Source organism: Heterocephalus glaber, unplaced genomic scaffold (assembly GCF_053883595.1).
Source record: "Heterocephalus glaber isolate CG9 unplaced genomic scaffold, H.glaber_assembly_v1.0 deba00000331, whole genome shotgun sequence".
NCBI lineage: Eukaryota > Metazoa > Chordata > Mammalia > Rodentia > Bathyergidae > Heterocephalus > Heterocephalus glaber.
The window spans coordinates 58,239,504-58,485,916 of NW_028258142.1; the positions used below are offsets into that span (position 1 = coordinate 58,239,504).

At 37.2% G+C, this 246,413-nt stretch overlaps 3 protein-coding genes, 1 non-coding gene and 2 pseudogenes across 13 annotated transcripts; 4 read left to right on the top strand and 2 right to left on the bottom strand.

Annotated features, from left to right (window-relative positions):
* Nucleotides 1-13,508: 13,508 nt before the first annotated feature.
* LOC147830157 (U6 spliceosomal RNA) lies at nt 13,509-13,617 on the bottom strand. Its single transcript, XR_015445089.1, has one exon. It is a non-coding gene; the product is annotated as a U6 spliceosomal RNA (small nuclear RNA).
* A 3,496-nt stretch (nt 13,618-17,113) lies between these two features.
* Nucleotides 17,114-144,685, top strand: Rock1 (Rho associated coiled-coil containing protein kinase 1). Of its 5 annotated transcripts, none has more exons than XR_015442439.1 (34): nt 17,114-17,301; nt 44,936-45,017; nt 60,919-61,019; nt 61,625-61,762; nt 63,065-63,240; nt 63,953-64,055; nt 65,624-65,768; nt 67,346-67,484; nt 69,545-69,636; nt 82,505-82,664; nt 86,484-86,544; nt 90,157-90,245; nt 92,154-92,202; nt 95,059-95,194; nt 96,938-97,029; nt 97,241-97,487; nt 101,306-101,412; nt 102,807-102,957; nt 106,396-106,556; nt 108,778-108,962; nt 110,628-110,697; nt 113,736-113,830; nt 121,213-121,378; nt 122,813-122,906; nt 123,550-123,638; nt 128,261-128,449; nt 129,655-129,814; nt 135,732-135,780; nt 136,236-136,306; nt 136,503-136,591; nt 140,329-140,407; nt 140,560-140,821; nt 141,598-141,805; nt 143,207-144,685. XR_015442439.1 is itself a non-coding variant. In XM_087189851.1 (33 exons), exons 1-33 carry the CDS (start codon nt 17,209-17,211, stop codon nt 143,208-143,210), a joined length of 4,083 nt encoding a protein of 1,360 aa, XP_087045977.1. In that variant the 5' UTR covers nt 17,114-17,208; the 3' UTR covers nt 143,211-144,685. The 5 variants fall into 5 exon arrangements, 3 of the variants coding, with proteins under 3 accessions (XP_087045977.1, XP_087045979.1, XP_087045982.1); XR_015442440.1 differs by having other exon boundaries at nt 63,971-64,055; XM_087189851.1 differs by lacking the exon at nt 135,732-135,780.
* On the top strand, nt 65,860-66,930 carry LOC106010037 (membrane protein FAM174A pseudogene; annotated as a pseudogene).
* LOC147830158 (MICOS complex subunit MIC19 pseudogene) lies at nt 125,095-126,057 on the top strand (annotated as a pseudogene).
* A 4,302-nt stretch (nt 144,686-148,987) lies between the features above and the next one.
* Nucleotides 148,988-182,919, top strand: Usp14 (ubiquitin specific peptidase 14). 2 transcript variants are annotated; one of them, XM_087189905.1, is made up of 16 exons: nt 148,988-149,221; nt 154,280-154,425; nt 155,931-155,963; nt 162,799-162,903; nt 163,969-164,072; nt 165,462-165,520; nt 168,637-168,767; nt 169,939-170,019; nt 170,398-170,483; nt 171,238-171,352; nt 173,816-173,881; nt 174,041-174,133; nt 175,505-175,633; nt 180,757-180,817; nt 181,144-181,251; nt 182,195-182,919. In XM_087189905.1, the coding sequence occupies exons 1-16, from the start codon at nt 149,206-149,208 to the stop codon at nt 182,344-182,346; spliced, it is 1,485 nt and encodes a 494-aa protein (XP_087046031.1). In that variant the 5' UTR covers nt 148,988-149,205; the 3' UTR covers nt 182,347-182,919. The 2 variants fall into 2 exon arrangements, with proteins under 2 accessions (XP_087046031.1, XP_087046023.1); XM_087189897.1 differs by lacking the exon at nt 148,988-149,221 and adding an exon at nt 149,448-149,497.
* Nucleotides 182,920-184,873: 1,954 nt separating this feature from the next.
* Nucleotides 184,874-224,381, bottom strand: Thoc1 (THO complex subunit 1). 5 transcript variants are annotated; one of them, XM_087189885.1, is made up of 22 exons: nt 224,286-224,353; nt 223,171-223,376; nt 221,785-221,858; nt 221,632-221,692; nt 220,405-220,471; nt 216,763-216,881; nt 216,262-216,310; nt 215,551-215,646; nt 211,811-211,893; nt 210,162-210,235; nt 205,316-205,424; nt 203,364-203,495; nt 194,601-194,701; nt 193,228-193,294; nt 192,979-193,029; nt 192,822-192,892; nt 192,215-192,310; nt 191,866-191,931; nt 189,272-189,355; nt 186,474-186,621; nt 185,766-185,841; nt 184,874-185,279 (listed from the first exon to the last, which is right to left on the bottom strand). In XM_087189885.1, the coding sequence occupies exons 2-22, from the start codon at nt 223,189-223,191 to the stop codon at nt 184,984-184,986; spliced, it is 1,941 nt and encodes a 646-aa protein (XP_087046011.1). In that variant the 5' UTR covers nt 223,192-223,376; nt 224,286-224,353; the 3' UTR covers nt 184,874-184,983. The 5 variants fall into 5 exon arrangements, with proteins under 5 accessions (XP_087046011.1, XP_012930693.2, XP_012930692.2 ...); XM_013075239.3 differs by lacking the exon at nt 223,171-223,376 and having other exon boundaries at nt 185,817-185,841; nt 224,286-224,381; XM_013075238.3 differs by lacking the exon at nt 223,171-223,376 and having other exon boundaries at nt 224,286-224,381.
* Between the last annotated feature and the right edge of the window lie 22,032 nt (nt 224,382-246,413).

Here is a 246,413-nt window from a genome sequence, read left to right on the forward strand (position 1 = left end):
GGTAAGTATTCTACCACTGAGCTAACCCAGATATTTGCTTTTTTGAGGTGGGGGAGGGCTTCTTTCATTCCTAAAATTCCAAATTTTACTTGGTATTATTTTCCTTCAGTCTGAAGAAATTTCTTTATCATTTCTTTTTGTTAGCTATGAACTTAATTTTCCTTCATCTGAGAATTTATTTCTCCTTCATTCCTCATTTGTTTTTATTTTTGCTGGATAGATACTTCTTTTATCATTTTAAAGATGTTATTCTAGTGTCTTCTGGCCTCCCTGTTTCTGACGAGAAGTTTATTATCATTGTTAATATCATTGTTCTCCTATATATGTGTCATATTTCCTCGGCTGCTTTTATGATTTTTCATTACATTTTGTTTCCAGTAGTTTGATTATATTTGAGTGTGCTTTTCTTTGAATTTATTTTCTTTCATGCTCACTGAATTTCTTGAATCTGTAAATTAATATCTTTCACCAAATTTAGGAAACCTTCAGCCATTATCTTCTATTTTTATGGACCAATCTCTTTCAATAACTCTAATGCTGTAACTGCTGAACTTTGATGTAGTATCATGACTCCCTGCAGTTCTATTTAGTATTTTTCCTTTCTTCTTCTCTTTATTCTTTAGAATGGATAATTTCTACTCATCCATCTTCAAGTTCACAGACTTTTCCAACACCTTCATTTTGCTATTGATCCTTTCCAGTACATTTTAAATTTCAGAGAATTGGGCCGGGGATTTAGCTCAGTGGTTTCGCTGCCTGCTGCGCAAGCGCAAGGACCCGAGTTCAATCCCCGGTACCAAAAAAAAAAAAAAGCAAAAAAACCACAATAAATTTCAGAGAATGTATGTTTTAATACAATTTTTAAAAAATTAACAGACACATGAGAACATAAAAATTATACATATTAATAGGGTAAGCTGATGTTTTGAGACATAGATACATTATGCAGTGTTTAAATATGGTTAAACATATCCATCTCCTCCAATGTTTATTATTTCTTTAAGGTGAAAAACCTTCAAAATAATTTCCTCTAGCTTTTCAAAACATACAGGTCATTACTGTAATCTATAGTTGCCCTATTGTACAACAGCACATGAAAATTTCTTACTCCTATCTAACAGTAATATACTACCCATTGATCAGCCTTTCCTATCATTCTCTGACTCCTATTGTCTCCAGACTGGTAACTATCATTCTATTCTCAACTTCTATGGGATCAAGTTTTTAAAATTACACATATGAATGAGGTCATGCAGTACTGTCTTTCTAGGCCTGAATTATTTAACTTAACATGACAATCTCCACTCTGTAGTTACAATTTTCAAGATTTCACTCATTTTTCTGTCTTAAAGTATTCCATTGTATATATGCATGTGTACATTTTCTTTAGCTATTCATCAGTTGACGGACACTTAGGTTGTTCCATTTCTTGGCTAAATTAGTAAATAGTGCAGCAATAAACACAGGCATGCAGAAGTCTCTCCAACATATTGATTTCATTTCCTTTGGATGTAGATACACTCAAGAATAGGACTGCTCGCTCACATGGTAGTTCTTTTTAATTTTTTGAGGAACCTCCATATCATTTCCCATAATAGCCATACTAATTTATATTCCCACTAACTGTGTAATTCCTTTTTCTTCACATCCTCACAAGGACTTATCTTTAGTGTTTTATATAATAGCATTCTTACATTCCTTTTAAAATATATTTCCTCCCATTCTGTAGGTTGTTTCTTCACTCTGTCAACTGTTTCCTTCACTATGCAGGTTTTTCATTTGATGAAATTCCACTTGCCCATTTTTGTTTCCTGTGCTTTTGGCATTTTGTCAAAAAAACTCATTGGCCATTCCAATGTCCTCAAGTATTTCCCCTAGGCTTTCTTCTAGTGGCTTCATATCAAGTTTGAATTATTTTTGTAACTGGCGAGAGATAGGAATCTAGTTTCATTCTTTTGCACACAAATGTCCAATTTTCACAGCAGCATTTCCCTAGTATGTTTCTTAACACTTTTGTCAAAGATCAGTTGGCTGAAGACTTACAGATTTGCTTCTAGGTCCTCTATTCTGTTCCACTGGTCTATGTGCCAATTTCACCCCAATTCCATTCTGTTTTCATTACTAGAGCTTTGTAGCATATTTTGAAGTCAAATAGTTTAATGCCTCCTGGTTTGTTCTATTGGCTCAAGATGGCTTTGGCTATTAAGGGTTTTTTGTTTGTTTGGGGTTTTTTTGGTAGGTCCATATAAATTTTAGGATTGTTTTCTCCAGCTCTGTGAAGAATGTCTTTGCCATTCTATTTCCTGTTTGCTGTCATATAATTTCATTCCTTTGCTGAGAAAGTTTATCTTTCCATTCAATTTCATGTGCATTTACCTTTACCTCATGGAGCTTTGTTATATCTCCTCTTAAGTCTTTGATCATTTTAATATCTATGTCATCTTGAGGTTAGCATGTTGTTGTCTTTTCCCTGGAGAACTGGTCCATTTTCCTGGTTTTTTTGTTTATTGAATAATTTTGGGTTGTGTTTTATCAAATTGTGTCAATATGAGTCCTGCTAAAATTCTCTAAGGGCTGTTATTCTTTACTATTATTATTTTAACAACCAATCAAATTAGCTTCATACTGCAAATTTTTAAAATCCTTTTCTGGGGACAGTGGTTCTAATCTCAATTCAGTTTCCAAAGCCTTGGCAATGTTGTTTTGGGTTTGTTAAACACGTACACCTTTAAGAAGGTAGTCTGATGGGGCTGGGGATTTAGCTCAGTAGTTTTGCCGCCTGCTGCGCAAGCACAAGAACCCGAGTTTGAACCCTGGTACCAAAAAAAAAAAAAAAAAAAAAAAAGAAGGTAGTCTGAGACTTGGGTGGTCTTTTCTATTGCTATAATTGCAGAGATTGGAAACACTTTTGACTGCTATAACTACATGTGATCAGCATCTAGGGGTAGAGGTCAGGAATATTGCTAAACATCTTACATTGCATAGAACAGAACAAATAATTATTTGGTCCAAAATATCAATAGTATTGAGATTGAGAACTCTTGGTTCAGTTCTCAAAGGTTTTCCAATTCTGTCTTAGGCCTGTCTTACATACACACAGTTCAGGAGTAAACTTGGGACTTGCATAGCTTTTTACATATTTCTAAGCATTCTCTTCCCGAGTTTATGTCTCTCTAGGATTCTCCTCTACATTCTCCCTCCCACAGTTCTCTTCCTAGATCTGTGCAGAAAGATGAAGCTTCTTCTAAGAGTTTTAACTGCTTATGTCATCGCAACTGAGTAGTTTTGTAGTTGAAGCCTGTCCTTTGGGAGAAAACACAGGAGAAAAGAGGGAAACAATGGAAAACTCATTCACTTATTTTTTTTTTTAAGTTTTTACTCCATTTCACAATTTGCCATTATATGCACTTGTAAGAGTCCTAAAGTAATTTTTTAAAATTTTAAAAAATTGAGTATAATTGATAAATAAAATCATATATATTTAAGGTATACAACATCATGTTTTGAGACATATATATATATATTTCAATGAAGCTCAAGTAATTTTAAAAATACATATTTTGTCCAGAGTTTAAATTGTAATCAAGAGGCCATGGTGAATGTAGACAATTTTGATCAGAACTGAGAGTCACATTTTGATATTTAACATAACAAAAATGTTGAAGACATTTGTAAAGATATATAAGTTAATATAATAGAAAGTGGTCTTGGAGACCACATAGTCCAGTGGAACTCTCTCAGCAGTTTCCTGGGATAGGAAGGGGGTGAGAGTGCTAAGCACAGACAATATTAATCAAGTATATTCTTTAAATAACCGAACAAAGTCAAGTCTCAAGCATTCTAGTTGAGATGTCTCTAAGTCTTTTCTCATACTCTTCAGTGGGTCACTTTGTACAAACATCCTTCAACAGTGTCTAACAAGACAGTGAACTAGAAATTATGCTAGTTAGAGCTGTAAACATTCCATAGAGCACTTTCAGAGCCAAAAGTAGAGTTGTGGGTGGACTTGCTGGTACTAGCTCCTGCTTCAATTAGAGCTGCTCATTTTAATACATTTTTCATACTGGACTCTGTTGTAAGATGTTACTAAAATTGCTATCTATCTTGAGAAAAAATAATTGTAGAAAGTAACCAGTTTATAGTGAAGAACTTTGGGATTGATCAGCACTAGCATTATGTGTAATGTGATGGTGCTTTCTGATTCATCACCTCTGATGCTTGTGAAATAGTGACACACTAAATAGGAAGTAGTAATGATTCTTCAGGGACTGCCTAGGATAGGTGGAAAGATTCAGAGCAGTAGAAGTATTTCTGCTCCCCTGCATTTAAAGTGCTTTTCTGACTACTGGAAAATGCAACATTAGGTCCCATGAGCTTTTGTGCTTTACTGCCCCACTGACAGTATAAACCAGCTTTGCTTAATGATCTAAAATTACCAAGTTTGATCCCTGATACCAAAAAATAAATAAATAAATAAAATTACCAAACCAAGATGATACTGATTTATTTTACCCTTTTGGAGAATATTTGCTTTTTATAAGATGCCTCTGAGAATGGCAGCAAATAACATATATAAATTGTTTGAAACTTGCATTTAAGTATCAGGTAAGTGAAAAAAGAGACTCTTCATTGGGTATTTCATAACACAGATTATACAAAGTAAGTTAAACAATTTGGACCCTAGTATTTTTTAGGATAGTGGTTGAATAATAATAGCACCTAACAGATCTTCCCCCCAAATTCAGTAAATATTCATGAAGTAATAAAAAAAAAAGAAAATTCAAGCTGGGCGTGGCAGAACATGTCTGGAATCCCAGCACTTGGGAGGTTGCTGCAGGAGGATTGCCATGAGTTCAAGGCCAGCGTGGGCTACATAGCAAGACCTTGTCTCACCCCCCACCCCGCTGCCAAAGAAAAAGAAGGAAGGTAAATTCATAGCATTCCCTGAAATAAAAGATATGTTAAATATAGAGGAAATTCTTGGAAGTATTTCTATCACTAAACTTTCAATAGTGCCAAATTAGGAAGAAGATATTGTAACATAAAGTACCTTTGGAACTAGAAAAACAGCTGGAAAACAGATGCAAAGAGCTGTGTCATTCCTCACCTCAATTCCCCTTATTAAGTGCCCATAATCTGCGAACACAGAACTTCATTAATAACAAGCTAGGCAGCCATGGCTTTCACTATGTGAAAAGGGATTTCCAAACAGTCAGAGTATCATTAACACCCTCTTTTAACCAATTCTGTTTCTACAATTCCCAGTGCATAATAAGGATAAGATCCTGGGGTTGTAGTAGTCCTCTTCAAGGTAAAGAATTTCAGGCTAGGCAAAGGTAGAGCAATCATGCAAGCTTCGAGAAGGAAGACTTTTCATCTGTTACTTAACATCATTAAAGGATAAAGACAGTTAAACTCTCTAGGTTACAAAGGCTTTATTAGAGAATCAGGAAATAATTCTATTTTTTTCAAAGGAATTATATAAGATTACTGTTGGCTAAGCAATAAAAACTAGAATAGAACCTGTGGACATCAAATCACATAGTATTAGAAATGAGTCCATCAGTATCTTAGATGGTGAGGAAAATAAATAGCAAAACTTACTGGTTTTCAAACTTTGGGCCTAGATACTTTTCTTCCAATTCAAAACTGAACAGGAAAAAAAAAATTGAGGCCTACCTATGCAAAAAAATCTATAGTATGAGACAAGGCAAATAACTTCTTAAGAACTTCGAAAAAAAATTTTTTGGAAACATTTTAGAACTTAGCTCAGAATACATTCTAGGACTTAGCTGAGGGATAAGCTCAGTGGTCAAACACTTGCTTAATATGTATGAAGTCCTGGGTTCAATCACCAGCACTGAAAAACAAAACAAAACTATCTATAGAAGAATGAGTAAACAAAATATGGTACATACATACAATGGAGTGTTATTCACCTTTAAAAAGGAATGAAATTCTTATAAATGGATGAAACTTAGACACTTAGACATGCTTAGTGGACTAAGCCAGACACAAAAGGGCAAATATTGTATGACTGAAGTATATAAGGAACCTTAAATAGTCAAATTCATAGACAGAAAGTAGAATAATAGTTGCCACGGGCTGGAGGGAAGTGGGAATTGGGTAGTTTATGTTTAATGGGCTACAGAGTTTTTTAGTTTGGGAAGATGGAAACGTTCTGACAATGAATGGTAGTAGATCGTTGTATGACAATGTAAAAGTATTTACTGTATCTGAACTATATACTTAGCTGCACATTGTGGTGCAAGCCTGTAATCCCAGCACTAGGAAGGCTGAGGCAGGAGGTTTATCATAAATTCAAGGCTAGCCCGGGCTACAAGGTGAGACCTTGTCTCAAAAAAAAAAAAAAAAAAGACCTATACACTTAAAAGTAAATACAAAGGTAAATTTTATGTTAAGTATATTTTACCACAATAAAAAATTTTAGAAATTATGAAAATTTCAAAAGTCACAAAAAAATGTATGTATTGCATGATTTTATTTCCATAAAGTTCCAAAGCAGGCAGAGCTAATCTATGGTGATTTAAATCAGAATACTGATGATTATTTTGGTGGGAAAAGGAGTTGTGAGGAAGAGAAATGAAAAAGTATTGCAGAGTGCCAGAAGTGTTTTATATCCTGATTTGGATGGTATGCACACAGCTGTACACATATATAAAAACAATTGAGTTGTACATATAAGATTATGCATGTTACTAGATACAAATTTTATCTTTAAAAAATCTGTGCCCATGAACTACAAACAAGTTACTAAAAAACGAGAGCAGCTAAAATGAAATGAAAATAGACAGAGACAAAAAGAAAACAGACTAGAAAAGTCTTCCAGGAGATGAAATATTTTAAATGTAATAACTCAATAAAATCCATTTTGGAGGCAGTTTATAGTAGACTTCTCAGTGCAGAAAATCAAATCACGGGGCTGGGATTTAGATCAGTGGTGCCACCGCCTGCCTCTCAAGCACAAGGTTCTGAGTTCCACTCCTGGTGCCAAAAAAAAAAAAAAAGAAAGAAAGAAAGAAAGAAAGAAAAAGATTCAAATCAGCGTTTCAGAAGACAAACATGAGAAGGATTCCCAGAAGTAAAGGGAAAAGAGTGATAAAGAGTGAGGAGGTACTAGAAAAGTTATTCTAAAAATCATATTTAATAAGTGGTTAAAAGTTACTAAATATTAGTGTAGAAGAAAAAGAAAAGTAACAAAGGAGGAGTAGTTTTGGTCAATGACTGATTATATAAATGATGATAGTCCCATAAGATTACATCAATGGGGCTACAGATGTATCTCAGTGATAGAGTGCATGCTAAGTCTGTGTGAGGCCCTAAATTAAATCCCCAGCACAAAAAAAAAGGATGAAAAGAATCAAGATTATATCACATCATCTAGTGATGTTCATAGGTGTGTAAGTACATTGTATCATATGTGTACAATGACTAAATTGCCTAATGATGCATTTTTCAGAATGTATTCCATTGTTAAGAGATGTGTGACTGTATCAATGATAGAATAGTTAGGAATAAATACAATTACGTGCAAAAATTCATGTATGATAATGAAGGATCAGGTCAATAAGGAAAGTGTTGATGTTTAATAAATGGTGTTAACAGGTTTAGTAATTTGAAAGAGTAGAAATGGATTCTCACTTTATTTAATATATCAAAATACACTCCAATTAGAAGTAAAAGCTGGGTGTGTTATGGGTGTGTTTATTTATGGTGTGTACCTGTAATTCCAGCACTCTTGGAGGCTGAGGCAGAGGATTGCAAGTTTGAGTTCAGCCTGGACATCTTAGGGAGACTCTGTCTCAAAATAAAAAATATTTAAAAATGTGATGGGGATACAGCTCAGTGAGAAGGGCTTAGGTTCAATCCCCAGTACCACAAAAACCAAACCAAACCAAACACAAAGAAAGAGGGCTGAGGATGTAGTTTAGTGGTAGAGTTCAATCCCCTGGGTTCAAACCCCAGTACCACCATCAAAAAGGGTATGTGTGGCCGGGGATTTAGCTCAGTGGTTTCACCATCTGCTGCGAAAGCACAAGGACCCGAGTTCAATCCTTGGTACCAAAAAAAAAAAAAAAAAAAAAAAAAAAGGGTATGTGTGGGGACACTGAGGATGTAGCCATGGGTTCAATCCCCAGTACTGGTAAATATATAAATAAAAGGAAAATCAAGACATGGCAGGGAGAGAGGGAGAAAAAAAAGTATATAATCAACTTTTGGAAGATGGAAGAGGTTTCTAAATGTAAAAATAGCAAAGCAATTATTTTTTACAATTCACAGATTAGGCATTTAATTTTAAAAAGTAAATATTTTGGTTTTCAAAAATACGTTCAAAATTTAAAAGTAAAAAGTTGGCAAATTCGCCATCAGTAAAACAAAAGTTAGTGTCATACTTATGTATATATATTCACAAAAAATACAAATCAACAAAAAATTTAAGAACCAATTGATGACTAAAGAACAAAAATTAATGAATAAAAAAACAACTAGTCAACAAATAGAAGAAACACTCAACCTCATAATCAAAGAAGTGTAGATTAATACAATGAGCTTTAGTATAAATGACTCATCCAGTTCTTCACAAGAATGATAAAAAGCCACATGAACATTAATAGTGGAGTATAAGCCTGTATTAGCAGTTTTAAAAATGATTTGGCAGGCTGGGGATTTAGCTCAGTGGTTTCGCCGCCTGCTGCGCAAGCACAAGGACCCGAGTTCAATCCCCAGTACCAAAAAAAAAAAATGATTTGGCAAAATACTGTACATGTATGTCAGAAGTATTTAAAGTATTTTGACCCCTGTGTAAGGGGGAGGGGTACTAGGGATTGAATCCAGGGGCTTCACATTGAACTACATCTCCACCACTTTTTTCATCTTTTATTTTATCTTGCCAAGTTGCTAAGTTGTCTGGGCTAGGATTGAACTTGCAATTCTCCTGCTTCATCCTCCTGGAATGCTGGAATTACAGGCATGCGTCACCATGCCTAGATTGTTTTGACCATTTTCTGAGAATCATTTCTAAGGAAATAATTCTAAATTAAGGAAAAAAACTTTATATAGAAGGAAGTACATAGTAACTATCTTAGTTACTTTCCTCATCACTGAGATAAAATACCTGACATCCAAAGTTAAAGGAGGAAAGGTTTATTTAGCTCACAGTTTGTAGAGGTTTTAAGTCCATAATCGGCTGGCTTCAGGGCAGAGTGGCATAGCAGACAAGTACTATAGTGGAGAAACAATTCATGGAGGGCAGAAGGCAGCAAAACAACAAGGGACAAGACAAGCGTCTTTCTGTCCCTTATATTGTATCCAGGTATTGGAATTAGGGTGGTGCCAAACCAATCACCAGACTGATTTAGCAATCATCCACCTTAATCCTAGCATTGTACTATGAATCAATCACACACTCTAGGTTCAGCCACCTCTGAAAAGCCCTACCTATCACTGAATAAGGCTTTGGGGGGACATCTAGACACAAGCCATAACAGTAGCACTATTTATAAATGAACAGAGTAACAGTTAAGCAATGGGAGATTTCTGGAGTGCAATATGTTGGTATTAAAAGTTATGCTTAGCTGGGTGTGGTGTGCATGCTATAATACTAGCACTTGGGAGGCTGAGGCAGGAGGATCACTGAGAGTTCGAGGCCAGCCTGGACTACACAGCGATTTCAAGACGAGCCCGAATTACATATAAAAAACCTAAATAAATAAATAAATGTTATGTTTATTACTTATATTACTTAGTTATACTCATTTAAATATACTTATAAGACTATGTAAGATAAAAAAGTATATAAGAAGTATACATATAGCACGCAAAGCAAACAAATATTTGCAGAAAAAGAGATTAAAAGAAAATATCCAAAAATATCAATAATGATTGTAACCGGATGCTAGGAGTATGAGTGACTTTCGTTCTCTGCTTTGTTTTTCATATTTTCCAAAAATTTTAAAATAAGCACGCACTATTTTTATAATGAAAAGAAAAACCATGATTATTGCTTTTAAAGTCTTAGCCTATGCCCTGAGAATGTATGAAGCAACAAAGGACACATAAACAAAATCAAATGTATAAATTCAATTAGCAGAGTACTTACAAATAAAAAGGGATAAAGTGCATAAGTTACAATGGTTATTAAGAATAGACATATAAAATCGATATGGGTACTATTTATATATTCAAGGATGGGTATAAGAAATCAGTGCCTCTTTCCAGTTATAGAGATTTTAGGCAGGATGTTATATTTCAGGAGGTATTTAAATGCTGGAGGAGTGAGAGGTCAGAAAATTTTTTTTTCTGTTTCTAGGTGTTATAGAGGTGTTAAAGTTGGGACTGAGATGAGTAAAAAAAATTGTGATGAATAAACAGGGAAGTAAATATTATGTGAAGAATCTGTCATTGCCAAAAAGGCACTTCACCAATCGAAGACATAAAAACCTGAAAACTACATATGGCCTTAGAAGTCAGAGCAGTGGTGTCAGGTAGGAAGAAGAAATCTGAATAGGAGGCTTTTGTAAACAGAACAAAACAAAAGAAAACAAGAAAGGGCCAGGCATGGTGGCACATGCCTGTATTTCTAGCACACAGGAGGCTGAGGCAGGAGGACTGCTGCAAATTCAAGGCCAGTCTGGACTAACTACATACCTAGGCCTTGTCTCAAAAAACCAAAAACCAAAACCAAGAAAGGGTGCTAGGTGTGGTGGTTCACATTTGTAGTCCCAGCTATTTGAGAAGCTGAGGCAGGAAGATGATGAGTTTGGGGCCAGCCCAGGCAACTGAGGCCCTCTCTTAAAATTAAACAACAACAACAACAACAACAACAACAACAACAAAATGAGGCCTGAGGGAGTGTAGCTCAGTGGTAGACCACTTGCCTGGCATGTGTGAAGCCCTGGGTTCAAACCCTAGTATCAACAAACTAAACCAAAACAAAACAGAGAGAGCAAAGACATGGAACAAGTTCTGTGTATTTATTAACTCCTTGATCTGGGTTTTCCTCTCTTATTATGGTCACACATCTACTACCTTAGGCTTCCACAAACATAATAGAACCTATACTTGGAGTAAACTGTGATATCAGCTATTTGTATTTTTGGTCTTGTGAGTGCTAACAATACAATCTTCAAGATGGCAATGGCATAAAGGAGAGAAATAATTGTTTAATTTTTTAATTTTTTTTTTTTGGAAAATAATTGTTTTAAAGAAATCTGTTTCCCTCTATTTCTCCCTTCTATTTCTAGGGTCATTGCAATATTTTTGCAGTTAAACAGAATAGCAGCTTCTAAAAAATAAAAAACAGATGTCAGAAGAAGGCATTCCAGGGCGAGTCAGGAGAAGCCTTAAGGGCACAAGTACTCACAGCTTGCCCTAAACTTTCTTGCTATAATCTTGACAGATGCCCGCATCCCCAACTCTGCCTAGGGAGTATGGGGCTGTAGTAGACCTAAAAATGTCAAAATACATTTACTCTCAAGCCTGAATGTTCTGTAGAAAAAAACCAGCATGGCTGCTTCAAAAGAAATACTCTTAAGGAACATATTCTTCCTTATTCATTTCTCAGATCCAGTAAAATGTGCAAGTAAACTACTTTTGGGTAAATATTAATCCTATAAAACCAACCTCTTGAAATAGAACTGAACCTAAATTCTCACAACTTTCTGTTTACTAAAGTTGTTCAGAATCAAGTGAAATTGTTCTACATTAAAAAAAATTTTAATGTTCTCTCGAAAGTTATATTAACCATAATAAGTATCATATTTTCTTGGAAATGTTAGCTAACGTTTCTATAGGAACTTAGCCACATAACATTCTTAACACATTTGTGGTATGCATTTTTGGAATAACATGGAATTTATGGCACTGAATTACAATTGTTGTGCAATTTATGGTATGTACCTGTACTTTTGATATGTTTTTGAGAGAGTATAGAAATGATAATGCACTTAATAGGGAAAATTAAACATTATACATAAACTTTTTAATGAGATATCTGTCTTTCCATATTTACTTGTAATTCCTTTTCTGAAGTCCAAATGTTTTGTTTTCTATTGGTGAGAAACTATCCCAAAACCGAATAGCTCAAAGCAACACTCATTTTCTAATTGCTCAGGATTCTGCTGTGTAGGCAATGCTGGGAGGGATCAGCTTGTCTCACTATCAATACCATCAAAGGCCAGGGGCTCCTGAAATTAAGTCTGGGGTCTCTGTTCTCAGGCTGGTTGGGTTCTTCAGTTGCCCTCCATGTGATCTCTTCACGTGGTTCATTAAGTTTCTTCATACCATGGTAAACTCAGTTTAGTCCAATGTCCCAGAGCACAAAACTGTTAGGCCTTCTCAAAGCTTAGCCCTGGTACTGTCAGTGTGGCTTATGCTGCATTCTACTGTTTAAAGGGGTTTATAAGGCCTCAGCCCAGATCAGTAAGACAGAGAACTCCACACCAGGGAGTGAGTATCAGGAGACATGGTTCACTGGGAGCCATCTTTGAGGGCTAGCTTCCACATCAGTGTTTAAGAAAGAAATTTCATAAACGTTAAACCAAGTCTATTTCCCGCCAATTAACCAAAAGCCAAGGCACGTTCAACTTGTCTTTCACTATACAGAGTCTACACTCAAATCTTTCTAATTTTTGATAGACAATTTAAGAGGTAATCTCTCTCGAATATGCCTCATTCAAAATTCTTTCATCTGGGCATGGTGGTGCATGCCTATAATCCCAGCACTAGGGAGGCTGAGACAGGAGGATCAACGAGAGTTCAAGGCCAGCTTGAGCTACATGGTGAGACTCTGTCTCAAAAACAAAAAGACATACCAACAAACAAGACAAAAATTCCTTCAGCAATGTATTTTCTTCATTATCTTCCAGCATTCTCATCTAAAATGAATGTTTCCAGATGTACGACTCCTCAAATTCAGCAAAATTAAAATACAACTAATTTAGTTTACACATTTGCATATGCTGGCCAACTCTGTAATTTTTTCATTTTTTTTTTTTTATGGTACCGGGGATTGAACTCGGGTCCTTGTGCTTGCACAACAGGCAGCGAAACCACTGAGCTAAATCCCCAGCCCAACTCTGTAATTTTAAAATTGCAACTAAGAACATTAAAAAAATGTAACAGAAGGGCTGGGGATTTAGCTCAGTGGTTTCGCTGCCTGTTGTGCAAGCACAAGGACCCGAGTTCAATCCCCGGTACCAAAAAAAAATGTAATAGAGGCTAGGCGTGTAGCTCAGTGGTAGAACTCCTGCTTACACCCGGGGTTAAATCCTGAGCACCAAATAAATAAATAAATAAAATTTTAAAACATACCATTTGCTTTTGCTTAAAGTTATGCTTAGTTAGGCAGGCAGCAGCACCACTGAGCTAAATCCCTGGCCCTGTTTGGTTAAATTTTTAAGTAGTAAAGAGAATTGTAAAGGACAGTCTTAAATTAGAGATTTACTTTATGAAAACTTTTTTCTGTTGAACAACTTTCATAAACTGTGCAAAATACAGAACACTTCATAAATTTTCCTGTTATTCTTGTGCCAGGGGCACGTTAATCTTTTCTGCATCTTTCAGTTTTAGCTGTATATGTGTGGCTGAAACAAGCATTACATGTCTTTATTCTTCTCATTTGCTGCAAGTTATAAAAATTCCTCCAAAGGTTGGCACTGCTTTTTGGATCCAGTGTTTAAGAGTCTCTAGTCAAAGTCTCTAGTCTTTGTTACTGAACATTGTCAAGGCTGTCTTAATTCTGCATCTGCTAGAGTCATCTTATAGCATTTCCTAGGGACTGTAGTCCTATTGGTCACCTTGTAAATTCTACAACTCTCTCTTTTACAAAGAATCATTCAAATCTGTGTAAATACAAATAATATAACTGATAATTACTCATTCCTGTATTTGGGTTGTATGTGTTAACACAGGGTTCTCTGTTCCAATCTGGGTCTGTTATGATCTTAAGTAATAATCTCTCTGCACCTCAGTTTCCCCATCAGTGGTACAGCTATAATAGTATAGTAGAGTTCCTCTGAAGTTTTAATGATAATGTGTATAAATGCATATAAGGAATAGTGCTAACACATGGTAAGTACTCTAATATTATATTTTATATATTAATATGCTATTTACTATTATTCTTGTTCCTTAAAGACAGGTTATGTATATATACATACATGTTTATACACACACACACATATACACACAAACAGTCAAAGCAGGGAAGAATGTTTATACATTGTATTAATATTTTGCAATTGCACTTTAGGATAGCAGCATATTTTAAGGGGGATCTCCAATACTTTTGAGTTAGGCACAATTAGTGGACAGAATTTTAAAGATGGAGAGCATCTTTAATGTCATGTGATTCTACCCTATTACAGGTGGGGACTTTTAAATTTAAAGTAACTTAAACAGTTGCCATGGTGTGCACCTACAGTCCCAGCTACTGAGGAGGCTAACAGAGGATAGAGTTCAAGACTAGACTGGACAACAGTGAGACCCTAGCTCAAAAAACAAAACAAAAACATTTATAGAGTCCATCTAATAGCAAAAAAAAGTTTGTTAGAATTATCAGAATAGCCTCATAAGTAAATAAAATATACAAGCTTCACATATATTTCTAGCAGCTTTGCCAACCACTTTATCAGTGCCAGTCATGTACTGTCTTAGCTACCTATACTTTTTCATGAGTGTACAAATGGAAAGCAACATAATGTTCAATTCTCTGAGAAACAACAAAATTCCTAATACCTAAAAATGGTAATAAAGGACAAATAGGGTTTAGGAAATTTATTTTAGTGCAACTGCCAGATTTATTTTAAGCCCTATGCTTAAAAATAAATCTAATTCACATGACTAACTTGAAATACTGAAGCTAAAAAAGTCACTACAAAAACATTTAATGAAATACCTGGAGTTTGTCTCTTGTGTTCATCTTTGTTACAATTTTTGTGAAAACTTACTTCCTACCTTGATTTATACAGTGGACTTCATAACTAAATATTTCTTGATACATATCTAATAAAATATAAATAGACATTTTCCAAACAGCATAGTATTTTCTAACCTCTGACTCACATGGTAAGGTTGGTGGACTGTTCAGATGCTGTGCAATGCTTTTTATATAGAAAGAAGCTAGCAGCATTTTCCAGTGTGGAGTAAACGTCCACGTTTTCTAACAATCCTTAATTTGACCTATGAGCAAAAACAATCCTCTCTTGCACCACACTCAACCAAGCAACTGAAGAAGTAATGCCCATTATTTTCATGTTCCACATTAGTCCTGATAAAATCACAACTCCAAGTTTCACTGAATGCTTTGAAGTTGAGAGAGCAGCACTACACACCCAAGAAAGAACCACAGCGGGGATGTGGATGTGAGAATGACTTAAAAAGATTGATTTTCTTTTTTTTCTGAGATTTTTTTCTTTTTCTTTTTTTAAATTAAATGGTGCTTGATTTCTATTGACTGGTTCTGGAGTCAAATTTTTAAGGCCCCCTGACACACACTTTCGGCTTGGGAGTGTTGAAGGTTTCCTAACTTCCCCACTGAATTACAAGCACACTGAATGTGGAGGGCTGACGATGGAAAACCAACCTCAATGGGGCGAAATAAAACGTTAGTTTTTACCGAGGGAAAGGCGCATTTTTTCTCTCCAAAAGAACCTCTTTTTTTTTTTTTTGGTACCAGGGATCGAACTCGGGCCCTTATGCTTGCAAGGCAGGCGGCAGAACCACTGAGCTAAATCCCCGGCCCCAGGAACCTATCTCTTGCCAGGTGTGGGGGCGCTCGCCTGTAATCTCAGCACTCAGAGGTTGAGCCGGAAGGTTCGCTGCAAGTTCGAGGCCAGCCTAGATTACGTAGGCCAAGGGCAAAGGCAGCCTGAACCACAGAGCGAGACCCTGTCTCAAAAAACAAGCAACCCCCCCTCCCCCGGCCATAGTAACTGACAAAAATAACCGGTACGCTTTCTTTCTGTCAGGATTCCCCCGACGGGAGGAAACCGAGGTGGCGTAGCTGTCAAAACAGCAACCAGAAGCACTGAGAGGTCCTCCTCCGTCCGGACGCTTTAAGGCTGCTCCAGAGCCTGCCCGGGGCGAGGTCCGCACCGGGATCCGCGAGCCGAGCCGCACCCGCTCGGGACGCCCCGGGCTCGCCTCGCCCCGCCCCTCCCCTCCCCTCCCCTCCCCTCCCCTCCCCTCCCCTCCCCTCCCGGTGCGACCCGGCCGGCCCCGCCCTAAGACACGCCAGGATGCGCGCGCGCGTGCGCGAGACCGGGCTGGTTCCTTTTCGGAACGTCCGCGCCCCGCATGCGCAGTGTGCGCTGGCGGTCTCCGTTTGTTTGAACAGGAAGGCGGACATATTAGTCCCTCTCGGCCCCCCTCGCCCCACCCCCCAGGCTTTCGCCGCCGCGACTCGCCCTTTTCTCAGTCGGACCCGGACCGCAGCCCCTCCCAAAAGCTCCCCATCAGTAGTCGCCCGGTGCCCAACAGTCGTCTTTCTTGCCGCCGGCTCTTCAGCCTGTCTTCTCTAGAGTCTCCTTCGGGCACCGACCTCGCCCTGCCCTCCGGACACCGCGGCAGTCACCTCGGCAGCGACGGGACAAAATGGGAGAGTGAGCCTGGCCCGCGGGGAGCAGCTCTCGGCCGAGGCGGGTCGGCGGGGCAGGCCGGGCCGGGGCGAGCCGGGGATGCGGGGCTAGACCGCCGCCTGCGCCTGGGAGCCGAGCGGGCCGGGCCGCGCCGCGGCCGAGCGGCAGTGCAGCTGGCACAGCTCCGCGCCCGCCTGCGCGCTTGCCTTTCCTCTGCTCGCTCCTGGCCGCCCCAGGGAGTCTCCACCCTGCTGCTCGCGCTCTCCGCTCTCCCGCCCGTCCCGGGACCGGGGCCCCTCGGTGGAGAGGGCGGCCGGGGCCCGATAGGCTGGAGCGACCAGGCTGCCGGCGACGGCGCTGTCGGCTGTCGTGAGGGGCGACCGGGTGGGATGCGACTTTGGGCGCCCGGGCGACTGTGGGTCGCTGTCGCTCCCAGGCCGGGGTCCGGAGCGCGGAGGTCCCCTTTGTGACCGGGAAGAGGAGGGGACCGGGCGCACCTGGTGACCCTGAGGTTCCGGCTCCTCCGCCCCGCGGCTGCAAACCCACCGCTGAGGAAGTTGGTTGAAATTGCTTTCCGCTGCTGGTACGATATTGTCACAGGGGCAGCAACATGTCGACTGGGGACAGTTTTGAGACTCGGTTTGAAAAAATCGACAACCTGCTGCGGGATCCCAAATCGGAAGTGAATTCAGATTGTTTGCTGGTGAGTAGCAAGGTTCCCTTTGGCGCTGTCTGGGGTTCCGCATGTTTTTTGCCTTCCTCTTGTTTTCAATCTAGTTAACTGCAAAGGAGAGAGTCTCAGGTGCTCACGGTCATTGTGGAAGACGCCAGGTTGTTTCCCGAAGCATTCTGGAGTACTTCGAAAATCGCATGGGGTGGCCCTTTTTACCATTTAACTGGCCCTGTACTAACCACTCTCAGAAGTTTTAGTTCTGACTCAGTTCATACTGTACTTAGAAACTGCTATTGGAGGCGTCGTATCAAAAGTCATCGCGTCAGTTACTACCACGTATGTAGTTTGGTGAATGGCAATCTTAGTAGGTAATATTAATCTAGATCAATTTTTTTGTTGTTGTTGTGTGTTTTTTTTTTTTTTTTTTTTTTGATACAGGGGATCGAACTTGGGACCTTGCGCTTGCGAGGCAGGCGGCGGAACCACTGAGCTAAATCCCCGGCCCTCGATCAATTTGACAGTAGTCTTGGAAAGACTGCTTTCCATTTAGAGATTTAGCTCCTGAGAGTTCAGTTTTTGATTGGGAAGTACTGATGGAGAATTAATACAGAAGTAGTGGCTTTTTGGAGCTAATGTCATAGGTATCTTGAGTCTAATGAACTTTTTGCTGAAGTATTAAGTATAAAAATTCAAGATAACTGATCATAGGTCATCACAGTTTTTTGTAGTATTGTTGGTTGCAAAAGTACCACACAGATGTTATAGCTGCCTTTTTTGGTGATGCTGTGGTTAACATTGTTACTTTTAAAAGATTCTAACGTTCTTATGAAGTGAAAAGCCAAAGTCCTATCATAAAAAATTGTTAATTGGTTAGTAGCATATACAACTATCTGTAAATAATGAGTTTGGCCCCCCTGATACTAATAGTTGCCAACTCTGTAAGTGGGTTTTCCCTTTACCAACAATTACGTAATCTCTAAGATCTCTGTAATCTCTACAAAACCACATAATCTTTAAAAAAGAGTTTCAGGAAGCATGTATATGGATAGGGTTTTGTAGTGGCCTTAGAGAATTAATGTTAGGTATGTAGTTTGGGGGATTAAGATTAAAGGCATAGAACAGTGCCATTCAGAGAGATACCATTTAAAAAACTCATTTTGAATCAGTGAAATTTTGTAGATTATTTACAGTTAACATACATTTGAGTTACTCTGAATACTGGTGTGTGGTTTCAGTATATAAAGTTTCTCCCCAAAGCTTTCAAAATTATTCTAAAGCATCCCTAACTATGAAATAAGAATATTGTAGGTAGTGTGTTTGAAATGTCTCACCCACATTATGGATGCTCTTCATATTGGGAAATAGTAAAGAAGGTTGATGCTTATTTGAAAACATTTTGTCTAGTGAGAGAAATGGAAGGAATTAGAACATATCTTTAGTGTGTTCTACATCTATTTAATCTTTTAATATTATTCTATTTGAATATAACTTAAATGTTTTTGTTTTCTTTTTGAGGTCCTGAGAATTGAATCCAAGGCCTTATACATGATAGGCCAGGCATTGTGCCACTGAACTACACCCTTAATTTCTACTTTGCTTTTTGATTCCATTGTTCCATGATGTGGTGTTACAGGGAGGCTTTAGTAACTTTTTTGGTTTTTAGTTCATTAGTTGTCTTTAACCTTTTGCTATAGATTTTTTGGATGGGACTCTCAAACAGACATTGAGATGTGGAAAATAGAAGGAAATACAAGTCATGATTCTGAGAGTCCAGTCTGCAGTATTTAGGAAAACAAGTTAATCTCACATATGTACACAGAAACAGAGAAAAACATTTAATAAAAAGTTGAGAAAATGTTTGATAACTTCCAAATGATTGTTTAGGGGAAAATATATATATAAATTGAAGAGAAGAAATCACTGAGTTGAGAGAGAGAGAGCGCCAAAGTATGCTTTTAATGATGGATGGATGGATGGATAGGATAGAAGGTTCTCATAGAGAGTAGAGGATAACATAGAAGGTGGAGACATGACTGGCTAGAGGGAAACAGAGTATAGTTAGAAGGAGAGACTGGGTTAGATTGGAGGATTTGAGTGCTAAAGCAAGAAGTTTAGGACTGTGACAGGATGAATGAAAGGTGAGACTGATAGTTTTGCACACAATGGGTTAGGGTGGAGAAAGGGTGAGATTGGAGAACTTTTTTCCCCCAGTACCTGGGATTGAATTGGGACCTTGTGCTTGTGAGGCAGGCATGGCGTCAGTGAGCTAAATCCCTGGCAGAGATTGTAGAATTTTTAAGTAGGAATAGTCCAGAAATGATTGAAGCCCAAAACTGGGACATGAAAATGAGGAAGGAAGAATTGATGGAACTTGACTGGCAGAGTTGAGAAGGAGAAGGGGAAACCAAAGAGACAGGCCATAGTCAGATGACTCTAAAAATGTTAAGCCTGGATTATAGGGAGATGGTGACAACAGCAATGTCAGGTTTGGGAATTGCTTGGTAAGAATAGATCTGTAGATAAGTTCAGCCTTGAATTTATTTAAAGGGATAGTGGGACAACCATGAAGAATTGACCTGTATATATTGGAGATATGGAACTGAGCTCATAATTAAAGATAATGACTTGAAAATTATTTGCACAAAGGTACAAATTGAAACTGATGTAATGATAAAGAGAGATACCCTAAAAGTAAAGCAATCAAGGCTTTCAGAGTTAGGATAGCCAGGTATTATTTATTGGAGCCCAAGACTTCTAAAAGAACATTTTGAAAAAGGCACTACCCCACCAACAGATTTGTTTTTCCCCCTTGTAATCTGATAATTTTGACCCTTTTTTCTGTTTACTTTCATAACTCTTTATTGAAAGCTGTTGTTGAAATTTTATAATATTACTACCTTGAACTTGGTAAAGATCAGATTTTTCTTTGGAGACAAAGACCCTTTCTCCAGTCTTACAGGATATAGGCTGAATTTTCTTTGAATAATACTGAGGGTTTATCTTTGAGCATTCATTCATTTATTTTACCATTCAGCATAAACTGTCAGGTTCCTTCATTTTTTTCAATGAGTCTGTTCTAGCTCTTCCCTGTCTGGACTTTGGTGGATCTCTCTTGTATTAAAGGAACGATACCTTTTTCACATTAGTTGCCTTTCTCTCTTATTTTGACTTTTATTGGTTTATTTAATGATATTTATTATGTATCATGTACCATGTGCAGTGCTCTAGATTTTTTTGTAATGTCAAAAATAAAATTATTAAATTATTCTTCATTTCTTTTACTAGTCCTACTCTTCATCAGTGGAAGTGCCCAAACTTTTGGTTTTAGAAGTTTTCTGTTTTTGGTACCAGGGATTGAACTCGGAACCTTGCGCTTGCGAGGCAGGCAGTGGCACCACTGAGCTAAATCCCCGGTCCTGGCACATATCTTTTTAAACCTAACTTTATCCACACGACAGCTTTTTTGTTGGGGCAGTAATGATGAATATTAGCAGTTACAAGATAGTTTAGTTGGAAGAACCCTGAAAATTTTCTTGAAGAGGATGACCTTTCCTTTGAGTTTTCTTGTACTGTAACTGAAAGGTGGTGTAACAATGGGTGGGTGGAAGAGAAGAAAGAGAAGCAGTATTAGTTACTGAGTTCTAATGCTATGTTGTCCCTTTGTACATACTTTTTTTGTACTGGGGATAGAACTCAGGAGCTTGTGCTTGCAAGGCAGGCGCCCTGCCACTGAGCTAAATCCCCGGCTGTCATACTTTTTAATAGTATTTGTTCATCAGTTTTTCAGAATATGGAAGGCAGATATAAGTGAAAGTTTAGATGTTAGTCTTTGCTTTTCTTTAAATTCCCTTTTTCTGGGCTTCCGTGACCTACTGCTTTCCCATCTTGTCATTATTCTTATCTTTGTTTCTTTATTTCAGTCTTTGGCCTATAGAACTTGTCTTGGAGCATTCATCCATTCTTTTTTTTTTAATCTATTCTTATAGTATCAGCTTCCTATCATCTCTATACCCGTGATGTGCAAATCTTTATTTTTATTATTTTTATCTTGTTTCAAATTCTAAATATTTATCTTCTGTGTACAGTAGGTCTACTTGGATGTTATCACTCAAATTCCTCATATTCAGAAATAAACTTTTCCCCATAAACTTATTTGTTCTGTCATTAACAGTATCACTATCTGTATAACTAAACAAATTTTTGTTGTGAAGTTTTTTGACAGGTCTGGTCCACATAGTGGGTTATTACAACAGATTTTGGGTAGCATTTAAGAATTAGATTATTGCTGTATAATCCCTCTATGGCTTGTCAGCTGAATTGATCACATTTGGGATTCTGTTATTATTGGGGGAATAAAAAGTCTTGAGGCCATTAAATGTTTGGGCCTTAAAGCTATATGCCTGTCATTGTTCATAATTTGCAAGTTAATGGTTATTACCAGTATCATTTGTTCATCTGGTTGCTCTAGATCAGATTGCCTTTTTTTTTTTTTTTTTGCTTTTTTTTATAGAGATGAAGTCTCTCTGTGATGCTCAGACTGGTCCTGAACTGTTTCAGCTTCTCATCCCCACCCAATTTAAACCAAACTGTATTATGTTAGCATGTTTCAAGAACATTTTAAAAAATGAGAGTCATTTAATTCATTTATCAATAAAGCCATGTGTGAGGTCTGTACTTGGATTCAAGCCTAGGCTTTGTCATTTCCTCATTGGAGGATTTTAGGGGACTTATTTTAACCTCTCAGAACTAGTCTTTAGGAAATTGGTTGAGGAATTGTAAGATTGTTATAAGAAATAATACAGGCAAAGAAAGCAGTTATCACAAATAGCACTCAGTAAGCGTTTGATAATTGGTAACCATCATTGTCATATTTGTAGTATAGTATTATTGGCAAAGGCTGGTCACTGTACTTAAGCAGGAAGTTACTATCTTCTGAGGGTGCAGAATAATTTACCTGACTCCTGAAGCCATGCCCATGAATTAATAATCTAGCTGTGCCATATTGAAGCATCCCCAAGACAATTATACCTGAAAATGCAGATGTTAGATTCGATATGGAGAGGGGCTTTTGGAGGTTGTTTTTGTAGTTACGATTTATAACATACCTAGTTTGTGCCAAGGGTTTAGATTGATATGAAAGGCAACTGGGAGCTAAACTGTTGAGATTTAGTTATCTTGTTCTCTTTCTGTGTGTATCTTTTATGCTTTCAGTATGTGTTCTGTAAATAGGTCCTCTTGCACTACAAGCACCCCGTGGGTGTATAGAGGTGGCTCAGAGTAACAGTTGAGACATGAATTGGGTCATTCATTAATCTCTTGAGTCAGAAATGTTTTTAATCCAGAAGAAGGAACCACATATAAAATTCTATAATGAACAAAGAGTAAATTCTCAATTTTGGATTAGAATTTGTAGAACTTTGTAGTTTTATTTCATGATTATAGCTTTTGGTATTATGGATATATAGTTAAAACCAGATTCTATTATGATGAGTGACAGAAGAGCCCACATATCAGGAAATATGACATACAGAGTTCTGTTGTTGACGATAATTACAAAAAAAAAAAAAAAAAGGGAACACATCCATTAAAACCTATGGCATAGCTCTTGGATACCACATGTATACCCAAGAAAGTGAGCATGCGCGCGCGTGCGCGCGCGCGCGCGCGCGCGCGCGCACACACACACACACAAATGAACTAGTATTACAATTCACAATGGGAAATATTTATTTTTTAAAACATCCTAATAGCCTGGTGTAGTGAAAAGAACCTAGATTGGAAATGCAAAGCATTGCCATGGCCTCATTTTACTATTAACTCTTGTGTGATCAACTAAATGTTTTTGTTATCTGGGCTTTAGTTTCCCCATTTGTAGAATGAAGAGTTGGATTAGATTGTTACCAAAGTCCTTTGTGTCTCTAAAAGTTCCGTGTTTATTATAGTTCATAAGCACTTAAAAATTGTCATTATTTTGTTAAGAAAATTTTAAGAGTTAAATGATGTTGGTATAGAAATATAATTAAGTTAAAAAAAAAAAAGAAAAATATAATTAAGTGTTGTTTTTGGAAGTCCTTGCCAAACTAATTTTAATGGTTAGATTTGGCACTTACTTTTTTGAATTTGTCAATTACATTCATAAGTATAAAGTGGTAATTAAGATATTCATTTGTATATCCATTAAAATGTATATATGTAGTTCACTTTTCTAATATACTTGCCCTCTTTGTTTGGGATTGTGAAAAATATAGTACATTTTTTATTTTAATTACTAAACAGTAGGAAGGTAGGTGTTCACATTAATGTCTAAAGTCTGATAACTCAGGCAAGAGGTTATATTATGCTTGTGTTATATTTTGAAAAGAGGCTAACCTGTGCCCCCTTTTATGGATTCTATACCACCCTTTTGGCGTGAAAATTTAAATTTTTCTCAGATTATTGTCTGGAATTAATTTTGAAACAGGTGAATCATGTTAGTACTTTTTTTTTTTTTTCCTTTACTGTTATTCATTCAACAAATGTTTATTTGGTGTGTACTGTGTGCTAGCCATTCTGATAGGCAGTAGGGACACCATGGTGAGTAAAAACAAACATGAGCCTTGCTTTCATGGAATTTATAGTCTCAGGAAAAGAATTAAAATGCCTCATCACCCTAGGATAGGGGTGGGATAAGTCTTGAAGGAAAGGTGAGAAACAACCATGCCTTTCCTTAAAATTTGTGATATATTATAGATTTGTGGTAAGGGAGTCTTAAGTGTGTAATTTTCAGATATGGGTCTGTAGATTGTCTGTATCAACTTCACTTGAGGAACTTGTTTAAAAATGGAATCTGGGGCCAGGGGTTTAGCTCAGTGGTTCCATCACCTGCCTCGCAAGTGCAAGGACCCAAGTTTGATCCCTGGTACCAAAAAAAAAAAAAAAGATTGGAAAAAGTAAAAATGGAATCTGGGCCTATGCCCAGACAAACAAAGTCAGAACTTTTTGAGAGGAGTGCTAGGATTCTGCATGAGATGTAGATTCTTAGACACACTCAAGCTTGAAAACTGTACTTGAAGAGGAAAAACATGTTTTTCTGTTTTATTTAGTAATTTTATAACGAACAATTTCAAGTGTACACAGGAGTAGGAGAGTGAACCTTTATTACCCAGATTCTGCACTTTTAAAAAATTGGTCACACTTGATTAATCTATCATGTCATTGTATGTACCCTTAGTATACTTAAATAAACATCTCTTTAAAAAGGACATTTTTGCTGGGTGTGGTGCCGCATGCCTGTAATCCCAGTGCTTGGGGGTCTGAGGCAGGAAGATCGGAAAGAGTTGGAGGCCAGCCTGGACTACATAGTGAGCTCAAGGCCAGCCTGAGCTACCTAGTGAGACTCTGTCTCAAAAACAAAACAAAACAAAACAAATAAATAAAAATAAAAAGAACATTTTCTTATATAACCACAATGTCCATTATATCTAACAAAATTAAAGGCTCTTTAGTATCATTGGTTCCTAGTTTATATTCACTTTATCCTGAGTCTCGAAAACAGGTTTTTTTTTTTAAAAAAATGGTTGCTTCATTAAAATTGGGTCTATGCAAAAAATCTACAGGGTGCTTTAGTTTGTTAGGTCTTTTTTTTTTTTTTTTCTTTTTAATCTTTTAAATGTATAGAAGTCTCATGCCCTACTTCTGGTTTTTTTTTTTTTGGTACCGGGGATCGAACTCAGGACCTTGCACTTGCGAGGCGGGCACAGTGCCACTGAGCTAAATCCCCAGCCCTCATGTCCTACTTCTTACTCTTTCCCCAATATCTCGTTGAAGTGACTAGGTCAGATTCTATACCTTGTTTTACCTTCTGGATTTTTCTTACTGTTTTCTTGTGATGTAATTTAACTTGTTCCTGTACACTTATGTTTCCTGTATAAATTGATAGATCTAAAAGTTTGATTTAATTATATTGGAGTTTTTTCTCAGGTACTTTATAGATTATGTCTTAGTGGAATTTAAGGTTGTTCATAGGTGGTTCATGTGTTCAGGGGGCAACAGCCCAGGATAACTTCCTTTGTAAAATGTTTATTGACCTTTCATCTAATAGTTCCATCCTTCGATAATTTTTAGCTAAATTACTTGTTTTATAATGGATAACAAAATAATGCTTTTTCTATTACCTTTCCTATTTATTCACTGTGATTTTTCTATTGAGAAAGGAACTTTCGCTCACCATTTAGGGGTATTTGTTTACCTTGAAATGCAGTTCAGAATATACAGGATGAAGGCTTCAGTCTTTAATTGCCGTTTTACAGAAGAAGGTATTTGGAGCCTGACTGTAACAGACTTGGCACAGACAAGCTGAGTAATTTGAGGGAAGTTTAGGAAAAGGTCTGTTTACAAAGACAGTATTTAAGGAAAATGGTGGAGATAGTATCATACCCCTGGGACTAATAACAAGGAATGGAGCTGCTACCACTTTTAGGCCTGAAGGAACAAAGGAAGAGAGTAAGGGCTGGAGGGTCGCTCTTTGGGGGAGAGCTGATAGGGGTTTTAAGTAGAAGGATGCATGTTGGTCTGACAATTGGTAGAAAGGGAGCCAGGAGAATATATCCCTTACCCCTATTCTTCTCAGCCCTACAGTCTCTGGGGTCTCTCATTGCCTGGAAAGCTAATATGCAAAGGAGCATATATAGTCCATAGAGCACAGCCAACATGATACAGCCTCTATTTATTTCCCTGTCTTTGTTTTGTTTTGTGGTTTTTTTGGTTTTTTTTTGGTACCGGGGATGGAACTGGGACCTTGAGCTTGCGAGGCACGCGGCAAAACCGCTGAGCTAAATCCCCTGGCCCTGTGTTTTGTTTTTGAGATCATTATGGAAACATTTAAAAATATTTTTGGTGTGTTTCAGTCAATTTTTGTCATCCTTGCTGATACTGCCTTTAACTAATGGGAGCTTTTTCATGTTGGCTGTCATGTTACTAGCATATGACCCTAATAATTTTTGATAGTTTCCTTGTTTTTGCTACATTAAGATATTCAGACTCATCTTGCACATTTCTTGTTCCAGACTTGAGAATCCGCCATTCTTCCAGGAAACTTTCTTTTTGGTGGGGCATGATGTCCTGAATACTCATTGCTACTGGATTGAAATTTTCTTATCCTTATTCAGTCAAGTGGGAAATCATATTTTATTTTTGAAAAGAAAAAGTATTTTATATTGATTATTTTACCAACTTGACATCAATTAGGCTATTTCATTTCAGGTTATTTTCAATATTTAGGAATAGTAGGAATATTAAAATATTTCAAAATTAGGAATATTTCATTATTTCATTCTATGTCCTGTCCACTCTCTTCTTTTTCTTTCCCATTTTTCTTTCTTAAAAATAAAAGCAAATAAATGTACATTCATACATACATACATATACATAAGTTTATATTCATGTTACTACCCCTTTCTAACAAAAAGTAACATATACTATATCCTCTATTGGTGTATGGAGATTTTCCTCGTTACTTTTTGTAGCTCCACAGTCTTCCATTTTGCAGATGTTGAAACTACTCATATCAATGGATATTTGTGTTGTTTATCATCTTGTGCTATTAGTGAGTAACATTGCACGTAAGTCAGTTCATATTTTGCCAGGATATCTTTACGTTAAATTCTTTGAAGTGAGATTACAGAGTCAAAGTACACACAAATGTAATTTTGCTCATTCTTTCAGTCTCTTCTAAGAGTTGGGCTGTTTTGCATTTCCGCTCGTACTGTAGTATATGGAATTTTCTGTTGCCCTCACCAACAACTTGTTGACTTGAATTTTATGTGGTTCTTTTTTTTTTGGTACTGGGGCTCGAACTCTGTCCTTGCGCTTGCCAAAGACAGGCGTTGGAACCACTGAGCTAAATCCCCAGCAGACTTGAATTTTAATAGGTGAGAAGTAGTATCTCAGTATCATTTTAGTTTCTGTTTTTCTTATGAGTAAGGTTGAACATCTTTTAATATTTTAAGGACTGTTTGAATGCTTATGAACTGTATGTCCTTTTTTTGGTCTAGTTTTAAAATTTTTTTCTCTGTTTTCAGGAGCTCTTTCTATAGTAGGAATCTTAGCCCTCTTTCTGTGGTAAAATGCAAATATCCTTGCAGTTTGTTATTGTTATGTGTTTGATTTTGCTTCTCTGCATTTTGTTTTATTGTCACAGAAAAATTTAAAAAGTGTATTTGAATTATCAAATCTTTGAATTATCAGTCTTTGTTTCAGGATTTTGAATCATAGTTAAGAGGTTTTTCCCAGGTCCAGGTTATAAAGGGATTTATCCATTTTCATATATATATTTATTTTTACATTTAGATTTCTGATCCATTTGGAATTATTTTGGAATTATTTTTATTTAAACAGCTATCTGGTTATCTGCACAGCCTTTATTTTAAAATGCCTATCTTTATTCACTTGAGATGCTACTTTCTTCCTATCTTACATTTCTATGTGTATTTGAGCTCATTTCTAAACTTGGTGCTCTGTTCCATTGGTTTATCTTACCTGTTCATGTCCTCATACTACACTGTGCCAAGTATCATGGCTTAATATTTTTAGCTTTTGTTATCTAGTAGAGCTGATCTCCATCTCCATTCTCCTGTGCACATACACTGTCATATTGAAGAGCATGAGTTTAAAGTCAGGGATAACTAGCCTTTAAAGCTTGGGTTTGGGATTTAGTTTGAGTGCTTGAACAATTTACAAAAGCACTATAATATTCAGTAATCTCATTTTTTAAAGGGAATGATCATACCTACTTTATACTATTGTTTTGCAGGTTAAATGATCTGAGCAGAACTGTCTTGTGAAGTATTTGTCAACCTAGTAGATGATTAATATATACAAAGTTCATTAATTGAAACCATCCCCAAATTAACTTATCTTTAGATACGTTTCCCAGCTTTATCAAGAAATTGTTTTAGATACATGCTTCTATTTTTTTCAATGATTGTTTGAATTTTACTACTTATGTAACAGTAGGACAAGCTAAATAGTTCTCCAACTCTTATCATCCATTCTAAAGAGTTTACTTATTTCATCCTAATTGCATTTTTTCTGCTCCGTTTGTAGTAGACTTTTAGTGAGATGTGTGGCACAGTGCTTAAGAGTGTGAGTTCTGGGGTCAGACTGATTTTTTAATTCCACCCAGATCAGCCATTGGCCCTTTGACTTTGAGCAAAGTTCTTAGCAGGTTTAACACTCAAACATATCATTTTCAAGTAAAATAAAACAGTCACGGGACTCTTAGGGATATTAAATGAGATAGATAATGCATAGAAAATGCTTGTATAGTTCCTGGTATTTGGTAAATGTTAGCGATCATTGTCATCATTGTCATCATACATTTTCATCACTGTCCTTGGGAAAAGGACTTTTGTGTTGACCAAGTGAATTATTATCTACCTGTCCACTCCACAGGCCGGTTTTTTATTTATCTGTGTGATCTTGGACAAGTTATTTAATTCTTTGATCCTGAGTATATTTTAATTTCTGCAAAATGAGGAACTTGATAAAACTTACTTTATAGTTTGAATTATGAGGATTAAGTGAAATAATTTATATCCAGTGCCGTAGTTACATAAGTGATGTATGTTAATAGTTATTCTTCTGGTTTTCTTTTTATAATATGGATTTGTTGAAAGTTCCATGTAAAAGTACTACCTAGAATTTTGGCAGGAAAGTAGAATAGGGTACTTTAAATGTTCTTTTTTAATTTTACTTTATTTTCTTTTTTTGGTACTGGGGATTGAACTCAGGTCCTTGTGCTTGCGCAGCAGGTGGCGAAACCACTGAGCTAAATCCCCGGCCCTTTAAATGTTCCTTGAATCTTTGTTTTCTGTTGTTGCTGTCCCACTGAAATCCAAATTTTCAACCTAACATTTTTGGGTTAGTGTAACAATCTAGCAGTTTGCCAGTGTATTGTCTATACTATATCTCTTCTTAAGCTTAGTGCTTTTTCCCATGTGCTTCTAGCCTGTTTACTTAGTCTTAATTCCTGCCAGTTCCCAAACTAGATTGTGCTCCATGTGGATTTTCTTTTTTGTCTATAGTATTTTGTCTACTTTACTCTCATAGTTCCAGGGGCCGCCTTTTTGCCCCCATGAGTTCTGTCCCCTGTCTAACTTCCCAGTTTCTTTGTCTTTATAGTTGAACATAAATCACAGATTACTGTTACATTCTAATTTTCCTTTTTGAACTGCTATAGTGTTTATAATCTGTCTCAATATAGGTTATTATTATTATTATTATTATTTTTTAGACAGGGTCTGTATGCAGTTCAGGCTGGCCTTGAACTCATTGTGTGATCCAGGCTGAGCTAGAACATCACAGCATTCCTCCTGCCTCAGTGTCCTGTTTATAGGCATCAGCCACCAAGCTTGGCTGTGTCTCAGGTAGTTTAGAATTTGGACACATCTGTCTTGAATGGGTCTGTTTTATGTATTAAATTTTATCTCTCTACAGAGAATCCCTTGAGGTTCTAAACATAGCTCTGGATTTGTATTCTGTTAATACTTACTGATTGTTATGAATGATTTTACCCCACCCTCATGCCCCTGGGTTTTTTTTTTTCTTTCTCCCACTGAATTAGTTAGGACTCTTTCATTTGTAAATGATAGAACCCAATTTGAAGTTTCCTACACAGAAAGAATTTATGGATTCAGGAAAGCCTGATCTCCTTAAAGGTAAAGAAAGATTCAGTTGAATTTCAATGAGAACTGAAACATGGGCTTCAAATGTAAGCAGAGTTAGTTCATTCTCTCTATTCTCTTATTCTTTGTGTTGGCATCTTTCTCCCTGGTTTTAGTCACATGTAGAGATATGGTTACTCAATACCAGAGCTTTGTGTCTAACAGCTTCAGCTTTGGCCACTGACTTCAAATCTTTGACTCTAAAGTCTGTACCTCTGAACGAAAAGATTCATTGGTTATGCTTAAGTTAGGTGCCAGCTCACTTTTTTCCCCACCAGTACTGAGAATTGAACTCAGGACCTTGCACTAGCCAAGCAGGCTTGGCACTCCTGAGCTACATCCCCACCCCTTGGGTGTTCACATTTTTTTGTTGTTGTCGTTTGTTTTTTGAGTCAGGGTCTCCCTTTGTAGTTCAGGCTGGCCCTGAACTTACTATGTAGCCCAGGTTGGCCTGGAACTTACAGTGATCCTCCTGCTTCAGCCTCCCGAGTGCTGGGATTACAGGCGTGCAGCTACCATGCCTGGCCTCACTTCTTAACTAATCTGTGGTGATAAGGAAGGTAGGATCCCATGAGAACTATGAGAATGGGCAGTTTCCAGGAAAAAAGGGCAGTGTGGCAGGGCAGACAATACCATAGCTGTTCATTATTACCCCTTCTGTCTTTTCTTTGATCTTAGATAAGTCACTTAAATTCTAGACCACAGTTTTCTCAGTCTGTAAAATCAAAATAATATTGTATATTATAGGGTGGTAATGATAAAATGAGCTTTCTATATTTTTTTTTCTTTTTTAGAGTAGGAAAAATTCATTGGGAGAAAGAAAGCTTCTGCCTAAGAGAGACAGAAGGGGGACCAGAAAGTGGGTTGCCCAGCTTTCTATATTTTTCATAGCAATGTTTGAAACCTCACAAAAACAATTGTGTAACCTAATAAGTGGCTGCCTCTTGTGTCTCTCACCTGCATGCACATGGTCTGCTGGCCTGACTCTAACCATTGTTCACCTGCAGCCTACCCTGCCACTCCAGGTTGCTATCTGGCCTCTTGGCATTACCCACTTGGCACCAACCCCGATGGCATGTGTAGTTTTTTTTCAGAGAAGAGGAAGTAGTTATTAACCTTGTTTTAGACTAAGTACTTATTATTAAGTGAATTATGATTAAATTATTATCTGAATAAAAACAGTGCACTTCTTTTATAATTGTAGCATTGAGCTCATTCATTGCATTGTTCTTACAGTAGTTTTGGAATAACCACTGATTTTGGCTGGACATGGTAGCACACACCTAAAATCCCAGCACTCAGGAGGCTGGGGCAGGAGAATTGCCATGAGTTTGATGTCAGCCTTGGCTACATAGTGAGTTCAAGGATAGCCTGAACTACAGAACAAGACCCTGTCTCAAAAATAAATAAAATAAAATAAAATTTAAAAAAAAGAATACCAAATTTAATGACATCTGAGGGCCTATTAAAAAGATTTCTCTCTTACTTGTATTAGAAATCTTTTGATTATAGACAGTTGAAAACCCAACCCAATTAGCTTAAACAATAAGGAACATATTGCCTCTGAATGATTCATAGGTACAGTCTAGCTTCAGTAGTGTCTTTATTGAAACCTCAGATGATGTGACTGGCAGCTGATTTTCCAGCCCTACTTCTTTAGTCTTTCAGCCTTCTTTGGTAGACAACTCTTTATGGTTGTAAGATGATTGCCAGTAGCTTCTGAGATTATTTGTTCAGGTATAATAAAAAGATAAATTCTTTTCTTCTAATCTTGGAATAGAGTTCCTACTTGACCCAACCAGTTTGGGTCATGTGCCTGTATCTGAGCTAGTCAGGTGGTCAGAATGGTATGTGCCCCTGCCTGCTTCAATCTTTGCAGGGTGGGGGTGGGGCTTACCCCAGGAGAGAAGGGTGGGAGTTGGAGTTGATTTCACAAGAGAAAGGGAAAATGACATGCTGAACAGTGCCAAACCACACATGTATTAAAGTGGAGATTCCTCATTAAAGGTAACCTAAGTGGTAATAGTTTATTTAAAAATTTTTTTGGAATGGCCTTTTAACCACTTAACAATTTACCCCAAGTGTCACTCATCCTGGAGCGTTTTTTATGTGCTGACTATCCTCAGTGTAGCTCAGGCAGGTGCCATTTTAACCAGTTGATTCTTGTATTGAATGAATTTGATAAAACTGTCTTTTTTATATTTTCTATATTATTCTCTTATAAAAATATATTCTCTTATAAAAATATTCTCTTATTATATTCTCTTACAAAAATTTATGAAAAAGCATTCAAGTTTTGGTCATCCTGTATTTAAATAATTGGACTTGTAATTTAACTTAATTATTTCTCACTGAATAAATATTGCTAACCAGTGGCCAAAGATTACAAATGTAAGACCACCAACTGGGATAACATTTGCTCCTTTAAGGGAAGGATGCCCAAGTGTTGCTTTGCCTTGGTGATATACACGTATTTGGGTTAGTTGCATTGGGAAGGATTTCTGAATGATTGGTCATGGATCATGCACCTCAGAACCAAATCTTCTGTCATAGGAGAATTGGAGGTGAGAGAAGTAGTGTGCTGGAATTTGTATTTTGAACAGGTCTTAGTTGATTGATTGCGTTGCCTGGTTTGGGAAAGACTGAATAGTTTTCAAGTTGCTAGACATTGCTTATCTAGTTTAGGAAGTGGCCAGGAGGAAAACAAAGTAAATTAAAGTGGAGTAAATGGAAAAAACCTTGCTTCCCCTTCAAGCCATTCTTTTTTTTTTTTTTGGTACTGGGGATCCAACTCTGGTCCTTGCGCTTGCACAGCAGGCGGCGAAACCACTGAGCTAAATCCCCGGCCCTAGCCATTCTTTTCTCTTTTAAAAATGTGGTTAAAATAAGAAAGAAGATGAGCATTTTCTGACATTTTCTGACAAAACTTGTTTGGTAGATCTGATTTTTTGGGGGGGGGAATCAAATTTGATACAGAATATAAATAATGCAACTCTCTTAATCATCATTGTAACTTTCCAGTATTTCCTTTCTTCACCTGCCATAAGGAAAGAACTTGTGTTTTTTTTTTTAAAGAATACTATGCTGTATTATGTAGTTTTATTTTTAAAGATTCATTATAAATCATTATAAAGCCAAGTGGTTTTTTTTGTTGTTAGTTTGTTTTTTTGGTACCAGGGATCAAACTCGGGACCTTGCACTTGCAAGGCAGGCGGCGGAACCACACAGCTACATCCCCGGCCAACTTGTGGTTTCCTTTAGTAACTTATGAAGAAATGTTTTAATATAAAAAGTCAATGAGAGTGGTTTCTTATATAGAAAAACATTCTCACATGTTCAAAAGAGATTGAAAGTTTATTGTTCTTCTGAGATTAAATTTTTTCTTAAATGCAAACAGTTTTTTTCTTTTTTGAGAGGTCTCGCTTGTTCAGGCTTGTCTTGAATTCACTGTGTTGCCCAGGCTGGCCTTGAACTCACTGTGATCCTCCTGCCTCAGCCTCCCAAGTGCTAGGATTACAAGTGTGTGCCACCACACCCGACTATTGAAAACAAATTTTGATTATTTAAATGACCACTGGGCTTCTGAATTACTATGTTTTGAGATTCTGATATTCTGTGTGACATTTCTGGAATGGCAGATTGCCTTATTCACTGGTATATCACCAGTTCTTGGAGCAGTCCTTGGCCCATTGTAAGTGTTCAGTAAATACTTGTGGCTGAATTACTAGAAAATGTCTTTTTGTTGTTTGTTTCTGTGAGTAAGGGTGATGTCATATTAGGAAATATGGTAAAATGGGTAATTATTTAAATTTAGACTTTATCTGTTCTGGGGGATAACATGTTTTAAAACTGTAAGAGGCCTGTATAAAGGTACTATATTGTGGTTTTACCCCCATGTCTGGATTTTGGATGGGGACCCTAATGTTCATTTTCATAAGACTTTGCACATTTGTTATTTATATGTTTACAACAATCTCATGGACTGGGTGAGGCAGATATTACTGCCACTTTATAAATAAAAGTAAACCTCATAAAAGATAAACCGCCTAGAGGAATGTAGCCAGAACATGGCAGGCTTTCTGATCTATTGTGTGTAGTGCAGTGGGAAGAGCATCAAAGTTTGATGTGCCACAAAGGACTGTTTCAGAGCACATCGGGTACATTATACACAGAAAGCTCTGAATGAGAAAACTGAAATTAACTGAAAAGTATGGATATTGTTAAATAGAGCAGCAAGATGAGATATGGAGTAGTAAGGGAAAGAGCTTAACAAATTTTTATTGACTGGATTGGAAGGAGATGGTAAATCCTCTGGGATTTTTATTTTAGGAGCAGTGGTATAGCATTTGACCAGATGAAGAATAAAAGCCAAATCTTTGGCTGAACCTGCAGTGCACTGCAAGTGAAAATAGCTGTCTACCAGTTATTTTTGTTGAATTTGATATGTCTGGAAAGTGAGTGTTGATAGCAGTCTAATGCATCATAGTCATCTGAGGTAGAATAATGATGAATAGTTAATGCTTGGTGATGATTAGTAACACCATTAATGCATATCATTAAATAGCAACAACCGTTACATTGGACCAAATTGGTGTGAGGTAAGATATGGGGTGACTTTGGAAAGATGTTAAAATTAAGTCTCTGTATTTGATGGAGAGTTTACTGTCCTGAACTAAATATTTATCAGGAGCTTGGAATGGGAAAGGGGGTTGACCACAAAGAGGTATAAGGGGATGGAAATAGAAGAAAAAATATTTGGTGAAGGGATTAATGGTCCGTCCCTAAGACAGAGCTGAACATTTATTTGTTTTGTTGATAATATAACCATCAAGCATGAAGAATGTGTCTGTGTATGTGCTTGTGTGAATATGTCACTTGGGAAGGACCTGTGTTGGCTGGATTTTAATGTAGGAGGTTAGAAAACAACTGATAATATTTATGGCCAGTGATTTTGGTAAAAATTAAAATTTCAGAAGTTTGTATCTGCTACCATGAGCTTGATGGCTTCCTGATGCTTAAAGATTTTTCCAGTGTAAGACTGGTGATAATATTAATAAATAAATTTTTTCTGTATTACCCGTTAAAATGTGTTAGTGTTTGGAAGCTATATAATTCAGTGAACCAATACTTTCTAAATGACCAGTGCATGATGTCATAAAATCATTCATAAAAGGGCTGGGGATTTAGCTCAGTGGTGCTGCCCCCTGCCTCGAAAGTGCAGGGTCACGAGTTCGATTCCCAGTACCAAAAAAAAAAAATCATTCATAAAAATAGCTGGGCATGGGGGTGCATGGTGTAATCCCAGCACTTGGGAGGCTGAGGCAGGAGGATTCACTAAGTTCAAGGCCAGCCTGGACTGCATAATGAGTTCAAGGACAACTCAAATTACATAGACCTTGTCTCACTCCCTGCCTCAAATCATTCATATATAAAAAGGTCTGTAGGACCGGGGATTTAGCTCAGTGGTTTCGTTGCTTGCTGTGCAAGCGCAAAGACCCAAGTTCGATCCCCGGTACCCAAACAAAACAAAACAAAACAGCAACAAAAAACGGTCTGCTGAAAGTGCAGGATAGACATATATTTTGATGTTGCAAACAGTGCAAAAAGTTCATTGATTTGGTTTCACAGTCCTGTAACTAATCTTTAAGAAACACCACTTGTCATCCTAGTAACAAAGTGTTTCCATAATATCTGAATAGGATATTAAACTGCTCTTCTATCTTTCAACTACTATCTGTATGCAGTTGAATTTCTGTGCTTTAACCAAGACAATATATTACAATAGGGTTGGATGAAGAAGTGGATAGGAGAGTATGGCTGTCTTCCAATAAGCTGGGCACTGTAAAGAGATTTGTAAAATTGGAAGGTTCAGTTTTTTTGTTTGGAGTGCTGGGATACGAACCCAAGGCCTTGCACATGTTAGGCAGGTTCTATTGAGCTATTCTCCCAGTTCCCCCAAAGGCTTTAATGTTATAGTAATGTATAATGGGAATTTTTCAAAAATCCTATCTTGTTCTGTTTGTAGTACTATAACATTACCTGAGACTGGGTAATTTATAAAGAACAGAATTTCTTTTCTCACAATTCCAAATGCTGGGAAGGCCAAGATTAAGGTGCCAACATTGTCAGTTGTCTGATGAAAGTCCAGTTTCTATTTCCAAGATGGTGCCTTGAATGTCATGGCTTATAGAAAAGAGGAATGCTATGTCCTCGCGTAGCAGAAGGCTGGAAAGGCAAAAGAGGGGCAAACTTTTGCATCAAGCCCTTTTATGATGACATTAATCTATTCATGAGGACAGAGCCCTCGTAACCTAAACACCTCCCAAAAGGCTCCACTACCCAGCACTATTGCATTGGGCATCAAGGTTCCAACACATAAAGTTCAAGGGACACTTTTGGACCATTATAAATCCATTCTGGTCATCTCTGTAATCAGTGTGTTAATATGTTGGGAATTAAGTCTCCCATTTTATTTCTTGTTTTGTGCTTCTTTTTCTTCCTGTTTTCTCTTGCCTTCATTTATGTTATTTATACACTTTTTAGTGTCCATCTTAATTATCTAATGTGTTTTTGACTATACTGGTCTTTCCCCATTGAATCCTCTTGGCCCCATTGTTGAGATTCAGTTGACCATGTATGTATGTGAGGGCTTATTTATAGTCCTTTTCTTTTCCATTTGTCTATATACATCTATCTTTATGTTAGTATTATACCATTTTGATTACTGTGAATTTGTAGTGAGTTTTTTTTTTTTTTCCTTTGTTTTGGTTTGAGACAAAGTCACTCTGTATGGCTCAGACTGGCCTTGAGCTCACTAGGTAGCCCAGGCTGGTCTCAAACTTGAGAGATCTTCTTCCAACTTTGTCCTTTTTCAAGGTTGTTTTGGCTGTTTGGATCACTCAAGATTTCACTTACGTTGGGATTTTTTTTTTTCCTTGCAAAAATCAAGCTGATAGAAACATGTTAATCTGTAGATCACTTTGGGCAGTATTGCCATTTTAATATAAATATTAAATTTTCCAACCCTTGAATGCAGGCTGCTTTCCCATTTATTGAAGACGTCTTTATTTCAGCGGTTGTTTTGTTTGTTTTCTTGTTGTTGTAGTTTTTGTTTTTAATGTGCAAATTAATATCAGTTACACCTGTTCCTAAGTATTTTATTATTTTTGATGCTTTTATAAATGAAATTACTCTTAAATTTACTCCTCAGATTATTCATTGCTATTATACACTAAATGTAACTGTATTTTGAGTTTTGACTAAACTTCAACTTTGCTATTTGGTTATTAGCTCTAATAGTTTTCTATTTTGTTTTGTTTTGATGTGTGTGGAATCTTTAGATTTTCTACTTAAGGTCATATTGTCTATGTACAGGTAATTTTATTTCTTCATTTCCAATTTGGATGCTTTTTCTTTTTATTGCCTAATTTCTCTGCCAAGAAATTCCAATATTGTGTTGAATAGATGTGGTAAAAGCCAAAATGTTTGTTTTGTTCCTCATCTGGGGAAATCATCAAGTCTTTACCATTGAGTGTGATATTAGTTGGGAGTTTTTCATACAAGGCCTTCGTCGTGATTAGGAAGCTTCTTTCTATGTTGAGTTTTTTTTTTTTTAATCATGAAAGTATGTTGAATTTTTGTTAAGCAGTTTATCTGTGTCTAGTGAGATTTTCATGTGAATTTTGTCCTTTATCCTATTAATTAATTACATTGGTAGATTTTGTAGGGATTTTGTTTTATTTTTTGAGACAGGGTCTTACAATGTGATCCTCAGGTTCTCGAGTGCTGGGACTACTGGCATGAGTCACCATGTCGGCTTTTGTATGGATTTCTGTATGCATACCACTTTGCATTCCTCCTGTAAATCCCACTTGATCATGATCTAGTACTTTCTACGTGCTACTGTATTTTGTTTGCTAGTATTTTGTAGAGCATTTTTATGTTTATATTCATATGTTTCATAAACTATAATATGTAATTTTTGTGATATCTTTTCATATCAGGGCAGGGCTGGCTGGCCTCATAGAGTAAGTTAGGAACTATTTTTCTACCAAAAAGTATCAGTACTAATTCTTCTTTAAACATTTGATAAGATTTACCAGGGAAGCCATCTGGCCTGGGGATTTTTTTTATCTGGAAGTTTATTATTATCAATTCAGTAACCTAGTTTTGGGTATATTTAGATTTTCTATTTCTTCATGATTTAGTTTTAGCAAATTGTGTGCTTCTAGGAGTTTGTCCATTTCATCTAAGCTATCTAATTTTTTGGTGTACTGATACTCAGTATTCTGTTATTGCCCTTTTTATTTATGTAGAATTGGTAATCACCCCACTTTCATTTTTTATTTTGGTAATTTGAGTCTTTTTTTCCTTAATCATCTTAGTAAAGATGTATCAGTTTTTTAATTTTTTCAAGAGACTAACTTTTGGTTTCATTGGTTTTTCTCTTTTCTGTTCCCTATGTTATTTATCTTTGTAATCTTTCTGCTAGCCTTGGGTTTAGTTTGCTGTTCTTTTTTTGTTCATTATTGTATAATGTGGTTAGATTATTCATTTGAAATCTTTTTTCTTGTTTTAGTAAGCATTTGTATCTGTGGATTTATTTCATAGCACTGATTTCTCTGTATTCTGCAAGGCCTATATGTTGTATGTTCAGTCTCATTTGCCTCAGGTGGTGCATGACTATAATCCTAGTGAGGCTAAGACAGGAGGATCCCTGCAAGTTCATGTCATGCCATCCTGGGCTACATAGTGAGTTCAAGGCCAGCCTGAACTCATAGTGAGACCCTGTCTCAAAAAAAATTTTTTTTTAAGAGTTTGATGTCTAATTTCCACATTTGTCATTTCCAGATTTCCTTCTGTTGTTTTGTAATTTCATTCCATTGTGATTGGAACAAATATTATGTGATTATAATCTTTTAAAAGATTTGTTTTGTCACCTAATACAGGGTCTACCCTGGGTAACGTACCATATTGATTTGAGAAAAATATGTAGTATATTATTGAGTAGCGTATTTATATATGTCCTTTAGTTCCAGTCGGTTAATGACAGTGTTCATGTCTACTGTTTTCTTAATAATTTTCTGTCTGGTTGTTCTATCCATTATTGAAAGTGGGTTATTGAAATCTCCCAACTATTTGTAGACCCTTCCATTGTGTCAATTGTTTGCTTTATATATCTTGGAGCTTTGATGTTGAAGTTTGTAATGATATTTTGTTGATAAATTGACCCTTTAATTAATATATGCCTGTCTTTGTGTCCTTTAGATTTTTTTAACCTTAAGTCTATTTTGTGTGGTATTAGTTTACCCAACTCAGCTTTTTGTTACTATTTTTGTGGAATATCTTTTTCTATCCTTTCACTTCCAGCTTACTCATTATTTTGTCAATTTCTGTCTTATGATTGGAGAGTTTGTAATTTCTTTCTCTTTGTTGATATTCTCATTTTGTTTATATAGTTTTCCTGCTTTAGTTCTTTTTCTGATTCCTTTGGCTCTTTGCATGCAATTTAAGACTTTTAATATCTTTGTCTAGTAAGTCCAGTATTTAGGCTTTCTTGGGGATAGTTTCTTTTCACTTATTTTATTCCTCTGAATGAGTCATGTTTTTCTGTTTCTTTGTGTATTTTGTTATATTTTATATTGAAACCTAGTCATTAAACCATTATAGTCTGTTTTTTTAAAAAATAGATTTTATTTTATTTTATGCCATTATAGCTGTTAATTTTGGAAATCAGATTTTCTCTGTTTTCAAGAGTTTTTTGGTTTTGTTGGTTCATTTAGCTAATATTTGGACAGAAATATGTGTGCATTTCAAGATGTGCAAGCAAACACTAAAAAAGGCTTACAAAAACAAAGAACAAACCACCACCCCAGTCTTTGCAGATTTGGTTTTTGCCAGGGCATTCCTTCACCACTTAGCTAGGCTTACTCTACGTTTTTCCATCAGCCTAAGATGAAAACTTAGGGTCTTTTCAGATTCCTTTTAGGATGCTTTTTTTTTTGGTACTGGGGATCGAACTTGGGACCTTGCGCTTGGGAGGCAGGCGCCAGAACCACTGAGCTAAATCCCTGGCCCTCAGGATGCTTTTTTGTCTGGGTGCAGATGACTTTCTAAATTCTCCTATGTACAAGACTGCTTTTGAATGATCACATTTCTCAAGGTATCTCACCAGTTTCTCTGGGCCTAGCTGGCCTATTACACTTGTTGTGTCTATAGTTCTTCTATCTCCTGCCACTGATCTCTTGCCCCAAGTGTCACTTTTGTAGCATCCTTCCTACTTTGTAGCTTTTATAAACAGCCTGCTGCTTTCCTGCCTGAATTCTAAGGCATGTGAAACACAGATGAGTCCTTGCTTAGTCCCTTAGGTGTCTCTCATGTAAGATTGGGCAAGTACAATATAATTTTACTGTTCCCTTGAGTTTAAACCATGGGGAAAGGGGAATTAGTTGGTCACCTGCTAAAGACTATCACTGTTCTTGCCCTCGGACAGGGTGAGACAAAAGCAAGTAAATCTCCACGGAATTTTTCTGCTGTTTTGAAGACTTGTACTTGATTGGACTTTCTCTATTTTGCTGTAAACCTTAGTTTTCCAGAGCTCCTACAGAATTGGTTCACATAGCTTCTGGCTGTTTTTATCTGTTGTGATCTTTGACTGTGTTTGTGAGGAAAGAAGAGCTTGGATCTTCTAGTCCACTAGTTTGCTGACATCTGATAGTGACTTAAAAAAACATGCTGTAGTATATATAACACAAAACTTACCATTTTAACTATTTTTAAAAAGTTTACAGTTTATTAACATTATGTCATTCACATTGTTGTGCAGCTGTCATTAGTGCCATTTTAATTACAAATACTTAGGCTACTTTTTTGGATTTTTCATTCTATTTGACCTTTCAGTTGCATTTGTTCTTAAATTTCTTCTCAGAGTTATCTCAGCTTTCCTGATGCTCTTCAATTTTCCCCTCTTTTTTTGTGCTCACTGCACATTTTTGCCCTGCTTAACTCCCAGATATCAGCATTTTCCAGGGTTTTATTCTTCATTCTTTTTCATTCTGCCTGTTTGTTCTCCTTAGGTAACTGCAACTGTTTTCACGGATTAAGTGCGCTCTCATGACTCCCACATGTATGACAACCCCAGTCTCTTATATTGATGTCAGACTCATATTTTCTTTTTTTTTTTTCCTAGTACCGGGGATCAAACTCAGGACCTTGAGCTTGCCAGGCAGGCGCAGTGCCACTGAGCTCCATCCCCGGCAAACTCATATTTTTGACTGCCATCTAGTTATCTATAAAATGATGTCCCTTGGAGACTTCAAATTCAGTTATACCCAAAACATGAGTTTTCTCTCTCCAAATCACAGTCTCTCCCTTGGTTAAGGAAGTTGCTATGTGCTCATATAAAGTAGAACAAAATAGTAGAATCAGTCTCACAATCATATAATCATTATAAGTCCTTCCTGTCCCTCTTTTAGTTGTTTTGCTTCTAGTCCTCCATCCCCGCTTCTCCAGTTTAGTTCAGTCTTTTATCCTCTTATGCTTATTGATTACCACAACATCCTCCTAATAGTTGCCTTTTCTACCCATCTCCTCTGGTTCTCAATTATCTTTTTCATTGCCAGACTTTACTAAAATAAAAACTAGTCCGGTAACTCTCTTCTTTGTAAATTCCTTTATAGGATTTTAATTACCCAAATTCTTAGCCTGGTTTTCCATATGTTTAATATTCCCTAACCCATCTTCACAAGTTTGTCTCCTAAATTTGCTACCTTTGCAATCCAGAGCATTCTGTTCTCATTCTGTAAATTCTTGTTTTTCCTCTCTCTTGATTAGTTTATTCTACCTCAGCTTTATTCCTTCTAAATTCTGTTCTTCAAAATTAAGTTCATATTTTTCTCTTCTGTGGGGCCCCGAAGTTTTAAACAGTTCTTTGTCTGTTTATGTAGTACCTACTCATAACACTTGGTATATTTGCTTTTTCTACCTACTTCTGAACTCCCAGAGACAGGAAATATTTTATTTTTTTCTCTTTCCCACAGAGGAGGACACTGCTTTATAAATAAATACACTATAGCATTTATATACAATAGTTCCTATAATAGCACAAAGAAGGCCATTATTAAGATTGTCTCAGAATGTTTGAGAAGGCAGCACAAGGTAAGGAATATTTGAAGTAGTCTGAATATGAGTGTTCACATTCCTGCTGGAGACTAGAGCTGGTGCAAAGGCAGTGGGAGAGAGCGAGCAAAGTTTACTTGGGAAATGGCTGGTATAGCAGCACACTGGAGCTCAGTCCTACCTGTGTGCATGTAGAGAAAATGAGGCTGGAAAGGCATTGTTGGTGACAGACTGGGAAGAGCCATTGTTAGGTGTTCTAAGTAATTGGATCACTTAATTTTTTTTTTTTTTTTACTATAATTGCTCTGAGGAAGATTGACGTGCATGTAAAAATGTCACTGATTAAACATTCTGTGTTTAATATCAGGTTGTTAAAATTCCCTAAGGAAATTTTGTTTTCATTTTCAATTTTGAAAATTTCTTATTTCTTTACCTACTGGATGATTTATTGAAAACATTCTACCACATGTACTACATATATTTTCCTTACATGGTTTATCTTCTGTCATTGAGGTTTGGTTTTTCAATACCAGAGCTCAGTCTATTTTAGAAGTAATTTGGTTTTCATAAGCCCCAGTCATGCTACTGTAGTCATAATGGATTTTGGGGGGATAGCTTCTCCAAAAATATGTCTATTAGGTTAAGAATAATAACTATTAAGATTTTGAAAATTTACCCAAAAAAAGAATGTTTCTTATATGTAGATGATATTTCACCTTTCCTACCGCCTTTACATTTTCATGCCTTCTAATAAATATGCTATTTCTAATGCATGTAATCTTAAATGGTATTTTATACAAGACTCTTACTTTTGTAATTTAGAACTATCCCCTACACTGAAGTTTGTGAGGGGTCTTCAATTGAGTAATTTTTTTTTGCTTCTCTTTTTGATTAAGCTCTGATGAGACAACAGCTGGGGCTCTCCTCCTCTCTGCTTATCAGTGCTTCTCAGGAAATGTGAAATGTTCATACTTTAGAGAGTTTTAGAAAATGTTATATTTGCATTTAATATGCCTGTCTTTGTATGCGTATGTTAAAATGCTTCTACATGACTAACTTCTTTTAAAATGTAACTATTGTAACTGGCCTATTACCTTTGTTCAATTGTTAATAACAAAGAATTAATGACTGTAATTCTTCAGCATTCATTTGTCCTTCTCTTACATACCTTGTCCTCTACATTCTTACATTGATGATTAAGCTAAGTGATGAACATGTTGTCAAAGTAGAGAATAGCTTTGCTTCATGTCTAAGTCATAAAATTAAAGGAACAGTACAACTTTATACTTGGCTACTATTCCTTGTGAATTGCTTTTGTACTTGGAGGAATGTTAATTTAGGTTACAATGGTGAGTGCTTTTACTAGAATAAAAACTTTAGGAAAGGCAGAATTCTTATTCTTTATTACTTTATGGAACTTTGGAACATTGAATAAAAGTCAAGATTTCTTGCCTTGAGTTAAGGTTGGACATAGACATTGCTTGTGTTATGAAGAACTTCCTCCACTGCCTTAAGCCCAAATCCCTCTCTGCCACCCTGTTTTACCAACTCTCCCCTGCCCAGCCCCCGTTGGTATATGCTTTAGGTTATGCTTAAAGAATATTTTCTTGCCAATTTTATTTTCTGATAAAAAAGATATGAGTTTTGCTCATGGATGATACCTTGAAACAGACCAACTCATACTGCTGTAAAATTAAAGCATATGGTGATAGATCCAAACATCTAGTGATGATATGCAATTAGTAGAAACAGGTAGTTTTTTATTAACAAACACATTATCAAATACTATGATCAGGATGCATTGGGGAAGATATTAACATCATGATCTAAGGTTTATTCTTAAGGTTTTATGACTACACAACTAAAATACCTATTTTCTGTTTATGACATTCCTATCACTAGGGAGACTAATTTTTTCAAATGTCAGCTACAGAAATAGAAGTAAGACTATTAAGAAGAGCAAATATTTAACACTTCACTTCTCACAAATCTGTTGAGTATATAGATAGGCACTTATTACCCTCTTTTACGTTAGAGAAAACAGGCTCAAAAAGGTTATGTGTGTTGCCCTCCCAATGGTAACATTTAGATATACTTTTTTCTTTGGAATACAATTGCTTGAGGTTTATTTTTTCCCCCATGTTTAAGTCTTTTTAACAATCTGGAATTCATTACATTATTAATCATTAAGTTATTTTTCTCCTCAGTACTGTTTAGTTATACAAACCATGTTTACCAAAGAGTGACAGTACTAAAGATAGTTTCAGATTACCTGAATATGTTTCGTAGTTGTGGTATCTTGCCTCTGCCATATAGCATGATATAGTTTGAATAGATGTCTTTCTATTTCAACACTGTGTAATATACCTTCATGTTGCCTGCAGTTGCTTAGATAATATTTACATATCCACTTCATTGGTTGCCCTAGAAAGTGCTTGAGAACCGTATGGAAACCAGTACATTTTTATGATTACATGAAAATATCTGTAGTCACAAACGTAGGTTTTTGATGAGTATTTTTAAAATGAAGATACATACAATAGTAAGGAGAAGTGAAATGTAAAATTTCATGCCATTATGAAGTGAAAAGTCCATGAATTGAAACTACTTGAACCCAATCTGTGATGATTTCCTGATCCTATGCCCGACAGATTTAGAAGGTGAAAAATCTGTATGTGAAATAAAAAATAACTTTTCTTCTCCTAATACTTCTGTAATTTTATAAAAGGAGTTAAGTGAACACAAGATATACTAGAGAGAGTAAATATTAAACTATGTTTTATTCTTATTCTTAAAAAATGAAAGTGTTTTAATGTGATTCAAAAAACTGCTTTTCTTTTCTTTAGGATGGATTGGATGCTTTGGTGTATGATTTGGATTTTCCTGCCTTACGGAAAAACAAAAATATTGACAACTTTTTAAGCAGATGTAAGTAAGTTTTTGTGGTGATTGGTGACCAACTGTGTGTAACTACATCCTAACTTAGATAACTCAGGGCTTCTCTTTTTTCCCGTCTACTTTTTATGTATTTCATTAGTAATTCATACATAATATTAATAGAAATTGTGAGAGAAATTTTAATAGCCAGTTTGGTGCCTAGCTGGAGAATCTACAAAGTATTTTACAGAGAAGGGGATGAAAAATAGTTAAAACAAGTATGTTTTAAAAATGCATAAAGCCAAACATGGTGGCACATGCTTGATATTGCAGCTACTCAGTCAGGATGCTGAAACAGGAGGGTCTTGAGTTGAAGGCCAGCCTGGGCAACTTAGCAAAATCTTGTCCAAATGAGTAATGAACTGGAAATGTAGTTAAGTGGTAAAGTGCTTGCCTAGCATGCATGAGGTCCTGGGTTGAATCCCCAATACCACCAAAAAAGCGAGAAAACAACCAAAAAACATATAAAATGTAAATATATATTACTCAAATAATATATTCATTCCCTCTTGGTCTTTTATGGGTGAGTTAACTACTGTATTTAAAAATCCACAGGTAAAAATAGACTGGATGTGAAAAGTCCTCCTACGTTATAAGAACTTTTCTCCATGAAAACTTTTATATTTAAGACAGATGTTTTGTTCTAAAAACTACTTTTTGAATTTTCATACTATCCTTTATAGTGTTTAAATAACCTCCTAAAATAGTTTCACTTAATCTTAAAGAATTAAAATAAGATCTAGATCATAAAATCCTCCCCACCTACTTTATTTGCCAGCTATTCCTCAGACAGAGGATTAATATTTTTTTTGTTTTGTTTTGTTTTTGGTACCGGGGATCGAACTCGGGTCCTTGCGCTTGCACAGCAGGTGGTGAAACCACTGAGCTAAATCCCTGGTCCCCCACCTATTTTATTGATCTGTTTATAAACCATACATATAGACACAATTAGGTTGTGTTGGTTTTGATGTTATCTCTCAAGGTTTTTTTTTTTTCGGTACCAGGGATCAAACTCAGGACCTTGCACTTGTGAGGCAGGTGGAGACACCACTGAGCTAAATCCCAGGCCCTCAAGTTTGCTTTTGTTTTTTTTTCTTTCTGTTTTTGCTTAAAATCTTTTATTGGTACATTTTAGGTATACAGTACATTTACATTTATCATTGGGTGGTTGTACCTATACATGATGCATCTTGGTTCTTATATTTTCCCCATTACCTGTGCGCCCTTCACCCCCTCCACCCTTCCCTATTTACATAGACTTTGTTTCCATTTTTTTCTTTTCTCACAGTTTTTCCTTTCCCTTCTTTCCTTTCCCCTTCCTCAAGTTTGCTTTTTGAGACAGTTCAGGCTGGCCTTGAACTCGAAACAATCCTCCTGCCTTAGCCACTCAAGTGTTGGAATGATAGGCATGCACCACCATGCCTGGCTATCTCAATTTTGATTCACATATTTTATTACACAAGTTTTATTTTATGGAATAGTTATATCCTTTTACTTTCTTGTAATCTTTTTTTTTTTTTATCATTTCTACCCTTTGAAATCTTGCCTCAGAATTTTATTTACCAATTTTAAGTTTTATTCTTTTTAACAAAAAAAAATTTAGTCTTAAATGTGTTTCGTTAATTTCTCACATTGTACTGAAATAACAGGATTTTATTAATATTTATACTTGTTAAGCTTTCTAATTGATAATATAACAATTAAGATAGAAGAACTATACACTGTTGTTTAATGGTAGACAAAAGGTTAATGCTGTTTAGTAGAAAGGAGAGAGCATGGTATATTTTATAAAGTATGGTAGTATAATTGGAACACATACTTTATCTGTGGCCTTTTTTTTTGCTTTCAAAATACTAATATGCCTACATATTACATTTTATAAATAGCTATAGTAGAAATTAAAGTATAATAAAAGTAAAGATCTAAAGTACACTTTCAAATGGTAAATCTGTGTAATTTTTATATTAAAAATGCAGAGAATAATAAAACAAAATTTTAGCAAGTCATATGTAACTATAGGTAAAATTGTTGATCAAGGAGGAGTTATGCCAAAAGTACAAAATTAAATAACCAAAAATACATTAGTGTCATACTAACATTTTAAAAAAAGTACCTATTTTAGTAGATGCAGAAAAAGCATTAAAACTCATACATTCATAATTTAAAGTATGTTTTTGTAAACTAGAGAGTGAAAGAAATTTCCCCATCACAGTTAAGGAAATCTCCAGGAAACTGTAGTCAGATTGTATAAGACTGAATGCTTCTCATCTTAAGATTGGAAAAGGCAAATCTACTTTCATCCCTTTTTTGTTCAACTTTGTTCTGGAAGCTGTAGCAGGTGTAGTAAAGAAAAGCCATGTACATTTAAAATGAAGAAGGAAAACTTTCTTAATTCAGATAGCATGCTTTTCTACAGAGAACATCCTCAAGATTGTACAAAAAAAGCTGTAAGAACTAATAAGTTCAACAAGGATGCAAGCTCAACTAATGTCCGAAAAGCAATTGTATTTCTATTACAGCAAACAATCAGAAATTGACATATCAAATACAGCTCCAGTAGAAGCAGAAACTTCAAAAATTCAGGGGTACATTTGACAAAGTAATGTATAAGACCTACTGAGAACTATACAGTATTGCACAAGACAAAAATTAAAGAAGGTGGGCATTGTAGGGCAGGGGGAGGAAGAGAGGGGAGAGAGAAACTGATTGAGATTGAGATTCAGTGTTCATAGATTGGACAGTTCATTATCAAAATGTCAAGAGTAACCACATTAATCCAAAAGAGCCTCTGAGTTCTCGAAACTTAGGCATTTTTTTATAAAGTGACCAACAATTCATATGGAATTGTGAAGAACCTGAAATAACCAGAACAATTTTGAAAAGTAAGAACAGTGCTGAGGAGAGTAAGGAGAAGAAAGTAATGGGGAAAGATTAGTGAATAGATATTAATAGGTTGGAAAAATAAGTTCTGGTGTCCTCGGGCACAGTAGGATGACCATGTAAGAGGATAATGAATTATATATTTCAAAAAAGCTTAACGGATTTTTGAGTGTTTTGACCACAACTGATATAAATATTTGAGGAAATAGATACACTTACCTTGATTTGAACATTGCATAATGATAACCTATGAATATGTATAATTTTTAGAGTATCTATTAGAAAAATCAGAAAAATTTAAAAAATTTTCTACTTAAGGAATTTACCTTAAGGGAAAGAGGATGAAAAGAGGAATTAAAGTGTGTTATGTACATGTACATTCTACATAAGGAATGTAAACATTACGGCAAACACGTACTAGTAAAAATTTTTTTTTAAAAGAATTCAGCCTTAAGTCTTACTAATGTATAGCAGCTTTCAAGTATAGCATCTTCAAATATCATTTTAAATCTTCAGGCCTAATTATATCCCAGGCTGTCAGTTTTTGTTTATGTTAAGGAGTCTGTGGAAACATAAAGGGAAAAGAGAATCTATAAGTAGTTTACTGGATCAGTAATTAAATTACAAAGATTGTTTTTCTGAACTCTGATGTGTAATACCTAAATAATGAGGATATCAAAGAAAATATTCATCAGCCTTACATACCTGATAAAAAAAATTTTAAGGTGAACTTTCAGTAGGGATTTAGACAGCCAGAAAGAGGAAAGCTTTTGTGGTGATAGCTGGTCACAGTTTAGAAGAGACGTATTTGGAGTAGGAGGAGAGCATTGCCCAAAGGAGGGATGGGGAATTTAGGAACAGTAATTATGACTATATGTTTGTAAACTATTATGGATGTCACAGGCACTTTGGGTATAAAAATTTATATGTTAATAGCAAAGCATGCTTATCTGACAGATCTTAATAATGTAAAAGAAGGTAATGGAGGGGGAAAGAATATTGAATAAGAAAACCATGAACTCAAGAGTATAATGCAATAGAGAGCACTTGTTTGGATTAAAAAAAATCAGGATATTTGATGATAGTTGATAAACTTTTGCTTATTTTACTGATCATATAATTATGGAGAAAGTGATGAAGGTAATTGCTATTCTGAGTTGTGATTTTAAAAAACTGAATTGGCTGGCATTTTGAATGTGACAGAGACCTTAAGACAAAGCATTCATTCACTATAGACTAGGATTTCTCAAGAGCAGCACTATTGACATTTTGGGTTAGATAGTTCTGTTGTGGGAGGCTGTACTTTGCATTGCAGGATGTTTGGCACTGAGTCTGGCCTCTACCATCGTGATGGCAGTAGCATATTCCACCCCCATCCCCCAGTTCTGACACCAGAAAATGTCTCTAGACATTGCCCTATGCCCCCTGTTTGGCAAAATTGCCCACAGTTGCCTAAAACTTGATGCTAATTAAGGAAAGAAGTATTGGGCATGGCTAGATTTGTGTTCAGAACTTAGGAAATTTAGCCAAATTTATAGAAAAGATAAGTTCTATTCATAGTGATTCCAAGCAAAGGATGAAATTTTATCAAGAAGTAGAGGAGGAGCCGGGGATTTAGCTCAGTGGTTCTGCCGCCTGCTCCACAAGCGCAAGGACCAGAGTTCGATCCCTGGTACCCCCCCAAAAAAAGAAGTAGAGGAAATTGCAGCCATGGAAAACAGGGTTTTTTTCACAGAGAGTTCCCAGATCAAATTGAGAAGTATATGAACGTCAGACTAGAAGTATGAATACATAAATGCAAAAGAGTAGTGTAAATCTTACTTTTTTTTTTTTTTCTTTCAGTACTGGGGATCAAACACGGGACCTTGTGTTTGCGAGACAGGCGCTGGAACTACTGAGCTAAATCCCTGGCCCTCTTACATTTTTTTTTATAGTGGTAGAAGTTTGTAGAAAGTGTAAAGATGCTTCAGGCAGTAAAGTCTTCATAAAGAAATATTTGAGTTGAGCCTGAGCTTGATTTCCTGAGGAAATCCTCAATTTTCTTCAAATTTTGGAACATTTACATAAATATAACGAGCTCTTGGGCCTGGGTCTTGGATTTAAACTCAAATTTCACTTTTTTCATGTGTGATAATTGTTTTTAGCAACAGTGCATTTTTGGCTTACCTTTGAGGTTAAGTGTGAAATTTTAAACTTGTGGCATCATTTGGGCACTCATAGAGTCAGTGATTTTAAAGCATGTAGGATTTCAGATTTTTGATTAGGGATGTTCAATATGATTTATGTAGGTTAAACAGGTTATACCTAGAATACTGCAAAAATCTATTTGAAATTATTACAAATAAAGGATCAGTAAATCATACTAATTTTTTTTTTTTTTTTTTTCGTACCGGGGATCGAACTCAGGAACTTGCACTTGTGAGGTGGGTGGTGGAACCACTGAGCTACATCCCCGGCCCCTACTCATACTAATTTTTTTAAAAAACACCAGATGTTGAGCAAGATCTGGTGATACACACCTGTAATTCCAGCTTTCCGACTGGAAAGTTACTCTTTCCTTTCCATACTTTTGCACTGGAAGCAAGTCACTAGCCCAGCCTGTTCTCAAAAATAGGTGAATTAATAAGCTCTATCCCCTGGTGGGGAAGTATTTATATATATTACATGGAATGCTGTGTATAAGGTTTGCCCCTTTCCTTCCATTTATTTAGTAAATCATTGATTATTATCAGAATGGGTTACCTGTATTTTATACTTTTTGTTGTAATTCAGTAGTATATTATTTATTAAATTCTTTCTGTTTTGGCCATTTTGGAGCTCTTCCAGGTTGGACACAGTATTCCTGTGTTGTTTTGACATGCTCTCATTTAAAAGAAAGAAAAGAGAAAAGGAAGGAAGGAAAGAATATTTAGCCAGCTAGGTATAGCTTAGTGGCAGAGCACTTGCCTAGTATGCACAAGGCACTGAGTTCATTTCCTGGTGATTGATAGTCATATCTCATTTCATTCCTTTCTGGCATAAGATCACCTGAGTTTTCCCTTCCTTTCCTAAAATTAGCCATTTCTGTAAGATCTCTGGTTCCTTTTACTGTGCTGAGTGTGTTTATTGCCACTGGGTATCAGTACTTCAGGGCCTTGTCAGCTGGCAAGCTAGGAAGTACATGTATGTATACTAACCCATATATGTGTACTTATCTATAATTATTTCTGTATGTGTATTCTTGTTAAAATAAACATGTTCTTGTTGTGATCGCTGCAGGGTTCATTCTTGCCTTTTCTCTTGCTTACTTGTAATTTCTTTTTCTGATGTTGAGCACCCTGACTCCTATTATTTATAATATATTACTCAACCCTAGTATGCTTGTAAAATAATGCTGTGAAATAACCCCCATGAGAGACAAATTTACCAACTAGAGTGCAGTGTCTTTGTGCAGTCCTTTTTGTCTTTAGCCTTGTATCTCCCAGCCAAAACTCTTTCTAGAGTTACTTCCTTTCTTTTTCTTTTCCTATGTTTTTCTCATGTTTGTCATACAGTTAGATTCATTTGTTGTAGTCTGAATCCCTTGATCCTATCCTGGGATCTCTAGGATCCTGACTGACTTTTTAAATATGAGTACATTAACTCATATACAATTTTGTGAGTCTTGACAAATGCATAGTCTTGTTTCCAGTACCGTAATACTTCATAGAACAGTTTCATCACCCTGTACCCCTGGCAAACACACTGATCTGTTTTTCTATGCCTGTAATTTGTAGTTTTTTTAGTTTTGTTTTCACTTAGCAAAAATGCATTTAAAGTTCATCAATATTATGTGAATCACTATCTTGCTCCTTCCTTCTTGGAAACCAGCACACTATTGAATAGATCTACCTTGGCTTGTTTGTCTGTTCATCTGTTGAAAGATATATTAGTTATTTCCAGTTTAGAGCAATTATGAATGAAACTGTTACATGGTTTTTAAAAAGTCATGCCTAAATTTTATCTATTTTGAAATTTTAAAAAAGTTCAAAAAAATCTAGGATCTAAGATTTGGTGACATGTATTTCTCATTAGAAAACAACTTAGTCATGGGCTGGGGATTTAGCTTAGTGGTTTCTCTGCCTGCTGTGCAAGCGCAAGGACCTGAGTTCGATCCCCGGTACCAAAAAAAAAAAAACCAACTTAGTCATTATCGGAAACTTTAAAATATATGGAAAATGTGACTAATTTGTAATCTTACCACACTCAGATGCAGTTTTTTTGGCATTTTCCTATGTTCTTTTTTTCTATCCATATCTATGTATCAACATATATTTGAATTCATGTGCTGTATGTTGTTTATTTTGTTTATCTAAACATGCTGAACACAATTCAATGTAATTAAATATTCAACAAAATAATTTTAAATGTCTATATATATGAAATTATTTAATCTTTAAAAATTAAAAAATTTTATTTTATATTGGTCCCACTTCATGCATATCTAATTTCCTTAGCATAAATTTCTAGAATTAAAAGTTATTGGGTATAAAGTATAACTTTTTTGTTTTTGGTACCAGGGATCGAACTCAGGACCCTGCGCTTGTGAGGCAGGCAGCAGCACCACTGAGCTAAATCCCTGGCCCTAAAGTATAACTTTTAAAAGACTCACAAAAAATCATTTGCTTCCTAGAAAATGAAACAATCTGTATATGATTGAAATCTTTTTGAATTTTTGGTGCTGCTAATAAATTCTCAGCCTTTTCACATTACTCTGTTTTTCTAATTTGTAATCTGTTAGAGACCAATTAGCTGGTCAGTGGCTGTTAAGTCTTATAGTTCCTTTTTATGACTCAATTTGCCTGTGCCTATTTCATTCCTTGCTTAATGCATTTGTATATAATATCTCACTTCTCTTAACCATAGTTTTCTGCCAGCTTCACCTAGATCAATATTGTTGACAATCAGAAATCAATAAAAGGGTCTAGATGGTCTTAGAATGAATCAGGGCTTACCAGATTTATAATTTTACAAGTAATTGTTTTGCATGAAACAGTAATTCTGTAAATAGCAAGGAGACTGATAATCTGCTATGGGGGAATACTAGAACATTGTAAAAAGGATTGGAACTTCTGAGGGGTTTGCAGTTTTAGATAGGGTGGCTAGACGAGGCCTCACCCAAAGGTGACATTTGAGAAAGTAGCTGAAGTAGTTGAAGGAGGTTAGCAGTGTGGATGGCTCAGAAAAAGGATGGCACATGCCGAACAGCTGGTATAGAGGCTTTAAGGGAGGCGTATACATGGCCTGTTTGTGTAAGGGGAGGCGGGTGTCTTAGTCACTTGCTCGTCTCTGAGGCACAATACCCAGAACCCACACCTTAAAGGAGGACAGGTGTATTTTGGCTCATAGTTTCAGGAGTTTCAGTTTCAAACACAGAACTGGCATGATGGAAGGACCTGGTGTGGAGGAAAGCTGCTCACATCCTGGCAGCCAGGAAGCAGAGAGAGAAGGGAAGAACAAGGGAGGGAGATAAACCCTTCCAGGTCACACCCCATGGACTGCCTCTTCCCGCCAGCTTACTCCTAACAGCACAGTTAGCTGTGAACTCATCAGTGAGCCAGACCACTGGTGAGTATAGTGTCCTCATGATCCAGTCACCTTCCAAAAGCCCCATCTCTGAACACAAGTCTTTTAAGGGTCATTGTAGATTCAAACCACAGCAACAAGGAAGCCAGTGTGGCTGAAGAGAATCGAATGAGGGAGAGAAAAGTAGGATGATAGAGAAGAAAGCAGCTGGAGAAGGCAGGTCATACAGGGTCTTGTACAGCACTGTGTGAAGTCCTGGGCTTTTGCTCTTGATGAGATGGCAAAGCATTAAGGAGTTTTAAAGTGATACGATCTGACTTGTGTTTTAAGAATGTCTTTTAGTGTTGAGACTAGACTGCAGGAAAAAGAATGGACACAGGGAAATTAGTTAAGAGGCTATTGCCATAATCTAAGGAAGAGATGATAGTGGCTTAGTTCAGCATTGTAGCAGTATGGAAGATATGCCCTTCTCAGGTTCCAGATATATGTCAAAGAGAGCCAACATGTCTTCTTTTTTTTTTTTCTTCATATCTTCTTGTAATATTGTCTATGAAGTGTAAAATAAAGAGGAGTCAAGAATGCCCCCTAAAGATGGGCTTATCTTTTACCTCTTCTTAAAAAAAAAAATCAGAAAATCTTAGTACATGAAAGCATTTAAATTATGTGGCATTCGGTTTTTAATATTTGTAATTTTGTCTTTGTTCTTTTATTCATTCTAAATAAATACTCACAATTATACTTTAAAAATAGAAGGATGTCTCCTGGGCTAATGGTTTGAGCAACATTGAGCCATCAGCTGAAATGTGGGGATCATAGGTGGAGGTTTGGGGTAAAAATATTTCTTTAGTTTTTGGCGCATTAAAGTTGAAATGTGTGTTACCTAAGAGGATGTATTTTGAGTATTTGTTTAAAGCGGCTGAATATAAAGGTCTGAAGTTTAGAAGAGAGATCTGGTCTAGAGATAAAAATCTGCTAAATGTTGATAATGTAGATTTAAAATCCACCAAAGTAGTGAGTGTAGATAGAAGGAAACATTAAGGATTGAGTCTTGGAATGTTCCAACATTGGGAAACCTGAGGGAAGAAGAGAAACCAGTAAAGGCAACTGGGAAACCAATTATTAAGTTTGGAGAAATCAAAACAAATCAGCATAACATTATTGGGAAAATGTGACGTCCTGCAAGTCAAGAGAAGACTGTAACCAGGAGAGAGTAATCAAAGTGTCAGAACAGTTGATGTGTCAAAATAATTAGGTTTAGCAACACTGTTTGTGTATGGGTTGAACAAGCAGTTTTGGTAGAAAGGGAAGGGTCAAAGCCCACCTGAATTGGTTTTGATAGCAAATGGGGAGAAAGATATAGGAAAAGAGAGTATAAATAACTTGAGCGTTTTTGTTACAGTGGAATTTGAATAATGTGATAGTAGTAGCTGGTCAGAGAAATAGGGTCAAGAAAATTTTTAAGAAAACAGCTTGATACAGGATTCAGCTAAGGGGAAATTTTAGTGATACAGGAGAAAAAAGGAAAATTACTGAGTAATGGTCTTGAACTAATGAAAAAGAATGACATCCAGTACACAAATGGAGGGATTGACTGAAGATAGAAATAGTCTATAGTAAAAGGTAAAAAGACCAAATGTATGAGTGGACACAATAGAAGCTATAAATATGGTAAGAGTTGGTGCAGTCTTTTTCTTAGTGTTTCATTTATTTTAGCATAGTATCCAACAAGAACATCAGCCCTGAATGAGGATCAGTAGGAGAGTTGTGGGAGTATGAGAAAAAAAGAAGAAAATGTGAAATATGGCATGTAGGAGAGAGAGAATGAATAGGGAAATATATGAATGCCAAGCAGAATTAAGGGCCAGCTTAATGTTTGTGATTATGAATTTAAAATAGGATCAATCGATATAATTTTATGTATTCATCCTCATATACTCAGCTGAATGGGTGGTGACATAAATTAGTTGGAGAGTTGTATTTAACTAGGATTGTGGTTTTACCAAAGTAAATGAAGCAGAAGATAGCTGAAGGCACTGAAGGTATATGCAAGAGAGTGAATATAATTGACCATGTAGTTTAAACTGAGTAGAGAGTTAAAGAGAAACAATTACTGCAGTGAAGAATAGTAAGGACAGTTAGAGTTAATAGATAGGATGGTCTGGTGGAGTTCGAGATTGTTAGAATTAAGACAGTAGAGAGTATATAGAATGTTTTTACCATAAAGAAATGATAATGTGGGCTGGGGATTTAGTTCAGTGGCACCGTGCCTGCCTCACAAGTGCAAGGTCCTGAGTTCAGTCTTTGGTACCAAAAAAAAAAATGTTTGAGGAAGTGAATGCATTGAACCTGATTTAAATGTTACACAACATATATGTGACTTGAAACAACTCAGGATGCGTTTTCATTTATCTTTTAAAATACATGGGAAAAGGATGTTAGAGGGACTGAGCATGAAGACTAAGCAAGTGCTTCTAGCAAGAAGGTTTGAAATTGAAATTATGGAAAGATAATAATTACTAGTAATATGAGGTCTGGTATATCACCGTGGAAACAAGTGCCTGGGAGAAGGTGAGGGACAATATCATTGAAGGAAAGAAGTAAATGTATTGAAAGGCATTTTTGGAAGTGTCATCTGTGGGTATATTAAAATCACTAAAAATTAAAATCCAATAGTAAAAGGATATTGGAGAGATCAGTAAATCAAGAACTAACAGTGTCAGGCCGGGAATTTAGCTCAGTGGTGCTGCGCCTGCCTTGCAAGCACAAAGTCCTGAGTTTGATCTCCGGTACCAAACCCCTCCCCCCGCCCCACAAACAACAGTGTCTAGCAGTGAGATGTGGTGACCTTAAGAGTCAGTGGGTTACATCAATAATGAGAGGTAGCAGGAGGTATAATCCAATGTAATAAAAATCAGATCTTGCATATTTAGGGATGGGGATATAGAGATAGAAGTGGAGTTAATCTATTCTCCTTCTAGGTCTAGTAGACTAAATGAGAAAGAGAAAGGTCACCAGTTGAGACTTGCAGGGGAAACTGTCCCCAGGTAGGAACTAGCTTTCATTAGAGCAGGGGCAAACCCACCAGCCAAATCTATCCTATCACCTGTTTTTGTATAACTCATGATCCAAGAATGGTTTTTAACTTTTTAATTATTAGATATATATGATGACATGAAATTATACAAAGTTCAAATTTCATTGTTCATAAATAAAGCTTTATGAGGACATTGCCATACCCAGTGTTTTATGTATTGTCTATGGTTGCTTTTGTACTACTACAGGTGAGTTGAGTAGTTGCAACAGAGAACGTACATGGCACTCTCACTGCTTCACACTGCTGCACAGCACAGTATTAATTACAGTTATTAACTCAAACGTTTTCAGTGCCATATGTATCACTATATCACAGTGGTTTTTCTTTTACTACCAGTGAATACTCACTGTGTTCAGACAAGAGTGTACTTCACATGTTGTTCTTTAGAGGCAGAATGGAGTATGGATTATTTTTATCAAGTTAGATGACAAAGCACTGTGTTTATTCTGCAGTGAAATGACTACTGTGCTAAAAGAATACAGTATATAGACACATTAAGAATACACTATACTGGACTGAGAATTTAGTTCAGCTATGCCAGGCCTGCCTGGCAAATACAAGGTCCTGAGTTTGATTCCTGGTACTGAAAAAAAAAATACAGTGTACATCAACATTATCAAACTAAACAGTATTTACACTATTTTCAACTTATAAGACAACAATAGTTACAAAAAATAGAAAACTTAAAGTGGAATGAATGTCTCATCACAGTTGAATTGTAGAAAGGAAACAAGATTGCAATCTCTTATAAGTTTACCAGTGTTTTATTTGTTAGCCAAGCAGAGAAAGCTGTTTAATGATAGCTGTGATTACAGCAGCCAAACAGATGTGTATAGAGGGAAAAGTTTGCTTAAGACTTTATTTAGCCTTGGGTATAGAGCAGTGATGGTGAACCTTTTAGAGCTTTCAATGATAACAAACAGCCCGCTGTGCCATGCATGCCATAGGTTGGCCACCACTGCTCTAGGGATATAGTTTAGTGGTAGAATTCTTTTTAGCTAGCATGGGCAAGAAGAATTACTCAGAGAATTAAAGACATTAGAAAGCAACATAAATTGTCAATTAAAGATTATTTGAGCTCTTTTCCTTAACTTTGGTTTATTTGAGGAATCAATACAGAATTTGAAGTGAGGGGAGAATTGCCCTATAATTTACCCTTATAGTCTCAGGGAAGCTTGGTTTTATTTCCTTTATAATTTGAATAATATTGTGAGACCAAATTAACATATCCATTTACTATTTTTCTTCCTTCTGTAATATGACCTATACCATGGATCCTGTTTGTTCCCAATTTTTAGACTATTGTCTATTACATAGGGTTCTGAATATTGGTCTTAAATATGTCACCTTTAATTCTTACCTCTTGCCTCACATATGGTCACTTAAGTTTGTCTGTTTATAGGGTTTTTTTTCCCTCCAAATGCACCCTCCATTTTGGTTAATATTACTATGAAATAATCTTAGAAAAGAAATCACTGTGATCTTAAGAGACCTCATTCTTTCTTATTTATGTACTATTTTTGGTTTTTTGTTAATTGGAATTGTGAGGTACTTATATTTACAATGAACTGTAATGGTAAATCTGAGAAATATTAGTTATGAAAAATGAAAGAATACTTAACCGTATTACAATCATATGGAATGTGCTATGCTGGCTAAATGTAATTAGAGAGTTTTCAGAGATTGTTTGGATATGCGAGAGAGGTGGAAAATTACTGATAAGGGGTGAAGAAGGAATTGTCCAATCTAATATTGTCACCAGTTATGTCAGAAAACAGAACTGAAGTTAAAATTGTCATGCCCCAGAAAAGAAAGTGGGACTCTAATTAATGGGTATTCCTTGACTGTTCTAGAGATTTCAGCTAAGACCCAGACCAACTTCCTATATATGGAATATGGTGATCTGGTAATAGCCAATCATCTAAGATAGTTTGGAAAACATCTAGCAAATGCACTGTTTTCTACCTCAGGGAGCTATAAACCTATGAAGAACAGGCTCCAAATAGAATCCCTAGACCAACGGGTGGGTCTGCTGCCTTGTTACTGTCAATAAACAGTCTTCAGTTTTAAAATAGTTTACTCCACAGAAATTTGAGTTTGATCGGAAGTCGTTAACCAAGAGACACTTATGTTTGCTAGCATGTAGGCCTATATGTATTAAGCTAAAAATCCAAGACAATAGAACAGAGCTCTTTTAGATTTCAGATCACTTGTCTGCAGTCTTCTCAAGGATTTAAAGCCTTTTTATGGCTCTAAATCTTATATAACTACAACCAGAGCTCTTTTCTCAATCAACAGGTTATTATATAATACATCCCAGTTCAAGACTTTATTCTCTTTTAGAATATTACACTACTCTTGAAATTCACCTGTCTTGATCTTATTAACTTAATGTTGGACACAGTCTCCAGAGTAGTTTAGCAGAAATGTAAGTCTGACAGTGTTTTATCTGGTTTCTTTTCATGGCTTCCAACCCATAGTTTTCAGATCATGCCTCCAGATTCCACAGGACTCCTGTGATTGCATTTTGTTAAGAGCATAAAGTATACAAGACTTCAGCTCTGTTCCAACACCCCTGACTTCCTTAGAGCAGAGCACTTTTGTTGATGTTTGAGTTGCTCTAAACTTTTACCTGAAAAAGATTTTTTTTGGGGGGTACTGGGGATTGAACTCAGGACCTTGTGGTTTCGAAGCAGGCATTGGAACCACTGAGCTAAATCCCTGGCCCTGAAAAAGATTTTTTTCTTTTGGTATCTGGGATTGAACTTGGGTCCTTGCACTTGCACAGCAGGCAGAGTAACCACTGAGCTAAATCCCTGGCCCCCTGAAAAAGATTTTTTTTTTTTGGTATTGGGGATCAAACTTGGGTCCTTGTGCTTGTGTAGCAGGCGGTGAAACCACTGAGCTAAATCTCCAGCAAGATTTTTGATGATTAGTTATATAACTGCTGGCCAACTGATACAGTTCAGGCGCCCAACCAGTTTAGAGCTTGCCAGCTTCTTCTGCCAGTCTTACTACAAACTTGATATTCTAGTGGAGAATTTGTTGTAGACAGTTCCACTGTTCCTTTGCTTGTATTGCCATCTACCAGAATGTTCTTAATTTTCATTCTCTCTCCCTGGGCTGATGTGCTTCATTTCAGACATGTTTCAGGCATTATTCCTCCAAAAAGTCTTTCTAGACATCTCCCTTCCAGGCAGGTTTGAATTAGTGTCCTTCTTAGTACTCTAAAAACTATTTATCTCCCTCTTACTACATTTTAAATTACGTTTTTATTGTTTATTTCTGTGTCATTTGCCAGAGTTTGAAATTCTTAAGAGCAAGAATTATATTTTAAAGTTACCTTTATATCTCCAGTGAGATTAGAGCCTGACATATGGTAGACAGGAATATTTGTGCAATTAATTATTGCCAATATAAATTTATATATTTACTATATATTTTTCTAGTGTATCTATCTTGCAGTGAATACATAACCTTGAATTAATGTATTTATTCCTATGTGGAAATTTGCTTCTGTTGCATGTGTTTATTGATCATAATGTACAGAAATGCTTGTGTTTGAATGTGCATTTTCAAAGAAATACAAGAACATTATTGCTTCTTTTATTAGGAACTAGAATTTCAGTTTAATAGCTGTTTTTTTATTTTGTACAACTCTAAAATGTGCAGCTGTTCCATGTAATCTCTTGCCAGTGTTGACCCATGTGGATTAAAATAGGCCTATTTTAATCTGTGACCAAGTTAGGAATTAGAATATCTATCCATTAGGGATTTATACATTACTATAGTTTGTAGCATGACAGGTTTATATAAATAATTGCAGTGATTCCCACTGTGTGTTTGAAATTAAAATCTGGATTTAAATAGAGAAATACAATGATATAAGTACTAAAGATTGGCAATTTTGGAAAATTTATTTTGATTCTTTAGCATATTTGCCTTTGATATCTTAAATGTTATATCTTTTTTAAAGAACCATCAAAGCCGACTTGATGAAAAGAAAATTTTATTCAGTTACTCTAAAATATCTACCTGGTTCCCTAAATTCAAATTTGGTATGTACTTAAGTTATTAGGAATGAATGAACTAATCATCCTGGTTTTGTTAATAGTGTAGTATTTGTTTTTAAAACTTTTTACTGTTAAATTTTAATGAAAACTTTCAGTACTGTAGAAGGGCCATTCCAAAGTTCATTTAAAAAAATTCTTAGCACGTTGAATATTTCTCTCTTTTATAACTTCAAATTTCACTATCATTTTTTAGTAAAGTTTTTGTTTTGGTTTTTGATTGTTTCTGAATAATTTAATTGTAAAATAAGTAGTGTTACAATGCTTTAGTGACTTAAAATTATAAACTTTTCTTTTCATACAGATAAAGATACAATAAATAAAATCAGAGATTTACGAATGAAAGCTGAAGATTATGAAGTTGTGAAAGTGATTGGTAGAGGTGCATTTGGAGAAGTTCAGTTGGTAGGTTATTTTAATGAGATCTATAAAAACTTTAAAAATCCACGTTTGTGTTTAACATATATTATTTGGAGAAGTATTGTTTTTATAGAATTCTTGCTCCAACCATTCTTGCCTAAGGATATGAAAGCCTTGGGCTAAATCCAGCACTGGAAGGAAGTGTTTTCTCCAGGCATCCTTGGGTAGTCTCAAGCATGAGAAGTCTTTGCCCCTAATGTCAGATTATCTAAGATACTATGGGACAGTAAGCTTTATAAACAGGAGCAGTGCTTACAGTTGGGTGGAGTGGAGTGGGGAAGTGTGTTATATAATATAGGGCAGCAATGGTGAAACTTTCAGAGCTTTCAGTGATGCAAACAGCCCACTGCAGCACGCATACGGTAGGTTCGTTACTACTGAAGTCGGGAATGACCTTTTTCCCCAATATTACTTACAGTAGTTGAAATCATGACATGATCTAGCTGAGAATTTTAGCAGGAAGAATAAAAATAGCTGAAACAATAATACTAAATTATTTAACAAGTGTCAGACTCATTTAGTAAATTGTTCTATGAAACATTGAGGTTTAAATATTAACAAAAGGTTTTTGTTATTTTTCAATTTTAAAGGTAAGACATAAATCTACCAGGAAGGTATATGCAATGAAGCTTCTCAGCAAATTTGAAATGATTAAGAGATCTGATTCTGCTTTTTTTTGGGAAGAAAGGGACATCATGGCTTTTGCTAATAGTCCTTGGGTTGTTCAGGTATGAGTTTGCTACTATTTCATCATTACTGTATTGGTTTGTAAGTAAACATCTAAGAAATTAATTTCTTTAGAACAATAATAATTTATTGGCAGTTACAAAATTATTTAGTACATCATTTTAACATCATAAAATGTAATTTTGTTGAATCATCTCTAGAAAGACCAAAGCAAAAAAATTATTTGTGTAGAATTTAATCAAATAATGTGCTTTGATTTGAGAAAAGTTTATTATATTTTAACTTTATATACTCATTATTTTCTATGAGAATATAATATTTTTATTTTGTTACAAAAATGAGATCCTTTGATTTACATTGTATAATGAAGACTAGTCTAAATAAGCATTAGTAACTGGAATAAAAAGATGTGGAAAATGTCAAAGATTTACATTTACCACATTTTAAAACTTGAAATGTCTGCTCTGTTTTTGTCAACTGTGTAGATCAAGGTTTCTCAGATTCAGTACTGTTGACATTTTGAACCACATAATTATTTGGTGTGAGGGACTATCCTATGCATTATTCTAGTTACTCGTATGTTTCTTTAGGTGTTTGAAGGGCCCCTTGGCTTCTATCCAGGGATCCTGGGTACAATTTAATTTGGGATACAGTAGTCCTAAAATGCTAGTTTCTTATCCTTCCACCAAAATATTTTAAATTAAAATAACCAAGTCTGTATGTAATTAAAATCATTAAACACCATTGCAAAAAAAAATGAAGATTTAAAAATAAACATCTAGATAAATTAGTTGTCTCTAGGGATTTTTATATTTTAGTTTCATTCTGAATTTCTTGAATCGAACTGGTCACCAAGAAGCAAATATGAAAGTCGAGAAAGTTCAGTTCCTTATATTCTTATAAAGGATTATAATCATAGAAACTTGGGGAAGTTAAGCAAATGCCAGAGCCAAGCAGCTAATAAAGGAGCAGCTGGAATTGTAGCTCAGTTTAACAGTAAACCTCACTAATGCCCAAGATTTGTATACTCTTCATTGAAACTTAGAGATAAACAATTTAGATAGTATACCAAGTTAGGAAGAAAACTCTTCAGGATAACAAGTTTATACTTTTGCTTATATGTGGGTCTTGGTGGCATGTTTGTCTTTTCTTTTTTTTCCTTCTTCCGGTACCGGGGATCGAACCCAGGACCTTGTGCTTGCGAAGCAGTCTTTTCTTTTAATTGCACTTAGAGCTATTCTGCAATTTGATTATTTTACTTTTGTATTAGTATTTTACCAGTGTTTAAATGAAACAGTTTTGCTTACTCTTAACAAATTTGTTGTTTTGTTGTATTGGTATAGCTTTTTTATGCATTTCAAGATGATCGATATCTCTACATGGTGATGGAATACATGCCTGGTGGGGACCTTGTAAATCTAATGAGCAACTATGATGTGCCTGAAAAGTGGGCACGATTCTATACTGCAGAAGTAGTTCTTGCATTGGATGCAATCCATTCCATGGGTTTTATTCATAGGTAAAGATAATTTACATTTTCTTACTAGTTGGAAGATAATACCTAGAAACTTAGACTTTATTTGATTAACATTTTTTATTCTAAGTCTCTCCAGTCTCCTCCCCTTAATATAAGTGGCATTGTGGAGTTCTAGTGTTAATATTTAGTTTAATGTTGATATAAATGTATTCTTTAATGTTCTTTGATGTGATTGTATATTTTGAAAAGTAAAAATAGTAAACTTTTTCTAAAGTATATGCCAGTGTTATTCACTTTGGTTTTAATTTTATGTAATTAAAAGTTAATTATACTTTCTTTTGAGTTAATGATTAATAAGAAAGGTCATATTTACTCACTACAAGAAGAATTTCATATGCTCTGTGTCAGGGATCAAAATGAAAATGGCTTGGACCCTGTCCTGGAGCATGTACTATCTTCTGTGATTCAATTGTCTGTTTTATCTGAGCATTACATTTTTGATAGTTAATGTTTTGGTGGTTAATGATTGATTTCTGCCTAGAAAAATCAAACTCTAAAGAAAAAGAAATATGTATGCCTTCTTTTGGGCATTCACATATAAAGAAGTTTTTTTGGTGAACTTGAATTTCCCATTATGGATAAGGGAGCACATGTAGATAAAGGTGGCCTTAAATAGACTGAGTAAGGGTACTTGACCTAAAATACGTGCCTCATAACTTTTCTCAGTGTCTGATCTGTTTCTGAAATGCTCTAGTGTGTTTTTCTCCTTCAGAGATGTGAAGCCTGATAACATGCTACTGGATAAATCTGGACACTTGAAGTTAGCAGATTTTGGTACTTGTATGAAGATGAATAAGGTTAATTAATTCTATTTTCATTTGGTTTTTGCTAATCCAAGATATAGTCCTTTAAAAAATGTTGTTTGAATTCACTAACCATATCTGGACTTGTCCAGAATTGATGTGACCTTATTTGTTGAACTAAATACCATGGTTTCAGTGTTTTATTAGTAACTTGTTAGTGATTTATTTTTTTTCCTCTCTATTTAGAGAAAATGTGGTTTGCCAGATGTACTAAATCCTTCATAACAACTATAATATACACTGCTGGTAACTAGAAATGGAATTAGTTTAAATGTCACTAAATACTCCAGTGTTAAAATTAGAATTTCATAAAAATTAAATTTCAAGGGCCGGGGATTTAGCTCAGTGGTTCCGCTGCCTGCCTTGCAAGCGCAAGGTCCTGAGTTTGATTCCCAGTACCAAAAAAAAAAACAAAAAACAAAATTAAATTTCAAGAATGTGTGTTTTTTAGTGTTTTAGTTGACTTCTGTTAACATGTAGATTTTACTTGCTTATCTTAGGAGTCAATCTCAAAAGGTATCCATGCTCACTATTATATAAAAAATAAGTTATATACACAGCTGAAGGAAGTAATATGCTACTTTTCAGTTGAGTTTTTTTTTTTAGTTTATCACAGAACAATAGTCAGAATGCTTTATCATTTTAAAAGGAAATTTATTGGTTAGAAGGAAACACTCCATGAGAACTTTTGTGCGAACATTTAGTTATAATTCTATTGCATTAATAAAGTAGATGACAAATGAATAGTTTTGGAGGAGGGCATTAAAATGTGTATCATGTATGTGTACAGTGTCCTTAACACTATCATGCCCTTTACCCCATACATATTTGTATTGTCAGCTTTTGTATATTTTCTTCACAGTTTCAAGGATAATTGAACAGCTATTTAGTAAAAAAGATGAAATCAGTATTTATAAGTTATAAAGCACTTCATCCTATCAGTCACTCAATCTGGTTACATTAGCTTATATACTTGTTCTATGCAAATTAAGATAAGATCATTATATTGTCACACCTGAGAAAATAATATATGATGCCAGTATCAAAAATCACTAGTGTGGCACCAGGTGTGGTGGCACCTGGCTGTAATCCAGGACTTGGGAGGCTGAGGCAGGAGGATCACCACGAGTTTGAGGCCAGCCTGAACTACACAGTGAGATCTTGTACCAAAAAATAAAACAAAATAAAAAAATCGCTAGTGTATGTATGTGTGTGTGTGTGTATATATATATATATATATATATATATATATAATGTAATATATATAGAAAATAAGTATAGATACAGTATGTATATATGGTTAAGCTATGTGTTACTTTTTGGAAAGTTTCCATTAAGCTTAGGTATATTTTATAGCCCAAAGATTGAATTCCACAGTTTATATTAAGAAAATTGTTTTAAATAGTTGAAGTTTTTTTTAAGGTATAAGATCCCAATGATGAATCTAACTGTATTATATACCTAAAATGTACCAATAGACCTAATCCCCCCCAAAAATAATAATTGAAGCTTTTTCTTATTTATACCTAATAATTGAAAATTGGATCTGACACTTTCTCTAGGAAGGTATGGTACGATGTGATACAGCAGTTGGAACACCTGATTATATTTCTCCTGAAGTATTAAAATCCCAAGGTGGTGATGGTTATTATGGACGAGAATGTGACTGGTGGTCAGTTGGAGTATTTTTATATGAAATGCTTGTAGGTGAGTAAAGGAAAGTTTTGTGTACCTCTAATAAAGTGGCTTATGCCAAAATTTACCACTTGGCTACTTACAGTAATTATTACATTAAGCAATGTATGATCCAAACGTGCTCTTTGTGGATTTTTTTTTTTTTTTTTGGTATCGGAGATCGAACTCGGGACCTTGTGCTAGCAAGGCAGGCGCCGGAACCACGGGTTTTTAAAAGAAAGGCTTAGAGCAACTTTGTGATGTTATTTCTTTTTATATAGTAAGTATGTTTTTAGTTTAACATGTATTTAGTCATTTTCAATAAGTAACAGTGATGCTGTCTCTTTGAAATAGATTGTTTTCAAATGTATGTTATTTTGGGTTCGCCGCCCGCGCGGCAGGCACTGCTGTCTCTTGCCACCTGCCCTCCTGGGCCTTAGCTCAGGATCCGGCCGCCACTTTTCCTAGTGCGCCCATGGTCTCTCGTGGAGCCAGGGTGGCGGGCCAGGCGGCTGCGACGTGGTGAGAGGGCGGCCTGGGGACTATGCCGGCCCGGCACTGGGCTCTGCCGCTGCTGCCTCCGACACCTCCTGCTCTCCGTGCTGCTCCTGCTGCTGCCCGCCGTGGGCGGGCCCACGCCAGTGCTGCGGGCCAGACTCTGGCCCACAGACCCTCCCGCCACTGCCCCCCGGTCCCACCGCGGCGACGCCGGGCCAGGCTCCAGCCAAAGTCTCAGGACTTCATGGCTCAGAGGGTGCCAGTGGCAGCAGCCCCTGGGCGGGCCTTGCAGAGGACGATCTCAGGGTGGAAGGCCGGGGAAGCCTCCGTCGGGGGTGGCCTGGCTGTGAGCCCCCGCTCTGGCCGCAAGCCTATGACACAGCGAGCCCTGATCGTGTTGATGGTGGTGAGCCGTGTACTTTGTGGTCAGGACAGTCAGGATGAGAAGGAAAAACCGAGACGAGGAGGGTACGGTGTTTTGGAATTGACACCTTTGGAACAAGATGATGAGGATGATGACAACACTTTGTTTGATGCCGATCATCCTAGAAGATAAGAATGTGCCTTTTGATGAGAAGACTTCATCTTTCTACCATGAAGAGCAGAGTTTCTATGTTTAAGGAATAAGAAGCCACTATATCAGTGGGGGAGGGGGTATTTAAGTCATATACGTTATGACCTTTAATTTTGTATTGCTGCAATATATGCCACAGTTATTTTTTTTTGTATGTATGTACAGAAGTGCTCTATTAATGGGCTTAATATTAGGGATAGACTGTATTGTAATAGTTTATTTGAAATTTTTCTTTAAAGCAGGGTTTTTTCTCATGAGTTTTTGTTTCTTGCTTGCCATATTATTGTAAAGTGTTTTCTGTACTAATCAGTTAATGTATTTTTGCTAGTATCATTTTAAAGAACCATAGAACCTAACAGTCTAGTATGTAAAAATAATTAAATTGTCCTTTACTGAAATATATTTCCCATTTCTGTGGGGAAAAGAAGCCAAATTTATTATGCTGTTTGGATTTTTAAAATATTAATAAATTAGTTATTGTATGCAATACAAAAATAATTATGTTATTTTGCTTCTGTTTTCTCTATCAACTTTTTAGGTGATACACCCTTCTACGCAGATTCTTTGGTTGGAACTTACAGTAAGATTATGAACCATAAAAATTCACTTACCTTCCCTGATGACAATGATATATCAAAAGAAGCAAAAAATCTTATTTGTGCCTTCCTTACTGACAGGTAAATATTCTTAACATTGAACTTCTAAGGAATTTTCATCTTGCTACTCAATTTTTAAAGTCCACATCTGAGCTCCTATGAACTTATCAGAATATAAAAGCAATCATTCCCCAAATCATTTATGACAATGAAACCTAGTATAATTTTATTATATTCTAGTATCTTTTCTGTGTCTCAGTTCACTTACTGTATCTAAGCAGTTGCAGTAATAATAGTCTTGGCTGATGGCTGATACCAGATAATCTTTTTGTTAAATTTTCAGCTTGCTTAATTATCATGATGATAGTATTTTAATCTACCAAGTGTAAGATTTTTTTCTTAAGTATTAATGTCTCTGAAATTAGAATGCATCTCTTATCAGTAGTATATATTACTTCAATTAGGACCATTTGGCCCCAGTTATATAAAAAAGATGATGAATCTTCTAATTTATTCCTTTTTCTATTTAATGATATATTATATTGAAATGAATAGCACAAAGCTGTAAAACTTGGATATACATTCTCTGCCTCCTTTCTTTTAGTCATTACTGTTGTGTTTTTCAGATTCAGTAAGCATTTTATATACTTGTATATATATTTTTGAAACAAATAGTGTATTATATGTACTCTTGTGATTTACCTTTAATTTTTAATTTTTGCTTTCCTGGGAATTAAACACAAAACCTTGTGCATGCTAGGCAAGCACTCTTGTGTGGGTTACTTTCACAATTAAAAGTGAAACAGGTGATTTAGTAAGATCACATTTAATTTGGATGATTGTATATTATTAATTTAAATAGGGAGGCCTAATACTTATACATATGTTTCAATTTGAAATCCATTTTAAATTTAACTTGCTTTTTAAAAATATACCTTTTAGAGCTTGAAAGGTATAGTTTTCAAATTTTTATTTCAATATAAATAGCTGTACTATGATGTGAGTTAGGTGCTAGGCATATAGAAGCAAGCAAGGTACATTTTTCTCAGCTACCTCATCTTTTGGGGAAAATAGACAAATCAAAGATTTGTGATACAGAGAGATAATTACAATGAAGTAAGTATTGTGTGCCATAGAATTCTTTAATCCAATCTGAGAGTCAGTAAAAGCTTCTTAGAGAACGTGTCAGACATCTAACAATTTATCTTCTGTGATGGAAAAATTTGGAGTTTGGAGCATTCTCATTGTTTATAAGCATCCTAGGGAACAAACAGTGCTGAGTTCTTTCCAGTTCAGTTAAAGGCACATTGAAAAGAATCACCAAAGAGAAAAGCTTTGAATTTTGTAGCATTGCCAGTAATTAGTTATCATTGGTTTTTTTGTTTGTTTTTGTTTTTTGGTACCAGGAATCAAACTCTAGCACTTTGCACTTGCAAGGCAGGTGCGGTACCCTTGAGCTAAATCCCCATTTAGCTCATTGGTTTGTCATTGGTTTTTGATTGGCCAGGAAAATTGAAGTTATAAAATGGAAATTTAAATTTTACAAGGGATTTTTCTAAAGGTGTTGGTATCATTTGATGTGAAGTTAGTTGCACCAAAAAATGCATAACTTTATAGCTATAAAAAAAGTCAAGAAAATGCACTGTGTTATTTATACAGCTTTATGAGCAAGGTGATGATTCATTGGATCAGTATTATCAATAGAAATTCACGAAATACTAACAAATCTCTGTTTTTTGTATTTTTTAATAGTTTTTAAAAAACATTCTTGTTTTCAGTCATGGGACTTGAACCCAGGGCCTTTGCATTGAGCTACATCCTCAGCTGTTGGTTTTGTTTTTTTAAAATTTTGATACAAGCTCTTGCTAAGTTGCCCCAACTAGGCTCAAACTTGTGATCTTCCGGCCTCAGCCTCCCAGAGTGCTGGGGTTACAGGCATGCACATCACACTTTGCTTAAACAGTTACTTTATTGTTCTCAGTCTTCAGTTTATTTTCTATTTGAGTTGAAAATTATGTGACAATGTAATTTCAAGGTGACATAGATCTGTACAGGCTTAGTATTCTGCTTCAAATAAACCTAGACAGGTTATAATAAGATCTAAAACAATTAATTACTTTTCTTCCTTTGTCTCTAATCAGAGAAGTGAGATTAGGGAGAAATGGTGTAGAAGAAATCAAAAGGCATCTGTTCTTCAAAAATGATCAATGGGCTTGGGAAACACTCCGAGACAGTAAGTTATTTGTTTTTCTTGCACATTACAATGTCTGAAAGTAATTATGGTAAACAGTCAGTTGAAAGGGCCTTGTTAAATATTTGTGTACATCTGCTGGAAATCAGAAGTACACAATTGCTGTATGGGACTTATCCCAACTCAGTGAAAATAAAAAAAGTATTTTGAAATACCGGGAGTCTATGGCCGTACCACCCTGAACACGCATGATCTCGTCTGAAATACTGGGAAAATTATACAGCTACTTCTTTCATGTTGCACTCAAAATAGCAAGATGAAATACAGCATATATATAATTAATTTGGGCTCAGTCACCATCTGATATTCGGTCTTTGTTGAATTGCTGCTTAGTTTAGGCTTTATTTTTTTCCTTATGGAGGATCTCATTTAATCTGGGGTAATGAAATGAAAATGTGTCTTCTTTTGGAAAGATAAGTTACTCCCTTATTTTTATTAAAACTTAAAATATAAGGAGAGTCTACTATTACTGTCTGACAGAATTTTATTATGAAGATAATGGAAATTATGGTACACTTGATTTTATCAGTTTTACAGCTTGCAGTTGAGAAATAAAAGTATGTAGTATACAAGAAGTTTTCAGTCCAGAGCTTTATTTTTTAAAATTTTATTTATTTATTTATTTATTTTAATACTCTGGTTTCTCTTCAGATCGCATAAACCTTATTTATTTATCTTATTTATTTTTTATTTTTAAGCTCTTTTATTGGTACATTTTAGGTATAAAATACATTTACATTTATCATTGGGTACTTGTACCTGTACATGATGTAGCTTAGTTCTTATTTTTTCCCCATTACCTGTGCGCCCTTCACCCCCTCCATATTTTTTATTTTTTTGATATCGGGAATCGAACTTGGGTCTTTGCACTTGCGCAGCAGGTGGCAAAACCACTGAGCTAAATCCCTGGCCCAGAACTTTATTTTGAGACAGGATCTAACTATATAGTTCAGGCTGGCCCTCAACTTGGGCAATCCTCCTGCCTCAGCCTCCCAAGAGCTGAGATTACAGATGTGTGCCACCAGGCCTGGCTTTAATTTTTTAGAAGAAAAAAATTAACAGTAATTTGCAGAAAGTCTTGCATTATAAGATAGTTGACTCAAAATTATTACATAGTGGCATCAGAGGTGTTCTCATCATCTTCATGGACTTGGAAGGATTTTTCCCTGCCAAAGTTTTAGAAATTCTGTTTTTCCTTTTCACTGGTCAAAAAATGGTAATATACCAGCCTCTAGCTTCTTGCTGTGTCAGTAGCATTGAACAATAATAATGAAAATGAATTCACCTATGTAGTTTTAAGTACAGTTACAAATTGTCTAATGGACTGCCTGACTAGTTGAGACAATGAGGGATAGCTCTTTTGGCAGGGCAGAAATATCGTGTTAATTTTGAAGAAATAAGTCATGTAGGTTTGCCAGTTTTATTGAAGTATTCTTTTTACAAAATGTTTAAAAAGAAACAGGTATATTACTTCAAGTACAGTACATACATGCTGCATAAACTATGAAATTCTTGCAGAAATAAATTTCTTTTGAAATTAAGAAATTACACTACAACAAAGACTGTCATTGAATAACCAGCTATCTGGAGAGCCTACTGGAATAGCTTGACCTCAGGAGACTTTAGTACCAGTTTTACGCTGGGATATATGCAACTTCTTCCTCCTCCTAAGTAAATATGACATGATTGTTGTGTTCAGACTGCAAGAGAAATGGTGTGGCAGAGATGAGTAGGGAGTGACACAAATGGTTACATTGCAAAGCTTTGTGTTTTGATTCAAGTTATGCTCTTAGTAAAGTTTAAGAAGGCTGAAGACATACAAATAGAAATTTGAAAAGAAACTTTAAAAGGGACTGAATTATCTTTTGGATTGTTTTAAAATCTTTTTCAGACAAAGTTAGGGAAATACACAAATACCTATAGAATAACAAAACTAAAATGGAAGGCTATACTGATTGGAAAACTGATATTAAAGAGAAGACGTAATTTAGTGAACCAAATATCTGTTGGATATCTCCTATATGCTGAGCACTATTTTGTTTCAGGCAGTGGGCAAACGGCAGTGATCAAACCAACAGTTTTTTCCCTCACGGAGGTCATAGTTTCATGGAATTGGGGAATTCAAATAATAACATTTTATTGTGTTTCTTTATATTCTTACTATAACTGCTTTACAAAGTGAACTACTTCATTGGCTTATAGCAAATGAACTTAAAATTTTCTGTGATTTTTCTTGTGTAATTTATTAATAGTGTTGCTTTTTTTTAAAGGTCTACATCATTACTGTAGTTTTGTTATAGTATAGATTTAGCACACTGGTTTTGTTATATAGCATATAATTGCTAGCATACTTAGAATAGGTCCTGTTTTGTGGTTATTGAAAAAAAATGAAAGGAAAATTGAAGTCTGTAGAACTTACTGTTTTTTCTTTCCTTTCCCTCTTCCTACCCCTTCTTCACGTCCCACCCCTAAAATACCAAGAGTATTTTTATTCAGGATTGACCTCACTGACCTGCCTGCAGAGTTTTAAAAAATTATGTAAGAATTATAATTCCTTTAATTCTTTTGACTCTCCAGTTTCCTTTGGCAAAATTGCCTTCTTTTATAATTAGTAGTTATTTTGGTACTTTTACCACATGCATGCCTCCAAGTCACAGTGGCAATTACTCTTCACCTGTGCTCCTTGGTTGTATGGGAGCAGGGTACAAAATAGCTTGGTTTTCTATGAGCTTCCTGATCATGTTCATCTTTAGAGGCAAAAGTATTAAGATTATAAAGTTATTTCCTACTCATTTGAGATAGAATTGAAATGACAAAAATAAGATTAAAGATAGTAGGCAAAAGAAATAAAAGACCCAGATAACTTGCTACAATGCAGGCACACTGTGGGCAAATGACAGGATTAAAATCTGTCTGACACCAAATCTTTGATCACTGGACTACTGTGTGCCATTTAAAGATTTCCCTAGTTCAATATATTGTATATCAGAAATGCAGGGAATCGAAATCGACTCTTGTTGACAGTACCATTTTGGAGAAAACTACATTTATTACATATAACAGCACAGGATTAATACTTTGTTAATTCACTTATAGCTAGTGGGAAGTACTTAAGATACTAACAGTGGTAACACTTCACTTATGTTAAAAACAGAACTGATTTTCTCTATATACATATGTACTATTCCAGGTTCTGTAGATTTACTGAGATTATAGTATCTTCTTTTCTGTATTTTCTTCTACAGTATCTTTTTTTCTGTATTTTCTTTTTCTGTAGATTTACTGAGATTGCAGTATCTTTTCTAGAATTTTATATTCTTCTGTTTGAGATTATCTTTGTGATCTTTATGAATAAAGAATTCAGGCTCTTGTTCGGTGCTCTTTTAAGTGTTTAGACTTTCTCAGCATTATAGTGGATTCTCTCTCTTTTTTTTTTTTGGTACTGGAGATTGAACTCAGGACCTTGCGCTTGTGAGGTGGGCACAGTGCCACTGAGCTAAATCCTTGGCCCTAGTGCATTCTTTTTTAAATGAACTTTTTCTTTCTTTTTATTGAGGTAAAGTATACTTAACATAAACTTTTCCGTTTAATTACTGTGACTGTATAACCATCACCACTGTCTATCTCCATAACTTTTTTATTCATCCCAAACTAAAACTCTTTACCCGTTAAATAATAACTCTCCCTTCTCCTTCCCCCCGACTCTCATGGCCACTATTCTACCTTTTATCCTTATGATAATTTGACTATTCATGGTACTTCATTTAGATAGGGTACTACAGTATTTGTTATTTTGTGACTGGTTTATTTTATAACATCTTCAAGCTTCATGTTTAACATTTCTCACAATCTCATTCCTCGTGTGTGTGTGTGTGTGTGTGTGTGTGTGTGTGTGTGTTTGGGTGTGCATGAATGTATCCATTGAGAGGCGCTGACACTCATGTACTTTAGGATTGCTGGATCTTTTGGTAATGCTATTTCAATTGTGTAGGAACCACTATATTGTTAACCTCAGCAGCTGTACTATTTTTTTTGCATTTCCACCAGTGAAGTATGCAGGTCCACTTTCTCCACATCTTGTACATTCCTTTTATTTTTCTGTGATTTGGGTTTTTTTTTTTTTAATGGTAGCCAGCCGAATAGTATAGTAGTATGTGATTATCTCCTTTGATTTGCATTTTCCTGACTACAGATGTTAAATATCTTTTCTTCTTTTTTTTTTTTGGTACCGGGGATCGAACTCCGGTCCTTGCGCCTGTGCAGCAGGGGGTGTTAAATATCTTTTCAGAGGTCTTTCTATTTAAATCTTTTGCCACTTTTGAGTTTATTTTTGTGGTTGACTTGTAGGAGTTCTTTATATATTCTGAATATTAACCCCTTAGCCTATATGTGGTTTGTAAATAGTTTTACCCATTCTCTGGGTTGTTGATGGTATTCTTTGATCTGTTGCTGCTGCTGCTGCTGTTGCTGTTGTTATTGTCATTGTCGTTGTTGAAGCTGGGTCTCAATGTGTTACCTAAGCTGGTTTTGAACTCCTTGGCTCACATTGTACCCTACTTCACTCTCCTTAATACTGGGACTACTGACATGGGCCACTGAACCTAGCTAATGCAACAGACGTCTTCATTTGTAAGAAGTACAGTTGTCCTTTGTTCTTGTTGCCTATGCTTTTAATGTCATATTGAAGACACTATTAGTATATCCATGTTCATGAAACTTTCCCCTTCTATTTTCTTGTAGGAATTCTATAGTTTTAGCTCTTATATTTGGGTTTTTCACTCATTGTGTTTAGTTTTACAAAGGACAAACTATTAAACCGATTGACTTGAATGTGGTGAAACACCTTGGAAGAAATCCCACTTGGTCAAGGAGTATAATCCTTTTTTAAATAAGCAAATAATTATATATAGTTATGTTGATCCTTTTAGTGTGCCGTTGTGTGCACTTTGCTACTGTTTTTGTTGAACATTTTTGCATCTGTATTCATAAAAGGTATTACTGTGTGGTTTTCTTTTGGTGTCTTTGTGTTAGGGCCATGCTAGTCTCATGAAATTAATTAAGAACTATTCTCTCTTTTACTTTTTAGAAGTGTTTTTTGTTGTGGTGGTTTGGTTTGGTTTTTTGAGTCAGAATATCGGTAAATATTCCAAGCTGGTGTTGAACTCACTGTGTAGTCCGTCCTAGCCATCCTCCTGTCTCAGCCTCCTGAGTGCTGGGATCACACGTGTGCGCCACCACACCCGACTGCTTTTTAGAAGTGTTTGAAAAAGATTGGTGTTAATTTCTCTTTGTATGTTAGGTAGAGTCCACCCATGAAGCCCGCTAGTACTGGATTTTTTTTTATATTTTTGGGACATTCTTACATTATTTTTTCAATCTCTCTCTTCACATCTATTCTGGTTTTTAAATTTCTGAGTAATTTTTGGTAATCTGTATGTTTATAGAAATTTGTACATTTCATGTAGGTCATCTAATTTGTTGGTGTATACTCATTCTTAGTATTTTCTTTGATCCTTTCTGTTTCTGTATGGTCAGTAATTACATCTCTGTTTCCATTTCTGATTTTAGTTTAGTTTTTTTTTTTTTCTTGCTTTTTTCCATTAGGTCCAGTAAAAAGGCTGTCAATTTTGTTGATTTATTTATTAATTTTTTGGTACTGGGGGTAGAACTTGAGACCATATGCTTGCAAGGGAGGTGGAGGCACCACTGAGCTAAATCCCCCCCTCCCCTTTTTTTTAATACCAGGAATCAAACTCAGGGCCTTGCACTTGGCAGGCAGGCATGGTGCCACTGAGCTAAATCCTCAGCCCGTGATGTTTTTGAAGAACCAGTTGTTTTGTTAATTTTCACTGTTGATTTTCTGTCCTTTATCTGCATTGTAATCTTTATCCATTTTTACTAGCTCTGTTATTTATTTGCTTTATTTTTTTATTTTTGGGTATTGGGGATTGAACTCAGGGCCTTGCACTTGCCAGGCAGGCTTTGTGCCCGTGAACTAAATCCCTGGCCCTGTTTTTTTTTTTTAGTTTCTTGTTTCTTGTAGTTTGTTTGTAGTTTCTTGGTTTGTTTGTTTGCAGTAGTGGGTGGGGATTGAACCAAGGCTTTTGCGCAGAGTTTCATTCCCACCAAACACACCCCGCTTCTTTGCATGTTTTCTTTTCTTGGTACCTGGGATTGAACTCAGGACCTTGTGCTTGTGAGGCAGGTGGCCGGACCACTGAGCTAATCCCTGGCCCATCTTTGCATGTTTTGAGGCAGGGTCTCACTGAGCTGTCCAGGCTGGGTTCAGACTTGGCACTGGGCTCTCTTGGCCTCAGCTCCCAGAGTGCTGGGATTACAGGTATGTGCCACTGTATGCAGCTGTCTTATTTTCGTAATACAGACATTTATAGCTGAAATTACTTCTTGACCACTGAATATTGCACTGAATATTCTGAGTTTTGATATGTGCTTTTTCTTTTCAAGATTTTATTAATGCTATTTATATTTATTTTGTGACATACATACAGAAAAGGTAAAGAAATTTTTAAATAGTTATGTATCCATGAACCAGGACAAATACAAATACAGACTTTTCAGTAAATGTTTTACTTCTTTGTATACCTCCCAATCATGGGACTCTTTCTGACAGACAATTCTGATTCACCTACACTCCTGGAGTAGTTACATGATTATTACTTCCTTTTACTCTTAAATACATTCAGATTTGGATAATATGATCACTTTAGGTATAGGAATGGTAACTTCTTATTCTATTTATTTCTGTGTTGTTTGAATTTTCTAAAATATGTATTTATTATTTTGTCACCTCCACATTTTTTTTAAAAGGGCAATTTAGTTGTAAAACAAAAACATTTATGTGTTTATACACTTTGAATATCTTCCCTTCTACAGAAAAGGCACAGCACAAAAATTTTCAGTAGAGTTTTGTTTTGAATAATAAATCAAACTATGTGACAGTGGAGTGACTCAATCTTAATCAATAGCTGAATTCGTCAAATCAATACCATCTAAAGCCTGCTCAGTGCGGTTTCAAGCTGATCTCCTGAAACTCTGAACGGTTTATTTATTATTTTTCTTTTTGAGACAGGATCTCATTATGTAGTCCAGGCTGGCCTTGAACTCACAGTGATGCTCCTGGCTCAGCTTCCAGAGTGGTGGGATGACAGGTGTGCACCACCACACCCAGCCTGAATGCTTTAATGGGGGGGTGGGTGGAGAAGGGGGGAGGGAGAGGGAGAAGGAGGGGGGGGGAGGAGGAGGAATAACGTTGGGAATTTTCACAAATGACAAAGTGTCTTACTTTGCCAACAAGAGCAGGAATGTTCATTGAATTTGTTGCAGATCCCATGCCATATGCCATAGCAGCTTCTACTCCCAAGAACCTTGCTACAAGCTTCTCTACTTCTTCACGCTTGTCCAGGTTTCCTTTTCTTCTCTTTCTGTTGCATGGTGACATTTTTCAATTCTCCAGTGCCTCAAGAAATCTGGAAGATATCCAAAGAGGGTGAGGACACCATCCCCCGCCTATGTGAGCACAGCAACTAGCATGGACGTTTCTTCAAAAGCTTCATTAAATGGCCTTTTATAAAGTCCTCCATTTTCTGTAACATGATGGATCTGGCCGGCGGCGGCAGCAGCGAGAGCGGCGCTCCTCACGTACCCGTTCCGCAATTCCCCATTCGCCATGCAGCCTTTCGCCCGCGCCAGCAGCCTGCGGGCCCGGGCCGCAATGTCCAGCAGCACCAGGCACAAGGCAGCGTCTGGCGCAAGGCAGCGTCTGTCTGTGCTTTTTCTTTTCATTGGTATCAACATATTTTCGCTTAATCATCCTCTGATTTCTTCTTTCACTCAATGGTAGTTTAAGAGGTTTTTGTTTAATTTCTACATATTTGCAAATTTCTTGTTTCCATTGTGATTAGAGAGGATACTCTATGATTTTCATCTTTTAAAATTTATTAATACTTGATTTTTGGCGTAACATAGTTTATCTTAGAGAATGCTGCTGGTGTTGAATAGTGTTGTGTATATGTCTGTTACATCTAATTGGTTTGTACAGTTCAAATGTTGTTTTCTTACAGATTTTCTTTCTTTTTTTTTATCCCCACAATCATGCTATGATTCAAAAAAGAATAATATGCTGTTTTGATTGCCTGCTCATTTACTTTTCTGTATTTAGTCTTTTTTTGTTGGCCAATATGGAGATCACATTTAGCATTCTAAATTGATAACAATCAAGGTTGGATTGATACTGATTTACATTCAGTAGCATACAGAACTACTTCTCAGATCTAGTTCTTCCCCATATGTTCTTTTTTTGTTTTTTATACCGGGGCTTGAACTCAAAAGTTTTGCTTGCGAGGTAGGCAGTGGAACCACTGAGCTAAATCCCCAGCCCCATATGTTCTTTTTTTGGGGTACCGGGGATCGAACTCAAGACTTCATGTTTGCCAGGCAGGTGCTGTGGCACTGAGCTAAATCCCCAGGCCCCCATATGTTCTTACTGCACAAATTATTTATCTGTGGTATGTTCTTTAACATGTTTATAATTACTATCTTATGTATTTGTTTTTTAAAAAGTCATATGTGAGGGGAAAAAATTACAAACCAAAACTACAATATTACTGGCTATTACTGGTAACTACTGTGTAGTTACCATTACTGATGTTCTTTTTTCCTTCAGATGGCTTTGAGTTAGGGCAGTTTGTACTGTATGATTATAGTACATACATGTGGGGATCCTTTGCAGTTTTCCTTAATGTTCATTCAGCTTCCTGGATTTGTAGATTCATAAGTTTTATCAGATTTAAGAAGTTTCGGACCATTATTTCTTCAAACATTCTCTCCCATCTTCTCTCCTGGAATTCCCACAGTACCTGTGTGGGTCCTATTCCTGATATGCTACAATTTCCTTAGGTTCTGTTTACTTGTTCATCTTAGCACTAAATTTTCTATTTGGTTGCTTTTTCTGTGTCTTTCTTTTTTATTTAAGACATCATTCTCCTGGTTACCTATATAGTTCATTGTCCATAGTATCCTTCAGCTTTGTACAAATTTAAGAAAGTTAAAGGTTTTTGTTTAGTACATCAATTGTCCGTATTTTGTCAGTGATAGTTTCTATTACTTTCTTTTTTTTGGGTACTGGGGATTGAACTCAGGACCTTGTGCTTGCGAGGCAGGCGCTGGAACCTCTGAGCTAAATCCCAGGCCCTCTATTACTTTCTTTATTTGCTGTGAATGAGCTCTCCTTTTTGTTTGTTTACATGCTTTGTAATTTTGGGTTATGATCTGGACATTTTGAATTTTGTAATATCGTTAACTCTGAAATTCAGATTTCTCTTCCTCTCAGACCTTACTGTTACTGCTTATTGTGGGCTGCACCTGTGTATTTGCTTAGTGACTTTTCCATGCGAATTTAGCAAAGTCTGTATTCCCTACCTCGAGTGCTCACTGAAGACTCCATTTTAGCCAGTGACAGAGGTATCTTTAAATAATAAAATTTCATAGACTTTTCTTTGTTAACCTCCCCTTTGCTTGCGGTAAATTATTAGATTCCAGAGATCATAAAACATTATATCTGATAGTTTTTGCAAGCTCACTGTCTCCTTCAATGGAGATGGAGATTTTTAGAGTACTTTGTCATTTTTGGTAACAACAGCTAGAATAAAAAACTATGGAACATAATTCCTAAATTATCAGTTACTTAACAAAAAGCAAATTTTAAAAAACTATCTTATATGTTGATGATCAAATAGATATCTTTATCCTTGTTTATTAGTTCTGAAGTGATTACATCTTAGAGTTAAAAAGGATAGAATTTGTCTCATTTTAAAACTACTCTGAAACAATATATCATGTCATCTATAACAAGACTAAGTCCTTTGGGAAAGAGCACAGCACATTGGTCTGCTTCTCTAAAATCTTGCTTATTGAGGTTGGGAGTTTAGCTCATTGGCATTGATCCTGCCTGGCAAGCTCATGGTCGAGTTCAATTCCTGGTACCATTAAAAAAAAAAAAGATAAAATCTTCCTTATGTAGCTGGCTATGGTGGTACACACCTGAAGCAGGATTGTGTCGAGTTTGAGGCCAGCCTGGGCTACATAGCAAGACCCTGTCTCAGAAAAACCCATAATAATAATATTATTGTTACTATTATAAATAAAATCTTCCTTATGTGATAATTTTTTTTTGGAGATAGGATCTCGCTACGTAGTTCAGGCTGGCTTTGAACTAGCAGCGATCCTCCTGCCTCAGCCTCCCAAGTGCTGGGATTACAGGAAGCAACACCCGGCTACCTTATATGATAATTTTATTTATTTATTTATTTATTTATTTGTTTGTTTGTTTGTTTATCTTTCTTTATTTTTTTACTTTGGTACTGGAGATTGAACTCGGGTCCTTGTGCTTGCGCAGCAGGCGGCAAAACCACTGAGCTAAATCCCTGGCCCTTATGATAATTTTAAAACAAGGTTTTTCAGCCTCAGAATGGCCCAGATAAATCTGTGTGTGTATAGGTTGTCCTGAACATTGTAAGATATTCAGCAGCATCCTTGAACTCTACTGAGATGCCAGTAGCACCGCTCCAAACCAAAAATGTATCTAGACATTGCCAAATGTCCCCCAAGGGGGCAAAACTTGTCACTGCTTAAGAACCATTGCTTTAATGTAGAATATATGCCAATTATAATGTATAATTAACTTATGTACCTCCCAAGAGTCAGCAACATTTTATTTTCCCTTCACTTTATAAAGGAAGCAGTTATTCAGAAGGTAGCATTTTAAAAGCAGTTCTCTTGGACATTAAAGAAAGTGAATGATAAAAGAGCCCTCTTTTCACTTTCTTGTTAATACAATAACTTCAACCAAATTTGTGGATTTGTTCCTAAATTAATCAGATAGTTCCCTGTATTTTTACTTATCTAAATATTTATCAGTATCTAAAATATCTACTTGTATTTATCTAAATACTATGTTTCAAAAGAAAAATAATTCCTATATATGTAATAGATTAAGACTGTGAAACTGATTGAGTTGTTTTTTACTTGCTTGGTCATTTTCATCTTTTTCTCTAAAGGAGCATGAGATGATTGTATCTAAAATAATTACACAGTAGTTTGGTGCTTGTTATGGCTTGTGTCTAGATGTCCCCCCAAAGTCTCATGTGTCTTAGGCTTGGTGGCTGAATCTGCAGTGTGTGATTAATTCATGGTACAGTGCTAGGCCTGTGAGCACTAGGATTAAGGATGTGAGTGCTACCAGCCCTAAATAGTCTGAATAAGATAAAAGGGGCAGGAAGACACTGTTAAAGTCTCTTCCTTTTGCTGTTTTCTCCTGCCATGAATTGTTGCCCTCTCCCACTCTGCCTTGGAACCAGCTGATTATGGACTGAAATCTCTATGAACTGTAAGCCAAATAAACCTTTCCCCCTTTAATTTTGGGCGTCATGTATTTTGTCTCAGCAACGAGAGAAAAATATCTAAGACATTGGTGGTAATTCTGTGATATTTTATTATATTGCTGTATCTTTTAACTAGAAAACTTTTGTTCTAAATTTGCTGTTTATATGCCCCTTATAGCATATTCCAGCCCCAAAAGAAGATATTCTTAAAGTTAACTTTTACATGGTATTTTCTTTTGTGTTATGAATATTTAAAGATTGTCACATACGGCCTTGTATTATTAGATATATGGAAGCCTCACCCCACAACTTGTTTATAATTGTTGAAGTTGCTACATTCATGTTTTGTATCTTTGTCTTTTTTTCTTAACAACTGTATCATAAACCTCACTGTGAATTATTCCTTGGTCAGTTGAGTCTAGAGGTAGTAGCTTGTCTGAAACTGTAATTCGAAATCCTTTACTCATTGTGATTTTAAAATCTTATTAGAGATATTGGGTGGTAGGAATATTGATTATCTAGATTCTAGGAAGTAAAAATATTTCTGTTCCAAATTAGTAATTATATGCAGGACAGTTGAGAAATAACAATTGAGAAATAATTTATTTCTAAATTGCTGTAGAGCAGATTAACCAAAAAAAGAAAACAATACTGTTTTTGAAACTAACCAACACTTTATTGTTTTGTTGTTGTTGTTTTTTGAGACAGTCTCTGTGGTTCATGCTGGCCTTGGATGCTCTATATAGCCCAGGCTGGCCTCAAACTTGCAGCAGTCCTCCAGCCTCAGTCTCCTGAGTGCTGGGTTTATAGGCATGCACCACCAGACTGGCTTAACCAACACCTTTGAGTATAGTTTGTTATGCTAAAGGTTCTGAAAAAAAGTCTTTTCTGTAGTTCTAAATGCTTCTAAGTATTTTATAGTATGTAGTATTCTAAACACACCTTAATAATCCTTGATTTGAATTACTCATGCTAAACTTGAAGTTTAGGGCTGGGTATTTAGCTCAGTGGTTCTGCCGCCTGCCTCGTAAGTGCAAGGTCCCGAGTTCAATTCCTGGTACAAAAAAACCCAAAAAAACAAACTTGAAGTTTAGATGATATAGTTGTCTTCAAAGATAATTATTTCAATAGGATTATATAATGATCAGTATCAGTTGATTTTTAATTTTAATAAGTCTTAATGGAATAGGATTCAGCTCATTTGGAATCTGTCATTCATAAGCTCTTAGGAAGAGTGAAATCAGTAGTTGGTATGAAAGGTATTGTTTTTTTGTTTTGTTTTTTTTGAGACAAGTTTTCAAACTGCCTCGGCTGGCCCCAAAGTCCCAGGCTCAAGCAATCTAGTAACCAAGCCACCAGGCATGTGCTACCCTATTGCATGGATATGGAATCTCTGTGTACTTTTTGTATGTTAAATCTGAAATTACAACTAATTTCCTTTTTGTTTGTAGCTGTAGCACCAGTTGTACCTGATTTAAGTAGTGACATTGATACTAGTAATTTTGATGACTTGGAAGAAGATAAAGGAGATGAAGAAACATTCCCTATTCCTAAAGCTTTTGTTGGCAATCAACTACCTTTTGTAGGATTTACATATTATAGTAATCGTAGGTGAGTATTTAAGTGATTTTAGGGATAGGGACTGATATTATATTCATACTATTTTATTGGGAATAGCTAATGTTCATTTTAAAGTAGATTTAATGTTATATTCATTATACCATTTTGTAGTAATGGAGGTTATGTCAATATTTTATATTTGATTTCTTTCAGTCTCATTCATGTTTAGGATATTATTTTTCAGAAATTCTGTGTTGAATGATATACTGTATGTCCTCAAGTGACAAGAATTTATAGGTCAAAAAGAGCTGTTAATACTGATATTTTGGTCAATATTGTGATCTAAAGAGTTATGGTTTATAATACGTTTTGGTACAACACACAGACCTTCCTATCTTTATCATCACTGTATTAATGTTATCCAAGATCCATAATTTCTATTTATTTATTTATGCAGTACTGGGGATTGAACTTCGGCTTGTGAGGCAGGCGCAGTGCCACTGAGCTAAATCCCTGGCCCCCATAATTTTTAGGTCTTTAAAAATTGATTCCTCCCAAAACTATTTAATGAATTTACCTTGTATTATAAGATATAAATTACCTATACTATGATGCTAAGTAACTAACCTTTTACTAAGATGCTAAGTAACTAACCTTTATGCTTTCACTTCCTCAACAATTAGCGACGATAATGACAATAATAATACTTGCTTCATAATGTTTTTATAAGGGTGAAGTAAATACCAGAACACGTAAAGTGCTCAGAACAGTACCTTGCATGAAGTAATCACTTATTGCTAGCTATTATTACCATTGGTACGAGTTAATGTTAGCTTTAATCTTACAGAAGTACTTGAGATACAAGTGTTCTTTTTATTAGTATATGTCTCAGTACATAATGATTACATTCCTTGCCAGGAGTTGGTACATGTGCATAACACGTCTTAATTTTTTTTACTTCCCCTTTTTTCTCCTCCCTCTACCCTTCCTTCATCTCTTGGTCCCCTTCCCATTTGCAAAAGATCTATCTCCCTATTAACATTACTTCAGTGTGCTGAAGTAATTCATTCAACAGATGTAATTGATGACTTTATGTCACACACACACATGCGTGCACGCGCACGCGCATGTTAGACAACAGCTTGCAGGGGGAAGGATGAATAAGACACATGCTTCTTAGTCATTTTCTCATTGAGCCACAATACCTGAGGCCCACAACTAAAGGAAGAGAGTTTTATTGTGGCTCACAGTTTCAACCCATGGCCAGCAGGTGCCAAGGCAGAAACAGCATGGTGGAAGGGCCTGGGGGGTGAAAAGCTGCTCATACTTTGGCAGCCAGGCAGCAGAGAGCAGGAGCTGGCGAAGGAGATGCACCCTTCCGGGTCATACTCTGATGAACTGCCCTTGCTGGCCGGGCCCCACCTCCTAACAGCACATGCAGGTGCAGATCCATCAAGGGATGAGTCCACTGATGCACATAGCACTACCATGGCCCAGTCACCTTCTAACAGCCCCACCTCTGAACACATGGGGCTTTTGGAGGGCATTCTAGAGACACACCATAGCAGTATTGTACCTTCTTGTGATGCTTACACCCTCGTCAGGTTACGGATAAGTAGTACAAATGTAGGTTGCTGAGTACTACTTACAAAAAAACTGAACATGGTCATGTACTTGGTCCTATTCTTTCGTTTTTCTTTGTATTAAATTTCATATCCTAAAATAATTTTTAGTTTCAGTAAAAGTAGAAATACTCTGTTGTTAAGTGTCAGCATTATTGATTAACATAGTATTTTTTAAGTAACTGCCTACTACCTATGGTCGCTTTTAATAAAGAATCAACAAAGGGCCAGCCAGGGATGTAGCTCAGTGGCACACGAGGTGGTGAGTTCAATCTCCGGTACAAAAAAATCCCCCAAAACCCTCAAAATATTAATGAGTCCTAACTATAATATAGCAGTATATTTGAATATACTGGTATGACATAGAAAACCTCTGAAATTTTTACCCTGAAATCCACGAGCAGTAATCTTCATTGCTAAAGTATAGCTGAATGAAACATAGTTGAAAATAGCCTTAAGCGCTGAGCATGGTGATGCATGCCTATAATTCCTCCACTTGGGAGACTGAGGCAGGAGAATCACCATGAGTCTGAGGCCAACCTGAAAGACGTAGTGAAGCCCTGTCTCAAAAACTAAAAAAGTAGCCTCAAGCTTTTAGATACATTTCTAACATACTATCTCTTTTTTCCTAAGATGCTACTTAAATGGCTAGCCTTTATGTAAAAGCCAAGTTATAATACACAAAAGCACTTTGAAGAAGAAAGAAAGTAGAAACATTAATGGCTGTGTATAGTTGGTGTCCTTGCATTTCCACTGATGCATTCAGAGAACTTACTAATTTTTTTTTTTTTTTTTTGGGTACTGGGGATTGAACTTGGGACCTTGTGCTTCCGAGGCAGGTGGTGGAACCACTGAGCTAAATCCCCGGCCCTAGAACTTACTAATTTTGTAAAAGGCTAAATTTCAACTTCAGAAGATATGTTAGAGATCAGTTGGAGAGCTGATCTGTATAATTCAGATTCTGAAGACATTTCTGTATACTTTACATTACAAATGTGCCAGAATTCCATATTGAATTTCTGCCACATTTAATAGTCAATGAAATTAAATTGCATTGCATCTAAAGTTTGTCATTTATTACATGTGGCCTGTACAGACTTGCTGCATATCTGCTATTATTGTCTACCAGTTATCTGAATTTGTAGTTGATCTAATTTTTCAAGGAAAATTTAGGAACAGACGTATTTCTGTTCTTTTAGACAACCATTATATATGTTTGAAGGTACTTAAAGGACACTTGATTATCTTCTGTTCATTTTTAATTACTACCCAGTGTGTTAACAACTGCCCCTGCAGTTGTCTAGTGTACTATAACTGTTCATCTCTTTTTGAGAGATTATTGATGGTGGAAATAGTATTGATAGTGGTAGCCTCATGAAGGTAGTACCAGAGCAGCAGCAGCAGTACCTTTTACATAACATTTGGTAGCTTGAAATATTTTTTCAGTAGATATATCAATAGATGTGCAATCTATTTAGATCTGTTTGATAATTTCATAAGACATCTAAAGATCTCTAAGGCTAATCACTTGTTATGTATATACAGTTCTAACTTTACACTGAATTTAAAGAACTGTGCAAGGCTGAGACTCCAAAAATGAAAAGAATATCACTCAAACTTTGGTTCTGTTATTTCAGTTACTTAGACAAAAACTCAACGTTTTTTTTTTAAACCCAGGAAGGCAATATCATGTTTTGCTAAAGGGAGGTAGTTGTGCACATGTCTGTCTGTAGAGGCCAACAATTCCTTATCACCAGTTCTTAAATTGAAAAAGCTCTGGAAAACAGAAAACTTTTAATTAGTATTTGTTTGGTGGACAAATGTGTAATTTAGTCTCATGGCCACAGAAAATAATTATGAGACTATAATACATATATATATATATATATATATATATATTTTTTTTTTTTTGTACCAGGGATCGAACTCAGGTCCTTGTGCTTGCAAGGCAGGCAGTGGAACCACTGAGCTAAATCCCTGGCCCTACTGTTTATATTTTTAATTTATCCTGCTTGGTATATTCATAAGTTTCACTATAGGAATATTAAGTGATATGATTACAGAGTGCTGCTTTAGATTTATCTGGAGTTTTATTTAATAGATGCATAGTTTCTGTTTCTAAAATAAAGGTATGAACTTTATTTTGAAAGAACATAGCTAATATAATAGCGAACACAGAGTAAGCATGTAGTAGTTGTCATTGACTGTTGTTTGCTTTCTTTTTAAACCTCGACCCCCTGCCAACCAGACACTTATCTGCAGCAAATCCTAATGATAACAGAACTAGCTCCAATGTGGATAAAAGCTTGGTAGGTATTTTCTTATTAGTTTCTTAAAAATTGTTTTGTGAATAATGTATTTGTGTGCATGGTATTGAGTAACCTTATATATTGTTTGTGAATGTACAGTTAATGATCTTAGATTTTTATGGTACTTCTTATTTGTTGTCTCCTTTCTGGTCTGATTTCTTGCCTCAATATCAAATGAAATATATGTGGAGACAGAGAACTAAGCTACTATACAGATTGGCAATAGTTGTCTTTTTAATCTTTGGAATTAGGAATGTATGATAAAGAAGCCTTATATCATTAAGAGACTTGTTGGCAAAACAGGTGACAAAAGATTTAAATGAGCAGTTTTCTTGTTTTAGTAAAATAGGCATGAAATTTATCATTTTAGCCATTTTTATTTTATTTTTTTATTTTTATTTTTGGTACTGGGGATCAAACTCGGGTCCTTGCGCTTGCGCAGCAGGTGGCGAAACCACTGAGCTAAATCCCCAGCCCCATTTTAGCCATTTTTAAATGTGCAGCTTGGTGACCTTAAGAACTTAGTTTTGCAACTATTACCATTATTCATCTCTAGAGCTTTTTTACCATCCAAATCTAAAAATCATTAAAGAATAATTCCCCACTTAATCCTCCCCCCAGGCCAGTCGCTGCTCTCTACTTTATCTGTCTCAGTAAACTTCACTATTGTACAACCTCATGTAAATACAGCTAGACAGTATTCATTCTCTGTGGCTGTCATTTCATTCAGCATAGTGTCTTCAAGGTTCATCCATGTTGTAGTGTATGTCAAAATTTGTTCCTTTTTAAGGCTGAATAATAATCCCATTGTACATTTTTACCACATGTTGTTTTTACATTCGTTAAATGAAAAGAGATTTGAGGAAGGGACTGTTAAGCTGCAAATATCAGTGGGGATAATAAAGATGCTGAAGCCTACTGATTAATAATGGGAAGCCATTGCTCCTATACTAAAGGGCCAGGGTGAGAAAATCTTGTATTAGCTCAAAGAAAGCCTCAAATCAAAGATAAGCAGCATAGAACCCTACTAGAACCACAATAAAGCAAGAATGATGTGGGGAGAATGTATACTTCATTTCTCTACCTTCTGATTTCCTGTCGGTATCTCCCGACATGGTTGGTCTGAAACCACCCTTTAAATCATAAAGCGACAGAGCCCAAGTAAGGCAGTTTGTAGATTTTAAGAACAGAGAATAGATCTTCAAGACTATTCTTTTTTTTTTTTTTTTTGGTACCGGTGATCAAACTCAGGACCTTGCTCCGGAACCACTGAGCTAAATCCCCAGCCAAGACTATTCTTGAAGGAAGTTGGGGAGATGAAGAATAGCCAACATAATGCACATTATTTAATTTGTTCACTGAGTAGTAAATTACTCTAGTAATTTTAGTTGTGAGTTGTTTCTGTTGTTCATGTGGCTTGTGTTCATGAGACAGATTTTTTGAGTTTGAGTGAAGTAGGACTTTGTTTGAAAAAGATTAGTAGTAATTATCTGGCCATCCTTCAAGCATTCTTTACTATAATCTGTATGTATTAAGTAAGGAGCAGAAGAGTAGCATCCACACTGTAAAAGCTGATAGCTAGTCTCTTTCTCTTTGATATATTTTACTCTTAAATGTATGAGAACGTATAAAAAGAGAAAGTGAGAAAAAGGCATCTAAAATTTTTCCTCCCAAAGAGCTCTTTGGCAAGTTATATAGCTAACAAAGGCTCAGAAATCAGTGAAATAAAAGCTTAATCTAGGGAAAGGTAGTGGTAAGGTGTTGCAGTAACTCAATCCTCACCCCGCTGCCTGCAGATTATAGGTACATTAGGGCTTCAGACATATCCTAAGGGTTTATGTTTCTTTGGGCTGATTGGTGATCTTTTAAGCTTCTGTCTGTGACAACTACCTTTTATCAGTTGCTCTGTTAAGAGCACAAGGGAAGGGTTGACTCATTTTCTGGTCCCCCTTCTGCCTCTCTCAGAAGCCATCTATCGATAAAATTTTCCTACTCTTAAAAGAACACAAGATTGCTATTTACATTAAACTGGAAGTGTGCACAAAATTCAGCTAATTTAATTTTCAGCTCTTCCTTGAAAGTTTTTTTAGCTGAGATGCTAATAGTAACTTTATAATTGCAAAGAGAATGAATAATTTTCATATTTATTCCCTTCAGTTTTTGACACTAACTAATCTTTAATTTTTTTTCTTTGATGCATTTGACACTAGTCCCTTGTCTTTGGAATAACTTTTGTAATTCTTTCATGTTCCCATCATTTCCTTCTTTTTTTATTCCTGCCTCTTAGAATTTTATTTTCAGCCCTCTTTGCACAATCTTCTTCCTTTGGTTACTTAATTATTCAGTATTTCCCAAGGTTATGATCTTATCTCTTCTCATTTCTATAGGTAATTTTATACATTTCCAGCCTGTTCTTTGAGCTCCATTTCTTTGGCTCTGTTTCTTCCTAGATACATAGATTAGACCAAAGCTAAACTCACAGTTTTCATTTCTCCATACTCTTTCCCAGAATAATTTGTTTCTTGTCCTTTGTAATGGTACTGAATATGTTATTTCTTATCTAATCAGTTTCTAGGACATCAGTTCTACCTTCCAGTTGCCAAGTTCATCCATTTCCTTCTTTTTATGCTGATAGCCTCTGCTTTATATGAGATTCATATTCTCTCTTACTTGAACTATTTTAGTAGCTTATGAACTCGTTGCTCTTCCTAGAGTTTCACTGTCCCTTTAACCTGTTCATCTTGTTAATACAGATGTAATGTTTCTTGGATGACAGCTTTAAGTTATACATTTCTTACGGGTTAACGCCCCCAGCTTTTGTTTTTTTGTGTTAATGGTCCCATTTACCTTTTAAGGCTTGATGTGAGGTTTGATTTCTCCTATTATATTCTATAATCTGCTGTACTTGCTTTGTTCACACTTCCCCAAATATATTTTCTTCTTCCTCTCTACTACTGGACTGTTTATTCTGGTAAGAATGCCTTCTTGGCATTGGTAAATTTTTCTCCTTTTTTAGACCTTTCTTCAAACATTTCATCCTCCTGGCAGAATGAGAAGTGACCCCTTCTCACCTTCAGAACACACTACAATTTTATTATCCCTTATCATGTTAAATTTTGTGGAGATATTTTTGGATTACTGTAGATTCTTGAGGATCTCAAGTTCAGACACAGCCTGGGTAGCTTGGTAACTTAGTTTAAAACAAAACAAAACAAAACAAAAAACTGTCTCAAAGTTAAAAAAGAAATAAGTAAAAAAGGCTAGGATGTAGCCCAGTGAAAAGGCTATAGGTTTAGCCCTCAGTACTGCCAAAAAAAAAAAGACTACATATTAGTGGGTGCCATGTAATGTTTTGATATATGTATCCGTTGTATGTGTAGAACACCTATTTCTTTGTGCCCCAGGATTTAACTATTAGCTTCATGAAACTGATTGTTTTGATTGTTACTCATAACCTAGCATGGTGCCTGAGATATTAGTAAATATTGAGAAAATACTTGTTAAATTAACAGAAAAAAGATAAATTATTTTCTAAAAGGTATAAAATGGTAAGTTTGTTATTTTAAATTTATGAATATTATTAGAATGAAGGTTTTTATTTTCCAACTAAAGCAGGAAAGTTTGCAAAAAACAATCTACAAGCTGGAAGAACAGCTGCATAATGAAATGCAATTAAAAGATGAAATGGAGCAAAAATGCAGGTGAGAATTTGCTTTTATCTTTAAAGTTGTGTATAGTGAATACTTACTCTAAAGCTTACATTCATTCTGTAAACACTTGAAAAGTCAGTAGACATAGCATGGAGATATAAACATTGCTACTAACATACATCCATGAAAAGCATTTTGGCTAGAATTAAAAAGTATTTATGTTGGCATTAGTTATAGATGTAGTTTCCTCAGAATATTTAAAATACAGTTTTTGCTGGTAGTCTTTATTCTTTAAAAAGCTATGTATGCTTCTAATTCATTTAGTCACCTGATTTCCTTAGTTTTGTCTCCCATTTTAATTAGCTTACTGAAAGGAGGTAATGGGTAGATTCTATTATATAAATGTTGAGAAGTTTCTACATCCAAACAATATTTTAAACAAAATTCAAATTCAAAGGATTGACAGATGGCAGTGGTGGTAGTGGGGATCAATTTGAGGACAAAAGAAGACTGGCCAAGGTAGCTGATAATCATATGAAAATGTATAACCTCAAAGAAGTGGAATTAAAATGAGATGAAAATTTATAAAACTGTGTATCAAATTGGTGAATGGCATTTTAAATAAATAACTTTATAGTGGGATTGTAGACTGATTATTACTTGCATTTGTTTTCTTTTGAAAGATCAAATGTTTGAGACTATGTATGTTTTCTGAAAGATACATCTTCGTGTCCAAAACTAATGTATCTCATTCTTTTTTTTCTTTCTTTCTTTTTTTTTTTTTTTTTTTCTCCCCCCAGTACTGGGGATCAAACGCGGGACCTTACGGTTAGGGAGGCAGGCGCCAGATGTATCTCATTCTTCATGTCCAAAATTAGCATGTTCCTCTGTTAAGGGAAATAAATCAGACATAGAAGCTTCAATGTCACATGATTTCTCTAATATAAGAAATGCAAAGTATAAATAATTTAAAGAGCAAAATAAAAGATAATATGAAACAGGGAGATAAATCTTTTGCAGATGGGAAGGAGACTTGAGATGAGGCTGGAAAGGTCAGCATGGTCTGATTTTTTTGTTTTGTTTTGTTCTCTTTTTATGAATTGATCTTTATTTTTTTGCTTTTTTTTTTTTTTTTTTTTGGTACCAGGGATTGAACTCGGGACCTTGAGCTCAAGAGGCAGGCACCAGAACCACTGAGCTAAATCCCCAGCCCTAAATATAATTTTTATTAGTACATGTTTGTACTACATAATGAGTACATTCATCATGGGGAGGTGGTACATGTAAATAACACCTCCTAATTCTTTTTCCTTCCCCTTCCTCTCCCATTGCCCTCGCTCTATGTTTTGGTTCCCTTCCCATTTGCAAAAGATCTATCTCCTTGTTTCCTATTATGTCTTAATCTTGCTCTTTAAATTATTTATACTTTGGATTTCTCATATAAGAGAAGCCATGTGATATTTAAGCTTGTATGATTTGTTTCACTTGAGGAACAAGTTAGTTTTGGACATGAAGAATGAGATATTTGATGAGATATCCACATGAGCATGTTGCATATACAGTATAGGTGTGAAATTCAGAATAATGTCCTAACCCTAAGAAAACAAATTGTGATAGTGATAATACACTTTCAGTTATCTCTAAATTTTTCACACATTGTCACATGGTGCTTTTGGTATATGCCATGTTTCTCAAATAGACATAGTAAAATACTAAATCATGCGTGTTTTTTAAAGAATTTATAACTGGATTTCAGTATAATTGACTTCTTGTCATCCTGTGTGTTTTTTGTACTTTAAAACATTGCTCTGAAAAAAAAAACCTGTAAACTTCACTAGACTACCAGAGATCCATGGCACAAAAACGATTTTAATAAATGAAAAAGTAAGGAATGTAGGTGTTCAGTTCTGAGCAAGAAATAATAAACATTTCTAATCTGTATTCTTTTTGTTTTTACAGAACTTCAAACATAAAACTAGACAAGATAATGAAAGAATTAGATGAAGAGGTACTGTTTTATATTCTGAGTGAAAGTTTTTCTTTTTGCGATTTCCCCCCTTTCACATTGTTTTCTTTTGAAAAAATTGCTTGTGAATTCTTAATTGAAATATAAAACAGGGCTGGGGATTTAGCTCAGTGGTTCTGGCGCCTGCTGCGCAAGCACAAGGTCCTGAGTTCGATCCCAGGTACCAAAAAAAATATATAGAACAGATCCAGCGAATTAAGATGAAAGCCTCACTTTGGTTGGAGCTGCAGGTTCAAGTGGTACAGATTTCATGTTGAAATTTTAGTACAGAAATGTCAGTATTTCCCCCATTGCCATCTGTCTCTTAATTTTAGACAGGGTCCCATTATATCGTCTAGTCTGGCCTCTAACTCAAAAGATTCTCCTGCTGCCCAGTCTCCCCTGTGCTGGGAGTATAGTTGTGGCTCTTATTTTTTTCCCCTTGAGGGAAGATCTTGCTATGTTACCCAGGTTGGTTTTGAACTCCCAGGCTTGAGTGAACTTCCCACATCAGCCTCTTGAGTAGCTAGGATTATAGGCATACACCACTGTGCCTAAGCTGTTCAGTGATTCTTTTATTTATTTATTTTTTAAAATTTGGAAACAGGGTCTTGCTTTATAGTTCAGGCTGGCACTGAACTCACTATGTAGCCCAACTGACCTCGAACTCTCAGTGATCCTCCTGCCTCAGCCTCCTGAGTGCTGGGATTACAGGCATGCACCACCACTTGGAGGCTGTTCAGTAATTCTTCATACTTGAAAAGTGAACAAGATGCAAGAGATCAGAAATTGAATGAGGAACTGTATCAAAAAGAGAAATAGAGAAGAGGGAGAAATACAATTTAAAATATTTTAAAAGGATTAATTTTGACATAATCTCATGTGATCAAATGGGAAAAACATTGATTTTAGAACTATTTGTATTTTCCATGGTTACCTACCAAAAACATTTTTATTGTCAGAGAAACATGGCATGAGTATTTTTGGATTCAGTGAAGAGTTCTTAGACATGATACCACAAACTTAATCCATATAAGGAGAATTGGGTAAATTGGACTTAAAATTAACAACACTTGCTCTGTTCAGGACCCTATTAAAAGGAAAAAATGACAACTTATAGACGGAAAAATATTTGCGAATTGTATATCTAACAAAGGGCTTATATCTAGAATATTTAATTCTCAGAGCGTACCAGTATATAATCCAGTGTAAAAATTGGTAAAAGATAGGAACATCGGGGCTGGGGATTTAGCTCAGTGGTTCTGGCGCCTGCCTCGCAAGTACAAGGTCCTGAGTTCGATTCCTGGTACCAAAAAAAGGAAAAAAAAAAGATAGGAACATAGATTTCACAAAAAGGAAGTACAGTGGTACCTCGATTTACAAACTCAATTTTCTCCATGATTCTGGACGCAAACAAAACTGGATGAGAACCAAATCAAATTTCTCCATAAGGTCAACTTTGAACCTAACCATTGAATTTGATTTGGTTCTCGTCCAACTCAGTTTGTGACTAGAATTGTAGAAAGAATCAAGTTCGTGAACTGAGGTACCACTAATGAATAATAAACAGGTGAAAGGATATGTGTATCATTAGCCATTTGGGAATCAATGAACTATCACTCTGTAACTATTAAGCATAAAATTGTAGCAGTTCCAAACCTGGCAGAATATAGAGAAATGGGGTCTCTTGTACATTGTAGTTAAGGATGCAAAATGGCACAGAAGTTCTGGCAAACCATTCGGCTGTTCCCTAAAAAGCTAAATTTACAGGTCCTGTGTGACCCAGCAATTGCACTCTTGGACATTTTCTCAGAAACATGAAAACTACATTCTTACAAAAACCTGCATACTACTGTTCATAGCAGCTTTACTTATAATAGCTCAAACAGAAATTAACCAAAATATCCTATAATGGGTGAGTGGGTGAACACTTTGGTATATCTGTACCACTGAATATTAGTCCACTGCTGGAACACTTCAAATAGATTTAAGATTAAAATGATAAGGTCTTAGAATTAGGAAGATCTTATTGATCTGTGTCACATTTACAAATCTTGACAGTGTCTTCCATAAAAAGTAGTTTTTGAAGTCGTAAAAATTTGGATATTTTTCCTTTAACCCTTCTGTCCACTATACATTCTTTTTCTGAAAATATTTCCTTGATTACTTTTTAATACACATTTTTAAGATACGGAGAGCATCTTTAAAAAGATAAAATACTGTTGGGAAAGGACAGGAGACATAGAGGGACTGGTGGACTCTGAACCATTTAGTATCATTCAGTTTTGCATTACTTATCAAATATGTAATTATTACCTGAACCTTGTATAATTCATATATTAAATGGAGGATTCTATATCAATCCAAATATTTGTAATACAGTGTAGTCTTAAGCTAATGAAGCAACTTTCAATATTAAAAGTTGAGATTCAAAGGATTGTATTTTAAGTCTTTGAAAATTTTATCTTCTTAGCTCACATTAGTTTTGCTGTCTTAGAAGGCAATCTCTATTCATTCATTCATTCATTCATTCATTCATTCATTTATTTATTTATTTATTTATTTGGTACCCGGGATCGAACTCGGGTCCTTGCACTTGCCAGGCAGGCAGCAGAACCACTGAGTTAAATCCCCGGCCCATACAATCTCCATTTATTACTAGAAAGTTGTCATTATTAGGAGATACTGATTTGAAAATTTAAAAATCCATGTTAAGTTTTTTTTTTTGTTTTTTTTTTTTTGGTACCGGGGATTGCCATGTTAAGTTTTTGTCTTGCTTTTTTCTTAAGAACACAATACTCCCTCAAATAAATGATAAGAAATATTAATTGCAATGGTTAACTTTTGTCCTAATTTCAGGGAAATCAAAGAAGAAATCTAGAATCTACAGTGTCTCAAATTGAGAAGGATAAAATGTTATTACAACATAGAATTAGTGAGTACCAAAGAAAAGCTGAACAGGAAAATGAGAAGAGGAGAAATGTAGAAAATGAAGGTAAATTGGTACTTTTGAAAAATGTAGAATTTCTAGGCAAATGTAGTACCACTGAATTATATGTCTAGTCCCTAGAATTTCTGTCTCACACTGTCGTCTAGGTCTTTCTCATGAGGCTTTCTTAAATTAAGTGCCCATGATAGATTTATTAAACCACAATGTTTCAGATATCTGATGAACTAAATAACTCAGATTTCCAGTTAAATTTCTTTCTTTTTTTTTTTTTGAAATAAGATCTCACTATGTAGTTCAGGCTGGCCTTTAACTCCCAGAAACCCTTTTGCCTCAGCCTCCCAAGTGCTGGGATTACAGGCGTGCACCACCATGCCTAGCTTCCAGTTAAATTTCTAACATAGTAAAGTCAATAGTAAGTAGTATTTAGCTAGAGTAGTGACTGTTATCATTATGTACAGACTGAATCTCTAGAAAAGATTTAAATGCTAATACTGACACCCCAGAGATTCTAATCTACTTAGTGTTGATACATGTCCTGGGCACCAGTATTTTCTTTAAGCTTCCCAGGTATTTCCAACAGGTACCACTTATGAAAACTGCTAAGCCAGAATTTTTCTTTTTCTTTTTTTTCCCCCCCTCTGTCCATACTACTCCGAGTAAGAACCCTGAGTAGATTCACAGAACCTTCTGAGCCCGCATTACTCAAGAAATAAACCACAAGCAGATTTAAAAGACCACCACAGCGAGGCTTTCCTTGAATAGGACCTGTGCTGCAGCACAGAGGTGGGGGGTGTCCCTGCACAAGAGGGCGCCCTCCTAACTATGCCCTGGGGTTTCATGTGCTAGGACCAGTGTTCCAGTTATATGGACAAGTTTTCTGTACCCTTTGACCTCGTGATTTTATTTCTTCTTTAGTTTTACATATTTACTTATGTGCATACAATCTTATGTAATTTTTTAAATGTATAAACAATATAAATTAACCAATGATGAGGTAAAATTTTATATATCTGGTAGAATACCATTCAGTTTTTTTTAAAGGACTCCTTATATACTGTTAAAAAAGATGTCTAAGATGTGTCTTTTATAAAAACAAACTACAGATCATTTGTATTCAAAACAGTGCTTATTTATATGTTCTTAAATATGCATGTATATTTAGAGAGGCAAAAATATGTACATGCATGTGTGTGTATACATGTGTTTGGCTCAGTATATGTTTGGGTCAGTATTAGGATATCTGTACATAGACCATTTTAGGAAAGTTGTACAAGAACTAGTAATAATTGGGCTGGGGATTTAGCTCAGTGGCACTGCGCCTACCTTGCAAGCACAAGGTCCTGAGTTTGATCCCTGGTACCCCCCCCCCAAAAAAACAAAACTAGTAATAATTGTTGCTGATAAGAAGGGCCAGTCAAAGAGAAGACTATGATGTGGGTGGAGTACCCAGTAGTACTATTTTTATCAGACTGAACTATCCAATTGTACTATTCAAAAATATATAATAAAAATAGCTTTATAGCATTATACTAATAGATTGATCTTATTAAGGGAATAAAAGAATTTGAGATATTCCAACAGAAACAAATCATCACTCTTTGCACTTTGTATTATAAAATGGTGCTCTGCTTTTTGATGAATTTTAAATGTAAGTACTTCTCAGATGGAATTTGGTTTTGGAAGTGGGGAGGGACATAATTTAGCTATTACAATCTAAAAAAATGATTTAAAAGAGGGATATTATGTTTCCTCTAATAAAAAATTAATATCTATATATTCATTTTCTAGTCTCTACATTAAAGGATCAATTGGAAGACTTAAAGAAAGTAAGTCAGAATTCACAGCTTGCTAATGAGAAGCTGGCACAATTACAGAAGCAGGTAAGTTTTTCAAATGAGGCACCTTTTAAAAAATTATAGTTAATTGGCCTGGGGATTTAGGTCAGTGGCACTGCACCTGCCTCACAAGTGCAAGGTCCTGAGTTCATTCCCTGGTACAAAAAAACCAAAAAAGCAAAAAAAATTATAGTTAATTAAAATAAGTTTGATGATATTTTGTTTAAGATTCTATTTTCTTGCTTTTTTTTAATAGCTGGAAGAAGCCAATGACTTACTTAGGACAGAATCGGATACGGCTGTAAGATTAAGGAAGAGTCATACAGAAATGAGCAAATCAATTAGTCAGCTAGAGTCCTTGAACAGAGAATTGCAAGAGAGAAACAGAATTTTAGAGAATTCCAAGTCACAAACAGACAAGGATTACTATCAGCTTCAAGCTGTGTTGGAAGCTGAACGGAGAGACAGAGGTCATGATTCTGAGATGATTGGAGAACTTCAAGGTAATATGTTTTTTGTTTTTTGTGGGGTTTTTTTTGGTACCAGGGATCAAACTTGGGTCCTTAGCTTGCGAGGCAGGCGGTGGAACCAGTGAGCTAAATCCCCGGCAGTAATATGTTTTCTTATTGTAGTAAAATATCCAAAGCATTAAATTTCCATTTTAATCATTTTGAGTACACAGGTTAGTGGGATTAATGACATTCACATTGTTAAGTAATTGTCACTCTCCATCTCCTGAAGTCTTTCCATCCCAAACTCAAATTCTGTACCTATTAAACAGTAACTCACCATTCTGTCCCCCCTTACCCCTGGGTAACCTCCGTCCTGCTTGCCACATCTAGGATCCTTATATAAATGGAATCATACAGTGTTTGTTCTTCTTTCTTATTAATTCTGTTTTTAAAAATAACATAGAATTTACCATCTTAATCAGTTTTAAATAGAAGGCAATAAGTTTTTGATCATAGTACCACCATATAGAAAATGACTTCAGTGAAATAGAAATGGTTAGCATTCTTTCTCTTTCAGGACAAGGCCTGTATTATTGGTGTCACTGTAATTCCTGCACGCTCACAGGCAACTCTGTGAGGCACAGAGTATGGGTATTTTTTTTATTTTTATAGCTACATTAACTGGAAATTTAATTGAAAAACTTGCCCCATTTATAAAGTTCTTACAGTGAGACTAGTTGAGGCAGAGGGTATTAATTAGCATTGTTTAAATCATGGGGATTCCTCATGAATTGTCAGTAGAAATAGAAATCCAATTGCAGAAATAGAACCCCATTAAAATAAAGAGTTAGGTACTTGGGAAGGTTAGGACCAGACATATCATCAGTCATTGTGAATCTAAAAGACAGAAGATTGAGTACAACTAACAGGCATGGTGGCTCAGTGTGTAATCCCAGCACTCAGGAGGCTGAGGCAGGTAGATCATCACTAGTTCGAGACCAGCCTGTGCTACGTAGTGAATTCAAAGCCACCCTGAACTACATAGCAAGACCTTGTCTCAAAAAAAAACAACAACAAGAAAAGCCAGCAGTGAATAAAGTAACCATTTTAAAATGGTAAATAACATTCAGTTTGTTTGCAAAATACGTCTGCCTTTACCTACTTCTCAGACACCATTTTCTGTTCCTGGTAGTGACAGGAGCCATACTACCTACTCAAAATGGATATAAATGGACATTGCCAGACCTCTCAGGAAAAAGAGGTCTGTTGGGAGAAGGGGATTGCATTTTAACCTTCGTCACAGATGGGAGCATAGTTTGGGTCTCATGGGACTTGATGATTAGCCATAATTCTGTGGAGAGAGGTCAAGGTCAGTTCTTGTGACTATGGAGACAGAAATTAGGATCTCCCATTGGTTCCTAACTGAAGAGTGTTGTGCAGTCTTCCTCCTCAGGCACCAGGCTTAAAATAAAACTGAGTATCACCAAGAAAGTAGTGTCTGTGTGTGTATTAGGAATGCTTCATATTTTTTTTTTCTTTCTCTTTCGAGTACTGGGGATTGAACTCAGGACCTTGCGCTTGTGAGGCAGGCTGACGCCACTTGAGCTAAATCCCCAGCCCTGCTTCATACTTCTTTAAAGTCAAGTTTTCTAGGTCCTTTTATATAGTATATTAGATGTCTGAAAGTGTCATCTCCCTTCTGTGTCTAAAGGCATGGAGATTAGGTTACTTCTGGAAATTTTTGAATTCTAAAATTTTGTTGCCTCCTGTTTTGACTGAGTTTTGAATTGCTTGCTTCCAAGGCAGAGGGCATCATCCATGTGCTCATTAACGGTGGTTTTTAATTGAATGTGTTTTTTAGGTGTTAGAGTTAAAATTGACACCAAAATATTGTTAATATTTTTTCAGTGCTTCTTTTCATTTTGAACTTGAATGTAAATCAAACCTCACATGCTCTTTAAAAATGCACACAATTTATGTGAGCTTCAGTACAAAACTATATATTGTTAAAATAAAAAACCCCACAATTTTTACATTAGTCTTTTATAGTCCTTAAGAAATTTTAGGCCCTTCAAGTATAAATTTCTTTCAGTTCAGGATGCTGGGTTTCTGTCACAGTCTTGATTGTGAGTCCCTCATTGAATGTCCTCTATGTGGGCTTTGCGTGTGTGAGAGAGACTTCCCAAGCATAATCGGATAGTCAATGTTTTAGGCTCACCGGACCTCATATGATCTATGTTGCATATTTTTTTGTGTTTTTTATAACTCCTTATGAAAAAACTGGTTTCAGGTTTTTATCAACACAGGCTGTGGCCTTGAAGTTTGCCAACATGTGGAATAGTTTTATCAGTCAGCCTGCCATTCCAGAGAATGCAAGCGTCCAAAGGCCATAGAGGCTTAATGAAGATGAAGGGGTAGAGAGAGATCAAAATGTCATGGAGGATTGAAAATTTTAATTGAAATGATAAGCTTTTCATCTATTAACTTCAGTGATTCTTCTGATTGAAATGTAAAAGATACTTTAAAAATAAACCATTTTAAAAAGTTGTTTTAAACAAAAACTACAGTATTAGTTGGGTGATTTCTTCTTTAAGTTTTTATGTTGGAGAATTTCAGACCTGTATCAAAGTAAATACCATAATGACACCTCTGTGTAGTCATCATCCAGCTTCAACTGTTGTCTGGTAGCCAGTCTTGTGTCATTTTATTCCTCTACCTCCCCTCCACAGTCCTCTGACATTTGAGTTCTTTTGAAGCAAATCTCAGGTATCACATTTAATGTAAATATTTCAGTATCTCTGAAAAACAAGAATAAAAAAAAAACCCCAATATTATCAAAGCTGGAAAAGCTGATGATTGCTTAATATTAAGAAATATCTAGTCAATGCTCAGATTTCTCAATTTCTCACAAATTTTTGTTTTTATTTTGCTTGAATTAGAATCTATTCAAAGTCTGCACATTATATTTCATTAATATGTCCCTTAAGTTATTAAATTTACATTTTCCTTTTTTGTTCATGGTAGTTTGTCATTGCTGATATTTGTGCCCCCCCTCCTCAAAATCAAGCTTTTTGCCTATCTCTCATTCTGAATTTTACTGATTTTATATGTTTCTCTGTCTCCTGTACTACTTTTTTTTTTTTTTTTTTTGCTACTGGGGATTGAACTCAGGACCTCGCACTTGGCAGGCAGGTGCCATGCTGCTGAACTACATCTTCAGTCCTCTCCTGTAGTACTTTCAATTGGGAGTTGGATCTAGATCTTGACCTGTCTAAAGGCTTTTTGTTTCTGGTAGGACTTTGGCAGAAATACTTGAGTATTAGTATTTAGGCACTAGGAAGCATATAAAGTCTGGCTCTCTTTTTTGCCCTTAGCAGCAATTAATGATTATTGCTCAGATCCTGTGTGAGCCCCTGGTAGGTTAAAATTAAGCATTGTTAGAACAATTGAATTCTTTAAAACTCCACTTTCTATAAAAATGGGGTTTGGCTCCATTAAGTTTGAGCAATTTTATTAGACATTTTGAAGAGTGTCTGGTACATTCATAACATTTAATACTCATTTTAATTATCTAACGGGTGTCACTTTTAAAGAGCACTCAGTAAGGACTTGGGTGTGATTTCTAGCCTATACTTAGGCCTCGTCCTCTTTGACCACTTGTAAAATAATGGATATGTGTTACATAATATTAAGTTACTCTTGATATTTTTATTGCTGTATATTGTGGTTATTGTGTATACAACCAAGAAAACTTAATAAATTCTATCTGATCAGAAAATTTAATACATTTCCAAAATTTTAATAAATGTTCTGAACAAAAAGACATTTTTTTAATGACAAGGAACTTGAACTGTTTTTTCATTTGATAGCTCGAATCACATCTTTACAAGAGGAAGTGAAGCATCTCAAACATAATCTTGAAAGAGTAGAAGAAGAAAGAAAAGAGGCTCAAGACATGCTTAATCATTCAGAAAAGGTAAATGGCTTAACATGTACCGATTATGAGATAATACTGGTTATCAGAGATTATAAGATCATTTTATAAAATAGCATTCATTTCTAATGTTTGTGAAGTTTTATATCTAAAAGTTTTTATGTTTGGTTGGTTCACTGGTGTGTGGGGGGATGTATGTGTCTTATTTAGTGTCTTGATAGCGTTTTGTTTTTGGTACCGGAGATCGAACTCGGTCGGGTCCCTGCGCTTGTGCAGCAGGCAGTGAAACCACTGAGCTAAATCCTTGGCCCTTGCTATATTGTTTTGTTTGTACTTTTGAGAATGTTACAGATTATCACAAATTGGTTTGGGAAAACTTCATCAATTTTTTTTCCCTAGTTTCTTCATATATGGATAAGATGGAAGTACTGATTTTCATTGTAAAGTCTTTTAAAGAAGGAAAATACAGAAGTATTTTTAGACCATACGTGCTTTACTCCATTTTGCTAGTAAAAGTTAGGAAAATAGAAAGGGGAATAATTGACTGGCCTTTGCACTTAATTTTCTTAGCAACCACAAATGTCATGGGTTATCCTCTCTTACATATCATGCTTGGGAAAGGATGAAACACATTTTGCAGACCTAGGTCTCCACTTTTTAGGTGCCTCCCCAAAATGTCAGATAAATGATCATCAGAAAAGCTGCTACTGATCTTGTCCTGTGGACATTTTTTTTTTTTGGTACTGGGGATCAAACTCAGGACCTTGCATTTGTGAGGCAAGTGGCGGCACCACTGAGCTAAATCACCAGCACAATTCTTTCTGTTTTAATTTTTATTTATTTTTGGTACTGGGGATTGAACTCAGGACCTTGTGCTTGCGAGGCAGGCGTGGTGCCACTGAGCTAAATCCCTGGCCTGTGGACATATTTTGTAACAATTAGGATAGATGTTTGATGGCCATGCTGGTATAAATGTGGAAATAGTATAGAAGAAGGAAGGATAAAGGTATGCAAGCAGAAATGGAATACATTTTTACTTGTTCTCCATTCCAGTCTCACTGACTTGCTATGGGATACTTTTGTCAGAGCAAAGTAAATATGAATATAGATGCAAATGTAGATAAAAATAATTTAATATTTTTTAAAGTAGTGGCAATAATTTTAAAAAATAAAAGGAATGTTGTATTTGTTTGTGATCCTAGCAGTGAATCATTGTGAATGTGGCCACTGGTGCACCTTGCGGTGCATCAGCCACGGTCAATCTTTGAAATGGGAGAGGGGAGGCAGGTAAAGAAAAGGTGACGTTTTGCTTTTAGCTATATATTTTATGATTATGAAAGTAAGACATTTATCTCTTGCAGTATATTAACCAATGCAAGAGTTAACCATGTGCTTATTGCACAGTTCATTACATGATTCTCATTTCAATTTTACAGGAAAAGAACAATTTAGAGATAGATTTAAACTATAAGCTTAAATCATTACAACAAAGGTTAGAACAAGAGGTGAATGAACACAAAGTTACCAAAGCTCGTTTAACTGACAAACATCAGTCTATTGAAGAGGCAAAGTCTGTTGCAATGTGTGGTAAGTATCAGTAATATTTTGTGTATGATTCTTTAAATGCCTAGAAAAATTTTGGTTTTGATCAAAACATTTTATAGTAGTATTATAAATTGTAACCTAGAAAAAGAATGCTTTCCTTTTTTAATACTGTATTTTTAAATCACAATTTTAACTTCTAGTTTCCTTACTCTACTACTGTTGCATTTCTATAAAAGTGAAACCTCCCACATTGTGGGTTGTCTCTTCACACTGTTGTTGGTGGTTTCTCTTGTTGTGCAAAAGCTTTTTAGTAAGAAGAGATCCCACTTGTTGATTGTGCTAATTCACGGGTGACTGAGGTTTTATTCATAAAAATCTTTTCCTACACCAGTGTCTTCAAGAGCTCTTCCTAACCTCTCTTCCAGCCAGTTTAGCGTTTCTGTTTTAATATTTAGATCTTTAATCCATTTCGATTTTAGTTTAGTGCGTGGTGAGAGATATGGGTCTAGTTTTAATCTTTGGCAAGTTGAAACCCAATTTTTCCAGCACCATTTATTAAAGAGGGTATCTTTCCTCCAGTGAGGGAGTTTGGCTCCTTTGTCAAAGATGAGGTGGCTAAATGTGTCTGGAGTTGTTTCTGCATCTTCTAATCTGTTCCATTGGTCCTCAGGTCCGTTTCTTTGTCAGTACCATACTGTTTTTATCACAGTAGCTTTGTAATACAGTTTCAAGTTGGGGATTGTGATACCTACTTTGTCTTTGTTGCCTAGTATTGCTTTTGCTATTCTAGGTCTCTTGTTCCAAATGAATTTTTGGATTGTTTTCTCCAGGTCTGTGAAGTATGCTGCTGGGATTTCAATTGAGATTGCATTGAATCTATATAGCAGTTTTGGAAGTATGGCCATTTTCACTATGTTGATTCTTCTTCCTGAGGAGTAAAGGATGTCTTTCCATTTTTTGATACCCTGTTCTGTCCCTTTTTTCAGAGTGCTATAGTTTTCAGAATAGAGATCTTTGATTTCTTTTGTTAGGTTGATTCCTAGATAATTTCAATTTTTTGGGTGCTATTGTGAAAGGAATTGATTGCCCCATTTCTCTCACAGTGAGTCTGTTTTTTTTGTACAGAAAAGCAATTGATTTTTGTGTGTTGACCTTGTATCCAGCTACTTTACTGAATTTGGTTATTAAGTGTAGAAGACTTTTAGTGGAGTTCTTCAGGTCGTCTTCTTCCTTTTTTTTTAGGTCTTCTATATAAAGTATCATGTCATTTGCAAATAATGACAATTTGACTTCTTCATTTCCTATCTTTATTCCTTTTCTTTCTTTCTCTTGTCTAATTGCAGTGGCTAATGTTTCCAGAACTATATTGAACAGGAATGGTGATAATGGACATCCTTGTCTTGTTCCTGATTTTAGTGTGAAAGATTTCAGTTTTTGACCATTTAGTATGATATTGGCTGTTGAGCTGTCCCTCAGATAAAGGTCTACTATCTAGAATCTATAAAGACCTGAAAAAAATCAGACCTCCCAAATTTAAAGACCCAATCCAAAAATGAGCATCTGAAATGAACAGACATTTCTCAGACAAGTAGAAATAGCAAATAAACATATGAAAAAATGTTCAACATCACTGGTCATTCGAGAGATGCAAATGAAAACAACATTGAGATTCCACCTCACCCCTGAAAGAATAGCTGCTATCATGAAATCAAGCAATAACAAATGCTAGCGGGGCTGTGGGGAAAGAGGAACCCTGCTCCACTGCTGGTGGGAGTGTAGACTGGTGCAACCACTGTGGAAATCAGTATGGAGATACCTCAAAGAACTAGGACTGGAAGTCCCATTTGACCCAGCTATTTGCCTGCTGGGTATCTTCCCCAAAGAATTAAAAGAATCATACCACAGTGATATATGTGCACCCATGTTCATAGCAGTACAATTTGTGATAGCTAAAACTTGGAAACAGCCCAAATGCCCATCAACTGGAGACTGGATAAAGAAAATGTGGGGTTTTTTTTTATAAAATGGAGTACTACTCAGCCATAAAGAATGAGAAACTAGAGACCTTTATAGCTAAATGGATGCATGTTGAGGCAATACTCTTAAGTGAAATAAATAGGACACACATGTGTAAATACCGAATAATTTCTCTAGTGTGAGAAACCAAAAGTATAAATAAGGACTAAAAGGTATAATAGATAATATGAAATGAGAAGAAAATGTATGAAGGGGAAGGGGAAGTGGGAGGGGGTAGGGGCAGGGAAACAAAGAAATGGAATTAATATGAAAAAAAAATGGAAAGAAAGTCTTTGTAGCTAGGGAGGGATGGGGGGTTGAAGGGAGGGCAGGGGAAGGGGGAAAAATAAGAACCAAAATGGATTATATAAAGATGCAAATTTCCAATGATGATTGTCATTATATTGTATACCTTAAATGTACCAATATAATTAATTAAAAAAATATTAAGTAAAAAAAAAAAGTGAAACCTCTTTCTCCCTGTTTTTCAGCTGTTCTTTTTTTCCCCCTCATCCATTCTGGACCTTGTTGGTAAATTCATCTGCTTTCTTGTTTGTACCCTCAAATTTTTCATTCCTTTGTATTTTTGCAGTATTATGCCTGAACATAACTAGTTCAGACAGCCACCCACTTCAGATTTAGTTTTTACTCTAAGTAATACTGTACTTGTGATGAATATTAGTTCGGTGGGTTATCCCCAACTTGAGACTTACCATTATTTATATATCACTGAAACTGTTCATTTTTTATATCATTCATCCGTTCCTTCTTCCATGCTTCTACTTCTCCAATCTCTTCTTCATTTTTTTGTCCCTTTAGCTTTAAAAAGTGAACATTTCTCCTGGTTGACAACGAAATAATGAAAGAGTGGGTGTGAACTCCTCTCTGTTAATTATTGGTCTCTTACCTCCTTGCTCATCATTATTTTCTCATCTTAGAGCGCAGTCCTCTTCCCGAATCCTAACAACTTGCCCCTTTTCTCTTATTTATCCTAAGCCTTTCCTTTTCAACTGGCTTCATATTTTCCTGCTTTTATACCTGATCTACCTTTATTTTTCTCCTTTGTTTCTCTACTGTCTTTCCTGCTATACCCTTCACCTTCTGGTCTGAAAATGATACTGAATGATCTCTTATACCATTGATCAAGGGTTAGATTTAGAAAGTATTATTACTTTATCTTGTTTTATAACTTTTCCTTTAGAGATTCTCACCATATACATTATTCAAATAATGTTAGAACTTCTATAATTGATGGCTGTGTTGAATTCCCAGGATAAAAACAATAGAGACTTTAAAACCAGTTTATAGACTATGTAAAGTGAAAAGTGTAAAGGCATTTAAAAAATGTTTGTTTGAGCTGGGGAGTTACCTCAGTGGTTCCGCCATCTGCCTCGCAAGTGGAAAGACCCGAGCTCGATCCCCAGTACAAAAAAAAAAAATGTATGTTTGTAACTTTTCTGTCAGAGATGGAAAAAAAACTAAAGGAAGAGAGAAAGGCTCGAGAGAAGGCTGAAAATCGAGTCGTTCAGATTGAGAAGCAGTGCTCCATGGTCGATGTTGATCTGAAACAGGCTCAGCAGAAGCTGGAGCATTTGACTGAAAATAAGGAACGGATGGAGGATGAGGTAACAACAGTACCAATTTTGTTTACCTTTTAAAAAGAAACATTTTAAGTTATGAATGAAGAGCTATTATTTGTAATTTAAACATCATGAAGATTTGAATAAAATAACCTTACATGTATCCATATCTTAGCACCTAGAATTTTTATTTCAGTTAGCATCACCCCATAGTGTCTGTTCTATTTTGCATCATGACAGTACAACTGTATTAAAATGCCATCGTTCCTTCCCTGAAGAAATTGACTGCTAAAAAATAAACTCTTTGTTGTAAGGAATTCTGTAACCTCAAAGAGAGGCGTTGCTCTTAGACTAAGAAGAAAAAAAAAGTTAAACTGCAGTCTTCACTGATTTAGGCTGATAAAAAGCACAGAGTATACTTTTATAAAGCTGCTGATAAAATGATGAAAGGATCTGATATCTTCCCAGTCACTATATTTGTTTCAGAAAGTACTTGTAAGACTGAATGTAGGACTGTTCCCAAGTATAGATACTGATAAGCAAGTACAGGGTGATTAAGAAGATGGGTAAGTAAGGGACAAAAATAAACAGATCTGACCAGAGAAGAAAAGACATGTTGAGAAACTTCAGGGCCAAAGTTTTTATGGTGTTTCAAAACTTGTGTAAGAGCTATAGATGAAAACATTCCTTTAGGAAAATTAATCTGCTATTGGTAAATAGGATTGACTACAAAGAAGAAAGAGTAGAGATCCTGTTAAGGCTAGCTCACAGGAGGGAGTGTATGTTGAGAATTTGAAAAATAGTGTTCAGTCATTTTAAAAACATAATTTTTCAGTACCTGTTACATGCCTGACTCTGTGCTAGGAGTTGGGGTTACTGAGGTAAATAACTACAATCTTTACTTTTTTGGAAGTTATAGCCCAGAGGGAAAAACATATATTAAAATAGTAATTACAAGAATGACAAGTAATTGAGAGTTAAGGAACATCTTGCTTGTGGGTGTGACGTTTAAGGTGAGAGCTGAAGAAAGTAAGTTTAAATGTGTTCTCATCTGTACTCCTCCAAAGCAAAAGAAAAAGACAGAACTGTGAGGTGAAGGAGTTTGTTGGTAAGGATTCAAATAATATGATCACCTTGTAAAGAATGGCAGTGGTAGGATTAGAGAAGTAGGCAAAGGAAATCACAAAAACACTGTCAATCACTATAAGAATAAAATATTTGAAATTATGGAAACAGCTTAGATGACCATCAACAGATGAATACATAAAGAAAATGTGTTACGTACACAGTGGAGTATTACTCAGCCACAAAGAAGGATAAATTTAAGTCATTTGTAGGAAAATGAATGGGTCTTGAAACAAATGTCCAGTGAAATATCAGACGTAGAAGGTTAAATGTCATATGGTTCCTTTTATATATGAAACCTAAAATATAAGTAATTTGAAGAGCAAAATAAGAGACGATAGAAAACAGGAAGTATAGACTTTGGAGATAAGGAAGGAAATTTGGGGAAGAGGGAAGAGGGAAAAATAGGAAGTTGAAAGAGGAGGATCAAAAATGATCAAGATATGGTATATATGTACTAATTCCCTAAAATGAATAATCACTATGTATTACAAATATATATGGTAGTAGTTTGGTTTGCAAACTTAATTTGCTTTATGATTTTGGAGAAGATGGCTACATTTGTGTTTGTGTGGGGCAGACAGCGGTGGTTGTGTTTGTCACCCTATGTGGAGTTTGTGAATGGAAGTAAAATTTTGCCAAACACTTTTGTTTGTGAATCGAATTATTTGCAAACAGAAGTGTTCATGAACGAGGTATTACTATACTAATTTTTTGAAAGGAATTATTCAGTTTTGTAAGCTTTGGAGGATTGTAGATTAGAACACATAAACATTTATAAATGAAGAGGTAGATTTAAATAACTTTTCGAGAACTCCCCCACCCCCCAAAGTGGGTTTTATGTTCACTTTGTATTCCTAGATTTCTATGCTGATTGAGGGAGAGAGAAAGCATAATTTTTTTATATGAGATCTCATACCTGAAATTCAGGAATTGATTTGACTTTTAATGGTAAATCTATAATAATGTTTAATAATAAACAATAATAATTATAAACATCATTATTATTAAACATTATTAAAGAACAATGGAGATGCCTTAGAACACTAATATTCTTTATTAGAATAAGAAATTACAATGTTTTGGAGATTTGATTAATTAAAAAGAGATTGAAGATACTAATTATTTTGCTCATTCATAGGTTAAGAATCTAACCTTGCAGTTGGAGCAGGAATCCAATAAGCGACTGCTGTTACAGAATGAATTGAAGACTCAAGCTTTTGAGGCAGACAATTTAAAAGGCTTAGAAAAGCAGATGAAACAGGAAATAAATACTGTTTTGGAAGCCAAGAGATTATTAGAATTTGAGTTAGCTCAGCTTACAAAGTAAGTCTTGAAAATACCATTGTGATTTCTTTTTTTGTGTTCAGCATTGGCTTATGTGTTGGATATCTTATGTATATTTAGATTATGTACTAAGAGTTTGTGAAAGGAAGACAGAAAAGAGCATTTAGAAATAGAAGAATTTACAGTGCTTTCAAAGAAGGTCTGTAAGGGAGTCTAGATTTGGGAAACACAGAGTTACTTAATTAAAAGTACAGATACTAAAAGGCAGAAAAAAAATCAAGATTGCTGACTTCAGGGCCAGGGATTTAGCTCAGTGGTTCTGCCACCTGATTCGCAAGTGCAAGGTCCCGAGTTCAATTCCGGGTACCAAAAAAAAAATCGCTGACTTTATAGTAAATCTGTTTATGATGGAAAATTCAGTTTTCTCTGATTTTCATATCCATAAAAGTCATCACATTTCTTCAGAGTAGAATTACAAACATCAAGAATAAATTTCTTTTATTAAACTTATCCTACTTTCAGGGAAATGTTTAAGGTTTCTTTATAATTTAGAGACTAGAATTCGACATGGTGAGTCTTTAGGGGTTTTTTTTGTCTTATTTCTTTGATTCATCTCAGAGTGCAAAGTGTCTTTTTTCTTTTTCTGTTACTTTTAAGATGCTATATGCCAGCTTACTTGACATGGAGACAAAGCAAGGTGTTTATATTGCTTTCAGAATTTATAAGGACGTGCTTCAAAAATTTTAGTATCAAAGTTAGGTATAACTTACACCAGGTCATGTGTTGTTATATCCTCACCAGTTTCATTTGCAAAACAGTGTTTCTTGGATAAAATTGTTGGTTTTGACTAAGTTAGATTTAGATTGGTGACATTCTCTTTGCCTTTTAGAGCCATCATTTTCACCAATTAATATGTACTATACTTTTCTTCTCCCCAAGTAATTGTCACTCAGGACCCAATGGACATTTATAAAATATTTTCTACCAACCACATGCCTCATTATACACTGAAAATACGAAGCTCTTACTATGTAATATTAAAGTCCAGCAGTTGTAGATGAAATTACTAATCCTTGAAAATATGTCTTTGAATTACATTGTCTTTCTGTCTGAATCTGTTCTCCACGTGTGTTGTGCTTATGGTTGGGCTCTATAGCCTTGGTTTTGTCTCTGTGTTTTTCCTCTTTTGTCAGCATTAAGCTCTTGCTTTCTCCTCATATTCTTTACCTGATTATTAATTTCTGCCACACTCTCCTTGTGCTTAATTGGCCATACTATGTATTACTGAGTTATCACTTAATAAATATTTTCAAGGCCTCTTTTTGTTTCCTTAACTGCATAAGACATTTACAGTGTATTCCTAGGCCTGCTTTTTAATCTGCATAAATTTTCCCACAAAACTGATTTCAACTTTTTTGAAGCAATTTTGATACATCCACAGTTAATACTCTCTGAAACGTACCTTTGGAAAAGGATTCTTTCAGCTTTGCATACCATCATTTTATAAGGAGCAAGATGCAACCAGACAGTGTGGCCTGACCAAATTAATTAGTAAAGTAACACTATATAATGAGGTATAAGTATATTTTTAAAATAAAGGTTATTTCAGTGAACTGTTTTTACTTTAGTAACTCGAAGAAACTAAGAAAATTACCGTGTCAGGTATAAATAACATTTGTTTACTCTTTTTCCTTCTCTCCAAAGACAATATAGAGGAAATGAAGGACAGATGCGGGAGCTACAAGATCAGCTCGAAGCTGAACAGTATTTCTCGGTAAGTGAGAGTTAATATCTAGACAGTTTCAAAACCTGACTTAAAACAAGGTATTTAGCCGCCTGCCTTGCAAGCGCAAGGACCCGAGTTCGATCCCCGGTACCAAAAAGAAAAAAAACAAAAAACAAGGTATTTAGATCTTTTCTGTGAACAATTCTTTTTTAAATGACTATGTCATCCCCATTTCTACATTTCGTATCTGACTCTTGAGTTCACGGTCTAAGTTGTGAAGAAGTACCTTTATGTGGAAACAGTCACAGAATTGCCACCATATTAGTTAAAATACTGGATACCACTTTGCCCCTTAGCTAGCTCAGATGATATAAATTACACTCCTGTATGGCTCATATATGCACCACATTAAAGTGGCCTTTGAGTTATAGGTGTAACTAATGTTTAAGAGCTTTTTCTTGGGGCTGGGGATTTAGCTCAGTGGTTTTGCCACCTGCTGCACAAGTGCAAGGACCCAAGTTCGATCCCTGGTACCAAAAAAAAAAAAGTATCGAAGGGGAGCTTTTTCTTGTTTAGTTTTGTACTTTATATGAATTGTTTGACTTTTTCTTTGTACATATCATTTTAAATCTTAATATGCTACAGGCCAAATTATTCTTCACTGCTATTGTATATGAGCATTTATAGATAACGTTGAAGTCTCTGAATCTTGGTTTTTGGGGGAATTGCCAATCTTGTACTCTCCATTTCATTTCACTTGATAAATATATCAAGTTGTGCCCTTATAATTAACCCTGGGAACTCCTCTCCTTTAGTCTTTACTCAGTGAAGTTAAATGCACAGAGTTCAGATCACACTGGTAAACATGCCCTAAAAACCAAATGTGAACAATCTTGGAAGTAGCAATTTCTACAGTAAAATCACTGAGCTAATTTGTTAAAGCTCTATATGGTTTTCACTTATTGAGAGCTTTGTGGCGTATCAGTGTCATACTAATTTTAACCCCTAATAAACATTATAAATTTCCATTTTGGGTTTCCCCCCCGCCTTGCTTTCTTAGGCCATATTAGAGTACTTTTAAATGTCTTCTTTAAAAATAAAAAGAAATGAATGGAGAAGATACAATGCTTTCTCCTTAAGGTGGGGAGCAAGGGCAGATATGAAGTGTTCCTTCTTTTTTCTGCTTTAATTGTTTGACATAATTTATCAGTTAAAATGTATATGAGCCTGCTGTTGTCATATAGGTAGGTTTTCCAGCTAGGAATATACTTTCTTTAATAGGTGCTATTCAAATTTTATATTTCCTCCAGAGTTAGCTTCATTAATTTGTCTTCCAAGGTACTCCTTAGAAGTTGTCAAATTTCTTTCAAAACAGATTTTTGAAATATGCTTTCTGTATCCTTTTAAATTCTGTAAAATCTGTGGTAATGTCTCCTAGATCTTGATACTGTAATTTTAAAAATGTATAATTGATATTGTGTAACAGGAAGAAAATGTCTAAAGGAGCAGGGGAAGTGGGAGGGGTAGGGGAAAGGAAAAAAAAAGGAAAAGAAAAAATTTGAGAAAAGGAAAAAAATGGAAACAAAGTCTTTGCAAATAGGGAAGGGAGGGCAGGGGAAGGGGAAAAAAGAACCAAGATACTCATGTAATGGTACAAGATCCCAATGATGAATGTAACTGTATTTTATACCGAAAATGTACCAATAAACTTAATGGGGGGGGAAATAAAAATAAAAAGAAATTTCACTTGTAAAAAATCTTTCCGTGAGTGTAACTTTAATTATTCAAGGTGTATATTACTTCTTCAAAGTGACCTATAGTATCCCGCACACTTCCTTGTCTGTGTGTATGCTTCTACAGATAATTCATGTATGCTTCTAGACTTTTAGATGGATGTCAAATGACTTGTGATAGTTCCTATGGATTCTTGATTTTTGCCTCTGTAAAGTAATACAAAATGTGACCCTGTTTCTTAGTTGCAATTTATTCTGTTGTTTGGATTCTATTAGATTACCATTCAATTTAATAAGCTGTTATGAACCAAATTTAAAATTATCTTTAATCTGGCCTTCCAAATTAGATTTTTAAAAGCTTTAATTAATCATAGAATTTCATTATTTGAAGCCAGGAAGAAGAGATAAGAATCTAGTTCCTGAAGACAAAATGGATTCATTTTGTAGATAAGAGCTTATTTACTTCATTTGCCTTCCCATAGAAATTTATGTATATTTTTTTCTCTTGAGAAGTGCTGTTTCTTAAAGGAATAATTAAGCGTTCAGTATAAAATAGTTCTCTGTAGCTACTGGCTGGTCCTTATTATTCCTATTCCTCATCTTTTAAACTAAAAGGGATAGTTTACCACTTACCCATCCAATTATTTAAATACAAGATGACCAAAAATTGCATATTTTTGAGCTGGGGATTTGGCTCAGTGATGCCACCACCTGCCTCACAAGCGCAAGGTCCCGAGTTTGATCCCCTGTTACCCCCCCCATTGCATTTTTTTGGTTAATTTTCATAAGATAACAGGAAATGTAAAAATGACAATTTTATCAGATTTATTCAATACAAGAATTGACTGGTTGAAATGACATCTGCCTGGCTGAGCGACATTCACAATAGTATGTAAACAAACCTGCTGCCTGAGTGACACTGGGGTAAACTGTTGAGTGGTTAAATAAAAGGAGTATGTGGATTCAAACAGTGTACTCTTTAGCAACTGGTTTCTCTCATTCAGCATTATATTTTTTAGATTTCTCATGTACATATCAGCAGGTCATTCTTTTTTTATTCATCATGTGTTGGTGGATATCTGAATTGTTTCTAGTTTGGAGCTGCTGTGCATAGCACTGTAATGAAAATTCATGTGTAGGGTCAGGGATTTAGCTCAGTGGTTCTAGCGCCTGCCTCACAAGCGCAAGGTGCTGAGTTCGATCCCCGGTACCAAAAAAAAAAATTCATGTGTAAAACTGTATGGACTTAGATTTGCAGTTGTCATGAGTAAACACTTGGGAGTGGATTTGTTAGACCATATGTTACTTATTTAACTTTTAAAAAACTACTAAATTGTTTCTTGTGTTTTGCAGACACTTTATAAAACCCAGGTAAAGGAACTTAAAGAAGAACTTGAAGAAAAAAACAGAGAATATTTAAAGAAAATACAGGAACTGCAAAATGAAAGGTGTGTACATTTTGCTTTACACCAAGAATCAGTACTGCAAAGGGCATTCTTTAATGTGAAGCAGTGCCAAGGTGTACATTATTCTGATGGGAGTGGTATAATACATTTTTTTGGCTAATTGAAAGCAAATTAGCCAGGGATGGTGGCACCTATAATCGTAGCACCCAGGAGGCTGAAGCAGGAGGATCACTGTGAGTTCCAGGTCAGCCTTGACTATATAGTAGGTTCAAGACCTGTCTGAACTATGTAGCAAAAAAAGAGAGAAAAAAGCAGACTAGGTTGAAATTTACTTCTAGAGTTAATAAATAATGTAAAAACCTAATACTACACAGAGGTTCATCAAATCCTGACAATACATTGTTTTCAAGGGCTCCCCAACCTTTAAACATTTATTTATTTATTTATTTATTTATTTGGTACTGGGGATTGAACTCGGGTCCTTGTGCTTTCGAGGCAGGCGGCAGAACCACTGAGCTAAATCCCCAGCCCCTATTTATTTATTTTTTTAAAGAAAGGGAAGGGGTTTATTTGGCTTAAAGTTTGTAGAGGTTTCAGTCCATAATCAGCTGGCTCCAAGAGAGGGAAGATGGCAGACAGTCACCCCAGAGGAGAAACAACATGGTGTGCACAAGGTAGCAAAGGCAACAAGGGAGCTTTACCTTGTCTTCCTGCCTCTTATCCCATCCAGGCTACCGGGATTAGGATGGTGCTAAACCAGTCACTCAGATTTACTGCTTTAGTCATTACATTCCCTTAATCCCAGCATCACACATTCCAGTTTCAGCTACCTCTGACCAAGAGTGAGGCTCTGAGGGGACATCCAGACCCAAACTATGACATTCCGCTCCAGGCCCCCCAAAGACTCACATACATTCTTCTATGTAAAAAACATTTAGTTCGTCTCTAAGAGATGCCAAAGTCCTACCAGTTTCACCATTTCTGAAAAGTCCAAGTCCAAAGCCTCCTCTGAGATTTAAGGCAAACTCTTACCTGCAAACCCCTGTACAAATGAAAAGAAAGTTAAACACTTCCAACATTCAGTGGCACAAGACAGACATTTCTATTCCAAAAGTTACAAACACAGGGATGCAAAGGAATAGGACCAAAGCAAGTCCAAAATCCAGCAGGGTAAACATTAAATCCCACAGTTCTACTTCCAGCATGCAAGGCAGTCTGTGGCAAGTTGTAACCTCCAAACGGCTTGGTTGGCTCTGCCCCTACATCATTTTGGGTAGTTGTAGCTCCCATTGCTGTAGCACCCATGGTGTCTCTCTTGGGCTGGCTCTGTTCCCTTCTTGCAGTTTTTCTCAGATGATCCACACTCCTGGTTTCTCCATACTTCTAGGGTTTACCATTGCACCTTTGGCTTCACACTCACAGTTTCACACACTGCCCTCTCGGGTACACTGCCTGGCCTCCCAGGCCTTCTTCTGAAATGTGGGTGGAAGCTTTCTGAACCCCATAAATCTTGCATTCTACATGCACCTAAAACCAGCGCTGCATGGATGATATCAGGTCTGCTGCCAGCTGGAGTAGTAGTAGTGAGTCTGCCCTGTCTCTTAGCTGTAGGGGTCCAGTGCCTATGAACCAAATCCAGAGAAACAGCTTCCTTGAGCTGCCATTTTGGAACAACTTCCCTAGGCCGCTGCCATTCTGGAACATGGTGCTCTGGGGCTTTCTTCTCAAAGCAAAATCTTTCATGCTTATAACTCTGAAATTGCCAAGGGTGGAGTCCTGCTGCTTCCTGTGATGCCCTCAGGCCATCTCTTCTATTCTCTTGTTCCTTCTCAGCGATCAAGATGTCCTCTGCTCTATCTTTGCAGTCCACAGCTTTACTGGAGCTTTCTTTTTGGCCAAACTCAAAACGTTTTAAATGACTCTGCTAGGCTCTTTGCTCTGGATTCTCAACATAGATCTGGCCAAAAGCCCTCAACAGCAGCCATGCTATAGCCTCAACATTAGAATGCCTTGAAATTTCGTCTGCCAGATTAGTTAGTCCATCGCCTTTAATCTCAGTCTCAGACAAAGTCTCTGGACACAAGCAAAATGCAGACAAATTTTCTGCCAACCCATAACACACATGTCTGGGGTCCAGCAGCCAGGGCAGTCCTTCCCAAGAGAAACCTCCTGAGCCTGGTCTTTACCGGCTTTCTGGTCTTCTGAGCTCTGACCAGAATTTCCCTTGCAGAACAGCCTAAGGTGTTCCAGCTCTACTTCTGTAACTGACATCTCTGAATTTTTCCTAACTCTTCCCTTCCCATAAAATAGTTCCAAAGATTCTTTGGCCACATGACCAGGTAATGTCACAGCAATGACCACACTCTCCATTCCAAATTTCTGTGTTAGTTACTTTTCTCTCATTACTGAGACAAAATACTGGACACCCAAAGTAGAAGGGGAAGGGATTTATTTGGCTTATAGTTTGTAGAGGTTTCAGTCCATAATCAGCTGGCTCCAAGACAGGGAGGATGGCAGTTATCCCAGAGGAGAAACAACATGGTAGCACAAGGTAACAAGGGCAACAAGGGATTAAACATTTATTTTTATATAAATTCGGTAATCACAAATCATTAAGTTAGCTAAAGGTGTTTAAGATCTTCCTCTTAGTATTATTATACAGATTAATTTCCATTCCTTGTATACTTAGAAGAAAGCCTGGTCCAGAACACAGCTCAGTGGGTAGAGTGCTTGCCTAGCATGCACAAGGCCCTGGGTTGAGTCCCTGAGGAGTGCAATCAACCAGTTGATAAACTGCAAACCTTATAATTTAAACCTAACTTCATTTTAGAATTGAGCTGAGAGGCCCCAAAAGGTAGTATCTCACTCAACTGGGGTCTCAGCTAAATAGTGTCAGAATGAACATGGGAACTAGTTTTCTGACATTATTGTGTTCTCTTTCATTTCCTTTGAAATGCATTTTGTTTTATTATTAAATAAATACAGTAAATCCCTGACTTACAAATGAATTCTATTCCAGGAGAACGCTTGTAAGTCAGATTCCTTCATAAGTCGGACAAAGTGAGTCTTACACACCTTTGACACAAAGATACAATGTATGTTGCCTTGCACTTCCTAGAAGTCCCCTCACCACTGCTTTTCCTCTTGGTTCCATCCTGGCCTCTGATTGAGCCCTGTACTACTATACACTATCACACTCTACAGTAAGCACACAACAGCACAGCTGTGACAGTGTCCAGCAGACATGGGAGCTATTTCTGTGATTTGTTCGCATCTATGAACGTTCGTAATGCGAGGTCCATTCCTATCTGTGCAGGTTCCCAACTCAAATGGTCATAAGTTGAGGACTTACTATAGCAGAGAACAGCAAAACAGTTTTCTAATTAATGACAAATATTATAACTACCACCTGCAAAAGAAACAACTCTTCTGTTCACTTCAGAAGTCCTCTGTATGCTAATAATTATGCCTCCTTCCCCCCGCCCCCCACATCAGAGTAATCACTATCCTGACACTCACTGATGAAAGTAGATCTTTGGTTCCATAGAATTAGTCACAGTTGTGATTTTGTTGATTTCATTTCCAGTTAGTTGAGGATTCCCATCCTTTGTGTTTCCTGCAAACCAGTTATTAAATCTAGATCTATTCTTTCCAGTATGGTAGTCACTAGCCACATGTCATTTAAATTCATTTACATAAAAGAAAAGGTCCTCAGATACAATAGCTGTGTTTCAGGTGCACAATAGCCACATGTGGTGATACCTACCATATTATACCGCACAGGTGTAGAACATTAGTATCATTATAAAGAGTTTTATTAGACACTTCTTATTGGGAGGATTAATTGAATTCAAATCTGATTTTTAGAAAGAAGTCTACTTCATATATAACTTTGCAAAGTCTGTTTGCCTGCCTGCATATCTATCATTCTATGGTCTCACTGTGTAGTCCAGGCTGGCCATGAATTCACTTTGTAGCCTAGGTTGGCCTCAAACTTGCAGCTATCCTCTTGTCTCAGCCTCCCAAGTGCTGGGATTACAGTTGTGTGCCACCATGCCTGGCTGTTTGCCTTTTTATTTGTATTCTTAACAACTTGACAATGTTCGATCCTTTGTACATTGGGTTTTGTGAAATGGAAATACTTCAATTTTATCATTCTTCATTTTTTGTTGGAATACATAACTGTGTGCATGTAGGGCCTTGTGCATGCTGAGCCTGTGCTCTACTCTTGAGCTGGAGGAGAATGTGAAGGGCAGCCTCTCTTCTTAATAGTATCATAAATATGAGTATATTTTAGTGAGGCATGGGGAGGATATCTGAATGGGGAAAGTTGCACATCTGTTCATTCTTTCAGATAAAGTTTCTGAGCACTTTCTGGGAGCTGCAGGATTTTCCGTGCTTTGGAATACAGTAATAAACAAGAACAAAGCTACTTCTTATAATCTAGAAAAATGTGGAATTATTGATAATTTGAGTTCTTTGAGGAGATAGGAGAATGAATGACCTTAAATATAAATAAAGACAAGCCTTTCACCATGCAGAGTTGCAAAGGAAGTCTGGATGAGTGTAACTGTAGATAATTTTTCCTTAAATCCTTTCATTCTTTCTTGCATTCTCATCCACAAATTTATGACTACGGATAGAAATACATTCTGGGATAAAAAGTTTTCTGGTATTTTTAAAATATAAATTAGATACTATGAATTTGATGTAAAACAGTACCCTCAAATGAGAATGCTGTGTACCTGAAGCTTGGTATTATATTGTCCTTAGACATAACACTGGCAGTGTTTCCTACCTTTTTGATGTATTAACTGTTCTTCTCTAACTGCTAATTTGTATCTTCTCATACTAAGCCAGTATCCTCGGTTCCTAGAGGTTAGAAGAGAACATCTGTTCTCACCCACCACCTATTTGCATATGTAGCTGTAAACCGTGTCTTCCTTCTGATGATGTAAATGGACAGAAGGCACTCTTACCTAATAATACCAACCCCTCGATCCTGTCCCTTTCTGCCTACTTAAAAATATGACTCCAGCAATTCTCTCATCTTTCCTATATAAATTTTCCCTTTCATTCCCATTGTTATATAAACAGTTGAATATCTCCTTTAAAAATAACTCTTTTAACTGCACATCTACTTCCGGCTACCATCCATTTTTCTGCTTCCTTTTATAGCAGTCTTACTTGAAAAATTACGTACCAGCTATCTTCAGTTCTCTTCTCCCATTTTCTTTTTGAGATCAGTCTTTCGTATTCATCACTCTAACTAAACAATCCTTCTCATGGTCATTGTTGTCTTCCTAATAAAGACAATAGTAAGATCTCAGTCCTTACCTTATTTCCTTAATTTAACAGTAGCTTTTGATATAATGAATTACTCTGGACAGAATCTTCGCTTCTTTTCTGTGACACCATACAGTATTTTCCTTTAACTAAACTGGTTACTCTTAACCTCCTCTGCTTTTTTGTCCTTTCTCGTTTCTGAGACCTCCAGAGTTTAGAGGGCCCAAGGGATCACTCTACTTGTTCTCATCCAGCCTGGTGGCCTTAAATAGCATCAGTGTACAAGTACATTCTCCTCTGAGTTCCAAACTTGTATGTCCAGCTTTCTACTTGACATCTTTCTTCATTGTTTAGTAAGCATTCCCTATTTAATGCATCTTCCCCCAAAACCCAGACTCCCTTACCTTATCAGCCTGCTCTTTTTGTCTTCCTTTTTTCAGTAATTAATAATTCTTTTATTTCCAGTAGTTTAAATAAAAAATTTAATTATCCTAGACTCCTTTTTTTCTGCACTTTGTGTGGAGTCTATTACTATTCTCCCAGTTTTAACTAAAAATTACATATAGTGTCTGATCACTGTTGACCTGGTCCAAACTGCCATCATCTCCAATTTTGATTATTTCAGTAGCACCCCCTCCCTCTTTTTTTTGAGACAGGGTCACTATCATGTAGTTCAGACTGGCCTTAAACTCAATATCTGTAGTCCCTGCCGGCCTTGAACTTGAGGCGATCCTCCTTTCTCAGCCTCAGAAGTAATGAGATACAGATGTGTCCGACCACACCCAGCTTTCAGTAGCCTTTTAACTGCTACCTCTGCTCTGCCATTGACCCCGCTGTGTGGTCCTAATACTGGATAGAGCAGCCAAGAATGATGTTTTTTAAAACTCTGGAGTAGAGAATAAAACCCACAGCCTCTATATTTTAGAAAACCTTACAGTGTTTGTTGTCCTCTTCCCTTCTCTTTCTACATCTTTTCCAATTTCTCTGCCTCTCTCTCTGATCGCATTAGCTTCCTTCAGGCCAACTTGGGGCATGTTTTTATTTGATTTTCGCTTTCCAGACAACCTGCATTACTTATTCTCCCAATCCCTTCAGATCTCTTTCTAATGTCTCCTTAGCAGAGAGGCCTCTTGATCACCTTCTAATAATTGTGACCACATTCACAGCCTTTTCTGCCCTTCTTTTATTTCTCTGTGGCATACTATTACTCGTTCATTTTTAAAGTTGTTTGTATGACTGTACAAACATATGCTCCCACTGTATCATCCAGAGACCAAAAACTCTGTGAGTGCTGTGTCCCTTACTTCCTAGAACAGTGTTTGCCACAGAGTAAACATTGAAATCAATAGTTGTTGGTGAATGAGTGTTCTTTTTTGTATGTCTTCATCCTTAAGTTTAAGGCAGAAGATTTGATTTGTAATCCTCCCGTATTAGAAAATAAGAAGTAGAAATTACATGTTTTGAAAATATTTATTGAGTACCTTTGGCATACAAGGAGATTATAATAATGACCAAGGTAGCTTATCCTAGAGAGGTTCTTTGGGAAGAGCAGGCAAACTATAGTAATGTTGTCCTGATCTTAATGTTAATTCTGAAAAGTTTTAAAGTGCAATTTCCAAGGATATTACAGATAGTTTACAGATCTATATATGTCTTCATAATCTCATTGGATTTCGGAGCTAGAAGGGACCTCACAAATCATTTAGTTTAACTCTTATTTTGCAGATTTGTTTAAATCATGCACAGGAAGTATAAGGACCTTGCCCGGTAGTGTTCCTGTCCTGTTAGCAGTAGACTTCAGGAAATAGGTCTGGTCTTCTGATTTTCCAGCCAGTCTTTTCCAAAAGTGGACAGCTTAGCAGGTTAAATTCGTTACTTTTATAGAAAGTTTGAAATGGATTTACTTTATCTCAGGCAATAAAATCAATTTTTTTACCTTTTTTTTTTTTTTTTTTTTGGTACCAGGGATCAAACTCAAGACCTTCTACTTGGGAGGCAGGCAGTGGCACCACTGAGCTAAATCCCTGCCCCACCCCCTTTTAATCATTTAAAAGTAATTGTGTTTTTAAGCATGTGATTAAAGTTGGGAAAATGGACTGAATTTAGTGTATCCATTTCTCTTAAAAAATCTATTGCAGGGAAGCTCTTTCTACTCAGTTGGATCTAGCAGAAACAAAAGCTGAGTCCGAGCAGCTGGCTCGAGGACTTCTGGAAGAACAGTATTTTGAATTGACCCAAGAAAGCAAGAAAGCTGCTTCAAGAAACAGACAAGAGATTACAGATAAAGATCACACTGTTAGTCGGGTAAGTGTGATAGGTAAATTATATGAGTAAAATTGACTTAAAATAGGCTACATTTAAAAATGTTAGAGGCCATGTACATGTACGTACATGTTTGCTTATACTTCATACATAATGATCATTACTTACTTGTGTATTCAGTAGTTTAACCTAAAACGTTAATGATTGGAATGATTCAGTATATTAGACTTTTTTTTTTCTGTTGATAGATCATACCTATATTTTATTTTTTTGGTACTGGGGATTGAACTCAGGTCCTTGTGCTTGTGCAGCAGGCGGTGAAACCACTGAGCTCAATCCCCGGCCCCTTTACCTATATTTTATATGAAGAAATGTTTAGGTTAAGTTCATTTGTTATTTTCTTACTACACAAAAATTGATTCCATGAGGCAGAAGTCCTTAAAATTCAGAGAAATCATTTTGACATGAGAAATTCTTTGTGAATAGTTTACATAGGCATTATAAGCAACTAATACAGTAAACCAAATAATTACCTGTTCTTGAGGTTTATACTATAGTCTGTATAGAATCATGAGACTAGAGGTGGAAGTTAGATTTTTCTTCTTCTCAGCTTTTCTTTTGTGGGTGGGGTACCGGGCCACAAACTCAGGACCTTGGGCTTGCTGCAAGGCAGGCGCGGTGCCCCTGAGCTGAATCCCCGGGCCAGATTTTTCTTCTTTTGAAGTCACCATCAAGTGCTGTGTGTGAGCACCCCTGGATTCAAATACCAGCTTTGGCCTAAGAAATTGTGTGATTTTAGCCACTTGCTTTAATGTCACAAAACTTCGGATTCCTCATCAATAAAGTAGAAATAAGCCAGGTATGGTGGCACACACCTGTTTTCCCAGCATTCGGGAGGCTGAGGCAGGAGGATTGCCATAAGTTCAAGACTAGCCTGAGCTACATGAGACTGTGTCTCAAAAAGAAAAAAGAAGTAGAAATAAAGCCCATACCACATGATTGATGTGAGGATTAAATGAAAATAACATAGAATGGTCAATAAATGCATAAGCAGAAGTAATAAATAAATATTTTATTGTCATTTTTACCATTATTTAAGTTAAAAATGAAGCCCAGGAAGGGTGCTAACTTGCCATGGTCACATAGTAGGTTCATCATATAGCTGGATGGAGCTGTGTATGTGTACATTTGAGATAATTTGGGGAGCTAATAATTGTTCCAAAATGTATCTACAGATTTTTTCTATATATTAATCTACATACTATATATCTACATATTGTACATATGTCTAGTTACATATTATATAGATATAATGCATATTATCTATGTATTAATTATATCTACATATTTTAATAAAATAGTGGAAAACATGTATTTTCTATTGTTAAACAATGTCTGGGCTGTTCTCATGGAAAAGATTTTAGCTCTATGAGCAAAGCAAAGAGGCTGCAGCTTAAATTTGTGTGTTTTGTTTAGCTTGAAGAAACAAACAACATGCTAACCAAAGATATTGAATTATTAAGAAAAGAAAATGAAGAGCTGACCGATAAAATGAAGAAGGCAGAAGAAGGTATGTACGGTTTTTTAAAAAAATCACAGTGTTAAATTCAGTGATTGATGTTTGTAGCTGACTCACTAGGCTGGCCTTGTTTTGGGAGCTAGACCTGCTACTTTGTTCTCCCTGACCCAGGACAAGTGAGCATGAATGACAAACAGTTTAACATGTGCGCAGCCAGGGGGCTCTCGCCTCTACTAGGCAGAACAGCCAACCAATACCCCCAACTCCCCGCATCGGTCTGGCTCATTTTGCCTTTATTCACCCAAACACGGGCCCAAGCAGTGAAAGTAACCCAAGACCCATCTGCTTTCCAATATCCATTAGCACACTCTCGTATTCAACTCAACCTCAGCTGTTTCAGGTTTTCCCTAGAACCTGCCATGTGCAGTCACCCCCCCCCCCAAGTGCAGCCTTTGTCCTTCATGCTCCCAGAGGAGGCCAGTTAGGCCTCAGTTCTCTTCTGGTCTCCCACAAATGTTTAGCTGTTTATATTGTTTGTATGTTAGGTTTTTTAAATACCTGTTTTCTTGTATAAAATAACATGTATAGCCTTAAGAATTAATGAAATTACTGAAAGTTATTAGTGTATAGTAATTTGAATTTGAAATGCAAAGATTAATGTTATAGCATAACATTTTATATAATTGGTTGGCAGAATATAAATTGAAGAAGGAGGAGGAGATCAGTAATCTTAAGGCTGCCTTTGAAAAGAATATCAATACAGAACGAACTCTTAAAACGCAGGTATGCATGCTTTAAGACTTTCCCACAGATTTAATATATATTCTAATATATTTTAGTATCATATATTAGAAAATTAATAATTGTTCTTTATGAACTTTTTCCTAAAACTGAAGTCATAAGGTTCAAGCCTTTCATTAAAATAAAAAATATGGATTCTCTCCCCACTAAGTATAGAAGACTTATGTAAAAAACAGGATTTCACTTAAGAAAGCTAGTTTGTCTAATAAGAATGTGATTTAAATTGTATTGAAAATCTATTATTGATGTTAGGAAAACATGGTGAAGAGAAATCATATGACTGGAAGTAAGAGATTTGGAAATAAATCAGGAACTACAGGGATAGATTGTCGTTTTGCTTTGTATTTTATGATGCATTTAGTCAAGTTATCTTTTTCCTGTTAACTTGCTATCTTTTCGTTTTACTAAGTTATGCAGTAATTAAAATCCTTTATTGTCTACTAAGTTCTTTAGTTGATTTTTACAGTAAAGATGTTTTCCTTGTAATTACATGATTATGTAGTCTCTCTGCTTAAATCTGCTTTCTCTCGCATCAGTCCTTTGTGTTGCAACGTAATCTTTCAAATATGTACTTAATAAATATTGAAAATCCTTCATTGCAGATTTTACTTACCTTATATATCAAGACAGCATGAAGGAAAAGATTGACTTTGTTACATAAAATTTCAAATGTCTGGGGCCGGGGATTTAGCTCAGTGGTTCTGGCGCCTGCCTCCCAAGTGCAAGGACCTGAGTTCGATCCCCGGTACCAAAAAAAAAAAAAAAAAATTCAAAACACCGTAAGTTGAAAGAAAACAGAAGAACATTTAATAGCATTTATTTTTATAAATCAGTACAGCAAGAAAAACTCCAGTAGAAAAAAAAGTAAAAAGGACCATTGAGACAGAAATAATGAAAATTTAAAAAATGTTCAACCCCAATAATAAACCAAGAAATAAAAATTAAAACAATAATGAGGTATCTTTTTGACAGATAATCATATTTAAGTGAGACAAAATGCCCAGGTTTGTCAAGAACATGGGGGAAGTTCATTCATATACTGTTTTAGGGAATAAACTGTGAGAAGAATTTAATTTTATGTGCTTGATTTTGACGGACTACTACACAATTTATCCTACATAAAGGCTTCCATAAATACTTAAAAGAAATAAATACAGCCAGACATGGTAGTGCATGCCTGTAATACCAGCACACTAGGAGGTTGAGGCAGGAGGATCACAAGGTCGAGCTCAGTGTGGGCAACCCAGCAACTTAATGAGACCCGGTCTAAAATAAAAATAAATAAATTAAATAAATAAAAGCTGGGGTTATGACTTAATGAAGAGGCCTTGGTTCAGTCCCCAGAAAGAGAGAGAAAGATGAGGGGATGACCATTGCAACATTATTTTTAATAGTGAAAAAATAAAAACAACTCATCAATAAATCATGATACATTCATACAATGGAATGCAAGAGAGCCTTTAAAAATAAACGAAATATGGGCAAGGGAAGTATCCCGTCCTCCACGCGCATGTGCGCCGGCCCTGAAGTGCTCGTGGGTCCGCGATATGACTCTGCGGGACAGAGGCAGGAGCCATGGGTGGGACCGCCAGCACCTGCCGAGTCACCTTGAGGTGGACGCGAATGAGAACATGACCGTGGTGAAGGGCATCTGGCTTTCAGAAAATGTAATTGATCGAATGAAGGAATCCTCCACATCTGGTTCGAAGTCTCAGCGTTATTCTGGTATTTATGGTGCCTCAGTTTCTGATGAAGAACTGAAAAGAAGAGTGGCTGAAGAACTGGCATTGGACCAAGCCAAGAAGGAACCTGAGAATCAGAAACAACTAAAGAAAAGCAAGGACCTAGACTGAGAGAGGGCTGCAGCCAATGAGCAGTTAACCAGAGCTATCCTTCGAGAGAGGATATCAAGTGAGGAAGAACGCTTGAAGGCAAAGCACTTGGCTAAGCAGCTGGAAGAGAAAGACTGAAGGATAAAGAAGCAGGATGCGTTTTACAAAGAGCAGCTGGCTAGACTGGAGGAGAGGAGTTCAGAGTTCTACAAAGTTACCGCTGAACAATATCAGCTGCTGAAGAAGTAGAAGCAGAGTTCAAGCAGTATGATTATCATCCAGTCTGTGCTGATCTGCAGGCCAAAATCCTCCAGTGTTACCGTGAGAACACCCACCAGACCCTCAGCTGCTCTGCTCTGGCTAAGCAGTACATGCACTGTGTCAATCATGCCAAATAGAGCATGCTGGAGAAGGGAGGATAAAATCAACTTTAGAACATGCAAAATTTTAATTCCAGAAGTGGAACACTTTTTTTCTGAGTAAGAAAATAATGCACTTAAAAAGAGAAGACCACTAAAGAGAAGCACCAGGAAATGAACTCAACAGAATCATACCATGTTTTGATCAACAGCAGTTTGAGAAGCCAAGGTCTAGATCAGGAATCAGTAAAGGACACTGTTCTGTTCCAGTAAACCCAGTTTTTGAAAAAATAAAAGAGAAGGGCAGTGCTCTCCAAAATAAATAAATACATAAATAAATGAAGTAGACTTTGTGATAAGGGAAAGTAGTATTTCCTATGATACAGTATTAAATGAAGAAAAGCATGTTGTAGCACTGAATATATGAGATATAATCAAAATAAATGGTAAATGTTTAAATTTTTAAAACAAAATTGTTATAGTAAAAGACATAGTGCCATTAATCCGCCTCAAAATACTCCACTTTAAACACACTTATTCCATCATTTTTGCCACTGTCTGAAGCAATTCTGGAAGTCCTTTTTCCTGAATGTCTTTATGATGAATGATTAAAAAAAATGGTGAATGCTGCTGCTGTCATCCAACAGAAAGGTGGGCCCTTGAGAACATTAGTTTGTACTCATCGCCTTATTCACCAGCTCTGGCACTTAACTTCTGGCTCTTCCCCAATATCAAAATGACCATAAAAGGTAAATGTTTTGCATTGATCAGGACATTGAGGCAGTCATGACAGTCTAACTAAAGACCCTCAAGAAAGACTTCCAGAACTGCTGCTGACAGTGGCAAGAGCAATGGAATAAGTGTGTTTGAAAGGAGGAGGAATATTTTTTGTCCAGTATGAGGGATCAAACTCAGGACCTTGTGCTTGTAGGGCAGGTGCAGTGCCACTGAGCTAATCCCCAGTCCTGGAGGAGGGATACTTTGAGGGGAATTCATGACAGTGTCTTTTACTATAATAAATTTTTCTTAATCTAAACACTTACCATATTTTTTGAATCCATTTTAACTATGTGTAATCTATTTTTATGTCTGGGAAGCCTAGAAGATGATATACACCCAGCAGATGGAAAGAAAAGCAGAGGAGGTTTTAGCCAAGGTGGTCTTTAAGGGCCGTGTTACATGGTTTGGTTTTGTTTTACTTCCTCCATGGTGCATTGCTGTATTTGGGAGGGCAAACATTAGATGTTGTTTTTTTGGTACTGGGGATTGTACTCAGGACCTTGCACTTGCAAGGCAGGTGTGTTAGATTTATTTAAAAAACCCACATACGCGTGTATAAGTTCCACAAAGTAAGCTTTTACTACATTGAAATTTCTCAGAGGGTACTCATCCTTAGTGAAACCCTTTGTGTGGAAATGATGGAGGTTAGGACATTTTTTCTGTCTTCTGTCTTAATGGGAAAATACCTATCTGTCTATCTACCTACCTATATTTTACATTACTGCAGAACAAATATACCATGACTTCCCTGACTTCCTTCAGCAATAGAAGGTCCTAGACCTGTTTCATCTCTACTTACGTTTTATAGTTCATGTAGCTAACCTTAAATGTTTTTAGCCTGTCTCATTTTGAATGTAATTTTTCCTTCTGGCAAAGGAGATTGACCTTAGCTGTGTTACTTACATGCCTTTTTACTTTCAGAAGGACCTCAGGATGACCTGCCTAGTCAGATGCATTGTCCCCTGTTTTCATACTTGTCCACAGGAAAAAAATGTTCTCTTTAGCTTTTTTGCCTGGAAACTGCTTTGTCTGCTTATAAAGCCATTCTTAGCTTCCTGCCTTCTTACCATTTCCTCCTCCTTTTTAAAAAGAAACACGTACACCAATACCGCGGGAAGCTTGCATTGACTTCTCCAAACCTCACTTGGGTGCTGTTGTTGTCATAGTACTCTTGTATGTCTCTTTTTACTTAACTACTCTGTTCTGAGTTTTCTCCACCAGACTACGATGCCTTTGGGGAGATAACTGTATTTCTCTCTATATCTAGTACCTAATAGGGTTCCTACAGCATAAAAGTACAAAGTAATTATTGAACAATGAATGGATTTTTGCAAGCTTGTCTGGTTCTTATATTGGAATAGAGAAATAAGTCAGTATTAGTTGTTTTTGTACTATTTTTATAGTTCTGGGATCAAACCCAATGCCTTCTGCATGCTAGCCATGCACTCTACCACTGAGCTATGTCTCCAGCTCTAATATCAGTTACTGGTGTTACCAATTACCGTATCCCAGCATTTCATACCCACAAAGAAGTCCTGCTTCTTAATTTTGAAGGAGAAAAATACATATTTAGTGGATACTTAAACTGAACAGAATATAAATTTTTACTAATAACATTTTCATATTTGAATAGGCTGTTAACAAGTTGGCAGAAATCATGAATCGCAAAGATTTTAAAATTGATAGAAAGAAAGCTAATACACAAGATTTGAGAAAGAAGGAAAAGGAAAATCGAAAGCTACAATTGGAACTGAACCAAGAAAGAGAGAAATTCAACCAGATGGTAGTGAAACATCAAAAGGAACTGAATGAAATGCAAGCGGTAAGGTTTGTGTGTGTACAAACTGAGGCACCTAGGGTTATTGTCTTAAATTGTTATTATTGTATGTATTTATCTCATCTTGTTTAGAACGGCTTTTGTGGCATAAAATATTTTAATTTTAATTTATAGCCTCACACCTTGATCATTATCTTGCTACTAGGAACATTTATCTTGAACACCTAGAAAAATGCCCTATTGCCTGTTAATTATCATAACTTGATTAATACCCCCACTCCCACCGGGATCAAGCTCAGGACCTTGTGCTTACTAGACAGGCGCGGCGCCACTGAGCTACATCCTCAGCTGTTATCACAACTTGAGTAGTTTTTACCATTTAGCAGCTGTTTTTTTTAGGGGTACTGACGGTGGAACTCAGGACCTTGGGCTTGTGAGGCAGGCGGTGTAGCAGCTGTTTTAAGACAATTGGAGGTTTTGTTTGTTGTTTTTTTTCCAGACTGAAAGTGGAATGTGACTTTTACAATACTTTGTGCAGTGCTAGGATTCAAACCAGGGCCTTGCCCTGTACTGGACAAGCACTCTCTCACTGAGCTACATCCCAGACCCTTCTGTTGTAATATGTTCTGTGGTTTGGGTAGAGATTTTCTCTAGTCAAGGCTTTTCTGAAACCCACATACCAACCTTAATCATTTATTTTCTTAGCATGTTAATAACATCAAATTGTGAACGTGGTCACTAGTATAAAATAGACCTAGATCCAATCTTTGACTCCATCATTTATGGTTCTACCTTCCTGAGACGTTTTCTTTACCTTTTAAACTAATTCATTTGGAGCCAGAAAAGCATTTCTTAATGTTTTACTTTCCTTAATGCCTTATGGTTTTTAAAAAACCTCTCCTAATGCAAGGAGAAAAAGAGCTTTTCTTAGCATCACATTACTGAGAAAGAACTTACATTTCTATGGTGCCTCACAATCTCTGGCCAGGCGAAGTGGCATGTGTCTATATTCCCAGCTAGTTGGGAGGCTGAGACAAGGGTCACTTGAGCCCAGGAGTTGGAGGCCAACCTGGGCAACATAACAAGATCCTGTCTCCCCACAGAAAAAAAAATACTGTTGTGGTAAACAGTCATTTTATAGTAAATGTTTTCATGATAGTCACTTAGAATAATTCTGCTTAAATGAATCCTTAATGTTGGAAATTATTTGAGCTTGATGACATATATTATCTTGATATTTTTCAAAATAGCAATTGGTGGAAGAATGTACACATAGGAATGAGCTTCAGATGCAGTTGGCTAGCAAAGAAAGTGATATTGAACAGTTACGTGCTAAACTTTTGGACCTTTCGGATTCTACTAGTGTTGCTAGTTTTCCTAGTGCTGATGAAACGGATGGAAACCTCCCAGGTAAGAATAATTCTGTTCTGTCATTAAAGTCTGCTTAAATGTCATGGCAATTATTTTCTCATTTGGTTTTCTACCTTTTTGTCATTGTGCCTATGGATCTTTGAGGAGGAATTGTTTCTGTTAGCCAAGACCTATGATGGTTGTATGCGAAGTATATTTTGTTGAATAAAAATTATCAGAGTGCATCAACATTTTGTAGAATAAAAGCAACCATAAGCTATCTTAGACCATTAACATGGACCTAAGAAGCTCTGGCTTAATAGAAACCTCAGATTTATCAACTTGTTTTGAGCAGCCTGCATTCATGATGATAGTCAAAGCTGTTGCTCCAGGATTTCACTATTTAAAGAAAATTGTACATGTTTTTGTGAGCAGCAGCTGTTTGATGTTTTATGTATTTTTAACACTAAAACTAAAAATTATCTTTCATAATCAGAGCCTATAGCAGATATATAGAAGCCCACCCAGCCTAGTAGTAATATGCTTTAAACTGACTGTCAAGTTTTAAATTGGAGGGAAATAGAAAAAAAGAGTTGGAATGGAATGTGCAATGAGGGAACAGAGAACCAAGTAAAGGTAGAAGTGAGTGGCTAAGATTTCAGACTTTGTCTTTTTCTTCTTTTTTCTAGTGGAGAATCACTTCTTCATTCTTGGCTTAATTGTAGTAGAAGTGATGTGAATAGGTTTACACACATACACACACCACCATACCACACATTCTTATCTCAGGGTTTGGAAGTTTGGTTTACATTGTAATAAACTTGAAAATAGATTTTAATTAGCATATTTCCTGACTGGTACATGATATGATGCAGCATAAATTATTGCAGAGATTCTATCTTAACAGACTATATTGCTTTTTAAAATTTTTAACAGGAAACTTGATAGATTACTTAGAAAATTTTACAATATTTCTTAATCAAGAAAATGGGACTCAAAATGGGAAGTAAATTCAACTCCTTCTTGAATACGTTTGTGATTGCATCCTATATTTTTCAGTAGCTTTGCTATCTGGGAAGGGCAAAACAGGGAAGGAATATTTCCTGTTCTAGTAGTGTAGGAATTCTATGGTTTTCAACTTTTGGCTCTCTGAAACCATCTGCCTCTTGAGACACTTGCAGGTACACGTCATTAGAGGAGGATCAGTATGGGTTTAACAAAACCTCTAGCTTCTGCTGTTCAGACAGCTTTCTAAAGGTAGACTTAATCAGTCATTAATAATATGACTTTTAGAGGCTCTTAGTTTCATTATTTCAATTTTCTAACTGAAATTGTAATTTTCTCTTTGTTAACTCCAAGATGCTTCTGGAGTAAAGGAAATCTTCACTCTATTTAGTGTCAAAATCTTAACCAGGGCCTTTTCTTTATCCCACTCATTTCTCTTTGATATTATAATGTCTTTTTTTTTTTTTTGGAGACAGGATCTCCCTATGTAGTTCAGGGTGGCCTTGAACTCTTGGCAGTCCTCCTGCCTCAGCCTCCTGAATGCTGGGTTTACGGGTGTGCACCACCATGTCCGGCTTATTAACATTATAATGACTTAATGTGTACATGGGTTTTAAAAAATACTAGGTTAGAAATTTCAAATATTTATACGTTATTGGTGAATGTGAATAGAAGATTTGAAAGATGAATGGTAGGACCCCCAAAAGAAAAGAAGGTGATGAGTTTTATCCTGCATCTTGGCTTATTCAGGAAGGTGAAACTCAAATGATCCCCAGATACTTTGATTGGCAGACTTAGATTTCAGAATCCTGACCTAATAAATTAATTTGAGTCAGTTAGCAAAGAAATTTTAAATGTTTCTACTAGCTCCACTCTGAATTTATTACCCAGAATATTAGCTTCTTTGCAAAGATTTTGTTTTCAATGTTTTCAGACTTCAAACCAAAGTGCCGGTAGCCTTCTCCATTGCTATAAAATGAGACCAGCTGTCTCTTTCCCCATTGGTATACTCTCAGTGTTGAAACTATTAAGATCTCAACAGTGCTGAACCCTGACTTTTCATATTGGAAGTAAAACTTAGTAAATGATCTTTGTCAATACTGTGTTTGTTTCCTCTCTCCATCAGATATATTGCTAATAAATTAAATCCACCATTTACTAGATACTTCAAAATGTTTCTTGGCAAATAAAGCTAAGGCTTTCTATTCATGTCTAGGAGAAACAATTGAAGTAGTTTTGTTTTCATTCTTAATGTGAGTTATATGTCATTCAGATATCTGAAAGATATTTTGAAGATTGATTAATTTTTATTTGGTTTATAACATTAGTGAATGAATTTTCAGATTAAAAGAGGAAGACTAAGTAGTTTTATTCTACAGTTAAAATACTTTTTATTTTTAATTTTTTAATTTTTTTTGGTTCTGGGGATTGAACTCGGGTGCTTGCACTTGTGCAGCAGGCGGCGAAACCACTGAGCTAAATCCCCGGCCCAATACTGACTTTTTAAAATAATGCATCATACTTTTATTTTACTTCAGTGATTTCACTTTTTAAGTAGTTGGGTAAATGAACTGATACTGTTTCTCTTAGATTTCATCAGTCACTATAAAGATTCTAATTATCTTGTACCTCTTGAGTTTAACCTTGGTAATCAGTCTCCCTCTCCCACCCTGCCCCACCTCTCTCTCTCTCTTTCCAGAAACCTCTATAGTCTTTCTTAGTGGACTCCTTGTCTCCCAGTGTTTTTAATTCTAAAAATCTTGGGGTTGAGGATATTAATTCCTTCTCTGATTTAAAATTGTGAGATTCTTAAACACACTTTCAGCCATGCGTGGTAGTGCACTCCTGTAATCCCAGCACTCAGGAGGCGGAAGCAGGAGGGTCGCTGTGAGTTTGAGGACAGGCTGGGCTACATCTCGAGTTCAAGGCCAGCCTGAACTACATAGTAGCTAGACCCTGTCTCAAACAAAAAAACCCCAGTGCTTTCATTCTCTTAATTCATCTATGTCTTCATTCTCCTTTGGGTAGGTTCTGTATCATCTTATGTTTACGCCTGTATAATCTTATGTTTACACACTGTGCTATGTCACAGAGATTACCCTTAGCTGGGAACCTTAGGCAGGAGGATAGCAAGTTCAAGTCCCACCTGGTCGGCTTAGTGTGACCTGTCTCAAAAATTTTTTTTAAAGGGCTGGGGAGGTAGCTCAGTTCAAAGAGTTTGGGTTCGATCCCCGGTACCAAAAAAAAAAAAAAAAAAGGTTACCCTTGAGATAGGGTTTGCATTTTGCCTAGGTGACAAAAATACTTTAATGTGGTGATGGTCTTTTCTTCCTTGTTCTTTTTTCTATTATTATCTTGGAATGTTTACTTAGTTATCTAAAGAGAATATAATAGATGAAGCATTAGGAAAATATGTTACCAGTATTTCAATACTTGATATCAGTACCCTATTTGTATTATCTCTTATGAATTATCTGCATCATTCTTTTTTTCCATCCATCTTAATCTTGGGCTATGTAACTTAAATCTGAGAATGCTGGATTGCTTAGTGTGCTTCCAAATATTTATATAAGGATTTCTGAATTTATTCTGATAATGATTTGGAGATAACCTGAATTCTTCAGTGTTGATTTCATTTTCTTTTTTATGTCACTTTTGAATATAATTAAAACATTTTATAGTGATCCTCTACCTCTTTCTTAAGCAGTATGTGGTATACCCAAGTTAACTTTGGTAGTCTTTAAAGATTAACTTTAATGTATAAAGTGGCTACATTGGGTATTATTTACATATAATTAGGCACTATGGCTATTAGTTGGATAAAAGAATCAGTTGGCAATGTTGAAATAATACCTAATTTTTTGTAATTTAAAATGTCTATACAAATATATAAAATCTGGAGCCAAGGTATTTACATACTTCTGTAGCAAATTGATGATAATGTAGACTTTGAAGTTCTCAGTGCTTATTTCACAAATTATCTGAAGAAGCTAATTTCTTTTTTAAAAAAAGCTGATTTTTGCATTTTTCATGTGAAAGATGAAATTTACAGCATTTTACTTCAGATTGCCACTTAGGTTGCAACTAGTCCTGGTTTTGGAGGATATTTTCATATATAAAAACTAATAGGTATAGGGCCGGGGATTTAGCTCAGTGGTTTCACCACCTGCCTCACAAGCGCAAGGTCCCAAGTTCTATCCCTGGTACCAAAAAAAAAAAAGAAAGAAAGAAAAAACTAGTAGAATAGGCATAGGGAAAGGAAACAGAAGCTAGTTTGTATTTTTTATCTTTTATCACTGAGCGTAGTTTAGTTCCTAACCCAAACCTAGAGCTAGGAAGCATGAATATTTTTGGCATTTATTTTCATAGAGAAATGACTGGAAGAGTTGGGATATTTTGGAATACATAATTTTGTTTAAATGCTGAAATTTCAAGGGCTTTTATTTTCAGTGAGGAATTACTAGTATTAACCTTAATTTTATCCTCAAATATTAGGACTACTTTTTATTTGAAGTTGTGCTTATCTTAATGTTTATCAAATTACACTTTTAAGACAAGAGCTGTAATTTTTGCCACATTAATAGCAAAATTCCTAATGGCTTCTTTTTTTGTAAGGTGAAATATCTATGAATGATCAACATATGATCAGCAGCCCCCTGCAAGTTGTTTAATATAAAGCTGCTTGTTTGGTTTTTAAATTGTAACTATTATTTACAGGTAATGACTTTAATTGACTAATTCAGAAAAAATACAGAATAGCAAATAACTGACAAATATTTATCCAGCACTTCTGCTGTCAGACACCATGGGGTATATAAAACAGGTAGTAGGATATAGGATATGGTTCCTGCTGTCACAAAACTTACCGAGGAACTATCTAAAGAAGTGAAATTATTATCGAATTAAATAACAGCAAGCAAGAAAAAGTTAGAACTTATTTTAAACTTGTTATCTCTTCCTCTTGTTTAACCAACTACGATTTGTATGAAGGGGAAATAGCATGTACAGAAGTTGGAGACATTGAGTACATGGAACAAGTAGGAACACAGAAACATTAGCTACAATTCAGTGAATTGCAAAGTTTGTTTGGGGGACAGACTAACATTGTGCTCTAAAATTAAGTTCAGAAAATTAGCCTGGGTTTGAAACCTAGAGCTTTTACAGATAATGGTAGAGCTTGGACAAGGTGGTTCACCTTGCTAAGCCTTAGTCTCTTCATTTGTAAGTGGAGGATGATAGTAAAACCTACCCTGTAATCCTAAGACTATAATATCCTGGGTTCATGGGACATGAATCATACAAAGGTTAAAGATGAGATACAAATTGTTAAGCACATGGGAATTAATAAATGTTCTGTAATGTCATCTGTTGTTAACCATTACTAGACTGAGCTTTACAATTTTAAGTTATGTGGAGAGGGCAGTATATATTTCCAGAAGATCATGATTTGAGCTGTAGTATAATTGGTCACATAATAGTATCATGCTTTAAAATGGTTACCTCTCTATTCTTTTATCTTTTGAATATAAGCTTAGATACTTAAAATACTTAATTTAGCTTTCTAATCTGCAGCCTGATATAGTCATTTCCGATGGGATCATCTTCATTTCCCAGATATGTCTGATAAACATTATACTTAATGTAGTAATGATTATTATAAAAGAAAGGCCTTGGTCAAAATAGTGAAGAAATTTATGGTATACACAAAACAGTTTAACTATTAGCAATTAATGAACTGAAGTTTGTGCCCTTTTTCTATTCATTGAATTATAATATTGTAAACTTAAAAGCCTTTATCTGTTTTTAATTTGAGAGGAATTATAATTGGAACTTATCTGTAGAATCAAGTTCCCCTCCAACCAAATTTGGACAGTTTTATTGAAATTGTTATGTTTTACCAAAAATTTTTTTCTATCAGAATACTGTACGAAGAAAACAAATAAAATGCTTGTCTCTTATTCTTTATATCTAGTCGATTCTGCCTGCATTCCTTATTTATTTATCTTCTATTCTTGTCTTCTGTGAGTAATAGGATACTTCTGTATTTTTGCTTGCTCTTTCTTGTGTAAATCATGGCTCTGATATGTTCCACTTGCTGCATATTCTTTTTTTTTCTTTTTCTTTTTGCTAAGTATTTTTATATGAATGTTACATGATATTTAAAGTTTTCTATATCATATACCATTTAAGCTGCAATCCATTCCAGTCTTGCCTGGCTCTTAAAGACATTGTTACTTCATACTTTTGTAATTGAGTACTAAATGTTACTTCATGGGAAAAGTGGCTTGGGATTTTTTTCTGCAATATTTGTATGGCCATTAAAATTGATTTGTGTGATTGAAGCATGGAAGAGCAAATGGTAGCATTTATTCATTTAGCTGTTTTTAATTGCCTGTTGCTGCATGCTTTCAAATGACTTGTAATAGTTTTTCCTTTGGTTACAATTTAAGACTGATTGCTGTGTTTTTTCTCCTAGAGTCAAGAATTGAAGGTTGGCTTTCAGTACCAAATAGGGGAAATATCAAAAGATACGGCTGGAAGAAACAGGTACTATGTGCCTAATGTTTTTCTGGTATTTTGTTATATATTTTGCTTTGAAGGATAGAACTTGTATTAACTGCTCTATTACTGACATTGATTTTAGATTAATACAATGTAATCTAGACAAAAATGGCAAATATGCTTATTACTGTGAACCAAGTTAGTGTTCCTTTTGTAACTCTTCTCTTTTTTTTCCTTTCAGTATGTGGTAGTAAGCAGCAAAAAAATTTTGTTCTATAATGATGAACAAGATAAGGAACAATCCAATCCATCTATGGTACTGGACATAGAGTAAGTTACCTCTTACTGCATTTTAAATCAGTTGAGTGTTAATGATTAGAGCTATTTTACGTTTTGTGTTACTCAGTGTTACCTAATTTTCTTAACAAACTTAAAACTCTTTAGCAAAATGTAGGATGGAAAATTTTGCATACCTGTTTCATGGACTTGAAAAATTGAATTTTTTTTTTTATACTGGGGATCAAATTTGGGACCTTTTGCTTGCGAGGCAGGCAGCGATACCACTGAGCTAAATCCCTGGGCCAAAATTTTGTATTTTAAATGTTTAGTGGTTTGGGATTCAGAGAGCATCTCAAAAAGTATAGAATCTTTGGTCATTATTGAGAAGAAATATAAACATATCTGTTCTTTTTGTAATTGGGGATCAAACTGAGGACCTTGGACTTGCAAGGAAGGCGCAGATACCACTGAGCTAAATCCCTGGCCCAACATATCTGTTCGTTTTTAGTAATATATCAAAGAAGCCTAATAAGGAGAGTTTTTTCCCTTGTAATCTTTGTAAAAAGCTGCTGATAATTATCATTGGTGCTGTAGTATGTATAAAGTAAGTAAGATATTTAAGGAGCTTGGAGACGATAGAAAAAGTGAAATTGCAACAAAATATACAAAGTGAAGTGAGAAGTGCTTTTCAATAGAAGCATGAACTTCAATGAAGTATTACCATTCTTTTGCAATTAATATTTTTAGAGCTCATTATGGTTAGAATGTTAAAAAAATTGAGTGGGTCGTAGAAAATTCTGATATTTTATGGCCTTTTTTCCCCTTAAGCATTAGTTGTAAGCGATCAGTTTAAGTAGAATAACACATAACTTTAATATGAAAGACATCTTTCACCTAAGTTAAATACAGTAGTTTTTAGATGAATGAAGGAGGATTTGTTCCTTTTTCTATTAAGGTGTGATTTTTGTATAAAATTCATAGCTCTCAGGTGTTGAATTCAGTGAAATTTGGCAATCATAAACACTTGTGTAATCACCGCTCAATTCAAGATACAGAAATTTCCATTACCTGATCTGATTTTTTTCAGTGAGACAAGTTTTGCTGATTTTAGAACTTCATACAACCCTAATTATATAATATAGATACTTCTGTGCCTTGCTTCTTTCACTCAACCTCTTGTTCTTTGAGATTCACCTTTAGCATTTTATGTATCTGTTGTGCGGGGAGAGGTTGGTGGTTGATTTTTCTTTTTTGTTTTGCTTTTAAAGGAGGGTGGTTGGTTGGTTGGTTATTTTGTTATTGTCGATTTGTTTGCCCAGGCTGGGTTCAAACTTGTGATAGTCCTGCCTCAGCCTCCCAGAGTGCTGGGGTAACAGGCAAGCCCACCACACCCAGCTTGTTCTTTTCTTTTGCTAAGTAGGATTCCCCCTGGATATTTTACAGTTTGTCCATTCTTCTGTTGATGGACACTTTTGTTGCTTCAAGATTAGGGTCATTATAAATAAAACTGCTGTATACATTCTTTTTATTGATTTAAATTTTCATTTCTCATGGGTAAAATACCTAGGAGGAGAATCTTGGGTTTAAGAGTAGATCTGCAAGCGCAAGGTCCAGAGTTCGATCCCCAGTACCCAAAAAAAAAAAAAAGTAGATCTGTATTTAACTTTTTAAAATTCTATCAAGTAGTTCTCCGAAATGATTATCTATTTTATAGCCACCAGCAGTATATACATTTAAATTGCTTCATGTCCATTTGTTAAGCTGTTCTAGTGGATATGAAGTACTTGTTTTAATTTGCATTTTCCTCATGACTAATGAGGTCAGGAACCCTCCTCCCCCTTCTCCTTTCTCCTTTCTTCTTTCTTCTGGGAGGGTCTGGCTATGTTGCCCAGGCTGGCCCAGATTACTGGGTTCCAGCATTCTTCCTGGCTCATCCACCGTAGTGGCTGAGACTACAAAGCATGTACCACCAAGCCCAGATTATTGACACTTTTATTCTTTCTTAAAGTGTGTACAAGTCATTTGCCCTTTTCAAAAGTGAGTATTTTAATCTTTTTGAGATTGTAAGAGTTCTATATATATTTTAGGTAAGAATTCTATGTTAGATATATATAATGCAAATATTTTCTAATCTGTAGGTTATTTATTTTAGTGGTACTTTTTAATGAAGGTCAGTGTATAAAAGTTTCAAATGATTAGTCCCTTTTGTACTATGTTCAAGAAATTTCTACCTGCCCAGCAGTTGTAAAGGTATAGCCTTAACTGTTCCACATTTTATAAAGTTTTTTGTGGTTAATTCCAAATTAATTTTTGTTTTTGGATAGTGGTTGAGGTTAGGAAATTTTTTCCATGTAATTTGTTCCAACGTTCTTTTCCTTTTAAGTCTGAACTAGACATTTTAATATTGACTTTGAATTCTCTAATCTTGATACATATATATTGGTTTTATAAGTGTTTCTGTTTTCTCTTTTTCTTTTTCTTTTTTCTTGGGAGGGGGTCGATTCCATGGGGCTTTCCCACATAGACAATCATATCCTTCCCAAACAATGATAATTTTACTTTCTTTCCAATCTATATGCCTTTCTATCAGATATTCACATAGACTACCACCATACCTAGAATAATTCATCACAGTGATTCCTATTCTATCCTTTTATAGCCTCAACAGCTTCCTTCTTTCACCTTTGTCTAATTCCTGGCAAATTAATCTATCCTCCATCTAATTTTTCATGATCAGTTTTTGTCACTCTGCATCCTTTCCTTGAGATAATCCAAGTTGTAATTGATTTGTTTTTATAATTGTTAAGTTGTACAGTTGACTCTCCACTGTATGTGTGGGTTTCATATCCAAGGATTCAACCAACTATAGATCAAAAATATTAAGAAAAAATTTGTGTATATAGGAAACAAGTAGAAACTTGTTTGTCATTATTCCCTGAACAATACTGTATAACAACTATGTACGTAGCATTTACATTGTATTAGGTATTATAGATAGCCTAGAAATAGTTTAAGCTACAGTATATGGGAGGATATACGTAAGTTATTTGCAGGTACTACACAATTTTCTGGAGGGATTTCAGCATCTGGGGATTTGGGTATCTACTGTGGGTCCCAGAACCAGTCCCCCAAGGATATCAAGGGACAACTGTTATACCTTATCATGGATGGTAGCCACAGTTTGTTTAACTATTTATTTGGGTTGTTTCCAGTTTTAGTCTACTTTATTATGAATAAATATGTATATATCAATCTTCATGTCTCAGAATAAAGCCAAAAAGTATAATTGGTGGGTCATATGGTAAGTGTATGTTTAGTTTTGTGAGAAATTTACCATAATGTCTTCCACAGTGTATTTGCTGTTCTACATTTCCACCAGTATTGTATGAGTGATCCAGCCTCTCTGCATCCTCGCCAGCATTTGATGTTATTACTGTCTTTGTTTTTAAAATTCTGACAGATGTATAGTGATACTCATTGTGGAGTTCTTTTTGTTGTTTTGTTTTGAGATAGGATCTTGTATAGTTCAGGTTGGCCTTGAACTCACTATGTAGCCCATGCTGGCCTCACACTCGCAGCAATCCTCCTGCCTCAGCCTCCTGAGTGTTGGGATTTCAGGCATGAGCCACCACACTCAGCTATCATTGTGGTTTTTACACTTCCCTAATGATTTAAGATATCGAACATCTTTTTATTTGGTTATTTATAGCTTACATGTCTTCTTCAATGATGAGTCTGTCTTTTTAAAGTTTTTAGAGTGGCTTACATGATATTTATTATCATTTTAGTAAACTGTTTCACGTTCGACCTGTAACCCAAGGAGATGTATACAGAGCTGAAACTGAAGAAATTCCTAAAATATTCCAGGTAAAAATTGAAATTATAATTCCAAAGGCCTTTTTACCTAAATTCCAAGTGCTTTTGTGAGTCAAATGTGAAAATCTGCCAGTTTTTTAATACATTATGAACTTTATTCACAGATTAAAATCTTTTTATCTTTTCACCATTCCTGAATGTAGATACTATATGCAAATGAAGGTGAATGTAGAAAAGACGTAGAGATGGAACCAGTACAACAAGCTGAGAAAACTAATTTCCAAAATCACAAAGGCCACGAGTTCATCCCTACACTCTACCACTTTCCTGCCAACTGTGAGGCCTGTGCCAAACCTCTGTGGCATGTTTTTAAGCCACCCCCTGCCTTAGAGTGTCGAAGATGCCATGTTAAGTGCCACAGAGATCACTTAGACAAGAAAGAGGACTTAATTTCTCCATGTAAAGGTAAGACATGGTAATTATTTTTACAACCTATTACTAATGTAGTTTTAAGTCCTAATGAAATCACTTCTGCATTTGTAGCAATTCCTATACCAAGTTGAAGAGGTGGGTTATAAGAAGTGATAAGTTGACTCAGATGGAACAACACACAGGTTCTTCACAGCTATAGGGTTAGCTCTTAAAGAAGAGGAAGCCCCACCACCACCTTGGGGTGCTGGGGATAAAACTGTGGATGCTCTGCCACTGAGCTACGCCCCCACCCTTTTATTATTTTTTTTCTTTTGAGATGGGGCTCAGGGAGACTTCAACTTGCAATCCACCTATCACCCTCCCAAAGTGCTGAAATTAGTGTGCATCACTGCACCAAACAAATTAGCCCCTTTTAACAAACCCTTCCACTAAGAAATTATTCTAAGTTAGAGCAAAGACTATAGATGAGTTCTAATATATTCGTCCTTTGAATTTTTCCCTCTTGCTTATTTTCTTTTTCTTTTTCTACTGGGACCAGCATGCTATATCAGAGACAAAATGTCTTATAGTTAGAGGTAACTTGAAGGAAAATAATACAGACTGTGGCTATTTTAAGATAAACTTGTGTTCTGTAGATAACTTTGTTTCACTTCTTCATTTTTATTTTATATTTCTGATTTACTTTATTGGGTTCACAGATAATTAAGCATAGTAAATCTTAAAGGTTAAGAACTTGAAGAAATAAGCATTTGATAAGTTTCATTTTTTAAAATATTACATGGCTTTAATTGTGCTTTCTTTAAATGTAGTAAGTTATGATGTAACATCAGCAAGGGATATGCTGCTGTTGGCATGTTCTCAGGATGAGCAAAAAAAATGGGTTACTCATTTGGTAAAGAAGATCCCTAAGAATCCACCATCTAGTTTTGTTCGTGCTTCACCTCGAACTCTTTCTACAAGATCTACTGCAAATCAGTCTTTCCGGAAAGTGGTTAAAAATACATCTGGAAAAACTAGGTAAGGATTGAAGTGAACCTTTTTAACAATGTAAAACTGATTAGATAACATTTACTCAAATCAGTAATCTAATTGTTTTCCCCATATTGAATATCATTTATAGCTGGTCTTCATAGATGACTTGTTATTTTATATATTATTAGATATTAATTATTAATAAATTAACATTTAGTTCCATGTCAAAGTTTATCATCATAGGTCGTTACACATGGTATATATTTAGCTCTTAATATTTTAACTAACTAGTAGTTTTCATCTTTTTAAATAGATTGGTATAAAGCTTTCCTAATCTTTTCTTTAATTACATTAGCACAGGTTTTTTCTTGTTTTTTGGTACTGGGGATCGAACTCGGGACCTTGTGCTTGCGAGGCAAGTGGCGGAACCACTGAGCTAAATCCCCGGCCCAGCACAGGTTTTTCTAAATTGAAAATTATTTTATATTTTTATTATTATTATTATTTGGTAGCAGGGATCGAACTTGGGACCTTGCGCTTGCGAGGCAGGCGGCAGAACCACTGAGCTAAATCCCTGGCCCTATTTTATATTACTGATGTAAATATAAACTTCCCAAGTATGTTCCCCTTTTTTTTATTTTTGATGGATTTTTCTTCAGAAATATACTTTGTGCTAAGATAAACAGTTTTAGGACTTCAACTATCTCATTAAGTCTTCATTTTACATATGAATAAAGCTGAAAGAAATTAAGCAGCTTTCATAAGATCACCTAGGCTAAGAATTAGGACTTTTCTAAAGCCTGTTCCAAGTACCAACTATCCCTGGATTGTAACTCCTGGATTAGAATCTAGGTTCTAAATTAGAATCAGGAAGCTGAGACCTAACACTGTTAATGTCACCCATGTATTTGAAGCAGGCTTAAAGCCTTAGTCTGTAATTCACCTCTTTTCTTCACTTTCTGCTGTTGGTAACTGTGTCTGATTCTTTGAAATGACTCATAGCCTTTCCTTCTTGCATATTCCTCCCCCACCATACTCCTCCAGTCCACCTTATCACTGTTGACTTAATTCTCTAGAATGCTGTATCAGCCACCTGGGTATAGGGAATATGCTGGATCTAAAATGATTTAAAATAGGATTATAACTGAGGAAGAAAATGTATTTGGAGAGTAGAAACAAAAAGGAGATAATATTAAGTATAATTTCCTTTTTTTCTAACTTTTATGTAATTGTTAATTACATGAAAGTAATTCATGTTTACTTTCCTGTGTGTGTATGTTTGTGTCTGTGTTTTCTGGGAATCACACTACTCAAAGCCTTGCTCATGCTAGGCAAGTGCTCTGCCCCTAAGTTATACCCTTAACCCTCCCTCCAACTAGTTTTCTTATATTGTTAAACTGAGCTCATCTTTTTAAATTACATTGTTCTCTTTCTTTCCACCAACAGTTAACCAGGTGACCTACTGCCTTGTGGAATCATGTGGGATGCTACCTGAGAAACCAGGCTTCTCTTACCATGCAGAGCAGACAGGCTGTTTGTTCAACACGAATATCACAGGCTTCAGGGTTAAGATCGCTGTTATTCTGTCCTTGCTTTGGCACAAAAGCACACTGAGGGTTTTTGTTTTTTTTTAATTGCGGGTTTGCCTACAGGTAGATTAGATTAATTATTACTGTGTAATGCAAGTATAATTGGGGGAAAGCTTAGCTAGATATATTTTTCTAAAAAGGTGCTGCCTTTTTGAATTTCTGAGAAAATGCCTGTCAGTCATGATAGAATGCAGTTTTCCTCGAATGAGTGAGAGGAAGGAACTTTCACATTCAAGTGGAATGGCCATCACTATCAAGATCAGCTCATGGAAGGAGTAAAGAAAATATCTCAAAATGAGACAGACTGAATTTTTTTAAGTGACTTTTTTGTGCTCTTGCAAGATTATACAAAACTATTTTAAGAAAACAGTGAAATCACTTGAACTTCAGTGCTCTCACTGTAGAATTTAAAAAGCCTTACTATTGATTGCCCATGGTGGACTTGATGGAGAAATTAAATATATTATGCTTTACAAAATACTGTATATGTCTCAGCAGATTTGCAGATTGGGAAATGGGAGAGGACAAGAAAAATTACATTTAATCTATGCATTTTTGCCAAGCCATATTGAGTTATTTTACTACTAGAGATGTTAGGAACTAACTGTACAAAAGAACCAAGTTTAAAAGCATTTTGTGGGGTACATCATTTCTGTAATTGTATAATGTATTTCTTTGTGGTTTTAAGTGATAAAGACATTAAGTTAACAAACATATAAGAAATGTATGCACTGTTTGAAATGTAAATTATTCTTAGAACACTTTCAGTGGGAGTTGCATTGCCCTTTTAGTGCCTTAATTTGAGAGAATTATTTTACTGCCACGAGTAAGTATAGAAATTGAAAAAAAAAAGTGGTGGGGGGGGTTTCAAAAAATTACGTGTGTCAGTGGGTGTTTTCATTGATAATTGGTTTAATTTAAAATATTTAGAGGTTTGTTGGACTTTCATAAATTGAGTACCATCTTTTCATCAAACTACCTGTTACAATAAAGAATGACTTTATAAAACTATCTGCAAAAATTATACAAGGTTGCACCAATATAAAAAGAAAAGTATGTCAATACATCCATTATGTTTTCCAGTTAACATAGGAATTACCAGATAAATACTGTTAAACTTTTGTTCAGTAACAGGAGTTTATTTATATGGGCAGTATGATTTATTGTTTATTTTTTTAACCAAATACCTCCTCAGTAATTTATAATGGCTTTGCAGTAATGTGTATCAAATAAGCACTGGAAAACTGATTGTCTCTAGGATGATATGCATGTTTCAAGTGGTATTGAAAGCCGCACTGATGGATATGTAATAATAAACATATCTGTTATTAATATGCTAATGACTCTGCTCATTTAATGAGAAATAAAAGTAATTTATGGATGGATACTTTTAACAATGGCTTCTATGGTGTTTTCTGATGGCTGAAATGAATAGAAAGCATACTGCAAATTAGTCCTGATTGTATGTTTGTTAAATTCCATGACTAGGTTAAAGTGTAGTTTTAAAAGATGAGACTTGGTTTGGATTTGAAACAAGAGTGGCTGTAGTTCAAATGAAGAGTTAGACTTAATATGCATTCAGATAGCTATTTAATTTTCACAATCCTGAGGTGATACAGAGATAAATACTATCATTTTTATTTTGTAGTTGAGGAAACTAAACCACCAGGAATTTTGTAACTTGTTTTAGGAAGACATGTATTTGAAGATTACTTGACTACTTACAAAAGAAACCATTTGCGAGGCAGAGACTGGGTTTTCCACCAGAATCCACTGTCTCCTTCCATAGTAATAGGCTTAAGGCTCGTATGCTGTGTCCTGGTAGAGATTCCCTCTCCCAGGCTTCCTGGCAACTAGACATGGCCATACAAGCATTTTCACCAGTGAAATGTGACTGGAAGCTTAGAACGAAACTGCTGTCCTTTACTCTCTTTCCTTCTTTTTCCCCTTATATTTTTTTCTTCTTGTGTGTTGAAACCTGGATGCACCTGCAACCTGTCTTCAACTGTGGAGAAAAAGACAAGCCCCTTCACGCCCTGCTACTCAAAAGGGTGATTTTCCAGCTTTGTTTGAGAGCTTGTCAGTATCTTAGATTCCATCCAAGATGTATGGAGTCAGAACCTGCATTTTAACAAATCCCAGGTGATTCATGTTACATTCAACGTTGAGAAGCACTTCAGAAGCAAAGCAGAGGAGCTTTACTGATGGAATGCTGGTCCTTGAACAGTCTGGTCCTTGCTCTCCTCTGACTCCTTCATAAAACTGTATGTTCCTTAAGCAGCAGTTCAGTCTGGCTTTGTTACAGTAGCATACATTCACTTCACATCTTGCATCATCTGCTGATCTTGGGCCTTCACAATGAGCTATGGTCCCCCTTCCTACTTTAAAACAGGGTCTCACAATTTAGCATTGCCCATGCTGAGCTTAAATTTGTGATTCTCCTGCCTCGGCCTCCCCAAGTACTGGGTATATAGGCCTGTGTCACCATGCCGAGTACTGAATACCTTTTTAGTGCAAGGCACTGTTCTGTTTATATATCTAAAACACAGGAGATCTTAAATTATTTAAGGCTGGACTTATTTCCTCCAAGAATTTATATTTTAATATAAAGAAAACGGGATATTAAAATGATCAATACTGTAAGTGTGGTGGTTAGTGCTATTTTTTTTTTAAATTTGTGGCAGTCTCTAGTAATACTTCTATAAATATATACACATCCCAATCTCTTGAACCTGTGAATATGTTGCCTTCCAAAAGGGACTTGCTGGTGTGGTTAAGAATTTTAAGATGAGAAGATTATCCTGGGTTATCCAGGTCTGGCCAGTGTGATCGCTGAGGACTTAAGGAGGCAGTACTTGGCCTGAAAGAGCTGCTGAAGTTGGAGCGATGTGGTTGTGGGGATGCAGCCTGGAGCCTGGGACCTTTGACAGCTGGAAAAGGTGAGGAATGGATTCTCCTCTACACTTGAAGGCCAAGGCTATTCTCCAGACCACCAGAACTGTAGAATAATAAATCTGTGTTGTTTAGCCACTATATTTGTGCTAATGGGTTACCACAGCCACGGGAAATTAAGTTTTTTTTGTTCCTTTTGTTTCTTGAAATAGGGTCCCACTGTGTAATCCAAGTTGACCTGAAATTTGCTATGTAGCCTAAGCTGGCCTCAAACTCAGCCTCTGGAGTATTGTTACAGGTTAGGCCCCTGGATCTGGCTAAGAACACATTTTTTTTTCCAGTTTTGGGCAGTCCACACCCCATCCCTCAGTGTGTCTGTGTAGAGGAAGACAAACATTCCATTCCTTATCAGTGGCTTACAGAGTAAAGGCAGACTGGCCAATTATATATTCAGAGGAGACACTCATAAGTGGGTGAGGGAGACACAGGCTTAGGAATTGCTCCTAGAGATGGGAGTAGAAATGACCTTGCCTTTGTTCCCTTCTCCCCATCTCTCTTGGTTCCTATCCATTTTCTGTGCTTGGTTTCCTGGTTTTGCTATTGACTCTGTTAGCTGTCCTGTATTGTACCAATCAGTTCATTGGCTTCTGTTGCTTCTATTCAAGAGCTCCAATTCATTTGATGTGTGCATGTCCTAATATTCCTGTCTAACCTTTCTGTCTAACCTTTGCTTCATTTTCCATCCAGCTTCTGTAGTGACCATCTTGGACTCACTATATACTTGCTAAATAAAATAGCTAACAATGTAATCCTACTTGATCAGAAGGAGTAATTGTAACAGCAGGCTTTAAGTTTATCTGAATGCATTAGCAATAAATGGAAACTTTGAAATTGGACAAGATTTGTTGGCCAGATGAAGAGGATATTCTAAACAATAAATCACCCCCAATAAAAACCTTTGACATTTTGCTATGTTTTAGAAGATTGACTTATAAACTTGCAAGTTAGGATCTTACAATGACATAATTTAAAGTAAAGATTATCCATTAAACACCTATAGGCCAGGGCTCAGCCAGGTATGGCACATGAACAAGCTTGCCATCTTCTACAATACCCTCTGACAAGGATGAAGGGCAGCTTCGCATATTGCCTTTTATGCTTCCTTTGGGTCGCTAGTGGGTTCCCCATCCTCACTGCTTCCATACATTTTGCGGAGCCCCAGAGAAGCTGGGCGAAGTCAGTTGTACCAAGGGCTTGGGAGATGCTGAAAAGGAACTTGACCTAGAAGACTCCTGTCAGGAACAGGTCGAGTGAGCTGAAAGGATGCTGCTTTCACATTCAATTCTCACAGCATCAAACCATGCCTGGTTTTCCGACACCTGCCTTGCAAGCGCAAGGTCCCGAGTTCAATGCCCAGTACCAAAAAAAACCAAACAAAAAACCATGCCTGGTACCTAATGAACCCTAACTCTGATTAACCTAACAGGCAGCTATGGTCCTGTTTGTAGGGGAACACACACATTAAAGAAACAGAAGTGATGAGAGTTACTAGCAAGAACACACGAGTAGGCAGGGAAACAGCTCTGAATTGAGATAATCAGTGGATGATTTGCATCAGGACACTTCTATCTTCAGTCCTCCGTCAGCTCTAAGGACAGCAACGCTTTTCACAGATGACCAACGCAATATATTTTTAAAAGATGTATTTTATAGAAATATGCACTCAAACATTTGGAAAACATAATAAAGCTACCTACAGCCTATATGCAATCACACCCTACAAAATCCCTTTCAAGTCTTTACTCTGTATCATTTAATAGTTATCATTTATTGCAATTTTTTTTTCCGTACCGGGGATCGAACTCAGGTCCTTGTGCTTGTGCAGCAGGGTGTGAAACCACTGAGCTAAATCCCTGGCCCTATCATTTATTGCATACTATGTGCAATGCACTGTGCTAAGCATCTTAACATAACCTTCTATAACTCTGGTAACAATCCTATCACATAGCTTTTCTCCATTTTATAGAGAGAGAAACTGACGCGCGGAGATCACCCAGCTAGTAACAAAAATTCAAACCAGCTGATTCTACAATCATTAATATTACACGTATAATCCTAATGTTCAACACATTATAGTTCCCTCAACAAACAGGTGATAAGCCTGTCGGGGTGGCAACTGTCATCACAGCACTTGAGAGGCTGAGGCAGGAGGATCGAAATTTTGAGGCCTGCATGAAAACTTAGTGAGAGCCTGTCTCGAAAAAATAAAATGAAAATGGAGAAATAATTTAGTGATGGGACGCTTGCCTAACATGCACGAGGCCCTAGGTTTAATACTCAGTACCGCCCCCCCCCAAATGCTTTATCTCTCTGCACATATGCACACACACAGCAAGACCTCTCAACTTCCAACTCTTCTAGTGGGTACAATAAAAATAAAATCCTCAGTTGTACTGACCCACCATTTGTGAAAACGAAAGAAGTCACTTTTTAAAAAAAGACAGCCGGCGGGATAGACACCAGATTCCCATTCCGTGAGCGGCCTAGCAGGAAATCACAGGTCCTCTCACCGCCCAGAGGAGCGGAACAGACGTCTAGTGCGCAAGCGCGCACCTGCTCGGTGACTGAGGCCACGCCCCCACGCCCCTTGCCCCTCCTCTGCCTCTGCCCGCCCCTCCCATCCTGCCTTCTCGGCGCCTCCGGCTCTCCTCCGAGCCCGCCTCTGCCCTCCAGGCCCCGCCCTTTCCGTCACGCTGCGCCTCCGCCCCGCGGTCGCTCGGCGGGCGAACTGCGCGCTGTGCGTCATCGTTAGTGGCCGGTTTGAATGAGCTTCGTCGCGCCCGATCCGCCGCCACCGCAGCGCGTCCGCCTTGGCTACCGCCACGAGCTTTCTCTGGTCCCTTTCCCTTCGCTGACCTCGCCAGGCTCAGCCCGCCAGCGCCCCCGCCCGCCTCGCGCCCCACCATGCCGCTGTACTCGGGTGAGCTCCGGCCTCGTCTCGCGCCGCGCTCTCGGGCCTCCCGAGGCCTCCGCGCGGGCCTGGCCTGCAGAGGCGGCGCCGGCCTCGGGAGGCCCGGGGAAGAGCGCGGCAGGCGGCGGCACCGGGATGACCCGGGAGCGGGATGGCCACGTGCGGGAGCGCTTTCCCCGAGGGCCGGAGGGCGGGCGGGGTGGGAGCGGGAGCGGAGGTGGGGCAGCCTCTCGGAGTCGTGACTCTGCAGATAGTTTCTGTCGCTGTCCTAGTGTGCCGGGAGAGGTGAGGGTGTGTCCCGGGGCGCCGGGACCGGGCTGGAGGTGCAGAGCGTTCCTGTGGGCTTCTCGGCGGTAGCAGTGGAAGGGAGCGGGGAAGGAGGGTAGGATGGAGGGACCTGGGATGTGAAGAGAGAGAGCCTTCATCCCGCATGGGCTTTCCCTGTTGCCTTTGCCTCTGCCGTCCCTTTTGTAATAATTTTAGTTCTAAACGAACCAGTGTTGCTGCTTTTTCGTTTTCATTTTTCACCTGTTGTATTGGATTTCTTTATCAGAAGCCTTGTTCGCTTTGAGAGGTAGATGGATGCCGATATCCACGGGCGTCATTTTTTGTTTGATTGGCATTTGACAGGGATCATTTGCTTGACGGCCGCCTATGGTATTGGTCAGAGGTTATCTTCTTACGTAGTTTCTGGACCTTAACTGTTTCTCAGTCTTATTCAAAATGACACCTAGAATGTGTGTGGCAGCTCTTCTTGACTGTGGATATGTGACTCATTGAACATTCCTGACTTTATTCTGTCATACTTCCTTTATTGATTTAAAGATTTTCGAAGAATAATAGGAATCGAAAGGGTAATTTTAAATCTCAAGGTGAATTCTTTCTTGATACTTAGAGTCATGAATTCAGTGCTTTAGCAATGATGGTTCAACCGCCCTTCTGAAGCCACAGCAATAACAGGATGGGTCTGGAAATATTCTATTTGTGCAGTATAGAATTTAGGGGACATTAAGTAATGATGATGAAGAAGACTGTCCAAATACTTAAAGTCCCCGATAGGTTCACATGTAAAAAACAAAACCAGCCTTTTTGTTTTGAAAAAAAAAAAAAGCCACCAGTCACCAACGTTTCTGTTTTAAAAATTGAGTCTGTCTTGAATGTTTCATCAGATCTTTTCCTTATCACCAAAGTCGGGTATTGAAGTAGACTTCTAGAGACATCTTCATATTGACACCTTTGACACCTTTGACATCTTCATATTGAGACTCTATTCTCGGGGTCAGTAAAAAGCCTTATGTTAAAATGAAGAGAACATTTTAGAACATTTTTACTACTTCATAAGATTCAATAAAACTAAACACCAAATACTTAAGTGGTTAGGGTTCAGTAGGATAAAGATTATTGAACCCGTCCTGTGTGCCTGGCATAGAGCTCAGGTTTTATACGTGTTATTTTGATTTAGTCTTCAGCATAATCTTGTGCTACTGGCATGATTCCCTTTTTATGGACAAGCACAAAGTTTAAGTAGCTTGCCCAGCTAAATAAATTTAATACTATTTTGATTTAGTCCTCTATCATCTTTAGCTTGTACTGTTCTTTTTCCTTTAAATTCTTTGTGGTGCTGGAGATGCCCAGGGATTCAGGCATACTAAGCAGGCACTTCGCCCCGGAGCTAGGTCTCCAGCCACCCAATGTTATGTCATACGTTGGTGATCACAGTTGTGCCGCCTTCAAATCCATTTTCTCTTCTACTCCTAGAACAGCTAATACCATTCAAACCAGACCATAATGGCCTTCATGGAAACTTCCAGGATTACACTTTGTCTACAATATAAAGCCATATATGTGTTTGTTTTAAGTGAAACTTGTCCTCCTGACTTGTTCCTTCACCAGGCTCTAAGTTTCATCTGCTACTTTCCCTTTATCCTGAGGATTTCTTATATCTCAGAGTACACCGTGCTTCTACAGATTGTTGATTGTTTTTCTAGTCTTTTTTAGGAATATTTTTATTCTTTGGCCAATACCATGTTTTTTCCTTGAGGCTCAAGTTGATAGTCATAATTCAAAAGTTAACATTTCCTCCAAGAAATCTTTCCTTTCTCATGTATTTCATCTGTGTTCTTGTAGTTAATATGCCAAGTTATGTTGTTAATTATTTTAACAACCTCATTACACTAAATTTATATTGTGTAATGCTCGATATTGTGCTTGTTTTTAAATGAGTGATGACCACCTTCTTTAAACTGGGATAAAATTGGGATTTGGAGTCAGGGTCAGGTTTTCAAATTTCGATTTCAGAAGTTGGAAATCAGGCAGCTGTTGCTTGTGGATTCTCATTTTTGATAAGATACAAAGTTTTTAGTGCAGACCATGTATATTCTTGATTGTTGTTATTTATATATTTCAAAAGTTAGCAGTTTTATGAGGCTCTTTGCTTCTTTGTTTTCTGACACTAGGGGTTGAACCCATACATACTAGGCAAATGCTATACCACCGAGCTACATCCCCAGCCTCACTTTTTAAATTTAATTCTATTTTGAGACTGGGTTTTGCTGAGATGCACAGTCTGGTCTTGTATTTGTAATCCTCATGCTGTAGCCTTCCAAATAGCTGGAATTACAAGGTGCGTGCCACCATGCCCCGATGTGATCTTTGTGTGTGTGTGGTAAAAATATTTGTAGCAAAATTGTGATCATTCTGCCTAAGCTTCCTGAGTAGCTGAGTCTGTAAATGCACACCACAGCACCCAGCCCTATTTTAACCACTTTTAAGTATTAAATAGGATGTCATTGGGTATATTCACTTTTTTTCCCCCTTGGCAGTATTGAGGATTGAACTCAGAGCCCTCATATCCCCAACCCTTTTTAGTTTTGATTTTTAGACAAGGTCTCACAAAGTTGCCCAAGCTGGGCTTGAATTTGCAGTCCTCCTGCCTCAGTGCCCTGGAGTGGTGGTATTATAGGCATGTTCCACCACACGTTTGTATTAATTTTTTTTTTTTTTTGGTACAAGGGATCCAACTCGGGACCTTGTGCTTGTGAGGCAGGCAGTGGAACCACTGAGCTAAATCCCCAGCCCTGTTTATATTAATATTTTGAATATTATTAATATTTTGACCATCATTACCATCTATTTCCACCCAGAACTTTTTTATTTTCTCAAACTTAAACTGTGCACCCACTAATCAAAACTCCCACCTGTGCCTCATAGCACACAACTGAAATCTCATCATCACTCAGGAGGCTGAGACAGGAGGATATCAAGTTCCAGGTGAGCCTGAGCTACAAAGCAGGTTCAAGCCAGCCTGGACTGTATATTGAGACCTGATCTCAAAAAAACCGAAATAAACTCCCTGTTTTTGCGTACCTAGCCGCTGACACCAACATTTGCTTTTTGTCTATGAATTTGACTATTTTGGATACCTCATATATGTGGAATCATATAGTCTCTTAGTGACTGGCTTATTTCAGCTAACATAGTGTCTCCAATCCATCCATGTTGTGGCATTTGTAAGAATTTCCTTCTTAAGACTGAATACTATTCTAGATTGGGTTATTCCCAGTTTTTCTTCAGTTATGCCATGAACATGAGCATATAAATATCTGATTCCCTGCTTTCAGCACTTCTGGATAGAGTTGTATAAATTTAAATTTTTTTTTTTTTTTTGAGAAAATGCCATATTGTTTTCCACAGTGGCTGCCATGTTACATTTCTACCAACAATGCTCAAGGGTTCTAGTTGCTCCATATCCATGGCAACAGTTGTTATTTTTTATTTAAAGAAAGATTTATTTTTGGTGGGGGCAGGGCAGTGCTAGAGATTGAACCTAGGGCCTTATCACTGAGCTGCATCCCCAGCTTTTTTAAATTTTCTGTTTATTTTGTGACGGGCTCACTCAGTTGCTAACTTGCCTGGGCTGGGGTCAGACTTTGGATTCTCCTGGCCAGAGTGCTGGGATCATAGGGGTGTGCCACCTTGCCCAGCTGCCCAGCCGTTAAAAAGTATAGCCATCCTAGTGGCTGTGAAGTAGGCGTTCTGTATTTTTTAATGATTTCAGTTTATCTTTAGATTCTTCTTAATATTTGAGAACCTCTTTCTCAGGAACAGTACCTTATATTCCTCCCACAACTTTTATCTTATTCATAGTTTGTATTCCTTAACCTGTCCTCTGTCCTTTCTCTGAGATTTTTTTCTTTTTGTAAATTGGCCTTTTCCCCTTTACTCTGTTGAATGATTCTTTAGTTAAACATATCATGAAGGTCGTGAACCTTATTCTAGAAAATAATTCAGTGTGTTCAGAGATTCACTTCAGTTTGCAGAGATTGTTGGAGTTGATATAAAAGACTTGGGTACTTATTAACCAGTTTTGTGACATTTAGAGAATCAGTTTCTCTTAAGTCTCACTTTATTTATGTAATGAGAAGTTGGATTAGAGCTAGTGAAATTTTACTCAGGACCCACTGCATGCATGTCATTCTTTTTTTTGGTTTTTGGAGACAGGGTCTCGCTATATAGTTCAGGCTGGTCTTGAACTCACTATATAGCTCAGGCTGGCCTCAGACTCTTGGTGATCCTCCTGCCTCAGCCTCCCAAGTGCTGGGATTACAGGCATGCACTACTACACTGGCTCCATATCATTCTTTTTTTTTTGGAGCTGGGGATCGAACTCGGGTCCTTGCACTTGCGCAGCAGGCGGCGAAACCACTGAGTTAAATCCCCAGCCCTGCATATCATTCTTGATTAAGTAGATATTACTGGCATAAAAAGATAAAAACATGAAGGGCAAGTTTGATTTTCGAGAATAGCCTAAATCCAGGCTTAGTGATACATGTACCTGTAATTCCAGCAATTTGGCTTGTCTCAAAATAAAAAAATAATTAAAAAGGCTGGGAATGTAGCTCACTAGTGAGTTCCTTGCCTAGCATGTATGAGGCCTTGGGCTCAATCTCCTCCAGTAGAGGTAGGGGGTGGAGGGGGAAGAATTAGCCTGATAGATGACCCCTAAGGTTTTTCTAAGTCTGAAGCCTTATTTTATAAATGAAAAAACACTATGATTTTTGTTTGCAGTTACTGTAAAATGGGGAAAGGAGAAGTTTGAAGGCGTAGAACTGAATACTGATGAACCTCCAATGGTGTTCAAGGCTCAGCTGTTTGCGCTGACTGGAGTCCAGCCAGCCAGGCAGAAAGTCATGGTGAAAGGAGGGACACTGAAGGTACATTCAGCCCTGTTTCATTATATGCTGTTATTGTAACATTGAAATATTTTTATTTGCTGAGAGTATACGGTCTGTGGGGTTTGTCTGTTCAGGTTGTATAGAAGGAACACTGTACCTATTTCAGGACACTATATAAAAGTATCATTTAAAAGGTTTTTGGGGGATACCAGGAATCAAACTCAGGACATTGTACTTGCCAGGCAGATGTGGTGCTGAGCTACGTCCCCGGCCCCAAAAAGTTTATTTTGCAATAGAAACCTCTGCAAAGTGAGGATATATTAAAGTATTGATTTTATTTTGTTTAGACTACTATAATATTTATTTGTATGTCTAGTAATTTTATGTTACATGGAAAATTTTTTCTGTTAAAAATATGCAACAACATGGGTAGACTTGTTTAAAAAATACTATAGAATGTATTTTTGTATGTGTATTTGGATGTTGAAATTCAAAGCACTGCAACATCTTTACCAAAGCCCTGATTGGTATATATTGAAATATATTAGAATATTGGAAAACTTTAATTTTTTTTTCATTTTCCTTTCTTAGATCCCACACATTAAAGAAGACTCCTTTTATTTTAAGAGTAATTACTACCTCCTATCTTATGATGGGGGAAAAATAATTTTAAGAAGAAAGAAAAGGAACTGATTTTTCTTTTAGTTATTTTGGTGTTTTTTTGTTTTGTTTTGGTTTGGTTTTTTTGAGGCAGGGTCTCCCTGTGTAGTTCACGCTGGCCTTGAGCTCAATGTGTAGCCCGCCTAGTCTTGAACTAAGGGCAATCCTTCTGCCTCAGTCTCCCAAGTGCTGGGATTGTAGGCATGTACCACCACACCCAGCTTGGTCCTTGATTTTTATTTAACACATCAAAGTGAAAATATTTCTCAAATTTCTTCATAGATGTAAAATTTAGGACTTGAGAAAGATTTTTGGACATGGAAATATTGTTAAGATTGTTTGCACTGGGCCATCTGGGTTATTCCCTTGATATAATTTTTGTTAGCACTTGTATTCTGATTGTCTTGGTTTGGATGATAAATTATATAATTGCATTAGTGATTTAGCCCATCTGTCATAAGTTACTGTTCATTCTTGTCATATAAGCTAGTGATTACCTCTTCTGTTTCCAAACTTGCAGAAAATTAGATCTGTCATTTGTCATCAGTCAAGCATGTAGTACTTGCTAAGTATGGCCTCAAAATTTGCAGCAATCCTCCTGCCTCAGCTTCCCAAGTATGGGGATTCTAGGTGTGCGCCACCACACCTAGCTACTTGCTAATTGTTTGAAGTACTTGTTACTGCCAAGTTTACTGTCTTCATTGTTACTTTATGTAGTTTAAGCAGTTGTTTGAGTACTTGACTTTAGGACTGCATATGTTTAGAAACTTATTGTAGTAATTTTGAACAAAATTTATACGCACAATAAATTTTATTTTGAGGTAGCTTAAGACAGTACTTGTACAGAGATGGTTAAATGTTTTTTGTTTTTGTCTTTGAAACAGGATGATGATTGGGGGAACATCAAAATAAAAAATGTAAGTATTGACTTATTGTAGTATCGTAACCTACCTGTTGCACCAAAATAAATTCCAAATGATTTTTTTTCCATGTACACATGCAGTTGTTCCAGCGCCATATATTGAAAATGCTTTCTTCTTCCCATTGATTTGTGTTAGTTTTTCTTGAAAAATCGACTGTAGGTCTGTTTTTGGGCTCTTGCTTCATTGATCTTAATTACCAAAGCTTTATAAGAATGTTCTGAAATAATACAGTACTAAGTTCTCTAACTTTTTCGCATTTTTCAAGAGTATTTTAGTTCATTTGCATTTACTTACTGTTTTAAAATAAGTCTGTCAGTTTGTGTAGTTTGATGCCTGGGATTTTGTTGGCGATTACATATAATGTATAGTTCAGTTTGGAGAGGATGAATCTTCATATTGAGTATTATAATCCTTGACTATATACTTCCCCATTTATTTAGGTCTTTATTGTAGCCTAGAAGAATTGTAGTTTTTCAGTATGAAGATAATGTATGGATTTTTTTTTTCTCTCTGTCATTGGGCTTTGAACTCAGGGCCTCATAAATGTTAGGCAAGTGCTCTACCACTAAGCTGCAATCTTCCCTTCCCCTTTTTTAAATATAGGGATTGAACCCAGGGCCCTCACACTGAGCTACAACCCCATTCCCTGCCTTTTAAAAAGTTTTCAGAAAGTATCTCACCAAGCCACTAAGTTGCCCAGGCTGGGCTTGAACATGGGATCATGGGATCCTCTTCCCAGAGTGCTGGGGTCACAAGCATGCACCACCATGCATGTGGCTTTTATTTTATTTTATTTCAGATTATCTGCTTTGAATAATCTACTTTGAACTTGTGATCCTCTTGAGTGGCTGCTCTTGCAGGCTTGCCATTATCATGCTCAGCCTTGTAGTTTTTGTTACATTCTTAGAACCTAATGTTACTTTGCTGTAGCAAATGATATTTTTAAAAAATTGATTTCCTATGTTAATGACTAGAATAGTAACATGTTACTGATTTTTTTTTTAGTTTATTTCATCCTGCGACCTTATAATTAATTACTTATTGGTTCTAGTAGCTTTTGTGTAGATTCCATTGAGTTTTCTATGTATATAGTCATATTATCTGTGAATAATGATAGTTTTACTTCTCCCTTTCTAATCTTTATAATTTCTAATTTTTTGGAGGTGTAATTGATAAACAATGACTTCTAATTTCTTTTACTTACCTAACTTCTTGCTTGACTTCTAGTAGTGTTGAATAGAAATTGATGAGAGTGAACATTATTATTATTATTATTATTATTATTATTATTATTATTATTATTATTATTTTAGTGGTACAGAGATACTTTACCACTGAGCTACATTCCCAATCCTTTTGTATTTTTTAAAAATACAGGGTCTTGTGAAATTGCAGAGGTTAATTTGATCCTCCTGCTGTGGTGCCCAGCTCACAGGGTAGTGTATAAATCAGTTGGAAAGGTAGAATCTCTGAAGCCATGCCAGTGACTAAAATCACATCGTACACTAAAATCTATTTGTCTGCTTTACATTTAGAATGAATTTTACATTGATAAATGATTTTTATAGCATATATTGGTCATTTGGAAAAGGCTGGTGTCCTGAATTGTTTAGATCTTATATACATTGATACATTTCATTACACAGTATAAAAGCATTGCATTCTTTAATATCATTACCATTCTCAATAGAAAAATCTTTATTGGAAAGCTGCTAAGTGCATAGTGAAGTAAAAATTCCTAATGTTCATGTAGATGCTCTAATTTTATCATTGGCAACTATAAATATTATCAGTTGTTTTCCTTGATGTGACAGGTTCACTTTGTTCATTTTGAGGAAATGTAAGCTAAATATCCACATCCAAAGAAGTTACGAGATGTGGATTATTTTAAGTAAAAATGGTACTCCATGAGAAAAACCCCTAGTCTACAACTCTTAACTTGCACAGGTGCTTTTCCTGAAGACTACTATTGCTTATTGATATCCAACACGTTTTTATGGGAACTGCATATTTCTAATACAGAACATCAAAAGAAAGATATTCAGAAGTTGAGATTTAGTAAAATTAGTCATTTTTATTCATTTTGTTGTCACTGCTTTGATACATGGTAAGCTGCTATCAGTTTTAGTATATCTTTAGTACCATCAATGTGATGTCAAAATAGTGGAAAATGGAAGTAACATACTAGTATTATGAAAGTAATTTTGACTATGCTGACTGAAAGAAGCTTAGGGACCAGTGGAGGTTCACAGATAGCACTTTGAGATTTGCAGCCTGGGATAATCCCTTGAAATGATACATTTGCCTCATCAATGTGTTGTTGGCTTTCATTTTCTTATATATTTCAGAGGACATTTACATATATATTCATGAGGTATATTAGTCTGTATTTCCTAATGACTTTCCTATTGTGATCGGGGTTATGATGGACACATAAAAATTTGGAAAATATATTATCTTTTCTGAGTGAGTTTAAGGTTTTTTTTTTAAGTATTTGAAATAAGTTACCAATGAATTCTTTCTGGACCTGAGTTTTCTTTGTGGGGATTTGTTTGATCAGTATTGTTTTCATAGTAGATGTAGGGGTTTTTTATTTTTATTGTTGTTTTAGATTTTCTCCCTTTGTAAAACACTTTTGATGAGTTTTATCTTTCAAGGAATTTATTTTAATTTTGGTAAATTTATTGGCATAATATCCAAAATATTAACTAATTTATCCGTTAGTATCTATAGCGTCTTCATTTATATTCCTTCTCATTCTTGGTATTTAGTAAGATTATATATTTTTGCTACTTGTGTTTTGATCAGTGTTGCTAAGGATCTATCGATAAACCTTTTCAGTACATTATTTGTTTGTTTGCTTATTTGGTACCGGGGATCAAACTCGGAACCTTGCTTGCAAGGCAGGTGCTGGAACCACTGAGCTAAATCCCCGGCCCTTCAGTACTTTGTTGATTCTATATTATTTCTCATTTTCTGTTGTATTGATATTCACTCTTAAAACTATTTACTTTTTCTCTCTGACATTTAAAATTGCTAAATTCTCATTAAGCCCGTCAAACTGTACCCATAAGTTTTGGGTATGTTGTGATTTTGTTATTGTGCAATTAAAATAATTTTCTACTTTACCTTGTGATTTCATTTTTGACTCATGTTGTTTAATTTCCAGTTGTTTGGAGCTTTTTTCTAGAGACATTCTTTTTTTTTTTGAGGCAGGGTCTCACTATGTAGGCGAGGCTGGCTTCAAACTCAGAGATCCTCCTGCTTCAGCTTCCCAAGTGCTGGGATCACTGGCGTGCAACACCACCACACTCAGCTAGAGACATTCATTTCTAACTTGATTCTCTTGTGATCATATAGGATACTCGGTGTCATTTTAGTCCTTTGAAATGTATTGATACTTGTTTTTATGGCTTGCTCATTTGTTGAATGTTCCATATGTGCTTGGAGACAATATGTAATCAGTCTGCTGTTTAGTAAAGTTTTCCATGTCAGTTTTGTACTGGGGATTGTTTTGCTTTTTGTTTTGCTTTTTGTTTTTGTACCTGGGATTGAACTCAAAGGCACTCTACCTCTGAACTACATCCCCAGCCCTTTTTAATTTTTATTTTGAGACAGGATCTTGCTAAGTTGCCCGGGTAGGGCACATACTTGTGATCCTGTTGCTTCAACTCCTGAGTATTGTGCCACTGAGCTTGGTGGTGGTGGCTGCTGCTGCTGCTGCTGCTGCTGCTGTTGCTGTTGCTGCTTCTCCTGCTTCTCCATCTCCTCCTCCTCCTCCTCTCCCCCCTTCCCTCCTTCCCTCCTTTTTTTCCTTTTTTCTCTTTCCTTCCCTATCCTCCTTCCTCCCTCCTCTTCCCTACATATCAAGTATGTTGAAATCTCCAACTATAATTGTGAATTCATTATTTTTCTTTTTAGTTCTCTTACTTTTTGCTTCATATACTTTGAAATTCTGCTATTAGGTACACACGTGTGTAGAATTGTTATGTCTTGGATGAATTGGCCATGTATCATTATGAAATATTCTTTATCTCTGGCAATCAGTACTATCTAGTTTAAAAATATTATCACCATCCCTAAAAGAAACCTTGTGCTGGGCGTGGTGGCGCACACCTATAATTCCAGCACTAGGGAGGCTGAGGTAGGATCCCACAAGTTGGAGGCCAGCTTGGGCTACACAGTGAGTTCAGGGGTACCCTGAATTACAGAATTACAGGGTGAGACCCTGTCTCAAAAAAAGGGGAAAAGAAACCTTGTACCCTTTAGTAGTTATTTCTTAACAACCCCCCCCCCCCCACCACACACACACAACAAAGGTTTTTGCTTTTTGTTCTGTGGCACAGGAGATTGAACTTAGGGTGTTCATCCTGAGCTGCATACCCAGCCCTTTCTCTCTCTCTCTCTCTCTCTCTCTTTTTTAAATTTTGAGACAGTGTTTCACTAAGTTGTTCAGGCTGCCCTTGAACTTGTGATCTTCCTGGCTCAGCTTTCCAGAATGCTGCGAATTAGATGTGTGCCACCATGCTCGGCTGATTTCCTTATTCTTTCTCAGAAATTTCTTGCTATTGTCACGGATATAAATTCGCTATATGTTTAATCATTTTGTAAAGTTTAAAAAGGAAATTTCATTAAATTTATGTAAAATTTATGATCATATCTTTTCAATAATTTTTAATTTTTCCAGGTCATAATCCTGTTGTGTCCTTCAGTTATTTAACCCCTGCACCCCCATTAAATCCAGGGCCTCCTGCCACTGAGCTACATCCCTAGCCTTTTTTAAAAAAACTTTATTTTGTGTTGGGTATGGTAGTGAACCCCTGTAGTCCCAGCACTCGAGAGGCTGAGGCAGGAGGATTGCTGTGAGTGAGGCCAGCCTGGGCTACCTAGTGAGTTCAAGGCCAGGCTGAACTACAAAGCTAGACCTGTCTCAAAAAAAGTTGCCTAGGCTGGGCTGGAATTGGTGATGCCCCTACCTTAGCCTTTTAAGTAGGTGGCATTACAGGTCTGTGCCTCTATACCTGTGTTAGGTTTCTTTTCTTCTTAGCATCCCTAAGTAAAGCTAATAGTTTTCTTATTGAAGTATTACATAATTTTTGTTATATTTATTCTTAGATGTTTGTTGGTATTCTTTTCTGTTTTCTAGCTAGTTATTGCTGGTATGTTTTGTAAATATTTGATATCTGAGACAGTTGTCTTTGGAAAAAGACTTTTTAGTGACTTAGTACTTCTTTGCAATTGTCATAAAAAGTCTATGGAAAAATATGAAGTGTAGGATGCAGATGTTGGATTCAACATAGGCATTCTTAAGACTATGAATTTGTTGACTTTTCTAATTTCCTAATTTTCAACCTCATTTGGGTATTTGAGAAATTTTCTCTGGCTCTTATTTTCTTCTGTTTTACTGCTGTTCTTTTAAATGTTCACTTCTGGAATCACTTTTCTTTGTCTCATGTGTTCATGTCTTTCTTTCCATTTCAGTTACTGAGTAAAAGAGTAAAATGTTCAGATATTAAGACTACAGTGTCTTCATTGTTTATCTATTGTATGGAATGTTTACATTTATTGAGTATATTCACTTAATGTGTAGAATTCTAAAATTGAATATTTTGCACTGATTTATTCTATGTTTGATTTAATGTTTTCTAGTAAAGGAGATTGCAGTGCTGTGAAAATATTTGTATTCAGCGTAAATAGTTGTTACATAATAGGCCTTTATGGAAAGCATCTTAATACTTTTAGGAGGAGAAAATATGCCACTAAATGTTAATGATCATTTAAAGAATTCCTCCCCTTCCAGTGTCAGAAATATTAGCAGTATTTTATAGCAGTATTTATTTTTTTTTGCGTCTGTTCAGGTATAATTTTATATAGGATAAAACTCAGCTATCTCTTGTTTAAAATTGAATGAATTTGGCTAATTTTATACAGTTGTATAATCACCATTACAATCAAAATTTAGAACTTTCGTCACAAGTGACCCGTAGCCTTGAGCAGCCTCCTCAGGCTTTTTTTTTTTTTTTTTTTTTGGCTTTGAGAGTGAAGAAGTAACCTAAAAGTTTTAATAACAACCAAGTACATAATTTGTATTCAGAATATTAAAAAAAATGTTAGTGACAGTGAGGTAGACAGTTACCTGTGTACATTTCTTTTTTCCAAATATTCTTTCTAGTCTAACTGGATTGTATAAGATCGAGATGCAGTTTCAAAAAATAAATTCCTAAACTTAACTTATGGCTGCACTTTTTACCTAAATACAGTTTCCAGTGATGCTTGTGAAAGCTGGCAGTTATTAAACACCATTAGAAAGTAAAATACTAGTCTTCCAGTCTCAGACAGTCACAGTTTTAGAGCCAATAACAACTTGGGAACAGGTGAAAAACATTTTATGGATGCTTTCTTAATATTCCCAAGGTTATCCTGCACGAAGTGTCTGTTTGATGAGGTCTAACTTATAAAGTTTTACCCACAGTTACCTACCTACTCATCACTTTCTCCTCAGGATGAATTCTGTGCTATTCAATATGGAATGGATCTCACCTGGAAGATTTCTCACATGCATTTTACTCAGGCTTTTTAATTTTTTAACATTTCATTTATGTTCAATAGTTTATTTACAGAGTTGTGTAACTTCACAGTCTCATTTTAGAGCATTATCACTCTCTCATTGTATCGCCAGCTGTAGGTAACTAGGAATCTACTTTCCATCGATATACCTTTTTGGCCAATAAAATAATATGTGTCCTTTATATTCCTTTTTTTATTGGATATAAACAATCAGACTCTTCAGGATTTTCATGAAATTAAAATTTTTTTATATATATAACAGGGGATGACTTTACTAATGATGGGGTCAGCAGATGCTCTTCCGGAAGAACCTGCAGCTAAAACTGTCTTCGTTGAAGACATGACCGAAGAACAGTTAGCTTCTGCTGTAAGACATAGCAAATTTTGTGTTTGATCACTGCTTTTGAACTAGTTATTAAGATGTTGTTCGGGAAGTAGCATCTAAGTGTTCTGGTTTAATCCCTAATATCAAGATGGGTATGTTTTAGCAGTAAATAAGATTTTGTTTGTTGTTGTTGGTTTCTTTTGGTACCGGGGATCGAACTCGGGACCTTGTGCTTGAGAGGCAGACGGCGGCACCACTGAGCTAAATCCCTGGCCTGTTGTGTTTGTTTTGAGACAGGGTCTGGCCTTTAACTTCCTATGTAGCTCAGCCTGGCATCAGACTTAAAGTGATTCCCCTGCCTCAGCCTGAGTGCTGGATTCTAGTTGTGTGCTATAATACTTGGCTGAAGCCTTCCATGTTAATTATGTATAGTTTATCCTGAATATATGTTTTTCCTTTTGTAATGCCAGGGCTCAGACCCAGGGTGTTGTGTATGCTGGGCAAGTGCTCTACCACTGAGCTGCATCCCAGTTGCTATTCTGAATATAAATGAAAAAATCAATTCAGAAACTGGCAAACGCATATGTATCAAATATTTTATTTATTTATTAACACTTAGTATTTATATAGTGTTGTTCTTTTTTTTAAGTATTTCTATGCATTGTTTTGCTGCCTTTTTTTTTTTCTTCTGTTTTTGTTTTTGAGACAGAGTCTCGCTTTGTGATTCAGGCAGACCTTGAACTCACTGTGCAGCCCATACTGGCCTTGAATGTGCAGTGATCCTCCTGCCTCAGCCTCCTGAGTGCTGGGATCATAGGTCTGTGCCACTGTGACTGGCTACTGCTGCCCTATTTTCTTGATAAACCTGTAAAAGAGTCAGGATTGATATGGCTATTATCTTATTTTCAAGAGAGGAACTCAGACAGAATGGCCAGCATAATGCAAGTAAAAATTGTTTGTCAGGGGAAATAGAACACCAATTTAGAGTGAAGGTAGAATATAAATTGGTGGGAGCTGTTAAGTGGTATCTGATTCAGGGTGTGGAGTTTAGTGTTTATATACCTCATGCCATTTTGTAAAAGTTAATTAATCTTTTTTTTTAATCAGATGGAATTGCCATGTGGATTGACAAACCTTGGTAATACTTGTTACATGAATGCTACAGTCCAGTGTATTCGTTCTGTGCCTGAACTCAAAGATGCCCTTAAAAGGTAAGTCTGGAGAGAAATGGTTCGAATCTTGGTTGTGTGAGGGAGGTTCACATTTGTATGAGTAACATCTTTATTGAGGTAGTCATTTATCATACTGATTCAGCCTTTTAAAGTGGTTAGTGGTTTTTATTAAAAGGTTGTGCAATTATCACATCTCTATTTAGAGCCCTCTCCAGAATAACCTCTTATTCATTGACAGACACTTCTTATATCCTTTCACCCATCTCCAGCTCCAAGCAGTGATTAGTCTCCTTCCTGTCTTATATATTTGCCCATTCTGGACATTTCATATGAATGGAACCATACAGTATCTGACGTTCTGACTGGCTTCTTTGACTAGCATAATATTTCAAGGTTATGTTGTACGATGTATCAGTGTATGCACCAGCATCCTCGGCTCCTTTTGGTTTTCTGAGTCAGGGCCTCACTGTGTAGTTCAGGCTCGCCTTGAACTCACTATGCAGCCCAGGCCAGCCTGAAACTTGTGGCAATCCTCCTGCCTCACCTTCCTGAGTGCTGGGATTTCAGGCAAGTGCCACCATGCCTGGCTGCAGTAAATTTTAAAAATTTAAATGTTTCTTATATATTTGGATCACATCTCATATAGAGCACTTCTAGGAAGTTTTCTTATACTTCTTGTCATTTAATCTTGATCCCTTCCACATTCTGGAACTTAAACAGAGTCATGCAGGATGTGCTTTGGGGTGGTTCTGGCTTGTTTTACTCAGCAGCAGTGTTTTGTGTGTGGATCAGTGTTTGAGATTATCGGGGTTCCTGACTCTGTCCGTGGTTCTGGTTGTAGTTCCTGCCAGTGATGGGTGCTGTCAGTGTTGCACACAAGCACAGTTTTCCCCACAGCAGGTGTGCTCTCTCCCTTTCCCCCCTATGTTATGAGTGGTCATTTCTGATCTTTCATGATGAGGTTCTGCTTCAGCACGGTGTTTTATTTCCTTGGATGATGAGCCCTCTGTACTCTCGTAAACCAACTGAACATTGTAAAGCTGACAGTAGAGTTTAAAAATCCTTTAATATAAACCCACATGTTAGAGATACGCAAACCGACTTGAAACTTAGGCAACAATATTATAACAGGGAGTTAGTGCTAAATACAGGTGTGTGATTTTTCCTTTGGTACTGGGAATTGAACTCAGGACCTTGCGCTTGCAAGGCAGGTGCAGATCCTCTGAGCTAAATCCCTGGCTCCAATAGGTGTATGAGTTTTGATTTAAGCATTCTTTTTCTAAGCCGTATATAATGCTTAAATGTACAAAAGCAGAAGAGAAAAGTTATGCTGAGAAACTTGTGGTTGAGGGTATTGGAAGCTCTTTTAACTTATTTTTGAGTTTCAGAATGAATGTAATGCTGTTAATTCTGCTTTCACTTTCCCAGGTATGCAGGTGCCTTGAGAGCGTCAGGGGAAATGGCTTCAGCACAGTACATTACTGCAGGTCAGTGTGTTCACAACACTGCTTTAGGGGAGGGGCATAATATGCAATAAATGGTATTTTTTTACTCTAATCTGTTCAGCACCTTTTCAATTTATACAATTTTTTGTACAACATCACCTCATTTATATTTGCGTGGAATAACTTGGAAATTATTTTATTATCTAAATTCTAAGCCAATAATGGATATTCTTTTTGAAAAATAATCTTTGAATTTTTTTGAATTACAGTTTGGTTTCAGGTTCTGTTAGATATATCTTTGGGAATAACTTTGGGGATAGCTAGAAATAAGTTTTATCGTGGTTGATGCGATCATCTTAAAAGTCTTAGTGGTTGTTAAAGAAGTAATAAGTCTGAGGAGAAAGAGAAATTCTTTTTTATGGTGCTGGGGATCAAACCCAGGGCCTTGTGCTTGTTAGGCGAGCACTGTACTTATGAGCCACATTTCCAGCCGTAGAAATTCTTAAAGGATAGAAATAACTTGTTTCTTTATTACATGAGAAGAAGTTTGGATGGTTTTACAAATGAGTACTCTATTAAATCATTGGACTAGATTGGTAGGGTTTTAAATTGTTTTTTTCCCAACAGCTTTATTGAAATGTAATTCGTATGCCATACAATTCACCTGTTTGAGGTGTACAGTTTTTCTTTCTGGTGTATTCACAGTTAATTTTAGGACATTTTGAAGAAAATGACTTCCAAAACCAACTTAAGTGGACTAAGGGTTGTAGCTCAGTGCCAGAGTTCTTACCTAGTGTGCATGAGGCCCTGGGTTCAATCCCTGGCAACACAAAAAGAAGGGGAAAAGCCCTAACTCCATAACACAACTCCGTAACGTTGAGTAGTAATCTTTTTTCCCCCTCACCACTCCCTCTTCTACCCCAAACATGAATCTTTTTCCTTCTTATAGGCTTGCTTATTTTATACCTTTGATATAAATAGAACTATACAGTGTTGCAGTCTTTTGTGACTGCCTTCTGTCCTGTTCCACTGTAGCCTGTAACAGTGCTTCATTCTGTGTTATTGCCAAATAGCTTCCATGGTGTGGACATGCCACATTGCATTTATCCATTCATCACTGATGGACATTTGGGGTGTTTTCCACTTTTTGACTGTTAAAAATACTGCTAACCTTGATGTACTAATCTTTATGAGGATGAGTGTTTTCCATTCTCTTGGATATTTGTCTAGGGGTGGAATTGCTGGGTCATATGGTAATTTTATATTTAACCTTTTTGAGGAAGCTGCTAGACTATAGCCCAAAGGAAGTATACCATGTTACATCTCATCCAGTAATGTGTTGAAGGTTCTCATTTCTCTGCATCCTTGTCAACACTTAGTATTGTAAGTCTTTTTTTTATACAGCCATCTTAGGGGTACAGGGTGGTATCTCATTGTGGTCATCCATCAACTTTCAGTGCTATCAGCAGTAGGTTTCTTAGCATTACTTAGAGTTATATTTTACTCTCTTTTCCCTGAAAGTATCTTTATTAAAATTTTTAATGAGAAAGTATGACCACTTATAGTTCATTTGATTTTTGCTATCAGTAACTCAGCGTTTCATCAGGCTAATAGTATTGGTGGGGGAAAATACTGTGGTTCAAATTTTTGCTTCTTTATAACTTCTTAAAAAATAAATTTCAATTTACCAAAAAGTTGCATGAACTCACCAGTACTTTTTTTAAAATTAATTTTATTGGTACACACCAGTACTTTTAAAGAAATCATTTGTGTTTTCATTTTTGTATAATGGGCCAGGGATTTAGCTCAGTGGTTTCGCTACCTGCTGTGCAAGTGCAAGGACCCAAATTTGATCCCCGGTACCAAAAAAAAAAGTACATTTTTGTAAAACGGATGCAATTCTCTTCAGCATCATTTTAGAGTAAGGTGGCATGTATCATATCTTTCATTCCTGAGCATTCACTTATTTCCTAAGAATAAAGACGTCATTTATGACAACAAGAGTCATCAGCTTTTTGTGTGTGTGTGTGGTAACGGGGATCAAACTCAGGCCCCTGTGCTTGCGAGGCAGGTGGCAGCATTACTGACAGTCATCAATTTTTAAAATCTGGGAGTTGTAACAGTATTAAATTTAGTACTATAAAGTAGGGACTTTATTCAGATTTTGCCAGTTTCACTATTGCCCACGACATTTACTCCTCTGCTTCAGGATCTAATTTAGGATCACACATAGCAGTTAGTTGTCTCAGTGGTCTTTTAGTCTAGATTGTTTCTTCACCTTTTTCATTCACACTAATGAAATAACTTTCAAGATGCTTTGTTAATGGTATATAGGAAGTATTAATGATACAAGATTGAGTATTGTGTATTTGTACTTTAAAATTTCATTAACATTAAGAGTTTCTCAAATTTTAGTCTTCTCTCTAAAAACATTTCTTAAACATCATGTTGTGTTTTTTTCATTCAGGAACATTTGATCCTGAATAGTGATACGGGACATTTCCCACCCTAGCTTTGAACATAAGGTCTAGTTTTGCTGTACTTGAAGTGTGGTGGGGTGGTAGCTAAAGTCAGCAGAGGGCAGGAAGGGAGGCCTCTGGACTTGGAGAGCACAGCTGGCTTCAGTGCTGGTGGGAGGCACAAGCAGGGGAAAGGCTTTCAAGACGGCAAATTGGTTTGGGTTCTCACCTGTTGGGTACAGTTGAGGAATGTTAATTAAGGAGCCAGGTCTCAACATCCAGGAGTTCAGTGGATAGGAGCCAACTGTGGGTTTAAAGGTAAGTTGGGAGTGGGGCTGACAGCGGCGGAGTGGCAGCACAGTGACATTATGCCTGTTTGATCTGTGGACAGAGGTTATGTGTTCTCGGGTTTGAATGAATGACTCTGCTTTGTTTGGGAGGACAAAGGCTGGCAAGGACAGAGCGGGGCAGAGCCCCCATGTTGTTTATAGCTAGTGACTGCTTATAAGGTCATCTGGTGAATTCAGATTCAAAAATGGGTATTTTACTTTTTCTTATTAGGAGTCCAACAGTTGTGAAACTGTGGATTCACTTAAATGTTGTTAAACGGGTTTTTTTGTATTTAAGAATTAAGTATTTATAGTGCATGTATTAAATATGTCACTGTTTTTCTAAGGTGATGTTTGCTTTGTTTTTAAGCCCTTAGAGATTTGTTTGATTCCATGGATAAAACTTCTTCTAGTATTCCACCTATTATTCTACTGCAGTTTTTACACATGGCTTTCCCACAGTTTGCAGAGAAAGGTGAACAAGGACAGTATCTTCAACAGGTAATCAGGCCGAGGATTTTTTCATTTGTAAATGTAAAATGTAGGTTTCTTGCACTTACCATACTTACTGGAATATATTTGGAAATAACATAAAAATCAGTCTGCTCTTACACCACCACTGTCTCTTGCCTGGAGTCAGGCAGTAGTCTGTTAACTGACTGTCTTGCTTGCTTTTGCGCTTCAGCAGCATTTCTCCACACAGCACTCAGTGTCTTTAAAAGTGTAAATAGGAGCTGCCCATGGCGGTAGATGCCTGTAATCCTAGCCTTCTGGGAGGCTGAGGTGGGAGAATGACAAATTCGAGCTCAGCCTGGGCAGCTTGGTAAATTAAAAGACCCTGTCTCAGAATAAAAAGAAATGGGGATGTAGTTCAGTGCGAAGGCCCTGGGGTCAGTCCCCAGTACCAGAGGGGCCAAAAAAGGAAATAGGGGTTAGGAATGTAGCTCAGTGGTAGGGGCTTGGCAATGTACTTAGTGGTAGATGTAGTTCCTAGGTTCAGTCACCAGAATGACCCCCCCCCCCCCAGTAAAGAAGCAAAAATAAGATCATATTGGGCCCTTATTTAGTACCAGGTAGTGATTTTCTGTGCTGTCCTAAGCCCAGAGGCCCTGGTGCCTCTGGGACATTGCCTTCTTGTCACAGCTTCTTTCCCTGTGCTCTCTTTCTAGCCTTGTGCCTTCCTTGCTCTTCCTTAAACCGTTTCCGTGCTCTCTTCCTGTACAGCCTTTGTTTGCTCTGTTGCCCTGCACTGTTGGATAGGAGCATGGCCCATGGCCTGCACCCTTGGGTCTCCAGGCTCCTTGGCTTTCTCTGATGTCCTTACTCAAATCATACCCTTTCCTTCCCTTCATCGCTACTACTAACTACTTTTTTTTCCTTCACAGCCCTCATCTCTGAATTTATATTTTGGTGTATCTATGTTCCCATTAGGATTTTTCCCACTATTTATTCCAAATATCTATGATAGTATAGCACAGTATCTGTTGAGTGAAAGAATAGTTATTCTGAAATTGTTAATTTTTTTAAAGATCTTTTAATACTAAATTTGCTTGAGTATTTTTAAAAGAGAAAACATCTTTCTCCCCTAAGCAAACAGTAATTATTTTGGAATGATTTTACAGATCTGCCACTATCACTGCTGGGTTACTCTGTTACTGTTTAAATTTTACAGGATGCTAATGAATGTTGGATACAGATGATGCGAGTATTGCAGCAGAAATTGGAAGCCATAGAGGATGATTCTGTTAAAGAGGTAATTGAAACAGACTTGTTTTTATGGACTTTCATTACACTATTCTTTTCTTGTTGGTTTTTGTTTTCTGCTCCCCAGAGGCTGGAAGTAAATTCATCTTAATCACTAGATATGTATTTGGATACTTTATATGCACAATCTATATTATAATTTAATAGCTTGCATTTGATATTTAGTGTTGTGTATTACACTTTATCAATTTTGTTGACCATCTGTAATCTTGTGCTGGTGTTTTTGAATTATAAATGAATTTCACAGAAAAGGACTACATTTTAAAAATCTTAAATGTGTATTTCTGAACTGGATTGTATAGAAGAAAATATATTAATATTTATATAGAGTAAGTCTGGAATTTTAATTTCATTTTGATTTTTGCAGACAGATTCTTCATCCGCTTCAGCAGTGACACCTACTAAAAAGAAAAGTCTAATTGACCAGTTCTTTGGTGTTGAGTTTGAAACTACGTATCCTTATGAGTCACATTTTGTATAGACTATATTCATAACTTACAAGAAATAAATCAACATAAATAGCAGAGTTGGCTGATTGGGATGTGGTGGGTTAAAAGAAGAAAAATTCTTGAGAGATTTTTATGCCTAGAAAATGATAGTGGAAATTAGGAATTATTAAAAATACACCCATTGGGGCCAGGGATTTAGCTCAGTGGTTCTGCTGCCTGCCTCGTAAGCACAAGGACCTGAGTTTGATCCCTGGTACAAAAAAAAAAAAAAACACCCATTGGAGCATTCATGAAGTTTAGATATATGTATGTCAATAATATTCAGAATTTTTTCCTAAGAACATCCTTAGTAGAATCTACCTGAGTCTCAAAGGGAATTAATTTTTAATTGTATGGAATGAAGAATATCAGTTAAATTATAAGCATAGGAGTATTCCAATTCATCATACATGAATTCAAGGAAGTATTATTTTCTAGGTTGTGAGTAGAAACTTAGAAGAGATTTCTGTTTATTTTCTTTAGTATCAGCTTATATTGTTGAGAGTTTGTTGAATTTTAAGATATTCATTCCTTTTTTATAGAGTTGTTGGAGGGCAGGTGAACATTTATACATATGTTGAAATGTGATTTTTCTCTGTTGGGACCAATATATTTTAAATACCAATGAATGATTATTACTTTAATAGTAGGGTATGTATTATTTCAAAAATTATGTAAGAAATACTTGTTGTAGGCATTCTTTATCTTATTTTGCAAAGCATGAAATGTACAGAATCTGAAGAAGAAGAAGTCACCAAAGGAAAGGAAAATCAGCTGCAGCTTAGCTGTTTTATTAATCAGGAGGTCAAGTATCTTTTTACAGGACTTAAATTGGTAAGGACAGATATGGCCTGTTCTCATTATTTGCGGATTCCATATTTACGAATAAAACTGCTTGCTAGTGTTTGTCCCCTAAGGAAGTGCTTATTGCTGAATGTCAGAGCTGTCAGTGCTGGTGTGTGCAGAGCAGTGCAGGTTCTGAGTCCACCAGCACACAGCAGTCCCAGCTAAGGTCAGACCCAGTTGCTGTGCAGTAGCTTTAATTCCATGTCTTCTTGTTGCTAAGGTGTTTTGTCGGTGATTTCAGTGTTTCACATGACCCTCAACCACAGTGCTCAAGGACTGTGTAGTGGTCTTTAGTATGGGGAGGCTGTGATAGGCCTTAACCAAGGACCACGTGAATAGAGAAGCTTCCTTTGGGCATAGTTACCATGCGGTTGGCTCTGCGTTCAGTGTTAACGAATCAGCACAATATGTGAAATAAAGTGTCTTTAAACAGAAACCCACATAACAAGGTTATGTATTTATTGTTGATGGAAAGGTGATCAGAACTCACAGGAACCCAGGGCCAGTGGTTCAGTATTCATTAATTCAGTGCTCAGGATGATCTTATAGAACGTAGCTACTCTGAATAACAAGAAACAGGTATACATTCAGAAATCAAATCTCAATTAGTTTATCATTTCATAGATGAGCATTATTAATATGGTTTCATAAATCATGATGTATTAGTTTCAAGGCATCAAAAAATTAAGTGTAAGTATTCATTGGAGAGTACAGAATGAAATGCTTTGGCAGAGACTCTCCAGGATCATATTTTCTTCATAATTTTGTAAAATTATGGGACAGTAAATGTAATTGGAAGGTCTAGATCAGTGATGGTGAACCTTTTAGAGCTTTCAGTTATACAAACAGCCCACTGCGCGATATGTGTGCTATAGGTTCCCCAACACTGGTCTGCAGGTGTTACTTCTGATGAGTAACATCACACCAGCTGTACTTTTCTTGAAAAAACACGTGCTCATAGATGTATTTATTTCCTTTATAAAATTTTGAGTTTTTTAAATCATTCTGATTATTCTTGAGTAATTTTGCTCCATGTTTCACTCTTCCTTTGTTGCTGAATAAACTTGGTTCAATGTGATTAATAATTTTAAGAAGTTGGGCCAGGGATTTAGCTCAGAGGTTTCGCCTCCTGCTGTGCAAGCGCAAGGACCCAAGTTCAATCCCTGGTACAAAGAAATGATAATAATAATAATAATTTTAAGAAGTAAACTTTAAGAGGCATGGTGGTGCACGCCTGTAACATCAGCACTTGGAAGGCTGAGGTAGAAGGAATTCTTAAGGGTTCAAGGCCAGCCTGAACTACATAGTGAGACTGTCTTAATAAATTTCAAAAAAATTACTACAAGTATAACATATTATCAATGTTGGTTGTTTTTTTTTTTTTGGTACTGGGGATTGAACTCTGGACCTTGCGCTTGCAAGGCAGGCACTGGAACCACTGAGCTAAATCTCCGGCCTTATCAATGTTGTTTTAATTCAGATTTCATTTTGATTTAGTAGAGGTAGTTTTCATTATAAAATAGTAGTGCTTTTTAAAAAAATATATAACACTGGAAATAGTAACCAGTCTTTATTCAGTATCAAGTGTATGCCAAATAGTGTTCCAGGTTTTCCATGTGGACTAACTCATGTACTTGTGACAGTGGCTTTTTTTTTTTGGTACCAGGGATCGAACTCAGGTCCTTGTGCTTGCAGAGCAGGCAGCAGAACCATGAGCTAAATCCCTGGCCCGACAATGGCATTTTTACTACCAACTTTAACAAATGATCCCCAGAGGGGTAAATATTTGCACAGTGATGCAGGTTGTCAGAAGTGGAATGGTGATCATGAAGGTTAGGCAGGAACAGTGGCTAAATGCTTCCTGAGATCCATTAGTTAACAGAGACTTGTGTGAAGGCTTCTTGGATTTTAAAAATACTTGATTGATGCTGGAAGCCTTTTGTACGTAAAGCATAAAGAACAAAGATTTCCTACCTTAAGTATTCTGATAATCCATAATGGAACAACAAAGGCTTTGTGAAGTTATATAAAGTACAGTATAAGTTCTTGGGAGTCTGAGCAACATTTGGGTCATAGCTAAAAACTGAAAACATTGTTCGTACTCAAGAGTTCACAACAGTATAAAATTATTTGATACCTTATAAGAATTGAGCACGGTCTAAAACCCTTCCATACTGGCTTCATTTGGATTATTTCTCTTTAGTGGGGTTTTTTGTTGTTTTTGTGTGTGTGTGTGTGTGTGGCATCGGGTATTGAACTCAGGCCTTGTGCATGCAAGGCAGGGATGGCGCCACTGAGCTAAATCCCTGGCCCAGATTATATGGATATAAATCCATAGATATATTATATGTTGTCTAGTAAGTAGTACTACTTTGTTAAGAATTAGAGTGTGATTCTGTATTGCAGGGAAAAATCTTAAAATTAATATTTGGTTGTAATGTACTTTTTTAGCGACTTCAGGAAGAAATCACCAAACAGTCTCCAACATTGCAAAGAAATGCTTTGTACATCAAATCTGTAAGTTGTACATTTCCTTTGGAAATTGAATACCATTCCATTGAGAAGTTTTCAGTTAATTTTTACCTAATCTTTTTTATTATTATTTTTTAACCATCATGGAATTAAAAACATGGGGTAATTGTATGTAAAGGATTTCTCCCCATTTTCTCTCCTTAGTCCAAGATCAGCCGACTACCTGCTTACTTAACTATTCAGATGGTTCGATTTTTTTATAAAGAGAAGGAATCAGTAAATGCCAAAGTTCTTAAGGTTAGTAATGAGCCTTAGTTTATATAAAAATATAATTATTTGAAGGCAATACCAAACTTATAATAGGTTCATTTGTTCCTTTAAGGATATGTTAAGCTATATTTTGAAATATTTAGAGGCATCATTAAGTACTGTACTGTAGTTTGAAATATTTAGAGGCATCATTAAGTACTGTAGTTCTAAACCAAGAATGTGTATTGGGATTATTTATTGACCTATTTCTAATTGTACATACTCCTGGCTTCTCCCTATAACCCCAAGCATCTGATTAAGTTTCTTGGATGAAACCTGGGGCCATATATTTGTCCAAAGATTTGCAGGTAATTCTGATTGATCCCCTGCACTCCCACAAATACGACCATGCCCCTCACTTTAGAGGAGCTGATTGGGTGGGATCTGGATGAGAGAGAAGGAAGGAGACAGTAAAGCACATTATATTCTAGGGGGTTCCTTTCCTCCAGGGAAGCAGAAAGTTAGATCACCCTACCCAAAGACTATTGAAATGGTAATCCCTTGTCTTAGGGGCCAGCCTTACAATTTAACTGTTTCAGTTGAGCTATAGGTCCGCTGTGTGACTACAGAATTCCTGACCTTTGGGAGAGGTACATAATTCTAGCTTCTTGAGCTAAAATTCATAGCATTTTTTATGTTTAGTGTTATACGAGAACGTCAGTGTAGTTTAAGTGTCTACTAGTGTTTATTCCAAATATTATTATTATTTATTTATTTTTAGTGATACTTGGGCATTGAAACCAAGAGTGTTTTAAGACATATCCAGCTCTTTTTATTTTACATTTTGAGACAGGTCTCACTAGATTGCCCAGGCTGATCTCAAACTTGGTGATCTTCCCTCTTCAGCCTCCCAAGTAGTAGGATTACAGGCATGTGCCACTGTACCTGGCTTTAAGTATATGTTTGTTTTTTTTTTTTTTGGTACCGGGGATCGAACTCGGGTCCTTGTGCTTGCACAGCAGGCGGCAAAACCACTAAGCTAAATCCCCAGCCCGTGTATATTGATCCTGACTCAAACCCTGGCGATGTGGCTCAGGGCAAAGGCCCTGTGTGTCATACTTAGTGCAGCCAAAAACAAAAAGTTAGATTATTCTTGTTGGTTTTTTTTGGTACCAGGGATCGAACTCAGGACCTTGCACTTGTGAGGCAGGGAGGCGGAACCACTGAGCTAAATCCCCAGCTCTAAGTTAGATTATTCTTGAGAATAAGTCCTAAGAGGTTTTCAACTGTACCATGGTCTTGCACATGATTTTCACAGATTTTGTTTTCAACAATCAAATAAGATGAATGCATGACTTTGAAAGTGTGTCTTTAAATAACTGTGTCTTCACATTTTTTTTCTTTTTGGTATATTTGTAGGATGTTAAATTTCCCCTTATGTTGGATGTGTACGAACTTTGTACACCTGAACTTCAAGAGAAAATGGTCTCTTTTCGATCAAAATTCAAGGATATAGAAGATAAAAAAGTGAATCAGCAGCCAAATACAGTAGGTTCTTCTTGCTGACTTTCTAGTGTACTGTTTTAATCAGTGCATAGCAATTATTTTGCATTGTTAGTAAAAATGAATGAGCCTCTTTCAATTATGCATCCCATATATACATAGTGGTGTAAGCCTTTAAAGGTTTAGATGTAAAACTTAACTATAGCATAAGAGAAAACTACCTATGGTAGTTTTTATCATATAAGCAGCTTAGTGTTTTCTTTCCCCCTATAATCTGTAGTTTGTATTCCTTTTATATTTATGTCCTGAAAGAACTTTGCATAAATTTGTAGCATTTTCAGTGGATGTTAATATTTTCCTCATCAGGCATAGAGTTATTCCCGTTTTTAGGTGGAATCAGTGGTAACGGAATATTGGTTCACTAATGTGTGTTGTGACATGTAACATCTTTTCATGGGTGCTGTGGGTACGCCTGGGAATGCTAAAATCAGAACTGTAGTAAACTATATTTTATAAATTGTATTATTTTAGGTTCAGTTAAGGTAGAGCTGAATTATATGTTGAATGTTTTCTTCAGAGTAAAAATTTTCTAGTAACCAAATTTTAAAATTAAAATCTGCAGATTATCATTTATGTGTGTGTGTTCGAAGCACTTTTTTCACTGTTTGCCAGATGGTCCTTGAACTCATAATCCTTCTGCCTCAGCCTCTTGGGTAGCTGAGATTGCAGGTGTGTGCAGCTAAAAGTACTTTTTAAAAAAATTAAACTTTGAGATAATTTCAGAATCACATGCAGTTACAAGCAATAGTACAGAGACCAGAATCCTTTTTCACCCTCTCCCTTCAGTGGTAACATCTTGGCTGACTGCAGTATGGTGTCACGCACACATGGACATCAATGCAGCGCATTTCCATCGCCACCACAAGCCCTTAGAGTCACCTTTGTAGCCATGGACTCACTTCCTTCTGCTGTCTTCTCTCCTTAATTCCTAGCAACTACTAACCTGTTTCTCCATTTCTGTAATTGTCCTTTCAAGAAAGTTTTATAGTAAAATCAAAGCCCTTCCATTTTTAAAGGTAACTTTTTTGTGATTGACTTTTCTGAATCAGCATAATTCTCTTCAGTTTCATGCAGGTTGCTGTGTATAGAACTATAGTTCCTTCCTTTTTATTACCACATAGTATTTCCTGGTGTGGACACCAGTTTGCTTAATGTTTCACCTGTTGAGGGACATCTGGGTTGATTTTAGGTTGTCTATAAAGGATAAAGCTGAGATAAACATTCACCTATAGAGATTAGTGTAAACGTAAATTTCATTTCCCTGGAACAAATGCCCAGGATACAGTTGACTTGTTGCTTGGGAGTTGCATGTTTAGTTTTAAGAACTGCCAGATGCTTTGCTGCCATTTACCTTCTGGTCAGCAGTCTGTATTCTCACCAGCCAGCCTTCGGTGTTGTCACTGTTTTTCCTTTCAGCCAGAGGACAAGTTTGTGACTCTTTCTTTGCATTTCTCTAGTAGCTAGCGATGTTGATGATGTCTTCATGTGTTTATTTGCCATCTATGTAGCTAAGAGGATCTTTGCTGAAATGTGCCTTTTGCTTGTTTCTAATTGGACTATTTGTGTTTTTACTCTTCTCAGTTTTGAGTTCTCTCCTAGATGCTAGTTCTTTGACATGTGGGTTGCAAGTATTTTCTTCTAGGCTGTAGCTTGTTTTTCATCCTTTTATCATAGGGTCTTTTGCAGGGAAAAGATTTTAATTTTAGATGGAATCAAATCTATTTTTACTTTGGTCACTTGTGCCTTTGGTGTGCTCGCTTCGGCAGCACATATACTTGTGCCTTTGGTGTCATATCTAAAAACCATTTCCTAAGCTGGGTATGGTGACACATACCTGTAATCCCAGGACTCAGGAAGCTGAGGCAGGAGGATCATCGCAAGTTCAAGGCCAGTTTGAACTACATAGTGAGACTCTGTCTCAGCAAACCTAAAAATAGGGCCAGAGATTTAGCTCAGTGGCGCTGCACCTGCCTCGCAAGTGCAAGGTCCTGAGTTCAATTCCTGGTAACCCCAAAAAGACCCCAAAATAAAAACTATTTCCTAGACAAGGCCATGAAGATTTTATATTTAGGTTTCCTTTTAAGAATTTTGCAATTTTAATTCTTCCATTTTAGTATTTTGGTGTATTCTGGGTTAACTTTTTATATGATGTGATGTTCAGATTTACAAGTGGTACCTTGGTTTGTGAACTTAATTTGTTTTATGATTTTGGAGACGGGTGGCTGTGTTTGTTTATGTGTGGGGAAAATTGCTGTGGTTATGTTTGTCATCCTATGTGGAGCTTGCGAACAGAAGCAGAATTTGGCCGAATGGTTTTGTTTGTGCACCAAATTGTTTGCAAACAGAAGTGTTCATGAACTGGTATTACTGTATTCTTTTACATGTGAACATTCAGTTATCCCACTTTTTTAAAAAAAATTAAAAGACTAGGCTTTGAGAGTGACTGTCTTGGCTTCTGCGTGGAGAGCTGGTTGACTGTAGCTGCAGAGTATGCTTCTGACTCGCGGTTTTATCCCATTGGTTATGTGTCTGTTTTTATGCCACTACCACAAGGTCTTGGCTTCTGTGATTTTCTGAGAAGGACTGAAGTTATATACCCCAACTTCGTCCTTCTATTGGAAGACTGGTGTAGCCGTTTTGTCTGAGTCCCTTGATTTCTATGTTACTTTGTCCATCTTGTAAGAAAATACACCAAAAATGGGCTGGGGATTTAGCTCAGTGGTTCCAGCGCCTGCCTCACAAGTGCAAGGATCCAAGTTCGATCCCCAGTACCAAAAAAAAAAAAAAGAAAAGAAAATACACCAAAAAAGAGTTGGAGTTTTTGTAGGAGGAGTTGTATTGAATCTATGGGTCGGTTTGAGAGCATTGACATCTGAATGGTAGTATTATTCATAAACTTGATAATTAATGTGTTTTTGTTTAGGTCTTTCATTTTTTTTCAACATTGTTTTTTATATTTCACTTAACAAGTCATGTACTTCTTTGGTTAAATTTGTTCCTGCTTTATTCATTTTGGTATTTTTATACTGGCATTGCTTTAATTTCATTGTCTGATATGCTTGGGTAATGTATAGAAATATGGTTAGTTTTTATTTGTTGATCTATCTTGAACTTTGCTGAATTCATTTATTAGCTTTTTCCCCCTCTATGTTTGGAAACAGGTTTTGAAGAATTAGTACATATTAATTTGGCGTAATTGTTGCAGTTAATATGTGTGGTGATTTCTTTTTTGAGATTTTTTAAATGACAAATTCAATCTCTTAGTTAACTGGGTTGTTCAAGAGATTTATTTCATATTGGATATTGGTAGTTCTTGTTTTTGTAGAATTAATTGCATTATTTGTAGACTTGTTTCTAGTATTCCATTGTCCTTCTGGTGCCCCAAGGGTCTGTTAGTGATCTATCTCGTTTCAATTCATTATATTCGTAATTTATATCTTTATTTTCTCTCTTGCTTGAGATTGCTAAGTTTATTTATCTTTTTAAGAAACTGGCTGTATTCTCTTGATTTTTTTTTTTCTATTTTCTTTTCTTTTTTTTTTGGTACCGGGGATCAAACTCCGGTCCTTGCACTTGCACAGCAGGCGGCAAAACCACTGAGCTAAATTCTCGGCCCTCTATTTTCTTAATTTTATTGTTTTTGGCTCTTATGTCCATCTGCTTGCTTTGGATTATTTTGTTCTTTTTCTGCTTTACTTTTTATTTTTATTTTTAATATTTTGGTGGTCCCTGGGATGGAACCTAGGACTTTTTGTGCACTTGGACAAGTGAGCTCTGCCCTCAGCCATTTTTGTATATTAGATTATTAATTTCAGACTTTCCTTCTTATCTAATGTATCTACTTAGTACTATAAACTTCTCTTTTAGCAGTGGTTTCACTGTGTCCCACAAATTTCAGTATATTTTCAATTAATTGTTTCTTGTATTTTTAAAATCTCTCAAGACCTCCTTATACCACGTACCTCCTTTTAGACCATGTATTATTTAGAAATGTCTACATAATTTTCCTACTACCTGTTTTGATTCTAGTTGGATGCCATTGTGAGAGAACACACATGATTTCAATTCTGTTATATTTGAATTCTGTTGATATATTCAGACCACCTAACATTTAACGCTGTTATTAATATATTACCATTTAAAAATGTTTTACTTTTTGCTGTTATTCTGTTTTTGTTTTTTGTCTTTTGGGTTATTGTACATTTTTAGAATTATGTTTTGATTTGTCTATGAGGTATTACTTTGTGTAGCTTTTTTAGTGGTTACTCTGGATATTAACATTATATAAAAAAGAAATAGTTCTTACTTCGGGAAGGCCCTTGACTTCTTACTGCCCCCACTGTCTTTAAACTGCTGGCCCTGTCTTCATTCCCATTGTAGTTTGCAAAAGGCTGGCGGCCTATGTCTGAAGAAGTTATTTATCTTTTTCATATTATACACTGAGATGAGTTGAGGCAGTGTGTTTCTACTAAAGGTCCTTGTCTGTGTAATCGGACCTCTTTAACTGTACATTTATCTTTGCTAAGTAATCAGTTCATGTGAACTACAGCAGAAGATGGACTAGGTGTGGTGGCACATGCCTGTCATCCCAGAGCTCAGGAGGCTGAGGCAGGAGGATCACAAGTTCAAGGCCAGCCTGGGATACATAGTGAGTTTAAGGTCAGCCTGAACTACATAGGGAAATCTAAAAAAACAAAAGTGGAAGATGGCCATGGCTTAACAGTTTATGTAAACTGCAGTTATTTGACTTAGCTTCTTTAATTGGGGCACTCCCTCACCCCTTAATATGGTTTGATAGTCTGTTGGTAAAATTACAGAATTGGGTTTTTTCTACCACAGAGCACTGTTGTGACTGCACTGCTAGACTCCCGGTTACGTCCCCAGCTATTGGCTTCATTGGTCATGACACACAGGTGCCTTGCTGCACGCAGCTAGAGTAGGCCTCTGCTTTGCACTTGCATTGTAACCGTTGGGCCATCTGAACAGCTCCTATGGCAGGTCATTATTTGCCTCAGTGCTTTGCATTGTGTTTGTGAAATTGAACAGTTAACAAGAATACAAACTTTATTCCCAGTGTCATGATTTAAAATTAAATACTTTCCCCTCAGAGTGACAAGAAGAATAGTCCCCAGAAAGAGATTAAATATGAACCTTTTTCATTTGCTGATGGTAAGTGAAATTTTCACTTGTTATTTTATGTGTATGCGTGTGTTTTAAGGTAAAATTACTTGTTTTGTTACTGTTACCTGTTTATTGAGGTTGCTTGAGAATAATTTGGTTCAATATGACATACAGTAAAAATCTCTCCCTAAGTGTAGAGCAGTGGGTGACACACTTTTAAAAACATCACTTGTGGTCTTAGCTCTGGACAGTAACATCTTCCTGGCTTCGAGTAAAGTACTATTTTCATGTAGACTTAGGTTATTCTTGTTACCTTGTGTGACAAAGCACATGAATGTTCATTGCCTGATACTAATGGGTTCGCGTCTCTTTAGATACTGGCTCCAATAACTGTGGATACTATGACTTACAAGCAGTGCTAACGCACCAGGGAAGGTCTAGTTCTTCGGGCCATTATGTATCGTGGGTGAAAAGGAAACAAGGTAAACATCTGCTGTTTTATCAACTCTTCAACACTGTTTTCTTAAAAATTTTTATAGGCGGTGTTTTTGGATGTGTTTTTGTTTTGTCTTTTGAGACAGTCTCCTCTGTAGTCCAGGCTGGCCTTGAACTCACTGTGTACCCTGGGCTGGCCTTAAACTCTTGGCAGTCTTCCTGCCTCAGCCTCCCAAGTGCTCGGATTACAGCCATCTGCTACTATGTGTGGCCATACATTCTTAATTATAAAGACCTTGCAGCCTTAATGAGGTTTATCTCTCTAAATATTTCCAATATTAGCATATCAAGCTGAGGGATACCCCCTCCCCATACAGAATCGTGTTATGGCTTGTCTTGCACTCACTGTGTAGCCCAAGATGACCTTGAACTTGTAATCTTCCTGCCTCAGCCTCCCAGAGTGCTGGGATTACAGGAGTATACCACTCCCAGCTGAATTCATTTAAAATTAATAGTAATGGGGCCAGGAATTGAGCTCAGTGGCACTGCACCTGCCTTGCAAGTGCAAGGTCCTGAGTTTGATCCCTGGTACAAAAAAAGAAAAATTTAATAGTAGTAAACCCATTACTCATTAATATAAATGACAGTTAAAAGTGACATTTTCCAAAACAACTAGGGAGAAATGGTACTGATTTACATTTTTATGTTTTTCTGTTGTTTCTACAATATAGCTAGATTCTCCTGTTTCTGTATTCAGCCTTTTTATTGTCACATGCCACTCAGCTGCTGGACTCCTCGAGCTGGCTTGCAGGAGGGTGGGGACGGCGATGGCACTGTAGCAGTAGCCCCGCGATGGTTGCAATGCTATGGAATCCTGAGGTGGTCCCCAGACCGCGCCTGGAGAGCTGCTGCTGGGCGCCACTTCACTCTGAGCCTTTTTTTAGTGGAACTCGTAGTTTGGTGTAATATTTTTCTCTGTCTCTTATTTAGATGAATGGATCAAGTTTGATGATGATAAGGTCAGCATCGTGACACCAGAAGATATCTTGCGGCTTTCTGGAGGCGGAGACTGGCACATCGCTTATGTTCTACTCTACGGGCCCCGCAGAGTGGAAATAATGGAAGAGGAAAGTGAACAGTAATCTACTTAGCTATTTATGCTTAGGTGTGAAATAAATGTTATTTGTTGATCACTTCTATAATCCAGAGCTTTAGAGGAAGATGTTTAGGTGGTCTCGTCTGTTTCCTCTTGTGTGGAACAAGAGAGGGCAGAAGCAGACCGCTTGCGCATCACCCTAAAAATTACGGAAAGAATATTACCTTTGGATTATGCTGTCCTCTATAAAGGTGGCTGGAAGACAGTAAGAGCTCATTTCTTGCATTAATTTTTAAAAATTCTTAGTTGATACGTCTTTCAACCATTACCTTCCGTGATCATTTTTCTCCTTGCCTTTTGGCCCAAGAGTCAGCAGTGATGTTTATTGCACATCTGTTCCCTATTGTTTGTTCTTGCATGGTTCGTATCACCATTCAGTAGCTGCCCATCCTTTGCCTTATCTAACAATCATTTTTCCAAAAAGGCGGAAAAGGAAGTGTTGCTCTCAATGTGTAACTCAGTGCTGCTGTCCACTCCCATGAAACATGGGTGCAATCAAGTATTTGTCCAGCCTATTGCTGGCTTTTCATGACTTTTAAATAAATTGTGATCAATAATAGTACATTTGATTATACATTTATTATTGTGTCTCTCTGATGTAGTACAGTTTATACATTTACTTTGCAATGGTTTTATGGTAATCAACCCCCTCAAAAAGTTGACAAGCTCTGGTTATTTTTAGAAAATGAGGATAAAGAAAAAGGGGTTAACAGCTTTGACAGGTCTGGCTTTTGAGTGTTAGAGCTTGGCTGAAGATTCAGGTATGTTTGGAACTCTACTTTCAAAAGATGCCCAATGTTACTATGCTGCTAACCATCCCAGCGCCTGTTACCCTGTCTGTCCATGTCCCATTTCAACAGAAACACCAAAGTGATGGGTTTTTCTGGATGCTGAGTGCAGTGATAGTAGCAGTTACTGTCCTGGTAATTGCCAAAATCTTAAGGTCCACATCCAAATTTAGTACCAGTGATTTTTAAGTGATGATAGAAAACGCCAAGACTGAGGTACTTGAATATGATTGGTTTCTCACATTTTAATATTTTAATTACTCATCTTTGTCCCAGGAGTCCTGATTGGTCAAGAAAGGATAGAGGGTAGGTAGAGTATTAGCCCATTTGTCTGATTTAGGTACTTATAATGAAGTTTAGGATTATCATGACATCTCCCCTCTTTATGTCTTCATGTTCAAGAGCCACAGGGAATAATGGCCATTTCCCTCTGATGTGAGTAATGTGATGGCATCTAACACTAAGGAATAAAATAGTGTTTCAGGGATACTAACTTGCATATAACTTCACCTGAACACTCTACCATAGGGGAAGGATGAGACCTAAGAATTCTAATGACTGTGTTTGTGTGATGGTCTTTTTACTCATTGTCTCATTTGGTTAGATGATTTTAGAAGAAACATATTTTCTGACCTGCTGGATGCTGATGCTCCTAGAGCAGATGAGGTAGGTTAGAAACACACTGTGTAAAAAGCCTTGTACTAGAATTTTTAAAAATTATTTCATTTCACTTGATTTTAAAGTCTTATTCCAAAGATATACTTAAAAATTGGATTTATAACAGCTTTTTAACTAATAGGGCTATATTAGAATTCAGCCTTCATGTAAGGTCTGAGAAGGGAGAGGTCCTGAATGTGCCTCCCTCACTATGCTGCGCCATGCACGGCCCTGGCTGAGCTGGACATTCGGGGAAAGCTAGGGCACCGTGTTCAGCCAGGCGCACAGTGTTTTGCTGAGCACAGGGACCTTCCACCTTGAATTCCAACTTCACAGTAATCCCAGGGGTCAGTCATAGGTCACGTGATTTTTATAAGGCTAAAAGTGAGATTTTAGGCTCATTTTGTTTGAAGTTGGGCGCTAGCAGGTGTGTTTTTTTGTAACGGGCCAGATAGTAAATATTTTGGGCTTTGCAGCCCCCGGACCCATTCTGCTGTGGTACTGCAACAATGCCAGGGGCACTTAGGGATGAGCATGCTAGGTGCCAGTAAAACTTTTTAAACACATGGGAGCCAGGCATGGTGGCACACATCTGTAATCCCAGCACTCAGGAGGCTGAGCCAGGAGGATCTCTGTGAGTTCAAGGCCAACCTCAGCTACACAATGAGTTCAAGGCTGCTCTGAGCTACATAGTGACACCTTGACTCAAAAATCACATGGGGGCCGGGGATTTAGCTCAGTGGTTCTGGTGCCTGCCTCACAAGCGCAAGGTCCTGAATTTGATCCTCGGTACCAAAAAACCCATGGGGCACAGCCCAGCTCCTGATTCTGCTTTAAAGTATGAATAAGATTTCAGTGTCACTGATTTCCGAAGAGCTAAATTTCAGCTAACAGCACGCAGAAACATAACATACCCATAACAGCTTATTCCACTGTAAGTGTACTTACAAAACTAGCTATGGTCCTGAGGTCACTGCATTCTGGCTGATTTCCTTGCCCACCCCTCCCCCACCTCTGAGGTCTGAGCCAATGTGTGTTCGTTGTTCTTGGAGCACCAGCCAACTGTACAACTGTTATAAAAATGTTTATTGTTTACCAAAACCAGTGGACCTCTTATCAAATGCTGCTTGGTAACAAAATCCTATCACAGTTTTAATAAAAAAGAAAAAAGATATAAGCTAACTATTGGTCTCATTGTCATTAGTTAGACTCTCTGCAAGGTCACTCAACCCCGACTTGTTCAGTGCGCTGATCAGGTTATCGGGTGTCGCATGGATGCCCTCTTGATCCTGCCAGGCAACCAGCAGCTGCCTTGCTCTCATCTTCATGTCTTCGCTATCACATTCAATCTGCCGGATTTCTGAGTCTTTCATTTCCAAGTGAGGAGCCAGAATCTTCCACTGTTCACCCAACTTGTTGGCAAATATTTCTATTTGTTCCCCTGTCACAGGTTTATCCCGCCGAACATCAGGGCCTAGAAAACAGCATCGATCATGCACAAAGTTCAGTGACTTACGATTCTAGTGTAGAGCAGAACTGGAAAGCTAAGGGGCCACTGAGTTCATCACCTTTCTTAAGCTGCACTTTAAAATGGTTCTTTCTATATTCTACATGGGTTGAATACCTCTCTTAAAATCATGATCAGGTCCATAATCAAAGCTAAAGCTGTTGCCTATCTTGTAATTGTGAAGACTCTCCCTGAAATCAACTGTTCCCTGCCAATTCCCAATGGAGAGAGGAATGACATTTTGCTTTAAAATGTATCTTCCTTCCCCTTATACAGCACCATTACTTCCAAATTTTATTATATAAATTAGTATTCTGATAGGTAATTTTATAAGTTAGAAGCAGAGCTAAGACAAAACAGAAGTTGAGAAGTAGATCAAATTAACGTACCTCTCAACACAGAACCCCAATCTTTTCCAATTTTGTAAAACAGCCAAGAAAATTCAATTCTTACTTTCATTTTCCTTCAGTAAAGTATCATTATCTTCCTCATCTTCATCCTCACCTGTTTTTATTTCTTCAGAAGGAGGCTAAAGGTGAGAAAGAAGAATGCTGAAAAGGATGCCAGTTTCTGAAGTAAGGTCAGCTGCAGGTGCTTTGCTTAGATAAGACCAATTGTGACCCAGTACTGGACTGAGGCCCTGCCCCAGAGCGTAACTGTGAACGCCAGGTAAGAGGCGTAGCTGGGAGAGTACGGATCTGGAGGAGGCACAGAGGGAGAGCCACAAATTGGACCCCCAACCCCTGCCCGCACAATACGGAGAGGTACAGATGCTGTACCTAAGGGTCAGGCAGTCACTACTACAGCCTTACATATGTAAGAAAAGAGCACGGTAGAAAGCTCAGGTTCTCTACTGGGGCTCCTTCACCTAGTCTTTGGTAGAAGGGGATACACTGCCAGACAGGAAAACTGCATGTCTTAAGTTTCAGAGAGGAAGTAGATTACCCAAGTATTATGAACTTAAATTATTTGCTACACAGAAGATGATTACTGGTCTTGTTAATGTACATATAATCAACACATTTTCCCCTCATTCTTAAGACATGGTTTGTAGGGTTTTTTTAACATGATAAACTAAATTCAGTCTGTATTCAAATAGAGCAGTATCAGCTTTAAAGAGGATAATGTCAAATAAGGGCTGTGAAAAGTGCTATTACTTACTGGTAGTTCCTTGGCTAACTTTATTACCATGTTTTCGAGATACTCTGGCAAGCTTTTAAACTGCTGGTTCGTCGGCTGGAAGAAATGTGGGCTTCTCCTTGCCAACAGTCTCAGGGCTCTCCAGCCATAATTTGAATTGTTCACAACTCTAGAAAAACAATGACAGTTTTGTACTTTTCAGTTCCTATTTCTGTATTCCCTTCTACTTAACATGATTCTGGTACAATTTCATACCCAATGGGCATGCTCAAAGCATCATTTTCTCATTCTAACCCTAAAGGACCACTCATTGTGTATACATGTACAAATATCAGAAGTCAACCGATTTGTAACTGTAACAGTCTGAAGAGGCAGGCTCAGGCACAGCCAGCACATTCTCAAAGTTTACATACATTTTACTTTAACAAATCAGAGCATGTGTCCCCGAGTCCTGGACAGATGCTGTATGTGTAGGACAGGAATCATCCATCTGTTACTTGGAAAAATATAGATTCATAAATTCCTAGCAAGTACCTACATTCAGTGACTTGATAGCCACACTTGAGGTATCACCTACAGATGTTAAGTTCAGAATATAAATCCAGCACTGGGTTTTGATGATACAATTGAATACACACTGAAGAACCCTAATCTGAAAATCTGAAGTGCACCAAAATCTGAAGCTTTCTGAGTGCCTCAAAAATGCTCAACTGGAAAAGCCTGTGCAAACATTCCAAATTCCCCAAAACTGAAATCTGAAGCATTTTGGATAAGGGATACTCATCAACCTGTATTTGGTTTCCTATTTATATAATAAACACCTAAATTTTAATTCACTTAATACCAGCCTCAGTAAATAAAAAATGGCTCAATGCACTGAAAGAAATATCCAGTAGCAAACACAGTAAACAGTGGAATCAAGAACTGGTCCCCAATGGAGCACGGGCATAGGCAGGACACATGGATCAGAAACCAAAACCTCTGAGAAATTCTAAAGATAGCAGGCAAAGGTGCAGAAAAATTGAAAGCAAAAGTTGACTTCATTTTACGTTTCTGGAAGTCCCCCCATCCCTAAGGTGACAGATGTGCTGTCTGCTCGCTTTGGTTCTCACACACAGGTTGCCAGTTGCCTGTGGGTTGTGCCTGTAGCACTAAAGACCTGAGAAACTACCCCTCGACAGTGCAGGCTCTTCCACGTTAGCACCTACTGTGAGGCTTTGCCTTCCCCACTGACATCCATTTAATCCGTTCTATTTTTCACACTTTGAAAATTCCAGGTCAGTGTTTTTATTCTCTAGAGATAAGCAACAATCTTGTTGAGCAGAAGCACACCTGAATACTCAAGCAGGACAACACTGGAGAAGAGCAGGGCCTGGGGCCATGGGGACTTTCCTGCCTCTGCCTTTACTAGCTGAGGATGGACGTCAGTCTCCTTAACTGGGAGAAGATATGAGGCAGGGCCTTAGTCTAACCTGACAGTGGTGTGAGAGGTGTTGGCACGCTCACGGTATTAGCCATACAGCCAACAGGGAGCATGAGAAAGCCACGAGAATGAGGCGTTCGGAGTGGAAAGTGCCATGAAGTGAACACTACAGGAGTGCAAGAAAGCAGCCTTGGCTGAGTCTGCAGGGAGGTCAGTCCAGGGGGTCAGCATGTGCCCACTCCAAACAGAAGGCCTTGGAGGGGAAGAGGGAGACTTCTGTGTGAGAGGCAGTGGCTGCAGCGGTAGGTAGGAGCCAGAGCAGGGAGGCCTGGAAGGCCTGGAAGGAGTATGGGACAGGCACACTCTAATACTTCATGCTGGAGACTGGACTTGGGCTTTTATTTTTTGGTGTTTGAGACAGGGCCTTGCTATGTAGGCCAGGCTGGCCTTGAAGTCATGGCAATCCTCCTGCCTCAGCCTCCTGAATGCTGGGATTACAGGCGTGCCTGCCGTGCATCACCATGCCCAGCTATGCACATTTATTTTAAAGATCAGCTGCATGGAGAACTGTAACTAAGTTAAGGGATCAGAGCAACTGTACAAACTCATCACGGGGTCTCACTACTTGGGAATCTTGAGTGCTAACTACACCATTCATGGTTCAAAGCGAATCCTTATTTCATCCCTGGAGTAACCCTGTGAAACGGGCACTGTCACTTTTAACCAAAGAGGAAGGGCTGGGGCTCCGAGTTGGAAATGGGAACCTACGAGGCCTATTTAAAACAGCCTGTGTTGCATCATCTAGAAAATTCTAGATAAAAAGGCTGACACAGTCCTGCAGTTACTCTCAAATGAGTAGGACAATGGAGACGGAGGTGGGGTGGCAGCGGGTGGAAAGACAACAGGTTCGAGAATGCAGTGTCATGGATGCGAAGAGAAGACACCGGACCCTAAGGAGGGGCAGTGCACTGGTGAAAAACAACTTTCAGGGTCAGCTTGCTCAATGGCTGCTTCAAAACAAGAGGTGACAGGTGGGAGCTGAGGGCAGTGACACAGGATGACAGAGCCGCTGGAGTGCACTGGGCAGAGGACCGAAGGTGTGGAGGGGACAGCAGAACCCTGGCTTCAAGCAGACTGTTCTCCCAGGACAGGTGGCAGTAGGTGTGCAGTTTGGGAGGGACAAGTCTTCTTACCATTTTGAATCATGGGTGATTCCAAATCCTGCTTGATAGTAGGAGTAATCCTTGAAATTAGAATGTGCAGTAATGTGAAGTGGGAAAAGCCCCGATGAGGAAACTTACTCTGCTGACTGAGCTCCTTATTAGGTGCTCTGATACAGAGCCTAAGAAAAGGTATTGGAGGAAATTAAAATTTGCTCATGAGAAACATTACTTACTTATATTCACTTTCAACCATGTTTTCAGGATCTGCTTGTTCAATGGCTTCTTCAAAGAATTCCTCCAAAGTTGGCATGTACTCCCTAGGCATTATAAAGTAACAGTGAGGACCACATATTTGTTTTTTTCTTCCTTTTTTATTGAGACAGGTTGTCACTATTACGCAGTCCTAGCTGGCCTCGAACTCACAGTAATCCTCCTACCTCAGCCTTCGCGTGCTGGGATTACAGACATGTCACCACACCCAGCAGGACTATATATTTCTAATACTCATAAAATGGTAGCAATGAAAGATCCTAACGTACCCATACATTAGTTAGGAATGAAACTTAGGAACTCATATTTCTAAGGAGTCAGAAAAGACCTGAAACTAAACTCACATCTTATAACCATACAGTATCATCTACTGTACATTGTATATAACACACTTTACACTCATGTGTGAATATGCTGCTATTCCAAGGGTGGCCAGGGTTTCATTTTATTTTTTTCCAGCACCAGGTATCGAACTCAGGACTTTGTGCTTGCAAGGCAGGCGCAGTGCCAGAGCTAAATCCCCAGCCCTTGGCCAGGGTTTTAATAGCATTTGAGTTTCACTAGCAAAAAAGTTATTTTTACTTCATGTCCCTATCCACTGAGAAACTTATTAAACCTAAACCCAAACTAATAGCAGACCTTAGTAAGATTTTAAGAGTTTAGCTTTTAGTTTTTGTTTTGGGTCATTATCGGGTAGCATGGTTTTTAATTAAATCTTTGATCGACTGATTGATTTTTTGGTACCAGGGATCGCACTCGGGACCTTGCGCTTGTGAGGCAGGCAGCGAACCACTGAGCTAAATCCCCGGCCCTTTCTTGATTTATTTTTAAAAAAAATTTTTGATACAGACTCAAATGAGATCCAAGGGTCAGATGAGAAGTTCTATGTCTCTGACTAAAACCAGAAAAATGGGGTCTCTAAGGAAATAGCATCGGGCCAGGGATTTAGCTCAGTGGTATAGACACCTGCCTTGCAAGCACAGTCCTGAGTTCCATCCCTGTTACAAAAAACAAAAAAAACAACAAAAGAGCATGACACTTGGGAGGCTGAGGCAGGAGGATTGCTGTGAGTTCAAGGCCAGCCTGGGCTACATAGTTGAAGGTCAATCTGGACTACAAAGCAAGACCTTGTCACAGAGAAATCAGCATCAAACCTTATGGGATAACACTTCATTACAATACAAAACTTCCTAATGAATATACAGGTCTGTAAGGTGTTTACATCACTCTTTTACATGTCATAACAAAATGAGATTCACAGTAATAACCAGCCAGAGCTGACTGTCATTGACAAATGTTTTGGAACCATTTTCTAGTTTTAATATTATATTTTTTAAGTGATCAAGACTAATGTGACAAACATGACTGCTACCCTATGCCGGGCTTCTGCCCTATGTGCTCTCAATTTTTACAGCCCTACAGATATGACTGAAGCTCCCTGTGCTCCCTTCCTGATCTCATTCTTTCTCCCTAGAGGTAGCTGCTATTCAGGATTTGGTATAATCATTCTTGTGCGTTTACAAGCATCCATACCCATGCATGCACTGAAACTTTTCAGTTAATGGAACCCTGCTTGTTCCCTTATGCAACTTCATTTTTCTGAAGTTTTCCTGAGTCAATAGAGTAGTTTTCATCCATTAATTTTCTGGTGCTGTGCATACAGTATCCCATTTTATGAACACGCCACAAGTTCCCTGTGTTCCACTGACAGGTTTTCTTCCTTTTACCTTAATGCTAACCATTTTTGTGCCTGTCTCCTTGTGGGAGGCCTATAGTTTCTTTAGGCACCATGGCCTTCAAACTTCCACTGCAGTCCCCAATGTTGCAAAAGTCATTTCATATTGCAACCCAGTATACACAGATCAATGTAAGTATTATGCGTATCATATGAATGAAGTTAGTGTTTTTACAAGTCTATTTTCTGTTTCACTAAAAATGTGGTAAGAACTACTAAAATGACTTCAAATGTCTTGAAAACTCCGCTAGGATCATCTTTGTAGGAGAGGAATGGATGAGTCATACAGTGCACTTAACTTTCAGGTGTGACAGGTGTCTTTCAAAGTGGCTGTGCCATCTCGACTGCAACCAGCAGCAAAGGCAAAATATTTTCATCTGCAATTCCTACAAATACGTTGGTATTTCAAATCACTGAGTCTCTTGGCTATGAAATTGGCTGCCGTCGTTCTTAACTGTACTTCCAGTTATCAGTGAAGCTGGGCACCTTTTCAGAGCTTGTTAAGGCTGCTACTTTTGAAACCGACTATTCCTGTGTCAGTTTTGTTCTACTGGGTTGACTTAGTCTCAGATTTGACAGGCATCTCATTTTATTAATCCTGCTTGTAGTTTATTTTTCTGGTCTTAAAATCTTTTGGTTTGTTGCTCCTCTATTATTTGTGACTGCTACAATGATTTTATTAGCATTTCTAGGTATTTTATGGTGGAAGGCCATAGTCAATCATAGGGAACTTACGAACTCTGATCTTAGCTGAGAAAAGATTCCATTATCCAGTGAAGCTACATTCAAGAAAAGACAGCATTTGAAGAATGTTAAACTTGCCTTGTGTCTGATTTACAGGCTTCCATATTATCAGGACACAGATTCCAAAGCCTTGTTAACTCCTCACTACAAAATAGACACAAAATTTTTTGGACACCACCCTCATATACCTTAAAACCAAACAGAAAAACAACATAAACGGTGGATTTCTGGCTGGTGATAGTATGAGTTTTACTTTTCTCCTTCATAATTTTTGGTATTTAACAGGTTTGCTTTAGTCATGTATGTACATAACAAACCCAAATTTATATTCTATTTGGATGTGAAAAACTGGAGAGTTCTTACGGTAACATATTCAAAATATAAAAATAACTAAGACTACCCCACACATGAAGAGAAGTTGACCTACTTTCCCATCAGAATTTTCTTATTGGGTCCTTTCCCAAGGAAGTCCTCTGGGGCTGTTCTTTTCCGTACCACTCTCGTGGGCTTGGAATCTGATGTTCTGGGGGGAACAAAGCACACACTCATTTTGGAATTGCATATGAACCACAGAAAGGGCAAAGCCTTAATGGGAAAGAAAACTTAGGGCTGGGGTGGTTATTAGATCAGGGGTAGGTTTGACAAGCATGTGCAAGGCCTTAGGTTTGATCTCAAGCACCACAAAAAACTAAAACCAAACAAACACAGGGAAAGGCTGTTCTTCTCATGAAAAAGATGAAAGCTTTATATTACAATAAAATACTCATGAGACAGAAAACAAAAATGCCACAAAATAGGTCAAATTATAAGTAGAGACACAAGATTTTTTTTCAGTTGTAAATAAAGATCAGCCTATTCTGAGAACGAAAAGAATTCTGAAGTAAAAATACAAAGTAAAGTGAAGTAAGTGGTTGTACTAACAGTTTAACTTACACTTTTATATAAAATAGATACATATCCATGTGATACAATCATATCTAATTATATTTTGAAATATCTTCCTCATTTCTTCTGATGAGTATACATTTATTTACCTTTCTTTCACAAAACTTGGGCAACCTTCATTTTTCCATGAGTTCCAATTTTCTTCCGTGTTTAATATATGCTGGGAAAAACAAAGAAATTACCTTTGCATAATGAAATTCTTTTGAAATTATATTTGGTGCTAAGAAAACCACATGTGTCACATACCTCTACCATCTTTGAAAATCTTTCTCCATCGGGGGGGTTTTCAGATAGTAGCTGTGATTAGAAAGAATACACTAAGCTTTCAACAACTTTCTGCATCATAGGAGTGGTTTGTAGGCAGAGAACCAAGAAGTGTTTGTGGTCTTGTACCTGAGCTTAACTTTATCCTTATTTTCCTATTTGGGGCTGAAACAAAGAAAATTCTAAATTTCCATTTTTTTCAATCATAGGTTTGTTGCATGTTGGACTTACTTGATAGACTGATTTTGTAGTATCTTCAATCCAGAGTGATTGTTCATCAGTTAAAACATAGTTTGAACTAGGGAAAAAAATAAACACACTTAAGTTACAGCAACGTATATTTAATTTTAAAGTTGACTTATAATTTTGAAAACAATACAAGGCATGTAACATATAACTTAATCATACTGGAAATAATGTCAAAAATTACCAAGAACAGTCACAAATGAGAGAATGCAGAGAAAGTTCTTGCATATCATACTTAAGAGAATGAAGGCACGAGGTGTGGATGAGAAAAATAAAACCTTCAGTTAACTGATCTGATGATGAACAGAGTAATGTTTCAAAAGCTTAATGCAAGCTGAAAACCTCTAAGATGACATAACCTATTCCTATATTGATGCACATTTAGGCAGGCGTGCAATGTTCTTTTAAAACTCATTCAAAATACAATGAACCAGAAAGCAAAAACCCTAGCAAATGCTGCAGCAAACCCCCAGCATTATGCCACCATGACCTGAGCCCTCCCCTGCACGGCTGCTCTACAGTCCTGCAGCAGGCACGGAGGACAGCCGTGGAACCGAGCTAGCCCTGCACCCAAGGGGACACATGAAAGACTTATGTCCAAGGCCACAAAGCTTGAGGTTCAGACTCAAGTCTTACTCCAAAGTTCCTGTTTCATACCCCATGCTAAACCTTCACAACAGAAGGAGTGACAATTTTAAGAGTGGTATCAAGGTCCTGAGTTTGATCCCTGGTACCAAAAAAACCCCAAAAAAACAGGTATAGAAGCCAGTGCGTGATGACAGCACAAACCCAGCAGGGTCGGGTCCTTCATGCAACTAACACTGCACTGCTTTGTGCACCTGACACAGTGCCTCAAGTGTGCACCTCTTCCACGGCGGACAAGAGGAAATGGTCTGCACCAGAAGGGGAAGGGGAGGGAAGCTGACGAGGTTTTGTGAAGCCCCAGAGAAACCAGAACTACTCCTTGCTTCAGGCTTTTCTCAGTCCCTTTGGGTCTGATGATCTAGACAAGGCCACTCCTGTAAGGGAAGTGCTGCTGGCTCAGCTTGCAAATGAGGCCGGAGGAGGCACAGAGCACTGGGAGTGTGAGCGGGGACCTCCACCCACAAAGAGAAAGCAAAAAACTCGGGAGCCCTACAGCCTAGGAGAGAAGACTCACACGAACAGAAGATGTATTTTAACACCTTTTCCTCAAAATAGCCTACATCTGAAAGCTCCCATTGGCTGTTTGCTGTAAGAGAAGCAATAAAGGGATGTGATTCTCATACAGAAAATGAGCCCACTACGCAAGAAAAACCATGACCAAGTCCTTTCCTTGGCACCTGTTTAAAGACCCTTTACCACCCTGGTTCACTTACCTTTTGAACTTGACCTGCCCCTTGAGATACTGGAATAAAATGAGATACTGCAGCAGGATGTGTCGACGGAAGTTACTATCACTCAGCTGTAAATCCATCAACTACTCAAAAAACAAGCACATACACAAAACAGTTTGTTAAGATCAAGTTTTGCCTAAAGGAACAGGTTATGCAACTACAGAAATGGAAGATTCCAATTCAATCAAAATATATTTGTCATGAGGTCCATCCATGGGAAGTGTTGCCAAAGCCCAAGGACAGAACAGCAAAGGCATCATTTAGGTTTCTTGACCATTTGAGGCCATGAGATATTCATGCTGGTGCTCTATCAGGACAAAATAAGGCAGAAATATTAAAAAGGGAGTGGCCAGCACTCTTCCAGACAAATCCAGGCTACAGTAGAGAGGTACATGCAGATGGACAGCACTGCCCTGGGTACCACACATCAGGGTGGGCCCATAAAGGGCCTGTGCTGAGGCTGTGAGCCATGGGAGGTAAGAAAACAGCAGGAAGTCATCTGTGACTGAGTAGGCTTTCTTTTTCGGGTTTTAGAGAAAATTACACCCTACTTGTACTGTCAGAGAATATGGACTAGAAAGGACTTGAAGATCATTAATGAGGAAGGTCTTGTTCAACCATCCTGCACCTAGCTGGTTCATTGCAGGAGTAACATCCAGTGATGAAAGAAAGTCGTTCTGATTATGTCCCGAGAGGACATAAGCTGAAGATTATACCTACAGACTCACATCACTTCTGCCTTTATGACCTAGAGCAGTGATGGCAAACATTTTAGAGCTTTCAGTGGTAACACAGCTGGCTGTGGCACGTGTGCCAGAAGTTCACCCTCACTGACCTACAGCAACAACAGGGAGCCAGCCTCTAGATGAATAACCAGCAAGACAGTCCGAAGGCCTGGCCACTGGTTTCTGGTTCAATATCTGGCTCAGTGAAGCCAAGGTCTGTTTCTAGCTACCAAAGCAGGCCACCATGTAACAGCCGTTTCACTCACTAGCAGCTTCCTTCAACTGAACAATCCCCATGGGGTTAAGCAATCCCTGTCCTTAAATTAAAAAAAAAATACTGCCCTTCCAGTCAGCTTCCCCTTACCTTTAGGAACTGAGTATCAGATTCTGTTATTTATCCTACTGACCCTCCCATCCCCAATTGGCAGATGTGAATGGTGTGTGATCAGTTTTCCTGTCCTCCAAATCCTGGGGGACTGGACTCCACATGGCCCTCAGTTCCTGGACCTCAACCCACCCACTGGCACGTCCTTCTACTGCAGCTCCTCCCTGGGTGGCCACAAGTACGACCAGGTGATCACTCGGCCCCCAGCGCTGAAGCCTTGAGCTCACAATAAGCTCCTTCCCTTCCCCAGTCTTGCACTTAGTTGCTTCCCGATATACCTAATATTTGGATTTTACTGAGACCCAAAGGCCCTCAAACTCTTTATTTTCTGCATATCTGAGAGTCCTATCCTGTTTATATTATAATCTTATTTTAGTCTAGATAAAGGTCAGGAAAATTTTTCCCAAAGGGCCAAATACTAAGTATTCTAGGCTCTGCAGGCCCTTATGCAAACATTTAAAATGTAAACAAGCAAGCAAACAAAAACAAGCAGTGGGCCAGATTGAGCTGTGGGCTGTAGTCTGCCGAAACTCCTCAGTTCCTCTCTTCCGACTTCATTCCTGTTCCACAGTTTCGTCACTTCTAGTCACCACCACACTAACTCTAAGGTTCCAATCTAGGCTGCAAGTGGAGGTGCTTGAGGGAATACACCAAATCGCATCACTGTGCTGTTGTCTCCCAACTTAAAAATCTTTTATTCTTTAATAAAAATATTTTATTCTTTAAGACTCCTCTTCTGCCCACGAACTATTTTAAACCTTTTCAATTAACCACAAACCCTAATTACCACCCCTCCTCACTTGTAGTACATAACTACCTGCTTTCAACAAGGTAGTTATGAAGTTGGAAGTCACTTAATTTCTTGGCCTCAAAGCTACAAATCAGTGGCACCCACACCTGTTTCTTCATTTCCTTCTGTTACAACACCTTCATGGCTAAAGGAAATCCACTCAACTGGACAAAGAGCTGCTCCTTCATTAACTGCCCTGCTTCCGTATCTTCTAGCCCTGTCTTTCCAAACTCCCTTCATTAGCATTAAATACTAATGTCATCCTCACCCTGCCCTCCCTTTAAAGCAAAGCTTCCGGAAAGAATCAACTGGTTACTGTTTCCCGTTGGTGCCTCAATCTGTTCTTAGTTTCCCTGTTTACCAATTCATTGACAATGTTTCTGTCAAGCTCACCAATGACTCAGTTATTAAATCTAACAGTTTTCCAGTCCTCACTCTGATACACCTGGCTTCCATGAATTCATGCTTTCCTAGTTTTTCTCTGCTCTCACTTGCTACCATTCAAGGCCTTTGTCTTTCCTTTTCCATGAACAAGTTCCCACCAGCTCTGCACCACCTAGTGGGACTGCCCCATGCCACTTGATAGGACAGTCATGCAAGTGCCACCAGTGAGTGGTTCGGAGCCACCACCCTGCTCATGAACGTGTTAAATGTTGGTTTTCCTCTGGGTTCAGTTTAACATTTTCTTCTCTTTCCAATCTATAATCTCTTCCCTGGCTATCTTACACACTACAGCATTACTTACCACTTAAAAACTGAACCCCCAGGGCCGGGATTTAGCTCAGTGGTTCCCCTGCCTCCCAAGCACGAGGTCCAGAGTTCGATCCCCAGTACCAAAAACAAAAACAAAAACCTGAACCCCCAAATCCATACTGTCAACTTAGATCTCATTCCACATCTCTACTTGAATGTTTAACTGACACTTGATAGATTTCATGAACAAAAGTCAAAGACTGATCTTCCTCACAAAACCTATTCTTTTCCAGGGTTTGCTAATTCAGTGAGAGGCTCCACCCTCTACCCATTTGCCTATGTAACTCTAGGAAGGCTCCCCGGAGGAGGCAGTGTCTAAATGAAAAACATTAGAAGCAAACCTAAAGCTGAAGAGTCAGTGAGAAGAAATTAACAGGAGGAAGAAAGAAAAGAGGCTGAGTCAAATAAACAGGCCCATCACAAGGACCTACATAGTGAGCCGGGAGTGGGGACGTAAGAACCAGGCTGGATGTGATCAAGGTGGCTAGGCATTGTTTATTAACTCTGCATCTATCTCTGTAAGTCCTTTAATTTCATATATTTTGTTAGAAGATAATTTTTCTTTTAACGAAACAATGAATTACGAATAGCAGCCAAGAAGACACTGAATCAGAGCCAAGAAGGGGTTTGTCAGATCATAAGCACATTACACTTAAGAAGTTTGGGCCATGGATTCAGCTCAGTGGTTCCGCCACCTGCCTAGAAAGTGCAAGGTCCCAAGTTCGATCCCCGATACCAATAAGTAAATAAACAACCAACCAAACTGGTCAGTATGTAACTGGCTTTGTGGATTGTATTGTCTCTATCACAGCTAGCCATCTCTGCTCTTGTACTGCAAAAGCAGTCAGAGACAATTTGTAAATGAGGGAGAATAGCCATGGTCCAACAAAACCTGCATTACAGATTTGCCAATCACTGCTGTAGTTTATGCATTTTCAGGGCTATATACACTGACTACCCACCCAGTCTCCTGCTTAGGAATGCTAAGGTTGCTGCCAAACTTTCACTTACAGATCACTGACCATGTATTGTTCTTGACTTTAATGGGAGTACTTTTAAAAGTTTGATTATTATGTACATTTGCCATAAGGTTTTCATCAATTTCCTTTATCAACTTAAGAGAAAATTCTCTTCTACTTCTGAGTTCTGTCATACTAGATTTTATTGAATTTTCTTGGTATTTCACTGAGAGGAAGGAACATTTTATCTTTACTGTTAGTAATTTGGCATTATAGTAACCTTTCCAGTGAACCACACACAGGATGATTCCTTTGAAGTTTCTATCTAAAAATTAAAAAAAACAAAACAGCAACTTCCATTGATTGTTGAATATTAAAAACATTTTATTTGTCATATCTATAAATGAGATTAACACATACTTTTTTCCCCTATTCCATCTTTAATATTCTTAAAATTTGTATTTTTATATAATGAACTGGGCTGATACTCCTCTTTTAAATTTCTGAAAATTTTCATTTATACCAAGAGCTATTCTTTGAAATGCTAGTAATATATGCCCCAAAACTTCTGGTCCTGATGTAATTTTTACTACTATTTCTTCAATGATTATTCATTGGTTTTCTGTTTTGTTCTTTTGTTTTTTTGGTACCGGAGATCGAACTCGGGTCCTTCTGCTTGCACAGCAGGCAGCGAAACCACTGAGCTAAATCCCCGGCCCCATTCATTGGTTTTCTACTTGATTGTAGGGATGTATTCTGTAAAGTTTGTTCTGGTCCAGTAATTTATTCTTTTTTTGAGGTTTATTCTTTATTCTTCCAGGTTCTTGAGTTGAATGTTCAATCTGTCCCTCTTTCTTGCTTTAATTTTCCTTTTATGTCTCACTTTGTTACCTTCACTTCCAACACATACTACTTCCGTGTAATTTTGTTATGAAGTATTTATGACAAATTCGGAACTTTACTATGATTTCTTCTTTAACTCCTAGGATATGTATTTTATTCTTTCCATATTGGCTTCCTTGTAAACTATACTTCCTGCAATTCTAATGTTCTAATTTAATGATGCTGTGAGCAGAGGATGTTGCACGATATGCAAGCTTTGAAATTCACTGAGACTTCCTCCCTAGAGCTATCAAGTTTTGTGAACGTTCTATGTTCATGCAAAAAAAAATTGGTTGTATTTGTATGGGTTTCTATGTGTAAGCTTACTATTTGTATTGTCCACAGCTTCTATGTATCTATTAATCTTTAGTTTTCCTAATCCATCAGTTTTTTTTGAGACAGGGTTTCACTATGTAGTTCAGGCTGGCTTTGAACTCACAGTGATCCTCCTGCCTCTGCCTCCCAAGTGCAGGGATTACAGGCGCACACCACCATGCCCGGACTCTAATCCATCAGTTTTTGATGGAAGCCCCTAAAAATATTGCCAAATTAATTATGAATATGCCAACTTCTTATAATTTTACAAATTTTTGCCTAATATATTTTGAGGACACATTAAGTTCATAGTATATATAATACATATATTACTATATATTCATTGTACATATATATTATTCACAGTATATATAATATATATAATTAAGTTCACATTATATATATATTATTAAGTTCACATTAGATAAGTTCACAGTATCTTCTTAGTGGTTCATTACCTTTTTATGTGGATTTTAAAATCTGATTTATGCATTTTACTTTTTTTTCTTGTTATTATAGTTTTCTTTTTAACTGTTATTAGCTTGAATGTCTTTCCACCCAATATTAATAATTTTGTTTTAGATACATTCTCATTGAGGAAGCAAATTATCATGTGCTCCATATGCCATTTGTTAAATTTCTCTTGCATTCTTTTCTACATGAATTTTAAGGTTCTTAGGTATGGTGAATGAAATGGTATTTCCTAAACAATATAGGCAATTACGCTGTTACCTACACTTAGGATTAATTAAGGATAAATATGGCTGAAAAAAATCAGTTTTGACTAAATAACAAATGTCTACATACTGGTTTTCATAAAACTCCGACAATAGTGCAATTTATATCTCTCCTACAGAATACGCCTATGTCTAATAAAGCAAATGGAGAACAAAGCATCAACCTTACACTTCAATGTAGAGATTTCTCTGAAAATGTCTAACCTTGTTTTCTATTATTAAAATGTCTTTAGAAATATTACTTACACCAAGGAAAAAAAGTTTAAGACATTCAGAGTTTTAAATTGAATGTCATATCTTGAGAAATATAACCTCTAACTGCTAACAGGTACACAATTCATGTTGTTTTATAATTTTTTTAGCCCAGATATTATTTATATTGACACCATAGTTTTCTTGTTTTTGATGGCAATGTGGACTGGACCATGAAATCAACCCACGCTAGACAGGTGCTCTATCACTGAGCTAAATTTCCAGCCATAACACTTTAGCTCTTCAAAACGTATGAATCTTTAAGATTTCTTTGCCAAGCAAGGAAATGACCTTTGCAATTTTATTTTGCTCTTAAACATAAGGTAAAATGAAAGTTTTCAATTCTTTATTCAACCAAAGAGTTTATTTCACTTAAATTAATAAATATGGCTGGGTTTTAAAAAAATCTGATCTGATCCTTTGTGCTGTTCAGTATGTTAAATGTTTATACACGTTATTTCTGATACACTGGGACTTATTTTTACCCCTCTTATGTTCCTTTGCCCCCGCTTCCTGCCATCTGCTGGACTTATAAGGCAGTCTAGATTCCCTCTTGCCTTCCTTTTGGTAGTTATTCTTTTAACATATGTGAAAAGTCTGGAGTATCCTTTCCTTTTCCTGAAGATTACAAGAAATGCATTGAGTTTAAATTATTCATTAAACATCTTTGCTTTCCCTTCCCATGTTGTTGCTGTCATCTAGTTAAGTTCCACATTATTTTTTTCCACATTATTTTTAAAAATCACTTGCTATGAAGTTTTTGTTTACAGTCAATAGCAAATTGGTCACATTTTTCAATATTTGTGCTCACCACTGCTTTCTGTATCCCACTTTTTTTTTTTTGGTACCGGGGATCGAACTCAGGTCCTTGTGCTTACGCAGCAGGTGGCGAAACCACTGAGCTAAATCCCCAACCCTATCCCACTCTTTTCTTAATAGATTAAATTTCCTTCCTCCTGAAAAACATCTTTTATTACTTTCAAAATGAGGCTCCTGAAGTTTTCCAAGTCCTTAATTGTCTCTTACACCCAGTCTTGAGTGTGTTTAGGTAGATATGAAATTCTAGAATCATACCTATTCTTTCCCCTCAGCACTTTAACATTTCTCCAGTCTTCTGGGATTGATGGCTTATAAAGATTAAAAATCTGCTACGAAGAGCTGTTCATTCCCAATATAGTGGTCCTTTCCCCTCCTTTGGTGCCTGTTACCCCAGAGTTACAACATGGTGTATTGGAGTGTGGTTTATCTTTATTCTGTTTGCTAACTGTAGCATACTTTTAATCTGAGGACTCGGGAATTCAAATCTTTGAAGATAGTTTCTATGTCATTTTTTCTTGTTCTTTGAAAATCTTATTGTTGGAATTTCTGTTTCATGACTTTCAAATGCTCTTTCGCTTAAAAAAAAAATCTCTCTGTGCTGCATTGTGGATGAAGTTCTCGTCACTATCTTCAATTCGCTGGTTGTGTCCAGCCTACAGTTGAATCCTTTGTGTTGTCCACTGATTTCAATGAATGTATTTCCCATTTCCGAGATTCCCAAGTAGTGGTCACATTCAATTGTCTGACAGCATTTCTGTTGCATCTGTTTCTTGATTTCTCATTCTCTTTTTATGAGTGCTATCTTAACAATTCTTAGTATCCAAAATATTTATAAAGTCTTGGCCAGGCTGTATATTTCATCTAGAATAAACTGATATATATTCCAACAATTGATTTTCTTTATAGATTTTGGAAATTTTTTTTGGTACCAGGAATCGAACTTGGGTCCTTGCATTTGCACAGCAGGCGGCGAAACCACTGAGCTAAATCCCCGGCCCTGGAATTTTAATTTATCAGTTTTGAATATAAAGATTTTCTTGGGCGGGGGGGGGTGTCTGCTTACATTGCGTCTGTGTACACCATTCCCTCTCTAGCAGTTCTGCTCTGCTTCCACTAGGGCCTTGGGCCCAGGTCTGCATGAAATCTTATGATTGGAGCAGCTTTTCATGCAATTACAGGCAGTATCACATAGCCAGTGACTGAGCAGGCAGAAGGACACACAGCTGCATTTTCGTAGTCCTGGGACTGTATTTCCTATAAAACTGCACCCCTTGGCAGAAGATTAGTAATACTTTTCTTAGTTTCTTTTCAAAAGTGGCTACAATTCCATCCCAGACCCCAGCTGCCATCAGAGAATCTGGCTTTGTCCCAGCTCCACAAGGCACACATTTGGGCTATTTTACTCGCAGCCAAACTTCCGGTGCCTGACAGGCCATGGCTTTAGTTTCAGCATTTCTGGTCCATGAAGATCTTTATTTTGTTTCTGGAAGCCCAGCTTTGTCTTTTTATATTTTGCCTGTCACTGCTATGTGTTTACAGCGAAGAGCATGAATTGAAACATAAACTCAGTGTGCTGTATTGACTAGAAAATGTGTATCATCCCTTAGCATTGTGTTTGAACAAAGTTGACTTACTGTAATGTATAAATAAGAGTAATGGGGAACTTTCAAACCCCTTGTACCTAAATGATAAATTACAAAATATTTTTATAAATGCAAGTTAAATATAAGATTAAATTTAAAATTTGTACAGTTGAAAATAATTAAGCTGCATTAATTCTAAAATGAGTCTAAAAAACTAGGACCAGGGATTTAGCTCAGTGGTTACACCGCCTGCTTTGCCAGCACAAGGACCTGAGTTTGATCCCTGGTACCAAATAAAAACAAAAAAACACAAAAACCACTGCACTTCAGTGGTTGCTGAGTCTACAAAACGGACATAACATAGAACAACCTCTTTTGTCTTTGAAATCAAATTAGTCCTAGTTGCCCAAGGAGAAAAAGTACTATTTATCAACTTTAACCAAAAGTAAAGTAAGAAACAATTCTATTGAACTTAAGACTATCAGCTAAAAGGAAAAAAACAAAAAACATTTCTAATTATGCTTAGTGAAAAAGAAAGTTAATACCTTTTCACTTGTTAAAAATTTTGCAAAATATACATGTTCTCCTCCTGTTTTCAATTCTTCCATCTTTTTCCTGGAGGCCTGAGTGTCATCTAATTTATAACTCTTAAAAACAGCTAAAACTTCTTCAGAATACTGAAAAGTAAAAATATCAGTTAGTTTTATTTGGCATTGTTACCAAAAATTTGTTTAATGTTTTTCTGTACCAAATACTTAGAATGTACTCACAGTCAACCATATATGTATAATGGAAATGGGGATAAAAACTATTTTATATGTAAAAGATTTCATGGTACTGTGAAAGTAGAAATAAACTTCCTCCTAAAGAAACATGATTTCTGGGCCAGGAATTTAGCTCAGTGGTGCCGCTGCCTGCCTCAAAAGCTCAAGGTCCTGAATTTGTTCCCAGGTACCAAAAAAACCCACAGGATTTCTTCTTAGGTTTGTGTGAGGGCAAACAGTTAAAGGAATGCTTTGAGAGTATAATCGTCCCTTGGTACCTGCAGGGGACAGGTCTGAGGGCCTCACCCCATCCCATGGAACCCCAATCTAAGGATGCCTAAGTCCCTTAAATACAAGGGCACACTACTGACATATAAGTATGCACAGCCTCCTGTGTGCTTTGAACCATCTCCATTACTTACAATGTAAATGCTATGAAAATAGTTTTTATGCTGTATTGCTCAGGGAATAAGAAAAAAGCCTGTGTATGTTCAGTACATATGTAATTTTTTCCCCAAACATTTTTAATCTGTAGCTGGTTGAATCCACAGGTGTGGTTCCCACTGATGTATGAAGGGCTGAATGAACACAGAAATTTACCAGTGAAATTACTGAAAACTCTCACGCACTTCTCATGCTAAGACTGTGACCAAACAGAACAAGGATGTCAAATTCTGTCCAACTGGAAGATTCTTTATGACTTCAATAACCATTTAATATGAATTTGGATGGTACCCCCCTTCTAAACTGCATATAAAATAAGAATTATTAAAGATAATATGGAACATACACTATGTTACTTTAGAGCTATTTATCCTGGATATTAATTATGACAATAATGGACAAATTAATTTAAAAAAAAGAAAAAAGGAAATACCATTCTGTAAAACAGGTATGGCAAACATTTTCTGTAAAGGACCAGACATGTTAAGTATTTGAGACTTTAAGCCAGGTATGGTGGCATACACCTGTAATCCCAGCACTCAGGGGGCTGAGACAGGAGGATCACTTGAGTTCAAGGCCAGCCTGAGCTACATAGTAAGAGCCTGTCTCAAAAAAAGAAAACTGAGGTTTTGTGGCCCATATAGCATCCATAGCAACTACTCAACTTTGCCATTAAATCACAGAAACTACCACAGATAAATGGTCATGGATGCATTACAGTATATACCTTTTTACAAAGCAATAGGCTGATTTGACCCAAAACCGTAAGTTCACCACTATGGATTTAATACTGTATTCTTTTATAAAACAGGTAAAATAACTTTATATAAAACAAAGATAGAATATACTCTAGGAAGCTGAGGTAGGAGGATTGTAAGTTTAAGATCAGCCTGGGCAAATTAGCAAGACCTTGTCTCAAAATAAAAATGTTTTTAAAAAAGGGCTGGGGATGTAGCTCAGTGTGAAGGCTTTGGGTTCAATCTCCAGTATCAAGAAAAACTAAAAAAGGTAAAATGTCCTCAGCAGAACAATTAATTTATACTGATAACAATCATTATATTAAAAAAACCCTCAAGGTTTTAGTTTTAATTTTTAAATTTCCAACTCATTTGTAAAATCAGTGGTTTAAATATCAGTTTACAGTCTATCTGCTGTATCTTATAAAATAGGTACAAAAATATTTGACACAAAATTCTACAGTGAAAAGTACCCTGGACAAGAGTTACGACTTAGCCCTGCCACTAGCTGTTAAAAACTGGGCTTTTAATAGCATGTGACTGGCAGCTCACCTTGAGAAAAGTTTTCCATGAAATCTTCTCATAGCATTGCACTGGGTTCCTGAAGTAATCCTGAAGCGACCAGAATTTTCTGTACAAGTTGTAATCGATTGGAATGGAGCTAATAAAATAAATGTCACATTAATCACTTAAATTCTTTTACAAATACGTAAATTTTGGGAGATCACAAATCCTCCTTAGAAGCTCATGGAAAAAAAGAAGCTCATGAAAGCCATGGGTCAGCATGGCTTCCCCAGAAAAGTGCACGTTCATAAATAATTAAACTTTTATACATCTCTTGAGAATAATCAGATTCCAACAGACCCTCTTCATGTGTACTAATGGAGATCCTGAACTCTGGCTGGACACAGGCTTATTGAGAATTAAAGGATATGCTTCTTGACCTCCCTTGCCGACAGGCATGGCCCTGTGAAATCAGCCAGAAGTAGAAGTTGCATGTGTAACTGCTGAGACTCGTTTACCATGTGCCTTTCCCTTCCTGCTGGCTCAAATGCAGATGTGAGGTGAGCCAGCTTGCACTTCAGGAAAAAAGGTAAGCATCAAAGAATGGCAGAACAAAAGGACAGAAGAAATCTGGCTCACTGAATACACCCTGCCAGCCCTGGACTGCCTGTCTTCAAACTCTGACATGAGAAAGAAATCCATTTCTGTGTTGTCTAGATCAATGTTAGTTTCAATCGGTGTTGAATGCCAGAGGTATTATATCTTAACTAACACACTAAGAAGCCCTACTATGAGACAAATACATAAGGTACAAACCAATTAGAAGCATAAAATAAATACTTTCTCTAGGGACTTTATTAATTTACTAATTCAACTTCTGGCTACGTTACAAATCTATATGATGTTTGTAGATAATTCTTTTAATTTTTAGACTTACAAGTATCACTATACTGTAAAATATTCTAGTTTTTGATGTTAAAGCAAAAATGTCAGGGTTTTTAAATCCAAGAAATTGTTTAGTAAAATCTTCTGTATCATTCAAAAGTCAATAAAATCTTTTAATATTACCCATATCAAAAATGGCTGAGCTATCATCTACTTCATACTTTCAAATATCCACAAAAATTTTTAACATTATCTCTATAAAATTAAGTATGTAAACAGAGTTGTACAGGAGCTCCCGCTATTCTTTCAAAAATACTGTAAACCTTAATAAGTGACTCCAGGGCCGGGGATTTATCTCAGTGGTGCTGCTGCCTGCCTCAGAAGCGCAAGGTCCCAAGTTCGATCCCCAGTACAAAAAAAGTAACTCTATGCATTAACAGTCACCATGTTCCCTCAGCTTCATGCCTGCTATGTTCCAAGTAAGATTATAATTTTATATGGAAGCAGAAAGTTGGTTTAGTCATCCACAATAGCACCACGATCTTAAGTCCTGCATTCAGTATTCTGGACAATAAACGAAGTTAAGTTCTTTGCATTTTTTAAGATAGATACCATTAAAGTTACCTTTGTTTTATTTGATGCTTAGGGCATGTCAGGGAAAATATTACAAAACTTTTTAAAGGACACTAACAAAGTGTGCACAATTTTTACCACATACTTTCTGAAAGTTTTTTGGGGAGGGGCTGCAGGAGTTGACATATCAAAGACTGAAAAATGTTTTAGTTTCTTTGCATAAAAGAGATTAGAGTGGAGAAGTATAAAATAAAAGTAATTCCTGTAAGAGTAGGTGATCAAAGATAGAAGAACGTGAAAATATTTTATTTTAGTAAAACACAGAAGCACACCTGACAAAGACTCACTACAAGACCAACTACATTAAGGTCACAAGGTACTGAAAGTATCATAAACATCTTTTTAAAGAATAATTTTATTAAATTTATATAAATTGGCATCTTAATTTAAGAAGAACATATACGTATTTATAGGTAAAGTAAGACATCGCTTATCTTATATTCCCACTTCTGACAACGTCAAATACCTAGTGAAAAAGCTGTGATCTTAGAATTAACCCAAAAAGCCTTTGGTCTGCAAGAAATAGTGTTCATAAAATTCATGCACTTGGGGCCGGGGATTTAGCTCAGTGGTTTCACCGCCTGCTGTGCAAGTGCAAGGACCCGAATTCGATCCCCAGTACCAAAAAAAAATTCATGCACTTTATTTTGTAAAAGAGGTTCAACAGTCTGCTTACCAACTCATTTGGATTTCAACAACTCTGAATTATGAGTAACGTCTGGTAAATAATTTAGCTAGCCTAATTTTGACTTTCCCCAGTAACAATTCTGAAAACAGGAACAATTATTTGAACATCAGCCTCTCACTGATTTGACTTACAACCATAAAATTATACCTCTGGATTTTCTATGGGTGTTTTTTTTTTTTTTAAAAAAGCCGCAGAAAGAACAATTTCCAAAACATAGAAACTGAAAAGGGAAAAAGCACTATATACATTATACATGCCCATGAAATAATACCAAGAACTAATGTTTGCAGGGTTCTATACATTTAATAAAAAATATTTTTGATGTGCTCGCTTTGGCAGCACATATACTAAAAATATTTTTGAAACAAAACTCCTTTTGAAGAGCCTGTGTATATACATACACACACATAAGTAGTTTATATCTAATTTAATGCTTGATACCAGTAACAATCTTATCCCAAACAGTAATTATATCATCTCCTGTCTGTAAAGGCTCCTGATCTCTAATTGGCATGGTGTGTCTTTGAGGGACTTCACAGAATCAATTAAATTAAATAAATTAACTGTGTGTGGGGGGGAGGGGGTACGCTGAGGATCAAATTCTGGGCCTTGTGCATGCCAGGCAAGCACTGTACCACTGAGCTACACCCCAAGCCCAGAATTAATTTTCAAGTACAACAGTATCAGTAGTATTCATATATTTGGAGGTTTCTGGGGTTTTTTTGGTACCGGGGATCAAACTCAGGACCTCGTGCTTGCCAGGCAGGCTTTGTGCCACTGAGCTCCATCCCTGGCCTCTATCTGGGTTTTTAATAGTTGAAGCACTAATATAATTGTTATAAATCTCCCCCTCCTACCTCTTGAAAGCATTGTCTATACTCCATGCCACCACTTCCTTACTTGCCTCTCATTCCTCAACCACTGCAATTTACTGTCCACCTTCCCCATTTCCCAGAAACATCGGGGGTATTTACCCACACAAAGCATATGTAACTATTTAGAGTATTTGTACACAATAACAAATTCAAGATAAGAGTTACTCTAAAAACAACGTCTAACTAGAGCCAGCTGAAATGTGACTGTAGTCCTAGCTACTGGGGAGACTGAGGCAGTAGGGTCGCTTGAGCCCAGGAATTCAAGGCTGGTCTGGGCAACACAGAGAGATCCTATCGCAAAAAACAGACCAAAAACCTCTTGGAACTAAAAACAAAACAAAATACTCTTGTAACTATTTTAACCAAAATATAAAACTTGATATATTTTTTAGCTGTTGAGATACTTTGTAAGACCTTACAAAGGTGTATTTGAGGCAAATCTGAAGTGGACTTCATATTGTAGATACATAGCTATGTATGTGTTCCATTTTACAAATTACAGTGTCTAAGGCCATCAGTAACATACAGATGCTCATGAAGTAATTTCCCATAAACTTTCTTCTTTCTCTGCAGAGAGATAGGCAGTGTGCTGGGTCCTGTTTTAAGAGACTTTCCTGCAGTTTGAACTTGTTGACAATGAGAAAGAGAAATGAACTGTCTTGAAAGGCATAGGCAGAATCTAACTTAGCAGTGTCTTTGGGGCTGTTTCCACTCCAAGGACTCCTCTATGTCTGAACCTATACCTTGGATCAGTGCCCTTCTGCCAGACCTTAAAAGCCCCCTCTATCCATAATGTACATAAATAAACAGGTCTCCAACGACCAGGAAGCACTGGAGTGAAGCCTGCAGTCCCAATACTTCCAGATGTTTCTTAGGGCATACTTGTTTGAATTTGAAAATCTGGGGTGACAGGACATCTCCCCATGCAGATACAGAATCCCCTCTTGATCTGGTGGGTAGTAGTGATGGGAAATTCTTTCAGTTACAACTGATGATAACTTCCACTGCCTCACATACATGACGAGTGCTTTTTAACTTCCCTGTTCTCCTTCTCACTGCTTCCAACTGTTAGTAGGAAATTATTCGGCAAACAGGCTCGGGGAGGTAGAGAATGAGAAGAGGTACAATGAGAAGAGCAAAGAGAAGAGGGGGAGGTGACTTCTTATTTCTTTTACCTCATTAAAGTCAACTCAATACCTCCCCCTTTTTCTTTTGGTTTTTTCAGACAAGGTGGTCTCACTATGTAATTCAGGCTGGCCTTAAATTTACTCCTGGCAATCCTGCTGCCTCAGCCTCCCAAGTGCTGGGATTACAGGTGTGCACTGCCAAGCCCGGCCCCACTCCCTTTCAAAGAAGGAAAAAGGGAAATGCTTACTCCTAAGGTTGTCACTGGCTGGGTTTTCAAATACAAGGATTTTGCATGAGATGGCTGTGTAAACAATGAACCACCTGTACATAATATGGAAACCAACTGATGTTCATTAATGACTTAGGGTTTATTAAGTCATATAGATGAAAGGTATATATAAAAGAAGTGTATGAATAATTTCCTTGTCTATATCCTCACTCCAGTACTTATTAAATCACTAACAGATTATCTTTGTGAATCAAGACATCTTTTTTTTTTTGGTGGGGATTGTGTCCAGTGCTATACCATTGAGCTACAACCCTGGCCTTTTTTGAGACAGTGTTTTGCTAAGTTGTGCAGACTCTCCTCAAACTTGCAATCTTCTTGCCTCAGCCTCCTGAGTAACTGCAACCACAGGCACATACTACCATGCCCAGGCGTAAATCTTAAGCTCTGAAAACTCACCAAGTTGTTGGCGCTTCATCATCTCCCATTTCACCTTCTTCTACATCCATTCCTTCTTCTCTATCCTCAGTGTGCTAAATTTTAAAAATGGACAGTCCATCATAAAGCTAGAATTAGTTTATACACTGCTAGGCAAACATGATTGGAGAAGCCTAGCTACAGTAACTACCCAGACCTATAATCTTTAAGGCAATGGGAGCCATACATGACAGCGACCCAAAAACTCAGGGCAGTATGGCAATGACATAGCACAGTCTGAAGACACCGTAGAAAAATTTAAACCAGGCCAGGGATTTAGCTCAGTGGTTTCACCGCCTGCTGCGCAAGCGCAAGGACCCGAGTTCGATACCCGGTACCAAAAAAAAGAAAAATTTAAACCAATTATTTCTCAAAACAGGAATAAGAGATTCTCTAGGAACAAAAGGTCCATGGGTAAATGTTTTGCAAATACACACAGTGACAAAGATGACTCAGTGGTAAACTGGGAAAGTAGCAGGAGAAGGCAATTCATAGAAGAAACGAACTCCATTAACATAATTTCCTCAACTCCAATCACAATCAAGAAATTAAACTAAAACGAAGACGACTTAAAGCATTTACATCAGTTAAGCAAAGATTTTACAAAACTGCTAATTCCCAGGGTTGGTATGAGGTTCTGGGGAAATGGGGAGGCCTTCTCCACCTGCCGCTGGTGGCAGGCAGTACAACTGGGCATAACCTCTTGGAGATGTAATTAGCCAAGAGCTATCAAAATTTAAACTGTATGTATATTTTGACTAAATAATTATACCTGTAAGAAGACATCTGTATAATTTAGCAATGATATCTACAAAAATATTCACTGTAATGCTGTTAACAATTTTTCACTATTAGAGGTTGCCTAAACATCCACTGATATGGGATTGTGGTATAGCCATTCAAAAGTTTATCATGAGCTGAGGCAAGAAGACTGCAGGTTCAAGCCCAGCTGGGCAAGTGAGCAAGACCTTTTCTCAAAACATAAAATTTAAAAAGGGTTGGGATGTAGCTCAGTGGGAAGGCTCTAGGTTCAATACTGAGTATTGCATTGTAACAAAAACAAAAATCAAAATGAACTTATACAGAAATAATCAGTTAAAAGAAGAAAATAATTTTAGAGTAGTAAGTATTGTATAACCTCATTTGGGAGAAAAACATACATCTGTACAAATACTCAAAAGTCCTGTAAGGTCAGACAAAATATCAAGATTAGCTATAGAAATAATATATATTCACGTAAAAAATTCAATGTTTAAAACAGAAAGAACAGCTACTCCATAATCTATCTTATGATTACAACTATTAAAATACTGAATACAGGGCCAGGGATGTAGCTCAGTGGTAGAGCACTTGCCTAGTACATAGGAGCCCTGAGGTTCAATTCTGGCACCACAACAAACAAAATTAAAATATTAAGTACAGCTACCCCATTACCTATCATAACCTACCTTAATTATAGAGTAGCCATACTTTTTACGTTAAATATCGTCTGAATTTTTTTACATAGAATACATATTTATGTAACTTAAAAGTTAAGGTTTTCCAAATTTTTGATGACTTAGAGGCCCATTCATATGAATTATCTCAACAACAGGCATATATCCTGTGAGAAGATTTCGTATCCGCCTCACCTTCTGACCCAAGGTGCTTTCTTGCTCATTGGTATTGAAAACAGTGACATTTTCGAGATTAAACTGGCTTTGTAAGTTCAGACCTATTTAAAAAAAAAAAAGTTTTGAAAGTAAATCCACTGGACACCTAAACTCATGTAAGAATATAACTTGTGTCATACTGTATAACCCAAACACAAAAAATGCTAAATCCAAAATTAAACTAAAGAACAAGTCAGAAATATCACACTTGAGTTTTCAAATGCTTTCTAACATTCATTTGTTAAAAGTGCCTTTAGACTATACAAACATGTCTCAATTAAGATAATCATTTTTATTTAGAACTATTCAATAACTACGCCACAGAATACAATAATTCATAATTTTGCCAAAGAATAAATATAAATTACATCAAACAGTGAGGATGTATAAAAACAAATTTATTATAATCAGAGCCAAGTTTATTACTTTCAGAGAAGGAAGTTAAAAATAAGCAGATCTATTGCTGCTGAATTCAATTTAAGAGGTATCTGTAAGATCTCACGGTTTTTGTTGCTGCTTACTCAAAAAAAATATATAGACAGACACAGAAATAAACACAGGCGTGTATGTATATGTGGGTCAGTATATACTCCTTTCCTACCTCCGTGTGTTGAAGCATCGAAGCAGTGACTTTCCAGTAGCACTGAACATATCCAGGGCCCAAATCTGAGCTCTGACTATCATTCTACGCTCTTTGGAAAAATAGGTGATACCAGGGCGAAGGCAGGAAAAAAAATACAAGATGAATCTGGAGAATTTCATATGAGTAAAATCTAGAAGAGCTCCCAATGACCAAACTGGGAGCAATTTGAACAACAAAATAAAAATATGTGGGATTATAACCCAAAGAATAAAATAAATACCCATGAACCGATTTGGAAACAGATGATCAAATGATAAGTAAATGAAGAGACAACTCTTCCTTATGAAAGGATCTCTATTAAAAAATGTAGAAGACATAAAAATGTGAGAAAATCACCACCATAACACATTAATAATAAATAGTAACTGCATGTTAGATCCACAGATAATCTTTTTTACTTGTATTTTTGCAGTACTGGGAATTGAACTCAAGGCCTCCTGCATGGTAAGCAAGTGCTTGACCACTGAACTACACCCCTAATCCTTTCTGAGACAGTCTCACAAAGTTGTCCAGGCTGGCTTCAAGCTTCCAATCCTCCTGCCTCAGCCTCCCTAGTAGCTGTGATTACAGGCATGGACTACTAATTAACATCTACTAAAAATACTAATAATTATCAAGCAAAGGTTTAAGGGGAACGAGTGTCTGAGGAGCCTCAACATATCTCCTCCTTTGATATTTATTAGTTACAAAGGGAAAACCAGAAAAACGTCACAAGAGAAATACAGGCGATACCATCCTAACCCAGTGATCAGGGTGACATCACCAGCAGTGGAATCAAAATGATGCCTTGAGAAGGACATACCTCTTCCCTCCGTGGGCTGCTTTCCAAAAATCCATTACCCAGAGAATATAGAAGTGAACAACATAAACACCCTGAAAATACCAGATAGTGTGAAATGCTACGAAATGTGAAATCAGGCAATGATAATGGGTTTTGAAGAAATAGACTGAAATTAAGCTACAGCATAAATCAGTAATATGAAAATAATGAACAAAAAGTTTACAGAGGGAAGAGTTAAGGACCTAAGATAGTAATTATCTTGATATTCTGAAGGTATAAAGAAGGCAAGATGCCAATTTAATAGAGGACACCTGTCCAACAAATGGTGCTGGGACAACTAGGTATCCACAAACAGAAGAATGAACCTGGATCCCTACTTCCTATCATATGAAGAAATTAACTCAAAACGGACCCCAGATCTAAATGTAAGAGCCAAAATTTAGAAGAAAACATAGAAGCAAATCTTTGAGAACTCTGGTTAGGTAATGCTTATTTAGATAAAACACCGAAAGCATAAGCAACGGAAGAAAAAAACCGATAAACTAAACTTCATCAAACTTTAAAACTTGTGGGGCCAGAGACTTAAATCAGCCTGCCTCACAAACACAAGGTCCTGAGTTTGATCCCTAGTACCACAAAAAAAGAAAAAAGAAAAAGAAAAATTTAAAACTTGCAGCATGATAACCGAGAAAATGAAGTCGGGGCAGGTTGTGGCTTAGCAGTAGAGCATGTGTTTAGCATGTGCCAGGCTTAGGGTTCAATCCCCAGCACGAACAAAAGAAAAAAGAAAAGACAAGATACGTCACAGAATGGGAGAAAATACTTGCAAATGTCATACTTAAGGGTCTAGTCTACAGAATATAAAGAGAATACTTATAACTCAACAAGAAAAAGTCAAATAATCTGACTTTAAAAGGGGCAAAACATTTGAATATGTCCAAGAAGGATACACAAATGGCCAATAAGCATATGAAAAGATGCTCAACATTATTAACTACTAGGGAAATGTGAATCATAACCATGACATACCACTTCATACACACCAGGTTGACTATAGTCAAAAAGACAGTAACAAGCTGTTAGCAGAATGTAGCAAAACTGGAACTCACATGGGATGTAAAAAGATACAGCCTTTTTGGAAAGCAGTTTGATAGTTCCTCAAACATTGAAATAGTTATTCTATGACCCCAGAACACTACTCTGAGATCCATACCCAGGAGAAATTAAAACTGAAGTGTTAACATATGACCTAACATTTCCAACTAAGTATATATATCCAATGAAAACAAAAACAAACATCCACAAGAGCAGACAGACAAACTTAGATTATCTTCAGTTGAACATCTTGTTTAAAGAACAATGGGAAGACAGAAGATAAAACAAAGATTATTTCTTATGAGAAGAACTCCTATGTAGTGCCAACCTAAAAATCTACTAGTATTATCCTACAAGTATAAAGGTGAAGGGCCGGTGATTTAGTTCAGTAGCACAGTGCCTGCCTGGCAAGTGTGAGGTCCTAAGTTTGATCCCTGCTGCCAAAAAAAAAAAAAAAGAATAAAGGTGACAGATTTTTAGGCAAAGTACAGACCTAAGCATATACTTGTAAGAAAGTCTAGGGGGTAAATGATCACAGAGGGAAGGTCAGAATCTATACCAACTCTGACCACATGAACTAAGCAAGAAAGGAACAAGAACACAGACCTAGTATGACAAAAAAAGGCACTGCTTGTACATTTTTCTTTGTGAGACAGGAGCTCACTATGCAGCCCAGCCTGGCCTTAAACACCTTGTGATCCTGCTTCAGCCTCCCAAGGAAGGCTGCAGAGAATTCCATTTCTGGAGCAGGAAAATGGCTGTGTAAGTGTTTTGCTTCAAAATCATTATATACTTGCTGCAGACTTTTCTGTATGAGGGTTATATTTCACAATAAAATTTATTTAAAAAGAAAGAAATGAAGTAAATATGGCTAAACAGTAGTGACTAAGGCAGAAAGAAGAAACATAAACAGGCACAAGTTATGAAATGAAATACAGACATGATAGTGGGTTCCTATTTATGTATTTCAGCTATTCAACCGCACATTATTATTATAAACTCTGATCTTAAAGAATCAAACTTTGTTTCAGGATTACCTATACTATACACCAGAACTGGTAAAGCTACAAGAAAATAAAGTGACAATTTTCTATGTCATCTTTCAGCTTTTTATAATTTTTTTTATTATTATGACAGATTGTAACCCATTAAAAGCTGCACAGTATTTCTGTGTAAAGCATTTAATGTATAAAAGCTCACCGGATTTCTCAGACAGAGGAAAAAGCCTGGCCAAAAAGAGTTGAATTCGTCCACAGAAGACTGTGTTCTGGGATTTAGATAATCTTCTTAGGAGATCTAATAATATACAGAAATAAAAATTATACACAGAAAAGATTACAACCATACCTAAGTTTCTTTTTTTTTGGTACCAGGAATCGAACTCAGGACCTCAGGCTTGCTAGGCAGGCACTATGGCGCTGAGCTACATCCCTGGCCCAATACCTAAGTTTCTTAATCAGTTTGTTAGTGTTTTCCTAAAGAAATGGTTCTCAAAATAGTGGCAGAAACTACAGTCATAATACTATAAATTTGGAATGAAAGTTCAGCACAAACAAGATAAAAGTTACTAAATTTTTCTGATTTTCTAGTTTGCAGCTAGAAAAGGAATAATTTAATCTAAAGTAAATAATCAGTTTTAATAAATCAGATTGTTACTTTAAAATTATGATACTGCTAGGTTTGGCAGCGCACACCTGTAATCACATCACTTCGGAGGCTGAGGCAGAAGGATCATCATGAGTTTGAGGCCAGCCTGGGCTACATAGTGAGTTCAAAGCCAGCCTGAACTAGAGCCAGACTGTCTTCCAAAAAAAAAAAAAAATTTAAGCTGTCTTTAAAATGTTATCACTGGTATTTAATTCAACTACCTGTTTTTGAAAAAACATTTATTTTTTTTAAACAATCACTTACCATTGCACATACGTAGTAAATAATTTTTCCCAGCAGAATAAAATGTATTCTAGAATTAAGACAGAAATTATCATTGTTCTTACAGAAGTTGTGACATCCCCTTAAATTTAAGTCATAGGAACTAAATTAAAGAAAACTAACATGCACTAAGCTACTTTCACTTTTTTCAAGCAAATAACCTTTCCAACGGATTAAACAGGACACTGGATTACTGTTGTAAAGGTATGAAAGTGTTTTCAAGTTAATTTTAACTACTCAATCAAGTTTTATACTTCGAGTATTTCCCTACACGTGTTCTCACTGGGCTCTCCCAAGAGAGAACACTACATAATTCTTTTATAGGGACAAACTTTTGGGGCATCAATGATATTAGAAATATAAGCAAAAACAAAGCAAGCAAGACCCTGGATTTGATTTCCAGCAACACAAAACAAAACTATCTTCAGACTCCTGGGTCTACAGAAAGACATTACTGGGAGGAAAAGAAAAGAAAGCACTTACTGATTTCCAAGTAGCAACATTTTTTTCCACAAAAGTGAATATTGTGTCACACTGATCCAAAGGAAGACAATCCAAAACATCTCCCAACAATACAAAAGGCGTAGATGCAGTACAAATACCTTCAAGTGGAACACAAGCCAATTTAGAATTTTAAAAACTGAAAAACAAAGCAGCCTATGAAAAATAATTCTGAAAAATATCTTAAAGGATACACTTTCACTCATAATAAGACTAAAAGGACAAGAAATGCAAGCAACCTAGGAGTTCCCAGAATGAGACATATTAAGTAATTTTAGATTATATGCACAGTAGTTTTTATAACAGCCAGAGGATTTACTACCTGTCAGGTACACTAAGAGCTTTACAAATACTAATCCTTACAACCCTATGAGGTAGATCATATTATCTTCATTTTATAGGATGGGAAAACTGAAACATAGCAAGGTTAAGTAACTCGTCCAAGATCCTAGAGCCAGTAAATAAGTAGTATAGCTGGGATACGAACCCAGGCAGTCTGGCTCCACAATCTGGTCTCTTCAGCACTAAGCTAATCAAGAGAATATAATGCAGCCAATTAACAATGATAGTTATGATGACAACAGCAACTTGGAAAAATCCTTACAATAGAATGTGAAGTGAAAAAAGCAGGATTGACAAAGACTAGAGAAACTGAAACACATTTTTCTCAAAGACTAGAGAAACTGAAACATACACCAAAATGAACAGTAGTCCTTAAGAGGAATTATGACTACTGCTTTCCCTTTTTCTCATTTCCAGATGTTTTGTAATGTTGCTAAATTGTTTTTGTGATTTGAAAAGATTACCTTCAAAAGAGGTAACAAAAAGGTTTGAATTCATTTCAACTATGATTTAACATTTAAAATACCATATTATTTCAGAGAAAAGAATGATAAAGTAGATAGTCAATGTCAGTCTCTAAAGTCAATGAAGGTTTTTCTTTTAAAAAGTCAGAATAGCTAAAAATGCATTTATATACCTACTCATTCTTTGTTCTGTTTTAAGGTACTTAGATGTGCTTAAAAAAAGAAAAAGCAGGGCTGGGGATTTAGCTCAGTGGTTTCGTCGCCTGCCTTGCAAGTGCAAGGACCGGAGTTCAACCCCCGGTACCAAAAAAAAAAAAAAGAAAAGAAAAGAAAAGAAAAAGCAGCCACTTACACATGATATGTGTGTGTGTGTGGGGGGTCTAGAGTACTGTAAGCCCCAAACACTTCATTAAAAGAGCATGTCCAGAAAGGAAACATACTTCCAGCTGTATTCTGCACTGGTAAGACCACATCTGCAATATGGCAGGTGGAATACTGCCCAGAACCAGCGGGTGCCAACTCAACACAAGGGCTGAGAAAATCAGAACAGAAGGCTCAAATAATGAGTCCTAGCAATCACCAGTCAGAGATGCTACAACAAGAAGGCGAGGCTAGAGAGGAGACTGGACCAATGACATCTAAATTCCTAACAACTCTAACATTCTTATACTACATGTCCTGTGCACCCAAGAAATTTGAGGCATATTCTCTGCCCCTGGCTACAGTATCATCTGGCATAAGTTAAATCACTTCTAACAATCACAGATTGTAAGAAAACTGTCTGTATTCTACTGCCAAAGATTTTGAATCAGTAGAAATAAGTGAGGGCCTGGGAATCTCATTTAAAAACAGATGTGGTCGTCAATTCTAGTGAGCCAGGAGGTATGGGAATGGGTTTCATGATCTCCCAGAATTTTCCAAGCTTGTATACCAGCTTCTACTCTGATCTCTCTGCTTACAATGGACAGATACCTTCCCCAGCTCCTAAATGCCAGGCTATATTCACACTTCTGTGGTTTAATTCAGAATTTTCTTTTTCTGCCTAAACAGTCTTTCTTCTCTATCACATGGAAAATACTGACTCTATCTTTCAAAGTAGAGTAAATGTCAGCTCATTTAAAAAACTGGTATCTTGGGGCCAGGGATTTAGCTCGGTGGTGCCTTCACCTGCCTTCCAAGAGCAAGGTCCCGACTTCGATCCCCGGTACCAAAAAACCCAAAAAACAAAAAAAACCCTAGTATCTTGAAGCAGACCACCTCATCTGTGCTTCTGAAACACACAGCACATACATCTACAGTATCATTTAGCATATCCTAATTAAACTCCTTTGCAATATAAACTGAGTTTTTTAAGAGTAGGCATTTCTATATGTTTTAACCATTGTCTGACAACAAATAGAAGCTCAATAAATATCTCCCAAGTTGAAATTAGAAAATATATTTATGGACAATTTGAAAACACATTACATAAACAAAGATAACCTCTCAAGAAGAAATTCCCCCCCAAACAAAATAAAAATGCATCTATGCCTTTATTTATAGTTTAAGTTCCTAAGTTCTCATCTTTCTCAAAGTAGAAGTTCTAAGTATAGATGTGGTACCGCCTTGAGTGCTAAAGAGCTTCATTGCTCTTGTAAGAATAATACACTAAGTTAATCAATGAACTAAGCACACACTGTAAACTGTTTGACAGAAACCAGGCAAGAAAAACTGCACTGCAAATGCATGTAAATTTGCTTCATGAATGAATGATTAGGTAGCTTTTATAAAAGTTCAATAGGTAAAGTCAGAACTTAGGAAATAAAACCACAAAATAGCTGGGTGCAACACTGGGAGACTACTTTTACCTTGTGTGTTCCAGTTTTTGTTGCAGTAAGTAGTAAAATAATAAGATGAATATTGCTTTACAGATTAAAAGGCAGTTTTCACATAAATTATCTGAATTAATCAAGTAAACATTTTAATTATTTAAATAATGGTGATGAACTACTTTACATTTTGTTGTGAAAATATTTAATGAGCTCCTACTATGTCAGGCACTGTGTACGTATTACTAAGGGCCTCGTTTAAGGGTCATGGCCACCCCATACACCACTGTCCCATTAACAGTCCCCTGCCTAGTTTTCCTGCCAGCCCAAGTGTTCTTCCACAGCACTGTTCCACACAGCACACATAGCCTTTACGAAGGATCTAACCCACGCTCCTGCTTCCTTCCTCACCAGGCCTGTCCTCTGTTAACTCCCTGCCCCACATAGGTCTCTAGCATGCTGCACTTGGCCCCTGTTTAATAACCACTCCCTTCTGTTTCTCAAACTCATGATCTCTCACATTCCAGCCCTCATGGTACAGTTTGATTTCTAAAACCTCTTCCGATTCTTTTAGATTCTGAAATTCAGTCATTTTTACGTATTTCCTTCAACACGTCATTCCCACTCAACCACAGTATTTATACTCCAGTGACATATTCACATATCTGTTTCTTCCATCAACCCCTAGATGTGTATCAGTGGGGAGTATGTCTTATTCACTACTGAATCTCCAAATCCTAGCTTAGTACCAGACAAATAGTAGATGCTCAATACACACTTAGTGCATGAATGAATCAACTGAAAAGCAAAGGAAGTGTCAATATGTGCACTGTGTAACAGAGATGAGAAATAAGTATGAATAAATTTGCTTGGGACAAATTGTTAGCAAAGTGGGAGTCAAGCAGAATTCGAAAAATGAACAAAATCAGACAGGTTGAGAGGTATAGGGAGAAGTTTTAAGTAAACATTTTGTGTCCAAAGTAACTTTTATAAAACCAAACCACACTTACCTCCAGTTACTCCCCCAATAGCAAGAGAAATAATAGCTAAAACGTTTTCACATGATGAATGATTTATCTACCAACAGAGAAGAAAAACTTAATTTAGGGGCAAGAGTTCAGGCTAATTTGCTAACAAGAAAAACATGTCCTTTGACGTTATCACAATTATGGAATCAAAATAATTCTTATAGAACATAAAATTATTTTCTAAGATGAAAATACAAAAAATGAATAATAATATATAAATAAATAATTCTAGAAGAATGTCAAGTAATAAGCAGTAACTTTCTCAAAATCTCAGGAAAATGATGGCATGAGGCTAATACGATAAGCTAATTAAGAACAGAAGTGCTAAGGCCAGAGCTCAATCCATGGCAGCGGGCAAAGGAGGGCTGGGGATCTTAATGCTGCACATTTGTGTATCAGTGCATCCGAGGAGGGTTTCCTAGGAGAGTAGAATTATTCGGGTATTATGCAATTGAAATAGCCAGCGTCTGCTGAATGTTCATTGTGTTGTTTTATACAAGAACAAGAAAAATGCATTTTTTCCCTTTATAAGTGAAACTGAAGCTCTGAAAGCAAAGTTACTTCCCAAATGCCTCACAATAGAAAAGTGATCAAGTTTGAAGAAAAGGAAAGAATAAGTTTGATCTAGAACTGTCTGCACAAAGGGGAAACTTTTATGGCTATTGAGATCTAGCCAAATTCTGCCTGACCAAGAATAAACTGCTGAAAAAGTTCCTTTTAGTCAACAGCTCCACTAATGGAAAATAAATTTATATTTTTCACGGATAGGCTTTCTCTCCTGAAGGTAGAGAAAATTTAGTTATTTACATATGCTTACTAATACCTTGGGTACCACAGGAAAACCACGGCATGGAATCCTAATTCCCAGCTGAACCTCCTTGGACTGGACCTTTCATGCCACTAGAGACTGGGCCACTAAATTTATACTGCCAAGTGAGAGAACCCACCTTTAACGTCTAGTTCTTGTTCATTAAAACCAAATGTTACATTTCTTATCACCAACACTTTAAACTGCACTTGTGCTATCAAAATCCTTAATTATGACATAACTCCTACACCAACAATCAAATCAGCTTTCACAGGCAGCACGTTCATGCTGGGGAAAAAAAAGGTCATGTTTACATAATCATCCTAGGAATAAAAGCAATTTTCTAATATCACAGTATATTTACCAATAAAATTTTAACAACAAAGGAAAAACATACTTACAATCTCTTCTTCTAGAATACCTCTGAAAGCCTGGTCCAGGGTACATTTTTTTTCATTTTCACTATTAAAAACAAAAGATGCCCCCATTTTTATACAGCTCAGGGCAAATATAAATATTCATGCAGACATTTTTCAGAGACAATAACGCCTTACCTGCCAGGTAACTGGTTGAAGGTATTTGACAATGGCTTGATATTTTTGTTATTCAAGGCCTCTCTAGCAGACTTCTAAAAAAATAAAAACAGCAAACTGGAGTCTGCTTTTTGTTTACTGAAAAATAATCATTCATCGATAGTCTATCTTTCTAAGAAATGTTTACAACCAGGAAAAATTCCCTATCAGTCAGTCATTCTCTCAGTAATCCTTATTTTATTTTTTTTGGTACCAGGGATCGAACTCGGGTCCTTGTGCTTGCACAGCAAGTAATTCTTATTTTAAATGCCACTTAATGACATAGAGCCTCATCATTTTAAATTTGGGAAGAGCATATAGCTAGACTTTTTCATTCCAAGTCCTTTCTCTCCCTCAACTGGGGTTATGCTATGTTGCCGAGGCTGGTCCCAAAGTCATGGGATCAAGTAATCCTCCCAACTCAGCTTCTCAATTAGCTGGGACTACAGAAGTGAGCTACCGTGGCTGGTTCGCTCCTACTATTTCTTTAAATATCACATCTATGACAGTACCCTACTAAAAAAACAAAAAAGCAAAACAAAAAACAAACTCCAATGGCTCCTTATTGGCTTAGAATATTCATAGCTCCCTTAAAGCCTCTGATAATGTTATCCTATTCAATCTACCCAAACACCCCCTTTCTCTAACATACCCTCCCACTAAAATCTGGCCATTTCTTAACATCATTTTTATCAAGCTCATTCACACATTCAAGCTGTTCTTCCTACCTACTCATCCAAATTCTAGCCATTCTTCCAGACTTACTTCAAGTCCTATCTCCTGCAGATATAGTGCACCCTCAAGTTATGACTGGCCTGATGTACAAACAACTTGGAATAATTAGGTTAATGGGAGAGTCATCTGCCTCTTATCATCTAAATTGTGTATCTAGGTAAACATCCAGATCTCAGCTGTACTGACTTAGTTACAACCAGCCCTGCCAAATGGATGGGGTTCATAAGTCAAGGGTCCAGTGTACCTTGCTCAGCAGTCTCTGACAAATAGTAAGCAATGAATAAATATCTTCTGAATGTTTAAAGTGATCAAAACTTAAAGATAGGGGCCGGGGATTTAGCTCAGTGGTTCCACTGCCTGCTCCGCAAGCGCAAGGACCCAAGTTCAATCCCCGGTACCAAAAAACCCCCCAAAACTTAAAAGACAGCAATATTGCAAAGTCATTCACTCTGTGCAAATTCACAATGTATTTGAAAAGTCGTTCTACTACCTGATAAGGGGTTAGATCTATACTGTAAATGTCCACTTCTGGCTCTGCAGCTAACAGGTTGAATAACTTGGGACTTATTGTTTTACCTCCACGTGCTTCCTTGGCCTCACCAGTTAAATAAGAGAATTGTCATAGAGCCTTACCATCGACCGCAGCAGTGGCATCACCTGGGAACTTGTTAGAAACGCAGACTCTCCGTCCCACTCCAGACTGACTGAATTAGAATCTTCTATTTTACAAGGTTTCCAGGTGATAGCACTGCACAATGCAGCCTGGGAGCACTGGACTGCATGATCTCCAATTAAATGGAAATTAAATTTCGGGATAAATGTGATCAAAGAAGACAATTCTGATGACATAAAGAAGATATAACTCATCAGACAAAAACATGTTTTTTGGGGAAACGGGAAAACTGACCACAAAGAATCATTTTTCTTTTTCATTCTACCATCACTACAAACATCTAAGAGTTAAATATCTGAGTATTTGAACCATGCCTTAAAATACTGATGGAGATGGCAGAGACGAACACAGTCAGATGATATGGAAGTGTTCTTCACACACACGTTGCTATGGTGGGCAATACAAATACAACACTGGGTCCGAAACCATCTTAAGTCAATTAATGTGGGGGCTGTTTCTATCTCACGTACTAGAAATAAGAACACAGTCTATTTTAGCGTTATCTTAATAGTTAAGTGAGTTAACGTGAAAGTGCTCCATAAAATGTTCCCCAAATGCTCAAACTACCCTTCCCTGTTGAGCAAGAACAAAACAGCAGCTGGTAACCCTCCCCAAGATGATCTGTCTGCCTGCCTCTTCCCACGTAGCTCCTTATCACTCTCAGGACGGTGAGGGGATAGCGGGGAACTGTTTGGCGTAATAGGCATCTGGCGGCTTAGGAGGCGGGGCGAGACCTCGGTCTCGAGTATAAATCCCTCTCGCCTACGCGCTGCGGCAGCTCTCCTTCTGGAGACGCTCGCCCAGGCAGGTAAGCACAGATGGACCTGACCGCAGGTATCGGCAAGGGCGCTCGGGGCTCGCAGGCGATGGGCTGAGGCGGACGGCGCGGGACCCACGGAAGATGCAGGTAGCGCGCTTTCCTACCTCCCCACCCCCGAAGGGGCCGGGAGCGAACGCCGCGGTGTACACCCCTCCGACCCGCTTCATCCCAGGGCAAAATTCAAGAAATTTCAGGGGATAAAAAAGGAAACAATAGTGCCGAGTTAGGCCCGAGCCCCTCTCGTTCCCGGCTTACCGCAAACCGCGTTCGCGCTTCGGGCAAACTGAAGAGCAGCGGTGTCGCAGACATCTTCCCAGCCGCGCGAGCCCGCGACCACGCTGGGCGCCGGGTGATGACGTCAGGCGGGAAGCTACGAGCCGCCGCCCGGGCGTGGCTAGAGCGGCCCGCGAGTGAGGGCAGGCCGGGCTGGGGGCGGCTCGGGGCGAGCGTCTTGGCTGACGGCCTGGGTGGGTGTCGGGAGCCTGAAGCGTCCGGCCTCGCCTTTGGGGGGTTCTTGGGTAACCCTAGGGCCGAGGGGACTTGGCGGCCTCGCCCTGTAGGGTCTGCACTTCTGGGCGGGGAAATGCCGGACGCGCACCTGCGTCCCTGTGGGCCGAGCAGGTGAAGGCGGCTGCTGCAGCTCCCGAGGGCCGCGCAGCAAGGTCGCGCCGCCAGAGAATCCGAGGCAGCCGAGGAGCACCGTGGTCTTCCCCAAAGTTTGGGGCCGAATGCTGACAGGCTTCGGATTTAGTTACTAGCGGGTCATTTAGGGACCCTGTAGCTCATAGAGCACACTTGCCTTTTCTCTTAAGTAAAAATAACTATTTCACAGCCGTTGAAAAGAATAAAATAGAACTGGGCGTGATGGCGCTGGGATTGCACTCGGGAAGGCCGAGACAGGATCGCTTCGAGTTCGAGGCCAGCCTAGGTTACATAGTGAGTTCAAGACCAGCTGGTACTACCCCATCGAGGCCCTGTCTCAAAAACATAAACAAAAATAGTGATCGGAAGTGTAAATTGTAGATCAACGCAGTAGTACTTGTATCTTTATTAGGAATTAGTTAAATTTGCTGGCCCATGTAGGCTCTAATGAAAGAAAAAGTTGTAGAAGGAATATGGTATTCATCCTTAAAATGAAATGTGCTGTGTCTGGGATGCAGGATCCTTTACAAATCCGTGTCTCCTCAACTTTTCCTCCCTTCCTTTCCCAGGAGAGGTATGGCCATTGAGAACCCGAGTGACAGTAAATCCCAGAGTTATGTTGTGGCATCGAGGCCCTGAGTTCGATCCCTGGTACCAAAGAAAAGAAAAGATTATTGACTCATCTCTTAAAGCCTGGCAACTTAGAATTCCACTTATTTGGCAAACATTTGTTAAACACGATAGTATTGGTTGAATAATACACAAACAAAATGGCCGAATGAAATAATATAGCTTAATTCCTTTTCTGAGGTGCTCTGAGATTGGTGATGTAAGGTGATAGCTACAGTATAAAGTTGCTGGTATAAGAGATGATAGCTGTCAAAGGAAAGAAGACAGATCACTGCAATCTGAGGCAAGCAATCGGCCTTCATGGAGAAGTCAGAGTATGAGCCGAACTTTGAAGGATTTTAGTAGGCATAGGCAGGGATGGGAGGGTTAAATAGAAATGATATTCCAAATGGAGGAAATAGCATGAGTGGAAGTGTGGAGGGACCGGGGTGTGGTACCAAAGGCCTGTTATCCCAGCACTTGAGGCAGGAGGATCATCGTGAGTTCGAGGCCAACCTGGGCTGCACCTTGAGTCGGTGAGTTCAAGACCTGCCTCTGAACCTACATAGCAGGACCCTGTTTTTTGTTTTTTTTTGAAAAAGTGTGAGACAGGCCAGGAATTTAGCTCAGTGGATCCACCGCCTGCCTCAAAAGCACAAGGTCCCAGGTTTGATCCCTGGTACCAAAAAAAAAAAAGTGTGAGGGACTGCTGTTTAACTTTTATTTAGGGTTCTGAAAGAAATAGGGCTAAAAACTCAAGTTGGAACCAAAGGGTATCGACATGATGCCAAAGAATATTTTGGATTTAAAAATGGCTTACATAGTTCCTATCAAGATGTAGTTAACAGTATATTTGGGAGGAGAGAGATGAACTTGTTTTTGCTGCTAAAATGAGTGAAGCAATGAAACAGAGAGAAACAGAAAAGGCAGCAATCATTGAGGCTAATAGTTGCCATTAAAGGGTACAAAGTTTCAGTTAAGGACAAGTAAAGTTATAGAGGGATGGTGGTACGGCTGCACAATGATGTGAATATATTTATTACTACCGAGTTGGCCACTTAAACACAGCTGGGCATGGTGTCGCACACTTGTAATCCCAGTGCTCTGGGAGGCTTAGGCAGGAGGATTACAAATTCAAGCCCACTCTGGCCAATTTAGTGACTTATCGAGACCCTGACTCAGAATGGTCTGGGGAACCTCGCACTGACAGAAAAGGACCAAGGAGTTTTATCCCTAACACCTCCCCTCCGAATTTAAGATGCTAAATTTTATGTGTATTTTACCGCAAGAAATTGAAAAGCTTTTTTAAAGCAGCAGTCTGGCTAGATAACAAGGCAAAAATAGCACATATAAGTCTGATCTTAAGCCCTCATGTTAAGTTTATATTTGGTAAGGCAAGAAAGTAGGTAACATTTTAAAAGGCTGTCCATCAAAAATCACTATGGGGGCCAGGGATTTAGCTCAGTGGTTTCGCCACCTGCTGAGCAAGTGCAAGGACCCGAGTTCGATCCCTGGTACCAAAAAAAAAAAAAAATCACTACAGTAAAATATGCAACATTTAGATCAAATTAAGCACTTTATAGTTTATAATGCATAACATGCAGTATTATCTCATTGGATACTGTAATATTTTGAAATAGGTGATACAGTTATTATACTCATTTAATACCTAGAGAGGCTTCTTGATAGGGTGGCAAAAATGTTACTTTCCGGGGTCTTTGATGCCAAATTAAGGAAACTGCCTTATTTCCCTAGGTCACGTGGCTAGAGAAAGCAGAGTTTGGGATCTGAGCCCAGCTCTAATCCCAAAACCTGTCTTCTCAAGTCTTAACTCCTGAATCTTTACCAAATCGTTGGCCTGGTCCATGTCTTCAATTATTTCCTTATAATTGGATATGTAAGAAGATAGGTAATAATACATGAAGAGGGAAGACATTCGATGACACGTAACCTTTTCACTTAGCTTTATTGAGCACCTGCTCAATACACAGCTTAGGTGTGAGGGAAGATGGTAGGTGACCACATCTGTTAGGAAATAGCCCTCCCTGGGAAATTCCAGAGTGTGATTTGGGTCAATTCTAAGCATTCGTATCTTCGATCCCTTCTTTTCCTTAGTGTATTCTTGAGTTCAGTTTACCATCCAGTTCAGTGTAAGATCCAGGAAAACAGGACCGAGGAGGCAGCTTGGCCTTTTCTTCTAGGCCTTCTCCTGACGCTTGCCCAGGTAAAAGGAAACGTTCTGCTCCATGCTTACTACAGTAGAATGCTAGATTGCAGATTTGGCCAGTTCAGGTTCTGTCCCTCTCTCCTTTTCTCTCTCATAGTTTCACAAGTGGAGTAAAATAATTACAGGGATCTGATGTTTGAGAGGCCGATTTGGGCAAAAAGTATGACTTCTATAATGGGGAAGGACTAGAACTGAGAGAGTAAAAATAGGGCAATGGTGCTTTATATTTTGGATGTAACCTTTTGTGGAAAAAGAATTTACATGATGCTTTTTTATAAGATAGTGGCAATTTTCAACCATTTTATATTGTTGTACAATTAATTCAACATAAACTTAGTGCCTATTAGCTGCTAGGCATAGGTCAGTATTGGATTGTACATCCAGTATTCTCAAAGGATTACATGGCAGATTCTGTACTGCTGTGATTTTTATATGGTTTTACCCTTCCAAAACCCTCACTGAAATTTGGTGGCCATTGCTGCAGTGTTGGAAGGCGGGGCCTGGTGGGAGGTGTTTGGGTCATGGCAGCAGAGTCCTCATAAAGGGATTCATGTTATTTTTTTTCTCTTGAGTGTTTTTTCACTCACAGCACTGGATTAGTTCCTGACAGCTGGATGTCATTAAGTCCACCCCAGTGTTACCTACTTGGCTTTCCTCCCATTTTTCCACCATGCTAGAATGTGGCATGCGATCCAGTGAGCTACCCAGTCTTAATCTTGACAGCCTCCAGAACTGTGAGCTGAAATAAATCTCATTTATTTCTTTAATAAGTAGAATTTTGAGCCAGGCATGGTAGCACATGCCTGTAATGCCAGCACTGGGGAGACTGAGGCAGGAGGCAGGCCACAAGTTCAAGGCCAGGCTGAACTACAAAGTGAGACCCTGTCTGAAAAAATGAAAAAAAAAAAGATTGAATCTCAATTGTGTTACAGCAATAGAAAACAGACTAATGTGTGTGTGTGTGTGTGTGTGTGTGAGAGAGAGAGAGAGAGAGAGAGAGAGAGATTATCTAGTGTATCTTATAAAATTGAGCTTAGTTGGGGCACATAAATGAACATAACTCAAGATGAATTATGATGAAGGGTTACTTCTACTTCTGAGAACCCAGCTTCTCTACAGGATTAGACAAAAATTGTGCCCGAAATTACCATTGCTCAGCTTGCTCCCCTCCCTGCCCTGTTTTTCTTTCTCCTTTACCAGTTTTCCTGGCGAGCATGACCTTACTAAATCACTTGTGCGTGAATTCTCACCTTAGGGGTGTTGCTGGTGATCGTGGTTATGTTAGTTTGGGTCTACAAAGAGGCATTCACCAATGTGGGATGAGATATGCAGAGGGAGCAAGATCTAGGATGACGGCTTGCAGACAACAGTGCAAGTCTGACACCTGTGGAAGGAGCGAGATGAGGAAAGAGGGCTGGGAAGAAGTTTCTGAGTGTCGCACAGGTCCGAGAAAGTTGGTTTTGCCAATGAGGGCCCTTCAAGGAAGAGCCCTGCAATTTGCCGGAATGGCCCAGCCATAGACTGGAAGAGCCTTAGCATGGCCTCGTGCAGATGTGGTGGTGAGTCCAGAGAACAGCAGCGGGGCTGTCAGTCATGTTCCCGTGGCAGATCTGAGGAGAGCATTTTCATGGCAACCACACTGTTGTGAGAAGTGACATGCAGTAGTCCCCCTTATCCTTGGTTTTTTTGGTTTGTTACTTGTGATTACCATAGTTTGAAAATACCAAATGGAAAGTTCCAGAAATAATAGATTTTAAATTATATGCCTTTCTGGGTAGTGTGATAAAATCTCCCTCTTGCTCCCTCCTACTTGGGCATGAGTTATTTCTTTGTCTAGCATATCCATATGCTACCTGTTTTTAGTCACTTAGTAGCCTATGTAAAGGGAGAAAGAAACATTGTCCATATAGAATTATGAACTGTCCTCAGTTTGGGACATCCACTCAGTTTGGGTCTTGGAACATGGAGAAGGGCAGACTACTGTAGTAACTTAGTCATGTTCTGAGAATACTGTATTTTTATGTTACGAAGCTGACACTGTGAGCAAAAGAGTTACTACTCATGGAACTTTTATTCTGTGGGGGGATCAGACTTTTTGAAAAAGTAAAACTACGAAAGACCTTTACTCCGGTCTTATGAAGGAAGCAATACCTATTGAAAGCTACTGTGTGCCAGAATTCTGAGTACTGTTCATTCAGTCTTCCCAACAACCTTGTAAGGTTTTTTCCACTTTATTTTTTCCACTTTACAGATGAAGAAACTGCATTCAAACAATTCTTAGATATCACTCCCAAATATCACTCTTAGATATCAATTCCCAAATATCACTCAAAAAAAATGCAAGACTGAGGTACTGAATACTTGGGCAACATTTAAGTAGAGTTGTCAGACAAGACACTGTGGAAGTGATATTTAACCTAAAATGTAATGATGAAAAGAAATCAGTTGTACAGTTCACTTACAAGGTGGGGCATTGGTAGGGGGAGGCAAGAAAGAGCCTTCCAGGTGGAGCAGCATGTGCAGCAGTTGTTAGGACAGTGCTCAGGCTGTGAGAGCAAAAGAAGAGTGTAGCTGGAGGATGAGGAAGATGGAGGCAGTGTACACTGAGGCAGGAGGAGGGGACTGGGTCAGGGTGTCAGGATCTCACTTTTTAAATTGTCATTCCACAGAGTTTCACTGAACACATAAAAAACATTTTTTTTTAAAAGGTGGGGACATAGCTTAGTGGTGCCGCACTTATGTAGCATCATGAGGCCCAGGGTTCAATCCCCAGCACTATGCTTCCACTCTGTGGAGCATCTGATTATGTTCATAGGACTGGAGGGTTTTCATGCTTGTAAGTGAAAGCCATGATTGCCCAGTCCTTGTGAGTACTGCAGGGGCTGCATAGCACATTTTCCTCTCCGCCCTTGCCATCTACTCTGCTTCTATTCTGTATCAAGCAAATCGGTCGGGGCTTGTGACCAGGGCTGGCTAATGATGGGTCTTTGACATTTTTATTCTGGGAGCTAGAAAATATGATTGCTGTATTAGTCAAAAGTTTTTAAAATAAACAATAGAAGTCTACTCTGACTAAAATTTTTAGTTACTGGGAAGTTATCAGAGGCTTACACAACCAAGTGGAAAGCTGGAGCTCCATCCTGACAAAACTTGTTACAAGCAAGAAAGAGGTGGTCTTGTCGGAGGTCCCTGTGATCACCATTGCTAATGGGTTAACTCTGTTTCTTGTCTCTATAGTTCCCGGATACTCGCCACCACACTGTGTGGCTGCAGCTGTTCTACACAGTCCCCAGCTTTCAAAATTTAATTGTTATTTCTCTAAATTCAGGATTATGGGTGGGAGTATCTGACTGGTTAACCTCAGATCTGGTACTCCGTGCTTAGTTCCCAGAGCATGGGAGAAATTATACCTGTCCTTTCCTCTTTCTGCTTCTGTAGAGAGCCACAAACCCTGATTTGGTATTTCCCTTGAATTGGAAGGGTAGCTTGATACCAAACAGCTAGTAGGATAACATCAGCTGGTCACACTGGCTGCCCTGAACAATTCTGTGTTCCCTGGAGTAAATGTGAGTGCTGAGCTAGTGTAGTCATCTTCCCAGCTGCTTGGAGAAGTCCAATCTAGAGAGAGAAAATGAAGCCAACACACGAAACAGCTGAAAGGTGAGCTGCCAGAAGAATGAAAAGAGGGAAGGGAAGGATGTCACCTGGATGGGGAAGGGAGGGGGAGAGGGAAAGATGGGAGAATTGGAAAACTGATTGCAGCGCAGTTTGAACTCTGGACTTTTTCTTGTCAGATGACAGCTCTCCTACCATCCATCTAAGTTACATAAACCAGGAAATCCTTCTCATGATACTATACTTTAATGTTGTTACAAGTTGGACTTCATTCACTTGCTATCAATGAATGCCATCTGAGCAGGGGATGGGCAGTGGGGGGGCAACATATCAGTAATCCCAGCTACTTGGGAGGCTGAGGCCCATAGATTGCAAATTAAAGGCCATGTGGGCAATTTAGTGAGACGGTCTCAAAATTAAAAAATGTGCTGAGGATGTACCTCAGAGTTAGAGCACTTGCCTAACATGCCTCAGACCCTGGGATTAATCTCCAATACCACACCAAAGTAATCCCAGTTGACTAATTCAGGAGCTGAAGAGGGTTTCATCTACAATTCAGTAGGTTGTTGGTGTCCTCTTGATTTTTTTAATTCCAAAATAAGGTTGAGTCCTCTAATATTCCGAATGGGATCGGTTGATGATCCAGTGTGCTAGAGATCCAGTGCACACCAGTCCCTAATCTTTTTGGCACCAGTGGAAAATTTTTCCACAAAACATAGAGGCAAGGATAGTTTTTGGGTGATTCAAGCACATTACATTTATTGTGCACTTTGTTATTACATAGTAATGCATAATTAAGTATACAATTCGCCATAATACAGGATCAGTGGAAGCCTTCAGTTTGTTTTCCAGCAACTAGGAGGAGGTGGTAGGAGACAGTGACACCTGAAGGGTGTTGCTATGGCTAGTCTACTGTCATTTTAGTTGCTGAAATTGGAGAAAACCCTGCTTCACAAAGATAGGATGTTGGAAACGGAAATGGGCTTTTCAGTGCTTTTGTAGCAGACTAAAGATAATCCACCTTGACTTTAGAGTCTATGGATATTTGATGTTGTCTCCATCTTACTTTTATTATTATTATTATTTTTTGGTACCGGGGATCGAACTCGGGACCTTGCACTTGCGCCGCAGGTGGCGAAACCACTGAGCTAAATCCCCGGCCCTCCATCTTACTTTTAAAGCCACTGTCATTTGTGATCTAAAGTTGTTGATCCTTTTCTAGCAGGGACAAAGTTGATCCACCTGACTTATTCACAAATGGGCCACAGATCCATTCCTTTCCATTTGGGGGTTTTTTATGGTTGGGAAGTAATGCTCAAACCCTTGAAATCTGAGGCAGGTGATCATGTACCAGCTAGAAAAAAGACAGCCCTGTCAGTCTCTTTCAGAAATCTCTCCTAATGTGTGAAACATGCCAAAAATACAAATAGTCACTTGTCATCTTCATACTTCCTGTTTGGCTCTGAATGCACCCAATTTATCTGCCAACTTGAACACACTTGTCCTTCTCTCCTGGAGTGACAGATTGAGTTCATTGAGTATGTTGCATACATCCCAAGGGGAAGTTTTGTGACTCATTCTGTGTCACTGAAATATGCTGCCAGTGGTTATTGTTTTTCTCAAATCTCTGGAGTGGCTCCCATAACTCACACTCTGGCCAGTGATTTATCTTTAGAAAGCCGTCTCAAGTCTGTATAAGACATGTGCCTTTACACCTATGTCCTTGCAGAGCTATGTGAACAGACGTGAGTTAAGGGCATGTACTTTAATGTGGCTGCTAATTCTAATCACATCCTGCAAAACATTAAGTTCAGGTCAGGTGACATTTTTGGGGTAGCGGCATTTGTCTGGATGACACAGAACATACTCACGTTCAGAAGTGACATTTTAAAAAAATAATTTTATTGGTATAATAACATTCATCATTGGAAATTTGCACCTCTACATAATCCATCTTGGTTCTTATTTTTTCCCCCTTCCCCTGCCCTCCCTATCTACAAAGACTTTGTTTCCATTTTTTCTTTTTCTCATATGAATTCCATTCCCTTTTCCCTTACCCCTCCCACTTCCCCTTCCCTTTCGCCTTTGCCCCTTTTCTTCCTATTTCACATTATCTGTTATACCTTTTAGGTCTTATTCCCACTTTCAGTTTCTCACACCAGAGAAACTATTTGGTATTTATACATGTGTGTCCTATTTATTTCACTTAAGAGTATCACCTCAATGTGCATCCATTTAGCTATAAATGTCTCCAATTTCTCATTTTTTATGGATGAGTAGTACTCCGTTTTATTTAAAAAAAACCACATTTTCTTTATCCAGTCTCCAGTTGATGAGCATTTGGGCAGCTTCCAAGTTTTAGCTATTACAAATTGTGCTGCTATGAACATGGGTGCTCATATTATCTCTGTGGTATGATTCTTTTAATTCTTTGGAGAAGATACCCAGCAGGGGAATAGCTAGGTCAAATGGCACTTCCAGTCCTAGTTCTTTGAGGTATCTCCATACTGATTTCCACAGTGCTTGCACCAGTCTACATTCCCACCAGCAGTGGAGCGGGGTTCCTCTTTCCCCACAGCCCTGCCAGCATTTGTTATTGGTTGATTTCTTGATAGCCATTCTTTCTGGGGTGAGGTGGAACCTCAGCATTGTTTTCATTTGCATCTCTCGAATGACCAGTGATGTTGAACATTTTTTCATGTATTTATTTGCTATTTCTACTTCTTTGTATGCGAAATGTCTGTTCATTTCAGATGCTCATTTTTGGATTGGGTCTTTAAATTTGGGAGGTCTGATTTATGTAAGATCTTTGTAGATTCTAGATAGTAGACTTTTGAGGAACAGCAGTTGAAAACGTTTTCCCACATTGTGGGTTGTCTCTTCACACTGCTGGTGGTTTCTCTTGCTGTGCAGAAACTTTGTAATAAGAAGAGATCTCACTTGTTGATTGTTTGTGCTAGTTCACGGGCAACTGAGGTTTTGTTCATAAAATCTTTTCCTACACCAATGTCTTCAAGAGTTTTCCCTAACCTCTGTTCCAGCCGGTTCAGTGTTTCTGTTTTAATATTTAGATCTTTAAGGGCCGGAGATTTAGCTCAATGATTTTGCTGCCTGCTGAGCAAGTGCAAGGACCTGAGTTCCATCTGTGGTACCAAAAAGAAAAATTTAGATCTTTAATCCATTTCGATTTTAGTTTAGTGCATGGTGAGAGATATAGGTCTAGTTTTAATCTTTGGCAAGTTGAAGCCCAATTTTTCCAGCACCATTTATTAAAGAGGCTATCTTTCCTCCAGTGAGGGTGTTTGGCTCCTTTATCGAAGATAAGATGGCTGAGGGTGTCTGGCATTGTTTCTGCATCTTCTAATCTGTTCCACTGGTCCTCAGGTCTGTTTCTTTGCCAGTACCATGCTATTTTTATCACAGTAGCTTTGTAGTACAGTTTCAAGTTGGGGATTGTGATACCCCCTACCTTGTCTTTATTGCCTAGTATTGCTTTTGCTATTCTAGGTCTCTTCTTGTTCCAAATTAATTTTTGGATTGTTTTCTCCAGGTCTGTGAAGTATGCTGCTGGGATTTGAATTGGGATTGCATTGAATCTATATAGCAGTTTTGGAAGTGTGGCCATTTTCACTATGGTGACCCTTCCTACCGAGGAGCAAGGGATGTCTTTCCATTTTCTGATATCCTCTTCAATCTCTTTTTTTCAGAGTTCTATAGTTTTCAGAGTAGAAGTCTTTGATTTCTTTTGTTAGGTTGATTCCTAGATACTTCAATTTTTTGGATGGTATTGTGAAAGGAATTGATTGCCCCATTTCTTTCTCAGTGAGTCTGTTTTTTGGGGAGAGAAAAGCTATTGATTTTTGTGCGTTGACCTTGTATCCAGCTACTTTACTGAATTTGGTTATTAAGTCTGGAAGACTTTTGGTGGTGTTCTTGGGGTCTTCTATATAGAGTATCATGTCACCTGCAAATAATGACAATTTGACTTCATTTTCTATCTTTGTTCCTTTTATTTCTTTCTCTTGTCTAATTGCTGTGGCTAATGTTTCCAAAACTGTATTGAGCAGGAGTGGTGATAGTGGACATCTTGGTCTTGCTCCTAATTTTAGTGTGAAGGATTTCAGTTTTTGACCATTTAGTTTGATATTGGTTGTTTTTTCATAGATGGCTTTTATCAGATTGAGGTAGAGACCATCTATTCCAATTTTTTGTAGGACTTTTATCATAAATGCATGTTGGATTTTGTCAAATGCTTTTTCTGCATCTGTTGAGATGATCATATGGTTTTTGTCCTTGGCTCTATTGATATAGTGTATTACATTAATTGATTTTCGTATATTGAACCATCCCTGCATCCCTGGGATGAATCCCACTTGGTCAGGGCGTATGATCTTCCTGATGATCTTCTGCATTCTATTTGCCAGTATCTTATTAAGGATTTTTGCATCTATGTTCATTAGTGAGATTGGCCTATAGATCTCTTTTTCAGTTAGGTCTTTCTCTGCTTTGTGGATCAAAGTGATGGATGGTTCCAGGAATGAATTTGGCAGTATTGCTTCCCTTTCAATTTCATTGAAGAGTTTAAACAGTAGTGGCAGTAGTTTCTCTCTAAACGTCTTGTAGAATTCGGCAGTGAAGCCGTCAGGACCTGTGCTTTTCTTAGTTGGTAAGCTTTTAATTACATTTTGAATTTCATTGATATTGGCTTGTTTAGAATTTTTAGGTCATCTTTGTTCAACTTTAGAAATTCACACGTTATCTAGGAATCTGTCCTTTTCTTCTGTATTTTCCATCTTATTGGCGTATAGGTTCTGGAAGTAGGTATTGATGATCCTCTGAATTTCTGCTGGGTCCATTGTAATTTCACCCTTTTTATCCCTAATTGCATGGATTTGGGCCTTTTCTTTCCTTTTTCTGATAAGGTTGGCTAAGGGTTTGTCAATTTTGTTGATTCTTTTGAAGAACCAACTCTTGGCTTCATTGATTTTTTTGTATCATTCTTAGTCTCCATTGCATTGATTTCTAACCTGATCTTTATAATTTCCTCCCTTGTATGAGCTTTGGGTTTGTTCTGCTCTTCTTTTTCTAGAAGCTTGAGGTTCAGCATCAGGTTATTTGAGTTCGCTCTGTTTTCCTAATGTAAGTATTCACTGCTATGAATTTCCCTCATAAGACTGCTTTCATTGTGTCCCATAGATTCCGATATGTTGTATTGTCATTGTCATTTAATTGAAGGAGCTGTCTGATTTCTTCTTTAATTTCCTCTGTGACCCATTGGTTTATTTAGAATTGTGTCATGCAGTTTCCATGTGTTTATGAAATTTTTGTAGTTTTCTTTGGCTATTGATCCCCAATTTCATCACACTATGGCCTGATAATATACAGGGGATAACTTCATTTCCTTTGCACTTAAACATGTTCTATGAGTGAGTATGTGGTCTATTTTAGAGAATGACCCATGTGCAGCTGAAAAGAATGTGTATTCTGATTTTTGTGGGGTGGAACACTCTGTAAACATCTGTTAAGTTTATTTGTTCAAGAGCTTGATTTAGTTCTAGTATTTTGTTTATTTTTGTTTAGTTGATCTGTTTGTGACAGTGAGGTATTGAGGTCCCCCACTACTATTAGTGCTTATATGATTTTTCATGTCCATTAGTATTTTATATAGTTGGGCACACTAGTATTTGGTGCATATATATTGATTGTCATCTCTTCCTCTTGGATTGTTCCCTTTACAAGGATGTAGTGTCCTTTGTCTCTCTTAATCAGTGTTGGTTTGAAATCCACTTGATCTGCAAAGAGGATAGCTACTCCTTTTTTTCAGGTTCCTGTCGCATGGAATATTGTTTTCTACCCTTTAACTTTCAGTCTGAATTTCTTTTTTAATTAAGTGTGTTTCTTGTATGCAGCATATTTTTGGATTTTGCTTCTTGACCCATTCTGCCAGTCTATTTCTTTTGATTGGTGAATTGAGACCATTAACATTGATGGTCATAACTGATATGTATTGACTTATCCTTGTCATTACTTTTTCTTTTCAGATTCTCCCCCTTTGGGTTTAATTTCTTGTCATGCCTGATGGATTCATTCTGCAGGGCTTCCTGGGACTGTGATCCTCATTGTCTTTTCCTAGGATATTGTGTAAAATTTTTTGGAGTGCTGGTTTAGTATTCATGAAGTTCCTAAGGTGCTCTTTTTCATGAACATATCTTATTTCTCCATCAGTTTTGAAAGATAGTTTTGCAGGGTGCATCAGTCTGAGTTGGAAGTTGTTTTCCTTTAAGGCTTGAAAACATCACTCCACCCTCTTCTTGCCTTGTGGGTTTGTGTTGTGAAGTCTGCTGTGATTCTGATGGGCTTTCCATTGTATGTGATTTGTTTCTTTAACTGCTTGTAAAATTTTGTTCTTCTCTGGGGTTTCTGGAATCTTAACTATATTTGCCTGTATGTAGATTTTTTTTTTTATCACAGCTAGTTGGAGTCCTATATGCCTCACTTATCTCTATGTCTAGTTCTTTTCCCCTATTTGGGAAGTTTTCTGCCATTACTTCTGTGAACAGTTTTTTATGTCATCTGCACTCTCTCCTGTTTCTTCATTGACTCCAATCAGTCTAATGTTATTCTTCTTTGCATCATCTAGCAGCTGCTGGATTGATTTCTTGTGGTCCCTTACTATTTTTAAGAAATTTTTCTTTTCCTGGTCACTAATTGCAATCCTATCTTCCATATCTGAAATTCTATCCTTGCATTGGCTCATTCTGCTGCGTAAACTTTCAATGGAGTTTTTAATCTCCTGGAAATCTGTTTGCATCTGTTTTATGGATTCCATTTGTTTCCTATGTTGAAATTCCATCATGTTCCTTGGCTCCTCTATTTTATGTGTCTGCTCTAGATTTATTAATCATGTCTTGTATTATGGGCACAATCTCTGCTGTTATCTGAGAAATTATTTGATTTCATTTTTTCCAGGTCCTCTTTCAGTGCCAGTTCAGAGTCTAGATTGTCGAGTATCAGATTGTTCTATCTCATTGCCCTTTGGGGTTGCCTTAGGTGATCTGGAAGTCTGGTTTTGAGACTTATTTATATGTCTTCTATTTCAACAGATGCAGCCTGCTGTGTCTTTGTTGAGGGCACTTTTTTGCTCACCTAGTGATCTTGAATTCTCAGCCAGCCACCAAGCAGCCTTTACTCTGTTGCTCACCAGTACACCAATTCCTGGGTTCAGAATGGTGGCCTTCTGGATCCCTGAGCCGACCTGTTGTGTGGGTGGGCTTCTGGTTCGGGCCTGTGTGCACTTGGGATGGTATCTAGGTGTGCCTCTCGCTGGGGCCCCTATGTAGCTGTTGTCTGGGAGGGCCTTTGGTTGGGGCTGTGCACCCCAGTTCCTGTTGTCTGCACAGGCTTTGTTGCACTTATCAATGGTATTGGGCAAGCCTCTGAGTATTGCTTGTGTGCCTCTATAGCTCTTCTCCAGGTAGGTCCCTAGGTGTGGCTGATGGTATGGCAGGCCTCTGGCTGAAGCCCCTGCGCTGGTGTAGCCCCTTTCTGGGTGGGCCTTTGGCTTGGGCCCGTGTGCCTGAGCCTCTGGGATCAGGACAGAGCCCCAGCCTGGATCCACCTTCAGCTGCGCACTGATCTGGGCCACATAGCAGCTCCCTGGGATATGCACGCACTCACCCATGGAATGGCAGGCCTCTGGTGGAAGCCTGTGCAGCTCCTCTCTGGGCAAGCTTGGCCTGGGTGGGTGTGCAGGAGCCTCTGGAGTTGGGGTGGACCCCTGACTGGGAGAAGTGACATTTTTGACTTGAGTAGTGAAACCAGATAGCCGTCTGTGCATGGCAGCTGTTCCATCTGCCCACATGGGCAATTCAGCAAGACCTTGTCACAGAGTTAAAATGTTTGGGGCTATAACTCTGTGCAAGAGTCCCGAGTTCAATCCCCAGTACCACATGCACACACGGTTTATATACATATGCAAAGTACCTAAAATGTAAGTTAACCTTGAAGAATAATGTTCTAGGAATTAGACTAATAGATTTCCAGACTTCCTAACTATGGTAGCTTTAGACATACTGAAATATGATAATCATGAAAATAGAAAATCAGACCAAAGGTTCAGAACAGAGTTCCAAAAATAAATCCAGACAGTTGGTCATTTGATTCCTTACAGAGGTCCAAATAGAGTCCATTATAAAAAATGTAAATGTATTTAATATGGAGTGATGAAGGAACTGAATATCCACATGGAAAAAAAATGAACTTTGATCCTTACCTACCTTGTGTCATATACAAAACTTTGAAGTAGGATTACAGAGCTTAACATAAAAGCTGAAACTGTGAAGCCTAAGGAGAGAAAACCAGAATGTTTTTGTGAATGTCTGTTTCTAACAGTTAATACAAAGGGCACTCATTGTAAATTTTCTATTTTTGGCAGTGCTGAGGATCAAATCCAATGCCTTGTGTGTGCTAGACAAGCACTCTGCCACTGAGCTACATCCCTAGCTCCAAAACTGGTAAATAGGACTTCATCAAAAGTAAAATTTGCCCTACCTGATACAAACTCATAACCATACCAATTAAGATGCAATAGTAGTGGTTTAGAGATAGACTGAAGGAGAATAGAGAGCTCTTCAGTAGACCCATAAATATATAGACTTCGTGTTTCTTTATGTCACATTGTAAGACACTGGAACTGATAGTCAAAGAGGAAATGGGATGGGGCTGGGGATTTAGCTCAGTGGTTCCACTGCCTGCCTCGCAAGCTCAAGGTCCTGAGTTTGATTCCCAGTACCAAAAAAAAGGAAATGGAAAATTATTCGGTACATCACTCTGGGACAGTTGGTTATCTACTAATAAATAATAGGCTCTGCTGTATCACACAAATTTCAACTAAATTAAAGAGCATGAAATGCAGCACTAAGTTGTTTACAATATATCTTAATTACTTTGGTGTACAGAGGAACTTGTTAAAATTCAGAAAACATCAATCATAAAAAGATCCATAACTTTGGCTAAATTTACTTTAGCTCACCAAAAGACTCCATAAAAAGAGTGAAAAGGTAGCACTTAGAATGGTAGGGGGCAGTTGGAAGTCATGGCTAGTGATCAATATTTAAGAATGTATTAAAAACTTGTGTGCATCATAAAGTGGCAGGACCAGGGATTTAGCTCAGTGCTTCCGGCGCCTGCCTTGGAAGCTCAAGGTCCTGTATTCGATCCCCTGTACCAAAAAAACAAAACAAAACGCGGCAAACAATCCAACTGTAAATTGCAATAGACAAACAGGAAATTAATGGAGAAAAGAGGAATGATGGAAAGCGGCTTCACTTCACAAGCAGTCAGGAATACTAAGATGCTGTTTTCTTGTCTGTCAGATTGGCATAGATTTAAAAGCCTGGTTGTGGGAGGGTAAGGCAGCAAAATTACAAATTCAAGCCCACCTTGGGTAATTTAGTAAGATCCTATCTCAAAAATTAAAAAGGGTGGGGGGAGCTGCGGCTGAAGCTCAGTGCAGAGGCTTTAGGTTTAATCTTCAGTACAAAAAAAAAGTGTGATGCATTTTTTTTTTTTCTTTTTTGGTGCCGGGAATTGAACACAGGGCCTCGTGCTTGCCAGGCAGGCACTGTGCTGCTGAGCTACATCCCTGGCCCCTGATGTATGTTGTTGCAATTTGTAAACAACCATTTTAGAGGAGAATTTGGCATCCTAATAATGTGAAAGATAAAATACTCTTCAGCCCAGAATTCTCTAGGTATTGCACAAAGGATTTCTTACATATATTTATTACAGAGACATGTACAGTATGTAGTATGATTAATGCCACATAATTAGAACTGCAAAGTGTTGATCAGTGAATCGATGAATAAATTTTAAAGCATGCATTTCATGAGTATGTCAGGCAGTGAAAATCAAAGAATTATATTTAGTGAGAATAAATCTTTCACTGGTTGTAATCATGTTTTATAAATTTCAATAGGAACCTAATAAAATTGGTTTTAATATGAAAGGCACAGAAGAAAAACTTGAAAGTTCTGGGGGACTGCAAGGGAAAAAGCATTTTGTGGTTGAACTTGTTTTTCCTGATATAATCATTTAACTTTGTCTTTTTCTATCCACAGTAAGCCAAATTATCTTAAATTCCATTGAAATGATATTTTCTTTGAAGTAACTCGTCCTTACCACAAGAGGACAGCATTTGCATGGAAATATCTCCTCCAAAGCAGTATCCTGGAAAAAAAATGAGGTTGAAAAGAAAAAAACAAAACAAAAAAACTTTAGTATTTAGTATTTAGTATTATCCTATTTGAAGTGGATTCTGGGACTGACCTTCAACTGCCTTGATCTATACAAATTTTAAGCAAGCTATTATCAAAAACGATATCTGTAGGGTTGTGCTAGGCTGTTTCATTTTCATTGAATTTTGAGCAATGCAGCAGTCTGTGTTGCAAATGTCAGGAACATCTTGACTTTGGTGGTGTTTTTCTTTGAAGGAGCTCTTCTGATGGCTGTTTATGTCAGTTTGGAAAGTAAGTGATACCTCCATCGGGGGAATCACTAAGTTATTATTTCATAAAGTTTTGTGACCTTTACTCTAACTTGTGCTATTTAATAATATCTCTAAGGAAAATGCAGTGCTTTACCCCCGGGGCTAGAAGAGATCCCTGCCGCATGTTTTGGTTAGACTTTCCACTACACTATTTTTTGGTCCAGCTTCAGCTTCCACCCACTCTGTTGGGGTGGGGAGATTGGAAAGTAGTGACGACTTTCCTGTTTTGAAGTTAGCGCCAGACATATACTAAATTGTAAGCTTAGATGACAACAAAAAATACAGTGAGAGTCTAAGATGGCATTTGATTTAAACGTCTTACAGTATTTAGTACACTGCCTGGTCCTTTCATGTCTTACTAAAAATAAACCTGATCGATCCATTCTCCAGCTAAAAATCCTTTAGTGGGGTGGTGGTGCAGGTCTGTAATCCAGCATTCTGGGAAGTTGAGGCAGGAGGATTACAAATTTGAGCCCAGGTTGGACAATGTAGCGATTTAGCAAGATCTTGTCTCAAAATTTTTTAAAAGCCTGGGGGAGTAGCTCATTGTGAAGGGCCTGGGTTCAATCCCCAGTACCGGGGGTGGGGAAGTTAATTTAGTAACTGAATTAACTGCATTCAAAACTATTGATAATCTGGCCTTGCATGATCCTTCAGCTTTATATATTAATATATTAATAGTACATTATTATATGCTCAACATACACTATATATAATCCTTACTCTACGTGCATGGTCATTTTTGAGATTGTTCACAAATGAACCCAGGGCTCCTGTAATTTAAAAAGTACACAACTGGGATTTGAACTTGAAAGTATATGGCTCCAAAGCCCCAACTGTGTGATACATCTCACGTTGCCTCTTACAGCCGAATACTTAGTCTGAGCTACCCTCAGTTCCTTTTATGGCTAATAACTTTTGCTTGTCGGTTTGCTTCCTCCTAGAATGCCTTCTCTGCTCTTAGCCGAGTCTTAACTATAAGAAAGATTTAACAGCTTAGTCACCACCTCCCTTGATCCTCACTTGTGCTCTCTGCCTCTGCTCTGAGTGAGCCCTGAGTTTTCTTACGCTGTGTGTGTGGAGGGGGGGATTTGCTGTTGTTACACTTGAGAGAACCATTGCTTTGAGCAAGCCAGAAATCCAGTTTTTGCTTGAACTCCAATAAGGAAGTGCTTGTTCCTTCCAAATGGGCAGGGCAGCATAAGCCTCCCTCCTTTGACCTAGGGATAAAGTCCCTAGGAGAGAGAATACTGATTAAAGCAGCAACTAAAGTTTCAAGACAGCTCCCAAGTTGGAGGGATTTGCAGGACCAAGAGAACAAAGCCATTCTCTGGGTTGACAAATCAAACAGGAACTGTTCTTAAATGCTAGATTTGAAATGAACTTCAGACCTTTGCAAACATAAAGACCAGAAAGACCCTTGACAGTAAAGGGGCAATGGACCCCACCCACATTACTACAGGGAGAACTGGTTGCCCAGGATGGGCAAAGCCAGGGAAATAACACTACTAAGAACTGTCATCTAAACAGTAGTAAGATACTTTAAGAGAAGTTTTGATGGATGACATCTCCAACATTTCATAGCTTTCTCAAAGATTGGAACTGGACTTAGATTTGTTGCCTGAACATCACCTCTCTTATTTGCCTATGGTTTCTTCTTTTTTTCTTTCATTTGCATGATGATAATTTTTCCAGTTGCTAAGATTAAAATTTTCCGGGCTAAATTATGGTTCTATTTTCCTGACAAGAAAGAGTTCTTTAAAGATATGACCTTACTAGTTTTCCATTTCTAGTATTTTTATTATTCATTTTGAAAATGTGATTGAAGGAATGGGAATCAGCGTTTATTGAGATACTGAAGTGCAGACAGCTCTTTGATCTGAATTATCCCATTCCCAATGTAATCCCCATGACCTGTTAGTATCATCTTCATTTTATAAAGGAGAAAGTGGAAACTGATAGATTGAATAACTTGTAGTGAATGGGGAAGCTGAGATTTGAATAACATGAAGTCCTGTTCCATTACCCTGAGACTTGCCAAGTTAGAATGAAGTATAAACATGTTTTAGGGGACATTTCCATAGGCCCCTTTTGTTGGCTAAAATTTTATATTTAAGTGAACAAGCATAAAAGTAGGTGTAAACAGGGATGGGGAGGTAGCTCAGTGGTGCCACGCCTGCCTGGCAAGAGCAAAGTCCTGACTTTGATTTCCAGTACCAAAAAAAAAAAAAAATAGATATAAACATCCCCTGCTTTTGGCATTTATTTAACTACAGAACTAAAAGTAAATATGCAAATAAAGAGCCAGGTGTGTTGTTGCATGCTTATAGTCCTAGCTATTCAAGAAGCTGAGGTAGATGGATCACTTCTTCCAGATTATCCTGGGCAAAATAACAAAACTCCTATCTCTGTATATATTTGCTTGATATATATATATTGCTCAAGAACCAAGATTTTACTATGTACATATATTAAACCCTTGGTTTGAGAGCATAATTCATTCCAGAATCGTGCTTGTAATCCAAAGCACTTGTATATCAAAAAACTAATTTCCCCATAAGAAATAATGGAAACTCTGATTGATTCCACAGCCCCAAAATATTCATATAAAAATGATTACAGGGCCGGGGATTTAGCTCTGTGGTTCCACTGCCTGCCTCTCAAGTGCAAGGACCCGAGTTTGATCCCCGGTACCAAAAAAAATAAATAAAATAAATGAACCTGTACTTACCTTGAAAACTTTCATGGCTGGTGTGAGAGATAAGAGAGGAAAGTTATTGTGTAGGACAGCTTTCACCCTCACTGATGGAATCACTGCTATCTATTGGCTCAATGGAATCTTTTTCTTTTCATGCAACTTTAACAAGGAACCTAACCAATAACACTTGCTTTTGCTGACTTCATGGAAATGTGACATTGCATTGTCGTTAAACAGTGCAACAATTGTCATGGCTTGTACTGCTACAACCTTATTGGTGTAGTGCTTTTCTACAGAATTTTGCTCTGTTTGCCACATTTTACACATCTCCCTAATCTCATTTGAAGCAAGAGATTTCTCCACCTTTTTCTTCCTCTCCAGATAAGATCTCCTTGATAACCTCTTGCTGTTGGAAGACTATCACCTACAATCCTGCAGTGAGTGAGCGAGCAAGAGTGCACATTCAAGTGAGCACGAGAGCAAGGAACTATTGGCTCAGTTGTGATCATGTGATGTTTGGTGTCACTACTCATACTTCAAGACATTGCTCGTTTATCAAGTTAAAATTTATTAGAAATGTTTGCTTGTCTTGCAGAATACTCATGGAACAAGTTTTTTGCAATCTAAGGTTTTACTGTGTGTGTGTGTGTCACACACATTTGTATGTACACACAAATGAAAGCAAAAGTTCAAAGTTGATAAAATGTAAGCAAATAATAATGGTGTCATTATTGATATCATTGGTAATAATTATATAGTCACTTTCCAGTCACTGGGACAAAATGACTGATACCATTAGAAGGAGAGGTTTATTTGGCTACAGTTTCCGTGGTTCAGTTCATGGTTGGCTGACTCTAAGGCAGGTATGGCATGGTGGGAGGGTATGGCAGAAGAAAGCTGCTTAAACCATGGCAGCCATGAAGCAGAGAGGGAGGAGAGGAGTCAGAGACAAGAATATACCCTCACAGGTCATGCTCCCAGAATCATCTTCTTGGACCAGGGCCCCCCTCTGAATACATGAGACTTAGGGGGAACATTTTAGGTCTAAACCATAGGAACAGTTGATATTATTTTGTTGAAGTAAAATGGTGCCTTACAATATAAATACAATTTGGACTAGGGTACAGTTTCAGTTTGGCATTTCTGTCTGCTGCATAATGACTCCATTTCTAAATTAGGGTCTTCTTTGAGCTGCTGAGGGAAAAAATCCAGGATTTTATAGGACATTGTGATAGAATTTACCCATATGATTCTTCTGTTATGAAATCCACTTCTGGCCTTGTTTCATCAGCCCTATGGCAATAAAGGCAGAATTATGTTATTGGAATGTCTGCTCCTTGGGGGTTGGCCCTTTTTCTGCCTTTTTCACTGTTTCTTAGTGCCTAGAGCAGTGCTCGACATAAAGTATGTGCTGAATACAAATTTATTGAATGCAGATGCTATTGTTTGGATCTGAAATATCTCCCCAAGGCCCATGTGGAAAAGGCTTAGTCCCAGTCTGTGGTGCTTTTAGGAAGTTGTGACATCTTGAAGAGGTGAGACCTCCTGGTCTTCTAGTCACTGGGGCCATGACTGGAAGGAAATATTTGGAATCCAGCCCTCCATCCTCTTTGCTTCCTGACTGTGGTGAGGTCAGCAGCTTGCTCCACCGTGTGTCCCTGCCGTGATGAGCTGCTTTGCCACAGGCCCAAAACCAATGGAGCCAACTGACTGGACCTGGAACAAAAATAAAGCTTTCTTGGGCCAGGGATTTAGCTCAATGGTTCTGCCACCTGCCTCACAAGTGCAAGGACCCGAGTTCGAGCCCCGGTACCAAAAAAAAAAAGCTTTCTTCTTGTTGATTATCTCAGGTATTTTGTTACCATAACAGAAAGCTGCCTAATACAATAGGAATTATTGAGTGAAGAAATACTTGGGACTGGTACATTACTAAATGTAAATGCAGGCTCTGGGCTCTGGCAGCAATAGGTGGTAAGACGGTCATCGGGGTTCACAATGTGCTTAGATTGCTGAGACAGGATTTTGAGATATTAGTTTGTTGATTTC

Excerpts from the sequence above, each read along its gene's own strand:
- Rock1 (XM_087189851.1), top strand. The coding sequence starts at position 17,209 with ATGTCGACTGGGGACAGTTTTGAGACTCGGTTTGAAAAAATCGACAAC. Across the intron at positions 67,485-69,544 it reads TGTGCCTTCCTTACTGACAG|AGAAGTGAGATTAGGGAGAA; the intron begins GTAAATATTCTT and ends GTCTCTAATCAG. Across the intron at positions 106,557-108,777 it reads AGGAACGGATGGAGGATGAG|GTTAAGAATCTAACCTTGCA; the intron begins GTAACAACAGTA and ends GCTCATTCATAG.
- Usp14 (XM_087189905.1), top strand. Across the intron at positions 162,904-163,968 it reads AAGAACAGTTAGCTTCTGCT|ATGGAATTGCCATGTGGATT; the intron begins GTAAGACATAGC and ends TTTTTTAATCAG. Across the intron at positions 173,882-174,040 it reads ATGCTTTGTACATCAAATCT|TCCAAGATCAGCCGACTACC; the intron begins GTAAGTTGTACA and ends TTCTCTCCTTAG.
- Thoc1 (XM_013075238.3), bottom strand. The coding sequence starts at position 224,339 with ATGTCTGCGACACCGCTGCTCTTCAGTTTGCCCGAAGCGCGAACGCGG. Across the intron at positions 220,472-221,631 it reads GTATTCTAGAAGAAGAGATT|ATAAATCATTCATCATGTGA; the intron begins GTAAGTATGTTT and ends CTCTGTTGGTAG. Across the intron at positions 194,702-203,363 it reads AATTTTTAACAAGTGAAAAG|TTGATGGATTTACAGCTGAG; the intron begins GTATTAACTTTC and ends TTTTTTGAGTAG.